Below are 288358 nucleotides of genomic sequence, written 5' to 3'. Positions count from 1 at the left end.
GTAGGATGTGGAAGAAAGTGAATTTATACAATTCAAAATACATTTTTTATATTCAATCAAAGTGTTTCTACTCACTCAAAGTGATTCTCTTCTGTGTAATTGTGCCATTCTTGCGTGTCGTGTAGAGAGTGCCAGTTAGATTTTGCTATTTTGTGTTTATATACGTTGGATTTTGAAGGTGTGGGGAAGGATGTCGGTATAGAAAAGACATTTTTGTATAAGGCGTCGGCTTCTTTGAGGTGAAAAGAGCCGACGAAGGGAAACAATGTGTTGGTAATGGTTCGGCCAGATTATCCTTTCAGGATTATATAGACGGGGTTAATTAGGAAAAGGAAAGCTAAATTGTTGAAAAATTAGACTATGTGAAAAATATTTGATGTGTGGAATGTAATGTAATGATATATGTATGTTATCTATATTGAATTTGATTAATGATATTGGCATAGCTGCGACTGAGTTTACATGTATCTGTTCTGTAATTGATGCTGTGTTTATCTCTGTTGATTATAACGTTGATTTCATAAAGCCCGCTATTTCTCCCCACCATGGGGACGAATAGAAAAGATAGACCTAGTGTAAGAGGAGATAGGGCTGACCGGCCCATTCTTGTTGAAGAAAAGGTGAGAAGAAAAAGCCCGTATTAAGTTTTAAAATTGATTATAAAGTGTTATCAGTTTATGTTTTTTTATTTTAATTTAGTTAAAGGTACATTGTACACAACACACACGGTAAGTGTTTCTGTTTGTGCATGCACAAGAATTTTGGTTAATTTTTCCTTTGTGTATTTTTCTTATTCTTATTGCAAGCATTAATCTTTTTATAATTTGTGATTGGGAATTTATTTTTTAAAATATAAATTGTGATTAAGCATTGATCTTTTTTTATAATTTATAATTACCATATATTTAGTCTAGAAGATAAAGTTTTTTGTTCTATTTATTCATGATTCACTGAGGTACGATCCTCCGACTATAAAAAAGTCAAATAATCATTACATGATATAAACCATTTCTAAGAAAATACGTTTATGTTTGTTTTGTTCTGTAATACTTTTGGATTTTTGAAGTCGAAATTGTGTTGGTGTTCAAGATGGTGGGTAGCGAGTGCTGTAGGATTTTGATTAGGTTTTTTGCAATCATAGATATGTTGCTTTACTCTCTTGTCCAGATATTGGGATGTAAGACCGATGTAAGTTGCCGGACAGTTTAAACAGTTGATCTTGTAGATTACGTCAGATTTATTTGTTATTGGTGTGGGATCTTTAATTTTGGGAAAAAAGTGTTTGGATTGTTTTATAATTTCTGAAGGCTATTTTGAAGTTATCGGACGAGAGAAATGTGTTTAATTTATGTGTGAATAAATGGCTTGGAAATGTATGCTAGTTTGCTGGTTGGTCGAAAACAACAAAACAATACCATTTTTAAATACACTCGTAATAAAACAACCAGATGGCCCATTAATCACAGATTGGTATCAAAAACCAAAAACCATCAAGGCCAATTTTTCAACAATTTAGCTTTTTTTGTCCTATTTATCTCCTTCTATATAATCCTGAAAAGATAATTTAGCCGAACCATTACCAATGTTTTTTTTCCTTTGTCGGCACTTTTCACCTCAAAGAAGCCGACGCCTTATACAAAATGTCTTTTCTATACCGACTTCCTTCCCCACCCCTTCAAAATACAACATATATAAACACAAAACAGCAATATCTCACTGGCACTCTCTACACGACACGCAAGAATGGCATAATTACACAGAAGACAGAATGAGACAGTGAGTAGAAATACTTTGATTGAATATAAAAAATATATTTTGAATTGTATAAATTCTCTTTCTTCCACATCCTACTATTTGTTAAATGTAAACAATGTTTGTAAATCCCAGGCTCTGAAGATGATGTCAATAAAGATCGAAAATTATTGCTTAATTTCAACTTTTTTAAATTTTATTTTAATTTTAGTTAAATAATTTATTTTCATTTCATTATCAATTTTATTTGCTTATTTTTTTCTTCTTCGGCAATAGCCGAAACACCACATCCAAAATGTAATTGTAATATGTAAACAATGTTTGTAAATCCCAGGCCCTGAAGATGATCTCAATAAAAATCGAAACGTTGGCACGATAAAGAAAATGTTTTTCTGAAACCTACATCACACCAGACCGCATCTCACGATTTCTGAATAATTGTCGATTAATGGTCTCTAACCACCCATTTCTGTTTTTATTATTATTTTTATGTTAAGATAGTAAAGTTTAAACATTTTTGGCTTTAGAACTGCTTAATAATAAACAATGATGAAGGTTAAACTCCTGGTCATCATCGTTATTTACCTGTTGGCTCCTGAGGGCGGTGAAGGGCCGACTGAGAGGGCCCAGACCGGCCTGGACGTTTATAGGGTTTGGCGTTCTAATAAAGACAAACAGGATATTGGACCTCTACAGGAAGAAACAGGATAATAAAGGTTTTTCATTACCCCACCCGCCTCTTTTCAATTCACTTACGAACGTCTAATTGGCAAGAGGGCCCTCTCCGACTGCCCAATTTTTCCAATAATTTTCGCATTACACCCCCCCCGTTTTGAAATGAAGTCGAAAATAATTGATCCGTTTAAAGGAGATTTATTGAGTTTTATCGAGAAGCTGACAATATTATCTTTAGAATAAAATGTAAAATATGACAAAAATCTCAATATGTCTTAACTTAGAAAAACAAAAGAACGACAACATAATATTGGACATTTTAATATATCCAACCCTGATAAACCATGATTGAAGATAAAAAATTTTCTCTGGTTTTATTTGTTTAATATCTTGCCATTGTACGAGAAATAAGTCAAATAAAGCAAGTAAAGTAATTTTTGTCATACAGGAGGGCTTAACGTCCAACTACTTTCGCTCTCTTTCTGTTTTTGTTCTTTTTTTTTTAATTTTTGTATAACCATAATAAGATTTTTGTGACAGTAATTGTATTTAAGACAAAGTAAAAAATCGAGATCATTTCATTTTCTCGTCAAATGTAAGACGGGCCGTGCGCGACCTAATTTTGCGAGATTTGTTAAATAAAACGATATTCATTTTTTTTCTAAAACTTTTACTTCTTATTTTCGATCTCTCGCTCTTACACCCATTTTATCTCTTTATCTATTTTCTTTTTCGAAATTCATCTATTTTCTTTTTTTTTAATTTCCGTTACTCTTAGTCTTTCTTCTTCTCATTTTTTCTCTTCTTCCATTCTCTTTTGATTTTTCTTGCTATAACTAACTTTCACATTCTCTGTGCCTTTCTTCTTCTTCTCTTTCTCTCTCTGCTTTCTTTCGTTGTATCTTTTACTTTCTTTCTTTTTTTTCTAAGGTATCTTTATTTTCTTTCACATAATTTCTTCTTTCTCCTCCTTCTGCCCTCTTTCTTATTCTTTCACTCTCCTATTTTCAATTTAACTTTCTCTATGATTTTGTTTTTCTTTCCCTTTTCATATTTATTTGTGTACTTTCTTTTCGCCTTAATATATTAATCTTTGACCTATCTACGACTCTCTCTCCCTCCCCCCTCTCTCTCAACGTCTACCTCTTACGTTTTGCTGTCTCTCTCTGTTTTGCTTATATTGCCTGTTCTTTGTTTTTCTTTTTCATTTCCTTTTTCTTTTCACCCTCAATTTTTCTCTGTTTTTCTTACACTCTTCTTTTACTTCTGGTTTTTCTTTTTCGTTTGTCTTTCCCTCAATCTCTCTTACTTTCGCTTCGTTTTTGTCTCTCTATTTATCTTATTTTCTCTTTATTATTTTTATCTACCTCTACTCTTTCTCTCTCTGTTTTTCTAGATATCTATCTTTATGTTTTTTCTTCTTAACGCTCTCGTTTTTTCAATAGAGGACTTATCGGTCGACTGTTGTGGACGAGGGACCAAGCCACTTTATAATATTTTTTTCTCTCACATTTTTCATTAAAAAGTCGTGGGCTGTACCGGGATTCGAACACGGAACTGCTAGCGTGGCAAATATCAATCGGACACTTTAAACACTCCCATAAACAATGCGTGTACAAACGGTTCAAATATTAAAAACAACTCATAAAATTTGCACAATTAGATTATTGTATATAAAAATATAACATTCAGCCAATATGTTAAATAAAAATGCTTGTATTTATTATTGAGAAGGCAATTATTATTTCCTTGAAAATTTCCGTTCTATCATTTTTATCAATATATTTGTTTGCACGCAGCAAATTTTGAAAGACTTCAAATTTCTTAACAATTCTTCATGTTTGAATGTTAGGTTCTTTTATCTTTAAAAAAGTGCATGATGGAATTTTATTAAATGCCGAACACTCGTGACAAATCCGGCCCAGCAGGTTTTCATCAAGACGATCCTCTGAAGAAATGGAAAATGAACTATCGACCCCTGTTTTCGATGACGTCATCGAGCGGTTCGTGACCTGTGACCTTTTTCCTGGGACGCAGGTCAAGGCTACGAGTTAAAAACCAAACAAAACCAATTAGTAAAACAAAATAATTAACACGAAATTAATTATAAACGGTAGACATTTTTAAAATAAATTCGAGAATAAATGATCTAACTCTCAACATGTTGTTTTGAAAAATTTGTTTTTGTTTGTGCGGTTTCGTCAGTAAATGCCTTAAGGTTTTTGATACATTGTCTACGCCATATAATTTCCACAGTTTTTCTGGCAAAGATCATATTTGATAATTATTTTAGTTAAATAAAATATGTTTTTAGTATGCGTGTACCTTTTATAGATAGTGGGCAATGGGACGAAACCAGTAACCACGAACGTGATAAATCGAGAAATTGCTGTCGGCCTTGACCCACTCGACCTTTACGGTTTCCTGTAATTTATTATTTTACAGAATTTTATATCTGTCAAAAGATTAAATTTTGTTTATGATGATTGTAAATTATTCCCATTGAAATTTCAGACGTGGTAGTATTTTTAAATGAATCTTTATGCGCAGAGATGGAGGATTCAATTAGCACAGCGTTTTTTGTCGTTAACAATGGCTATTTTAAATACAAAAAGTTTAAATGTTCCAGAAATGCATAAACGAAATAAACGGGGCTGATGAACAACACTTCTGCAATGCCGAGCAGCATTGTGGGTTTAGCCTACACAATCAATTTAAAATACTTTATATACATCCATTACAGTCCGTGGTCCGATTGACCAATTAACATTTTTCAATTAATTAATATTTATTGGTTGAGGGAAAATTCGAACGGTTGTTGGTTGAGATGGAGGATTGGTGTCCGAGCGGATCGGAGTCACACTAGCTCAAGTGGTGGAGTAGTGGTTTATTTAGCCAAAGATCGTGGGTTCGAATCCCGCTCGTACACTGACTTTTTTCTCTGTGGATCAAACACTTTGAGTGAGTAGAAATACTTTGATTATTTATAAAAAATATATTTTGCATTGTATAAATTCACTTTTCCACATCCTAAATGTATTTGTTAAATGTAAAAAATGTTTGTAAATCCCAGGCTCTGAAGATGATCTCAATAAAAGATCGAAACGTTGGCACGATAAAGAAAATGTTTTTCTGAAACCTACATCACACCAGACCGCATCTAAAAAATGAATAGAAAAGACATTTTTGTATAAGGCGTCGGCTTCTTTAAGGTGAAAAGAGCCGACGAAGGGAAACAATGTGTTGGTAATGGTTCGGCCAGATTATCCTTTCAGGATTATATCGAAAGGGATAAATAGGAAAAGGAAAGCTAAATTGTTGAAAAATTAGACTATGTGAAAAATATTTGATGTGTGGAATGTAATGTAATGATATATGTATGTTATCTATATTGTTTTTGGTTAATGATATTGGCGTAGCTGCGACTGAGTTTACATGTATCTGTTCTGTAATTGATGCTGTGTTTATCTCTGTTGATATAAACCATTTCTAAGAAATTACGTTTATGTTTGTTTTGTTCTGTGTGTAATATTTTTGGATTTTTGAAGTCAAAATTGTGTTGGTGTTCAAAATGGTGGGTGTAAAGCGAGTGCTGTAGGATTTTGCTTGGTAGTCAACAATCATAGATATGTTGCTTTACTCTCTTGTCTAGATTTTGGGATGTAAGGCCGATGTAAGTTGCCGGACAGTTTAAACAGTTGATTTTGTAGATTACGTCAGATTGGTTTGTTATTGGTGTGGGAACTTTAATTTTGAAAAAAGTTTTTGAATTGTTTTATAATTTTTGAAAGCTATTTTGAAGTTATCGGACGAGAGAAATGTGTTTAATTTATGTGATAGGCCTTGCATAAATGGCATGGAAATGTATGCTGGTTTGTTTGCATTTAATAGACTTATTATTAGTAATAGTGGATGGTGTTAGTGTTGAGTTGTAGTTGTTGATTATTCTGTTAATAATGTGTTTAGGGTAGAGATTGTTATGGAGGATCTGTCTGTATATCTTTACGTTCTTGTGGTGAAATGATTCATGGCTTAGGGTAATCATTCTGTGAAGTAACCCTTTGGCCGTGTTTATTATTGTATGAAGAGAATGGTGAGATGTAAAGTTGAGGTAGCGATCTGTGTTTCTTGCTTTTTGATACCAATCTGTGATTAATGGGCCATCTGGTTGTTTTATTACGAGTGTATCTAAAAATGGTATTTTTTGTTGTTTTCGATTTTATGTGTAAATTGTAGGCGTGGGTGAAAGCTATCTAATGATCTGTAGGAACTGCTGTCAATATATCATCTACGTATTTAGTGAGGAAGGGTAATGTGAAAGGAAGTTGTGGTATGACTGTGTTTAATATATGTGTCATGATTATGTCTGCCAGTATCGGGCCTAGGTTGCTACCCATGGCTATACCAAATAATTGTTTGTAAAATTGATTGTCTTATGTAAAGTATCCGTTAACGCAGCAGTGTCGGGTCATTGTTACGAACGTGTTCTTTGATAGAGTTGTGTGTGGTGTTATGTTGGGCCATTTATCTTTAATAATGTTCAGTGTTGTGTCTATGGGAATGTTGGTAAATTAATTAATTTAATAATTTATTATTTAGAGATTGTGAGATGCATTCAGGTGTGATGTAGGTTTAGAAAACCTTTTTCTTCATAGTGCCAACATTTCTTTTTATCATAAGAACATAAAGATTTACAAATATATCCTACAAAACATTCACTACCCTAAACACATAATCAACAGAATAATGAACAACTAACCTGAACACTAACACCATCTGCTAATATTTATAACACTACATCCTCAATTCTATCAAATACAGTACCAACATAAATTTCCATGCCATTTATTCACGGCCTATCAACTAAATTAAACTCATTTCTCTCTTCTGACAACACTTTGTGCTACTACAAATACTTTGTTTAAACGTAAAATTTCAATTGCCTATCACAAGAATTAAACATATTTCTCACTTCTGATAATTTTAAAAGAGCTTTCAAAAACTGTAAAACTGTTCAAATCATTTTTTCCAAAATTAAAGATCCCACACCTGTAAATAAATAAGACTGTTGTAATTTACAAAATCAATTGTATAAATCGTCCGACAAGTTAAATCGGAATAACATCCCATAATCTGGTAAGGAGGGTAAAACAACATATCTATGATTGCAGAAAACTAAAAAAAAAATCCTACAACACTGGCTAATAACCATTTTGAACAACAATTTCGATTTAAAGAATCCAAAACAATTAAATACAGAACGAAACAAACATAAACGTAACTTTTCGGAAATGATTTATCAACAGAGATAAACACAGCATCAATATTACAGAACACACATATTTAAACCCAGCGGCAGCTACTCTAATATCATAAATCAAATTTAATATCAATAACATACAACACGCAAAACATGTTATACAACATATAAAACAATCATTACACTTCACACATCAAACAATTTTACATAGTCTAAATCTTCACCAATTTATCTCCCCTTTCCCTAATCCCGTCTATAATAATCCTGAGTTTGACCAGGTCCGAACGAAAAACCGTTACCCCCCTTTTTTTCATTATCGGTCCCTTTCACCTCAAAGAAGCCTCATAGAAAAATGAATTTCTGTCCCTACTTCCTTCGCCACTCTTTCAAAATCAAAGGTAAAAAAACAAAAATACATTAATATCACACTAACACTCTCAACATGACACACAACAGTGACATATCTACACAGAAAACACACACTTAGAGTGAGTACAAATATTTTGATTAAACCTAAAATTTCTATATTGTGTACATCATTGTATAAATTCATAGGCATTTCTTATATGTATTTATATAATTTGAACAATGTTTATTGATTCCAGATTCTTAAGATGATCTCAATAAAGATTGAAACGTTGGCACGACGAGGAAAATGTTTTTGTAAACCTATGTCACACCACACTGCATCTCACGATCCCTAAGTAATCATTAATTAACGGTCATTAAATACTAAGCGTTATTAATTGTTTGGATATTATTCCATTTGCTGTGAACGTTTCATTTACAAAATCGAAATATTTACTCTCCTTAAAAAAATGTAGAATTTTTATAAACAAAATAATTTAATATTAAGAAATGTATAAACGAAATGTACGGCGTTGATGAACAACACTTCTGCAATGCCGGCCGGCATTGCAGGTTTAGCCTATTGCACAAGTTTTAAACAAGTCAGCTAATACATTGTGCAATGTTTAAATAATATGCCATCATGTGACATTTTCACAAACAAAAGCTTACAATTATTTATGAAATGTAGGAGTCGAACGAAACATACATGCGAGGAAAATTCTTAAACTACCGATTTTTCAGTTTTCTTTAAAAAAATAAATAATATATAAATATGAATTTTTTGATTTAAACCACTTTTATACTGAAACTTTTGAATAGAATTGATCTGTTTTAACTGCCTTTACCCCATGACGTAAGTGTGATGAAAAGGTTCATCATTAATGAATACAAAACATGTAAAACCCTTTGAAATTTTGATATAGGCTCGCGTAAAGCAGCGCTCCTTTAAACATCCTCCGAATCTTCATCCCAGGTATATTCAGCTTTCAGTCGTAACGGAATACGCCTATACAAATTGGCCCGCCGAAATTACAAGGCACGCGCTTATGACTACGTTGGTTCCATCAGAGAAATTACGTCCGATACCTTTGATCCCAAAACATTAATTACTAATCAAAAGTTAGTTCAGCAGCACGTCTAGATTTAAATTTACTACCGTACTGTAACATTCGCCTATGGAATAATTCGTCTATCAATTTTTCGAAAATTTTGCTTTGACCGTATTATTTGAAATATATAAATTGAGATAATTGTTTAAATTGGAGTTCCCCTTTGTTATTTCGCTCCAATTCAGCGACAAGACTTAGTTTCTTGCAGTTTTTTTCTAATTTTCAAAAGTCTTTAAATTTTTTTAATACATTTTTTAATATTTTTCATGGTATTTTCCACAAACATTTGTTGCTTTATATTCACCTTGTATTGATATTTTTTCACAGATACTCGTACTGTTCTGTTGCACCCCTTTGCCTACACTCTGCTTAATGTTTTTGCTTTTTTATTTTTCGATAAATAAGTCCACCTATTATTATAATACTTATAAATATATATTTTTTAATCAATTAAATTATAATTTTATAAAATAATTTTTATATCATTTTATTTATTTTTTCTAAAAAGTTTACGATTTTGCCATACAGTTTCAATGTACTGACGTAATCGACCGGCTCCTTGTTAATCTTTGAATTTACTTCAGGAAACATATCTCACATATTATATTATCATATTATTGGACACGCCATTATTATGTTCCAAAGTTTCCTCTTCGTTACATTCACATCACTCGTCCAAATTAATTTCCTTAAAATATGCTTACATATTCCATTGTCAGATTTTAACATNTTAAATGTCTGGGTAGACTCGTACCCCATCCCTAAAAGGTCCGGGAATTGGTCGGCTCACGTGTCCTGCATAAATCTCTCGGACTTGTTCACAAACCCCAAGATTTTGGACCATTTAATCTCGGGGAGAGATTTGGTGATGTCCGCTCCTTCAAAGATTCCAAATCTAGACCTAGCAAACCTATAACACTCTGCGAGGTAGTGCCTTTTCTATTTCTTCATGTTAACGTTGCCAGCGCTACACAATCAAATTCGAATAGTGGAGCCTAATACCTAAATTTCCTCACCTTGATATAGCCCCCCTTCGCAAGCAGGTCTACCAACTCCTTACCTGAGATCCCGCAATGCGCCGGAATCCACGTAAATTCCACTCTCATCAGGAGAGAGACCTAGAGCTCTTCGAGAGTTTTAACAATGTTTTAATTTCCGTTATTAGGTGGTTGTTGCCGTTGCTTCGCTTGGGTGTTACTAAAGCATTTCTATTATGTGCCAAAATAACACATACCGGTTGACTCTGGAGAAGAATTGATTTTCTTACTGCGACTAATTCGCAAGTGAAAAACCGATGCCTCATTCGGAAGCTTAAAGCTTAGACCGGATTTTACTCTTGGGCCACAATAGATCCCGAACTACTCTCGATTTTTGAGCCATCCATATTTAGCCAATATGCATTACTCTGAAAATGACCAGCCACATCCTCTCTGAATTCCTGATTGACTGTCAGAAGATCTATATTCTATCGTGAACAATATTTGTCTGCACTTTACACATAATTATGGTCATTCTTTACAGTGCGGCAAGTAAACTTATCTAATTATCCTAAACTTACGCTATTGAATTTATTATACCAGATTATCTTACAATAATTGTACGACCGTAATTACTTTTTATATAAGCCTTGCTGAATATTGCACTGAACGAATTATCAAGGCCAGTTGTTATGAGTGAATAGGAACAATTTCTCGAATATGATTTAATCATTCGCTTAATCGATTATAGTGAAAATTAACTAATTGCAATGTTGCTTGTTTTTTCAATTTTTCTCCCTGAGCGTGTTTAATTAAGCCGAATCACCGAAGGGTAGGGAATAAAATGATTTTTGTTAATTGTCTCATCATTTAAGGCCGGCTGAGTAACAATTTAAATCCCTTTTGATTACTTCCAGGCAGATGGTTCTTTTCTTTTTATACTGTTAGCTACTGGGTAACTAAATTGTCCTGGGTTTTGGACCGAAAACGGAAGGACCGCAGGGTGGCAATTTCCGGCCGGCTAATTGTACCCATGCAGGAGAGATTTTCACGCGCTAAGCTCGAAGGTAAAAAGTGGCTGTCGTAACAATTTATAACACGATAACACAAATATCTCTCCGAGCTAGAAAAGCACGAGTTTTTAGAAAAGATATTCAAGGAACTATGTACTTCTAAGTAAATTATATCTTTTTTAATTAAACATTCACACAAATTAGTCTTGTTATCTAACAAGAAAGTCCGCACTTCAGTGAGATCTAGAATATCCGCAAGCAATTCGTAAAGCCAAGGGTTGAAGTTTAAACGGCTCAGACCCTTCGGACCACCACGCCGTCTCGTTAAAAAGCAGTTTTAAAGTTGTAAGTACAAGTTGGGGAGGACTTGTTTCTTGTTCAGTGACTCGTTGAACATTTGTCCGTCATTGTAAAATAATCTCACTCCTTACAACTTTCACTTCCACCAAAGTCAACCAAAAAGACGGACAAACAGGAAAAATATTTTTACATTCATGGATAAAATTGGAAAGGAGAGAGAGAGAAAGAGTGAGAGAGAGAGAGAATGAGGAAGAGAGTGAGAGTAAGAAAGAGTAGGGGAAAAGAGAGAGAGAGAGAGAGAGAGAGAGAGAGAGAGAGAGAAAGAAAGAAAGAGAGATACATAGATAGAGATCGATAAGCGGATAGAAAGAGTGATACAGAAAGTGACAGAGGGGGGAGAAAGATAAATTTCAAAAGACAAATAGATAGATAGAGCTGGAGATAAAGATAAATAGCTAGATACATAGAGATAGAGATAGAGAGAAAGAGCAAAATAAAAAAAAATAGAGAGATTGAGAGAGAGAGAGAGAGCGAAAGAGTGTGAGTGAGATAGAGAGTGAGAGGGAGAGAGAAAAGAGAGATAGATAAGATAGAGATCGCTAAGCGGATAGAAAGAGTGATAGAGAAAGAGATAGAGGGGGAGAAAGATAAATTTCAAAAGACAAATAGATAGAGCTGGAGATAATGATAAATAGCTAGATACATAGAGATAAAGATAGAGAGAAAGAGCAAAATAAAAAAATAAAGAGATTGAGAGAGAGAGAGAGAGAGAAAGAGAGATAGATAACATAGAGAACGATAAGCGGAGAGAAAGAGTGATAGAGAAAGAGACAGAGGGCGAGAAAGATAAATTTCAAACGACAAATGTATAGATAGAGGTAGAAATTAATAGATAGATAGATAGATAGATAGATAGATAGATAGATAGATAGATAGATAGATAGATAGATAGATAGATAGATAGAGAGAGAGAGAGTGAGAGAGAGAGAGTGTGTGAGAGAGAAGGAGTGGCAGAGAGAGAGCGGGTGAAAGAGAGATAAAAAGAGAAATTGAGAGAAAGAGCGAGAGAATTTGAGAGAGAGGAAGAAGAGAGAGCGAGTGAGTAAGTGAGAGAAAGAGGGAGAGGCAGAGAGAGAGAAAAAGAAACACAGAGAGAGAGAGAGAGAGAGAGAGAGAGAGAAAAAAAAAGAGAGAGAGAGATTATGACCAGTACACAATATAATACATCAAAACAAATGGGATGAAAAAATACAAAAATTAACGAGAGTCTACAGGGTCTGTGATTTTGCATGTGTTCCTCTTCTATTTTGGTTTTACATCAGAAATTTAACCTTAATTAACAGAATCCCTCAAATACCTTCAACAAGGAGCACAAGATAATTAATATTTCAGTACACGAGTTCGTTAGTCACTAAGTGAGATCGGCTTGCTGGGGGTTGCGTGGTAGAGAGTAAAGTTACATTTCATCGAATGTAGACTTTACAGGTAAGGAAAACGAGACGATGAAGCGGCTAATTCGTTTTAAGGGAGCCGAGGGTCCTCCGGGACCGGGGAAACCACGGAGGCGATAATTTCGGAAATTCAATATTTAAGAGAGGTAGACCCGGCCCACTTTGGAAAAACTCAAGGGGCCTTCAAAGGCGAGTTTGCAACTATCACAGCCAAGTTGCTATTTAATATTAAAAAGCTATCCCAAGGCGGAATTTGTAATTTAAACAGGGCCGAAGCCTCGGGGCTCCTCTTAACCGGCCTACTCTGTTACCACAGTAACTCTATGTAAAATCGTCAGTTTTTGTTTTCTTCCAGTTTTCTTTGGAATTGGGTTTCAGTTTTCCATAAATTTTCCCCTTGATATTAAAATACTATAGAATAAAATTTGCAACTCCCATTAAATTGTATGGGAATATTTCTTCGACGGATAGAATTTGTGTGTAATTTAGCACTGTAACGACAGAATAGCAATCTGACTCATTTATATTAACATTAATATTACACAATAAAAAATGTGCGAAATCGGTATCTAAAATAAATTGTCGACTCCTATGGCCCACTGGCAAAAAAGCTCGTACAAGTGTATAATATTTTTCGACATAGTATCACTACGAAAGCCTCATTAAAATCGGCTATCTCACGCCCTTAGCCTTCTTCATGTAAGAGCGAAACCGGGCGGACCTTCTTTTGCCAAAAACCTGTTTATTATATTCTTAACCTAAAAATTGTACAATTCTTACAATCATATAATTTATATGAAAACAAATCGGCTGATTTATAGTTACCTTAATACGTTATATATAGTAATATTAATTCAATTAATTATACATTTTATCGAAAGTTACGAGCGGGATTCGAATCCAAAATTTTCGACCTGCTACACTGACTTTTTCATCTAAACGAAGACTTTAGGTAAAAAGTATAATTAATTGAAATAATTAAATAGATCAATTATGACCGCTAAACGTACATGAATTAATATAATAAATTAAAATTATATTTAATAAAGAAATAAAAATTATACAAACACCCCAAAATGAAATTCTGCTTAAAATGGTCATGGTAAGAAAAAAGGACTTAACGACTTGATATTATCTTAATGATAGGGATAGTGAGGTAATCCATAGATTAGAACTCTTGTCGGTTTTTCAAGAAAATTCATTATTATATATAACACCGACACGCAGACAACCACAAGCATCACACCCCACAAGGTTTATTTTATTACAATTAATGTACAAATCACTAGTCCTTGTTTAAAAAAAAGTGCATACTTCAATTTTTAAAAGATTTTCGTAGGTAGTTTCTTTCTGTGATCAAAGCTAAACAAATTCTGGTCTGTCAGACGCGTTTCGACATTTTAACTTTTAACTTTACAATTAATTAAGGTTTTTAGTTGAGATGAAAAAAAGTTAATGGCACGAGAGGGATTCGAACCCACGACCTACGGCTTGATCCGCCGCTGCTCTACCACCTGAGCTATCGTGACCTCGATCCACTCGGACATCAGTTCTCCATCTCAACCCCACCTTATGAGTTTTCCCTCCTTTTGCCATTTTTCAAATGTCGTGTAATCGGTTTGGATTCTCGACGACAATTGAAATGGCGACGGAGAGCTTTAGTGAAGTGTACTTCATTTTAATTCATTAAATTCACTAATTTCGTGAGATGGGGAGTTGATGTCCGAGTGGATCGAGGTCACGATAGCTCAAGTGGTAGAGCAGCGGCGTATCTAGCCGAAGGTCGTGGGTTCGAATCCCTCTCGTGCCATTAACTTTTTTTCATCTCAACTAAAAACCTTAATAAATTGTAAAGTATTAATTGGTCAAGCGGACCACGAAATTAGTGAATTTAACTTTTAACGTTGTAGTTCTGAAAGTTTTCTCGTGTGTACGCGTTTTTTGATATATTAAACCACAGAAATTTCAGCAATATTTATTTGGAGGTCGTGAGATGCCGTCTGGTGTGATGTAGGTTTAGGAAAAACATTTTTTTATCGTGCCAATGTTTCGCTCTTTATTGAAATCATCATCAGGGCTCAAAGTGTTTGTTTAAGAAAAAGTTAATTTGAAATTTTAAAAAATTGATTTGGTGTAAGAAGTTGTTTTTAATTTAAAAAGTATTAATTATACATTATATAACCCTAATTTGAAGTTTTTGTTAAAATTTTATTCGAATTAAATTATGTTAATTTGAAAATTACCTTCCATTAAATTTATGCAAGTCTAGAAGGTTTTAGGTTTAGAAAAATATTTTCTTTTTCGTGCTACGTTTCGATCTTTAATGAGATCATCTTCAGGGCCTGGGATTTATAAACATTGTTTAAATTTTATAAATACATGGAGGATGTGAAAAAAAGAATAATATGAATTTATACACTTCTAGAAATTTTAGATTCAATTAAAGCATTGAAGTATTTTTATAAATCAGCTCTGAAGATGATCTCAATAAAGATCGAAACGCTGGCGCTATAAAGAAAACGTTTTTCTACAACCTACGTCACACCTGATCGCATGTCACGATCTTCAAATAATAATATATAATACTCTTGAATTTTATTTTTCTATTACATTGATAACTGTAGAAAATAAATCACTATACTGTCATAGGTGTCGGTTTAATTATTTTGGACGTTAGTTGACACACCTTTTAAATTTTGGGTTAATTAGTAGAATTGAAGTGTTTAAATCTGCGAGTCTGATCCGAGTTTTGCAACAGCCTCTGGATTTAACCCGTTGGAGGGGGAGGCCGTTAAATAATAAAATGGGTTAAAACTGAGCGGCCTGATCGATCGTCAGTGTCTCTTTACCGGGCATGACAGGATTTGATGATGGGGCTATCCGAGAAATTCCTGTTCCTCTGCGACTTGGGACGTTAATAAATCTGATTGCCTGTCTCACCGAAAACGTTTCAAAATTAGATCCGGTTTTCCATAACAATAGGTTATTATTTCAACGTATTTAGAGCTGGACGGATTAATCAAACGTGTACGCTCGTCCTGTTTGTTAAATTCCAGGAATTTCGGGAAATTCTCCGGACAGGCCGGTTGGAAAAGATGAAATGGGGTTTTCAACCTTACCTGCCATTCCTCCGAGATCATGAGTAATATCAAAATATGTAAGAACACATCGTACAATTATATAAAATTATTTCGACTATTTAAAAAAAGATCTTATGATGTCAAATAAAGTGGGTCAATTCCATTAACTTTAAAAACTTAACTATAGTAAAAGTAACAAATATTATAAATTTTGAATATTTTTATTTAATTTAACAGCTCATCTATTCAAAATTAAATTTATATAAAAAAATTAACTTCCCTAGTTTTTGTGGTCCGCTTGCCCAATTAATATCTTTCAACTAATTGAGGTTTTTAGTTGAGATAAAAACTAGTGAATTTAGTAAGTAAAAATGAAGCATACCTTCACTAAAGCTCTCCGTGGCCATTTCATTTGTCACCGAGAATCAAATAGATTACACAACATTTGAAAAATGGAAAAGGAGTGAAAATTCCAAAGGTGGGGTTGAGATGGGAAGTTAGTGTCCGAGTGGATCGAGGTCACGATAGCTCAAGTGGTAGAGCAGCGGCGTATCTAGTCGAAGATCGTGGGTTCGAATCCCGCTCGTGACACTGACTTTTTTTAATCTAAATTAAAAACCTTAATTAATTTAAAAAAAATTAACTTTCTCACCGGTTTCTAACCAGTGGAGGTCCAACCAGGAGAGACTGGTCGTAATTAAAAAGATAAACTAAATCAAAACCCATCAAAACATAGAATATAATAAAAATGACATAAAACAGGCCCTATACCAAATTGAATGTAATAAAACATTTGGTGATTTAAAGGAGTTACTAGGTCTTCAGTGTTTGTTTCGAAGATCACTTTTTAGCTTTCTTGAATTTATTGGAATTTATAATAAGATTTAGGCCTTTTCCAAATTTTTTGTACCTTTGAATGTTTGTCTGCTAGGGTTTGAATGAGAGTTTTGCGTGCAAGATTTCTTTGTTTTTTCAGGAATTTTAGAGCCTGCCGGTGCGGAAAAACGAAATGAAAGAAAATAAAAATTGCGGTAAATAAGATAGAGTCTAATTAATATTATTGTATTTTTGTATTATTATTATTGAGTAGCATTACTGTTTGAATGGAAAAATAAAAAGATAACAATGTGCTGCTGAGACTGTTGCTAGTTCATTATTATTATTATTATCGGCCATACAAGCCTATGGGAAATGATTAAATTATGGAACAAAAATTGGAAATTCTAATTAAAGAACATGAATAAATTTTATAATTTAAAATAGGTTTTGTGCATACATTTGGCCTTCCAAATTAATTATTTTAAATTGATAAATTAAAGTTTGGGTGCAATAGGATAATTTAGTTTATGAGTGAATATTTGGAGTCAGAACTTTATAGCACTCAGAAGGAATATTTTAAGGTGTGAAATGATCTTAGCATTTAAAACAGCTTTAAAAATTAATAATAATAAAACAGTTATAATCCCTGTTACAACTGTTCAATCTCCGGCTTGCCAGTAAGTTCTCTTGGTTTTGCTCATCTCCAAATTTGAGCATGTTCCAATTAAATAGAGTAAGAAAATAGTTCTCTTTGGCAAATTAATAAAAATAATTCGCAAAACAATGATTAATCAGGACTTTCATTAAACCTAAAAGATCTATAGTAGTTTAGCTACACCTCAAACTTTAAAATTCCCCTATGGGAGAACAGATTTTTGCACGAATTTTTTCATATTTTTGTCGTTTAGCTGCTGCTTTTAATCCTTTCAACGGTATTCAAATACATAAATACATAGCATAAAGATTTTAAATCGTCTCGTCATGAAAGCATATCTAGCATTTCCCATGAGAACGTTACACAAAATTTAAAATAAGACACATAAATAATATTTTAGGTAAATTATGAAGTTTTAGATCATTATTATCTAGAAGACCTCAGATCTCAATCAATTATGTTCTTTGGATCGCAAAACAGCTTGGGTTCTACTCTAATAGAATACGGAGGAGTAGCACGAGCGACAAAACTACCAAGCAAAATTAGAAGCACTCTCGAGCATAGTTAGAGAACTGTTGAAAAATTATGAAAAACAATATTATAATTAAGAATGTTATTAAAATAATAGAAATGAAACTGTAGATCGAGATATGGTTTTGAAGAAAAAAAGAAAAACAAATTCAGCTCTTACTGCCAAGATTTCGGCCTATTTTATTGTCATCATCAGGGCCTATATTAATTTCAAATTACGAACAACTTATTTATATAATTGATTGAACTTTTTTTCAATGTAAAAATGCGACTCCGCTACAGCATAAAATCCTTCTGTAAACAAGAAAAAACTGAGAACACGAAATGCCCCACTTTTCCTGTTGGATACTCACACCAATGCTATAAAGCTCGAAATAAAATAAATAAATAATCAGGTTTTAGAATTTTTCGACTTGTGTCATTTTTCTTGTAGGTATCTCTACCATGCTTTCCTCTCTTAATTCAGTCTCTGGAGAACGATAATATGCATGTCATTTATAAAATTACTACAATAAATATATGAGTTAATTAACAAAAGTCATTTATCACTTTATATATATATATATATAAATATATATATATTCATTTCATTCTTCACATTCTTGTGAAGTTATGTCATGAAATAACTGCACCCCGTCATTGGTGCTTCAAAAATCTGGTCTTATCCATGATTCCTGTCCTCTGTTTTCTATGTTAGCTTCATGAACTCATGTGCATGCTTTTGTTTTGGTACTGTCATTCTTCTCTCATATTATCATCATCGGCTGTCATTAAGCAAGGGTTTGATTTTGTCGTAGGTCCTAGAGGCTGCATTTGACTGTTTTCCTTTTTGGCCCTGCGAAGGCTTGTTCTTGGCTGTTTCTTGTCAATTACCGTGGAAATTTAATTAATCCAGAAATCCAGATCTTGTTCTACGCTCTAGCAAAAGCTCATAAAACATTCTTCCATCCTTTCTTCTTACCTGCCATGATTTGCCCATCCAACTTTTGGAGAAAGTTTGGTTTTTCTAGGTGCTTTCCTCAACCGGTCTCTCTCGTTTCTTACAAATTTAGTATAGTTGGCTGCTTTTCTCCTGATGGATCGTTATCTCGTTTTGAAGGAAAAGGTTGATGGATGGAAAAGAAGCATAAATGTAAACCTTACAAGCTTTAGTCGTCCTTAAAAGGGCAGTTGTGTCACATTTTTTGTGCGTTATAACAATTCCTTTTAATTGGAGTCTCAACAACAAAAATCTTTAACTATCGGACATTTGCTTATTATCCATTCTGTCCGTCTGGAAATGATGCCTGAATGTTGTACTACTGAAAGCTTTTAAAAAACAAAACAGTAGTGCGTACTGTTTATTAAGTACCGGTCGATAATATTTGCCTAAACCGAGCCAGAATCTATCCCTGGTTGAACAAGCACACCGTGATAAACTTCTATTTGATACATTCATCGAATTGACTTTCATCTTTCTTCGACAAATATGAAATTTTGCTTATTAAAAAAAATAGAGAATATATAAGTCAGAAACAAAAACAAGTTTGTAACAAAACTTAATCCTTAAATCGGAAAATCGTCCAACATCATCAGGATCTTTTTCTGATAGCACATGTCGGATAAGAGCAGAAAAGATTTATTAAACGTCGGGAAGAAATTGAAACCGGATCATCATGGATCATATTATCAATCAAAGGCAACCGTTCACTTGGCTAACGATGCCATCGACCCAGTTTTCTCAACATAAACATATTTATCACTTATTTAAAACAAATATAAAAATTGTATTGTTTATAATAATTACTGGCGGCATTACAGGGCAAGAATTGCATATTTGTCTTGTTTCTGTCTTTATTGATCAAAGATATGAGAAGACTAGAGTAAATAAATATATTGTCATTGATTCAATCAATAAATTAAATTTTTTGTTATGAAAGTAATTTTGTCGATAGGATTTGGAAGTGTTTCACATCGACCAAGATCGGGAGTAGTGTGATTTCTAGTGGATGTCCAAAGGAACTTATTCGAAGCTCACATCGTATTTACCCTGTCCTCGCCAGGGCTTAGTAAATACTGACTAAAACCTCCCAGTACCGTTTGAGACGAAGCTATTAAAAGGAGAGAATCTTTTTCTGAAAAGTGGATAGAATTAAGAATCCTTTTTTTCTGTGTTTAAAGGAGTCGCACGATTTTTTAACGCGTTCGTTTTGACCGTTTTGATAATGTAATTATTTTCTTAGCCAGTGGCTTTTCATCGCCAAGTGGACCGATGTCGAAAGGGTTTTCACGCCGGACGAGAAAAGGGGAACGATTATTTCCAATGTACAACCGCCTTCGTGAATTTTGGCAAGGAAGTCATTACGGACCCAAGGTATTGATCCGAACTAGACCTGACTGGCAGAAGGGTTGTTCCTATGTGCAAAATCAACTACGAAAATCAGCTAATGACCTGTCACTGCTTTTAATTGTATATATCACAATATATTATTGAAAAAATTGAATCAGTATAACATAAGGAAATCAATTTTAAAGATTGAAAAAAGACAATATATGTAAAAATTAATGTTTCTCACAGTAATAAATTGAAATTAAAACTTGATTTCCCACAAGGTACTGTGCTAACACTTATTTTTTACGTACTATACATTAACGATATATTGAATTTATACTCGATAATACGTCTTTTCAAATTTTCTATAGAAACCTTGCTGATGACTACAAGTTAATAAAAATTTATTTGGTTCAAATAACATTAATACAACTTAAAAATAATTTTCTCTTCCTCAAGACAATGATTCAGGTTTTTTAACAATTTTTTGAAAAATTTTACGTTTGACATAAGGGAGAAAAGTCGGTAGTTATTAACATCCGTACAGTCATCACTTTTAATGATGAAATTATATTAACTTTTAGAATATTGGAGAACACCCTGTTGTATTTTGAGTTGATTAAAATTTTTAAAAATATATGATAAAGGTTTGAAAATGTAATTTTTTAATTTTTTCAAGATTTTGTCGAGATCCGGCGTACTTTTTTGATGGAACTACATCATCAAAGGTTGAATATCAGTGAAGCTTTTAGTTCTGACTGAATTGAATTTTTCATTTTATTTGGGAAACATTTCGCTTACATTGTAAGCACTTCTGTCTTATCCTATAAAGAATTTTAGATTGACAAATATACACGTTTTTACAAATCTTCGTACTAACAGAAAACAGGGTGCAACCCCATTTTAGCCGGTCTTTTTCTTTCATTACATACAAAATATAATATTAGATAAATATAGATTTGTAAAAATGTTTATATTTGTCATCCGAAAATTAGTTCTACATAGGATAAGTAAAGAAGATTACAACTTAAGCCAAAAGGTCCCTCAATAAAATAAAATCAGTCGGATTGATACTCAAATTTTTTACTTTTTTAAAAAAAATTCTCCAAGTATAGATATTTTGCACTATGTATATCTAATTTAACTAATATAACTACAATATATTCTGTCCAAGTTACATAAAAAGTACTAATTCACATTATTCTAAATAATAAGGTAATGCATTATTCAGTTGAACTTATTAAAGACTTAAGTATTGTTTAAACGTAAAACTCTTATTTTTAAACTTTTCATTTTTACGTCTATATAAAACAAATAAATTTTGACGGTCAAACATGACCGTTCATAATATAAATATAAATCCTTCTTTTTTTCGACTATCCGGCCCTTTTCTGTCTCACCTCGTTAACCTGTCAGTTCACAGTTTGTGCTATTGGATGCAGGTTTTATTTTTTATATTTGATTTTTATATAGGTATCTATGGTTAGACTTTTTTACATTCCCTGTAAACAGGGTTTTTAAATGAAGGATCTTCGATTGGTTATATCTGACCTCATTTTTTTTCCGAATTAATTTTATATGATGACGACATGTCTAGCCTAATAGCTATTTCGAATGGTCATCAGTAAGCCGTGACACCTCAGCTTAAAGGACTGTTATTTTTCCTAAGGATTGAAGGAAAATCAGCCAATGAACAAGAAATTTTAAAACTTTATTATAAATTAAGGCTTTGAGGCTCGAAAATCAACAATTCAATCTGGCTCTGTAATGCTTAAAATTAAACATAAACCCAAAATTCTTTCTTGCTAAATTAAATAAAAAGAACTGTTCAACTTAAACAACTTACATGCCATAAAGTCATATTAAATAATGATTTAGATAAATTATAAATTAAAATGTAAAATGTCAAAGAGCTACAAAATGTTTTTATAAATATTTTGTTTACATTAGGCTTGTCTCATTGTTGTCTCTATTAGATTGAGACAAATTCGAATATGATACATGGTAAAAAGTTAAATTTATCATTCGTAAGAAACCAAAATAACAAGTTTAAAAAGTTAATAACAACAAAGTACGTAAGGGGCGTCGGTGGTCGCAACGGTTAATGAATAGACACGGCGTTTATCAATGTAACGTAAAGGGCCCGGGTTCGAATCTAGCAGAACATAAATAAAGGTTTAAAATTAGTCCCAGAAACAGAACTAGATTCAATGAAATGACTTAAAAAAAAAGTATAAATAAATAAAACGTAAGACCTTGAGTTAGACGGCTCTAGGGTCCAACACTTAAGCAATACATAAAAGCGTTGCTGGTTTAGCCTATTCAATTGAATTAAGGCAGTGTAAATTTTAATTCTTTTAGCTTAATTATTATTATATTTAGGATACAAGTAAATTTTAAAGTTTTTTTGGGGCGGTTGAGTGGCCAAAACTGTTTAGGCGTTGACTCGCGTTCGACACTGTAAGGTAAAGGTCCCGGGTTCGAATCTAGCAGCCCTGCATTCCAACGCCATAATAAAAATGGCTTTTTTTCAATAACAACGGCAACCTGAGGGTTGATATGACCTCTGATATTGCGAACCCTTGTGAAAAAGAAGAAATGAAGTACGATACAATTAAAATTACTTATAAAGATCAAACCAATGAAATTTTACCCATTGGTTTATACACTTAACATAAAAAAAGAAAAAAGCATGGTCCTTAATAACGAAATAAAAAACAACAATTTATTAAATAAAGGTTTAAAATTTGTCGCAAAAACAAAAGATACAATGAAATTACTATCCCTTGGTTCATCGGTTTATTGTAGTAATATGAATACAAATATAAAATATAAACATGCTAAGTAATTAAACCAAACTTGATCAACATAAACGTCAAAGCATGAACTATCTAACGTAGGATTAGGGTATTGTTAAAAAGTTTAAAAAATAAAAAGAACGTTGTTTTAAAAGCCGATAAACGAATTGTATAGTTATCAATGAATACCAAAACTACGTTTCTAAAGTTGAAGAATTTTTAATAATAAATAAAATAAAATAATAAAATAAAAAGACCCTCCTTTAAAGTGGTGATGATGATCCGGTTTCAATTTCTTCCCGACGTTTAATAAATCTTTTCTGCTCTTATCCGACATTTGCTATCAGAAAAAGATCCTGATGATGTTGGATGATTTTCCGATTTAAGGATTAAGTTTTGTTACAAACTTGTTTTTGTTTCTGACTTATATATTCTCTATTTTTTTTAATAAGCAAAATTTTATATTTGTCGAAGAAAGATGAAAGTCAATTGAATGAATGTATCAAATAGAAGTTTATCACGGTGTGCTTGTTCAACCAGGGATAGATTCTGCCTCGGTTTAGGCAAATATTATCGACCGGTACTTAATAAACAGTACGCACTACTGTTTTGTTTTTTAAAAGCTTTCTGTAGTTCAACATTCAGGCAGCATTTCCAGACGGATAGAATGGATAATAAGCAAATGTCCGATAGTTAAAGATTTTTTTTTTTTGGAGACTCCAATTAAAAGGAATTGTTATATCGCACAAAAAATGACACAATTGCAAAATTAGAAGCACTCTCGGGCAAAGTTACACCTGCCATTTTAAGGACGACTAAAGCTTGTAAGGTTTACATTTTTGCTTCTTTTCCACCCATCGACCTTTGCCTTCAAAGCGAGATAACGATCCATCAGGAGAAAAGCAGCCAACTATACTAAATTTGTAAGAAACGAGAGAGACCGGTTGAGGAACGCACCTAGAAAAACCAAACTTTCTCCAAAAGTTGGATGGGCAAATCATGGCAGGTAAGAAGAAAGGATGGAAGAATGTTTTATGAGATTTTGCTAGAGCGTAGAACAAGATCTGGATTTCTGGATTAATTAAATTTCCACGGTAATTGACAAGAAACAGCCAAGAACAAGCCTTCGCAGGGCCAAAAAGGAAAACAGTCAAATGCAGCCTCTAGGACCTACGACAAAATCAAACCCTTGCTTAATGACAGCCGATGATGAGATAATATGAGAGAAGAATGACAGTACCAAAACAAAAGCATGCACATGAGTTCATGAAGCTAACATAGAAAACAGAGGACAGGAATCATGGATAAGACCAGATTTTTGAAGCACCAATGACGGGGTGCAGTTATTTCATGACATAACTTCACAAGAATGTGAAGAATGAAATGAATATATATATATTTATATATATATATATATAAAGTGATTGAGAAAAAATTAGATAGATATGTAGATATATTAAGACAGAGCGAGAGCGAGAGAGAGAAAGAGGTAGATAGATAGATAGATAGATAGATAGATAGATAGAGAGAGAGAGNCGGTTCAGTGGCCAAAACTGTTTAGGCGTTGACTCGCGTTCGACACTGTAAGGTAAAGGTCCCGGGTTCGAATCTAGCAGCCCTGCATTCCAACGCCATAATAAAAATGGCTTTTTTTCAATAACAACGGCAACCTGAGGGTTGATATGACCTCTGATATTGCGAACCCTTGTGAAAAAGAAGAAATGAAGTACGATACAATTAAAATTACTTATAAAGATCAAACCAATGAAATTTTACCCATGGGTTTATACACTTAACATAAAAAAAGAAAAAAGCATGGTCCTTAATAACGAAATAAAAAACAACAATTTATTAAATAAAGGTTTAAAATTTGTCGCAAAAACAAAAGATACAATGAAATTACTATCCCTTGGTTCATCGGTTTATTGTAGTAATATGAATACAAATATAAAATATAAATATGCTAAGTAATTAAATCAAACTTGATCAACATAAACGCCAAAGCATGAACTATCTAACGTAGGATTAGGGTATTGTTAAAAAGTTTAAAAAATAAAAAGAACGTTGTTTTAAAAGCCGATAAAGGAATTGCATAGTTATCATTGAATACCAAAACTACGTTTCTAAAGTTGAAGAATTATTAATAATAAATAAAATAAAATAATAAAATAAAAAGACCCTTCACTTTAAAATTAAAAACGAGAGTTCAAACAGCTATAAAAAATACTTTCTGTTCTCAAATGACAAATATGCCGTTAAAAATTTAATTCAATGAATCCGAAACTCTCGATGTTGTACAGTACGGTCAAAAACCACAAAGAAAACGAATCGATATGGCCAGTAGTGTGCATTTATAATTCTCTATGGTACCTACTCACAATAACAGTAAATAAAATAATTAAAACCAACACCAATAAAATAGTTAAAGAACATATATAATAATATACCAATGTAAGAAGATAATATACCTATGTGTTTTAGTGTTTTTTTATATTTTTCATGGCCATTTCATTTGTCGCCGGGAATCAAATAGATTACTCGACATTTGAAAAATGGCAAAAAGGAAGGAAAATTCGAAAGGTGGGTTGAGGTGAAAAATTAGTGTCCGAGTGGATGGAAGTCAGGATAGCTCGAGTGGTTAGAGCAGCGGCGTATTGAGCCGAAGGTCGTCAGTTCGAATCGCGCTCGTGACACTGACTTTTTTATCTCAACCAATACCTTACATAAAGATTAATTAATTGAAAAAAATTGTTACATAGTTTCAACAAAGGGAGTTACAATATGACTACCTGATTTGACGGTACGGATATACACAACAAATCAGCAACATCGCTATATTTTGTAAAGAGTTTAATTAAAATTTATTGATGTTTTTCTACTAAGGTTTTGAGGGTGTATTATTTTTTTCATCTTTTTGTATAATGGCGATGATGACGAGGCCTCCTTCGTTTGGAGTTTTATCAGAAGAAGAATTTCTTTGAAAGCGATTACTCCCGACTCTTCTTTGCTCTTCCTATCGTTCTAATTGGGAATTCTCGAGTTTCTTCCTTTTCGACAAGACTTTGAATATAGAATTTTCAAATAAATCCTGACGATTCGCTAATATATTTTTAAAAAAGAGCAAACATACAGAAATATATTTATTTTTTTAACGCGGCAAGCTGTTAAGGTGTTCAACACCCTCGCCGGAGGGTTAACCCTTATTGTTGGTAAAGCGAGGGAATAGTTGGATCTTGGAAAGTGGAAACTAAGTGGGTTAAAGGCATTACGTTGAAGGCTGGGGGGACCAGGAAGGAGTTTCCGGCTTTGTGTATCTCCAAGCCCAGCGGCTGACAAGTCGAGACACTCAACGAGATGAAACCCCTTATCGCATGCTTCCGTTAATATCTCAATTCCAGAACCAATAGTTAAACATTTCACACAATGTAAAAATTAAACATATTTAACCAAATCATTGTCCAACATGAAACATTGGCTTAGAAAATATGCATTAATTATATTGAGATATTAGTTATATGGCAGATTCTCACCTTTAATTACGCTTATGAACAAAGAACATAAAAAAGTGGGAAGAAGAAGAGAAAAATACCAATGATGCATAAATAACAAAACTCTATTTTCCGACTTTGACTTCTCGCTTTCGACTAGATATAAAGCACTTTCACATCCACAATGGCCATGGTAAAAATAGATCATATCTTTTCATTTCGATTCTTTCGATCATATCGTGACTTCATATGTCGTCGAGAATTGAATCCTGATTACACGACATTTGAAAAATGGCAAAACGAGGAAAAATTCGAAAGGTCGTAGGTTGAGATGAGGTGTTGGTGTCCGAGTGGAACGAAGTCACGATAGCTCAAGTGGTTAGAGAAGCGGCGTATTGAGGTTCGAATCCCGCTGGTGTCGCTGACTTTTCATTTCAATAAAAACCTTACATAATAAGATTAATTAATCGAAAGAATTTTTATTAACAGAATATACAATTTGGTAAAGTAGACCGCTAAATATAATAAACTTGAAGAAATGTTGACTTATAAATAACACAATCGTGATTTGGCTGGGTTTTATGCGAAAATTATTGAGTGGAGTGAAAATCTATCCAACTCGTTCCATTAAGCCAATTGAGATCTTCAATTTTTTATATATACTTTTCTAATTTCTTTTGACATAAGTATTTATATAATGGATAGGATCGATTTTTCAGGAACAATTTAGAGTTCAAATTAGTCGATTTACCGGTTATTCTTGAATGTGATATGTCATCATGATGTTTAAACCCGCGTCAACCCTTGGCCCAAAATTTCCCATTAACAATTCCCAGAAAGTACCAAACAGGAAAACTCTTCTTGTAACGCGTTTATAATTTCTAAAAAGGAACAATTCGAATCGAATAAATACAGTCCAATAATAAACCTCGAATAACTCTTCAATGGGGAGTTTCTTGTGAAAACTTTGAAAGATTGTTTCCGCACTTTGAACTTTACTCTCCATTCGGCATAATAAATTAAAACGATTCAGTTTGATTAAACACACCTCTTTAAAACAATAGTCCCTTCCTTATATAACTCAAACATAGCTTGATTATGTCTATTGTCATAATAATTTTTGTTTAAATTCTATTTGTATCTTTTATAATATTTTCTTAACTTTAACACATTATGCTTTCTAATTAAAACTGTACACTGTAAACTATAAGGGTTTGTTACCAAAGCAGTGTGTAGATATCATTTCCTACCTGATTGACAATATCTGAATTCTTAACTAAAAATAATAAATGTAGGCATGTCGCAAGGCACCATACTAGATCCAATACTAGTTTAATTTACTGCAAGACGATCTGGACGGTAGTCTTGGCTTGACAATAATAATCTTAACTTAACTAAAAATAAGTGTAATGTAATACAATTTCCAAAGAAAAATCTCTCAATAAACTTGTTTGTTTAACAAATACAATGGTCATTGACGACGTCGAAAAATCTTGGCGTTATTTTTAATAAGAACTACAATGCGCGTACATGCTACAATGAAGCAGCTACATTGAAGCTGTTAAAAAAAGGATTTAAAAAATTGATTTCATTAAAAAGTAGACGGTAGATTTTAAAAAAATTGCCTTAGAAATCCTCTACCAATCACTTGTTCGTTGAGAATTTGGAGTGTGAAAGGTTTCTTTGGCCGCTAAGATCAAAAAGCGAATCAATCATGATTGATATGGTTCAAAGGAGGCTACACATCATAAAATAATTGCTGTTGAAAATTAATATACATGATAGTAGTAACTTATACAAGATCGATGGAGGTATTCAATATTCCGCAATCTAACCTCTCACACTACACGTCCCACTAAATACATTCACTCTTAACGTAAGCTAAGGACACAAAACTATCATCATTAAATTCAATAAAACAAGCCTGTTTCCTCTTAAAGTCGCAATAGGGGAGACAGATGCGATAATTGATATTTTCGTATCAGTTGGCAATCTTTCACGTTCTTTATATAGAGCCAAGGAGATTTTTTCTCTCCAACTTTCCCGCCGTACATTAGGGTAACCCTATACCGGTACTCCAAAATAGATTTTCAAAAAGGGACCTAAAATGGGGAGATTTTACTCGTCGGTGTTGTCCTGGGTCAACTGGGGCTAACTTAATTGAGAGTAGATGGGGTTAATATTCCGCTCACATTACAATTTACGCCAATAAATACATTCACTCTCTACACTTACTATGGGACGCAAAACTGTTTCCTTCAAGAATCATAACAGGGGACTTAGATATTTTTCAACGTCCAAGCACAATTCTCATGTCGGGTGGCATTCCTACACGCTTTTTATACGGAGCCAAGGAATCGCACCCATCAATTAGATGATATTCATCGACCAAAATTTACCTATATGCTGGACATAGGATTGCTTTGGCCCACAAGCAAATGTCCGTGTGCCATCCAAACATCTATCCTTAATCGGATGAGGATGACCTTCTTTTACGATTCGTATCATCCAAGGGTCACCTATCAACAGATCTTCATATATGAGGGCTTCTTTGCCGACTTGGCCCACCAACGCCGTCACCTTCTTTTAATCACGTACCAATGTGTTTACAAGAATATATCATTATAAAATTAATTGTTGGACTAGATGTAGACGTAAATGTATTAGTGCGGGTGTGTATTATGGTATGGTATAGTTAAAAAGGATGCAAGGAAACGGGGTTTGTTCTCCGCAGTTGTGCCTTGTACATTCCTAGTTCCATAGTTTAGTGCAATAGACTCAATCCTTCTCCTTAGAAGTATCAGGTCATTGACTGTCGCTGCTGCAATTTGATTTCCTACGTTTTTTCCATACGTTAGGTTAAATCTACATTGAGCCGTGTAGAGATTAGTGACCGTTAATCGATAGTTATTCAGATATCAATAAAAGATCGAAACGTTGGCACGATAAAGAAAATGTTTTTCTGAAACCTACATCACACCCAACCGCATCTCAATATCTGAATAACTACATTGAGCTGTTGCTTTGCTTTCGAAGATGATATGGATGGCAGTTTCCTCCTCCTCATTACATAATCTGCAAATGGGATCATCGTTGTATATGCCCATGTTGTGTATATGTTTTCTCAGATGGCAGTGACCGGTTAGTAGTCCTACCACTCCTCTGAGTCTAGCCCTCACCAATTACAGCAATGATTTTGCCAGTCTTGGTGAGGGTTGTTTCATTATAAGTTTACTATGTCTAGCACCGCTTTTCCACTTTTCCTTTTGTTTTGTTTGGATCCATTCTGCGACGGAGGGTTCTATATTTGTTTTTGTTATCCTAAGTTAGGTTCGGGGCCTATGTACGGTCTTGCAGATCCACCTCGGTGTGTGCTATACTGCGTCCTTTAAGAGCTGCTTTATCTTGCTATGCCTATAGCACACCGGTGAGTCCTAGTTCATCAAGGAATTTGATTAGTAGGCCCGGTTTCCGTGGTTGAATCTCTTCTACGGTTAAATTCCCAACCCACTTGTACACTCAAATGTAACGCCACAGTGTGTTCCCGTTTCCCTTTTTTTCTTACCTCTTTTCTTTCAAAATTCGTTAGGGGGTTCTTGAATTGTTTGTGTCCAATGAATAAGTTCTATTGATGGCTTATTTTCTTTTTATCCTTCTTTCTGAGGTACTCGTTGTGGGTTCCTACGCCATAGAAGGGTTTGGACCCTATCCGCCGTATAGCAGCCCTTTTCTTGCAATGGTCCGCTTTCTCGTTGCCTTCTACTCCCACATGTCCTGGGACCCAGCAAAGTTCAACACTATCTTTAAACTAATGATGTCTGAGCTTAGTGCTTTGATGGCTGCTCAATTGTTGGACTAGATGCAATAAATGTATTAGCCGGGGTGTGTGTTATACTGCGCCCTTTAAGAGCTGTTTTATCTTGCCTCTGTGCCTATAGCAGACCGGTAAGTCCTAGTTCATCAACGAATTTTTTATTAGTAGGCCCGATTTTAGTGGTTGAATTTCTTCTTCGGGTATATTTCCAAACCATTTGTGTAGCGCCACAGAGTGTGTTTGGAGAAGACACAAACTCTCTGCTTTTTTGCAGAATCCGCACGTGACGTGTTGGGTTATACCAATCTTCTTTAAATGTCCATTTAGTTTGTAGTGTCCCGTTAGGATTCGCTGTTTTTTGCTTTGACACATTTTGTTACTTCTTTCCTTCCGAAATTTGTTAGGAGGTTCTTGGATTGTTTGTGTCCAATAAATGAGTTCCATTGTTCCATCATTTTCTTTTAATCCTTCTGTCTGTTCCTATGCCACTGAAGGGTTTGGGTCCTTTCAGCGTTATAACAGCTATTTTACTTGCAAGGGTGTCCGCTTTCTCGTCACCTTCTACTCCCACATGTCCTGGGATCCAGCAGAGGCTGAGTTTGGTTTGTATACATAATAGTAGTATAACATAACAAAATCTTTCAACTAATGATTTTTGAGCTTAGCGCTTTGATAGCTAGTATGCTCAATTGTTGGACTAGTAAGACCACTTTAACAAATAAAATGAAAAAAATATATAATAATTATTTTCTTGAATCCAATTAACTATATTGTTTGGTAAAGACGGTTTTATGAGGTTAAAACCTGTTGTCTTTAGGGAGGCTGAGTTTATTTCGACAAATTAACCCCAACGGGATGTAACTTAGTGAAGTTGTCGTCAAATTTCATCACGACCAATGTAAGTAAATAGCGTCTGGATTGATCAGACGTAAAAGCCCCGCGGAGCAGGAGGTGGAATTGGATTCGTCCTCGTCCTCGACCCAAACGTAGAAACCTCACAAATACGGCGCCCGCGCGCGCGTGTGCAATACACGTACATTTATCTGATTCGTCGTGTCGCCCAACCTGACGCAATATGTTTTATTAGGAAAGGAGATATGTGAGATTGGGAAGAACGTTCTCTAAGACGACGGGAAAACTAATTTTTTTGCCGACCTGTTATTTTTTATTCTCGCCTGCTAATAATAATTACCAAGAGTAAAAGAATATGTATTAATTAAAATAAAAGTATTGACTTTATGTTTGTTTGTTATTAAACAAAAACCGCAATGTGATATAAATATCTTTTAACCCTTTCTTGCCCAATGTTGCCTCAGGGCAATACCAAGTTTAGTAAATTTGGTAAAGTTCAGCTAATCCTTTAAATCCTTTAAAGTTGGTGCAGATGATGTGATGGCAACACTGATTTTTTTGTCGTTAATCTGCAATTTCTATCTCGGAATCTTCTATTTCCAACATGGCACTTCGCACCACCATACAATTTCTCATATCCAGTTTATAATTTAACCATTTCTTGCCCAAATTTGCTTTTGAACTATGCCAACCTTACCAATATTGTTTCAAGTTAGCTGAAAATCCTGTTAGCTTAGGACTGGCGCAGTGTTGTTCCTGCTATGTTTCTGCCCGTGTATTGCCAACACTGATTTATTTGGCGCCAATCTAAACTCTATCACTAAATTTACGTGATGTCCCGCTAGCCTTTTGACTAAATTGCTAATATTCGTCTCACTCTAAGACAGCATAGATCCATAAAAGGTTAAAAAGTTTTTTTAGAAGTTAAGATGTCATTGTGACCGAAATAAGAGCAGTTTTATTAGACTGACAATAAAAATTATGCCTTTTATACGAGTGCCATAAAAATAGTGAAAACCGACCATTGTGCTTATGTTTTATTAAGGCCCGACAAATCTTTTTTATTGCCTCGAACGATAGCTCAATTGTAATACACAAAGAGAGGATTTTTAGTTTGCAGGTTATGGAAAAAATAAAGAAAACTCTATCCATCAGACAAACAAAAACTTAATAAACTAATGCTGTGAAACCCCTCTTAACGGACACCCCTCTTTTCCGACTCATATCGGACAAATTTGTTTTACCCGGCAAAAAGACATGATTTCAATACATTTTGATCCCCTCTATCCTGAAGCCTGATAATTGCGGATAAAACATTAATGCTATTAAAATGCATGTACACACCACAAATCCTTCATACTAATCCAGAGTACTCGATATTAATCGGGGTAATTGTGGTTTAAGTCATTACATTCACGCAAATAAATACATTCGTTTTAATACAGCAGATCATATGCATGAAGGGAAAAAGATGTGTTGTTTGTTTTTGCTTTATTTTCTGTTAATTTTTTCCCTTTCTCTTTAATTCAGTTCGTTTTATTTATTTTTATGCTATTACATTTAAATTTTTATTTGTATATTTGTGCCACGAATTGTGTCCAATTTTTTACTTCAATTTTATTCAAGGGAGCACGAAGACCGTGAATAAAATTTATTTAATAATAATAATAAAAACAATACACTAGCTTTAGAATTTGTAAAATTGACACGTAGGGAAATAAGAGGGTAGGGATGGGACGAAAAAGAATGATATAAAAATTACATAAAGGAATTTTTCAAGCTTTTTATTCAAACAGAATAGTGGTAGCGTGAAAGGCAAAGCCCGACGAAATACATTCTCTTTGAACATCACAAGGCTTAATTCTTTCAAGTATAAACTTCGTTTTGAACAGTAAAGTTCAACAGACCGAAAATCCGACGCGAAATACAGTTTTCATCCTGTCCGGCGAAAAGTGGAAATCATCAAAAAAATCTAATTAACCTACTTAATTCTGGTAATAATTATAAAATGTATATGTAGAACGCTGATTTTAATCAAAAAGACATTTGAATAATTGCAATTAAACAAATGTACGTTTTTGTTCTTTAATACAAATACTTAATTCCATTAATTTAATTCCTGATCATCAGTTTGGTTTCCGACGTCTACAGTCTACAGTTCAACAGAGCATTCAATCAGGTCTGGTATGCTGGGATGCTGTGTACACTCAAAAGCATCCTCCTACCTTGGCTATCTGGACTACCTACTACCTTATCCTAAATTCCTACCTTGGCGTCGTTTACTTCCTGATAACTAGGGCTGTGAAATATATGCTAATACTAAAACATCTAGTTTTAGCAATCTGTATAAGTTTTGAAGTATTTGGAATTAATTTAAGCTATATTTAGTTTGCATCTTTGTGCATATATTGCTATAAATGCATATTTTTTCATAAGTGGGTTGTAATTGCATATTTTTTTACATATCCGGCAAATTGATATTTGGCACGTCAAATTTTAAATTTTCTGAGCAGGCAAAAAGAAAAATTCTCCGGAAAAGAGCCCCCATCCTTCCGTTTCTACGTAATGAACGAGTTGGTTCGGTTGCTGCTTCACCGCTTTCCGGGAAGTTTCGGTCGCCATTGCTTCTCTTGGAATAAATGGAGAAAGGAATAGCGTTTGTACCAATGTAAATGTTCACTTGGAATAGTTAAATTGGATTCATGGAAATATTACGACCGCAGTTATCTTCTTTCCCTGCCATCACACTTGCCAGCTTTACCCAGTCTCTCCTGCGTTTTCCATCGTGAAATATTTTTTGTGTTGTGAACCGACTACTCCTAAAAGTCACCGCAAAGACGAAAGATCTTGTTCAAATGCATGTGCGTGAGTTATCCAGTGAGACTTTTAAGGGCGATGCGGACGTTTTATACTGTGTTTGTTGTGATTAACCTGCATCAACAGCTACGCGTTTTTTGGTAACATATCACATAACGACAGCAAAACACAAGGAAAACAAATGTAGAAAGTCTAAGTCTAAACAAACCTTTGTTGTGCTGGGTCTGAAAAGTCCGGTTTCCATACCGATTTATGTCGTGCTTTAGTTAGAGCTGACATACCCATCCATAAACTAAGCCACCTTAAATTCAAGGTTTTTTTAAATAAATATACTGGGAAAACGATTCCCTACGAATGTACTCTCAGAAAATCTCACTCGATCTTATATGCAATGAAACAATCCTTAAAATCAGAGGATCTGGGTGGGTCTTGATGGATGAGATGGCGGTTTTTTTTTTTTTTTAGTTTAACTTTTTTGTGCTTTTGTTTTTTAATATTATAATATATCCTCTTGTTGACACTGTTTTTCCTTTCAATACAATTACGTGTTTTAATTTGAGGTTTGAGGACCGCGGGAGCCGAGTGGTTAGCGTGAGAGGCCCTCGGCTCGTAGACCCCGCAGTCGTGGGTTCGATTCCCGCCGTTGCTTCTGGCCTTTTTTTCACGACACCCTTCCCCCCCAAAACGAATACGCATAATAACATTGTCATTGGCTAATATGCAAAGAACATAAAACCATTAAAATTTAAATTTTTTTTTGAGGTTTCTTTATTTTTTCTCAGGGTAGTTTTCGCATATTTTCAGTTTTTAATTGCATTTTTTACCAAATATAATTACATATATATAGCGTATTTGTCTGTTTTTATTGCATATAAATCACAGCCCTACTGATAACATACGGTTCTTCCCGTTCACAGATCAGTCTGATCTTTTTTTTTTTGCCCTATGTCCTTCCTTTGGTCTCTATCAGAGATTTTTTTGCGCATTTAACTTTAACAGACTGTCGGAACTCGTTACTCTATTAAACATTTGTCAGATAATAGAATATTTTGCATGACATTTGAAAAATGGTAAAAAGAAGGGAGAATTCAAAAGGTGGGGTTGAGATGGGAACTTAGTGTCCGAGTGGATCGAAGTCACGATAGCTCAAGTGGTAGAGCAGCGGCGTATCTCAGATCGTGAGTTTGAGTCCCGCTCGTGCCATTGACTTTTTTATCTCAACTAAAAACCTTAATTAATTGTAATATATTAATTGGTCAAGCGGACCACGAAAACTAGTGAATTTTGCATAATGTTGACTATTTGAAAATTTTGTGCATAACAGATTTTGCCACTAACGATAAGTTCTCGGGAAAGTTTGTAGTACAAGTCGTAGGTCAGATTATAGTCGGATTTTACAAGCTTTTTTAAAAAAATGGCACCGTTCGCGGATCTTATTGATTTTCTCTTGATTGCTGACGATAGTTTGTCAATTGCTGAGAACCTCATTGTTGTACAAACTTTAATATTAATTAAACATTAATTACCGGGAGATTCGAGGTAAGTTTAAATGAAATTTAATACAAAAGTGCCATAAAATCTTAAGAAAAACTTTTTAGCTTAGCTAAGCAATTTTAGAAAAATTAAATTATTACAATGCAGTTCAACCATACACATACTCATTATAACCGCATTCTACACCTGTCTGTTAGAATTTTAGGGTTTAAATTGTCTTTAGACTGCTTAACCAAAGGAATAGAAGTACCTGACAAACCTTGTGGTACGAGTAGCAAGCCAACCTGTACAATATCTCTGTGTTTATCATGATCAACAGAAACACACACAATAAATCAAAAGTTTTCTACAACAGAACCTTATTATTCAAAAATTCTAATTAATTTGTTGTACAATTTTCTTTTGAGACAGCTCCTTACAAAAGGTTCAAACTTGGTTAAATATTAATTAAGAAAAAGTGGAGGTTAATTATGAAAAACTTGTCTAAACTCCACCCCAGGGCATGGCGAAAGTTTCTCCCTCGGCTTGGAAACAATTATCGCAAAACCTCTGTTCGATTTCCCTGGAAAAACACGCCCGGAGCCCTTCATTTCAACTTGTTCGACAGACGAGTGGATTTAATACCGGATGGAGGGCAATAAAGGAGCCCTTCATATGAACCACTGTCACCGAGGTCGGGATATTATTTGATTCGAGAGCCCTCTCCTGAGAAAAGAGCTTCGAAAAAAAAATATCGCCCATTTAATAATAATAAATAAAAAAAGCCAATACGACAAACTTTTATTTATAACGACATTATTTACGTCACTTTTCGTTCGGAACGAATCAACCTTTTCAACCCTGATCCTTACAGAAATCCAGTCATTATCTTGTGACGTAAAACAAAGAGTGTATTTTTACCCCCAAAGAATTTATATCTGCACTGACGTCTCTTGACATTATTACCCTCGAGAGTTTTCAGAGAAAATGACACTCTTAATAAAGGTAAATGTAATAAAACAGAGTTGCCAGGACCAAAAGACAAATTTGCTTCTTGTCTCCTTTATGAATGTCAATAGAATGCCCATTAATTATTTATTAATTTTAATTTTTTATCTCAACTAAAAACCTTAATTAATTTAAAGATATTAATTGGTCAAGCGGACCACGAAAACTAGTGAATTTAATAAGTTAAAATAAAGTATACTTCACTAAAGCTCAACGTGACCATTTCATTTGTCGCCGAGAATCAAATAGATTACACATTTGAAAAATGTCAAAAAGGCGGGAAAATTCAAAAGGTGGCGTTGATATGGGAAGTTGGTGTCCGAGTGGATCGAAGGCACGATAGCTCAAATGGTAGAGTAACGGCGTATCTAGCCGAAGGTCGTGGGTTCGAATCCCGCTCGTGACAATGACTTTTTTTATCTTAACTAAAAACCTTAATTAATTGAATTAAATTTAAGATTACAAAATCTTTAGTGAAAGGGTGAAAGATTTAATAGATAATCATGATAGATAAATAGATTTGATTTATTTGTAATAAATTTACATATAACACATTCCTTCAAATTTAGGGGAAGTGGCGGGGCACTATTACATCCCGTTACAATAATTGATCTATTTGATCCCGAGTCTAATTATTTAACAATATTGTACTCGTAGAAAATTACAAAAAACCCTCAAAAAAGGTATAAGCAAAATGAAATCAGGTACATATTAGATTGAGTAGCTTTAGCGATGTCACAGGGGTAAATGATATGCACAAACAACATAAAAATAATAAAATATAACAGTAACTTGGCATAATAAATAGGATAATCAATTTAAGTTTTGTCAAATTAAATATTTAAGTAAATAAATGAATAAAAAACAAATAAGATAAATACATGAATAAATTAGAAAATTAATAATCAAACAATAGGACAGCAAAATAGGAATAACCCTGCCAAACTGTGGCAGGTTAAGAAAGACGTCGGTCCCTGGTTCACGGAAAATGGGTCAAAAAGGGAAAAGGTCATACTGACAAGACTACGCATAGGTCATACAAGGATTACACACGGGCACCTTCTAGCAGGAAAGCGACCCCAAAGGTGCCCATTATGCAAAGATAGAGTAACAGTCGNGGATATATATATATATAATAATAATCAAACAAATATGCAAAGTAGTTCCTAATCACAGTAAGTTGTTTTGCAACGTCCGGATTTCGAGCCCTTTAGCTCATCATCAGTTTGAAGGATTTCTACAACCACGTCTGTCGACATGAATTGCAAAAGTGAACCCGCTGATACCCCCGCCAACGCGACGTTCCAATGAGAAGCTGGTTTTTTAATGGCGCTCAATTTGACCGTGCGAAAAGCGGGAATTATAACAAATAAATATTATAATAGTAAATGCATGGGGCGTCGGTGGCCGCAACGGTTTAGGCGTTCACACGGCGCTCATCACTGTAAGGTAAAGGTCCCGGGTTCGAATCCAGCGGCCCTGCAATTGTACCCGACATACTTACAAATGGGCTTTTTTTTCAAAAACATCATCAAAAACACACACAAAAAGTAAATACTGTAAGAAATTAATTAAATTAGTGATTAAAGATAAAAGATACAAAATTAGAATGATATCTTAATAATATTCAATTATTATAATAATAATAACAATTAAAATAATTAATTTAATTATTTCGGCGTTTAATATTATTTATGTACATATTTAAAATGGGAGGTAGATCAAAATGTGTTTTATTATTAATGCATTTATCACCATGTTCAATTTTACATTTTTTAATTGCAAATTTCTCAAATCAATCTAGTTCTCTCCCTTTGTTGAAACTATGTAACGCTATTGTATTTAAATTTGAATTGAAATTATTTTTTGTTTCTTTTAGATGGTCCTTAAATTCCGAAAATTTGCTAGATTTAGGCAAGTGTCCATCCACCATCTAAAAGAAACAAATCCTTCAACCTGATGATGAGCTAAAGGGCTCGAAATCCGGATCGTTGCAAAACAATCTTTTTCAAAAGGATTGAACACCACACTCACTCCATCATTCATCATTTCTAATATGCAAAGTATGTAAATTTATATACATGTTCGTATACAAAATTTACTAGAATGTACAGGCGCACACACATACACATCTTTACCTACATTTTAGCCTGATTATTAGTTTAATTTATGTTATATTCTCCTGTCCTTACAAATGGAATTCGTAGGGTATCTTCCAATTTCTTGGCATGTAGGATTTCTGTGCTCTATCAGTTTATTGAAAACGTTTTCAGTGAGTCGTTTAGCTTCGTCGTATATCAATCTCATGTTTTATGGCTAATGACGATAACTATCGTGGAGGAGGCTAATTTTAGTGAGGCGGCTCGAAGAGGTTACCAGCCTCAGAAGTTTATTTTGTTCGCACTGTAACTTTTTCCAGTTAGAGGCGTAATTCCAGGCGGGGCAGGCGCAAAGGAGGACAGGTTTTACCACAAGTTTGTAAAAGAGGGGTTTATTATTGAAATTGAGTACAGAGATGTTGGACAAAATCGAAAAGAGGTGCCTCGTAGCCACCTTCCCAATTTTTATGATTTCATTTACTTGACTAGAGAAATTTGCTGTCCAAAATAACGCCTAAGTATTTGATTTTTTCATCCCATATAATTTGCAAGCTGTTAACAGATTCTTGGTTTCTAAAGATAGGACGACGCCTGGTAAAAAGTATGGCCTCAGTTTTGGGGGACCTAATCGTCGTGAAGACAGACCAGAGGAAGTTATGAAGGAAATTACTTGGCAAAGTGTTTTAAAAACTCCAGTCTCATCCTATCCAGTCAATTCAGGTGGCACCTCTTTACTATTTCACCAGGCCACAGTTTGATAGATATTATTTCATTCTTCTTGAGTAGAAGAAATGTGGCTCGGTTGATTTCCTAAACGTGATAAATTTCTCAGGAAAGTATGAATAAGAAAGCAAAACGTCCAATAAGTTCTTTCATGTTCGAATCAGAATATCTTTTCCCTCCATCCAACAAGCTAAAAATGAGTGTTTCGCAAGGAAGTATCTTTGATCCCATTCTATAGCCAGTATAAACTACAGACCTATCAATACCGATTCAATACTCCTTATATAAGAATTTTAACATGCAATAATTGAATTTTGAATTAATATCCTTGAAAGCTTGAATATCCAGTTAGGAAGGAGATTAGGAAGCAAAGTCCTTTATAAATTCTAGTGCCATTTTATCCAATCAATGTTCAGACGACACCACTTTACCATTTAACTATGCCTTGGTATGGTAATATTTCCTTCTTCCTTGAGTGGGAATGATGCCCTTATTCTTTCCCAGAAGTGGAGGTTTCCTTAAGAAAAGGATACGAAAGAAGTAAGAAGAAGAAAGAAAAACGTCCAGTAAGTTCTTTCATACTCAAATCGGAATAACTTTCTTCCTTATCCACTACGTCCAAGCGACAATAAGCCAAAAAACTTGAGTAATATCGAACCCCCCTTTTCTTGGAAGCACTTTGCCAAAGGGCGTGTTCCGCAAGGCAGCATCTTTGGCCCTATACTATATTCAGTACTACAACCTATTAAAATCACTAATTCAGACGTGACTTTACTTTGAAAAGAATTACTTAGACTAGATTTAAAAATAGAACAGAAGACAACAGATGGAAATTTCCGAAGCAAAACCCCATATTACAAGTTATTATTAAAACCAATCTGTACGTACGAAATTGATCTGTCGATCCAACCGTACCAACCTACAATGAATCTACTCGGACACTAAGTAATGTGAAAAATGGCAAAAAGGAGAGAAAATTCAAAAAGTGGGGAAGTTGGTGTCCGAATGGATCGAAGTCACGATAGTTCAAGTGGTAGAGCAGCAGTGTATTAACCTACGGCCTTGGGTTCGAATCTCGTTCGTGGCACTGACTTTTTTCATTTCAACCAAAATCGTACATAAAAGGATTCATTAATTGAAAGACAACTAAGTTATTTTTGTACTGTTGAAACATATAAAAATGTTTAATGAAAGGATTTAATATAGTCATTAGTATAATTATCACAATGCACTGACTATATAACTACATAAAACAGATTCAAGTAAAAGTAAAATTATATACGTATTAAGAATTAAGTACTCATTGTACCTGGATAATTGGAGATTTTTTTTATTGCTTAACTGTAGGTCTATTAACGCAGTATGGCAATTTATAGCGTTTGCCCAAGAAAGCCTGTGAAGTATGCTTTTGAAACATGTAAAAGAGGTGGCACTTGTGCCCGCGATGAAGTCGAAAGGGTGGCGTGCTTGCGTTAAGCCCAGGCTGATAAATAACACGCAACTTCCGTTTGTTCTCCCCCGAGGCATAAATTTGATATGTTTCCCCACACCCGAGGCTGGTTTTTTTCACCGTCGCCTTTCATTGTCCCAGTCGTTTATCAGGTTTCCATCCTCAGAATAGAATTTTGGAAGAAAAAAATAACAAGCGCTCACTGAATAAACGCGTTCGAGAAATGACGCTGGATTCAGGGAAAAAGTTAACATAAAATTCCCATCTTCGATGTAATGATCAGACGAAAATTTATGTATCTACTTTAACGAAATCATCGCATATCTTTCAATATATAACGTGGTAAAGTTTACAAATATTATTTAAGCTTTTTCTGTAAATATTGTTGAAAATTTCGTCAGGAATCAAGGACATGATTTCCAACATGGTAAAATTTGATCTACCATGGTTAAACTTACTCCGACATAAACTTTCTTCTCGGTTGTACGTGCCAGGACTGTTCATAAGTCGTCTTTTTTAAGACTAACGTTGTATAATTTCACATCAATCAAACCGCGCATAGAATTTGCCAAACGGAAACTGAACGTAAAAGGCTATACTTCTACACCCATAAAATCTCGAGAAAAGGGCCAATTGACTTATCCTATTCAGTCAACATGAATATGTAGAACTTAAAAAATGTATCATTTATTTGCTAAAAAGTTCTGTTTCTTATAAACACAAAATTAAAAAAAAACACACAAACACAAGATACAGAGTTAGACACTTCTGGTAATACGCGGATGTTATGGTAAGGATGTTTATTACCTTATCCAGGATCAAAGCAGGACTCTTTCAAGACGCTGCCTTTAAGTAGCACAAACCACTGGTCTTAACCACATCTGATCCTAGATCCTATAAAAAAACCGAAAAATTTAGAAACAAAACCGTAAAATATGGAATGTAAAAAAATATATAAACCGGCTAGTGCCTAGTTTGAACTTAATCTACACGATATGTTATAAAATCATCACAAAATTCAAGGATGAGGGTGCAAAGGACAGTGAAAAAGATAAAAAGATGCAGACAAACAGACATAGACAGAAATGAGTAAAAAAGTAATAACAATTACAGGGCTAGGGTGATCGTAAAGAGAAAAAGAATAAAACAGAAAGGAAGAAAGAGAGTGAAAACAATAAACAAAATATTGGGACCAAAACAGAGATTAATAAAAAGTCAAAACAATAGAAAACTGGAAAGATAGAAAGGTAAAAAGAAGTAGTCAGAGAGGAAAAAATGTTTACAAACAGAGATAAATATAAGTACCAAGAAAATAATAAATATAGTTAAACTTAACCTTCATGTTAAACTATAAAATTTTCACAAATTTCAGGTATGAGGAAGCGAGGTACAAAGAAAAAGAAAAACACAGAAAAATGGAAATAAATGAAAAGGGAATAAGAGTAAAGAGATAGAGACATTAAAGAGAAAAAGAAGTAGGCAAGGCAGGAAGGGAGGAGGAAAAGGAGAAATAGAAAGATAGAAAGTGAGAAATAGCAGAAGGAAAATTGTACAAGGAACCAAAAAACATAAATGTAAATACCAAGAACATAATAAATGTAATTAAACTTAAACTACATGTTAAATTATAAAATTTTTACAAATGTCAAGTATGAGGAAGCGAGGGACAAAGAAAAAGATGGACAGAAAAACAGAGATAAAGAGAAAGGAATTGAATTAGAGAGATAGTGACAGCAAAGAGAAAAGAGAAGTAGGCAAGGCAGAAAAAGAGGAAGAAAGGACAAAAGTAACAGGGAGTAGGAAAGGTAGAGAAATAGGACAACGAACAAAAATGTTCAAAAAATCAAATATAAGTACCAAGAACATAATAAATATAGGTAAATTAAACCTACATGTTAAATTATACAATTTTAACAAAATTCAACTAAGAGGAAGCGAGTGACAAAGAAAAAGAAAATATAGATAGAAAAACAGGGATAAATAGAAAGGAATAGAATTAGAGAGGTAGTGACAGTAAAGGGAAAAAAGAAGTATACAAGGCAGAATGAGAGGAAGAAAGGAAGGAAGAGAGAGAGAGAGATGGAGAAAATGACAAAAAAAACAATAAAGAGAGAAAACCAGGGATATCAAAAAATTGACAGTTATGAAAAGAGTAGGAAAAGGAGAGACACAGACAGATAAAGAACCAGAGTTAAAGAGAATAACAGGCAAAACAAATGAAAAAGTAGTAAAACTAAAAATAATTTCAAAGTTATAAAGGGAAGAGGTGGAGTCAGTAACGAGCATATGAAAGAGACGTAAGAATAATACAACAAAATTGAGTAAGAATGAAAAAAGTAAAATCAAACAGAGATATCGTAAGAAATAAAAACAGAGGCTAAAGTGATAATAAAAAGAGAAAGAATGAAAAGAGAGATAAGATGTGAGAAAACTTAAAGTGTGTGTGAGAGAAAGAGAGAGAGAGAGAAAGAGAGAAAGGGAGAAGAGAGATAGAATTAATAAAGGAAAGAAAAGCTGAAATAATAAGTGATAAAAGAAAAGAGGAAGTGATAGCAAAGGTGAAAAAAGTGGTAAAGGTAGAGAGAACGATTAAAATAGATCTATCCTTAAGATTTTCTCTTTCGTCTTAATTTTTTTCTACACCCAAATAAAATGTTAAAAACATTGGTAATTTATTCTTAATTCTTTGTCTTTCATAACATTTTAATATTGCAACAATGCTAATGATAAATGATAAAAACACAATGGAAATGTGATCAGGTCTATATTGAAATATCACAATGACAGCATAGAATCAAATATTGCCACCTGGCAATATTTAAACAACGGGGCAAACGAAGAATTGGACAAAAGACAACAAAACCCGGACAAACAGAAAAGAAATCCACACGATTCGTATACCGTTTTCTAGAAAAGGGCGAGAACCCCTTGGGGGAAAATTTATTGCCAGGCTAAACAAAGGGCGAGTTATATTTTTACACCCAAAGGATTGTCGCAGACATTTTTGTCGTTTCAGTCAACCTTTTAACATCACAATTTACAATTACTTTAAATAAATAATATAGTGTGAATAGTGAACAAAAGTTGAACTATGTTTCTTTTAAACCGTCATGTTAATTGAAGGGGCTTTCTACGAAAAAATAATATTTTCCTGTGTGAAAATCAAATAGTAATCAGTTTATTGTTTTACTTTTAAATTATAGATTTATTACGATTTTTCCAGTTCGTCATTACTCTTGCTTATTTGGATACTTGTGATTATTAACATTACGAGTCAAGGGTTATGTTTTATATATCTTGCATATTTTCTATAAAAGGAATCGTCATGCTGTTGCTTAGGTTTACAAAATTTATGAAAAAAGGAGACCAGAGGCCATTTTCAACGCCGGCCGCTGAAAGCAACAGTTTGCAGCCGGAGATTATGCAAATGGACTGGATTACGCCGAGGGGCAGCTCAGCGCCCGCTCTTGTAAAATTAACCCGAAAGGTGTCCCAAGGGGGATTAGGGAGGGCGGAGAGAGAGAGAGAGAGAGAGAGAGAGAGAGAGAGAGAGAGAGAGAGAGAGAGCGAGAGAGAAAGAGAGAGAGAATGTATAAACCAAAAAGACATCTCTCTCACTCTCTCCCTGTAATTTTTTGATTTTTCGCAACGAAACGACCAAAACAGGCTATTCCAAGAAGGTAGACGGGGGAATTATGTTGTCCTTCTTACTTCTAAATCGATAAAGGTACGTACTAAGATCATGAAATTTTAATTCCCTATTTATTGCCTGATACGAGACTTTTCCTATAATTTTTGTTCTGGTAAATTCAAGATAGAAAATTTTTCAATCAAAATTGTTCAAAATCATCACCAGAGTTATTCAGATATCGTGAGACGCGGTCGGGTGTGATGTAGGTTTCAGAAAAACATTTTCTTTATCGTGCCAACGTTTCGATCTTTATTGAGATCATCTTCAGGGCCTGGGATTTACGAACATTTTTTAAATTTAACAAATACATATATAATTACGCAGAAAACGAACACTTTGAATGAGTAGAAATACTTTGATTGAATATATAAAAAAATATNTTAAACAATGTTTGTGAATCCCAGGCCCTGATGATGATCTCGATAAAGATCGAAACGTTGGCACGATAAAGAAAATGTTTTTCTGAATCCTACGTCACACCAGACCGCATCTCACGATTTCTGAATAATCTAAATATTTAAGAGATGAAAATATCAACAAAATAATTCTTGTATTTTTTCTCAGGATAGCTTTTTTTGTAATATAAGGCAGGATTTAATTTAATTTTTTTATTTTAATGAAAATATAATAATTCGGGGTCAAATAAATTCAATTATATTTTTTTTTCCATAAAATCTGGATAATTAAATGGAATAATTTATGCTTATGTTATTTTTTTTAAACTAGTATATTATTTTATATTGTATATTATGTTAATTAATTTGAGTAAACAATAAAAAATATGTGAGCTGAAAAACTAATTATCCTAATATCTTTGATGGGTCCGCCTGTTATCGCTTTATTTCGGTTATGTGCTTTTCTGCATCTTCAGCAGGGATGTCATCAACGAGCGGGCCAATATCTTTTAATGTTTCTTATGAAAGTCATGTCCCGTGACCCAAAAGAAAAAAGAAGAACGAATTAACCTTTAATGGAACAAAGACAAAGGCAACAATGGCCCGACCCCCGAGTTGACTTCAAAGGACACTGAACAAACATAATCCCGACCTGTCAAATTCCATGTACCATTTTGACTCGTTTTGAACCTTTTTACCTGTTACGTCTCTATCCCGATCCAATTTCCGGGTCGGTGCCTCCGGCGAGCAATTAAGCATTCCGCTTCTCAGGAAATGCCAGTGTTACAAGTTGCATTGCTTCAGTCAACTGTTGAACGGGCTTTAATGTCAAAGAAGGAAAAATCGTAACTTTTTATTTATCATGTTTTAACCCTTTTCCGGTACGAGAGATAATATAAGATATAAATAACGGTATGGGGGGGGGGGCGTTGGTGGCCGCAACGGTTTAGGCATTGACACGGCGCTCATCACTGTAAAGTAAAGGTCCCGTGTTCGAATCCAACGGCTTATAAAACCTCTGCTTATAATCTCTGCTGTTGCATGGTTAACCCTCGTTTAAAAAAGAAAAAAAAAAAAAACAGAACCGATCGCTTCTTACTACCTTTTTTAAAAATTAAGTTGAAGCTAAACACATAATTAATTTTATTTTTTAATAACATTAGACAATCAGTTACATGTTTAAGAACTTGATTTCTCCAGTTTTCTTTGCATCTTTTTTTTTTGTTAAGCCCGATGATAAGCAGAAAAAAACTGGTGCTTTGACCTGTTAAGACATCTTCTCTCTAGTTTCCAGTCCTGAAATGTCCAACAGTTCCAAAGAATATAAAAAAAAAACCAAAAAGTTCTTTACAAAAACGAATAAGTTGTCACATTGGCTGAATTGAAAAAAACAAACAAAAAAAACAAACAGAAACAATGAAGAAACAGGACAAATATTGGGGTTTTTAAGTTCCCAACTCTAATACCAAAGCAGGTGTTCCTCAAGGCAACATCCTTGGTCCCATTACCTTTTCAGTATACTCTACAGGAATTCCTATCAATCGAGATGCAATCGTATTATTTATGCAGGCAAAACATCAGAACCAATCCCTTTTAGTAACTCAAGCATGCTTGTTAGCAAATGAACAAATCGGATGTTTTTTTGTTTTTTTTAAATTATGTTGAAGAAGTTATAGGACCAGCTAAAATAATTAATTTTATTTTTAATAAGATAATTTAGAGTTAGATGTTTAAGGACTTGATTTCTACAGTTTCTTCGCGTATTTTTTCTATTAAGAACAAAGATACGCAGAAAAAAGCTGGTGCTTTGACAGGAGATGCGTTTTCTCTCTAGTTTCCAGTCGTGAAATGGCCAACAGTTCCAAAGAATATCAAAAAGAACACAAAACATTTCCTTTCAATGTGGTGCATTCTTGCATATTTAGACAATAAAAAGTTATGGAGATTAATTAGTGTTTTTATAATATACCACAAATACCTATAATGCCTTGGGGTGGTTAGGGATGGAAAAAAAAACGGTGTGATAAACTATTTCCATCAATCGACAAGAGAAAGTCACCTATCATATAAATTTTAATATAAATTGTACGTAAATAACTTGATTTGTAAGTTTGTTTTTTTTCCACTCTATGGCTCTTCTAGTCTTCTCATCCAAACTTTTATTTATTTTTGCCATTTTGCCAATTAACAAAATTTACAATTTTACAGATATGGTATTTATACAGACATTCACCCAAAAGCCTAATGGCTTGTGCTGGGTGAGATGATCAGTCTTTATTTAAAAATAACAACACAGTCATAATATTTTATTATTTAAAAAAAGCCATTTTTTAAAAGGCTTTATGTTCTATGCATATTATGCGAATTCGTTTTGGTGGGAAGGGTATCGTGAAAAAAAGGCCAGACGCGACGGCGGGAATTGAACCCACGACCGCGGGGTCTACGAGCCGAGAGTCTCTCACGCTAACCACTCGGCTCCGCGTTATACATTTTATTTCTATAATTCAACTTAAGCAAAAAAATTGCTTAAATGTGTAAGAATATGAAGGGTACGGAGGAAAAACTGAAATTAAATAAAAAAATTGATATCCCGATTTGAAGTGCTAAACCACTCGACACTCCGTCTCTTTAAAGACAAACTCATAATTATTATTTTTTTAAAGTCTTATGTATATGAAAAGTAAATTTTTTCAACACAAAATAAGTAAATCCGTTAAAAAAAAAAAACAAATACCATTTTATGATTACGATTAGGTTCCGCTGAATAAAGATTGGAAGTCTGTTTATTTCCTGAATGCAGTTTCTTTTCCTCTATTTTCCATTTTTAACAGAAACAATTATAAAACGAATAATCTGTATATTAATTACTGTTTGGCTCTTGACATGATAAGATGTGTTTGGATATGAAGGGTACGGAGGAAGAACTGAAATAAAAAATATTTAAAGTGCTAAACCACTCAACACTGTCTCATCGAAAACAAACTCATACAATCTTTTTTTAAAATCACAGGTAAATTTTTACTGCCAAAATATGTAAATCAGTTAAAAAAATTACTATTATATAATTAAGATTATACATTTTCCATGTTTGTCTTGTTATAGTTTTTATTTCTACAATTCAAGTTGAGAAAAAAAAGATAAAATCTGTAAGAAAGTGAAGGGTACGGAGGAAAAACTAAAATTAAAAAAATGAAATTGAGATTTAAACTGCTAAACCATTCGACATCCTGTCTCAACGAAGACAAACTGGTAATTATGATTTTTTAAATTTTTATTATGTATATGACAGGTAAATTTTTTACTGCCAAAATATGAAAATCAGTTAAAAAATTACAATTATATAATTAAGATTATACATTTTCCATGTTTGTCTTGTCGTTATACTTTTTATTTCTACAATTCAAGTTGAGACAAAAAAAGATAAAATGTGTTAGAAGTAAAGGGTACGGAGGAAAAACTGAAAAAAAATTTAAAGTGCTAAACACTCGACACCGTCTCATCGAAGACAAACTCATAATTATCAATTTTTTTAAATGGCAGGTAAATTTTTTCGTGCCAAAATATGTAAATCAGTTAAAAAATTACTATTATATAATTAAGATTATACATTTTCCATGTTTGTCTTGTCGTTATACTTTTTATTTCTACAATTCAAGTTGAGAAAAAAAAGATAAAATCTGTAAGAAAGTGAAGGGTACGGAGGAAAAACTAAAATTAAAAAAATGAAATCGCGATTTAAAGTGCTAAACCACTCGACGTCCTGTCTCAACGAGGACAAACTGGTAATTATGATTTTTTAAATTTTTATTATGTATATGAAAAGTAAATTTTTCCAAGGAAAAGTATGTAAATCAGTTGAAAACCACCAAAATTACCATTTTATGATTAAGATTACATATTTTGTAAGTTTATCTTGTCGTTATACTTTTTATTTCTACAATTTAAGTTGAGATATAAAATGCTAAAATGTGTTAGAAGTAAGGGTACGGAGGAAAAACTGAAAAAAATTTAATGTGCTAAACGACTCGACACCGTCTCATCTAAGACAAACTCATAGTTATCAATTTTTTTAAATGTCAGGTAAATTTTTTTATGCCAAAATATGTAAATCAGTTAAAAAATTACCATTATATGATTGAGATTATACATTTTGCATGTTTGTTTGTTATACTTTTTATTTTTACAATTCAAGTTGAGAAAAAAGAAGATAAAATCTGTAAAAAAGTGAAGAGTACGGAGGAAAAACTAAAATTAAAAAAATGAAATCGAGATTTAAACTGCTAAACCACTCAACATCCTATTTCAATAAAGACAAACTAGTAATTATGATTTTTTAAATTTTTATTATGTATATGAAAAGTAAATTTTTCCAAGGAAAAGTATGTAAATCAGTTGAAAACCACCAAAATTACCATTTTATGATTAAGATTATACATGTTGGATGTTTATATTTTTGTTATATTTTTTATTTCGACAATTCAAGTCGGGAAACAGACGACAGACAGGTCTTGTGTTTAAAGGAGGTTCCTGGGCTTGATTTAAGAGCCCATTAGGACTTCTCCGCATTGCCTACTTACAACTTAACACTTCACAACTACAATTAACATTCGGTTTTATCTTTTCAGAGCGGGGATGAGTGATACTATTATGCTGGAAGGTGGGAGCCCACCCGTCAAGCTGAAGCCCATGGGCACGTCGACTCATTCCAAGTAAGTTCTTACTGCTTAATTTTTACAAATCAAAAGACAAATTTTCCATCCGGACTATATTTCATTGAAGTTTTCTAATATGCCAGTGATCAGAAATGACCTTATAGTCAAGATTACAAGCTGGAAAAATCTAGACTATTGAATAATTAAATATTAATTTCCTTTCTAAGGTTGTTTATTTTTATATACTTTTACTAGATTTTATGGTTTATGTACTGTGTTCTATTATGACAAGAATTGAGTCATTGTGGACCTTACTATTGACCTGTGATAAGATTAACTTGCTCTATTCTTTAATTATTATCCGAGGTTTTGTCGAACAAGTTTTGAGTTTTTTGTATTATTTTTGACCAAGTTATGTTTTGTCGGGTTCGAATGCAGGGCCGCTGGATTCGAACCCAGGACCTTTACCTTGCAGTGATGAGCGCCGTGTCAACGCCTAAACCGTTGCGGCCACCGGCGCCCCCTTTCTCGCCTTATTATTTTACGAGTAGTTTTTGAAGAGGGTTCCTTTAAGCAAAAGATGGAATGTCAAGGATATAAGTAGGGGTGATACGATCTCACTTTTTCTTGTGTAACCTTGTCGAATGTGAATAAACTGATTCCTATAAATAAAAACAGGCTATTTTGCTTTTGCAAGACATGAAACTGAAAACACCTTTGAACCCTTAACTTTCTGGTAAATTTTCATTAAAGTTTTTAGGCTTGTACCACCGCGTTTGGTATTTTTCACTCTATAAGTTTTCCTGTTTAAAAAAAAATTCCATCGTATTTTTCAAGCCATTTTTCAATCGTATTTTGACAAATCGTATTCTGAGAAAGGGACTTGGATGAGGACACGAGGTGCCCTTTTCAGAGTCCCGAACCTTAACCACATTATACCACCTGTTGTCGCTGTAGTTCCACAGTACGACTAATAGACAAACCCTAAAAGGCTCAACTGGCTGCAAAAAGCAAGAAAGTAAGTCCAATAGAATCGGGGTAGGGCTGACGTGTCATCGTTAAAAAAAATTTAAGTGGTAGGTGTAATTAGGACTGTTTTATAACGGATTGGTCAATGCACTCTGCCCTGTGGAACCCCGCAGCCAGAGGACACTAGTCGTCATATAATCCTTGTCGTATTCCAAAAGACCTCCATGATGGATAAGTGGTGGATTAAGTAGAGGGATTTGTAAACTAAAAAATAACTGACTACATTCCACATCGTCAAATACTTTATGGCTTACAATATTCTTTGTCCTCAAGGGAAGGAGGATGTGCCGTCTTTAACGCGGAAGCCAAATTGATCATCTGGGACAAGGTTAGAAGAGTTTAATTTCGTTTACATTCCATATTAGAAGTGTTCAGAAGTTATTTTTAGTCCAGTAAGCTGTAATCTAACTCTTCTATTGGTTTAATATCCAATTGATAAAAGTTCAATTTGCGTGTGAACAAAATTTACTTTATCCATTCGGGAGTGAGGTAGGGTGATTTATTAACTGGTAAATTGTGGCCGCTCTAATTTTGAGGTTTGGACAATTGAAAAGGAACCTGATTAAAAATCCCACTGGTTATGATTCTTTTTAATCAATTTTGAACGTATGACAAACTGGCATATTTGAGAAGTAAAACATAAAACGGGCAGCCCCAGGCACTCGAACAAGCTGAAAGTTTAATGCGCTCACACCCAGTTCAAAATAGGAAAAACAAGTATCTAAGTGTTTTTTCGATGATTTAAGTGTTTTCTCAAGTTGGGACAATAAAGACCCAGAGCTCTTTATCTAAAAAGTCCTTCAAGGCGAGATTAAACTGTCACAGTTGACCTAGTCCTTGGAGGTTAGGCAATCGAACCAATAATTTCTAATCCGAGAAATTTCTTGGGCAAACAAGAAACATTGTTAAAGTAGGTTATGAAATTCTAGCAGCAAATTTCATTCGTTCATCAACTATTTATTTTTATATTTCATCATCATAAAAAATTTTTTTTAATGACCCAGCGAGAGTAGGTAGACCAGGTTTATTGAAAACGACGGTCGTCAACATCTGAATTTTGTGAAGAAAATTGTGCAGTTTTTTTTTTGTTACGATCAAACATACTTTCAGGAGAAAACTGCACTTTATTATTGGTACAAATAAAAAAAAATATTTGCTAGGTCGAATTTTTATAACAGCCGTGCAAATTTTGGACTTTCCATTGTGAAGTAGTCCTGGTTTTATATTATTTGATTATAATTTGCTGATGTAATACATGATCCTACGTCAAATAGAAGTGTATCTTTTTTTAAAGAATAAATGTATAAAGGGAACCCCCGCTATTCTTCGTGAATTCATTGGTCGATCTCGAGAATCCTGGTCCGCATGTTTTCGCTCTTTCGGTAAACCGCGTTTTAAGTTTACTCAGTGTCAATATGTGCATTTATAAACTTAACATGAAAATTTGGGTTTTAGATCGGCTCAAATCCGCATATGAACATAATTAAATAAAATATGTGCCGCGTTGAGCCTAAGCGCTTCTCGCAGTACACCGGGAATTCAAACTTTTGCTATTTTTAGTAAAGTGCCGGCAGACTCCAATATATTACCCACCCCGTGTGTTGGCAGTCCGTAGGGCTTAGTTTTAAAGCCGGGTTGGGCTCCGGGGGGTGCTGTCAACAGCTAGGTCAAATCAGCACCCAACGCATGCAGTTCCAAAACCATTCGTTTCATCTTCATCTACATTCACTCCTATTAACACACCATTCATTCAGTTAGGGTGCCGGAGTACTCGATATTCATCCATCACCCTTTACAAATATCATACAACTAAACCTAATTGAGTATCGATGGGTACTCGATATTCCGCTATAGATTCTCTCACATCACACATTCACGCTAATAAATGCATTCACTTTCAACACAACCTAGGTATGAACAATTATTATTACTATATACTTGAGAATGAATCCTATGCCCAGTGTTGGCAGTCTGGGACCTTAGTCTTATCCGTCCAGCCACCTGAGAGGGCTCCGGAGGGGGGTGCTGTCAACAGCTAGGTCAAACCAACATTAAAACAGTCCCATTTTATATAAAAATCGGAACAGAGGACCGAAATACTCTCTGCCGTGCTCAAGAATAATTCTCAAATCGAGTGGCATTCCTGCGCGCAGTCTGCATGGAGCCAGAGAATTGTATCTATCAATTAGGTGGAACACGTTGAACAAAGCTTTCTCTGTATGCCGGATACATACGCGGGCTTAGGGCCTGAAGTACTTACTTCAGGTTCGTGTGTCTACCTCGTATGGCCTATTCTTAATCGGGTGAGGATGACCCTTCTTCTCCGACTCACATCCTCCGAGGCCACTTAACACGAAGAACTTAAACAAATATAAATTAAAATTTAGATTACTTTAGTATTTAAAGATAAACTTTGTACAATTTGGCAGTATTCATTATTTATTCTTTTTATGTAAGGTATTGGTTGAGGTAAAAAAGTTAATGCCACGAGCGGGATTCGAACCCAGCCGTCATGGGTTCGAATCCCGCTCGTGACACCAACTTTTCCATCTCAACCAAGACCTTACATAGAAAGAGTAATTAATTGAAATAATTAATATGGTCAATTAGATCACTAAACATAAATGGGTTTCTATTAAAGTTAATGATTTTTAACAAGACTAATATGCCACCACACCCTTTGCCCTGAAGATGACCAGAATAAAGGTCGAAACGTCGTCAAAAAAATGAAAATGGTGTTTTTCTAAACTACCTCGTTCTTGACCGCTCTTCTCGAATCCAACAATTGTTAATGTTCGAGTTCGTTTCTAGGACTTCAAAAGCCGAAGGAAGTTTACGATCGAAGCGCGAAGCTCAACTGTGCGGTCACCCCGTTCGTGTCGGTCTACGCTTATTTCCATTTTCATTGACGGAAAGGCCGCAGGGATCGACTAGCCCGGCCGGAGTTTGTGGATTTGTCAAGGGTGGGCAAAGTTCGTAAATATACCTCGAATCGATAGCCTTCTTGATGCGCCAAGTTCCCCCGTTTACACTAAGCACACTGCACTCGAAAGACGGTTCAGGTAAAATAAAACCATAAATATTTCTGGAAAGATCATTATTTCAAGCTTAATTGTAAAGAAGAAAGTTAATTTTTTTACAAACGCCTGGAGACAAATTTCTCTAACTTCATAGCGGAAAACATTAAGTTATGTTTAAGCTAAATGCTTTATTCATTAAATTGTAGGAATTTTAGAACGTGAGAAGTAATTCATTAATTACATTCCTAGTATAACAATTTTCTTTTCAGTACAGATGAAATAGCGAAGGTTTGGGTTATAAGGTGTTAGTCTAGGGGGTTGGGATGAGGGTCCAGGGTTTTATGAAGGTTTCTGTTTCTTACGGTTTCAAGGATAAATGAGAAAGTTTGGTGTGGATAATAAAGTTGGTTACGATGTAAGAAGCATGCCTAATGGTTTCGAAGGATTTTGGTCTAGCGAGAGGATTCTTTGGAGGTTGGAACACTTGGATGAAATCATGTTTAGATGTAAATCTTTTGTCAGATAGTCGTTTTAGCAGGTAAGTCTTTTATCAATCTCGAATACTGGTATATATTGGTTGTTGAAACTGGAACAGAATTGTAGTAGATCGGATGGGTAAAGGAGAAAAATGAACGTTATTTGCTTAGATTTGGTTTCTTTAAGTCTGACCATACGTCTGTTGCACAAATTTTTAAAGAGGAGAGACAGTATTGGAGGTTTTTGAAGGTTATTAAATTTTTAGTCTGGGTTTGCTAAAATACTGGGGTTATCGTCAGTATATGTGGTAATTGTGGATTGAAAGGAATGTCTGCGGTGGATAGTGAATAGAGAATGGGACCAAGGACGCTGCCTTGCGGAACACCCAATTGGAGAAGGATTTTCCGATTTTTTTAGTACCTATCACGTTGGACATTAGCATTAGGTAATAACACAACAATAACACAATGTGGTACAATAAATTAATTTTTGTAATTATCAAGGTTCCACCTTGATGGATGAATTATTTCATTTTTCGGTTCTGCCTGAAGGGGCGGTAACTTCGTGAATTGACATCTTCAACTTTGGCACATCTCTCAAGTACCAAGAGACTGTATACGCTGACAGGCGTGCTCTTCCTCTTCAGTAATTACTTTTTTATTTTTTTTTATTTATTTTTTTTATTTATTTTTTTTTTAAAGAACCAAAATAGGAAGAAATGCATCACAGTTATTTGGTTTGTTGAAAAAAATCGTATAGTTACCTGCCTGTTTAGCTATATATTTTGTGATTTTTAATTGTACAACTGTACGCCAAGATACTATAGCTATTTGTGGTATAATATAAAACATTAATTAATCTCATAAATTTTTATTGTATATATATTCCAGAAAGCACCACATTGAAAGGAAATGTTTTGTGTTCTTTTTGGTATTCTTTGGAACTGTTGGACATTTCACGAATGGAACTAGAGAGAAGATGCATCTCCTGTCAAAGCACCAGCTTTTTTCTGCGTATCTTTGTTCTTAACAGAAAAAAGACGCGAAGAAACTGGAGAAATCAAGTCCTTGAACATCTAACTCTATGTCTAATCTTATTAAAAATAAAATTAATTATTTTAGCTGGTCCTATAACTTCTTCAACATAAATAAAAAAAAAATACATCCGATTTGTTCATTTGCTAACAAGCATGCTTGAGTTGCTAAGAAGCGATTGGTACTGATGTTTTGCCTGCATAAATAATACGATTGCATCTCGATTGATAGGAATTCCTGTAGAGTATACTGAAGAGGTAATGGGACCAAGGATGTTGCCTTGAGGAACACTCGCTTTGGTATTAGAGTTTGGAACTTAAAAAAACCCAATATTTGTCTTGTTTCTTCATTGTTTCTGCTTTTTTACAATTCAGCCAATGTGACAACTTATTGGTTTCTGTAGAGAACTTTTTGTCAGATCCAATGAAATTAGGTGCTTTGGAAGTGCTCACGGATCGAGTTTCTTAATGTGACTTGATTAACTTACTTCTCGCCATCCCTAACGTTGTTTGAAGGCTTTGTCTTTTATTTGTATTTTATCCAAAATTACCTTTCTAAGTAAAAAACACAGATAACAAAGGTAGCATAAAATGGTGTAAATTTTGTCCTAACTTTTGGTTGTTGCTAAAAAATGAACTATTCACTATTTTTTTAAAACCCTAGCTACAAATTCGTAGTTCTTTATTCTTCTCAGGGTGGGCGGAAGGCTCGACCAATTTTATTTGTTCTCAGAGTCCTAACATCTCATTGCTTCCAAAAAATTGGACGGTTCACGACTGTTAACTGGAGAGAAGATGCCTTTTCTGTCAAAGCACCAGCTTCTCGCCATCCCTAACGCTGTATGAAGTCTCTCGTCTTTTATTTGTATTCTGCCAAAAAAAACCTTCCGAAGTAAAAAACACAGAAAACATAAGTAGCATAAAATGGTGTAAATTTTGTCACAGCTTTCGGTTGTTGTTAAAAAATCGAACATTCACTATTTTTGTAATTACTCGAGCTACAAATTCGTAGTTCTTTAGTCTTCTCAGGGTGGGCGGAAGGCTCGAACAATTTTATTTGTTCGCAGAGTCTTAGCATCTTATTGCTTCCGAAAAATTGGACGTTGCACGACTGGAAACTAAAGAAAAAATGCATCTCCTGTCAAAGCACCAGCTTAACTTGCTTCTCGCCATCCCTAACGCTGTTTGAAGTCTCTCATTTTTTATTTGTATTCTGTCAAAAATTACCTTCCTAAGTAATAAACGCATATAACATAGGTAGCATAAAATGGTATAAATTTTGTCCAAACTTTTGGTTGTTTCTAAAAAATCAACTTTTCACTTTTTTTTTAAACCCTAGCTAATTTTAATAATAACAGATTTGTAGTTCTTGATTCTTCTCAGGGTGGGCGGAAGGCTCGACCAATTTTATTTGTTCTCAGAGTCCTTGCATCTTATTGCTCCAAAAAAAAACTGGACGTTTCACGACTGGACACTAGAGAAAAGATGCTTACCCAGTCAAAGCACCAGCATTTTTCTGTGTATCTTTGGGCTTAATAGAAAAAAAGACTCGAAGAAACTGGAGAAATCAAGTCCCTAACGCTGTTTGAAGTCTCTCGTCTTTTATTTGTATTGTCAAAAATTACCTTCCTAAGTAAAAAACACAGATAACATAAGTAGCATAAAATGGTGTCAATTTTGTCACAGCTTTCGGTTGTTGTTAAAAAATCGACTATTCACTATTTTTGTAAATACCTGAGCTACAAATTCGTAGTTCTTCTCAGGGTGGGCGGAAGGCTCGACCGATTTTATTTGTTCTCGGAGTCCTAACATCTTATTGCTTCCAAAAAATGACCATTTGTTCGAAACTATCTATATTTTACCTTCTTATTATTGTACTATGTACTTAATTTGGTCCAAACCGTTTTCTAAAAGTTTGAATTATATACCTCCGAGGTTTCCTGTGCGTCCTCATGTCCTGGTGCCATTCTTCAATGTGGAACCTTTCAAATCAATTAAGGAGGTTTTCCATTTCCTTAAGTTCAATAGTGCTGATATTTCTGACCACTCGGTCAATCCTGAAACCTGAAATTTCTTTTTCCCCTTGTTTGTCGGGTTGTGGCAGGCAATAAAATCCACAGCCTTCTAGTTCGCCATTTTAGGCCGTGCATCCGCAAAATGTACATTATATGCAAATTGGGGAGTATTGAACTTTGTTCGCCCAAATCGAAGACAGCAATTCCTCCTTCCTTTTTTATTGGCGTTCCTTCCATCCTTCCATCCTGGATAAACGGTGTATCAGGAATCTTTGGGATAGCAGCAATTGATGCAGCGTAACAAATGGACCGATTCAACCGCCCTGCCAAAAGTGGTCTTTATCCGAGGCAAAAAGTCGGGAAAGTTCTATTTTCTTCTTTCGTCTAATAATCCGTTTAAATATTATTTCATATATAATTTACAGTACTTTTGTAAAATTAAACATTATCATGTTTAAAGTTTATATATTTTCTTTGCTAAAAGCGTTCCTGAGTTTGAGGCTTCAAAAGTGATCAATTCGAATATTTTCCCTAAAAAAAGCTTTTCAAGGTGATTTTGTTTTTGTAATTTTTATTTATAGCGATAGGTAAATTATTCGGACGACCGTGTGAAGCAAATTTAGCGCCAATTTCGTTTGACCCAGTTGATTCATCCTTGAATCTGTTGATTCTCTGTTTCACGTATTATTGACGACTTTTCAAAGTGATGCCGTTTTTCTCATACATCAAAGCGTCAAACATTTTTAACCGTTATTTTCTATCGAATGTCAATTCTCCCCTTATATTTGTTTAAACAGAAGAGTAAATAATGAGACGAGAAAAACTCCTAGTGGAAAAAGTAACGGTCGGATGTAAATAACCTGCAGTAAATAACCATAGTGGTAATTAAATACCACAGGCAGTGAATATTCATAGAGTACGTTTGCAAACCGGGATGGGTATGCAAATAACTCAAAGGTTTGGCCACTTCTTAGATGGTTCCGCGGTACAATAAGTGTTTTAAAGGAAGTCTTAATTTCTTAGATTTTCTACATGGGACTTTTTTCTTAAATTGAAGGGGGTCACCCTTGGAATCAGATCAAATGTATTGATCGGTTAAAAATATTGAAAAGTTTTGGTTGGCCTTCTCGGTTTTGAATGGTTTAAGTCATATTTCAATTTTTATAGCTATGAGGTGAACGCCGAGAAAATTTATTATAGATTGGGTTGATCAGATTTCGAGATTCTTCCCAAAAACCCAATCCATTTTAAAAACTCAAATTTGATCATAGTTTTATTGACATTTCAAATTGATTAGAAATATTAAATTTTTCGATTCTACACTAAAACATTTTCTTGTCCCACACAATGTTACTTTCTATAATAAATCTTTTTTCATTTCTGCAATACTTAGAATGTGTTATATTAAACCAAAGTTAAAATATAAATAACTTACAAATTTAGTGGCCATAATTGACCTATTAATTATTTTGATTAATTATACTTTTAATTTAAGGTCTGGGCTGAGATAAAAAAGCAAGTGTCACGAGCGGGATTCGAACCCACTACCTTCGGTTCAACACACCGCTGCTCTAGCCACTTGAGCTATCGTTACTTCGATCCACTCGGACACTTAACTTCCCATCTTAACCCCACCTTTTGAATTTTCCCTCCTTTTTGCCATTTTTCAAATGTCGTGTAATCTATTTGATTCTCGGCGACAAATGAAATGGCCACGGAGAGCTTTACTGAATTCAAGGTTTTTAGTTGAGATAAAAAAGTCAGTGTCACGAGCGGGATTCGAAGGGGAAAATTCAAAAGGTGGGAAGTTAGTGTCCGAGTGGATCGAAGTCACGATAGCTCAAGTGGTAGAGTAGCGGCGTATCAAGCCGAAAGTCGTGGGTTCGATTCCCGCTTGTGACCCTGGCTTTTTAATTTCAACTAAAAACCTTAATTAATTGAATGATATTAATTTGTCAAGCGGACCACGAAAAATAGTGAATTTAATTAATTATACTTTTAATCTAAGGTCTGGGTTGAGATGAAAAAGCAAGTGCCACGAACTGGATTCGAACCCACGTCCGCTGCTCTACCCACTTGAACGTTGGGTTCGAATCCCGTTTTCTGTATATAGCCCCTAAGAGGTTCCGTTTGAACCCTAATGGGATCGAATGTGAAGTAAATCCCTAAACATTTTCTAAAAAAGTCAAGTGTTCGCCATTTGAGTATATGGCTTAAAACAAAAACAAAAATTAGTACCTACTATATTTAAAAATAAAAATTCGGTTTTTTTAAGTTTAAATCTATCTTAACAGATTGAAACTATTATCATTACTTTAAATTAGGTGTAGTCTAAGAGACAAAAACAGGTTAAAAAATATATAATAATCAACTGACGTGGCAAACAACTATAATATTTTTTAATATTATTATTTCAATTATTATTTTTATCTAAGGTCTTGGTTGAGATGAGAAAGTTAGATCCTTTTTAAAAAGATAGTTCCTACCCACAGTAAGTTGTTTTACAACGGTCCGGATTTCGAGCATTTTAGCTCATCATCAGGTTGAAGGACTTCCACAACCACGTCTCTCGACATGAATTGCCAAAGTGAACCCGCTGATACCTCCGCCAACGCGACGTTCCAATTAGCAGCTGATCTTTTTGATGGCGCTCAATTTGAACGTGCGAAACGCGGAAATTATAACACAAATAAATATTATACTATTAAATTACTATAAAAATAATAACAATTAAAATAATTAGTTTAATTTTTGGATGTTTGATATTATTTAAGTACATATTTAAAATGGGAGGTAGATCAAAGTTAGTGTCACGAGCGGGATTCGAACCCAGTTCGCTATTTGAGTATATGGCTTAAAACAAAAACAAAAATTAGTACTTACTGTATATTTAAAAATAACAATTCTGTTGTTTATTTAAGTTTAAATCTATTCTAACAGATTGTAACTATTATTATTATTATTATTATTTAAATTAGGGGTAGTCTAAGAGACAAAAACAGGTTAAAAAATATATAATAATCAACTGACGAGGCAAGCAACTGCAATATTTTTAATATTATTATTTTTATCTAAGGTCTTGGTTGAGGTGAGAAAGTTAGTGTCACGAGCGGGATTCGAACCCACTACCTTCGGCTTGATACGCCGCTACTCCAACCTTGAGCTATCGTTCTAAGTGGTTATGGTAGCAGCTATGGAGCCGAAGGTTGTGGGTTCGAATCCCGTTTTATATACATAGCGCCTAAGAGGTTCCGTTTGAACCCTAATGAGATCGAATGTGAAGTAAATCCCAAAACATATTCTAAAAAAGACAATTGTTCGCCATTTGAGTATATGGCTTAAAGCAAAAACAAAAATTAGTACCTACTACACAGGTTGTCTAAGCTGATGCGCCCACCCCATTTTTTTTCTTTGCGGTTCTAGTTAGGAAAACAGTATGAATTGAGACCCCTTTATTTTTCATGTAATTTGTTCATGTAAGGTCGATTTATTTTTTTCGACCTCGATTCTACAAAAGTCGAATTCAAAATCTTAATTTTAAATGAGAACCCCCATTTTTCATATTTTTCTATAAAACTAGATTTTTTGGCGAGAAAAATGAGCACTGAGTTATTAAAAATCGGTCAAATAGAACCGGAGCTTCTATTCTTCTTCTTGTGCGTTAGGTCGAAGCCACTTTATTTTCCCTTCTACTGCAAATATTTTGAATAGGAGTGGAAAATCAGCCAAAGTAGATAGAAAAGACTGAAAACTTACTAAATTTCCTGCAAATCAAAGGAATGTAATAACTAACGCTGTTTATTTTTCGTTTCCAGACTTATGTCGGGACAAGTACTTTCTTATCTGGGTTAAAAATTTACTAAAAACTCAAATTTCAATTTCTTAAAACTCAAACGTCAATTTCTAATTAAAAGGAAGAAAAAAACCTCATGAAAATATTAAAACAACTGTTAGAAATATTCGCCCATTCATCGCACACTGCACAGTTTCCGTGTTAAGAGACACAAAATACGAAATTTTTGGGATTTGCAGGAAATTTAGTGTCACGAGCGGGAGAACAGGGACGTATTGAGCCGAAGGTCGTGGGTTCGAATCCCGTTCGTGACACTAACTTTTTCTTCTCGACCAAGACCTTGTATAAAAATTAATTAAAATTTAGTTATAATATAAATTCTCTAATTTCGTGGTCCGCTTGACCAATTAATTTATTACAATTAATTGAGGTTTTTAGTTGAGATAAAAAAGTCAATGGCACGAGCGGGATTCGAACCCACGACCTTCGGCTTGATACGCCGCTGCTCTAATGCTTCAGCTATCGTAACCTCGATCCACTCGGACACCAACTTCTCATCTCAACCCCACCTTTTGAGTTTTCCCACCTTTTTGGCATTTTTCAAATGTCATGTAATCGGATTGGATTCTCGACGACAAATGAAATGGGCACAGAGAGCTTAGTGAAGTATTGAAAAATGGCAAAAAGGAGGGAAAACACAAAAGGTGGGGTTGAGATGAGAAGTTGGTGTCCGAGTGGATCGAGGTTACGATAGCTCAAGTGGTAGAGCAGCGGCGTATCAAGCCGAAGGTCGTGGGTTCGAATCCCGCTCGTGCCATTGACTTTTTTATCTCAACTAAAAACCTTAATTAATTGTTATAATATAAATAATTTCTTTAATGATTCGCTTGCTGTTTGAACGTCATTATAAAAAGAAGAAATGACGAAATGCGACTGAATGAGCAAACCCACCAAGAGTATGTGGACCAGATTGAAAACGACCAGACTACAGATCGCCAACAAAACTATTTTGCAGGGAAAATTGTCTAGCTTTTTTTTCGTAACGCTCAGATATATTTTTAGGCGAAAACTGCATTTTAGTACTGGTATAAGCAAAAAAGAAAATAAAGATTGCTAGGTTGAATTTCCTGGAATTCGAGGACTTTCTTCGATCATTGTTCCTTCTGAATAAGGCCAGCCTTATTGTCCATTACCGCGGAGGTGTCGAAAAATCGCTGCGCCGTACGTATAAAAAAAAACTTTCTTCCCTAATCTTCAGAAAGCGTGAAAATAGAACACAACACGACAAGTCCGGTTCTCTTCTTCTATTTTCCCCTTTGGCTGAAAGATGCATCGCGTTTTCTTTCGCCCGGGCTTGGGTTTAAAATACACCTGCTCGCGTGTTCAAGAAGAATCTGGTTCGGTTATCTGCACGGTCCGGTTATTTGGGAGAAACATCCCGTCAAACAGCCCCCTCGATCCCATTTACAACTCGTAACAACGGACAGAGGCGAGATAACGAAGAGGGCTATCTCAAATTTATCGGACCCCTCTGTTATAAATTTACCTTGGAGGTGTTGAAATAACAGTGAAATATATTTGACATAAATATTGTTTATTAGTTCATATTTAAAACAAATCGTTTATTTATTTACAACTCAACTTTAAATATAAGTTACGTAAGGTTGTATGAAAGGACATTGCTTCCCGTATACTCGGCCGTCCTAAAAAGGACAATTTTAACGTCCGCACCTAGCCTTCCGGCCTTATCGGACGTTTTGATTCTCAAGATGAGAGCTGACGCATCTACGCATACGACAGAATTGTGTCTGCCGCAGCATTGGTGTAGGGGCAGCTCAGTTTCGAGGGGCCATGATAATCAGACTGCGAGACGTCAGGGTTATAAGCACGGAGTAGCTAGGTGCTTGGTTCAGCTTAAATTTTTTTGTCGACACACGTGAACGATTGCAGGTCTTAGTATATCATTAGTAGATTTGAAAGATGTGCTTCTGTGTGTAAATATTTCATGGAGGCACTTTCTTTCATTTGTATTTATTCTTCATTGTCTACTCCAATCTGCTATGTATGAGATATGTCTCTGCAGAAAATTCCGAAACAACTGAAGAGTTAGAGAAAGTATAGTTACCAACAACGTCACCTGGAAAGTATCTAGGTGAAGTTGGGGCGGTATAAATGATTGGATCAAACACATTGCCATGCGGGACACCCCCGGGCATAGACTTAGGATCGGGACCAGAGGATAATACAGCTCTGTCATCGGCATAGGATGCAAAGAGAGAACGACTACATGCTTTCCCGTATACTCGGTCGTTCTTAAAAGGACAATGACGATCTTTAACGTCCGTACCTAGCTTATTCGGCCTTATCGGACGTTTTGATTCTCAAGAGATGACGAACCTCCGCATACGACAGAATGGTGTTACTGCCGCGGCATTGGTGTAGAGGCAGCTCAACCCCGAAGGCCCAAGACAACCTCGCTCCCCGCTTGGCCATTCCTAGTGGTCGGGTCTGTATTAAGCATCAGACCGTATGCCGCGCGCATACTTAAGCCGAAATACATCAGCTTGGTCTCCCGCGCACTCCCTACATAGAGAAGGCCACTCTATCTCCCAGAGTATTGGGGTTTCTCAAGCGTAGAAACTACCGGATCCGCTCCGGCCTCGGTTTCGTTTAAAGTGGAATTGCTAACCGAGAGGAGTACCGCCTACGGTAAAAGCCTCCAATAGAGCTCAGCCTACACTTGCGTGCAAAGCTCGAGTAGGAGCAACCGATTCACTACCCATTCCCGTCCTCCACTAGTCACGCATTCGAGGGACTTTTCAGCTTAATCAGCGTCCTCAACGCTTATACGCTGCCGTCCGATCCGCCGAATCTCATGAGGCCGGGTGTATAACGGTGGTCATACGCAAGTTTCGTGCGAAGGTCACAGGTAGAAGACAGCCTCTTCTTTAAGTTCTCGGCAGGGGCGTCACCACGAACCACTACGAATCCATTCCCACTGTAACAGGGACTGAAGCTTGGAACTTTTCGGTTACCCCGTAGTACAGATGGTTATGCACCCTCCCCCGTTTATGCAGACAGGATCTGGTGCCCTAATCCTCGTTTGCCTCTGATAAGGCGCTTTCGATAGGTTGCCAAGCCCTCAGAAAAAATCAAATAGATTACGACATTTGAAAAATGGCAAAAAGGAGGAGAGCCGAGTGGATCGAGGTCACGATAGCTCAAGTGATTAAGGCAGCGGCGTATCTAGCCGAAGGTCGTGGGTTCGAATCCCGCTCGTGCCATTGACTTTTTATCTCAATTAAAAAAACCTTAATTAATTGTAAGATATTACTTGGTCAAGCGGACCACGAAACTAGTGAATTATGGATTATTCTTCTACTCACCTGCTTAGAAATACATCTTTCAAATATTAAAAAATGTGTAATTAAAGATTAATAGCTTATATTATTATTATTTATTACGATAAATATATTAATTTGAAATATAAAGTTTGAGAAAAATTATTCTTTCCATGTAAGGTCTTGGTGGAGATAAAAAAACACCTTTGACCAATTAATATCTTTCAATTAAGGTTTTTAGTTGGGATAAAGTGGATCGAAGACACGATAGCTCAAGTGGTAGAGCAGCGGCGGCGTGTATGGTAGAGCCGAAGATCGTGGGTTCGAATCCCGCTCGTGACACTGATTCACAGATCAGTTATAGTCAAGAACTCTCAAACTCAGTTCGAAAAACTACGAACAACCTTATTGAAAACGTTAGCACATTAAGCAATATTTAAAGATAGTTTTTATTCGTACAGAAAGATAAAAATGGTGCAGGATAAAATTAAGTTCCATCAAACGTTTTCCCACAAGGTAACTTAAAACCTTTACCGTCCTAATCTCATTAGCACACCCCGAAAGTTGGTTGAGTATGAGCTGTCTTAAATAGGATAATAACATATTTCACCGATATAAAGGTGAATACTTAAATGTAGAAAAATCTGAGGGAGACATGGTGTTCAATTACACCGTTCAGAAATGAATTGGGATATTTGTATTTTATTCAGTTTAGTTTGTTTTTTTACAATTATTATAAATTATAGGCTGTCTATTTTTAAATCTGTCTAAAATTATGTTTACATGGACACCCAATGTCGTTCCAAAAAGGACGATGAAAGGCGGACCAGTGGAGCGGATCTATTTCTTCAGTTTTAGTCTATTAGGCTAAAAGGGGGCAGAGATGGTTCGGTTTAGGTCTATGTCGTTGGGAAAGAAACGTTTACTTACATAAAGCGTAAATATTTCATGAGCCGTCACCTGGAATCGGTTCGGACGTCTCTATCTAAATATTGTAAATTCGGCGAACTCCATTGTTCTCCTGTTTCATCTCTTATCATCTCCTTGTCTCCCGTCAAGTTTTGGTATATCCTTAAAGGTCGGGGGAAAAAATACACAGGGTAAATTTATTCCGTAAGGATCATGGAAGGGGGGTAAACCAAGGGCCGTTGAAAAGGCGGTTAGGAAAGAGGATGTAAGAAGTAGCCTTTTGTCTGGTCAAAAGGAAAAGCAGTTTTCACGAGCGGGAAGGCCTCACCATTATTTACTTTTCAACCGTCTCATCTCGCCTTTTCTCAACTCCCTCTAGAACGCCTTTTAAACCTAAATTATGTATATAACAAAAAATAAATTGAATTAAATTACACGGAGAGGAAGAAATGTTAAAAATCATTGGAAATTTCAACTTCAACATTAGGCTGACTAACATAGTAATAAACTTCAATTATCAATCCTAAAAATGAGAAAATAAAAGAAGATATTAAAAAAGTCATACTTGAGTATAGATGCAGAATATTCGTGATGTAGTATGCTGCGCCTTAAGAGCTATTGTATCCCACGTTCTCTGCCCAAAGCACACCAGTGGTTCCTATCCCATCGAGAAACTTGATTTAGAAACGGAAGGTTTCAGTGATTGAAGCTGTTCTAAGGTAACATTATACATCCCAAAACACTTCCTCTTGAGGGCAAGTGTAGCTCCGCAGTTTGTTAGTAGGTGTGTTGGTGTCTCCTCTGCCTCTTTGCAGAATCTGCATGTGCCGTCTTGGAGTTAGGACATCCTTCGGTTGTTCTAAGTTCTATAGTGTCCGGTCCTATATTAGTTTCAGCTATTCTAGTTCTTAGCATTTCTCCAATCCATGGATGTGGTTTGTTCTACGTTTTTTTTCCCTAGGGAGACCTTCATAGATGCCTATTGTCCTCAATATCGAGGAACGTGCAGATTGCTATTTCCCTTGTTTCCAGTGTTTCCTTTAGGTCACTGGTTAGCTGGTATAGTTCAGTTTCTGTTTCTCTGTATGCATGTTAGCTTGAGTGATTTTTCTACCAGTGCTGTCGTTCTTACACGCTTGTCTAAGAAGGGCTTTCAGTAGAAAGGATGTTAAGCTGATTGGTCTGTAGGATTTAGGCAGTGTAGGGTCTCTTTTCCCCACTTTCGGTATGAACACTACCTGCGCAAGTGTTATTTGCCTCATGTGATTGAGTTTTCTTTTGCGTGTAAAAGCGACTATGGTTGTTTTATTAGGGTTGATTCCAAAATGAGCGGTTTTACACCATTCTTCTGTAATTTTAATCTCTCTATACTCTACTTGAGTATAAAATGAACAATTAATTCCCTATTGTTTTTCCCCCCACCAACTTTATTAAGCAAATATATACTACGGAAAATCCAATTGATACAAATTTCCTAGTGCAAAAGAAAATTATTTACATTTATACAACAAAAATTGGTGCTGTAGGCTTTTAAATTGGATATGGAATGGACTGGCGGTATCCACTATGCCCAAAGTCGTTCCAGTAAATCTTGTTCAGTGTTAGTGGAGTTTTGACCGTTAAGAAAGATTGTATTTTTCCAAGTCTGTTAAGTTGTGTGGACTCCCCATCAGTCAGATGATGGACTGACAGTTTATTCGGTGGAAATTTACTTATAATTAAATTATAAATTATAAATAAATAAACTGAATTAATTATAAATAAACTTATAATTCTGCCCTAATTATATCAAATTCCACATATATTTCTCACATAACGTGGCACAGCCCGTTTTCTCTTATTCTGGTAAAATTCGAANTTCCCTGGATTATGCCTATTTGAGTATAAAATGAACAATTAATTCCCTATTGTTTTTTCCCCCACCGACTTTATTATATACTACCGAAAAAACATCCAATCGATACAAATTTCTTAGTGCAAAAAAAAATCATGTACATTTATACAACAAAAATTGGTGCTATAGGTATCCACTATGTCCAAAGTCATTCCAGTAAATCTTGTTCAGTGTTAGTGGAGTTTTGACCGTTAAGAAAGATTGTAATTTTCCAAGTCTGTTAAGTTGTGTGGACTCCGCGTCAGTCAGATGATGGACGGACTGTTTATTCGGTGTAAATTTACACCGTCCATTTTTATCATTCTGGACAACTTTTTGAAACAGACTTTGTTAAGCTTAGTTTGGTCTTGTATGATAGATATTGCCCTATTTAATATAAAAATTGTACTTGTTTATTATTGAATGATGACTATAAAATTATTATAAAAAATGCAATTTTTCAATTGAAAAATGAAACCGTGTCAACTTTTCGCTGTAATAATTTAACACAAATACCACATTGCTAATTACCCAAGGTGAATTTAGGATTAAAGTAAAGTTTGGGACATTGATGATGTCTCAATGATTTCGGAGTGAAAATATCATAGAATAAACAATAAATTCTTAACTATACCAATGTTTCGTAATAAAAAATGATTTTATTCGATTTAGAATTTTTGTTCTCATTTTGTTTTATTTAGTATTTCTTCTTGTACATTAAAATTAGATTCAGTTTTATAAAGGTTATCTTGCCGAGTAGAGGTTTATCGTGTTTCCTGAGCATTTCATGTTCTTTCCTTCTACATTCTTTCGTCTTAGCTACCTACAATTTTAAAGCACTTAAAAACTTTCGGAAGCTTTTAGAAATTACAAGTTCTAAACCGAGGAATCGCAATCGGCACTAAAACTCTATTAAACTATTATCTATTATTATCTACGGAGTTATTAACTTCACGGATCACACGTCAATATATCGATGTTTTTTACTATCACTATCACGACGGAACTATATAGAAAATTAGTTCACTTGCAAGTGTGAAATATTTAGAAATAAAACAGTCAAACAAAGCGTGTTTCAAAAGTTTTCTACCCTAAAATACAACAATAAACGGACTCGAACCGTCGGTTTTTCAATTACAAAAAGAAACCAAAGTCGTTCTGAAAAGCGATTTCTATCAATATGTCACGTTACAAACATCAATGACCTTAATCGTCGATGGATTTTTTTAGTTACATCTTATACGTCGATATTTATTCTAATCCCCAAGGTTTTTCTCCTAGTCACAGCAGTTTTTCATATGTAGAACATCGATCAATATAACCATTTTTACCCGAAGATGTTTGACTGTTGAAAATTTCTATAATAAGTTAATAAATGGATGTTTTCGCTTGAGTACATCTATGATTTTATTTTTCTAGTTGATATTTAAGGATTTTTAAATATTCCGAAAGCCGCCACTCCCGCTGAGGTCGTATATAACCTCTCTCGCTTACCAAAGCGCAAAACTTATAATTCTGCCCTAATTATATCAAATTCCACATATATTTCTCACATAACGTGGCACAGCCCGTTTTCTCTTATTCTGGTAAAATTCGAACACTCAGAAAGCCTGATCATTATCGTTCATTCGGTTCTGGTAAAATTCGAACACTCTTCTTCCTGGAAAACCAGTCAGAAAGCCTCATCATTATCGTTTATTTGGTTCTTATAAAATTCGAAGACTCTTCTTCCTGGAAAACCAGACAGAAAGCCTCATCATTATCGTTCATTTAGTTCTTGTAAAATTCGAACACTCTTCTTCCTGGAAATCAGACAGAAATCCTCTCATTATCGTCAGAAGGAGCTCCGACCTCATACACCTATCATGTACTTTCTAGTTTTCTGCAATGCAAAATATGCTTATCTTCTAATCGCGCTTCCTATCCGGCCAGCTAGTGCCCGTGCGTAAACCTGGTATGACCTATGCGTAACCTGGTAAGGTGGCCCTTTGCCTTCCCGGCTTAAATTGACCGGGACCAAAGCCATGTTTGGCAGAAATCGGTTCCTAACCATGTTCATTTATCTTTTAATTATTCTTCATTAATCTCATTATATTTGAGCGGAAAAGGTCAAAAAGAGAATTATCCAAAGTTATTTATCCTTTGTTGTCTGTGTCAATTGTTTAGTTATAACTTTTACATATTTGTCATTTGTTTCTGTTGTATACTGAAAAAGATACGATTCAATGGCAAAACGGTGCGAAATGGAAAAACAGAACTGCCGTCATTTTTTTACGAAATTGCCATAACAATTCGGCCAAAAGAGGTAAAGAGCAGTGAAATAAAACCTACGTAAACTTAAGATTTTTCATGTCGGAATTCGAAGGATCTACGCTCGGAAAGCCCATAAGACGAGGACCTCTTTGCAGCTCGTACAGCCTGGAATGCCGTGCCAAGGGCATATTTTCGTCCTGGAGGCGTGTCTCGGAACCCGACTATTACAATTCTGCCAGTGCACATTTATGTACGTCGCACAATGATGAGAATAACAATGAAATAACCATCCAAACCCGACTATATTTCCCGCTTTTTTGCTATAAAGACGACTGAAATAATTTAATAAATAATTGTATAAGGTACAGAATAATACTTACTGTTTATAAGTAAACACTCAAAGCTCATTCTGGAAGTTTTGTTGATTGGGTCGCTTTTGTTGAAAATTGTAACAGTATGAGGCTCCTATCAGCACATGTATGTACATAGTAACACATGCACATAGTTGAGCCTCTCATTTCCCTCAATTCACTGACAATTCAGGCTTTTGTCCATATTTTATTCATATTATACACTGATAGGAAAAAAATTCCGCCCACTTGTAAGATAACTTGATTTTTATATATTGTTATATATTAATTAACGTTTAATAATTGAGTCTTTGTATAAAAAGTAAAAAAAAGGTAAGTTGCTAAGAAAAATGAAAAAAAAAATTAAAAATTTAAAATAGGCGGACAGATAAAATTTGTTTTAGATTTTTAATTAATATTTTTCAATTAATTAAGGTTTTTAGTTGAGATAAAAAAGTCAGTGTCACGAGCGGGATTCGAACCCACGACCTTCGGCTAGATAAGCCGCTGCTCTACCATTTGAGCTATCGTGACTTCGATCCACTCGGACACTAACTTCCCATCTCAATCCCACCTTTTGAATTTTCCCTCCTTTTTTTGCCATTTCGCCATAAAAATTATTATTAGAAAGAATTACCTATACAGTTAAACTTAAATTTTCACAAATAAATTAACGATTAATAATTAGTATTGATGTCTTGAGAAAATGATTTAGTTTAAATAAAATTAGTCGATTTAAATGAAAAAATAAATACAATCTTGGTAAACTTGACCGAATAATCCCAGGAATAGTTCATGAGGTCCTAGAGGAATAACGTGAAACAATCAAATTTTGAACAATAAAATTCTATTTGTTCTATATACAACATAAAATAAATGGATACTTATAAATAAAAAAATAATTAGGGTAATTAAATGATTAAAGTATAAAATTTCCTGTCGGTCTAGACAATATCTAGGTTGGGCCCATACTTTTGTTAGAAACAATTAATAGTTAATTGTGTGTATTTGCCTGTCCAAATTGGGTGCTTTTGAGTCCTATTGTTTATACAATTTATACAGTCTATTTTCTTGTAACCTTAATATCGAACTTACACTGTACATGTCAATACATGCAGACTGACGTGGAATCCCCGCATATGGCTTAGGACAGAACAACTTAACAGATTGATTGGATAAACAGAAGACTTTTATAAAATGGAAATCTTTTTTGAACGTTAAAATTCAACTAAATATATACAAGATATTACTGCTACCGTTTTTGGACATAAGTGGAACTGTGCTGTTCTGCCAAGTTATCCAATATCGTAGTCCCCACCCAAATCGTCAAAGCTACTACGTCACTAACCTCATTATCCAGAACGACCTCAGCGCTCCTTTTGTCAACGGACTAATTCGATCCTGCTTCCAAAAGTTCCAAAAAGCGTGTAAAATGTGCATAACATTTTATTATGTATTTTTATATGTTCAGGCTACAAATGAAATATTATTAAAAAAATTGAAGACCGACAGGGACGAACAAATAACCCTTGTCATAAAACAATACCCCCTGATTGATGTTTTTACGAGATTTTTCATTATGGCTGTTGTGATTATATAATTTAAAAAATATTTCTCTAAAATTGTTCCATTTTCGAACTTTCCATCATCTTAAAAATTGCTATTAGAAAGAATTAAATATACATTTACTAGTTTCGTGGCCCGCTTGACCAATTTTAATATCTTTCAATTAATTAAGGTTTTAGTTGAGATGTGAAATTGGTGTCCGAGTGGATCGAAGTCAGGATAGCTCAAGTGGTAGAGCAGCGGCGTATCAAGCCGAAAATCATGGGTTCGAATCCCGCTCGTGACACTGACTTTTTTATCTCAACTAAAAACCTTAATTAATTGAATTAAATATACAGTGAAATGAAAAGAATTATCACAAATATAACTAACGATTAATAATTACTGTTGATGTCTTGAGAAAATGATTTAGTTTAAATAAAATTAGTTAATTTAAATGAACAAATAAATACAATCTTGGTAAACCTGACCGAATAATCCCAAAAATAGTTCATGAAGCACTAGAGGAATAACGTCAAAATTATTAATGTACGATCGAATTTTGAATAATAAAATTGTAAATTGGATTTATATACCACAAATAGAAAATCATTAGAAATAATTAATTGTGTCATGAGTATTTGCCCTTTTGGTATATTATTCATGGAGATTTTTTCACAATATTATCCTAAGATTATTTTTCTCCTTTGTCTTTTGGACAAATGGAATCAGGTTTATTGGTCGTACTGCCTTTGCTGGGATCGAGGCCACCATTCCCTTAAGGCGATTAATTGTTTACTTAAAATAATAATTTATTAATTATTTTCAAATATTATCGTGTAATATTTAAATGTGCACATTTAAGATAAACAAAGAGTTGTGTTTTTTAATTTTTTACTGTTATTTTTCGGTTGTTCGCTGTTTATATTACTTGGGTTTCTTTTCAGAAAGTAGTCAATCATCAAACTGATTTTCGTTTTATTGATATATAAACTAAAAAAGAAAATAAGTTTGATTGTTGTCTAATTCCTGAAAAAACACAAAAAATTAAAAAGTTGTGTTGTTTCCATTTAATAGAACTAGTTAAATTAGTTAATTACCCCCTCAGAATGTACAAAGTGTACAAGTAAGTCAATTTCGGATAAACGCGCATTAATAAGCGACAAAATTTTCTAACTAAATAATAATAGTATAAATTACACAAAGTTTAACACGGATATATGTTAAGACTCGTGTAGTTTACTTTGCTTATCTTCAAATTGATTTATTATTTATTGCTACCGGTTTGTTACGATTTAATTAATTCAGAGCTTTTCGAAAGAGTCAGCAAAATGTTCAAGGCTTTATATCTTTTTAAATTGTTAACGAAATTTTCCTATTCAAAGTTGTTTTTATCGGTTTTTAAAAGAATATAAAATTTCCCAAGAATGCCTTCATTACTTGTTTTTTAAGCGCATATTAATGAGTTTATGAAAAATGACTTTTCCAGACTACAGTAAAATATGTTAAAGAATTTTTTTAAATTTTACAGTTTAGAACAGTTTACAAAATTTTATTTGTAAATACTACTTCGCATTATTATTTATGAGAATTAGATCATGTCACAGTTAAAATCAGAACAAGGCTGGAACTTTTTTGGAAGAGGTAGAATAGTTTTTGAAATATTTAAAGAATGAATATTTTTAATTTGTTACCCCTTTAAATTAATTTATTATTATGTTTAGGATCATTTTATAATTAGATGGCATGCCCTTAATAATAGGGAAAATAAATTTTTGAGCATATATTGCCCAAATTCCTACAAAAAAGTACACTAGTGAGAGACTTCTCATTTTTCTGGCCGAAATTGTCAATCTAAATGAAACATTAGTGGCTGAAAAAATAGAGTATGAAATTAAAAACTTATTGCAAAAAAGTCTTCAGGATATGACTTTGTACTTGGACGATAAAAATAAAAATAAAATAAAAAATAATCGAAAATGGGGTTCGATAAACTGCGATAATTTTCAACTTCGCCGTGTTGGTTTGTCCTCCCTCTTCAGTGTTGAAAGTATGGTCCGTGCTTCACCCTGCTTAAATCGCAGACACTTTGAAGAAGGTGAAATGCCGAAACACATCTCAAAGATCAACCTAGCTGGGTAGGCAGGCCATGACGACCTGTAATATGTAATTCGATAGTTTATTAAGTATTATCTTTTAATTAATTAGGGTTTTTAGTTGAGAAAAAAGTCAGTGTCACGAGAGGGATTCGAACCCACGATCTTCGGCTAGATACGCCGCTGCTCTACCACTTAAGCCATCGTGACTTGGATCTCGGACATTAACTTCCCATCTTAACCCCACCTGCTTGTGTGTCCGAGTGGATCGAGGTCACGATAGCTCAAGTGGTAAAGCAGCGGCGTATTCAGCCGAAGATCGTCGGTTCGAATCCCACCCGTGACACTGACTTTTTTATCTCAACTAAAAACATTAATTAATTGAAAGATAATAATTGATCAAGCAGATCACGAAAACTAGTACAATTAAGTATTATTTATACAGCAATCAGAATGAAATATTTTCCCTCTATCTGGAAATTTTCAGAAAAAAATGACCAACTTACATTACGATCAGAACATTCAACAAAAAAATTCACCGAGTAATAAAAAAAATCGCTCGAAGAAAAGCTAATTTGTTTTATCCTTATTTAGGATCAACTTCCTTGATGTTTTCCTTGAGGTTTTGACAGGTCTACTGATGAACATTTTAGAGTCCAATATTCAGAACTAAGAAAAAATTGCGAGAGTGTCTCATGGGAGCATACTAGATCCAATGCTTTACTTACTATATATCCGTGATTGTCTGAAAACGATAAATTGCAACGTTTGGCGATAATACAATGGTGATATCAGTAGGGCCAAGGAATAACAAACATTTCAGCATCCTTCCAACCTTACGACATAAATAAATGGACAAAAAAAAATGAAAAATCAGACTCAATCAGGACAAAACATTTTACAAATGAAAATTTGAATTAAAATCGATCTTTATCCATCTATGTAGACATTAAACCACATAGTTGTACAGCTAAATATGGCTGAATGACCCATAGATGCCTAGCTGAAATGAAAAGCGCGCGCTAATAACAAAAATCCACAAATCAAATCTAACACCTCTGTGGTCATATAGCGAATTTGTCTTACGCATGGTGCTTTAGTCGTGATGTAGAATAAATATAAATATTATCTCGCAGGCGTATTTATTGCTTTTATGATAAATGCAATTACGTTGAGATGTTAGTAAGCGATTTTCTTTAAAAAAAACAACAACTGTAAGACGGATTTTGAAAAATGTCTTTTCTATACCGACTTCCTTCCCCACCCCTTCAAAATCCAACGTATATAAACCTAAAACAGCAAAATCTCACTGACACGCAAGAATGGAACAATTACACAGAAGACAAACACTTTGAGTGAGTAGAAATACTTTGAATATAAAAAATATATTTTGCATTGTATAAATTCAATTTTCCACATCCAAAATGTAATTGTTATATGTAAACAACATGTTTGTAAATCCCAGGCCCTGAAGATGATCTCCATAAAGATCGAAACGTTGGCACGATAAAGAAAATGTTTTTCTGAAACCTACATCACACCAGACCGCATCTCACGATTTCTAAATAAATAAAATTATTTTTAAATTAGTAAGAAAACTTTCACTTTTTTATGACTCACACTATTAAAAGAAAACATTTCTAAATAAATGTCGATTAACGGTCACTAATCACCACACAAAATAATTTTATTTTGAAGCATTTTTTTTAATGTTGAAAGTATATTCTATTGTGTTCTGTGGTTTGTTGCCATCTCGAGGCCGTGTTGACTCCTTCACAATACCCCTCTGGGTTTTGAACAGAAAAATTCTGCAACTCCATTTTGAACCTTAAGCAAGAATCGAAAGTTTTCCCTTGAAGATAATGTGCCATGGACCGGAATGGTAGTCGCAAGGTGCTGTCTGGACTGTAAGCAGGTTGAGGGAGAAACTCAATTTCATGCATTTCTGTATTTTTTTATTTCATAGAAAGATAAGTGTGAGGTCGGACTCGTTGAAATAAAACCCTATTTTTATTTATTAATCCTAGGAAACGTTGGAAACGATCAAAACATCATACATTTGTAACTGCTCATAATAAGGTTTTGAATCGATAGTCCGACTTTCTAGAATGAGCTCATAAGGCATGCCTTCGGCATTTCAAAATACAAAGAGCATTGTCTTTTTGCCGATTTGCACTTGTTTAGCGACTGATGGAGCTGGCTGATTGCAGTCTAGCCATTGTTTTCTCGGCCTTGGGGGTTTCTCCAATATATGCACTTTTCTTTGCACGCAGCTATTCTTTTGATGAACCTAAGATCATTTGGATTTTTCAGAAGATATTGACAAATTTCTACGCAGCCTGATCAATCAACTCATGAGGCTCTAATCTTAACGAGCGAGTAACTTTGCCCAATTTATGCGGTTTAAGATTTATGGTGGATTGGGAAAATATCTCTTGCCAAATGTCGACCACTTTTCTCTGGATCTGCGTCGACCGCAGAGCTTATTCATCGAATAATGATTTTCTTCCAGAACCCTCTTTCCTCTCGAGGTTGATGTCACCGGATGTCTGGAATCATCTGCATACTGTCCGTTCAGGGAGAGCATATTCTTCGTCACCGCAATAACCCGGTTTTTTTCGGCGGTGGTATATTTACGTCTCAAATACTGGCGTAAATATTACCAAAATTTCAAATTTTCCAGTCGTGTTGTTTGACCAAATCATATGACAAAACTGATGACAAGACTGGATCATTTTTTTACACATTCATCTAGTATAGTTCAATCTAATTGGATTAGAAAACAAATTCGGCCTACAGGGTGATTACAATTGCCAAGAAAGTGAAATCTGTCATACTCAATTAATTATTTATTTAGAAATCGTGAGATGCGGTCTGGTGTGATGTAGGTTTCAGAAAAACATTTTCTTTATCGTGCCAACGTTTCGATCTTTATTGAGATCATCTTCAGGGCTCGAGAGTGACACGCAAGAATGGCACAATTACACAGAATACAAACACTTTGAGCTTGAGTTAAAATGACCATTTGATTTGGGTAAAGTCCAAATTAAATGAGATAGTGTCCATTTGTTTTTTAAATAAGTAAATTTTAAATGAAAAATGTGTTTTTCCGTCTGGTTTGTAAAAAAAATTTTTAAGAGAAAATGTCGATTCGATTTAAAAAATGTCAATTGTCAAATTTGATTTGAATAAAGTAACTGGAATTTAAAAAATTTCAATCTAGAGTGGACAAAGTTTTATAAAAGATAAAAGATGAATAAATGTTTGATAAAAGATTTTAACAATTTGTAGTGCGGACATATTTGATAAAAGTCAATTTCAAATGAAAAACCTTTTGGTTTGTAAAAAGTTTTTTTTTAATGACAAAATGTCCATTCGATTTAAAAAAAGTCAAAATTGGCCAACTGAAACAGAAGAATGTCGATTTTAGTTTTAAAAAAAGTTAACCAAAGTCAATATCGAATGAAAAAAAATGTACATTTGGTTTGAAAAATGTCAATTCAAAACGAGAAAATGTCCATTTTATTTTTACTGTCAATGGGGATTGAAAAAAATTCAATATGATGTGGAAAAAGTGTTGCTTTGTTTGGAAAAATTCAACATAAATCGTATAAGTTTGATTAGGAAAAACTTAATTGGAATTTTTTTAAATTTATATTTGTCTTTAAAAAAATAGTTCGAATATCTTTTCCTTTAAAAAGTTTATATATGTTTATGAAATTATGACGTTTATGATTGATATCTTTATGTCTTTGGGTAGGTTTTATATAAAATAATAGTTTATATGATATTCTACAATTTTTTAATAAACTGCTATTATATTAATAATTATGTATAACGTAGCAAATATACCTATATGTGACTATTCAGAAATCGTGAGTGTTGAGACAAGAATGGCACACTTACGCAAGAAACAAACACTTTGAGCTCTGAAGATGATCTCAATAAAGATCGAAACGTTGGCACGATAAAGAAAATGTTTTTCTGAAACCTACATCACACCATACCACATCTCACGATTTCTAAATAAATATCGATTAACGGTCACTAATGAAAAACATTTTGGTTTGTAAAAAGTTTTTTTTTTTTAATAAGAAAATGTCCATTCGTATAAAACCTTAATTAATTGAATGATATTAATTGGCCAAGGGAACCACGAAAAATAGTGAATTTCATTTTAAATCCAATCGGCTCTTGCCTTATTTATCATCTAGAACAAACGCTGTTCAGGAATAAATGGGAAATCGAGCAAACCGACGGTTGAACCTCGGCAGGGGTGAAAATAACCGGGCTGATGCATGTAACGGAATAAAACGCCTTATTATAGATAATGCTATGCCAGCTATTGTTGAATCCTCGAGCTGAGCCACGCCACCGTGGATATATTTAACCGTGGCTGGGTTAACTTTTTTTATAATAACCCCAGGAGAAAAAGACGTTTACCCTTTCCAACATCCAATTTTCTCAACGTCATTGCGGGGTTCACGCGTTGTTAAGATGAAGTGCGGAGTGGAAGGAAGAACTTTTTCCTAAATGGCGAACCTTATTAAAACCAACCTATATATTTTCAAGAGTAATGTTTTTTATATACTTAAAAAAAATATCAAAAGATAGTTACAAAAGGGTTGAAACTAGTTCCAATATCCGCTTACTTCATAATATTTTACAGTCTCGATTCTCATTCCATACAAACATAGTGTAGTATATATTTAAATTTTCTCATTTTTCTTTCTCATTCTACTATAAATAAATACGCCTTTTATTTCAATCTTTGCATTTCTTTATTTTTTTTATGAGAACTTCTTTTGGATTTTTCTAGTGTCCTTTTTTCATGGCATTTAAATTCTCGGTTTTGGTTTTATTATTGAATTTCTTCTCGGTTTTAATATTGAAAAGAAACGTGTGAGAAAATAACAAACAGACCATTGGATTGTCGAATGAGGAATAGACTGTGACATACAAACCAGCGAAACTTGGCGGACCGAGACGAACTGAGAGGAACAAACGACCTTACATAAACTGTATACGCCAGAAACCTATTTTCTACTTATCAACTTTCACCACTTCGAATCCAAGACAACAAATAAACAATTATATCGTGGAAAACAATCAATCTAAATCACACGTAGAGCATTGTCCTCGGCTCCATATAGAGAGCGTGTAGGAATGCCTGATATCGCGATATGAGAATTATGCTCAGGTGGGTGGTTCGTCACCTGTTCGATTTTAGAAGGAAACAAGGCTGTTTTATAGCATGTAATACGTATAGATAGCTCGTTTTGCGTTTCTTTATGTGTTGAGCTTGACTGTATTTATTAGAGTGAATGTCATCGAAGTTAAAGTACATTAGTTTTAAACGTATAACCAAAGGCTGAGAATCTGTGCCATGTAGAGAAAAGTTGCTTGATGTCCCCCACATAATTGAAGTTTGCTTTTCAAAGACATTCCTGGGTTTTATGTAGGAAGCGTGTAAGATGCCACAAGATATGAGATTTATGCTTGAGCACGGAGATTCCCAGTTCGATTTTTTGAGGAACCAGAGCTGTTTTTGCAATTCATTTTTGCAACTGCATATAATTCGTATTGATATCTCATTTTGCATTTCTTTTTGTTTTGAGCTTGAATATATTTATTAGAGTGAAAGTTTATCGTAAAACGCCGACAGTGGAATATTGAATACTCCATCGACGCTCAAGTATATTAGTTATAAAACTACTAACCTTTGCTGTTTAACTAAAATGTAGTTGCTCGATGTTCCCAGTGTAAATTAAGGATGATTTTCAAATGTATGTTTGTAAATCCCAGGCCCTGAAGATGATCTCAATAAGGATCGAAACGTTGGCACGATAAAGAAAAGTTTGAAGGAATGTTTTTCTGAAACCTACATCATACCAAACCACATCTCACGATTTCTGAATAATTATCGATTAACGGTCACTATCCACAACACATTATTTTCAAAGCCATTCCTTGGTTCTATATAGAAATCTCATTTTTGGTATTCTTTTGTGTAGATTGAGATTGAAAGTATTTAGTAGCGTGAATGCGTAGTATATATAGTAATGAGAAAGTGCATCAACTTTAAAAACTACGTTGGGGGCTTAAATGACCTAGGTGTTGACAGGCCGTGCACCTAACAGCATCGGAACGGAGAAGACCGAGGATTGATCCTAAACTGCCAAAACCCGAAATAGGTGATTCTCACAGCTTTCGCAAGCAGTCATAAGTTCGTCGTAACGTGAGGATACGTGTCCAGAGCTTGATTTTCTTTTCAATAATCAATTTTTTATTACTTGAGACTGACAGGTGCTTAAGGGTACTGAACAGGTCAATATAAGCGGTGTCAAAACTGGGTGCATTTTAGTCCTATTGTTTATACAATTTATACAGTCTATTTTCTTGTAACCTTAATATCGAACTGACAATGTACATGTCATTACTTACATTACTTACAGACTGACGTGGAATCCCAGCATATGGTCTAGGACAGAACAAGTTAAGAGATTGATTGAACAAACAAGACTTTTAGGATGGAAATAATTTTTTGACCGTTAAAGTTCAACTTAATTCATAACAGATATTACAACGACCGTTTTTGGACATAAGTGCGTTGTTCTGCCAAGTTATCCAATATCGAAGTCCCCACCCAATTCGTCACAGCTACTACGTCACTAACCTCACTATCCAGAACGACCTCAACCCTCCTTTTGTCAACGAACTAATTCCATCCTGCTTCTAAAAGTTCCACAAAGCATTCCATCCTTCCTAACCCCACTGCCGAATCCTTAGCTATACTTTTCTATCCTGAGGACCGCCACCTTAAAAGACTGTTGGTTTCTCTTAACATGTGCCATGACCATAGTGTCAATGTTAGGACTAAAATAAAAAGAACCATATAGGCACTTTATTATGTATTTTTATATGTTCAGGCTACAAATGAAATATTATTAAAAAATTGAAGTTTTTAAGCTCCATCTAAGATCGACAGGGAAAGAATAACTAACCCCTATCATAAATAAAATACCCTCTGATTTATGTTTTTACGTGTTTTTTCTTTACGGCAGTTGTGATTATATAATTTAAAAAATATTTCTCTAAAATCGTTCTCTCAATCATAATGAGTAAAGGTCCATTTTCGAAGTTTCCATCGGTCCAGCCAGTCATTTCATTTGTTTTATCCAAGGCTTGAAATTTAAATTGTGAACTTGAGGTTTTCTTATTTTTTTCTTTTAATTTGAGACTTTTCAAATTCTGCAAGTCCTTCCACCAAGTGGAAGGGGGAATTGCGGAGGTGGAGAAGTCCGGCCCTTTGGTTATTGGGTTAGAGAGGCTTCTTGATAAATTGGTTTTCAACTTCGCCTAATTGCCACCTCGGAAAGTAGCCCCCAAAATAAAAATCAGCCTGTAACTTAGAAACGTCTTATGTTATAAAGTTTTCATCATTAATTGGTTTTTTCTTTTTTGTTCCAGGTAAGGACCGGTTCGATAATGCCAAGAGTGAGTTTTCTACGTGTGGACCCAAGTTTATTATTATATTTCCTGTTTTGTCAATCCAATTATGGACATTGGGACTTCTCCATTTTCATTTATGCACTTTTATAATTTATAAATTTTATAATTTAAATATAATTTTTTTGAAGTTTAGACATGCTTCTTAAATATATATTAAAAATATTCTTCCGACAGATCTCGTCCGAGAATTAGGAGGTTGATAGGATTTTATCTTTTAGAAAGTTGAAGAGTTAAACATGTTATAATCTAAATGGACGGCAGATGGGATTTGCCACTTATCAACTCAATTGTCTCGACTTCTCCCTTCAGAAAGACCCGGGTTATTATCATTAAGAAAACTTTTCTAAACACTTTTTTACAGGATTAATTCATTTTCGACGTCCCGGCGTTCAGGGTACGAAAAGGGGGAAAAATAATATTCCAAAGGGTTATTTTATATTCGTAAAACATCTTCAAACAAGAATTAATCGGAGTGAAAATACACGAATACTACTCTGAACTTTATAAAATTTCTTGACTCCAAGTGATAAAACAGGCTTTTATTTTACTAATTTGTCTAATTATCGAAGCCTAGTCATGTACAGCAAAAAACTGAGTGCATCGGTGAAAAGAGAAAGCAAGTGTCACGAGTAGGATTCGAACCCAAGACCTTCGGCATGAGAATATGGCAAAAAGGGGAAAAAATCGAAAAGCTTTAGGTTGAGATGAATTGGTGTCCGAGAGGATCCAAGTCACGGCAGCTCAAGTGGTTATAGCAGGGGAGTATTGAGCCGAAGATCTCTGGTTCGAATCCCGCTCGTGACACTAGCTTTTTTATCTCAACCAAGCCCTTAGATTAAAGAGCTGGTAAAAATACACGAATACTACTCTGAACTTTATATAATTTCTTGACTGCAAGTGATAAAACAGGCTTTTATTTTACTAATTTGTCTAATTATCGAAGCCTAGTCAGGTCCAGTAAGAAGTTGAGTGCTTGGTTGAGAAGAGAAAGCAAGTGTCACGAGTAGGATTCGAACCCAAGACCTTCAGCTTGAAAATATCACAAAAAGGAGGAAAAAATCGAAAAGCTTTAGATTGAGTGGTGTCCGAGATGATCCAATTCACGACAGCTCAAGTGGTTATAACAGCGGCGTGTTGAGCCGAAGGTCACGAGTTCGAATCCCGCTCTTGACACTAGCTTTTTTTATCTCAACCAAGACCTTAGATTAAAAGTAAAATTAATTAAAATAAAAGACACTTATACACCACTTTATAATTATAAATTAAATCATGATCCACTTATACATTTTGCATAGTTTCCACAATAAAACAACTAATAATCTGGAAAAAAAGCAATACAGCTTATTTAAAAAAAAGTTTTAAACAAAAAGTTAGATTTTGATATGTGTATATCGTGTTTGAAAGCATTCTCGAAATATAAAGCCTTATTGACATTATTTCATATTTACCACAGCTTCAGGCTATTCTTCTTTTATATTCATGTAATATTTATGCGAGGTATAGAATTTATGAAATAATTCTAACTAGCTAGATAGGAATAATGTTGCCCTGGTTTTTTTCTTGCTAACTTGAAAACGATAAAAACCTTATGTCATAATATTTAAAACAGATCCAAAAATTTCTTAATGATTGTCGTCATACACGATGATTAACTCTTTACCCTTTAGTCATTCCCCCAGAAGTCACATCCGTTTTTGAAGTCAAGGTCTGGAAATAGCTGGAAGGGGCCAGCGTACATTTCGAGGCCGTATAAGTACACTTGCACTTAGTAGTAAAGTTAAAAAAAAAATTATATAGAATCGCATGGATAGGTTATTGGACAATAGTTGGACTAAATTAATAAACTGTTTAAAATCATTTAATAATAAACTTAATTTTATTGTTTCGGACATCATGTCTGGTCTATTTTCGCCGTGTTATGTCATGTTCATGTTAGATTGTCAATGGTCCTCTTTTCCTCGCGAGATCTATCCAACGATGAACTTTCATGAAATTTGACTGTATTATTATTTTTTTTTTTATGAGCGTTCGCAACTGCAGAGATCATATGAACCTTCAGGGTGACGGTGTTTTTTAATAAAATGCCCATTTGTATGTAAAATAAAATGAACTTTCATGAAATTTGACTGTATTATTATTATTTTTATTTTTATTTTTGGATTCGCCGCTGGATTCGAACCCGGGACCTTTACCTTGTAGTGATGAGCACCGTGTCATCGACTAAACCGTTGCGGCCACCGACGCCCCCCCCTTTTTTTTAAAATTTTTATTTTACGAGCGTTCGCAACTGCAGAGGTCATATGAACCCTCAGGGTGACGGTGTTTTTGAATAAAATGCCCATTTGTATGTCCATGAATCCAGCGGCCCTGCATTCGAACCCGGGACCTTTACCTTACCGTGATAAGCGCCGTGTCAACGCCTAAACCGTTGCGGCCACCCACGCTCCTTTTGACTGTACTGTTCAGCAGATTGATCCCACAATGACGTCTTAAAGTTATGACAAAATTGGACATTTTTGAACCTTACTTGTGCTGCTGAACAACATAATATAAATCCGTTTGATCCAATAAACCCGAATAAATTATTATAATATGCTCCCGGAACTGCAGGGTTAAGTAGAAAAACATTCAGAAAAACTACAGTGCCCTAGAGGCACAGATGTAGAAATGAAAGATGAATTATAATCATATTCAGCAGGAACACCCATTAAATATTTTTTCGGTGCGTTTTGCAAGATGAGAAAGTGGAAAAAAACAACCTAGGAATGCATAGAACCTTTTATTTAAGATCAAAAAACTACTCCCTTTTACTTATGTTTATACAGATCAAAAAAACCCTGTATTGTACCAAAACAGGGATGAAAAATTATACAGGGTACCTCAGGCCCAGTTCAACTTCAAAATTTCAAATACAACCCTGTACATACCGACTTCACCTTAAAAGATTTTTCTACGCGGAAAGCATTGACGAGTCAGGTATTTCAATAAATAAAACAGTTCGGTTGGATACAAATGATTCGATGTGATTTCCCTATGGGCTCGATACCGATCCTCGCAACCCTACGTTTGTTGGCGAATATTAAATTATTTGTTGGCAGGGGGGCGAAACATTAATCAGTTTTGTCAAAACAATGTTGTTGTGTGTGGTTATTTCATGTCATAATTGATGTTTGTACGTTTTTCCTCGTTTATCTCGACTTGTTGATTTAAACAAGATTCTGTGGGGCAAAGAACATGTAGCAGTATATAAAGTCCAATTTTCCCCCTAAGATTACATTTTTGTGCGAATATCTGTGTAAATTTTTGTTATTACAAAACGGCTCTAGATCTGTCTGTACTATCTTATCAAAATATTCATTTTTGATGGTTTCTTTGTTTTAAAATGTTGTAGTTTTCAAGGTCAACTCTGACAACTTAGAACATAATAATGTTAGTCACGCATATTTCTTCCTCTAGTCCAACTCGCCTTCCTACACTTATCGAAGAAAAGTAAAAATTTCCATTCTCACCTACCTGAGAATATGACCATATGACCTTATACCTTAGGAACTAAACAAGAATGACTGTCATGGACGACAAGGTTGTCGTGAGTTTTGGCTCTTTACAAAGAGCGAGTAGGCATATTTATTGACACGTTGATGTTTATGAAAAAAAATCAGAACTATTATACCGGGTGTCCTTTTTAGATGGCTCGGCTGAATTTCTCTTGAACCCTTGACGCTATCCAAAAACAAGTGTTTAATAATTTTTAGTCTAGTTTCAAATTTTTGTCTTTATTTTGAGAAAAATGATACAGGGAAGCTCGCGCCCAGTTCAACTTCAAAATGTCAAATACGACCCTATAGATCCGGAAACACCTTTTTAAATGAATTTTTACACTGAAAACAGTGGTACAATCGAATTCTGAATTGGTCAAAAATCACATTTTATGTCCGAACAGCTTTCCTTACGCAAAGATGCAAAGATTTGCTCTTTTTAACCGCTCTTCACCAGTGCTCAGAGCGTTAGAGTCAGAATAGATGGATTGACAAGCATTTTCGATTCTTTGCATCAGTTTTTCAACTGAGGTTGCTGGGTTATGATTGGCGTTGGCGCTGTTTTTCAACTGAGGTTGCTGGGTTATGATTGGCGTTTTTCAAATGGACCTACAGAAAATAATAAAGAGTAGTTAAATCTAGTGACCTAGGAGGTCAACAGATCGGGCCTTATGGTCTATCTTTAAGACAGCTGTGTAAATGCCATATGCTTTATGCCTGCCCAAGGTTTTCTGGTTATCCCTGATCCCACAATTAAGAACAAGAATTAATAATAAATTTCAAATTAAAATACCTGATAGAATAGACTTGTATAAAGAGATTAAAGTCAATGCAGAGTGTACTTTTTTAAATGTGCCACTTTTACACTCTTACTTTACACTCTTTTTATTCATGCTTTTACCTATCATCTGATCTACCATTTGTGTCGATTGGAGGGGGTAGATCTGTAAATCTTATAACAAGACTTATCAAATTTAATAAGTTGTTGTTGTTATTTTCATTTTCTATAAACCCTTTAAGTAAATCTGTGTATATCTGTTTTAACGTTAAATAAAATATTAATCCATTTTCGTTTTATTGGTCAATTGACCAAGTTACTTCTTTCAATTAATTATTCTTTCTATGTAAGGCCTTGGTTGAGATAAAAATTTCTGATTTCACAACATTTGAAAATGGCAAAAAGAAGGAAAATTCGAGCAGTTTTAGGTTGAGATGGAGAGTTGGTGTCCGAGTGGATCGAAGTCACGACAGCTCAAGTGATAGAGTAGCGACGTATCAAGCTGAAGGTCGTGGGTTCGAATCCCGCTCGTGTCACTGACTTTTTTATCTCAACCAAGATCTTACATAGAAGGACTAGTTAAATAAAATTCAATTGATTAAGGTTTTTAGTTGAGATAAAAAAGTCAGTGTCACGAGCGGGATTCGAACCCACGACCTTCGGCTTGATACGCCGCTACTCTACCACTTGAGCTATCGTGACTTCCATCCAATCGGGCAATAACTTCCCATCACAACCCCACCTTTTGAATTTTCCCTCCTTTTCGCCATTTTTCAAATGTCGTGTAATCTATTCTGATATCTCAACTAAAACCTTAATTAATTGAATGAATGATTGAATTAATTGGTCAAGCAGATACGAAAGCCAGTGAAGTTAAATAAAATGTATGTTTCTTAGTGAACTGTTGTTTCATAATTTGTTGAAGTCTTGAAGAGCGGTCAAGGATGAGATGGTCTAGAAAAACACCTTTTTTGCCGACGTTTCGGCCTTTATTCGGGTCACCATCAGAGCCTGGGTAAATCACAAAACGTTGTTTGGAAAAAATACAATTTAAGATGCAAATATAAATTTTGTACCAAGTTTGGGTCATCTTCATGGCATAAAGTGTGATGCTATTGTCGTAGCGTCATATTGGTTTTGTGTGAAAGTGTTCAGGAATGACACCACACTTTATGCCCTGAAGATGACCGGAATAAAGGTCGAAATGTCTGCAAAAAAATGAAACAGATGTTTTTCTAAACTTTATTCTTGACCGCTCAACAAATTATTGTTAAACAAAATTTTAAATTTTCCCTATCCTATGATCATCAAGGGTTTATTTGTTTTCTCTCCCCTTTTATATTATATTCTAATATGTTTTAAATTCCCGTTATTATATTTTGGCGATACGGTTGACATTTCTTTAGGAAAGAGTTTTCTAGGCCCAAAGGCATTGGACTTTTAGACGTTCAGACCATTACGAAAATTTTTATGAACCCGGCTGGACTGTTATAATTATTGACGTATGTAATATGTATGGCCAAAATGTGGTCAATATCATCTGCCAGGGATCCGCCCTCTGAATGTACGCATATTGCCTTATCTGTTAAAAAACCTATGACGTTAAACTTGGTCAGAATAGTCGCTCTTTATAGACAGAAGAAGAAAAAAGTATAAAAATATGCTTAGTTTTATTAATTTAAAAACAATCAATTAATAATGGTTTAAATGACAACACAGTCATTCCCTTGTAAAATTTTACCCAAATACACCGATAATTTTATCTCATGAGGAGGAAGGAGAGTGCAAACGAACTCGTTGAACTTTTATTTGTTGATAGTCCGCCGGAACTGTCTCTCCCCCATACGATTATGAAAGTAAGGTCATACTTCAGAGGACACGTCAGTACACTTGCACTAGTAAATTAGTCATTCTAACAAGAACAACAGTTACTATTCACATGAGTATTTATTATCATCGTTATTGTTTATTACAGGGTACAAGGACAAATATAATTTTTTATTAACACATTTTCTTAGACTCTTTGTTCTAGCTCGTTAGTGATAACAAAACCTTCCGAATAATGCCTGTTGTGTGCCATTTTTAAGGCAATCTACAAATCCGACTTTGGTTAATATCATTTCTTAAATTTTCCAATAATTGTTTTTCAAGCAAATCAGACTTGATCATCCTGGCTGCTTTAACACAAATGTCGACATTTATCATAATTCACTACTTTCGTGGTCCGCTTGACCAATTAATACANCTATTTCATCAAGAAACTTGATTAATAGGCCCGGTTTCAGTGGTTGAAGCTCTTCTATGGTCACATTGTACATCCCAAAACACTTCCTCCTGCGGGCTAATGTAGCTCCGCAGTTTGTTAGTAAGTGTGTTTGGTGTCTCTTCTGCTTCCTTGTAGAATCTACATGTGCCATCTTGGATTATTCCAATTTTCTTTAGATGTCCATTTAATCTACAGTGGCCTGTCAGGAATCCTGTTAGGATTCGCAGTCTATTCCTGCTTCCTTTGATACATTCTGTGATTTCTTTCTTGCCAAAATTGGTTGGTCTTAAAAAGACAATGAGGATCTTTAACGTCCGTACCTAGCTTATTCGGCCTTATCGGACGTTTTGATTTTTTGATTTGATGAGAGCTGACGCACCTCCGCGTACGACAGAAGGGTGTTACTGCCGCAGCGTTGGTGTAGAGGCAGCTGAGCCCCGAAGGCCCAAGACAACCTCGCTCCTCGCTTGGCCATTCCGAGTGCATTAAGCAACAGACCGTATGCCGCGCGCATAGGGCTACCTAAGCCAAAATAAAAAAGCCTGGTCTCCTGCGCATTCCCTAGATAGAGAAGGCCACTCTATCTCCCAGAGTATTGGGCTTCTCTAGCGTAGAAACTACCGGCCGCGGTTTCGTTTAAATTGGAATTGCTACCAACCCCCTAGAGGAGTACCGCCTACCGTAAAAGCCTCCAATCGAGCTCAGCCTACACCTACGTGCAAAGCATACTCGAGTAGGAGCAACCGATTCACTACCCGTCCCATTCGCCACTACTCACGCATTCGAGGGACTTTTCAGCTTAATCAGCGACCTCAACGCTTATACGCTGCCGTCCGATCCGCCGTATCCCTTGAGGCCGGGTGTATAACGGTGGTCATACGCAAGTTTCGTTCGAAGGTCACAGGTAGAAGACAGCCTCTTCTCTAAGTTCCGGCCAGTCCCACTACGAATCCATTCTCGCTGTAACAGGGGCTGGATTTTGGAACATTTCTGTTACCCCGTAGTACAGATGGTTATGCACCTACCACGTCTATGCAGACAGGATCTGGTACCCTAACCCTGTGACAACTATCTCTACCTCTCTAACTCTGACAGTCAGACAAAAAAAGCGACTACTTCATTAGTTACCCTCGTTTTGGTACCTCAGCGTACAGGGGCATCTAGGGGCACGATAAGCTGGCCAAGAAATGTTCCATGAGTACCTATCTGTCCCAAACCATTTTGCGTACAAATTGCCCAAAAAGAAGAAGAAAAACGTAGATCTATTTGACTGTGGGTTAAGAATATGTTGTTGGTTTCAATTGGATCGCTTTCCAGGACATAGCCATGCGAAAGGCTTTATTAAAGGATCATAGCTGTAATTTAAAGACAGAACTACTATAACAGGACTGATGGTAGGACTGCTGATAGGACTCTGAAGACTCCAGAGGCATTTGTGTAATCTGGGCAGTAGGATCAAGCCTGCGCAATGCGCAGATACTGCCGGAGTGAAGAGAAAAGAGCAGAAAATTTCTTTTTCCGGTAAGAAATTCTTGAGATTCCTATTCTTCCTAGCCTATTTTGGAGTATAGCCAAGAGGTAGAGACACGAAAGCTCTTAAAAATGCTTAATCAGATAAACACCTAAAAGATTAACGAAGATGATAATTATGTAGATTGCACGATAGATCAATATTGGTTACGGTTCGCTAGATCGTAAAGAGACTACTTAGAGAAAAGAAAAATTTAAATCTTAAATATTTATTACTAATTACAATTAATAACGATTTATGTATGAAATAACCGGTAGGTCGATAATATTGAAAAATACCACGGGGCTTTTAAATATTTTAAAATATTTTCATAAAATATGTAGAGTATGTATTAGTTTTAATTTTTAATAAATTTCATTTGTAAGATTTTGTCAATATTTTTTTTATTACAAAGTGCCGATATTTCAATGGTATGATTATTTTATATGGCATTTTTTGGTACCGTGCCAATCAATATTTCATCAATTTCTTTCTTGTTCCTCGGCTGTGATAGAAATAAATAATTTAAACGGCCACCTTAAAATCAATAAAATTAATCATGTCATGACATGTAATATTTCCCGTGAATACAACCCACATGCGCACTGAATTTTGACGAATTAAAAAAAAATTCTCGTTCGTAATGTATTTCACTTTTTTCGGGTAATTTTCATTTTTTATGAAATACAAATTGTTGTATAATAGAACTACTGCAGGAAAATCAATTTTCATCGGAAATAATATTTTACTTTTAGGGTCAATCGATCTTAGACTTAACGTTCACTGTGTCACGTTTATAAATAAATGACGATGGACTGATCTTTATAATCAATACTCACTAGCTTACATATGTATATGCATATTTAAAACAAAGCTTAAAGAAATTTTAAAAAAAGTTTTTTATTTAAAATCTTCTTGTAGAAAATATTTTTAAACCTTGGAATTTGACAGTGTTTTGAAAGATTTACGCCAAAGATATCCGGGTGAAGATTTAGAGGTAAGTTTGGGATTTGGGTAACGAAAATAGCTCCATTCAAATTTCAGTGAAATACCATGACATTACGGTGATAGCAACTTCCGGCCAAAAATAATTTATTGTTTAGTAACTTTCCCGCTTGTTGATGTTAGGCGAATAATAGGTTTTATCCTTGAATCTCGGCACAGATTACAATCGATTGTGCTGATATCATCTGAAGTCATTAAGATATATGACGTCATATTTGGGGTGTGCAACATACTGCGCCATTTGAGACCTACTCAATGCATGTACAGCACACCACTAAGTCAAAGTTCATCAACCTGATTAGTAGGCCCGGTTTGTTAGTTGAATTTCTTCTACGTCGTTCATCCCAAAAGTTCCTCCTGCGGGCTAGTTGTGTTGGTGTCTCATTTGCTTCTTTGCAGAATCATGTGCCATGTTGGATACCAATGTTCTTCATAAGCCCATTTGGTTCACAGTGTCGTGATACAAAACCCAGGATTCGAAGTTTTTCCTCCTTCCCTTGATACATTCTGATGTTTCTTTCATTGCTAGAAGGTTATTGGAGTGTTGTGCACAATGAGTGAATTTCACTGCTTCCTCATTTTCATTTTTGATAGTGTGAATCCTTTTGCCACAGAAGAGCACAGGACCTATCAGCAGTAAATTAGACCTCTCCTGGCAAGGCATGTCCTGGGACCCAGCAGTTCCTAAGGCTACGGTTACTATGGATGCCAATTCTGACGAAATTTTGTTCTTTTAAGGTTGATTTATGAACACGTGAAGGGAACGTGAAGAGAACGAACCGAGTCTGTGTTTTGGAGGTTTGTATTTATACATGTACGTGACTTGAATTGCTAAACTTTGTTCAGTTGTGATCATGTTGCGTTGTTGCAAGCATGACGCAGTTCCATTTTTCGATTGAAAATTTGGCTACTGTAGCAGTTTTGTTGGAGGAGGAGAAACGGACTCCTACGAAGAAAACGAAGAAAATGTGGAGTGTCCATCCAGCATGGAAACTCCGCAGGACGCACGGCGAATTTAAAATCTTCAAACAATTAATTCCACACGATCGCAAGTTTTTTGAATATTTTAGGATGAGCAACTCATTTGAATTGCTTCTCAACAAAATCATGACCTGTCTCAGGTAGACATAAAAGTCTAATGTCAAAACATTTTTGAATATTTTATTTCACATTATCCGATCTGGTAATAGTATCATTTCTACAACACTTATTTAAAATTAATGTAACTAGGGATACTTGTTGAAATATTCATGAAGAGAGTTATCTGCAGCTGCGGGTTATACGATGAAAGGTTGATCACTGTGACAAGAAGACCAAAGTGAATCTCTATCTGGGCTGTTGTTATTCATACTTGCTACGTTTGTTGATGTTGAATTTGGAACAGTTTTGGGAGTACTGAGACGAGACGTTTGGAACGAGATCTTCCCACTTTACCGCGACCTCGGAATATCCTCCCAACGACAGATGATGAGGTTTGGGGCTGGTTGGTTTCAGCATCATTAGGCTCTTCTGAGGGTGATTCTTCCATTGCCTCTATTTGTTCAGTTAGTGCTGATGTTTCTCGCACTGGAACATTTGTTAGTGTGTCTCTGTCATTTGAACAGGGCAAGAGAAACTTCAGTTGATCTGCATATTTGTATTTTTTGGTGTTGTTTTCAACAGCCTGTCCGCTTTTGGTTTTACGCTTTTGGATATATCTTCGAAAATGATCTCCAATGTTCGTTCATCTATTTTTGGATTGATTACCTGAAAAACCGAACGAATTCTTTCAACAGAACACTGACGGTACTGAACGACAACCTCAGCAGAATCGTTGGCGACGACAACTGAGTGGGAATCTGCCGGGAATCGCGCGTGCCTCGTCTTTGTATAAACAAGAAAGCAGTTTACAACTACTCGTTACTGGCTCGGCTCGTTCTCTTTACGTTCCCTTTACGTGCCTGTATAAATCCACCTTTATTCGTCCGAACAAACAAATAATTGTTTTAAAATGAGAGTGTTTACTTTGGCAGCGAATCGCATGTCAGAACACGCACGGTGTCGTCAGAATCATTTGAGCGTTCAAACCAGTTTGATTTTCTCGTGCATTCTGAAGTTCAATTTAGACAGTTTTGGTACTTCACCATGGGTATAGATAAACTGATTAATCTTGTTTTTGAAAATCGGTGTTTGTGTGATATGAACACTAAAAATACCACAAGAGTTATTTCTCGAAAGTGGGAGAAAGTTGCTCAAGAAATAAATAAAATCTATAAACAAAAATAAACAATAAAACATATTTGGTTAGTGGTCATAATTGACCGTAGTAATTATCCTAATGATTAATTCTTTTTATATAAGGATTTTGGTTGAGACGAAAAAATAGTGTCACGAGCGGGATTCGAACCCACGACCTTCGGCCTGATACGTTGCTCTACCCACTTATGCTATCGTGACTTCGATCCCCTCGGAAACCAACTCGTCGCAACCTACAACTTTACTTATTTTTTTGCCATTTTTCAAATTTCATTTTAATTAATATGGTCAATTATGACAGCCAAACGTACAATTTATTAATATGGTTTTTTTTTTTTTTTAAAGGGACTAGAAATAAGTTTGAAATTATCTTTTCTCGTGTCTTATCGAAAATATGTGGTTGACATGGTGTTTTCCCACCACCTGTCAACAATAGCTTAATCAACCGACTTTCAAGAAAATAAAATTCATTAAGTTCTTACATTTCACTGGGAGGCAGAAACATACTATCAGAAACTGCACACATTGTAACCAGCTTGTTCTGACGAGGATTTCGTGCGTATGGTCTGGTATGGTAAAAAGGATACTGGGGGGGGGGGGGTTTGCCCTTCTCAGGCACTGCAGCCTTTTGGCTTATTGTACCTTTCTAGTTCCTTAGTTCAGTGCAAAAGACTGAATCCTTCTGCTAAGAAGTATCAGGTCATTGACTGTCGCTGGTGCAATTTGATTCCCTAAGTTTTTTCCGTTAGGTTAAATCTCCATTGAGCTGTTGCTTCACATTCGAAGATGATATGGGTGGCTGTGTCCTCTTCCTCATTAGATACTTATGGATCATTGTTGTATATGCCCACGTTGTGTACCGCTCCTCTGAGTTTAGCCCTCTCCAGTTGCAGCAGTGATTTTTCCAGTCTTGGTGAGGGTTATTTCATCATAAGTTTACTATGTCTAGCATTGCTAGAGTTTATCCACTTCTCCTTTTGTTTTGTTTGGATCCATTCTGCGATGGAGGATTCTATATTTGTGTTTGTTATCCCAAGTATAGGTTCAAACAAACATTTTGAGCCCTGAAGATGATCTCAATAAAGATCGAAACGTTGGCACGATAAAGAAAATGTTTTTCTGAAACCTACATCACACCAGACCGCACCTCACGATTTCTGAATAATTATCGACTAATCGTCACTAATCACCACACACTTGGTATAAATATTAATAGTTGATTAAATACATAAACATATCGNGACCGCATCTCACGATTCTAAATAAATTTCAGAAAAACATTTTCTTTATCGTGCCAACGTTTCGATCTTTATTCAGATCATCTTCAGGGCTCAAAGTGTTTGTTTTCTGCCTAAGTGTGCCATTCTTGTGTGTCGTGTTGAGAGTGCCCCCAAATTGCACCATTACGCAGAAAACAAACATTTTGAGCCCTGAAGATGAGCTCAATAAAGACCGAAACGTTGGCACGATAAAGAAAATGTTTTTCTGAAACCTACAACACCAGACCGCATCTCACGATTTTTATATGTTGTTAAATCATCGTCGTATTAAAATGAACGTCTTAAGAGATTTGCCATTTCTCCTAGGGTATAATACTTTTATCGCACTTTTCCAGCTCTCCACCTAGTGGTCTGGTTTCTTGAAAACGCCTAGTGTAGAGCATATTATATTATTTTATTTTTGCATCTTCCTATATCCGGAAGAGCAGTGTGTTTGAAGAAAAGTTTTGATTTTTTTTGTATATTTTTGAAAAATAAATTTGATGTCTGTTTAGTAGTATCTTCTCACCCTCAGAAATCTAAAGTCTGTGCTTTACGAGGAAAAGTTCCTTAATAATATATATAAAATGTAAGATGGACGAAATTTCCTAATAAAGCCCAACACGAAAAGAGCAATTCGTGCAGGGAATCAAACCAGTTGTAAATTTCTGATGGGCTAAGTGCGTGAACCCGCCCCGTGCTGGTTTTTCTAGGTTGTACACGTGCTGAAGGCGCGGGTGTGCCTGTCTGGGTCTACGGTGCGGGTTTATGACCGAAATGTGCTTGAAATTAGCCGACTTGGTATAATGAAAGTATCGATTGGGAGTCGGAGGGTTGGTATCAGTGAATGGCCAGGTGGATCGACTGCGGGGCGGCACATGCGCTCCTTCCCATTTCCTCGGCTTTTACCCCTTTTATTCATATCCTTACACCCTAGCGTACGACCCCGCTTTTCTAAATCCTGCTTATGCTAATGAGGACCCATGACGGTTTTTCCTTCTTTTTACTTCGTTATGTAAGAATACTAAAAGAAATTCGTTCAAAATTGACTAAACATCTACTTAGATGTACACTAAGGAAGTAGAGCTACTACAATTTAGCTGTTAACACAAACAACTGCTTACACTGAATTTAAAATGGTACAAAAATATTTTAAACATTTACGATATACATATATCTTTTTACCACATCTGACCGCACTGGCGCAAACGATGAAAATTCCCTCAAATTTGTTTTTCAATATTTAAAAGAAATGTGTATTTCTCAGTGTTAATTCATAAATTGTTGAAGTCGTGAGGAGCGGTCAAGAATGAGGTTGTTCAGAAAAACGCTTTTTCCGACGTTTCGACCTTTATTCGGGTCATCTTCAGAGCATAAAACCTTTTGCTATTCTTGTGCCATATTGGTTTTGTGTGAAAGTGTTGTGATCTCACATAAGTACTAGTTTTATTTGTGGATACTGCTTTTCCGTCAAATTTACCCTTTTCTAACTTCAAATTGATCCTATTTAAAAAAGTAATTATTTAAATTTATTTATAATTTTTATGCAGTGTGATAGAGAGGAAAGATTATTTCACGAGAGGGGCTCGAACCACTCGAAGCTGAAGGTATAAATAATTACACCTATAATAAAATACACCAAAAACAATTAGTATTGGAACATTAATTTTAGCTGAAGATGAGGTACTGATCTCGAAACGTCTATTGTAATAATAAAAACAACAGAATATCACGAAAAAATTATTGCTTATCCAAACGGAAAGGACATAGGATTTACATAACCACGAAATATTGGCTAATACAAAGAAAAACACATGGATCAAAATAGATAATTTCTGACTAACATTGAGTTAAAATATTGTTTTAGAAAAAAAAATCAAGACATTTCGAAGTTTACGTAAAAAGTGCTAAAATTCACACGTTCCAGAATTTTCGATGAATGACTGAAGCTAAGAAAACATTTTAAAAAACATCGTATTCAGCGTAAAATTTTTCCCAAAAATGAGATCTAGCGCAGATCTGTGAGTTAAAGGCTGAGAAAATTGGCCATTTTTTGTGCAAAAACCGGTTTTTTTTTTTATGGGTGTTGTATTTGTTGCTGACTACCCAATTTTTTTTAAAACATTAAACTAAGTATAAACGGGTCTTTAGCCTGTGGTTTCATAGCCTGAGTCTACCAACGCTGCATATCTGAGAATAGGGATCACCACCTTGCAAATTACCTTAAGGCCTAACCATACTGGAGAAATTTAATATTCGACCAGGAAAGAAAAGTATTTTTAATGACTTCATCATTCACTCATTTACTTTTAAATTTACATTCTAGCTGATAAGAAAATAATTACAATTTTTATTATTTTATATTCCGGGTTGAAACCGTTTAAAACGAGTCGATATACTGTTCTGTTTTTCTTTCTGCACAAAACCGATAACAGCCTCAAATACCGTCTTAAACGTCGAGTGGTGAATTGAACATTGAAGGCTTACGAAATTCAATACGATTTCGTCTTACCAAGTTTTAAGAGGTGAACGTCTTTTGTGTCGGAAAGGGGATCCCGACGCGTAGATATTACGGCATTACGGAATCCGCAGTTTCAGCGTTTACGGAGCAAGGTCAACAGCTGATAAGTTCAAAAACCTTTATTTTCCCAATGGTCCGCCGCGCCGCTCCTCGCCGGGTCCCACCTATGAAAATAAGCCAGGGAATAATAATAAATCATCTATTAATAAAGCTTTAGTAAATTTATCCCTCTCAATGATGAGGATACTAGAGGGTTTGTCTTCCCCAGACAGTGTAGCCTGCTGTGTGTACCTTCCTAGTTCCCTAGTTCAGTTCAGTCGACTCAATCCTTCTTAGAAGTATTAGGTCGTTGACTGTTGCTGTTACAATTTCATTCCCTAGGTTTTTTTCTGTACGCTAGGTTATGTCTCCATTGAGCCATTGCTTCGCATTCGAAAACATTCGAAAATGAGTGGCTGTTTTCTCCACCGCATTGCATAATCAATGGGATCATCGTTATATATGCCAATGTTGTGTAGATGTTGACTCCTCCCCATTGCCTAATGGGTGGCTGTTTCTTCCTCCTCAATAAATAATCTGCAAATGGAATCATCGTTATATCTGCCCACGTTATGTAGATGTTTTCTCAGATTCCGGTAGCCCTATTACTCCCCTGAGTCTGGCCTTCTCCTACTGTAATAGTGAGTTTCCTAGTATTGGTGAGGGTTGTTTCATCATATGTTTACTATGTCTAGCACTGCAGGAGTTTATCCACTTCTCCTTTTGTTTTGTTTGGTTCCATTCTGCGATGTAGGATTCTATATTTGTTTTTGTTATCCCAAGTATATGTTCGGGGCCTTTGTATGGTCTTGCAGATCCTCCTCTGGCCAGTCTGTCTGCTTTCTCGTTACCCAAAATTCCTCTCTGTCCTGACACCCAAGATATCACCAGGTGTGCAGTAGTATCTGATGCTCTCGTGTGTTCTTCCTCTCCTTTGTAGTCGTTGAGACTTTATAGGATGTTGTAAAGTGTGCTTTCGGGGTCATATAGTCAGTCTCCATTTGTAAAAATGGGCGGCTGATTTTGTTAATTATGGTTGTCCGAATTGACTAGTTCCTATTCAATTTGATTGTTTCTGGAGCCTAAATGAGCTTTGCCTAGCATCTCCTTGTATAAATACTATACGTTCAGCAGTTCTGATAATAGAAGATATACTGAAATATTCAAATTACAAAATAAAATATTGTCTTAACATTATTAAATAATGTCACCATGAAGTTTATCAACTTTATGCTACTTTTTCATCATCAGTAGTTTCCTCAGGTTTTGAAGAATTTGGCATTCGTCATGTTGTAAATTATGACTAGTTCCTATCCAATTTGATTGTTTCTGGAGTCTAAATGAACTTTTCCTAGCCTCTCCTTGTATGAATATTTCCAGTGGAGGTAGGTTTAGCAGAGGTTCTGATATTGTGTCATCGCATTCATTGACTAATTTTGATGTGATTTTTTTATGCTTATGCTTTTAATATCTTGGCTATTCGATCCTATGTTTTGGCCAGTAACCTCTTTTAGGATTTTCTATGGCACAATGTATTTATGGCATGTATATCTTCTTCAAAGACCGAAACGTACTTCCTAATGAGTTTCCTCCTCTTGTAAAGCATTTTTAAAAATTCTTTAAGATTTCATCCACCTTACAAACCCCGTCTTGAAAAATTATGAAAAAAAGGAAGTGGCTCAGCATAACTAGTTCTTTAATATATGGAGATTGTGCTGATTCATTATGAAATAAATTAAAAACGTATTTATTAATAAAATGCAATAATAAAACCAATACTGTACGTAGAATACTACTTATTCAGAAATCTTGAGATGCGGTCTGGTGTTCAGAAAAACATTTTTATCGTGCCACGTTTCGATCTGTATTGAGATCATCTTCAGAGTCAAACATATATAAACACTGCTTATTTTCCTGATGACCACAAATCTAAAGAGCCTGCTTAAATAATTATTAAGAGCAAAGTACATTGCACAAAATTATCAACATAATGGAAAAATTGTGTAATAATCGGCAGATGGATTTTTTTTACTGTATAAATCTTTGTTTTTTTAAATATTACTATTATTATTAGTATAATAATGGGAAGATTAAAGTCAACTCGTCTAAATCAAGCTTGCATTGAGCGTACGTACCGAAAAATAAGTTCTGTTCCGACTATAAAATTTTAAATTATTTAACAATTTTTTAATGAAAACAAGAATGACAAAGCTGGTGATAGTATGCGCACTTCACATTAAATTTCCCTTTCACTATCTCACTAGACAGATCTCTGGGAAATTATTTTTCTTGATTTAGGCTGGATGAATGGGTAAATCTGGATATTTCCATTTCTGTACAGGATGGTTTCGAGTACGACGTAAAGTAATTGCGGTTGGTTTCATTTGTAGAAGAAATTTTAGAATTTTGTGCATTGGAGGTTTGGATACGTTTTATGTCGGAACGCTTACAACTAAGTTCCAGTCTGTAAGTTCTGAACAATTTTTGTATAGGGTTAAAAATTAGCCTTTTTTTAATTTAGTGATGTATTTGATCTTGTATCCAGTAGTCTTGAAAGGGTGTTGAAACGTCTCATCAGTTCTAGGTGTCCTAAATCTTTTATGTGGATTGGCCCCTTGTTGAAGCATATTTATTTTTCGATCGAAACAGATAAAAATTTTAAGTTAAAATAATAAGACTTTCTCCTTTAGCACTCTAAATATTTATAAATTTTCCTTTTGAAAACTCGCTATCGCCAAATAGATCACAATTTTTAATTTTATTAAATATACGCTTTTCTGCTGAGACATTTAGTCGACGACAAATTTATCCTGCAAGTTGTAATTTAAAACAGCTCATAAAATTGTATTATGGTTAGGGCGTGTTAAACAAAGATGAGAAAGCTTCAGTGGAAAAATCAGAAAATCAACCGATCGTCGTGAATCCAAAGAAATTTACAACTTTTAAGGTCTGCATCATATGATGAGGAACTGAGTCGGGATTTAACAAAAAAGATATTTACAAGCTGTAATTTGTATTCTTTCCATGTCAACAGCGTGAGTTGTTTTCTCTTACGCAATTTTCTATTTACACACATAATGCAATATGCCGTTTTTTAAATGATAAACTTATCACCTGATCGGTAATTCTATTACATAATAATAATATTAAAAGATAAAACTCATCAGGCAATACACTTAAGAAAGAACCTTGCGTTTTTCATTAATAATTACAAAAAAAAAAGTACATTGAAGAATATAATCATGAACCATTTGCTGCATTAGAATAATTGTTCAAAAATTATTATTAAACTGATAATTTTTTTTTAAATTTAAATCATTACCTTCTAACGATTTATTCAAATATTTATAATTGACGGTAAGTTAATATGGAGTAAGGGTTTTAAGCAGGGTGAGGCAAGTTTCTTAGTAAATGCGATATTCGCCTGTGTCGTATTTCGTTTTGTTGATAAGATACCAGAACAGTCTGTTTTCAAATTTTTATACAGAGTGTTCGGCTACTCGTGTTACAAACTTTCCCTGTAGATTCTACATCGAAAATGGAACCAAAAAGTCCTAATTGACTATGGTCCGAATCTCAGCAGTTTCGGAGTTATTCCAATTTTTCTGATTTTTTAAGCGTTCACGACCTTAATTCAAATAAACAAGACGACTCTAAAACACTTTGGACAAATCCGTTGATACCAATAATAGTTCTTGGAATAAATATAAAAATAATATAAACTTGTAAACGTTAGTGAAATATTTTAGTAGCGAATTTTTTTTTCAAGGTTGAAAAATTTACTATGGTGATTCTAAATAACTATTTCCAAACCTAGACACCAGCAAATTGCAACATACTACATTTAATATCCTTTGTAATAGTTTAATTGCTTTTTCAACTACTTTTTTCTAAGAAGAAGAAATTGATGAAGGAAAGGAAAAACCGTGGATGACTGATCGATAAGGCGGAAAGATTAAAAAAATGAAAAACTTAAGGAAAGAAACCAACAACTCTAGGTAAATGGAAAAACTTACTATGGTGAATCTAAATTACTATTTCCAAACCTAGACACCAGCAAATTGCAACATACTACATTTAATATCCTTTGTAGTAGTTTAATTGCTTTTTCAACTACTTTTTTCTAAGAAGAAGAAATTGATGAAGGAAAGGAAAAACCGTGGATGACGGATCGTTAAGGCGGAAAGATTTAAAAAAAAATGAAATACTTAAGGAAAGAAACCAGCAACTCTAGGTAAGTTGAAAAACGTACAATAGTGAATCTAAATTACTATTTCCAAACCGAGAGACCAGCAAATTTCAGAAAAAGTACTCCATTTAATATCCTTGTTAGTGGTGCAATTTTTTTTAAATTACTTTGTTCAAAGAAGTAAAGATTGACGAAGGAAAGGAAAAAAAACGTGGTTGACGGATCGTTAAGAGTGAATCTAAATTACTATTTCCAAACCTAGAGACCAGCAAAATTCAGAAAAAGTACTCCATTTAATAGCTTTTTTAGTTCTGTAATTCCTTTTTAATTACTTTTTTCAAAGAAGTAGAAACTGATGAAAGAAAGGAAAAAACGTAGTTGACTGATAGTTAAGGCGGAAAGATTTTTTCAAAATTAATTAAAATTAAAAATTAAATAAAATTAATAAAAGTAAATTAAAATTAAAAAAAGAAAAACTTAAGGAAAAAGACCAGCAACTGTAGGTAAATTGAAAAACTTACTATGATGATTCTAAATTACTATTTCTAAACCTAGAGACCAGCAAATTTCAGGGAACCTACTCCATTTAATATCCTTGTAAGTGGTACACCAATTCAAAAAACCGTTTATGTAATTTATTTACTAGTTTATGTACACCTTGCCGATATCCAAGAGAGAAAGTAAAGCATAAAAGCTTTAAAAAGACAAAAAAAACTCCGTTTGTTGCAAAATGATGCTCTTGTTAGATTACAACACAAAACATGCTAAGGAAAAAAGAGAGAGAAAAAAACACGTTATTGTTGATTAATTTATCTTTTTATGACATTCCAGAGTGCGATCGATTCAATTGGGGCAAAAAATCAAAACGCTTTTTTTTTCAATATCTATCAGCGCAGATTTTTAAAAAATCAAATTTGATAACGACGATCGCTGACGAAAAGTTGACGTCAAGAGGGCGGCCTTTTAAAAAAAATCCCTATCGGCTTCGGAAACGTTAAAGAGTATGCAGTCATAAAAAAAATGTTCAGATAATCTCTAAAGATGTTTAGACTGCACTATCTAGGATTGCTTAGATACAAAATTACACTTTTGAAGGTTAACACTTCATTTTTATTGAAATTCCTACCAACAATTTCTTCAGTCAAGTAATTTGTTTGGTTTTTTCATATAATTTATTGTATCTTCTATGTTCTAGTCATCATTCGTGCGATATATCTTGTATTTATTATTAGATTTCATTCATTCATTTCATATCCATCCAGAGTTAAGTTGCATGCATGCATCAAAGTTAAATATATTTTATACAGGGTGTTCAGCTACTCGTGTTACACATTTTGCCAGTAGATTCTACATTCAAAATGGAACCAAAAAGCCCTAATTAACTATGGGCTGAATCTCACCGGTTTCGGAATCATTCGACTTTTTCTGATTTTTTAAGTTTTCACGACCTTGCATGAAATAAACAATGATATCTCCAAAACTGAAAGGTTTTGGACAAATCCGTTGGTATCATTGAAACCTACCTTTTTCAATAAGATATGATCAATAATAAACTTTTAAACTTTGGGAAAATAAAAGTTTTAGTAGTCAGAACTTTGAAAAATAATTTGTTTACAATGTTGAAAAACACAATGGTGATTCTAAACTATTATTTCCAAACCTAGAGACCAGAAAATTTCAGAAAGCGTACTCCATTTAATATCCTTTTTAGTGGTGTAGTTGTTTTTTAGTTACTTTTTTTAACGTAAAAAAATTGATGTAGGAAAGGAAAAAACCTCGCTTGACGGATTGGCAAGGTGGAAAGATTAATAATAATAAAACATAAAAAACTAAAATAAACTACTAGAATAAAAAGAAATTTTGAATGAATGAATTATAAAGTTTTTTCATTTTTTTTTTGTTATTACTCTTTCCAACTTACCGATCCGTCAATCACTGTTTTTCCCTTTCCTTCATCAATTTCTTAATCTTTGAAAAAAGTAATTAAAAAGGAATTGCACCACTAAAAAGGATATTAAATGGATTACGTTTCCTGAAATTTCCTGGTCTCTAGGTTTAGAAATAGTAATTTAGAATCACCATAGTAAGTTTTTCAACTAACCTACAGTTGTTGATTTTTTCCTTAAGCTTTTCATTTTTTTTTTTAATCTTTCCACCTTATCGATCCGTCAACCACGGTTTTTTCCTTCCCTTCATCAATTTCTTTACCTTAGTAAAAAGTAATTAAAAAAGCAATTACAGAACTAAAAAGGATATTAAATGGAGTACGCTTTCCGAAATTTGCTGGTCTCCAGGTTTGGAAATAGTAGTTTAAAATCACCGTACTAAGTTTTTCAACATAGTGAAAAAAATTGTTTTTCAAAGTGCTGGCTACTAAAACTTTTATTTACCAAAGTTTACAAGTTTAGAAATGATCACATCTTATTGCAAATTTAACGTAGTTTTCAATGCTATCAACGGATTTTTCCAAAACCTTTTATTTTTGGAGTTATTTAGAAGAACATTCTGCATTCAAAATGGAACCAAAAAGTGCTAATTAACTATGGTACAAATTTCAGCAGTTTTGGTGTTATTTCACTTTTTTTTTTTTTTTTTTTTTTTTTTTAAGATTTCACTACCTTGCTTCCAATAAATAATGATAACTCCAAAACTAAAAGCTTTTGGACAAATCCGTTAATACAATTGAAAACTACGTTAAATTTTCAATACGATGTGATCAAATAAACTTGTAAACGTTCGTGAAATAAGTATTTTAGTAGCGAGAACTTTAAAAAAAAAAAAAAAAAATTAAAAGGTTAAAAACTTACAATGGTGATTCTAAACTATTATTTCCAAACCTAGAGACCAGAAAATCTCAGAAAACATACTCCATTTAATATCCTTTTTAGTTCTGTAAATGCTTTTTTACTTACTTTTTTCTAAGGGAAAGAAATTGATGAAGGAAATGAAAAAACCGCGATTGACGGATTGGTAAGGTGGAAAGATTAAAGATCGAAGTCACAGTAGCTCAAGTGGTAGAACAGCGGCGTATTTAGCCGAAAGTCGTGGGTTCGAATCCCGCCTGTGACACGTGTTTTTCCTTTCAAAAAAATTGTGTATAATTAATTGAGGAATTTATTTAACGTTTTTGAATTTGGGTTCGAAACCTAAATCATGCAATTGTTTACATATTTACCAACTTTGATTAAAAAATTATTTATATTATTGTATTATTATTCCCTGGAATTAAAGAGTTAAGATTCAAAAGTTTATACTTCATTATTTAAAATTTCCTTAAGTTTTTCATTTTTTATTGTTATTAATCTTTCCAACTTACCGATCCGTCAATCACTGTTTTTGCCCTTTCCTTCATCAATTTCTTCATCTTTGACAAAAAGTAATTAAAAAGGAATTGCACCACTAAAAAGGATATTAAATGGTGTACGTTTCCTGAAATTTGCTGGTCTCTAGGTTTAAAAATAGTAATTTAGATTCACTATTGTACGTTTTTCAACTTACCTAGAGTTACTGGTTTCTTTCCTTAAGTATTTCATTTTTTTTTTTTTTTATCTTTCCACCTTATCGATCCGTCAACCACGGTTTTTTCCTTCCCTTCATCAATTTCTCCATCTTTGAAAAAAGTACTTGAAAAAGTAATTACGCCACTACAAAGGATATTAAATGTAGTATGTTTTCGGAAATTTGCTGGTGTCTAGGTTTGGAAATAGTAGTTTAGAAACACCATAGTAAATTTTTCAACCTTGAAAATACAAAAAAAAATTCCAAACTTTTCGCTACTAAAACGCTTATTTCACGAACGTTTACAAGTTTATTTTATTTATTTACTCCTAGAACTATTATCGGTATCAATGGATTCATTGTTTATTTGAAGCAAGGTCGTGAAATCTTAAAAAAATCATAAAAAGTGGAATAACTCCGAAACTGTTGGGATTTGGACCATAGTTAATTAATACTTTTTGGTTCCATTTTGAATCTGTAATCTATTGGCAAAGTTTGTTACACGAGTAGCCGAACACCGTGTATAGTTACAATTTTATGGTAAGAGGTTTTTGTCATTTAACATTGTAAACGTTTTTAAATTTAACTACGTAACTTTCCTGAAGAAGACGAAATATATCGTCGGCGTTGGTACAATAGCACTGTTTGTTTTTCTCACCACAACCCTAATCCACGTGACTCTTATTAATCCACTTTATCTCAATATTCTTGGAGAATTTATGTCTTGAGTCCGATTCGGCAGACAATGGACGGATACTGCTGACGAATCGCCTGATAAAGTGCTCCTTTGTTAAATAAAGATATGACGAACTGTTTCTAATAGTATGCGCCTTATAAGAAAAAAAAAGATAAGGAGGGGAATAATTCTACGATTCTGACAACACGCAACTGGCATATGACTGAAATCATAAGCATCAAAATTTGCAAAATGTTTGCTTATAAACGAGAAGAAAGAGAAGAAACCTACTAATTTCGAGAAAGGTGCTGATAAAAGAAATTATCTATAGGGAAAGATAAAATAATCTTTTTGGAAAAATTTAGACTCACTGATGGATACCTATTCAACTAAAATGAACAATCGATAAAGGAAATATAAAATAACTGAGAAAGCTTCCAAAAAAAAAAAAAAAAACTCTGTAGTTACACTGTTTTTGTCCTTTACAGCTTTTTTCATTCCGATATACCAGTTTTAATTTCAAATTAACCCTATCTTTAAAGAATTAAAAAAATTAGGAGCTGGTATAAAATATAAGCGTGTAACGTAAAATTCCTGTGTATTTGAGAATTAGTTCAAAATATAAAATGGATTGTTGTATAATTAATTAAAAATTTAATCAATAATTAATTTTATAAAATTTTAATTTTAATTATTCATCATGTAGACCCATTTTTTTAATTTTTTTAAAGCCCGATTTTTTTTTTTTTCAAGAAGGGATAAGAAGATGGAGTATGACCTGGTTATTATCACTACATCTTTATTATCTACTTTTTTATGTAAAATCGAAGTTAATTCTGGTATAGAAATGTGTTGTGTTTAGTGACCGTTAATTAATGATTATTTGGAGGTCGTGAGATGCGATCTGGTGTGACGTAGGTTTTAGAAAAACATTTTCTCTATCGTGCCAACGTTTCGATCTTTATGAAGATCATCTTCAGGGCTCAAGTGTTTGTTTTCCCTGTAGATGTGTCATTCTTGTCTGTCGTGTTGAGAGTGTCAGAGTGGGTTCTTTTTTTAAATCAGCAAATGCAGTAGCAGGCAAAAAGACAAAACGATGTTAAAGTTGTAGAAGTTTATAAAGCCCAGTGTCTTACACACTTCCAACATAAATAAAAAAAGAGTCAGGTTGCAATCTGTATGTAAAAAAAAAACACTTTGAGCCCTGAAGGTGATCTCAATAAAGATCGAAAAGGTTGGCAGGTTAAAGAAAATGTTTTTCTAAAACCTACGTCACACCAGACCGCACCTCATGATCTCCAAATAATCGTTAATTCTGGTTGTAAAATTATTCCGTAGCCTTTTAAAATTGCAAATTCAATGAAAATTTCAGGTTTGTAATCTGTTGTTCCTCTACCTGTTGTTATCTTCCATGTAATTTTGCAATTCCTTGTTAGGTTTTTGGGTCACGAACTCCTCGATGTGTTTTCTTCAGTCTTCAAGTGAAGTTTTTTCAGAGAGCGGAATAAGTAAAAATTTGAGTGCCTATGTCAGGCTAATAACGGTGGCAGAGCTTGCTCAAAAAATGTCTTCCGTGTTGAGAAGACAAGAGAAAGACTCCGGCTGTATCCTAGTGGAAAAAAATTTAAAAAACCAAATATTTTTATCGCTTTAATTGTCTGTGCTGTATACTTACGATTAACGGTTTTGTTGGGCAGACGAAGCTTAGAGGAAAGCCCTTGTTTCAAGCCGACCGCATTAATGATACAATCTGACCAACGAACCTGCGCTTTCCCAGGATTTTCCTCACAATATTGTCATAAAAGACACATTTTTCATCGTCCGTTTTCATCCTAAAGTTTTCGTTTAAGAAGTGAATCGATGGAGATGCGGACCATTAAATTGTTCTCAGTCGACATATCAACCAATATTTCACTCCACAACGATTTCCTCTGTTCTCAGATGCTTTGAATCTCTTGTATGGGATGTGTCAAGAATCTCTGAATTTGGTTGAATTATCGGTTGAAGGTCATAGCTTTATGTCTATCAAGTCAAAGTCCGCTTCTGAACCGAGAAACTACATACTTTCTCCTAAACTTCCAAACGTGACAAAAATGCACTATTTCCCAAATCACTTTATAAATATACCAAGTATATAATATATATATATANTCTGTCTCTCTCTCTCTCTCTCTCTCTCTCTCTCTCTCTTCAAATCAAACTCGTTACTATACCTTTAGTATTTTTTAAATTATATTTTGCCCGGCACTGTTTTGAAGAGGGCAATCGAAAATGATATGCTCCCAGGTCTGGGGCACTTCTGAGGACATGAGCATAAATCTGCGCTGATGTGTTTTCGATGCGTCTTCCCTATCACGCCTGATGATAAGCCAGTATATAAGGGATGATAATTAAGGCGAAATATGATTTTAAGTTAATGTCTCAGAGCATGTTTCGCGTCTAATTCATTACTATTATGTTTAAACCAATTTGTTTTAATTTTCCAATAACGCACAATCAATTTCTATTCATTTTCTCTGCCTACATTTGAAAATCGGTTGAACCTGGCTATCAGTCAATATCATTACTGATCGGAGGGTGGTTTTATGCTTTATGATTATTGCTTGTATGATTATTGTTGAAATGCGAAGCAAGTCTAATTCGTTAAAGTCCCGCTTTTGGAATTCTATATATAAAGATATCGGCGGGGGCGTCGGTGGCCGCAGCGGTTTAGGCGTTCACAGGGCGCTCATCACTGTAAGGTAAAGGACCCGGGTTCGAATCCAGCGGCCCTGCATTCGAAATCGACATACTTAGAAATGTGATTTTTTCAAAAACAACGGCACCCTGAGGGTTTATATGACCTCTGATGTTGCGAACCGTCGTAAAAAACAAAATAAAATAAAATAAAACAATTTAAAAAATAAATAAAAACAGTTTGCATCCTCAGAGGAGATTTTTAGTACCGGATGAACTTCTGAGTGCGTTGAACCATAAAATAATTCAATGACTAGATAGACAGAGATATATAAATTTATTTAACTTTTTTTTTTCATACAGATTGCATCCTGACTCTTTTTTTATTTATGTTAGAAGTGCCAGCCGTTTGCTGGGAAAAAATTGATTTAAAAAAAGAACCCGCTGCCACTTTTGAGTCATGGTTTATGATTTTAAATTAAATGAACTGTCGCTAGTTTGAGTGTGAGTCACCAGTTTGACAGATAAAAAAGTTTAAATGACTTATATTGACAAAGTTATAAATAATTCAATGTCTTTTCTTTTTAGAAGATGTTTTTTTACGTAAAATTTCATACCGGATTCTTTTTTATTTACTTTGTATTATTTTTGTTCTTTTTTTAATAGCTTAATTATTTAATTACTTCAATTAGGTTTCGACCAAATAAATTATTTTCAATTAATTATTCTTTCTATGTAAGGTCTTCGTTGAGATAAAAAATCCTGATTACACAACATTTGAAAATGGGAAAAAGAAAATGGAAAATTCGAGTGGTTGTAGGTTGAGATGGAAATTTGGTGTCCGAGAAGGTCGTGGGTTCGAATCCCGCTGGTGACACTGACTTTTTTATCTCAACCAAAACCTTAATTAAAGATTAATTAATTGAAAAGAATATTAATTACTAATATTTTGAAAGGATTTTTAACCGAAAAAATTTTTTTCAGGCAAGATTGGTGCATGCTCGATATCTGTCAGTATTTAAAAAACCGAGAAAATCTTACTCAAACTTTAGACAAATCGTAAAAATGTTTGTCGTTTTTTTTTTCTTTTTTTTTTGCTAAATGTTACAATAAAAAAAACAATATTATGGAATTTTTCATTGGTGTAATAAAAGGTACAGGATTAATATTGTATGTAATTGTGGACTTTATGGGGAAAAGTTGTGAAAGGTAGAATATTTCGAGTACAATATTTGAGAATCAGTTTATGGACAATACTTACGTTTTAGTCCCAATTGTCATGTACAATAATATTCTGAAATATCGCCTGGGCACCATGAAATTTTATCTATAAATGGTTTTTATGTTTAGTCGATTGTAAAATTAATGTTTTGTTTAGGAAATTTGTGTTTTTGTTTTCAACAATTATCATCCTTTATCTGCTTTTCATGGGAGTCTACATTTTATGAAATAGTTTATTAAAAATAAACAAAAACCGGCATAGTTCCCCTTATCTTTCGTCGTCCCTCCACAACACGAGCCAAGTGACGTGAAAGCCCATTGTTCTCTCCACGCTTGAAAGTCCGTTTTTGCCATTTTTATCTGTTGCGGTCGGTGCGGTCGGCAGTTTATCTTTCTCCATTCTGCCACTTATCCCAATCGCCTAAACCCGGTTCAGTTGCATTCGCCTGTTTTACAAGAGCCGATCGTTTCAAATATCAGCTGAAATGGACGAGGACGAGCGCGTCGTCGAAGGGCTGGCTTTGACCGAAAGGTAAACTTTTGTCTGCTTTTTTAAACATTTCTTCCGAAAAAACTTATGTTTTTCCTTTTTAAACTCAAAATTCCAAGTTTAAACTATGTCCTTTTGTCAATTCTTTGATCAATGATCTGGGACGGCTACGTGGTGTACCTGTAGTATGCTCGCTTCTGATCATTTTGGTCTATCCTCGCTGTTTTGTCTGTCAGTCCTTTTTTTAAGACGCCTAATAACTAGTCGAACTAGTGTTTTTTGCCTTTGTTGAGCATTTATTTCAATATTATTACATAATAACTTCACTAGTTTTCGTGGTCCGCTATACCAATTAATATCTTTCAATTAATTAAGGTTTTTAGTTGAGATAAAAAAAGACAGTGTCACGAGCGGGATTCGAACCCACGATCTTCGGCTTGATACGCCGCTGCTCTGCCACTTGAGCTATCGTGATCGATCTACTCGGACACTAACTTCCCATCTCAACCCCACCTTTTTTAATTTTCCCTCCTTTTTGCCATTTTTCAACTTATTAACCTTTTCAACAATTATTACATAAGTCGATTTGTTCTTTATCTAGGATACAAAAAAATAAATTGTAAGGTGGGATTAAATGTGATTAAACATTAGAAAAGTTACAAAAACCAAAATCCACTTCGATTAAAATTATTTGAAAAAATTTGAAAAAAAATCAGATTTGTTTTAAGCACTCTGTTAAATAACTAAATACGATTTTTTTTTTAGCTGGATTCGACTAGGGCAATTTTTTTTGTATGTCGCTTGTCCGTTCTTCTGATTAGAAATTCTTAACTTTTATGTATTTCAACTAAATTCAATTTTATTATAACCTTAAATTCACTAATTTCGTGGTTCGCTTGACCAATTAATATATTACAATTAATTAAGGTTTTTAGTTGAGATAAAAAAGTCAATGGCATGAGCGGGATTCGAACCCACGACCTTTGGCTGGGTTGGAATCCCGCTCATGACATTAACTTTTTCATCACAACCTTAGATAATAATACTAATTAAATAATAATATTTAAAATATTGTAGTTGTTTGCCAATTATTATATATTTTTATATATATATTATTATATATTTTTCAGTCGATTATTATATATTTTTTTAACTTTTTTGTTTGTCGGACTTCTCCTAATTTAAAGTAGTAATAATAGTTACAATCTGTAAGAATAGATTAAACAAACTTAAAAAAAACTAAGAATTTTCATTTTTAAATATATAGTAGGTACAATTTTTGTTTTTGTTTTATGCTACATACTCATATAGCCAACACTTGACTTTATAGAAAATATTTTAGGATTTACTTCACATTTGATCTCATCCCCTTACATAAAAAGAATAATTAATTGAAACCGTTGGAACGCTGTATTGTTCGTTCATCATACTAAGACAATAATGTTTAGATTTTATGTAATTATAAGTGAGAAAAATAAGAGTAAATTCAACGAACACCTCGCAAATGTTTCAAGTTTTTAATTCCGGTACTTATTTATTTAAAGAGACGAAGTTTTGGGCCATTTCAACCCCTGTAAAAGTATCTTGCGGTTGAGTCGTTTCAAAGTTATTATTTTGTTTTTTGCATTAGTCATGGTTAAAGCGCTGGGTTGGGTTTACTTGAACTTCGTTTATAATTTGAACCAAGTTCAGAGAAAGGAGCTTTGCTGCTCTGTTCACCTGATCTTAGTTCAACTACAAGTGGTAGAACTGAATGTCGTCACTTTGTATATGATGTTGATGCTAAGATTATTACAATTTTATCGTATTATTTAACTTTTGAATTGCCTAATTTATTATTGCGAAATAAAATAGTTGGCCTTGGATTACAGTCAAGCGACCACGAAACTAGTGACTTTAATAAGTTTAAATGAAGTATACCTTCACTAAAGCTCTCCGTGGCCATTTCATTTGTCGCCGAGAATCAAATAGATTACACGACATTTGAAAGATGGCAAAAAGGAGGGAAAATTCAAAAGGTGGGGTTGAGATGGGAAGTTAGTGTCCGAGTGGATCGAAGTCACGATAGCTGAAGTGATAGAGCAGCGGCGTATCTAGCCGAAGATCGTGGGTTCGAATCCCGCTCGTGACACTGGCTTTTTTATCTCAACTAAAAACCTTAATTAATTGATTAAAAAATGTGTTTTTTAAAGTCTTTAAGAGGTTTCCAACCCAGCCAAAGGTCGTGGGTTCGAATCCCGTTCGTGACAGGTTGTAATAAATTGAATTGAGTTGAAATATCGTACATAAAAGTTATGAATTTCTAATCGGAAGAACGGACAAGCGACATACAAAAAAAAAATTGCCCTAGTCGAATCCAGCTCAAAAAAAAAAAAAAAAATCGTATTTAGTTATTTAACAGAGTGCTTAAAACAAATTTGTTTTTTTTTTCAAAATTTTTTCAAATAATTTTAATCGATGTGGATTTTGGTTTTTGTAACTTTTCTAATGTTTAATCACATTTAATCCCACCCTACAAATTATTTAATTATTTATTTTTTATCCTAGAGAAAGAACAAATCGACTTATGTAATAATTGTTGAAAAAGTTAATAATAAGTTGAAAAATGGCAAAAAGTAGAGAAAATTCAAAAAGGTGAGGTTAAGATGGGAAGTTAGTGTACGAGTGGATCGAGGCTCAAGTGGTAGAGCAGCGGCGTATCTAGCCGAAGGTCGTAGGTTCGAATCCCGCTCGGGACACTGACTTTTTTATCTCAACTAAAAACCTTAATTAATTGATTAAAAAATATGTTTTTTAAAGTCTTTAAGAGGAAGGACGTTAAAAGGCCTCTAAAACAAATTCGCAATTTTGAACAAACTTTTGACCTACTTTATTAAATGAGTCTTTTGCTCATTTCTAATCTCATTTAAATGACTATTATTTTCTTCACATATATGCTATTATTTTCTAACCTTAAGTGAAAAAATGCATTGATAAATTAATAAATTAATAACCGTAAAATACTTGCACAGCAAAGGCAGTAAATCATTCAAAAAAGGATTTAAAATGCCTTAAAAATAGTTTTCTCAGCTCAAAGGTCCATTGCAAGAACGATCTGGCACTTCTGGAATATTTTCGACTTATCACCGAAATTAGTTCCATTAAAATAGCGATTCCACGTCCACTCTACTAAACTAAACTAATAAATTCATTATAATGGAAGCCATAATTTTTATTATTGTCAGAAGAAACACTGAGTGTTTATTTTTCTTCCAAATTCGCCTTAACCCTGTCTTTTTATATGCAGCATCGTTTCAATTTATAGAATTTTTAAAAAACCAAATTTCTTTCGGGGTGACAGAGCCTTCCCGACTTCACCTCCAACTTTGTTCACTGTCGGATTCAATTCAAACCAATTTGTCAATTTTGCCACAACAGCTCTGTGCCAGGAAAAATTATTCTTTTCAAACCGAAGACCTGCGATAAAATAGAAAATAACTATAAAAAATTATTAAAAATTGGAGATATTTTCTGTTTGTTGTTTGGAAAAAGTGTATATCGATGCAAAATGGACAGATTGGTTACTGTAATATTCGATCTTTTCTATACATAAAAATGCATTTTCTTGGATGTTTTAATAAGCAACTACGATTAATTATTCACATCAATTTTTAATTTAATTAATTAAGGTTTTTAGTTAAGATAAAAAAGTCAATGGCACGAGCGGGATTCGAACCCACGATCTTCGGCTTGATACGCCGCTGCTCTACCACTTGAGCTATCGTGACCTCGATCCACTCGGACACTAACTTCTCATCTCAACCCCACCTTTTGAATTTTCCTTCCTTTTTTCCATTTTATCTCAAGTAAAAACCTTAATTAATTGAAAGATATTAATTGGTCATGCGGACCAGGAAAACTAGTGAATTTCATAAGCATTACTTTCTTTGGAATTACCGACTTTATACCACACAAAAAAAATAGATTAGAGGGAAAATAATAAAATTAATAAAATAATAAATTAAATGAAAATCATCGGTTCGCTGCAAAATTAAGGTCTTTGGCACAAAATTTATAAAAATAAATTGTATTTAGTTCTGAATTGAGTTATAAAGCCAAATCGGGGCGTGCCCTTAGTGATTTTCTAGAAAAACCCGTGGAATTTGAAAGAAAACATTGTGAGTTGAAAAAACTACGATTTTCTCAAAAAATCGTATTGAAGGGTTTTTGGGTTGCAAGAAGCAAACGAGCTAAAAACAATTTTAACCTACTTTGCTAAGTCGCTCGGCCATGAATTATGTATTTTTTGTTGACATAGCCTGAGACAAGACATTATTTTCGATTGTAAAATCCTTAGATTTGGATAAATTCCAGAGAAGTTAAGAATTTTCACTTGGAACAATAGACAAGGAAGGGAAAACATTTGCCTCCCACGAATCCCGACAAAAATGTCTATTTTTGATTTCAATGAAAATTTGAGTTTTTTATTCAAAACTATGTTTTGGCGATTTCCTTTGAAGGGTCGAATTTTCAGTTGTTTATGTCTCTAACCTCGTTGAATACCATTTTCCGTTTTAGTTTCTTATTTTCCGTACTTATTTGTATCCGCTGAAATAATAATCAATACTTTTCACAATTTTGTCAATGATAATAAGTCCAGAGCCTCCGATTATAAATAATAAAAAATAATTCCTGCCGTACAGGCACGTTTAACGTCCAACCCGTAGGCTGCAACGGACGGGGATTCGAACCCAGAACATCTAGGATATTTCACTCCACCTCAATAACAGAAATACTGATTACCGATTTATTTAATCTCAAATCTACACAGGTACAAACATAAGCGTTCTGGCAATTCCTCCTTTTGTAAATTTACGGCAGGCCTCGAAACTCATCTACCCTGGGTGTTGGTGGTCCGTGGTGTGACCTCTGTCTTATCCGTAGTCTCCGGGTGCTACTTGATGTAGATGTAGATGAACACACATTCAAAGTGGAACACAAAAGTCCTAATTAATTATGATCCGAATTTCAACAGTTTCGGAGTTATTTCAATTTTTCTGATTTTTTAAGATTTAACGACCTTGCTTCAAATAAACAACAAAACTGAAAGGTTTTGGACAAATCTGTTGATAACATCGAAAACTACGTTAAATTTTCAATAAGGTATGATCAATACTAAATGTGTAAACGTTTGTGAAATAAGCGTTTTAGTAGCGAGAACTTTGAAAAATATATTTTTTTCAAAGTTGAAAAATTTACTATGGCGATAATAAACAACTATTTCCAAATCTAGTGACCAGTAAATTTCAGAAAAAGTACTCCATTTTAGTGGTGTAATTTCTTTTTAATTACGTTTTTCAAAAAAGTAGAAATTGATGAAGGAAATGAAAAAACGTAGTTGACTGATCGTTAAGCCGGAAAGATTTTTAAAAAAATCAAAAACTTAAGGAAAGAAACCAGCAACTCTAGGTAAGTTGAAAAACTTACAATGGTGATTCTAAACTATTATTTCCAAACCGAGAGACCAGAAAATTTCAGAAAGCGTACTCCATTTAATATCCTTTTTAGATATGTAATTGCTTTTTAATTACTTTTTTCTAACGTAAAGAAATTGATGTCGGCAAGGAAAAAAACCTTGCTTGACGGATTGGTAAGGTGGAAAGACTAATAATAATAAAACATAAAAAACTAAAATAAACTACTAGAAAAAAATTTGAATGAATGAATTATAAAGTTTTTCATTTTTTTTATTATTATTAATCTTTCCAACTTACCGATCCGTCAATCACGGTTTTTTTCCTTCATCTTTGAAAAAAAGTAATTAAAAATGAATTGCTCCACTAAAAAGGATATTAACTGGAGTACGTTTCCGGAAATTTCCTGGTCTCTAGGTTTAGAAATAGTTATTTAGAATCACCATAGTATGTTTTTCAACTTACCTACAGTTGTTGGTAGTTTTCCTTAAGTTTTTCATTTTTTTTTTTTTATCTTTCCACCTTATCGATTCGTCAACCACGGTTTTTTCCTTCCCTTCATCAATTTCTTTCCCTATTAAAAAAAAAAAAAATTTCTTTCCCTTAGAAAAAAGTAATTAAAAAAGCAATTACAGAACTAAAAAAGCTATTAAATGGAGTACTTTTTCTGAAATTTGCTGGTCTTTAGGTTTGGAAATAGTAATTTAGATTCACTATTGTAAGTTTTTCAACTTACCTAGAGTTGTCGGTTTCTTTCCTTAATTTTTTCTTTTTTTAATCTTTCCGCCTTAATGATCCGTCAACCTCGTTTCTTTTTCCTTTCCTTCGTCAATTTTTACTTCTTTGAACAAAGTAATTTAAAAAAAATTGCACTACTAAAAAGGATATTAAATGGAGTACGATTTCTGAAATTTACTGGTCTCTAGGTTTGGAAATAGTTGTTTATTATCGCCATAGTAAATTTTTCAACTTTGAAAAAAATATATTTTTCAAAGTTCTCGCTACTAAAACGCTTATTTCACAAACGTTTACACATTTAGTATTGATCATACCTTATTGAAAATTTAACGTAGTTTTCGATGTTATCAACAGATTTGTCCAAAACCTATTAGTTTTGGAGTTTTCATTGTTTATTTGAAGCATGAAGCTTGAAATCTTAAAAAATCAGAAAAAGTGGAATAACTCCGAAACTGTTGTGATTCGGCCCATAGTTAATTCGGATTTTTTGGTTCCATTTTGAATGTAGAATCTACTGGCAAAATTTGTAACACGAGTAGCCAAACACCCTGTATAGATATAAGAGTTGAAACTGGAGCCAATACTTGTTTTCCTTCTTTCACGAATTTTCTTGAATTGTACATAGCATACATTTTATCTGTAACTAAAATATCCCTTTTGGCCTTAAATCAATTAAAATACGTTCAATAATGATGGTTTCTTTTTCTCAAGGCTAGAGCCATGAATCGGTTTCAAATTTAACCAAGCAAATTACGCAAATGAACGTTCATAGAGAAGGTCACGAAATGATGATGGCCTATTATTTTTTTCTTTATACTTTGGAATTAAGTCGTAACAATTTGAAGGAAAAAAAGAAATTCATGTCTGTCATTATCTAATATGGTTGCGCACATTCTTGATTTTCCTTGTTGTATATTTGTTATATTCATATAAAACAAAACGACTAAATAGACCAAATCTAAATAAATAAGCAGTTTGAAACTTATCAAATAAACCTGAATAAAACATATACCTTTCCTTTTTTTACTTGTAATTCTACTATTAAGCTGTTATTTTGAGGGAAAAAACAGACTTTTTGATTTTAAAATAATTAAATAATGATTTTGAAGACTGTGAAGTCATAGGTCTTTAGAATTCCAACATATTTTTCATATATTTTCAATGTTATTATACACTTTAAATTGATTAAGATTTTTAGTTGAGATAAAAGTCAGTGTCACGAGCGGGAGTCGAACCCACGACGCTTGATACGCCGCTGCTCTACCACTTGAGCTATCGTGACCTTAATCCACTCGGACACTAAATTCCCGTCTCAACTCCACCTATCGAGTTTTCCCTCCTTTTTTGGCATTTTTCAAATGTCGTGTAATCTATTTAATTCTCGGCGACAAATGAAATGGCCACGGAGAGAATTAGTGAAGGTCTACTTCATTTTAACTTATTAAATTCACTAGTTTTCGTGGTCCGCTTGACCAATTCATATCTAATATTACTACAGAAAAGTTATTCTGTCGTTTCCTTAAAAAAAGATTTCCTCGTGAAACCTAGATCCGGAAATAGCTTAAAATCACAATTTTCTATTTTAGTTAACATACACGTTTTGAGATGTATTTGCTATTCGGCCAAATAGGGAAAATTTTTAATTTATTGTATTTACAATTCATAAATCATACATCATGCATGAATTTGGCCGGATACCAGAGGACATTGTGTCAGCGGGATCTTCCTGGAATATCTGGAATATATCGTTCTAACAAAGCCTACTGGAACAGTCTGTACCCCAAGTGCATATTTCAGTAAAAACTATTTGTCCTTAATCTCTGAGAAAGTATTGTTTTATTTAAAAATTACTAACTTTTAAATACGATTATTCAATTTAATATTGTCATCATTTTTATTTTATTTGATGTGTATACGTTCACACAAGTTCGCGTTTTATGTCTAGGTTTGTTATAGGTTTATTTTAAAGCTCATAAAAAAGTAAGAGAGAAATATTTAGAAAGAGAGTGAGATGTATATATCAACATTTCCTCAATACAAAATTGAAGCAAAAAAATTTTAAATGTCGAGGGTCATTTGAAAAAAAATATATAATAAAAGCCAGGGCATAAAACATTCTTTAAAAATAGAATATGTGTGAGAAGATGCATACTTTTTTTATATCTCCATCAATAAACCAATTGAGAAAAATCGGTATGGGTTAAACCAATCAAAAATTCACTCTTTGTTAAAAAAAAAAATTCAGGATTCCATTGGAGGGTTGGGGTCAAAAAACGAACAGTCTCTAATTTGTGGCAGCCCAGCCTTTAAAAAGTAGAACAGAATTTATCGGTTGAATTAATTAGAAAAACAGGTGAAAGCGATTAATTTAGAATACGTGTGGTTTAACATGCAAATATAACATACAATTATGTTAATTATCTCGTAATTTTATTACGCAGTGATAAAAGGTTTTCTGTAACAACCCTCGATTGTTTTTTCATTCTATAAAATTTAGAAGTGAAGGATATATTTTATCAGATTTATTTAATCTAAAATATGCATACGTATACAAGCATTGATAAAATTAAAATTTAATATCTACCGGTTTGCATGTGAAGAGGAATGGGTGATAAGTGGGCGAAAGTGAATGAATGAGGAAAGAAGAGAGAGAGAGAGAGAGAGAGAGAGAGAGAGAAGAAGGGCGAGAGAAGAAGGGCGAGAGAAGAAGGGCAAGAGAGGGAGTGTGAGGAAAATTTTGTGCGTACAGAAATAAACAGGCATACAAAGAAAACTGGGTGAGAGAAATAAAATATAAATTAAGAATTAAGGCGGAAGAGAGTAATTATTGAATGAGTAATGATGAAAGAGTGGAAATAAAAAATGCAATAATTAAAAAGAGAGAGAGAGAGAGAGAGAGAGAGAGAGAGAGAGAGAGAGACAGAGACAGAGACAGACAGACAGACAGACAGACAGACAGACAGACAGAAAGAAAGAAAGAGAGAGAGAAAGAAAATGACAATATGACTGATACATCAATATTAATATTTATCCATATCGATAAATAAACAGACAAAACAAAATGGCAGAGATGAATGGATTATTGATACCGCTAGACATATAAAAATATGTCTGAAACAGAGGAAATTAATGAGGAGAGAGAGATGAGTGAATAGAATTGAGAAAGTGGGTTAGCGGGAGAGAAATAGTGCGATGAGAGGGAGAGAGGAAGAGATAGAAATAGAGAAAGAGAAAGATTGATAGATTAACGATTTACTTATTAAGATGCACGCAAAACTTAGTTCTCTAGGACCTTTTTTACACTTAACATGTAATTACAGTTATAATATTTGTTTATAGTCGCAACAGACGTAAAATGGAAATAACAAATTATTATAAAATCAATAATGAAGTAAATGAGTAATGTGAAAGTAAGTTGAACTTACAAGTTATTCTTTCATACAGAACATATTATTGTCGAGTAACAAAGATAAATATAGATTTTTCGTAAGATTCTTAAAAACTAGATTAACACCTTCTAGAATTGAAGAGAGGAGCGAGAGTGTGTGTGTGTGTGTGTGTGTGAGAGAGAGAGAGAGTGAGAGAGGGAGAGAGCTGTTTATCTCTGTAATTGAATGAAAATACAGATTGAAACAGCGAAAATCAAAGGGGAATTAATTTTAGAAGAGAGGATTGAGTCGAATTGCGAGAGTGAGTTAGCGAGGAGATAGTGAGAGTAAGTGAGAGAGAGATACACAGATATAGAAAGAGAGGGAATCGAGAGGAGAGAGTGATTTGGGAAAGATTAATGAGTGAAACAGCAGAAATCAATGAGAGCATTATCAAAGGAGGGAGTGTTAAATGAGTGAGTAAACTAGGGAGAGGGAGAGAGAGAGAGAGAGAGAGAGAAAACGAATGAACAAAGCGATTTAGTGAGTAGGTTATTGAGAATTGAGTGAGTGATTAGAGTAAGGAGTGACTGAATTAGCGATAATGAGTAAATGATTATTGGAGCGAATAAGTGTATTTTACAATTGCTGGTGTTTTAATTACTATATTCATAAATAATTAACATTACATCACTATTTTACCTAGAAAGATCAACTGACACAATGTTAAAATAGAATAATTATATTATTTTGAAATATAGAAATAATATATTTTCCAATGAGTGGATGGGGAATGCGTGAATTAGGGTGCGTGATTTTTAAGTTTAACCATTAAAATTGTTTGGTTATCTAAAATTGGGATATTTTAAAATTTGTCGATGCCCCAATTTTGTTTTAAAATATTCCCAGCGGTGTAATTTTATTTATGAACAGTGTTGAATATTCATCAGAGGCAGGGTGGTTCTTTTATGAATCGGGCCCTTGTTAATTTACTACCTGGGGAGACAACGCAGTTCGACATTGGGCACATTAAATTCGCTAATTTCCTGGACCGCTTGACCAATTAATATATTACAATTAATTAAGGTTTTTAGTTGAGATAAAAATGTCAATGGTACGAGAATCCAATCCGATTACACGACATTTGGAAAAATAACAAAAAGGAGGTAAAATTCAAAAGGTGGGGTTGAGATGGGAAGTTAGTGTTCGAGTGGATCGAGGATACGACAACTCAAGTGGGTAGAGCAGCGGCGTATCTAGCCGAAGATCGTGGGGTCGAATCCCGCTCGTGCCATTGACTTTTTTATCTCAACTAAAAACTTGGGGTTTTATTGATAGGGTGGACAAGTGCTTTTTGCCATGGAAAAACAGAGTTTTGGAATGAGTAGTTATAGATGCGAAGTAGAACAGGTAGTAATATTGGGAGGCAGAGTTTAAGAAAATGGATAGGGATGCCATCAACTCCAATGGCATAAGAGTGGGATTTGGTTATGGCCTCGAGGACTTCGGCTGGGGTTAGATAGGAGAAATAGAAGTTAGACGAACTGTATGAGGGTCCAGAGGTAGCGGGTATGGGGGCAGGCATTGATGAAGAAGACAGGCGAGACAAAGTGTGTGTTTAATTCTTCAGCGGAGACAGGATAGGAAGATGGTGAGTTGGGTGTATTTATAGTAGAGTAATTACAACTGAATCCGCCAACACAGGCGAAACATTTGTAATCCTCGGAATTACTACACCACCACACTAACCATAACCATGTCTGGTACGTCGTAACGTTGCATATTTTTGTGCACATAATTAATTTTTAGAACGAACAATCTACTTAGAGGCATAATTGACGTCATTATAATAATCTACAAGAGCCGTAAGATTTAAGGGCCAGTAGGGATTCCTAACGGGTCTTAAAAGCCCTTAAATCTACACTATAATGTTATAACATCCTCCACAATAATTAGGCGTCCTGTCGTGACCGGTACTAAAACTGTTCAGTCTATTCACAACTTGTTGAACATTTATATTTTTATATCTTACTGCTTCCTTTTTGTGGCTAAGTGCTTTTTTTAAATGAAAGAAGTTTAACATATAGTCTTTAATAAATGCAACACCCATAAATAGGTTAAATCATGATCAATGATTTAAAATGTGTTTTTTAAAAATATATATTTGATAATTTTAGGAAAAAAAATCTATCAGATATTTTTTTTTATTAAGTAACACTGAAAAAAAGGAAATACACGTACAATGATCATCTAAATAGAGATTGTTTTGGACGTTTATTCGTTTATTTACCAAGTTTGGCTAATAAGATCTTCGTTAGAGGTCATACTGAGCAAAAACAAATTTTGGGGGCTGTACGAGATTTCGGTGTTTTATTCCACCATCATCAGTGCCTCTTTATTAAAAAACCAAATTAACATAAGTTTCTCTGTTTTTATACAGGGTGTCCTTTTTAGACGGCCCGGCTGAAATTCTCTTGAACCAATGATGCCATCAAAAAAATCTTTTTTGTGGAGAAAAAATATACAGGGTAGCTCAGGCCCAGTTCAACATCAAAATTTCAAATACGACCCTTGACGGACAAATAGAAGCTTTAAAAAATGCGATCATTTTTAACGACATGTCAGCCGTGCGGTTTTAACATAATCGTAGCGCCTTGTTTTTGCATTTAACTGTTTAAATTTTAACTTGATTAGTATCTCGACCATAAATTATATGAAAGATTGAACTTGAAGTTTAAAAAAAATAATTCTTCTGCGTGGCATGTTGACTTACATCCGGTCTGTTAAGTCCATCTTGTCCACTGAAGTTTGTCTTCCTGGTTATTTCAAGATTGCACAAATTTCAAGAAAGTGATCAAATATAGTACATAGATGGATCAAAGATAGAACGACGAGTAGGTGAAGGATCATGGTTCGAAGGATTTTTGATTGTATGGATTGGATCCGGTGAAGGTTGGAACGTTTTGTTGAACCCCAATGTTCGATGCCGTATGTCCAAGTGGGTCTTGAAATAGTTGATTGAGTTGTTTATTTTGTCAAGTCAGTTTTGACCGTTTATCCAATAATCTTTTGAGTGGTCTGAATCATCTTTTTAGCTGTTGGCTTTTGAGTCGGGTTCCACGTAAGTCGTTTGTCAATGTATAGCCCAAGGTAGGGGACTACATTAGCTGGTAGGAGAGGGTATTGAAGTAGATGAGAACGTGTTGACATTTTTGTATTTTTATTATCATTGTACCACTACTCAAGGGATGATACGGCTTTGTTAGTTTCTAGTTGAAATGACTGACATGGTTTGAATGTGAGCAAAGGATGGCGGAATATCAGGTATCATTCGCATAGATAGTAAGGATAGTTTCTGGAAGAGTGGGAATGTCAGCGGTAGTGGGCCCTACGATACTTCCTTGAGGAACCCCCGTATCTCACCCACCCAGGTAGTTGTGGCCCACTCAATGTGGAACTACAGCGACGACGGGTGGTTGAGGCTCGAGACCCCGAAACGGTCCACCTCGTGTCCTCATCCACGTCCCTTTCTCACTCCAGGTTCCTTCATTCTAACCTTGGTTACAAGGGGATGTCCGGGCGCAAAATAATGCTGTAGCCCAGAGAGCGTGGCAACCTCTCTAAAGCACAAGTTGTACTCGCGTTGGCATGGGCGGCGGATGCCTTATCAGAGGCACACGAGGGTTAAGGTACCAGATCCTGTCTGCATAGACGAGGGAGGGTGCATGACTATCTGTACTACGGGGTAAAAAAAAGTTCCAAAATTCAGCCCCTGTTATACTGGGAATGGATTCGTAGTGGTTCGTGGTGACGCCCCTGGCGGGAACTTAGAGACGAGGCTGTCTTCTACCTGTGACCTTCGCACGAAACTTGCGTATGACCATCGTTATACACCCGGCTCACGGGATACAGCGGATCGGACGCTGAGGACGCTACTTTTATGCTGAAAAGTCCCTCGACTGCGTTAGTAGTGGCGGATGGGAATGGGTGGTGAATCGGTTGCTCCTACTCGAGTATGCTTTGCACGTAGGTGTAGACTAAGCTCGATTGGAGGATTTTACCGTAGGCGGTCTCCTCTAGGAGGTGGTTAGCAATTCCACTTTAAACAAAACCGCGGCCGGAGCGGATCCGGTAGTTTCTACGCTAGAGAAGCCTCAATACGCTGGGGGATAGAGTTGCCTTCTCTATCTAGGGAGTGCGCGGGAGACCAGGCTGATTTATTTTGGCTTAGGTAGCCCTTTGCGCGCGGCATACGAGTCGATGCTTAATGCAGACCCGACCACTCGGAATGGGCAAGCGGGGAGCGAGGTTGTCTAGGGCCTTCGGGGCTGAGCTGCCTCTACATCAATGCTGGGGCAGTAACACCCTTTTGTCGTATGCGGAGGTGCGTCAGCTCTCACCTTAGAATCAAAACGTCCGATAAGGCCGAATAGACTAGGTGCCGCCGTTAAAGATCCTAATTGTCCTTTTTAGGACGACTGAGTCTACGGGAAAGATTGTATAAGTTTCTGCCTGTAGTAGGTAAAAAGTAGAATTTTTCAGTCTGTACTCAAAACCTGTGGTCTTAAAAGGTTATTAGAATGAAGGATGAGGAGATTACGTTTATGCAGTTTTTCTAGGATATTGTCTATTATGGGCAACAGACTATTTGAAGGGCAGGATGATAGAAGGTTTTGTGGGTTTTTAGGTTTTGGAATCATTCGGATGAAGGAAAATTTCCATTGGGATGGGAAGTATGTTGATCTAAGGATAGAATTGTAAAGGTAGGTAAGGAAAATTACAACTTAGCTTTCGTGGTCCGTTTGACCAAATAACATCTTTCAATTAATTAATCTTTATGTAAAATATTGGTTCAGATAAAAAAGTCAGTGTCACTAGCGGAATTCGAACCCATTACTGCTCAATACGCCGCTGCTCTACCACCTGATCTATCGTGACTTCGCGAGCGGCGTATTTAGCCGAAGGTCGTGGGTTCGAATCCCGATCGTGGCACTAACTTTTTTTTCGATAGTTGAAGGATTTTTGCGGTGGTCAGGTCGAAACCAGGAGCTTTCTTTAAGGATTGTGATATGGGATATTCATTGGGTGTGAATGGTTTTAGTTTAGAACCAGAATATTTAAATTTGAAAAGTACTACATATTGTATATGGACGTGGATTCATACTAATGTAACAAGACATCATTCAGGTCAGGTTTTTATATATAGTAATTACTGTTAATTACGAATCCATTTTGAAGAAAATTCGTCGTAATTAAGCTTTTGCGATTGTTTTAAGATAGACAACCTTCATTTAAACTTTATTTTCGATTGAGCGTTATCATTCATTTGTGATTAATGGAAACACATAAATAATAATAACTTGTCTAACGATTGAAGCCAAAATCGAAACCGTTTTTGATTGTTGGACTGTTAGTTTTCTCGTGAATAGTAGATCGGTGCTTTGAAATCCAGCTGGTTTGTCGAACAAACAGCTAGACATTGTTCAACATCTAGAAAGGCCGGGGGAAATAGATCGATCCGTCCTCAGCTCGCGCTGTTCTCCCCGGTAGATCCAAAATGCGATAAGTCAAATCACTTTCGACTTCTCGATCCACGGCCAGCCTTGAACTTTCTAGGCAAGCCGGGGTAGCTGCGGCTTGGAACGCGTAGAAGAAAAAAACCCCGGCGTACCTCAGGGGGGGGGATTTCTCATCTGATTACACGTCATCGGTATTCCCCGGGCTTGCACAGAAATTGAATGAGTGGGAATGAAGCATTTTGCAAAAGTTGAATTAAACGGAAATAGCAAAGGGTTCTTGACGTGTCTATCTAAAATATATATTTTACTCCCTTCTACTGACTATATTCAATATTCAATATTAAATATTTTATATATACACCATATTTTTGATAAATTATTTGAATATTTGCACTATATTAATTACTAGGGCATTCTCAACACGTCACGCAAGAATGGCACACTTACGCAGAAAACAAACACTTTGAGCCCTGAAGATGATCTCAATAAAGATCGAAACGTTGGCACGATAAAGAAAATGTTTTTCTGAAACCTACATCACACCAGACCGCATCTCACGATTTCTGAATAAATAGTTAATTACTATACTGAAAAGTCCTTTGATCTAACCGCTAATCAACTCTGAACTTAAATTTTTGTGTGGTGATTAGTGACCGTTAATCGATATTTATTTAGAAATCGTGAGATGCGGTCTGGTGTGATGTAGGTTTCAGAAAAACATTTTCTTTATCGTGCCAACGTTTCGATCTTTATTGAGATCATCTTCAGGGCTCTCGACACGACACGCAAGAATGACACAATTACACAGAAGACAAACACTTTGAGCCCTGAAGATGATCTCAATAAAGATCGAAACGTTGGCACGATAAAAAAAATGTTTTTCTGAAACCTACATCACACCAGACCGCATCTCACGATTTCTAAATAAATTAAATTTTTGTATCGTGGCACATAAAAAAATAATGAATTTGTATAATTCTATTAAACTAGTTACTTCAGGGAGCAAAATAATATTTTTAAACCGTAATTGTTTTCAAAGGGTTTATTACTCATGGTAGACTAGATAAGTCTCGGAAATTCTTCTAGGCCAGAAAGTTCCCTAAATCAAAAATTTAGAACATCGAACTATTTCATATAATTCAGCAGGTTTTCCAATTGTTTGACAGAATTTGGAAACCCGGTTTCCTTTTCAAATTAAAAAGCATTCTTCCCCACACCTATCACATCCTGAAATCCTTCCTCTCGGATCAATGGTTCAAGATCGGCTCTGAATTTACAGACATCAGTCCCATTACCGGCTTGACACATGGGAGTATCCTAGGACCACAGCTGATATACCTATACACTATTGGGTGTATGGAATTGTCTTGGGCGTGCTCAGTAAAAATTTTTGGGTTGGATATTGATTCCTCGTTGACATGGAAAGCTCATAAAAATGGACTCGAACAAATGTCAAACAGGGTTGTTTGTTCTGGTAAATTCTACGAGCCGACATATTCGTAAAACTGTGTAAACAAATAATTTTGAATCAATGCTATCATATGGTCTGGTTTTTTCGGAGGAAATATTACTGCAGTAAAACAAGTACTCTTTAGAGAAAAAAAAAATTGTTCGCATAATTAGCGGTGTAGGAATAAAGGCACTCTTACAGTCAGTTTATTGTAAATAACAAAATAATGACTCTAACTTTTAATTTAAAAAAATCAAATCCTTTTCCTTACTAATTTGACAAGTTATTCATAAAATACTCGCTCCAAGATGGATTTTAGATCAAATCATAATAATTGTCGACGTTCTCATAAATTTTATTTTTCGTAGTCCGCTTGACTAAATAAATTCTTTTCAATTTATTAAGGATTTGGTTGAGGTAAAAACTTCGATTCGAACCCCCAACCTTCCGCTTTTTTATTTTTTATTATCCGATTTTTATTTTTATTACTTATTTATTAATTTTTTTTGTTGAATGTTCTGATCGTAATGCAAGTTGGGTCATTTTTTTTCTGGAAATTTCCAGGTAGAGGGAAAGTATTTCATTCTAATTGCTGTATTTAATAATACTTAATTCTACTAGTTTTCGTGGTCCGCTTTATCAATTAATATCTTTCAATTAATTAAGGTTTTTAGTTGAGATAAAAAGTCGGTGTCATGAGAGGGAGTCGAACCCACGTCCCTCGGCTAAATACGCCGCTGCTATACTGAGCTATCCTGACTTCGATCCACTCGGACACTAACTTCCCATCTCAACCCCACCTTTTGAATTTTCCCTCATTTTTGCCATTTTTCAAATGTACATTTTGCTTATTACATTTTATCAGGTTTCGTGATCCGCTTGGCCAAATAAATTCTTTTCAATTTATTAAGATTTTGGTTGAGATAAAAATCTAATAAATGGGTTTCCCACGTGGAAACTTACATTTTTAATGCACTCCCTGATAAGATCAAAACGATTAAAAGTTAGTCCAGTTTTAAAAAGGCTTTGAAGATACATGTACAGGGAAAAGTATTATGATCTAAATGAATTTTTTAATTCATGGCTATGGTAACTTATTGTGATAATTTTGGGATAAGTTGGTAATTATTTTTAAATATGATTGGATTAATTTGTAACTCGACGTATCTACATACAATGTATGTACAATCAATAGAATAATTATTCTGAAATCGTGAGATGCGGTCTGGTGTGACGTAGGTTTTAGAAAAACATTTTCTTTATCGTGCCAACGTTTCGATCTTTATTGAGATCATCTTCAGGACCTGGGATTTACAAACATTGTTTACTTTTAACAAGTACGTGGGGATTAGTGACCGTTAATCGATAATTATTCAGAAATCGTGAGATGCGGTCTGGTGTGATGTAGGTTTTAGAAAAACATTTTTTTTTTATCGTGGCAACGTTTCGATCTTTATTGAGATCATCTTCAGGGCTCAAAGTTCAGAAAAATTCAATAGAATGATTATATTTATTCTGTACATCCTGGCACCCACATCAAAACCTTCGCGGACGATACCGCAATCCTTTTCTCACATCCTGATCACATCCTTGCAGCAAAAGCAACCCAAGGCCACCTAGACCTCATTACCGATCATACATTCGGTATGGTATGGTTTAATTTATGTGTGGTGTTTAATGACCGTTAGCCAATTTGGAGATCGTGAGATGCGCTCTGGAGTGACGTAGGTTTAGAAACACATTTTCTTTATCGTACCAACGTTTCGATCTTTTTTGAGATCATCTTCAGGACTTGGGATTTGTAACAATGTTTTAAAGTTAAACAACGTTTATAAATCCCAAGCTCTGAAGATGATCTTCATAAAGATCGAAACGTTGGCACGATAAAGAAAATGTTTTTCTAAAACCTACGTCACACCAGACCGCACCTCACCATCTTCAAATAATCGATCCTAACAGTCTTCCACGACTAAATTACATTTCCAACCCTTCACTAATGGTCTAATTTGACGGATAATTCCATCCACGACAAGGTTTGCTTTGAAAGATTTTTTTTAATAAGTATTGAATTTATCGTTAAAATTGTTAGAATGGGTGAATTTTCGTACCCCTCCCTCTCATAGTTTTGAAAAATCACGACAATTATAATTCTCAACCAATCAGGCTTGTTTTAGTCTCATTCGACGCTTAATTAAATGCACTATGAATGTTATTTCGAGTTGTTTTATGGTGGTGGTGGCGATTTACTTACTATTTTACAAATAAGGTCAGAAAAGTGTTGTTTTTTGTGTTAACCCTAGCTCTGTAGGCTTTTTACACCCAGATTTATATGATTTATTTTTTATTCAGCGTTCAATTTCCTAGAATATTTTGAATTTTTGACCCATAATTTGAGGTTACCCAGTATATGTATTTCCTTAGAGATATTGGAGTAAAAAAAATTTTTTAAACTACTATTTAAAAAGTGTATTCTTAAATTGACAAAAACGAGTTTAATAAGGTCAGAAAACGTGTTGTTTTACTCTGGTTCTGTACTGAAGGTTTTCCGGACCAGTTTTATAGAATCTATTCCATTTCCTAGAATATCTTGAATTTTTGCCCCATGATTTGAGGGTACCGAGGAACGTACTTTCTTAGTGATACTAGAGTAAAAAATTGGTTTTTTTTTTAAATACTATTTAAAAAGTGTATTCTTAAATTGGCAAAAATAAGTTTAATAAGGTCAGAAAACGTGTTTATTCTTGATTTTTTTATGTTTTTTATTTTTTTTATTTTTTTGTATTTTTTTTTTAATTTTTTTTTTATAACCGTGGCTCTGTACTGAAGGTTTTCAGGACCCAGATTTATAGAACTTATTTTTTACTCAGAGTTCAATTTCTTAGAATATGTTGAATTTTTGACCATGATTTGGGGCTACGCAGTATATTTTGTTAGTAATACTGGAATAAAAAAGAATTTAATTACTATTTAAAAAGTGACTTCTTACATTGACAGAAATGAGTTTAACAAGGTCAGTAAACGTGTTTTTTCTTGTTTTTTTAACCCTGACTCTGTACTCTGTACCGAAGGGTTTTCGGACCTAGATTTATAGAATTTATTTTTTTAATCAATTTTAATTTCCTGTAAGATTTTGAATTTTTGACCCATGATTTGAGGCTACCCAGTATTTTCTTAGTAATACTGGAGTAAAAATAATTTTTTAATACTATTTAAAAAGTGACTACTTACATTGACAAAAATGAGTTTAACAAGGTCAGAAAACGTGTTTTTTCTTGATTTTTTTCTACCCTTGCTCTGTACTGAAGGTTTTCCGGACCCAGATTTATGGCATTTATTTTTTACTCAACGTTCAATTTCCTAGAATATCTGGAATTGTTGACCCATGATTTGCGGTTACCCAGTATTTTCTTAGTAATACTGGAGTAAAAAAAATTTTTTAATACTATTTAAAAAGTGATTAATAAGGTTTAATAAGGTCAGTGAACGTGTTTATTCTTGATTTTTTTTTTACCGTGGCTCTGTACTGAAGGTTTATTTATAGGATTTATTTTACTCGGTGTTCAATTTCTTAGAATATCTTATATTTTTGACCCATGATTTGAAGCGACCCAATATACGTATTTCTTTAGTGATGTTAGAGTGAAAAATTGTTTTTTTTTTTTTTTTTTTTTTTTTTAAGTTTATTCTTCAATTGACAAAAACGAGTTTAATAAGGTCAGAAAACGTGTTTTTTTATCCTGGTTCTGTACTGAAGGTTTTCCGGACCCAGATTTATAGAATTTGGTTTTTTATCAACGTTCAGTTTCCTAGAATATCTTGAATTTTTGACCCATGATTTGAGGCTACCCAGTATATGTATTTTTTAGTGACACTGGAGTAAAAAAATTTTTTTAAATACTATTTAAGAAGTGATTTCTTACATGGACAAAAACGAGTTTAATAAGGTCAGAAGACGCGTTTCTTCTTGATTTTTTTTTACCCTGGATCTGTACTCTGAAGGTTTTCCGGACCCAGATTTATAGAACATTTTTTACAAAGCGTTCAATTTCTTAGAATATCTTGAATCATAATTTGTGCGTACCCAGTATATGTATTTTCTGTTATACGAGTAAAAAAAAAACATTTAAAAAATGCTATTTAAAAAGTTTATTCTTAAATTGACAAAAACAAGTTTAATAAGGTCAGAAAACGTGTTTTTTCTTGATTTTTTTACCCAGGCTCTGTACTGGAGGTTTTCCGGACCCAGATTTATAGAATTTATTTTTTACTCAACGTTCAATTTCCTAGAATATCTTGAATTTTTGACCATGATTTGGGGCTTCGCAGTATAATTTCTAGTAATACTGGAGTAAAAAAAAATTAAATACTATTTAAAAAGTGACTTCTTACATTGACAAAAATGAGTTTAATACGGTCAGAAAACGTGTTTTTTCTAGTTTTTTACCCCTGTACCGAAGTATTTTCGAACCTAGATTTATAGAATTTATTTTTTTATTCAATGTTCAATTTCCTGTAAGATCCTGAATTTTTGACCCATGATTTGAGGCTACCCAGTATTTTCTTAGAGATACTGGTGTAAAAATTAATGTTTTTATAGACTATATAAAAAATGTATTCTTAAATTGGCAAAAATGAGTTAAATGTATAAATTTATTCAAATCTTTCGCAACTCGAACGAGTAGCTAGTTAATTATTCAAATGACGTGCGGGAAGATTTTACTTTCCAATCAGTCCAAAGGATTGGAGTGTCTTTCCAATTGGCTTTTTATCAAGAATTACGTTATTGGACAGATACCTCGTTACGCAATCAACCGAAACGGGAAAAATCGATCGAGACGTTTCCCAGTTTTTCCAGAAGTCCCGATTAATTGAAGCCGCCCGTGAAGACCGTGCAGGTCGATACGGCCCAACCTTCAGGAGCGGAAAGTTAAAGCCCACGGGTTTCCAACTTGTCACAGCAATTATTCGGAGGCCAGGGGAAAATTCATCTTTGACATTTATTCTCCTGGCAGCGTGATAGTTCAAAAAGTGTTTTCCCGAGAGCGGCCCCCTTAATTAACAGACAGCTTATGAAAGGAGTCATACTTCCAGACAACACATGCCACCTTGAATCAAATTGAAATTTCAAGAGAAACTAGGCGATCAATAATCTCTAGGGCAATCCCCGAAGCTTATCTCTCCCATTATATTGTGAAATTTCTCAGGAATCTTTCCCAACATTGAGCCGAATAGGTCACGCGGTAAATATGCGGATTTTTTTAAACCAAAAATAAAATATACTTCGGGAGTTTGCATTTCTGTTCTTGTAAATCATGTATTTATTATGAAGTATTGAATCTAAAGCATGCTTCTTTCTCTATTTAATCATTTTCTGGTATCAATTCGCAGCTTGACAAGTTTCTTTATTTCGTTGAATAAATGATATTTGTCGTTTTTGGCGTCGTGTTTTATCGCTGGGGAAAATAAAATAAAGGGTCGAGTGTTGCAAGTGGAACGCGGTTCTTTGAGAAACTTCTTCTTCCGCCCCCTTTTCTTCTTTTCTGGCCCTCGTCCAGACAGTTTGACACATTCTCCGTCCTTGGCATGGGTCCGAGGAGGCTCGCCGACCTCCCTGACTCGACTGACCAAGGGCCAAGGTCAATTCGAACACCTTCAATCCCTAAATTGGAATTTGTCTTTGTCGATATAATAAAATTGATAGTACAATTTATTCACTAATTTCGTGGTCCGCTTGACCAATTAATACATTACAATTAATTAAGGTTTTTAGTTGAGATGAAAAAAAGTTAATGGCACGAGCGGGTTTCGAACCCACGATCTTCGGCTAGATACGTCGATGCTCTACCACTTGAGCTATCGATCCACTCGGACACTAACTTTCCATCTCAAAAATTGAAAAGGTGGGGTTGAGATGGGAAGTGTCCGAGTGGATCGAGGTCACGATGGCTCAAGTGGTAGAGCAGCGGCGTATTTAGCCGAAGATCGTGGGTTCGAATCCCGCTCGTGCCATTAACTTTTTTTCATCTCAACTAAAAACCTTAAGTAATTGTAATTACAATTTATATATTCACGTCTGGACCTTTAATATTTCTAAGAATGAAGACAGTAAAGGCTTCGAAAATGGTCAAGCTGTTGTTCAAACTAAAACCCTACAAAAAGCATTTTTAAGCACCAAACTTAATAGGGAAAAAATGCGTGATCTAGAAATGTAGCAGTATGAAAGGTATAAAGGGTGGGACCAAGGACGTTCCCTTGTGGGACGTCGGCTCGTGTTGGCCTCACAGCTGAAAATTCGTTACCGTATCTTTCTCCAAAACAGCGGTCAGTTAAATAAGTCCGTTTTAAGTGTTAGATATATCGACTAATTTTATCTCACGAGCACACTTGATGAAGGCCTTGATGAAAAAACAAATTTTACTATTATTTGGTTACTGACAAGCTTGCAAACTATGTTAAGGTCATCATCGAGGCAAAATAATCTTGAATATGTATTGACATGAATTTTTTAAAGGAAGATTTCAAATTTCTGTGAAGACCGACTCAGTCGCACCAATGCCAATGGACTGTAGCCAAAGAAAGACTTCATAGAAATTATTAAAATAGGTCGAAAGCTTGGCAATAACGAATGAGTTTCTTGATTGTTTTACCCTGGCTCTGTACTGAAGGTTTTCCGGACACAGATTTATGGAATTTATTTTCAACGTTCAATTTCCTAGAATATCTTGAATTTTTGACCATGATTTGGGGATACGCAGTTCTTAGTAATACTGGTGTAAACAAAAATTAATTACTATTTAAGAAGAGACTTCTTAAATTGACAAAAACGAGTTTAATAAGGTCAGAAAACGTGTTTTTTCTTGTTTTTTTAACCCTAATTCCGTACTGAAGAGTTTTCGGATCTTGATTGATAGAATTTCTTTTTTACTCAACGTTCAATTTCCTAGAATATCTTGAATTTTTGACCCAAGATTTGAGGCTACCCAGCACTTTCTTAGTAATACTGGAGTAAAAAAAATTAAATACTCTTTAAAAAGTGACTTCTCACGTTGAGAAAAATGAGTTTAATAAGGTGGTTACTGCCAAGCTTGCAAACTATGTTAAGGTCATCATCGGAGCAAAATAATCTTGAATGTGTATTGACATGAATTTTTTAAAGTAAGATTTCAAATTTCTGTGAAAACCGACTCAGTCGCACCAATGCCAATGGACTGTAGCCAAAGAAAGACTTCATAGAAATTATTAAAATAGGTCGAAAGCTTGGCAATAACGAATGAATTTGCTTTTTAATCAAGACCGTGATCTGGAATATTTGAGATTCTCTAATATTCTCTCTCTCACCCCCTCTCTTTATCTCTATCTATCTATCTATCTATCTATCGAATGCGAAGCAACGGCTCAATGGAGACATAACCTAGCATACAGAAAAAAACCTAGGGAATGAAATTGTAACAGCAACAGTCAACGGCCTAATACTTCTAAGAAGGATTGAGTCGACTGAACTGAACTAGGGAACTAGGAAGGTACAATCAGCCAGAAAGCTACACTGTCTGGGGAAGACAAACCCTCTAGTATCCTCATCATCATCGAGACGGATAAATTTACTAAAGCTTATTCAGAAAAGCATCGAGCCAGGAACCGTAGAATAGATGATTTATTATTATTCTCCGGCTTATTTTCATAGGCGGGACCCGGCGAGGAGCGGCGCGGCGGACCAGTGGGAAAATAAAGGTTTTTGAACTTATCAGCTGTTGACCTTGCTCCGTAAACGCTGAAACTGCGGATTCCGTAATGCCGTAATATCTACGCGTCGGGATCCCCTTTCCGACATCAAGGACGTTCACCTCTTAAAACTCGGTTAGACGAAATCGTATTGAATTTCGTAAGCCTTCAATGTTCAATTCGCTCGAGGTTTAAGACGGTATTTGAGGTGGTTATCGGTTTTGTGCAGAAAGAAAAACACAACAGGATATCGACTCGTTTTAAACGGTTTCAACCCGGAATATAAAATAATAAAAATTGTAATTATTTTCTTATCAGCTAGAATGTAAATTTAAAAGTAAATGAGTGAATGATGAAGTCATTAAAAATACTTTTCTTTCCTGGTCGAATATTTAATTACTCCAGGATGGTTAGGCCTTAAGGTAATTTGGAAAGTGGTGATACCTATTCTTAGATATGCAGCGTTGGTAGACTCAGGCTATGAAACCACAGGCTAAAGACCCGTTTATACTTAGTTTAATGTTTAAAAGAAAAATTGGGTAGTCAGCAACAAATACAACACCCATCAAAAAACCGACTACTTGGTTTTTGCACGAAAAAATGGCCAATGGAAATGCAAATTTTCTCAGCCTTTTAATCACAGATCTGCGCTAGATCTCATTTTTGGGAAAATTTTACGCTGACTAAGACGTTTTTTTAAATGTTTTCTTAGCTTCAGTCATTCATCGAAAATTCTGGAATGTGTCAATTTTAGCACTTTTTACGTAAACTTCGAATTGTCTTGAACGTAAACTTGAAAATCGTCCTGGAGCGACGCCCTTTAGCATTACATACGAAATTTTATTAAGCTTTCATCTCCTTCAATCGGTCACTTTTAAGTGATCAGGGAAAAACAGATCATTCCTCTCTTTCTCTCTCTCTCTCTCTCTCTCTCTCTCTCCCTCTCCCTCTCCCCCTCTCCCTCTCCCTCTCTCTCTCCCTCACTCTCCCTCTCCCTTTCTCTCTCTCACTCTCTCTCTCTCTTTCTCGCTCTCGCTCTCGCTCTCGCTCTCTCCCTCCCTCCCTCCATCTCTCTCTCTCTCATCTACCATTATCTCTATCTATCTTTATCTCTGTAAGAGATATATGCATCTGTCTATCTATGTATCCCTCTCTATGTATCTATCAATTTCCAATGGTATTAATGTCTCCATTTATCTCTGTTATTTTCCTACTTATTGATAAGTACACCAAATATTGCTGTATCAGTTTTCTCTCATTTACTCTCTGTTTGCTAATTTCTTTAATAATTCCGTCTTTTGGCACTATACATTTATTTCTATTTTAATGCATCATAGTTTTTTTCTCTGTGTCTCGTTTTCGTCTAAAATTTGTTTATCGCTTTATCGTTCAATATTTTTTTAGCATCTACGTAGTAATTTAGTTATATGTTTATTATTATAATTTTCTTTACTTTATTCTATTGTACAACTATCGACTATGGCCGTCAGCGTAGCAGTGTTTCAAAAGATTCACAATTTTCAGTCTGTCTCAGACTGGGTTGAGCAACTTTAAGCTACGTGTAGTAGTGATGGGGAAGGGACATCCTTTTCGTCTTTCTCCTTCATCCAAGACATTTGCGGAGCATTTCCGGTTCGACGAATTCCTCTTGCCTTGGAGCTGGATTCCTAGATGATAAATAATCAACGTTAATGAATACAAATTTGAAAAGTAGATCTGAGTTTATGATTCTTCTGTTGGGGGTCAGCAAGATTGACATATCTCTATCTGTATTCTCTGCATATGTTTTCTTTACTTTCTTTAAGAAAACTAGGACAGCTGCTTTACATTATTGTACTTTTTTATATAGTCCGGTTCGCAATTTCATTTACGAGTAATACATAACTCTTTCGTTTATTTGTACTGTTTCGTTTTTAATCCCGTTTTCTCATCTGACTCTTGTTTTTGTTTACAGTGGGAGCCAGCTGTTTCACATCACGTCCGGAGAAGGGGGCGGGCCGTCTCCGGCCGGTTCCTTGAGACACAAATCGGGGAGTTTGAGCAAAAAACAGGCGAACAAACCGCCCCCGGACTCGCTCGTCATCAACATCAAGAGGCCTTTTTCTTTCAACCACCTTCCACAACGGCCACCGGTTCACATCCAGTTCAACAAACTGTCTTACTGCATCTCGCAAGAATGCAACGGAGGTAAGGAAAACCCGCAGGGAAACAGTTTTGTAATTTCTGAACGGTCGTGAACTTGTATAATTGATGGACAGAACCTTTAAAAAAATGCGATCATTTTTAACGACATGTCAGCCGTGCGGTTTTAACATAATCGGTGCGCCTTCTTTTTTTAACGGTTTTAATTTTTAATTTTAACTTGACTGGTATCTCGACCTTGCCTAAAACACGCGAAAGATTGACTTGAAGTTTCAAAAAATTGATTGTTCTGCCTGGCATGTTGACCTACATCCGGTCTGTTAAGTCCATCTTGTCCACTGAAGTTTGGCTTCCTGGCTATTTCAAGATGGCACAAATTTCAAGAAAGTGATCAAATATAGTTTATAGATGGATCAAAGATAGAACGACGAATAGATGAAGGATTACAGGGCCTAACTAACCCTAGGAAAGCGCTTTAGACTAAGGACTATGAAGTCCTGTAAAGGAGTACCACAGGAGTTAATAAAGAAAAATATGAAAGGAGCACAGATTTTCTCAGACAGCCGGCAGCCATAAAGGCTCTAAATGCATACGCTGTCAACTACAAACTTGTCTGAGAATGCCTAAATTTCTTAATGGCTCTGGACAAACAGAAAGATTACCTAGTGATTTCCCGGACTGCATGCATGGAAGGAAATGAACAGGCTGGCCAACTACCAAAAAAAAGGGACGGCCCTTTCATCCATGGGGTCAGAACCACGTGTAGAGGTACCGGAATGTGTGCTTAATTTGGTAATAGAAAAACGGCTTGGGAAGTACAAACGCACTCACACGACAAAAGCACGAGCAAGCTTTCCCGTATACTCGGTCGTCCTTGAAAGGACAGTGAGGATCTTTAACTTCCGCACCTAGCCTTCCGGCCTTATCGGTTTGATTCTCAAGATGCACCTCCGCATACGATAGAAGGGTGTAGATGCACCTGCCGCAGCATTGGTGTAGAGGCAGCTCAGCCCCGAGGGGCCAAGACAACCTCGCTCCCCGCCTAACTCCCAGAGTATTGGGGTTTCTCTAGCGTAGAAACTAACGGATCCGCTCCGGCCGCGGTTTTATTTAAGGTGGAATTGCTAACCACTCCCTGGAGGAGTACCGTCTACAGTAAAAGCCCCCAATCGAGCTCAGCCTACACCTACGTGCAAAACATACTCGAGTAGGAGCAACCGATTCACTACCTGTTCACATCCGCCACTACTCACGCATTCGCGGAACTCCGTCAGCGTAATCATAGCGTCCTCAACGCTTATACGCTTCAGGTGATGACCATACGCAAGTTTCGTGCGAAGGTCACAGATAAAAGACAGCCTCTTCTCCAGGTACCCGCCAGTGGTCTCGCCACGGCCACTAGGCCATTCCCATTGTAACAGGGGCTGAACCTTGGAACATTTCTGTTACCCCGTAGTACAGATGGCTATGCACCTTCCCCCGTCTTGTACCCTAACCCTCGTGTACCTCTGATAAGGCACCCGCCGCCCCATGCCGACCCGAACCCGACACAAGTACAGCTTGTGCTTTAGAGAGGTTGCCACGCCCTCAGGGCTACACCTTTATTTTGTGCCCTATGAAGCTAAAAGATTTATAAATCTCTCATAGAGGAAGGCGAAGAATTTCTCTCTCAGCAGCCAGGATTTGAGAAAAATATCTCTCTATACCGGCCACAGCCTTCTTAACTACCATCTAAAGGCGATAAAAGCATATTCCAACTTGATCAGGAGGAACCAGAAATCAGCACATACCCTTTGTGAATGTGAAGCATTAGCTCGGTTACGGTACAGCTAATTCGGCAATACATTTATCAAACCAGAATTGTTCCGTGAAAAAATGAATGCTTATAGGAACAAAATCCAGTTTCCAAGGTATAGTTTAATTTATAGCGGTTTCACAAAAGATCTGTATAGGTCGCAGTGGAGGAATGGATTCTAAATCAACCAGTCAACTAACTCTTCTTCTACGCTAAGTATTTTTATTGCTTTATAAAACTTGTGAGGGGTCACTTACCACCTGTAGGGGTAAATAAGCCGGAGTGATGGTGAGAAGCGCCTGTCTTCAATAAAAAGAGAAAGAAAAGGGAATAGACCCTAAAGGGGAAGACAAAACTCCCTTTTTTTTAATAGAAGAATTTATTAATAAATGAACCTTAAAAAGCTATTTACAACACTTATATATATATGTAACTACACCCTACCAACACCATTCGCTCATAAAATTACCCAACACCAAATCAAAAGAAATAATAATGTTTTTGTTTGTGCTTACTGGCTCCTTATAAAACTATCGTTTTTCCAATTTACTGGGAGACCCGACATGCTTGCCGTATCGCATACACGTGGCTCTTGTCTTCCCTTTTCCTTCGTCCCCTACCACGACGTCACTATGGGGGAGCCAATCTTGTATGTGTCGCTGCTGATGTGACACTACCCCCCTCTCGATTCCCGAAACATCCCCTAATGTTTCGTGGTGGTTCAAGGGTTTTCTCGGGGTATCAAGTGTCCAAGATGTTTCAATCGTATTATTTTATATATGTAACTATATGTATACATATTTTTGTGCATTGCTCTTTACATGAGGCCTTAGCAGTTCTGTAGATTCAAACTCATTGTAGTTGAGTTAGGAATCAATTCTTTTATTCAGCTAAAGCATGTGACGTCGTCGTAAAGTTCTTTCGGTAGGGATTATCGTTTATTAAAAGTGCTATCAAAAGCGATTTTGGCAGACAGGTCGTTCTCTCCTTACAATCTGTGGAATGGCTAATATAAAATTTTAAATATGATTTGGTAGAAAATAAAATGAAAATTGCCTCTAAGATTTGATCAAATAAAATTTTACATAGAATATTAAATTAAACAAAATTTACAAACTTTGATCTTTTTTTGTAATTTAGAGTTATATATTAGAATTGATTTTTTTTTTTTTTTTTTTTTTACAAAATTTACCAACTTGGGTAATCTTTAAAGTATGGTACAAGGCACACATAGGATATTGAATAAGTTTTCATTTGTAGTAAGAGAATTACAGAATTTTTATTTCATATTTATTATATGACTTCCCTTAAGTTAGGTTGGTTGTTGGGTCTAGTGATTCTTCTTTATCTTTTACACAACATAATGACGATTACTTCTTGACATTCATCTTACATAAGTAACTGTTTATGACTTAAAGTCTGCCATGTAAATCACACTAATGTATGCTGTACATACCAAAGGAGATTTTTTTAACATATAAAGCAATTATATACAGGGTGTCCTTGTTAGTTGGCACGACTGAATTTCTCTTGAACCAATGACGATATCAAAAAGTAATTGTTTTATATTTTTTAATCTAGTTTCAAAATTTTACCTTTTTGGAGAAAAATTATACAGGATACCTCGGGCTTAGTTTAACTTCAAAATTTCAAATACGACGCTATAGATCTTGAAACATTTTTAAGGAATTTTTACACTGGAAACAATGGTGCAATCGGATTATAAATTGGTCAAAAAATTACAAAACTATGGTAGAAAGTTTGAAAAAACGGATTTCCTTTGTTTCGTCGTTAATTCTGATAATTTGCTTCTTCATAAAAGTAAACATTAATTGCCTTTATTTTTTCCATTCTGTGTGGTGATTAGTGACCGTTAATCGATAAATATTCAGAAATCGTGAGATGCGGTCTGGTGTGATGTAGGTTTCAGAAAAACATTTTCTTTATCGTGCCAACGTTNTCTCAATAAAGATCGAAACGTTGGCACGATAAAGAAAATGTTTTTCTGAAACCTACATCACACCAGACCGCATCTCACGATTTCTGAATAATTGTTCCATTATGTTATTGTTTCTCAAACTCGCATTATGAGAGAAAATCTTAATTCCTGAAAGTGAATGAATTTTACAGTTGTGCTTATTTTTCCCGATCAACAGCGTGTTGATATGTAGGACTTTTTTTTATTGATTGTGGTCCTATTGCGGGTCGTGGAGGCGAGTTGTACTCCCAGAAATTTCCTGCTCGACCCAGAGAAAAACGCAAAACGTTTTTTCGTGCTGTTCGCAATATGAGAAGATACGGATCAGTTGCCGTTCCATCACCGGAACATCAGAATTCGGCAGTGTAATTTCTACGAGGAGCTGAATATTTTACAGTATGCTCGCGAAAATCCATATTCCTCTCTCCGAAATGTTGGAAGGGTTTTAGCTGTTTCAAAAAAATAAAATTAGAGATTTACAATTTTAAGCTGTATTGTCCAGGACTTCGGGGCTCTAAGGCTAGGTGTCTAAAGTCCCTTGAACAAATGTCGATTTGGGAGGCTGAAGAAAACGTTCTTTCATATATCCTATGGATTAATGAATCCAAGTTGACCTCTAATGGCATATCTTTCAATTAATTAGGGTTTTTAGTTGAGATAAAAAAGTCAATGGCACGAGCGGGATTCGAACCCACGATCTTCGGCTTGATACGCCGCTGCTCTACCACTTGAGCTATCGTGACCTCGATCCACTCGGACACTAACTCAACCCCACCTTTTGAATTGTCCCTCCATTTTTAATTACACTAGTGCGCACTCTCAACACGTCACGCAAGAATGGCACACTTACGTTGAAAACAAACACATTGAGCCCTGAAGATGATCTCAATAAAGATCGAAACGTTGGCACGATTTCTGAATAATCATTAACTAAAAACCTTAATTAATTGAAAGATATTAATTGGTTAAGCGGACCACGAAAACTAGTGAATCTGGCATACTTGACTTTTGGGATTTTCGAACCTGGGCAGAGGAAAAGCCGAGAATTTCGTACTCTTGTCATCATCGTGTTGTTTACAGTATCAACATTTGTTGTGGACTTCTCGGAAATAAGTCAATAGGGCCTTACTTATAAGAAAATAATTGAAATTTTTTGAGGGAGGTTTTACCAACACTATTAGATGATGTTCCCCTGCAGCAACGACAAAGAAGGATTCTCCAGCTAAATGGAAGAATGCTCGCGACAAGACAAAGAATGAAGCTCCAGTTGGATGCCCCGCACGCAATTCTTTGCAGGTGAGATGTTATTTGACTCGTCACTTCTGGGATAGGTGGATAAGACCTCATGGCCCCATCTGTTGACCTCCTAGGTCACCCGATTTGACTCCCCTTGATTATTTTCTGAAAAAACAGCGCCAACGCCAATCATAACCCAGCAACCTCGGTTGAAAAACTGCGGCAAAGAATCGAAAATGCTTGTCAATCCATCTACTCTGACTCTATCGCTCTGAACACAGGTGAAGAGCGGTTAAAAAGAGCAAATCTTTGCATCTTTGCGTAAGGAAAGCTGTTCGGACATAAAATGTGATTTTTGACCAATTCAGAATCCGATTGCACCACTGTTTTCAGCGTAAAAATTCCTTTAAAAAGGTGTTTCAGAACCTATAGGGTCGTATTTGAAATTTTGAAGTTGAACTGGGCGTGAGCTTCCCTGTATCATTTTTCTCAAAATAAAGGCAAACATTTGAAACTAGACTAAAAATTATTAAACACTTGTTTTTGGATAGCGTCAAGGGTTCAAGAGAAATTCAGCCGAGTCATCTAAAAAGGACACCCGGTATAATAGTTCTGATTTTTTTTCATAAACGTCAACGTATCAATAAATATGCCTACTCGCTCCATATAAAGAGCCAAAACTCATGACAACCTTGTTGTCCATTACAGACATTTTTGTTTGGTTCCTAAGTTGGTGTTCATATGTTTATTTTCTGAGGCAGGCGAGAATCTACATTTTTGCTTTTCTTCGTTAAGTGTAAGAAGGATAGTTGAATTAGAGGAAAAAATATGAGTGACTAAGATTAATATATTCTAAGTTGTCAGAGTTGACCTTGAAAACTACAAAATTTAAACGAAGAAACCATCAAAAATGAATATTTTGATAAGACAGACCTAGAGCCCTTTTGTAATAAAAAAAAATTACACAGATATTCGCACAAAAATGTTCTTAGGGGAAAAAGTGGACTTTATGTACAGCTACATGTTCTTTGCTCCGCGAAGCCTTGTTTAAATCAACAAAGTCGAGACAAACGAGGAAAAAGTACAGACATCAATTACGACGCGAAATAACAACACTCAACAACATTGTTTTGACAAAACTGATTAATGTTTCGCCCCCCTGCCAATAAATAATTTAATATTCGCCTAAAAACTCAGGGCTGCGAAGATCGGTATCAAGCCCATAGGGAAATCACATCGAATCATTTGTAACCAACCGAACTGTTTTATTTATTGAAATACCTTTAAAAACTTCCAGGGCAGAAGTCTCTTTTGAAAAGCATCAGCGGCAAGTTCCAATCTGGGGAGTTGACCGCTATAATGGGACCGTCTGGAGCTGGAAAGAGTACCCTTATGAACGTCCTTGCTGGCTACAGGTACACTTAAAAACAAATCCTCGTGAATTTTTTGTCTATTATTTTATTATTGATTTTTTGTTCTTTCAGAACATCCGGAGTCACCGGATCTGTCCTTATAAACGGGAAAGACAGGAATTCCAGGAGATTCAGGAAAATGTCTTGCTATATAATGCAAGACGACAGGCTTTTACCGCATCTGACTGTGTGGGAATCTATGACAGTTTCAGCGAACCTTAAGCTCGGCCGGAACATGACCAAGAAAGAAAAACGAGTAGTGGTAAGTTGTTAAGTAATTAAAGTTACGAGTAAAACAGTAAAACATGAAAACGGTTAAATGTCAAAATTTGATCTAGTAGCATGAGGGAATTAGTTGAACTCACAGAAAAATGTGGCAAAAATTGACTGAGGAAATCTTTAAAATAGAAGTGGAAATTATTAAATTATTACCCAGTTTTCCTTTATTATACCCGATAAATAAGGACTAAAAATTAGTTTCTTGTGCATAATTAGTCCTAGGTGCCTTTCACACTATGGGATTGAATTTTCATTAATTATTTATACTATTTTTTTTTAATTTTTGGTCCTATTTTTATAAAGAAGATTGCTTTTCTTTTGGCGATATCAATATTTAGTTTCTTCCTGTGGAAAAATCTGATTTACCGCGTTATGCACGTTTGCAATTGCGCTCACGCGTGTAGAAATCGTTATAAAACGACAGGGACCCAAAATGTACCCCTGGGACACTCCGGCCGCTACCGGAGGAAGGCGGAAAGCGAACCAGGCCAGTCTGCTTTTTGACGTTAAATTACCCATATTTTCACGCACCATAATAATAGGCGAGATGTTGTTACATGATGTAAGAGTGTTGATGTTATATTGAAATTGCAAAAATCAAAAACCTTTCGTATAAAGCAGGCCCAAAAATGGTTTTTGGAAAAACCTATTCAGATTCGTTTTAAGCAGCTTGTAGAACCATTAAAAACGAATTTTCATAACAAGACAAAATAGAAACGTTTTTGTTAAATAATTAGAAAAAAAAATAGAATAAATAAAAATAATAATAAATTCACGGGAGACAGTATTTTTCTCTTTTTCTCAAATTCTTATTATTGGTACTATTATTTCGTTTTTAGTCAGATTTATAAAAATGTGTGTGACCTTATTCTTAGGGGATTCTAGTTCCAGAATATTCAGTCAGAAAGTATTCACTCTTTCTCTCCCCCACCCTCCCAGTTTCCCCCTCTCCATCACGCTCCCTCACTCTCTCCCTCTTTCTATCTCACTCTCTCTCTCTCCCTCTCCCCTCCCTCTCACCCTCTCTCCCTCCCTCCCTCTCTCTATCCCTCTGTAACTTCAGAGATGTTAATTTACGCAGAACATTCTTCAGATTTTTTTAATGATGTTTTTTAGAACATTTTTGTTGTTTAAGGTGGAAGAAATCCTGGAAACTTTGGGTCTCTTGGATTGCAGCAATACGAGAACATGCAATTTGTCAGGTGGCCAGAGAAAAAGGCTTTCCATCGCACTCGAGCTCGTCAACAATCCACCAGTCATGTTTTTCGACGAGCCAACCAGGTAAACCAATAGAAACTTTTCTGTCTTCCAACATTATGACTTATGTTCTTTTTCCAGCGGTTTAGATAGTTCTTCTTGCTTCCAATGCCTTTCACTTCTGAAATGCCTCGCACGAGGTGGCAGGACAATCATATGCACGATACACCAGCCTAGCGCAAGGCTTTTTGAAATGTTCGACCACTTGTATACATTGGCCGATGGGCAGTGCATTTACCAAGGTGATGTCTCAGGCCTTGTGCCCTTCCTCAGCTCGCTGAACCTCGAGTGCCCCAGCTACCACAACCCGGCTGATTACGGTAAGCCCAGCTATCTTTATACATTTGGCAGTTTTACTAATTTTTTTTTTTTAATTTTAGTGATGGAAGTAGCTTGCGGCGAACACGGCGATGTCCACGATAAACTCGTTCTTGCCGTCATCAACGGAAAGTGTGCCATTTACAACTCCCATGAGAAACACCACAAAGAATTAATGGCCAATGGTGATGCCACTCGTACGTTACTAAACTAATTTCTAAGTTTTCTGCCAAACCGAAAACACCTACAAATAATTTGACTTTAACTCACAAGTGCAATTTCAGAACAGTTCTTTTTAAAATGGAGACTTGGACAAATTTTCTTACATTGTTAGGTGGGAGACATGGTATAGATCATTATGTCTGATAGGAATTATTTAATTTTTAATTTTATCTACTTCACTATCTTGGTTATATAATGTGTAAAACTGGTTATAAAATTTATGTTAATGATGCCTGGCATAAAATATTTCATGAAGTTCTAACTCCCCAAACTTCGGAGAGAGATGGGCCATCCTCCAGTGGATATGACCCTAGGTTGCTTATTTCATGATTCATTCTTGAAATGTCTGAGGCTGTCTGGCAACCCTGACCAAATCAACTGCACAATCTCTATCATGCTAGTTTACAACTCCTTTTCATGGATGGGTCTAATTGTATGACCACAGTGACCTGCATTATGTACCGCGAAGGAGTGACCATGATGAACCCATCCAGACAAGGTGTATCAGAGTACCGTGTGATATGTGTTCTTGCATGCCTTTGAAATTGTGTAATCCTTGGAAAATTCATGTGCACTGGTTCCCCGACTCTGTGTGTATTCTAAAGGTCAGGTCTGTAAGCTTTTGTCTGAGTCTCAGGTGTCTTGTCAGACAACTTTTATACAAGGAAGAAGAGTCTGCAAACTATACCTTACTAATTGTAATCCACTGACACTAAACAAGCAATAAAAAATATAGAAAAGAAAGTAAAGAAAAGGTGGCAACATCAGTAGACTGGGTCATCCGAGGAGCTTGCCAAGGCACAGTCGATAAGTGACCCTCATTGAGTCTAAAACACAGAAGTATCATTCTTACCTGACAGAGTTTGGTCCAAAGACCGAGTATGTGTCTTGCATCAATATGTGCTCAGGTGGTAGCACTCTTAAAATTAATGTAAAAGGAGGCTGTCCACAGGGAGGTTGTTTGTCACCTCTTTTATGGCTAATTACAGTAAACAGCTTAATAGAACTTCTGAATAATTCAGGCTTCTACAGTCAATTATTTTCAGATGATGGTACCATAATGCTCACTGGTAGGGATCCCCTGACTCTTTCACTACTGATGGAAAACACCATGGGATTGCTTTATAGGTGGTGTTGTGACAAAGGTTTATCAATTAATCCGGTAAAAGATGGGGCATCAAACCATGGGTAGCCAAATGGCTATAAGGTCAGAGCACTATCAGCTGCTACAGATTAATTAGCAAGGGCAGATGGAATCATAAGTGCAATAACATAGGTCACTTGAAAATCTCTCAACTATTGAGCAAGGTTAATGGTCAATTATTAAGCGTTAGTGATAAAAAGATTAAAACCCCTTCGGGGAAAAAGCACTTTCAGGTAGTCACCCCTTATGATTACAATTATAGTTTGGATGATGACCATAGTAACATAGACTGCTACACAGATGGATCACTTATCAAAGGAAGAGGGAGTGGTGCAGGAATCTACATACCAAAATTAGGAATCAGCATCTCCTCCCCTCTTGGCAATAACACCTCCGTTTTTCAGGCGGAAATCTGGGCCATCAATGTGTGTTGTAGAACACTTATGGAAAATAAAATTAAGGGAAAAGATATTAAAATCTTTTCTGACAGTCAGGCTAGTCTTAGGGCATTACAAAAAGATTTGTCAACCTCACGACTGGTGGAGGAAACTATAGATCTTATCAATAGGATCTCTTTCAGGTTTGAGAATAAGGTGACCCTTATTTGGATACCAGCACATAAAGGACACCATGGCAATGAAAAGGCGGATGGCCTAGCCAAAGAAGGTTCTAATACTGCGTTTGTCGGGCCACAACCGGTATTACCTCACTCTATGAGCACAGCGAAAGAGAGTATCAATAACTGGGGCATGAAACAATTCCTTAGGGAGTGGAATTTATCCCCCGGACACAGGCAATCAAAAGAGTTCGTTAAGGCAATCAAACCAGCAGAATCGAAATGGCTATTCTCTATCTCAAGGAAGGGAATTAGGAGGCTCATACATATTCTGACGGGCCACTGCCCACTGAGAAGACACCTCTTCGTAATGGGTATCCTACCAGATCCCTTTTACCGCTTCTGCGAAATAAAAGAAGAAGCGGCAAAGCACTACCTCGCAGAATGTGATAGAAATGCTAGGTCTTGATTTGAAATCTTTGAAGGAGAGGACATCACCAAATCACTCCCCGAGATAAAATGGTCCAAAATCTTGGGGTTTGTGAACACGTCCAAGAGGTTTATGCAGGACACATGAGCCGACCAAATCCTGGACCTTTTAGGGATGGGGTACGAGTCTGCCCAGGCATTTAACCCCTTGGGTCTTGGTCACCCACCCTTCATAATATGCATGTGTGTCTTGCATGTTGAAAGGTTGCTCCAAATGCCCTGCTTAATTGGTTTGGTAGCAGTTGTATTCTGAGAATGTATTTATACGCGTGAATGTATGTCCACCATTGACCCCTTAAACTAATTAGTGTTTGTGTAGTTGCTCTAAGTGTAAAAGGTGATGGAAGTACTCAAGGACTTTGCACCTTACTAATGGAAAGAATGTATTTAAGAATGAGTAAGAGTGTTTAGGTTAAACCTGTATAAGGTCTGAAAGATCTTGCTGACGATAGCCTAAGTGAGCCTAAGTGTAAAACACTTAAAGGATTTTGCACATATGTGAAGAATTGAGATTATAATCAACTCAATATGTCTATAAACTAATACATCTCAATTTAGCTGGTTTTTAATTTAGTCCGTACAGGTTAAAAATTGTGATTTTGCACTGACCCAAAAGGTAATAAAAACACGATCATGAGACATTACCTATGCAATGACAAGTATCTTTTGAACGGTTTTGGCTTATTTTCAATTTAAAATTTTAATTGGACTTTCTGAACTTTCTTTGTCTGAAAAGAGAAAATCATCCTTCCCTCTAAATTCACTAATTTCATGGTCCGCTTGACCAATTAATATATTACAATTAATTAAGGTTTTTAGTTGAGATAAAAAAATCAATGGCACGAGCGGGATTCGAACCCACGATCTTCGGCTAGATACGCCACTGCTCTACCACTTGAGCTATCGTGACCTCAATCCACTCAGACACCAACCTCCCATCTCAACCACATCTTTTGAATTTTCCCTCCTTTTTGCCATTTTTCCCTCTAAACTTTGCAAAGATATGGCAAACCCTTTATATTGTACATATCTTTATCAGAAACAATAAAAATATAAAACAAATTTTTTTCTCTAGTAAGAATGAATTGTTAGCAAAGGAAGAAATAACTTTGGAAAATTTAAACTATTAAGTTAATCAGAAAATAACGCAGGTTTTCATGTTTACTTTCAATTACCCCTCGATATAATAAAATATTTGTGTCTGATTATTTATTATTTTGTACAAAGATCAACTTTTTAGTCCTTCCAAGTGAAAATGTTTGTTTACCTTAGTTAGCATTTTGTTATTTGGGAATAATTCAGTCTTTTCTAAGTAGTCAACTTATTTTTCGCGTAATTTTGTTTTAAACTCGGTCTGAACAGTGAGAAAATGGCCAGAAACATTAAAAGTCTGGGGCGATGGCAATGTGAGCGAGAGCACTGTTCAGAGATGGTTTAAAAATTTCAAGAGCTTTGATGACTATGTCGTGGTTTCTTCAATTTCTTCCCTAGATGATGATGTTCTGCAAGCTTCAATCAAAGAAAATCCAAGAAAAACTGTTCGAGAACTTGCAGACAAACTTTCAGTTAGCAAATCGTCCATTTCTGACCATCTTAGGGCAATTGGAAAAGAGAAAAAGCTTGAAAGTTTGGTTCCTCGTGCATTAAACGACCGCCAAAAAAATCATCATTATGTCATTGGCTCAATACTTCTTTGCTGAAACCGAAACAAACATTTTCTGGATAGAATTTTTACTTGTGATGAAAAGTGAATTCTCTATGATAACAGCGGATGTTCTAGACAGTGGCTCAACAAAGGACAAGCGGCACCACATTTTCCAAAGCCCCAAACTCATCAAAATAGATGGCGGTAGGCTTCATATGAGCTGATCTACTACAGCTTCTTGAATCCTGGTGAGACGATCAGTATCGAAATGAATTTTTCTCAAATTAAAGCAATTCGCCAGAAATTGGCATTACTGAAGCCATCTTTGGTCAGAAAAGGCCGATGATAAACACTCGGCACCGTGTCTCACATGCGACAACACGAAAACTGTTGGGTCTTGTGATGAGGTTCTGCTTCTCCCTCACTACTGTCCAAACCTCTTGCCTACTGACTACCATATTTTTAGACACCTGGACGTTTTACAACATAAAAAATTTATTGATCAAAAGTCAATAGAAAATGCGTTCACAGAATTTTATTAATAGTTGACAATTAATTAAGGTTTCTAGTTGAGATGAAAAATTGCTTGACCATTTTTGAAGCCTTTACAGTCTTCCTTCTTAGAAATATTAAAGATCCAGACGTGAATATATAAATTGTAATTACAATTACTTAAGGTTTTTAGTTGAGATGAAAAAAAGTTAATGGCACGAGAGGGATTCGAACCCACAACCTTTGGCTAGATACGCCGCTGCTCTACCACCTGAGCTATCGTGACCTCGATCCACATGGACATCAACTCCCCATCTCAACCCCACCTTATGAGTTTTCCCTCCATTTGCCATCTGCAAATCCCTCTCGTGCCATTAACTTTTTTTCATCTCAACTAAAAACCTTAATTAATTGTCATGTATTATAATTGGTCAAGCGGACCATGAAAGTAGTGAAGTAATGATTTAAAATTGAAGTACACTTCACTAATGCTCTCCGTCGCCATTTCAATTGTCGTCGAGAATCCAAACCGATTACATGACATTTGAAAAATGGTAAAAAAGGAGGGAAAATTTAAAAGGTGGGAAGTTGATGTCCGAGTGGATCGAGGTCACGATAGCTCAAGTGGTAGAGCAGCGGCGTATCAAGCCGAAGATCGTGGGTTCGAATCCCGCTCATGCCATTGATTTTTTTATCTCAACTAAAAACCTTAATTAATTGTCATGTATTAATTGGTCAAGCGGACCATGAAAGTAGTGAATTAATTTATTAATAGTAAAGACACAAAATTATATCCAGATGGTAAAGAGAAGTACCATTGGAAAAAGACTTGTTTAAAATCATTTATTTTTATTTTATAGCCATATACCTGCATTATTTTCTGAACAATCCAATATATTTATTAAGTGTTTGAAGGATAAATTATTATATATTGACTTGAACCTTTTATTCTTACAGATACAAATTTGAATGCTGTTTCCTGCACATCAGCGTTGCTTCATTCAGACGAGAGCCTGAGCACGCTTGGCCCCAGCCCTGGATTTCCGACATCGAGCTTCAAACAATTTGCTATACTTATTAACAGAACTTTCATTTCAATTATTCGCGACCAGGTAATGACTTCAAAGCTATAGATATGTATGTTCCTAAAACTAAAACTGGCAATAATTACCCATATCCGAAATGGTTTTGTCTAGAACTTATTGAAAAAGTCAAGCAAAAAAAGATGTATCATTCATTGTACAAGCAAACTCTTGATAATTATTATTATTCAAAATTTTCATCTCTTAGAGTCCAATGTAAAACACTGTCGAATATTTGCTATAAGAATTATCTTTTTGATACAGAAAACTCAATCCAATCTAATACTAAAAAGTTTTGGAATTATGTGAATTCTGTCAACACTTCTAAGGCCATGCCCTCTTTCATGCGTTTAGGAAATGAATCTTCATCTAATGGCCATGACATTGCTAATCTCTTTGCTAAATATTTCTCCCAAGTCTATGACCATAGTTCTGATCTTCCCACTTCCCTACCTGAAACAACCTCTCTCCTTATGCCATCTTCTCACACTATCTCTAATTACTATATCTCACACAATGAAATACTAAATTCTATCTCATTACTCAACGTGAAAAAGTCTTCTGGTCCCGATTGCATACCCCCTATATTAGTTAAAAAGTGTTCTGCGGCTCTTATTGCTCCTTTACACTATATTCTGAACCAGTCGTTAAAAACAGGTATTTTCCCCAATGCTTGGAAAAGCACTTTTGTCATTCCTCTACATAAAGCTGGCGATAGATCTAATGTTTTCAATTACAGACCAATATCTATTCAATCCATGTTCTCCAAGATATTTGATTCTATTATTTGTAATAAACTTAAAAACGACATTAAATCTTTTATTATACCTCAGCAACATGGTTTCTGCTCTAATAGATCAACTGTTACTAACCTGCTCACATTTCAAAATTACATCTTAGATGCAATAAACTCTGGACACCAAGTAGACTCAGTGTATACTGATTTTTCTAAAGCTTTCGATAAAGTAAATCACACAATACTGTTAAGGAAACTAATGGATTATGGTTTCACCGGAACTATCTTGAATTGGTTATCCAGCTTTCTCTCTGACAGAAAACAAATAGTCAAAATAAAATCATTTAAATCATGTCCCTTTGCGGCTTCCTCGGGAGTCCTGGAAGGGTCTCATCTTGGACCAGTTTTGTTTCTCTTATTTATTAATGATATCCATCTTGCTCTCCCTTCTGCTCAATTTTTATTATTTGCTGATCTGAAAATCTATTCCATAATCACTTCTCCTTCCGATTGCTTACAATTACAAAATTCTATCAATAACGTGCTAACCTGGTGCTCCAATAACAAACTTGCTCTTAATGTTTCCAAATGCTACACAATTACATTCTCTCATAATAAACAAACTTTTATTTATCTCTATACTCTCCACGATGCTCTTTTAACGCAAGTTGAGGTCGTAAAGGATCTTGGTGTACTTTTTGATCAAAAGCTCAAGTTTAAAGAACATATTTCTTCAATAAAAAATAGATCTATGAAGATGCGCGGTTTTATCATCCGGAACACCTATGAAATTAAAAATCCTCTATGTTTTGTCCATCTTTATAAAGCTTTTGTACAACCCATACTAGAATATGCTAGACCTGTTTGGAACCCATTCTATCTAAATTATCAAAAAATTCTTCAATCTGTACAAAACAAATTTTTTAAAAAACGTGACAATTAATCAAGGATTTTAGTTGAGATGAAAAAAAGTTAATGGCACGAGGGATTCGAACCCACGACCTTCGGCTAGATCGGCTGCTCTACCACCTGAGCTATCGTGACCTCGATCCACTCGGACATCAACTCCCCATCACAACCCCACCTTATGAGTTTTCCCTCCTTTTGCCATTTTTCAAATGTCGTGTAATCGGTTTGGATTCTCGACGACAATTGAAATGGCGACTTTTTTTCATCTCAACTAAAAACCTTGATTAATTGTCATGTATTAATTGGTCAAGCGGACCACGAAAGTAGTGAATTAATTTAAAAAAAAAACTTTCCTACAAACTCAATCTTCCTCCGAATTCTGCCTACCCTGGAATCCGCTTTGAATTTAAACTTTTCGAACGGGCACTAAGAATGGATTACTTTGATATTGTTTTGTATTTAAATTATTAAACAATCTCATTGATAGTCCTTATCTCCTCTCTCAACTACAACTACATGTCCCTTCGCACTCTCTTAAAACCTATAAATTATTTTATATTGAATTCCAAAGCTCTAACTACTCTTCTCCTCTACACAGAATGATGATCAAGAATAACAACATCTGCAATAGCATTGACTTCTTCAATAGTTCTGTGCAATCTGTAAAAAACCTTATCCTACAACCTTAGTTGAATGCTTTTATATTTCATACTGTACAAAATTATTACAATTTATTTCATTTACTGGTTCAACTAATTCTCGCACTCTAGTCTTATTATATATTTACAAAGAGCATTATTTTCATTAAATATGTACGTAATTATTGTAGTTTCAATTGTCTTTCAGCTTTATTTTTTGTTTCCTCTGCCTTATTTGGTTAGTAATTATGTCTTTCATTTTTGTTGTTCAGTTTTTTACTCTTTAATTGTATTTTTATATTTACTATTTATATTATTACCATGTATATACGTCCTTATTCTCTTTATATATATTATTTGTATTTTTACATATATCATTTATATTTTTGTTATTGTAAAATGTCTTTTTTATAGTGGATTTCGATCCGTAAATAAATAAATAAAAAAGGTTATTATGAATGATATTTTTAACTTTTTTTTTAAATTATAGATGTTAACTCGTATGCGGCTGATGTCACATATTTTAATCGGCCTACTCATCGGTCTCATATACTACGACATTGGGAACGAAGCGTCTAAAGTTATGAACAATGCCGGATGCATATTTTTCACCGTACTTTTTCTTATGTTCACAGCCATGATGCCTACTGTATTGACGTGTAAGTATTTCGATTTAACAAGTTTAAATTTTAAAATAATATCTGCCTTTTTTTTTCAGTTCCTTTGGAGATGTCAGTGTTTGTTAGGGAGCACTTAAATTATTGGTATTCTCTCAAATCTTTTTACATAGCTAAAACGATGGCCGATCTACCGTTTCAGGTTTGGAACTTGTATAAACAAAATTATGCGGACGAATGTTTTAATTTATGATTATTTTCCAGATTGTATTTTCGATAGTGTATATTGCTATAGTGTATTTTATGACATCACAGCCGCTGGATCCAGTCAGGTTTTTTATGGTGCTGCTGATGTGCGTACTGACTTCACTCGTTGCGCAAAGCCTTGGGCTTCTTATAGGGGCAGCTATGGATATTGAGGTAAATTTTGAACTTTTAATTTTTTAATTACTTACCATAATATCGTAGCGTTATAATATAACGTGCCTTGGCATTTTACAATTTAGTGTCGGATCAGAGGACTTTTTTTTAAGGCGAGTTTCTTTTAAAAAGTCACGTTTGGTAAGGGATTTGTGGCAGTGTGTTTAAATCTAAAACTTTAAATCCCGATTTTTTTACTACACCCTGTTCATATGATTTTACACTGAAGATGGTTAATTTTTTGTTAATTTTACCCCCTTTTTATTTAATATCGTAGGTCTCATTTATTGGTTTATTCTATTATATTTAAATATTTATTTGTTACAATTAATTAAGGTTTTTAGTTGAGATAAAAAAGTCAGTGTCACGAGTAGGATTCGAACCCACGATCTTCGGCTAGATACGCCACCCTACCACTTGAGCTATCGTGACTTCAATCCGCTCGGACACCAACTTCCCATCTCAACCTCACCACCAAATTTTCCCTTCTTTTTGCCATTTTTCAAATTTGTGTAATCTATTTGATTCTCGGCGACAAATGAAATGGCCAAGGAGAGCCTTGGTGAAAGTTACTTCATTTCAACTTATTGAATTCACTAGTTTTCGTGGTCCGCTTGACCAATTAATATCTTTCAATTAAATAAGGTTTTTAGTTGAGATAAAAAAGTCAGTGTCAAGAGCGGTATTCGAACCCACGACCTTCGGCTAGATACGCCGCTGCTCTATCACTTGAGTTATCGTGACTTCGATCCACTCGGACACTAACTTCCCATCTCAACCTCACCACCAAATTTTCCCTTCTTTTTGCCATTTTTTAAATGTCGTGTAATCTATTTGATTCTCGGCGACAAATGAAATGGCCACAGAGAGCTTTGGTGAAGGTTACTTCATTTCAACTTATTAAATTCACTAGTTTTTGTGGTCCGCATGACCAATTAATATCTTTCAATTAAATAAGGTTTTTAGTTGAGATATAAAAGTCAGTGTCAAGAGCGGTCAGTGTCAGAGTCAAGATTCGAACCCACGACCTTCGGCTAGATACGCCACTGCTCTAACCACATGAGCTATCGTGACTTCGATCGACTCGGACACTAACTTCCCATCTCAACCCCACCTTTGAATTTGAATTAAAAAATGGCAAAAAGGGGTAAAAATTAGAAAGTTTGGTTTAGATGGGAAGATAGTGTCCGAGTGGATCGAAGTCACAAAAGCTCAAGTGGTAGAGCAGCGAGCGGCGTATCAAGCCGAAGATAGTGGGTTCGAATCCCACTCATGCCATTGACTTTTTTATCTCAACTGAAAACCTTAATTTATTGAAAGATATTAATTGGTCAAGTGGACCACAAAACTAGTAAAGTTAATATTTTTGTTTCTTAAACCGATTTATTCTCTTGTAATTTTACTTTGAGGAACCTTGCAGGAACTTTGCACAATATTTTATGATTTTGCCTTTCTTCTGAGAAATTTTTATATGTATTTTATCTATAGAATAAACTGTATATTTAACATACAGGGTAGAGATTCACATGAATTTCATCAGGTTTATTGGATAGTATCATTATTAAAAATCAAATTATTTTCATAACAAATAATTTTGACTGAAATAATAATTCAATTTCTAGACTGGAGTTTTTCTTGGCCCAGTGACGTCGATACCTGTCCTCCTCTTCTCGGGGTTCTTCGTCAACTTCAGCACGATACCGTGGTACATGCAATGGGTCACGTATATCAGCTACATACGTTACGGCTTTGAAGGGTGCATGATAGCAATTTACGGCGGGAACAGGGCGAAGCTACACTGTTCCGAGGCGTACTGCCATTTCAAAAGCCCGTCCAAGTTCCTCGAGTTTATGGATATGTCCGGCGTCGAATACTGGATCGATGTCGTCGCCCTGATCGGCTTTTTCCTACTGTTGAGAGTCGGGGCTTATTTCGCGCTTAAGCTCAAGCTCAAGCTGAACACCTAAAAAGAAGTCTCAATTTGTAAATACTGGTTTTTAACAAAAAAACACAAAAGTATTATACATCGCACTTTTGATCGTTGTATATATACATTTGTGAAAATAACTAAATCATTGAAATGGGTACAATATATCATAAAGATTTGATCAATTATTAAAATTGAATCATTTACCTCATGGATAAAAATTTTTTAATAAAATGTTTTCACACTAGTAATAGATTTGAACAATTTATATTAATAATAATTCGGTCTTTATAATAAAGCCTGTACCACATGCAATTTAAAATTTAGAATTAAAAAAAAAAAATTAGCTCTATGTATAAGAAAAGTACTTTTCCTCGTTTTTTTTCTTTAGTGAGCAATGCAACAATAGGTCAATTTTAAAAGAAGTTGAGTCTATATTTGCTTTAAGGACTGTCATTAAAAAAACTGTCAAAATAAAATTTGCAATATATCTATTGGTATAATTAAAAAAAAAATTGTAATGCAGCAACTGGCAGTTATATATTTTGCAACGGGACCAAATAATAAAACACATTTGGTTTCTCTTTAGAAAATGTTCATTTGAAGTATCAACTCAAATATTTAGGGAAAGAATAAACTATAATTTTTAAAATGCAAATGACTGTCCTTGAAACATATATCAATATTGTGCTCATTAATAGTAAAAATTAAGATTTTTAGCTCAAGTCGTGTTATTTTCCACCTCTACTTTATCTCGCAACTTTGTATGCATGTATTATAATCACACAACCGTTTAGCGAATAAGTTTGATATTATAGGTTAGGTGGGGGAAATTTTTTGTAGTACTAGAATTGTGATATTATGAAATAGTTGTGATACCAATTGATTGAATTGTTTAAACATTAGACTTGGAAATAAAACGTAAAAAAACACTTTTCTTCTAGGTTTAAAATATTTGTCTCGAAAAGAGAGACTGACGATTCTTTTAAATTTATCTCAATGTGAATTCTTTTTTACTTTCTACAGTTTATTTATTTTCTATTGTTATTATAAAAAAAAATGTAAAATGGCAAATCATGACACTATTATCAGTACTTTTTTAATTAATGGAGAGGTTAATATAATTCATTATTTTTTTATTACATATCACTAGTTTATTTAATATAATCTCATTTCAAATTGTAACATTTTTGTGCAGGATGAAAGTTAAAATATGTGATCTGTACCTCGTTTAGACGAGAGGATTATATGCTTTTAGTAAAAGCAGTTTGTCGTATTAACTAAAGTTAAATTTTCCAGTGCTTGGTATCGATGAATAATCGTTATAATTCAAAATTGGTTTTAAAAAAAAATAGACTGTATATAGACATTTTTGGCAAAAAATCTTATTTTTGAGACTTGTGAGAACGTCTATATTTTTACCCTATTTTCGCATGCTTTAAACCTTTCTCTGAATTTCTCGGCTTTTTTAAATTTATTTTTTAATTGACTTTTTAATGATATGTCTGCAGAAGTATGAGCTTGTGAAATAGACAATAGATATTTTACATTCGTATAAGCGGTTTTGAGGTTATGCCAGTTTGAGGATTTTATTATTAATTTAATTTTCAAATAGAGAAATTTTGTATGCCTTAATTTATAACCATAATAGTATTTGTTAAAATATTTGTTCAAAATTTAACAATTTAAATATTTTTTTATGTTCCTGTTATCCAATAATATTCATACGGCATTGCTTTTATTTTCCATTGTATCTTATTGTAAATATTGGTATATATTTTAAATTATTCTTTAAAAAAAAATAATAACAGGCAAATAAATTATTTTTCTATTTTATGTGATGTCCTTTTATATACAAACTACTATAAGTAATGTATAGTGTAAGTTCTATTAGATCAAATTTTTATTACTAACACTAGCATAGTTCATAAATTAATATAAATTGTCCCTTTATTTAATCCACTATATTATGTACTTTTGTGGAATTGTGATTCAACCTTTTTCAGTAAAATAAGTTACTCATGCAATTTTTGAATTATACAAACTGAAAAGGCAGATAGTATATGTATAAATTTCAAACATGAATTAAAAAAAAAAAATTAAATAGCAACTATATAATTTAATTTGAATAGAAATTTGACTTTGTAGATTTTTATTAGAGTGAAAGGTTATTAAATTAAAATCTTAGTGTGATTTCAAACACAAAAACAAAAAATAAATAAATTTATGTATATGTATATATAAATAGATAACATTTGTATAATTTTTATAAATAAAATTTATTCTTTTGATGAAAGTACTTTAATTTAACTTTATTATTTCTTGTGTATTATTTTTCTCTAGGTCTAGGCTATCTATGGTCATTTCTGACTTTTAATCCTAGTTGATTTGGAGACATTTCAAGCTGTCTTTGGAGTATACACTGCCGAACTAAAAGATACGATCATAAATGACCAAACTGCACTTTCAATCTTTAAATTATTGCCTGTGATCGTATCGAGCAATTTTGTGACTTCATTTACAAAAATGGTTATCTTTTCCATCAGGATGATTATATAATAATAATAATGTGACTTGATTTGCAAAAACATAAAAAAAATCATCTGTAAGTTTGTGTGCTCATATTCGAAATATCTGTTATGTGGTTTCCTAAACTGTGTTCCATGGTGAACTTCAAGAAAAATTAATAATTACATTCACTAATTTCGTGGTCCACTTGACCAATTAATATATTATAATTAATTAAGGTTTTTAGTTGAGATAAAAAAGTCAATGGCACAAGCAGGATTCGAACCCACGATCTTCGGCTAGATATGCCGCTGCTTTATCACTTGAGCTATCGTGACTTCGATCCACTTGGGCACTAACTTCTCATGTCAACCTCTCCAAAATGGCAAAAAGGAGGGAAAATTCAAAAGGTGGGGTTGAGATGAGAAGTTAGTGTCCGGGTGGATCGAGGACACGATAGCTCAAGTGGTAGAGCAGCGGCGTATCTAGCCAAAGATAGTAGGTTTGAATCCCGCTCGTGCCATTGACTTTTTTATATCAACTAAAAACCTTAATTAATTAATAATTACAAAAATCAACGTAGAATGAATAATTTCTTTTTATTTTATTTACACCCTATACGTATGTGATTACAATTTTTTTTCACACAGTCATAACCTAACACTAATGCCAGAATAGAAATGATAAATGATGGAGTGTTCAATCCTTCTTAAAAAGATAGTTCCTACTTACAGTCTCTTTTTTATAGTTAGCAGGTGTTAATGGAAGTTTTAACATCTGGTCTATAAGCCAAATGATACCAGCAGCCTTTTGGGACCATGGGTGGGAAGAATCCGCTATCATAGTGTCTGTAGTTGTGGGTTTTCTATATACGTCTATTTCTATTAGGTTGTTCATTATGGACAATTTTAGGTCTAAAAAGTTCAACCATCTTTGTTAATTTCTAATGTAAAATTTATATTATGGTGTAGAGAATTAGTTAAAGGAATTCATTGAGAGCCTCTAATGTTCCTGACCATATGCATAAAATATCGTCTACATAGCATTTCTAGAAATGATTTAATTCAAAAGATTTTTTTCGAAATTATCCATGAATATTTCAGCACAAAGTGGGGATAATGGAGGCCCCATTGGTAACCCTTTCATTTTGTAAAATTTATTATTGAATTTACAATAATTAGATAATAGGCATATATTTAAGAGGTCTATTATATCATTTTTTGAAGACCGGCTCAGTCCTAATATTGGTAAGGATTGTAACAGTATTCGTTGCCCTGATGATGACCTTAAAATAGGTCAGAAGTTTGGCAGTAACAATTGAATTTGTTTTTTTCTTCAAGACCGTATCTCAATCTGGAGCGTGATACTTAACTTTATTTACAAAATCCGGAACACAAAAATCAAATTGGACAGAACAGAATAAATAGGTAGGTAAAACTTAATTAATGGGAAGAGTGAGGTTCTTTTAGCTAGCACAATTTGTACATGTTGGATTTAATTTTTGATAGCTGCAGACGGATGTCCAGTTTCTACAATATTTACCTACAGTGGCTGATCAGATAGAAAAATCAGGATTCGCATAAGTCATTTCAAACTTTTTGCCATAACTTTGTCATTTTTTTGATCAATTTAAAATCCGATTTCATCATTGCTTTCAGCATAAAAAATCCTTTAAAATTATGTGTCAGGATGTATAGGGTCGTATTTGAAATTTTGAAGTTGAACTAGGCCTGAAGTTTGTATAATTTTTTCTCCAAAAATAAGAAGAACATTTGAAACTAGACTAAAAAATATTAATCATGTATTTTTTGATAGCATCATTGGTTCAAGAGAAATTGAACTGGGCCATCTAAAAAGGACGCCCTGTATAGTATCTATAGATAGCTTAATTTTTCTGTTCCCATTTCTGTGTATTGAGAGTGAATGTATTTATTAGTTGAAACTGACAATTAATTAAGGTTTTTAGTTGAGATGAAAAAAAGTTAATGGCACAAGAGGGATTCGAACCCACGACCTTCGGCTAGATACGCCACTGCTCTACCACCTGAGCTATCGTGACCTCGGTCCACTCGGACACTAACTTCCCATCTCAACCCCACCTTATTCGTTTTCCCTCCTTTTGCCATTTTTCAAGCTCTCCGTCGCCATTTCAATTGTCGTCAAGAATCCAAACCGATTACACGACATTTGAAAAATGGCAAAAAGGAGGGAAAACTCATAAGATGGGGTTGAGATAGGAAGTTGATGTCCGAGTGGATCGAGGTCACGATAGCTCAGGTGGTAGAGCAGCGTCGTATCTAGCCGAAGATTGTGGGTTCGAATCCCGCTTGTGCCATTAACTTTTTTTCATCTAAAAACCTTAATTAATTGTCATGTATTAATTGGTCAAGCGGACCACGAAAGCAGTGAATTAGTTGAAACATCGATTAGTGTGAGAGGGCATATGGAGGAATATTGATAGTTGTCTGAAAGGTCTGTATATATAAAAAATATATTTAACAGGAGTGGGTTTAGATTTAAAAATTGATGCATTTGGGCTGAAATGAAAAAGCTGTTTACAGTCCCTCAAGCCTAACTTTATCGACAGGACAGAAAAAAAGAAGAAAATTATACCAAATCATTTATTCTTGCGCACAACTGAGCTTAAATAAATTTGTAATAAGTAAATATCAAGGAAAGTGTAAATAGATGCAGGGGCTGAAATAAAACCAATTAATATTATGTTTTAAGAATGTTTTAATCGGTTATTTCTAAACTCCACAAGAATATAATTTGAAATAATAAATACACCTTAAAAAACAAATTAAAACTTTCTTTTCACTATAAAACATGGATAAACAAATTTGCATCAAAATATAACATTCTGAAAATAGAATAATGTACATAACACTTTTAATAGGGAAGTGGTTATAGACATAGATCGTTTTCTTAGTTGAGAGATTAAATATTTTTAGCGTTTGTAGGGATGAAAACAAGCTAAAATTTTTAATATTAAAAATTCTCGATCCAAACTATGAAACTATTCAAAATGGTTTAATTCAATTTTTTTTAAGTTGTGAATTTTCCTTGATAGTTTTATTTTTGTAACAGTACAGTAAAGAAAACAGCCAGAAAAAAATGACTTATCAACAGACTAGCATTATTTTAATTTTATTATGAGCATTTACAAAAAAAAAACATACCAACTACCCAGTGATAATTTTATTCAGTCTAATAAGTACTTAAGAAGTTAAGGAATTTTAATGTCTGACTTACAAAGAAAGTGATAGGTGTGAATTTTTATTTAAAATTTTATTATTTTATTTTTTTTCTTCAAAAAGTTCTAATAAACGTATCACAAATATTGTGGTTGGACTGCTCTTATGATTTGCGTATAAACAACCATTCAAACACGTTTTGGTTTTTTTTTTTTTAATTTTCTCTTCATCAGACATGAACCTCTTTTAACACTGTCTCTTAAACTATATTGAACTTCACGAAGACTTTCTCCTTAGTAAGTTCATGGGCAAGGCATTCCATTTAAGTTCGTAGCACCATCGAATACTCTACGATTGAAGCGTCCCCTATATTTTATGATCACATTCTGTTCAAAACAACACAAAATTACATAATCTTTTTAAAATAAATAAAATACCCAATGCCTCTTTTAAAAATTATTATTATACTTATTATATTATACTAAAGGATATATCAAAAGGATTTTTTCACTCACTTTACCCCTTTTTTTCTACAATGATTAAATAATTAAAATAATAAATAAGCTCCTAAAAGTTATCAAATTTTAAATATTTCAGGCATTTAAACAAAAATCTTTCAACAAACGATATAAAGCACAATAAATAATAATAAATAAAATCTTTGCATTAATAACAAATAAATTATTGCACTAACAGATGTACTAATTACATAAGTACATTTTAATTTTTTTCCTAGCTGAAAATATAACAAAATTTGCTTATAAACACTATCACACTTTCATCTTTGAATACATTTTTTAAAATATTTTTTCCTTGCGTTATGGTTTTTTTAAAAACATGTTAGGCCTGATGATGGGGTGGTAGCAATTAAGATCCGTCTTTATTATTTAGTCAATATGTAGACCTTCAGGGCCTTTGTGCACTTTCATCGACACAAGGATTTCAATGGAAGCAATCAGCTTAAAACAGTATTTTTTTTTTTTAATTTTTTAGTTTATCGACTCCCCTTGGGAATTCTTTTTTTTTACATTTAATAAACTATGAAAATATAAATCAATAAGGGAAATATATATTTTTCTTTTTTTCTTTTATGTACCTAGTCGATAATAAAATTTCAGGGTACAAATCCTAAACGATGGAATTGTCATAAAACATACAGGATATACACCTTTTCACATAAGTTATACAATATGCTAATAATAATCTAAATTGGCAAATATAACTAAATACTTAAAACATTTTTTTTCATATTTAACTTTAGTTTTTTATTTTATATTAGCTTTTTGATTTTTAAAAGCAATAAACGTCATCTTCAAGATTTTCCATTTGAAACTTTATATATATTTATATGTAAAGGATTGTATTCTATAATATTAAACTTTTGAAATAAAATAAATCAGCTTGTTGCCCTGACCTTTGCATTAACTCAGCCAGTGAAACAAAAGCACTTGTACAGCAAGTTTCAAATTAATCACGCCGTACTCAGAGGTGCAAACAATTTAGATTGATTCTCAGTAAAAGCTTGTCATGAGCAGGTTTTTTAAGTTTTTCCATCAGTTGAGATTTGCCTTCAAGCCTTTTTAAAAACCTTCTCTTTTTTCCTAATTGAAAAGAAGTTTCTCGACTCAAATTTGAATCTCATGATTATCACATGTTATTTTTTAAACCAATTTTTTAAATCACCAGCTCAGGACAAATTCTCACATATGATTTATACAAAACCATTTTTAATAAAGCAATTTCGCTGATAATAAACAAAATACAAGGCATAACGAAACATGACATAAACTGTCTTTTCATTTTTTTTTCTTGTAATATATTTACATATTCATATTCTAACTATGTATCTAATATTTTTTTAAATATAAATGAATAGGTTACCCTGTCCTGCAAACTTTCCTCTTATAACATTTCTAATAATCCAACATCACTTTTATTTTTTTAAATTTAAATATATTCATTTGATATTTCTATGTAAAAAGAAAGCTGATTTAGTTTGTGATATCTAATCATTTTTGATGTTCCAAGAGAGTTTTAGGTTATTTGGAAATTGTAAAATCTTTCAAATATAATTTCAACTCCAATGGACCGTTGGGAATGAATTTTAAACAAAGTCATTAATGTAAAACTCATCCACTGCAATGTACTCCCCGATATGTGGCAAAAATCTCTTCTACAGCCAAAAAATTCTAAGTTAGCGATGTAAAAAGAGTGTCAACAGCTTTGACAAACATTTATATAAGAATCTAAATGATTTTTTTTTTCTGAGTTTTCTCTTTTTTAAATGGAATTTTTTAAAAGTAGTCTTTAGATGGACGTGATGGTCACATTATCAACTAACTACATTTAGGAAATGTCAAGTTCATTTTGATAAAAATTGGTTTTGGATAGAATAAAAGGTGACTGACAATTCTGCAATTAAAACTCAAGTCTGTACGCTGAACAAGATGTGTCGTGGTCTTGGAGATTGATTGTGCATCTGCTTGCCGATGGTGATAAGTCGATCTTATATTTCGATAATGTTTCTTCATTCTCTGCTATCCAATAGCCTAAAATGTCGGTGTCGTACGTCGGGATAATTGTCACTTCTGCAACAGAAGAATAAGTTTCAGTGGGAATCAATATTTTGTTTTTACTAAAAAGATTTCTTTTATTTGAAGATCTTGTAGTTTTGTGTGTTTAATCAGGAGCACCTGAATTATTAAAAATATTTTGTATAAATGTGTGGTGGTTAGTGGCCATTAATTAATGATTATTTAGAGGTCGTGAGATTTCGGCTGGTGTGATGTAGATTTTAGAAAAACATTTTTCTTATTGTGCCAACGTTCCGAGCTTTATTGAGACATCTTCAGACCCTGGGATTTATAAACACTGTTTACATTATACAAATACATGTAAGATGTGAAATGCTGTATACTTTCCATATAACAATCATTTTTACAAACAACTATTTGGCCTAACCATGGGTAGCAACCTGAAAAGTCAGTTATACCACAACTTCCTTTCACATCATCCTTCTTCACTAAATGCGTAGATGATATATTACCATTTCCCTGAGTTCCCACAGATCAAATTCTAACTACATTAAAAACATTTACCAGCTTTCACCCACGTCTACAATTTAAACATAAAATCGAAAAAATACCATTTTTAGATACACACGCTCATTAATCTCATATTGGTATCAAAAACCAAGAAACACAAATCGCTACCTAAACTTTACATCACACTTCATACTATCATAAACACAGTGAAAGGGCTACTTCACAGAATTATTACCCTAAGCCAGCTTTTCACCACAAGAACATAAAAAGATACAAACATAACCTACATAACAGTCACTATCGTAAACACATAATCAATAGGATAATCAAAAACTGCAACTCAATACTATCACCACCTACTATTACTAAAAACACTACATCAATTCTATTAAAAACAATTATTCAGAAATCGTGAGATGCGGTCTGGTTTCAGAAAAACATTTTCTTTATTGTGCCAACGTTTCGATCTTTATTGAGATCATCTTCAGGGCCTGGGACTTTGATTGAATATAAAAAATATATTTTGTATTGTATAAATTCACTTTTCCACATCCTAAATGTATTTGTTAAATGTAAACAATGTTTATAAATCCCAGGCTCTGAAGATGATCTCAATAAAGATCGAAACGTTGGCACGATAAAGAAAATGTTACCTACGTCACACCAGACCGCATCTCACGATTTCTGAATAATTATCGATTAACGGTCACTAATCACCACACATTTCTATTAAAAACAGTCAAACCAGGTACATATCCAGGCCATTCGTTCATGGCCTATCAGATAAATTAAACACATTTCTCTCTTCCGATAACTTCAAAATAGCTTTCATAAACTATAAAACAATTCACACACATTTTTCCAAAATTAAAGACCCCACACCATTACCAAAAAAATCTGACGTAATCTACAAAATCTGGACAAGAGAGTAAAGCAACATATCTATAATTGCATAAAACAACCAAAGCAAAATCCTACAGCACTCGCTACCCACCATTTTGAACACAAAAACAATTTCGACTTCAACAATCTAAAAATATTACACACAGAATAAAACAAACATAAACGTAACTTTTTAGAAATGGTCAACAGGGATAAACACAGCATCAATTACAGAACAGACACGTGAAAACTCAGTTCCAGCTACGTTAATATCATTAATCAAATTCAACATGAATAACGTACATATACGTCACATCTATACTAAACATATAAAACAATAAATTCACTAATCTCGTGGTCCGCTTGACCAATTAATATATTACAATTAATTAAGGTTTTTAGTTGAGATGAAAAAGTGAATGGCACGAGCGGGATTCGAACCCATGACCCTCGGCTTGATATGCGGCTACTCTACCACTTGAGCTATCGTGACTTCCAACCAATCGATTGAAAAATGGCAAAAAGGAGGGAAAATTCAAAGGGTGGGGTTGATTGGGAAGTGTCCGAGTGGATAGAAGTCACGATAGCTCAAGTAGTAGAGCAGCGGCGTATCAAGCCGAAGATCGTGGGTTCGAATCCCACTCGTGCCATTAACTTTTTTTCATCTCAACTTTAAAAAAACCTTAATTAATTGTAATATATTAATTGGTCCAGCGGATCACGAAATTAGTGAACTTAATCAAAATGTTTGTACTAGTAGAGTTTGTTTTCTGTGTAGATGTGTCATTGTTGTGTGCCGTTTTGAGAGGGTGAGTGAGATGGAGAGTTTTTCAATAAGAGTGGGTTGATAAGGGTTATTTACAAGAGGAAAAAGAAGGTGCCGATCCAGGACGATTTCCGGCCTAATTTTGAATTTTTCTCAAAAAGTGCAAAAATTAACATGTTCCCAAATTTGAATTTACTAGTGAATGACTGAAGCTAGGAAAACATTTAAAAAAGCCATCTTATTCAGAGTAAAATTTCCTAAAAAAGAGATGTACAGCATGTCCGTGACTGAAAATGCTGATAAGAAAATATGCATTTTTAAAGTTGACCAATTTTTCATGCAAAACTTTTTTTTGTGGGCAGTAGTGTGTATACATTTTTCAAAAAACTAGGTGTATTTGTTGTTAAAAAAAGAAAACTACAAGATCTGTATGAATTGTTTCAAATTATTTAAATTTTGCATGTGTTCAATTACCTAAATCTTTATCCTCCCAGGTCTGTTTGGCTTCCAGGAGCGCGTTGAACACCTCCTTGCTCGGCTCTGTACCGCTGAACACGTAATATCTTGCTCGGACCCTTTTGAAAAATTCTACGTTGGCGTAATGGGAGTTTCCATGGTGAGGGACGTAGCTGAGGTCCATGTAGATTGGGTTGGACGCCGACTTACGGCTTTCTTTGTTTTGCATCCTTTTCACCGGCGATTCGGAACGCTTTGTCCTGTTGTTAACCTCCTTCCCTGAAATGAAAAGCACGATGTAGAATTTGAAGGGGGTGCAGACTCAGAACAGAGGAAACAAGCCTGTTCAGTTATCACCAGGAAGAAAAAGAAACACTTGTCCTCACCTAGGAGAGGAAAAGTCAAGCTTGAAGAATACAAATGATTTTGGGATCTGATAAAAAGCCTTAAGATGAACAAAATGCTCTAAACAAGAATGCACAATAGACCAATATTGGTTGCACTGAGCAGGGTTGTAAAGTGGCTGACTCCTTCTAACCTTAACCTTAACAATTAATTAAGGTGTTTAGTTGAGAGAAAAAAGTGAATGGCACGAGCGGGATTCGAACCCAAGACCTTCGGCTATTTGAAAATATGGCGAAAAGGGGGAAAAATCGAAAAACATTAGGTTGAGATGAGTTGGTGTCCGAGAGGATTCAAGTCATGACAGCTCAAGTAGCTAGAGCAGCGGCGTATTGAGCCGAAGGTCGTGGGTTCGAATCCCGCTCCTGACACTAGCTTTTCCATTTCAACCAAAGAACTTATAGCATTATGTTTCCTAGTTATACAATTTTTTGTTTGTTGTGGACTCAGAACAGAGGGAACAAGACTGTGCAGATATCACCAGGAAGAAGAAGAAACATTGTTCCTCACCTAGGAGAGGAAAAATCAAGGCTTGAAGAATACAAGTGCTTTGGGGTCTAATAAAAATCTTAAGATTAACAAAATGCTGTAAACAAGAATGCACACTAGACCAATATTCGTTCCTACTACTTAACTTAACCTTATAGCACTAAGTTTCCTAGTTATATCTGTTTCTTGTGGAGCTATAAAACACAACAATAAACAAGGAGCAAGTAGGCAGTAAGACATTAACCGTCTAAAAGAATTAGTGAATTGTCAAGCCCTGATCGATAGTAATTTATCTGACTGAAATGTACCAGATCGTGTTTTGCTTTATCAAAGTCACCTGATCAACAGACACTTGACAGTATAATTGAACTGTAGGGTTGTAATCCATCATTGAAATTTCTCGAACTAGAAACCAGGTTAGACGCAGGGGGTCTACCTGCTTTAACCTTGCTTTAAATTCATTGTATAGAAGCGTTTGACACCGATAAATTAGGCATCTAATTTCCTCAATGTCTTGTTTAATGATCAACTCACATGAAACTTGCTTCAGTCATTAAACATTTTCAGCCTCTATACTGATATAATAGTGTTAATAACAGGCCGGAAAATTTTTTATGATAACAGGAAGTTACCATAAAAAACATATCATGAGTGTTTATTATATCAACCTAGGTATATAGTTTTGATCTCGTACTGCTGAATAATAATGAAATCCTTTGTCCATAAATTACATGACGCTCTGTTTTATTAATTATAAATAAACTTTCTTTCAATCCTTTTTAAAAAGATAGTTCCTACTCACAGTAAGTTGTTTTGCAACGATCCGGATTTCGAGCATTTTAGCTCATCATCAGGTTGAAAGACTTCTACAACCACATCTCTCGANAAGGCTCGAATCCGGATCGTTGCAAAACAACTTACTGTGAGTAGGGACTATCTTTTTAAAAAGGATTGAACACCACACTCACTCCATCATTTATCATTTCTATTAACTTTCTTTCATGGTGTTTTTTTTTATTAAGAAATAGTATATCTGCCGAGTTGTATGTTGCTCTTACTTCATAGAATTTGAAGGTCCAAGATAACATATTGCCTCTTTTGGGAAAGTTTTAAATGTAATGTTAAAGCATCAAACTGAAATAAAAGTAGTGTAGTGGTTTAGTTTATAGGAAGAAAAATGGAACATTTTTAGCTTTCTTACTGTGTTCCTACAACCAAAATCCTTCACACGTGGTGAAGTAAAAAAGGTCAACCTCAACCTCAAGGAGCACGAGTGTGATCCAAAATTGTCAGCTTCCTCATAAGGCAAAATCTGGTTTTAGCACCATCTTCAACTGAACGATAGCTTTGCCTGGCAGGAAGTACTGCGCTTACTACCATTATCAATCATACCAACTACATCAGCAACATCCAAAAGCCTCCACCAACTGAAAATGTTTCCTCTTATTGTGCTTACAAGAAATCCTATCCACAGCCAACATTATTTCTGACCACCGATTTGGCATTCTTAATTACCACTTGATAATCCGCCAAATTCATCATTTTGTTGATTTTGGTCTCATCCCTAGAGCATAAGCAGTTTCAATTCGATCTGACACTAGTATCTACTGCTGAAACTCAAACCTTGTATACTATATCCTCTTAAAATCATACCTATTTGATCTTTTTTTCCATGTCACCTACTGAACCTCAACTTCTTCCATTTTGTTTTCTCTGCTGTTCCCAAGGTTGCATCTTAGATCCGTTACTTTTCAATGTATACACGGTAGACTTTCCTCAACACCTTTACCCTTTGCTGACGATACAGCAATCCTATCTGCAAGCCTAGCAGAACCCTCCAAGACCTCCCCTTTACAATAGAACCATGGTTCCGTAAATGGAGAATAAAATAAATAAAAACAATACACAATAGGTGTTTTTACACTGAAACACGAAATACTTCCCCTAGTTCATACAAAAAGTAAACCTGGAATCCACAAGACAACTAAATCACAGAAAAAAAAGTGCAGTGCGAGACGGCTAATGTTTATGTTAGTGGCTCACATTCACGGTTTTAACGTCCGAATTGTTTTTTTTTGTACCTATCCACTTATTGCATAAATTGTTCAGGCGTGGTTTAATAATAATAATTTTCAAAACTTTAGTTGGTTTGACCAATATACAGACCTGCAGTATTTAAGGCAAATTTGTTGTTTTCAGCGTTCATCTTCGCCACTTTTTTGGGTGTGGTCTTGGCGCTTCCTGACGTGTCCACTTCGACGTCGGTGTCCTCCCTGGGCGGTGGAGCGGGCGACGGTAACCCGAGGGGTTGTCCCCATTCTTTATAAGGATTCCAGTAGTTGAACTGCCTGCTGTTGAGGTCCGGCGGCGGAGGGAGGCCTAAAGGCTTGTCCCATTTCCCAATCGGGTCTTTAGGTTCACCTTTGCTTTTGGTATCCTCTTTTGTAGTCGTGGAAGTCGAAGATGCCGGCTCTGTTTGGCCTGCTGGTCCTGGTTTGCCGGTCGTACCAGAAATCGAAGTCGGTTCGGCCGTTCTTAAAGCGGAATCCCTGTCGAGAGTGAGTTCGTCGTCGAATTGCGAGATGTACATGGACGTGTACATTGGATCGGCTGGCGGTTTGACCGTCGGAGGGAAGTCGTCGTCTTCGGGCAGGGCGCCGTAAATCGAGCCCGTCATCATGGACTCTTTCGTGATGTCGTAGTCGAACTGCGGAGGCGACGGTATGTGGGAAGCGACGCTCATCGGCGAGCTCGGGATGTCTTCGTCGGAGTCGTGGCCCCCTTCGGCCGGACTCCACCCGTGAGTGATGGCGTGGGACAACTGCCCACTGCTTATATCGCTCCTCGGAGTGAATCTGCCGTCTTCTTTTTCGCTGGCAACGTCGGAGGGAGTAGCGCTTCTGGAAAACTCTTTTTTCAACGCAGTTATTGCACTGCTTACTAACACGGGCTCGCTGGATTGAGCAGCGCGACATTCTTGTTCATTTAGCATCGCTTTACCTTTCTTTAAAACGTCCTCTACTATTTCTGCCCCCTGTTCGACCACCTTTGCTTCAACTTTGGACGAGGCATCGGAAGGAACCGTATCACCACCGTAGAATTTAGTTTCCATACTGAGGAACTTGGTGGTAACGTCTTTGATGTCTTCGAGTGATTTAGCCTCTTCTCCTGGCTCTGTTACTTTCTCTTCTTTCTCAGTCTTAGAAACTTCGACGGCTGATTCTGTTTGTTTTGGATCTTTTGTATCAGTTTTTAATGCGGATGATACTTCGGATGTAATTTTTCCTATAGAATCTACAACGGATGCTTTCAATCCGCTAAAGAAACCTGAACTTTCTTTAACGACAGCTTCGACTTGTCCTTTCTTTTCGCCGATTTCTTCTTTTACAAGATTTTCTACTGCGGCTTTAACCTCTGTGGCTTCTTTTTTCAGAGATTCAACTTCGCTTGTGACGGCCTTTTCGACGTTCGATTCCAGTCGCTTCACTTCTTCTTCAACTTCAGATTTTTTATCTGAAATCTTTTCAGCCAGTTCATTCAACTTTTCTTCCCCTTTTTTCTCAAATGATTCAGAATATTTCTTGCCTTTGTCGATAACGGATTCAACTGTACTGTCCAGTGACGAGACTATTCTTTCTGCCGTTGTTAAAATATCAGTCACTTTACCCTCTTCCTTTCCACGCTCCAAATCTTTTTCGTTGATATTTACCTCGTCGATTAATTCTTGGGCGCTCTCGTTCAACGATGCTTCCAGTTCACTCATAATAATAGCGTCAGAAATTTTAGGCGAGTCGCTAGGCACTGGTGAAACTTGCTTAGTGCTGCCTTTGGAACTATCCTTTGCGTTTTCTTCCGACATATAACCATTTTCGATATCTTTGTTAGGTGAGGGAGAAAATTGCCTTGGCGAACTTTTATCACTTTCTTCTTTAACTTCTTTTAAATTTAGATTATTTTTCAGAACAGGGTCTGAGTCCGACGGGGCTGAAGAAACTTGACTGAGGTCGCTACCGGCCGATTTTTCTAAATGGCCCATAGATGGGGTCTCTATTGAGCCTTGAAGATTTTTAACAGCGGTTGCCTCAGATTTAAGACAGGGTGGTTCCACGCTATCCATAAATACCACCTCTTTTATCGATTCGACTGCTGTTTCAATTTTTGAATCAGCAAGATCCGCTTTTGAATCCATTTCTTTTGAAGGAGTTGGAGATGGCGTTTTTGACTCAACATTAGTAAGAGCTGGAGATGATCGTTTCGAATCTTCCTTTGTAGGTTGTGGAGTTGGAGGTTTTGATTCCTCTTTTGTCGGGAGTGGAGAAGGTGCTTTTGAATCTTCCTTTGTAGGAAGCGGAGTTGACGGTTTCGATTCTTCCTTTGTAAGAGTAGAAGATGAGGATTTTGATTCTTCTTTTGTCGGGAGTGGGGATGGCGCTTTCGAGTCATCTTTTGTAGGTAGCGGAGTTGAGGGTTTCGATTCCTCTTTTGTTGGGAGTGGCGTTGGCGGTTTAGACTCTTCCTTTGTGGGTAGTGGAGATGGGGTTTTTGATTCTTCCTTTGCAGGAAGAGGAGTTGACGGTTTCGATCCCTCCTTTGTAGGGAGGGGCGATGGCGCTTTCGAATCCTCCTTTGGAGGAAGAACAGTTGATGGTGTCGATTCTTCTTTTGTAGGAAGTGGACTTGATGGTTTCGATTCTTCCTTGGTAACAGGTGGAGATGGCGTCCTCAACTCTTCTTTTGCCGGGAGTGGAGATGCTGCTTTTGAGTCTTCTTTCGTAGGTAGCGGAGNGAGAGGGCGTTTTCGACTCTTCTTTGGTAAGAGTTGGTGATGGTGTTTCCGTTTCTTGTTTGGTAGGAAGAGGAGAAGGTGATTTAGAAAGAGCAGGCTCTTTGGTTTCGGTTAACATGGTTGGAGATGTAGTCGATGGTTTACTGTCTTCGGAGTCTTTCGACGGCCCGTTTTCCATGCCAGAATCTACCAGAGCTTCCATTTTTGAGACAGGCGATTGAGGAGATTGTGTTTCCTTTAATTCACCATTTAACGAATCCTTTGCTTCTTTCATCGAGAATGGAGATTCTGATTTGGAAACATCTATATCATCGGGTTTAGATGGAGCTGGTGATTCCGGTTTGGCATTTTTCAATTCGTCAGCGCTAGGAGTTGGCGATTGTGATGCTTCCTTTGATTCTTCAGTTTTCGAAGATGGAGGAGGTACCTCTTCTTTTGAAACGGATTCTGATTTGCCCTTCAACTCGTCTGTTTCGGTTGGCGAGCCTGGTTTTGATGTCAGTTTAGATTCTTCAGTTTTAGCCGAAACTGGTGACTCTGATTTTTCAGACGTGAAGTCACTTGGCTTAGAAAGGACTGGAGATTCCGGTTTTGAAGGAACTGGTGATTCTTTGCTTGGAGTCGGTGATATCGATTTAGTGTCAGTTGTTCCGTCTAATTTTTGTGGAGGAGGCGAAGGAGTTTTCGATTTCGACAATTCTTTTTCCCCGTCTAATTTCGAAGAGCTGTCTTCCATGAAATGGGGAGATGGTGTTTTACTGCCAGTTTTTTCTCTATCGTCTTTCTTTTCTGGCTCAGGAGAAGAAGATACAGTTTCACTTTTGGGAGGAACTGTTGCAGTTCCTTCAGTTGATTCTTTCTCTTTTTCATTTTGAAGAACGGTCGGCGATGGAGATTTCGATAATTTTGTTTCTGCGGGTTCTGCAGCAGGGGTTGTCTTATCTTTTGGTTCATCTTCGGCTGCAGTTTCTTTATCATGTGGTTTTAGTGGTACAGGAGATTCTTTAGATTCATCAGATGTCTTTTCATCTTTTGTACTTTCTACTGGTTGTAATGGCTGAGTTTCAAGACTAGTGCTTAGTACTGCTTCTTTTTTGGCGTCATCCAACTTTGGAGGGACTGGTGAAACTTTTTCGACAGCAACCAAAGGTTCTGGCGATAAAACCTTGGGAGTTACTTCTTTTTGGTCGGTTTGGGACGGGACTGGAGATGCCGTTTTAACATCTGTTAATTTTTCAATGCCCGGTAACGAAGATGTGTCGAATGTTTTGTCTTTTTTGATTTCGGGGGATAGTCGTTCGGGCGTGGGAGGCTTATGCGAATCCTGCTGAGGTGATGGTTGTCGCGGCGTCGCTCTGGAAGCTTCTGCTTCTTCGGTTTTCTCGCTTTCTTTTGATTCTTGCAAGGGCGTCGGAGAAACTTGTGCAGGTGTGCCAGAACCTGACGCTTTATCTTCTTCTTTGATACCGTTGACTTTCGGTTCTGATGGAGTAGGTGTTTTTGACTTAACATCAGCCCCTGCTTCGGGCTTAGACGAATCCTCCTTTAATTTTTCTTTTGAATCGTCAGGTTTTTCAGGTTCATCTTTGTTTTTATCATCTCGCGGAGGAAGAGGGAAAGCTTCAATGACTGGCCCCTTCTTTACTTCAATTTCTTCTTCCACAGAAGATTTTCTCGATCCTTGAGCAGAATCATGTTTGAACTCGGCTTCGAGTTTCATAGGCGGTGATGCAGCTGATTCTAACTCTTTTTTTAAAGTCTCTTTGTCATCAAATTTATCAGCGTCTAGAGTTATCTTGTGTTCAGCTGGTATCGGAGACACTTCCCTTGATGTCTCAGATTTTGTATCCACGAGGGAAACGAGTGAATCTTTCTTGTAAATATCTGCCGGGGAGTCTTCAGAAATATCGAAGTGGCTGTCATCTTCTTTTTTAAGATGGGTGGGGGATTCTTTAGGCGATGGGGTTTTCTTCGATTCCAAAGCTTCGATTTTAGCTTTGTCTACTTCTCCGTTAAGATGGGGACTTAACTGCGGAGAACGCGTTTTGACGGCTGGAGAAACAGACGTCAATTCAGGTTCCTTCTTTGTAGGCGATGTGGAAACCGATTCTTTGACGGAAAGAGCCGGTGAAAGTGCAGTGGGGCTCGTTCCTTTCGACTCATCATGTTTGTCCGACATTTCAGTAACTTCTCCTAATGAGCTCTTTTTCGAATCGGGTTTCGGAGAGGTCGGCGACGCTTTTGGCGAAGCGGGTTTCGGGCTGATTAAGTCCTTGGGTTCACCAATCCAAGTATCCACCTTGGGCGGTTCAATGATTGTCCCTGGTAGAGATTCTTTAATGATAGACGCCTCGATATCAGAAATGATACCATCGTTGTTCTGCATTATCTCGAATACTTCTTTATCTGGGAGGGTTATATCATCGTCTTTTAATAGCGACGCGGTCGATGCCTTCCTTAACATTTCAGCTTCTAAATCTTTGACATCATCAATAACAACATCAGCTTCTTTATAGACTTTTTCTTCTAATGCTTTACCACATACGGTGTCTTTTTCTTCAGCTTGACTTTCTGCAGTTTCATCTGGGCTGATATATTTCACTGGAGTCTGTTCTGGCTTATCACCTTGCTTTTCAGGTCCATCTTTCTTTTCCGAGTCTAGAAACTTTTCTTCGACTTTTTCAAGCTCATCAGATGCAGATTTTTCTTCATGTTGCTCAATTTTGTCTTCTTTGGGCAATTCCTTTGATTGTTCGCCATCAGTAAGCGTTTCTTCTGGTTTGCTTTCGTCTTCTTTTTCCACTTCAGTGTCTTTTGCATCTATCACTGTTTCTGTGGCCGTAGTGAGATCTTCGGTTTTTTTAATTTCCGCTGAAACATCTTCAGCTTTCTCAACTACAGATTCTTCTTTAACGCCATCTTCTGGCGTTGGAGGCACTTCCGGTTGATCAGGTTTTTGGATTGGTGACTTTCCTTTTTCTACCTTTTCGTCAGCAACATCTTTCGAATCTTCTACATCTTTCTCGACTTCTTCTTCTTTTTCTTGTTCTTTACTACTAATTTTTATTACATCTTGGTCCTTGGTTTCTTTATCTTTTGTATCGGAAACTTTTTCTATTTCTGTGACATCAGGTTTCAACTTGTCAATATCAATTTTTTCTTCGTCAATTTTCTGTTCTTGTAAGTCTTCAATTTCTGCGGATTCTTTTGTGACGTCCAATTTACTCTCAGTGTTCAACTTTTCTTCTTTTGATTCTACTTTTTCACTTTCTGTCTCTTTCGTATCAGATATGATTTTTTCTTCGGTAAGTTCTTGCTTTTCTTTTTCAGTTTCTTTGTCTTTGTCTTCCTCGAGTTCTTCACCGTCATCATCTAGAAGGGTAGCTTCGTATTTTAATATGTCTTTTGGTAGTTTTGTTGCGGTTGCAATTTCGACTTCTTCATCCTCTTGTTTCTCCATTTGTTGTTCTTCTTTTTCCGGTTTTGTGTCTTCGTCTTTTTCTTTAATATCTAGATCCCCTTTAATTTTTGCCTCAGCAATTTCCCCTTCTTCTCGTTCTTCCGGTTCTTCTTTCACAATCTCCTCTTTAAGAACTTCCGTAGTTTCTTGTTTTTCTTTATCTAACTTCGCTTCGTCTTCTGAACCTTCAGGTAGAGACGATTTTCGTTCAACTTCAAGACTGGGTGCATCTAGCGTTTTGTGAACGACTTCGTTTACTTCGAGTTTTTCTTCAGGTTGATCCTTGGAAACTGATTCTTTCGTCGTATCAGCTTCAAGCGGAGTACTCGTATCAAAATCTTCTTTTAGATCTTTGCTTTTATCTTCTTTTTCAAATCCATCTTTAATAAATTTAAGCTCTTCGGCTTCCATGCCCGCTTCGAGTTTGTCGCGTTTTGCGCTTTGAGTTTCAAGATCTTCCCGACTTTCTGACATTTCTTTGGCCGCAGCGTCGCTTCCTTCGTAAAATCCACCGTCCGCTTCTTCGTGGACTGGCAAATCCGCCACTTCGTCGGGTGTTTTAACGATATCTTTCAATAACTGGGCTCTCTGATCGAATGTCACTCCAGACGACACCATCGGAACCTCCGGTAAGCTCATTGGCTCGGGCTTGGGAACGGCCGAGCTTTCTTTTTCTTTTGTGTCTTCTTTTATATGTTTCTCTTCTACACCTTCTTTTACATCGTCCAAAGGTATTCTTTCGTCTTCCGGCAAGGTGGGTGCGGTCGTCGTCTGTCCTGATTCGACAGTCGTTGAAAATTTTTCATCCGGCTGACTCTCATCAGCTTGGATCCTTAGCTCAACCATTTCGTTCGATTTTTCCTTTCCTTCTTTATCTTTCGGTGGCGTGAGTTTTTCAGAAGGAAGATCTTTAATACCGACGGACGTTTCTTGAGATTCAGTTTTAGCCGTTTCGACTTTAGATTTGGACGTATCCCCTCCTGCTGACTTCTGTACATCTAAAAGCTCATCTTTGGACTTGAGTTTTGCATCGGTCTCAAGGGCGGCAGGTTCAGGCTCTTTTGCCTTTTCACCATCTTCTTCGACGACCTGCAGACTCTCCACCGGCTGTATGATGTCAATCTCAACCTTTTCTACTATTAAAATGTCTTCTTCTTCCTCCTTGGAGGAAAGTGTCGAAGGTTTATCATCTTTCTCTTCAGCCGGGAGTTCTGCGGGGCTTTCTTCCTTTTCCGCGACATCTTTTGGTTTCTCAGCATCTGCTGTTGACGGCGTGGACACCGCAGAATCGGTTGGTGCTTCTTTATCAGATTTCGCCGCTTTCTTCACCTCGGGTTTTTTCGAAAGTGGCCTCGAAACCTTTACTGGTGAAGAAGGTTTAGCCGCTTTGCTCGGCGAAGAAGTCTTTCGAGGAACGCTGGGTTTTTCGGTTTTCTTCTGTTCTTCTTTCTTTGCAGGTGGCTTCTGCGATCTCGACAACTCTCGACTCTTCTGTTCTAAAACTTTTCTGTTGTTAGCTTCTTTGGCACTTTTCGCTGGTGTCGCTGATGGTGATGGTTTCGACCTCATGGAAGATCTCGGTTTCGCTTCCGTTTTAGGTGCAGTTTCGGTCAGTTTGTTTTCCGCTACTTTTTTGGGCGTAGTCGGTGACGATTTAATCGTTTCGCTTTTCTTCTCCGTGGCCTTCTTTTCAGTGACGGGTTTCTTTTCAGCTGTCGGTTTTTGAATTAACTTTTTCGGTTTCTCTTTCGGTTTTTCTAATTTTTGCACAGCCTCAGTTTGTTTAATTGTATCATTCTTAACAGTCTCTGGTTTCATTTCTACATCAGTCTTTATTTTATCCTTCGGTTTATCAACCTGTTTCGGTTTCGAAGTTTTAGCCGGTTGTGATTTCTGTATTTTGTCAGCAGTAGAACTGACTTTCACAACCGGTTTCACAGCCTCCACACCCTTTCCTTTCATTTCGTTTTCCGGAATTTTGTCTATTATCGCCGGCGCTTTTGTCCTACTCGCACTTCTTATATTGAGACCGACCGAAGAAGGAGAAGGCGACAGCGTCTTAGCCGAACAGACGGCGTGTTTCATAAATTCTAAATTTTTTAACCTATCCAGTCCTTCGAATATTTTGTGTTGAGGAGTACTTCCCGGGAACAAAATACGAGTGATGTTGTCCTCAGGATTTGCCGGCTGCCACACCAAAAGAGCACAAATCGAAGTTCTATTGCACAGCGGGAAGTTGAACTCACCACCTCTACGGTTGTGGCTACAAAATATTTTCGAGTCCACTGTATTCCACTTTACCATGAAGTCCCTGACTTCCCTCGAGTCTTTCGAAGGGCTCAGAACGTACATGTCCAACTTTCCGTGACCGACTTTGTGGTAAAGGTTGATTGGATCCATGGACGACTCTCTGTAGCACGATTGAGGCTTCAGCTGAAGATGTCTCAGGTTGGCAACCATCTCCTGTCCGTATTCGATCAGGTTGATCACGAGAGGGTCTTTATCCTTATCTCCATCCGGTGAAAGAGGATGCTTTCTCTCCTGAAACAGAGTGCACGAGTTAGACATTTAATTACCACACATAAAGTGTAAGTAAAAGTTAAACTAACTTGAATATTGCAGAAGAAATGGCCTATTTGAGGGTAGACTTGTTCCATTTTCTTTCGTTGAAGCAACGACGAGAGGCCTAAGATGTTTCCGTTGTTGATCCTCGTCATCAGCACCGCGTCGAGTCTATCGAGGTGCCTGGTGAAGTCCCAGAAACACGATTTTCTCGCGAACCCGCCGTCGACAAGCATGTTGAATCCGTTGATGCCGAAGAGAGCGGCGTCACCCTGTCCACCGGGGAACACGTATAGCGTCGGGTGGCTGAACCTGATGTTGCCCACGACCTCCGAGGATTCTAGCAGTTCTTCCAGGTTGCCCGAGACGACATACTGCTTCAAGTAGTTCACGAATCCGTGGATCGACTTGGTCGCAGTCATCTTGTCGTTGGGGTTTAGTCTGACCCGGCTCACTTTCGAAAACGGGTCCTTCGCCTTCAGGTTGTTCCAGTCTCCTTCCTGGCAACAGTGGACATCGACTGTCACCGTGTTTTCGTACGCCCTCAGCACCCGCTGAACCTCGTGTTCTTGATACATTAAAGCGAAATCGGCAAAAGAATACGTCCCATCCTAAAACGGAAATGGTTCATAACACGCACATCTTAAAAAAAAAAATTTAATATTATAAAAACAACCTGAAGCATCCAGGCACCATTTCCTGCACATGTATACCCAGCATGGATTATATGCCTATGTCTTGTGAAACTTGAAAGTAAATTTCGCATACATTGTACTAATGTGTTTAATTGAGGGAAAATCAATACTTCTGTTACTAAATTCTCGCTTGCGAACTGTATCAGACGTTCACCTAAAAAACAAAAACACCATTTTTAAATTATTTATTACTTACTGAACATGGCGTGACTATGGAGTAAACATTCATAACTTAAAAATAAATTGGTTGGGATTTTTTGCTTATTTTTATGTCTGATATCATCACATTTTTACAATGTGTCTGTCAAATGCAGTTCGGCATTTCGCCATCTTCAGTGTTGGGGTCTGTTTGATTTCTATTAAGAGTTCTTTTATATGGTCTTGAGAGGAGGAGGCGTGTTTCCGTGCTATCTTTTGTCTGGGTTTTTGATGGATTAGGTCTGAAATTTTTCAGTTGTTACGGTCGGACTTCCTTTGGCCGTTTTTTCTTTTTTGTGGGGTATCATGATTGAACAATATTTTAGAAAGAGGGAAACGGCATGAAATTCAAGAGGCGACGGTTGGAATCGAACCTACGACCGTGGGATCTAAGAGTCGTGGGCCTGACACTAGCCACTCTGCTACAACGTTCTTTCTGGTGTTCTTGAGATTAATCACCAGCTAGATTTTCTGTTGTCGTCCTTAAACGATTTTAATGTTTTTTAAACCTTTTATTTTATTTTTCTGACAGTCCCATGTATTTCTATACACATTGGGGTAGTTTTCCCTAACTAGCCTTAACGCGTTCACATTTTTTCCAAATGTTTTCTTTTCATAGTTTCCTTTTGTGTTTGTAGTCTTCAGTGTTGTTTTTTCCTTTGTTAGTTTGTACATTTATTTCCCTATGTTTGTGGTTGTGGTCTATTTAATGTGTTTCATCCATTACTGTGTGCTATGATTTTAACAATTATTGGGGGCACATCGTCGACGGATCTGTTTTACCATGATAACTAGTTTGGTTCATTCGTCTGTATGTTGAATAGTTGTGCGTATTCGTTTATTTGGTTTACGCTCATTGTTCCCTTTAATCAATAGATATTGGTTTGTTGTGTCAAATGATATTTGGTGGTATTTTTGACAGTGTGTTTTGCAAATGCGGAGGCCAGTTAATAGTGTTTATGACTAGTTTTATTTATGTATTTTGTAAGTGCTGTGAGATTTGGTTGTAGTTCACTAGTTTTCGTGGTCCGCTTGACCAATTAATATCTTTCAAATAATTAAGGTTTTTAGTTGAGATAAAAAAATCAGTGTCACGAGCGGGATTCGAAGCCACGACCTTCGGCTTGATACGCCGCTACTCTATCACTTGAGCTATCGTGACTTCGATCCACTCGGGCACTAACTTCCCATCTCAACCCAACCTTTTGAACTTTCCCTCCTTTTTGCCATTTTTGTTTGGTTGTAGATTGATGTTAGTGTGATGGTATTTTTTGGATTTGTCATCAGTGGTTCTTGGATGTTTTTCGGGAATTTATTTATTTGGTGTTTTTACAATTAAAGTTGTTTATAAATAAAATTTGTCAATGTAGTCTGATTTTAAATATGACGGTTGTTGTTAGCCTGTGAGTCGTTGAACATATGTTGAAATCGACACTGGGTCGCTTAATGGGTTTTTGATGTTTCTCAAACGCTTTTGGCATTGCGCCATCTTCAGTGAGGAACTGTTTCATTGTCTGTCTTTGCCATGGGGTCGGCCGGCATTCTCTAGAGGCGTGATCCGTCCTAGGGTGTCAATTATTTTATATTTTTCTTTGTATAGTGTTAGTTTTTTAATGTTGTCTTCTTTGATACTTTTGCGGTTTTTGTTACGTTGTGTTTTTAATAGTGTGAAAATGATTTTTTTTTTACCATGGAGTGGTTTTATATTTTTAAGCTCTTCAGTAAGAAGTGGCCACAGGGGAGCATCCTATAAATCCTCAATTAAGCTTAATAAGCAGTCTACGCCTGAGGGGACCGGTAAAATGACAATTGACATGGCATTCATCAATGGAAGATCTGGGGCGAGATCGGATCTCAGCGCCCCTGAAATTGAGTTTCTTCAATTGAAGAACACCAACAACGGGTGCTCAATTCACAGGTTGCGAGCTCCCAAAAATTGGAGCCAAGAAGTACTAAGTACTGTATAGAGCTGCAGTACTCAGGAATACTCCTCCAGGTGGCAACAAGGTTATGCTAGTTGTGAGTATGTTTCTTTTTAGTGTTACCTGTGTTATTTTTAATCCTAAGTGCTGTTTTTATTTCAAGTGGTTTTTGTTTGTTTTAACGGTTTTTGAAGGTAAAACGATTTTTTAAAATCCTTTCCTGCACTACGACTATATAGTTCTACTGTACAATCCCTTTCAATTATAACTATACCTTGGATAGTGCACTTTGTCCTACAAGGACCTTTGTGTGAGAAATGTCTTACCGAAGTGGATGTACCGTAACCGGGCTAATGCTTCGCATTCACAATGTGACGATGTCTCTGGTTCCTCCTGGCAGAGTCTTTGCCTGCCCATTTTCTTTAGGTAGTAGTTAAGAGGGCAGTGGTCTGTATAGAGGTCAATTTTCAAATCTTGCCTGCTGAGAAAGAATTTCTTAAGTTGCCTAATACTCGGCACTTTTGTCCAGTGCTAGAGTTTTTCCATTTTTCCAACTCAAACTTAAGCGCACACTCCCGGTCCACCTAGTTGTGGTTCTGATCTATAAGGGCAACCCCTTATTTGACTAGTTGTTCAGCTTGTTAATTTCCTTCCATGCCTTCATGTCCGGGAACCCACTGAATCCACTTTAATTTAATCTTTTTGCTTGCCTAATCATGAAGCAATTTAGGCACACATTTGGTACCTTTATGGCCGTCCGCCTGTCTGAGACTATGTGCATCTGTACACAATTCATATTTTTCTTTATCGATTCCTGTGCACAAACTGTTTTTTACAGACATTCAGTTGTTGGTGAGAACTATAATTACCCCAAGGGCCCGCGCCGACCGACCCGGGCCACTTTCAAAGGGTACCCCGTACACCGCTACATTCGAGTTTACACTTAATTTCGGTAGCATTTGGGGGATTGTGTTCCCGAGTACTCATCGCCAACAAGACAAGAGGATCTTTAGCGTCCGCACCTAGCCTATTCGGCCTTATCGGACGTTTTGATTCTCAAGATGAGAGCTGACGCACGGTGTTACCACCGCAGCATTGGTGTAGAGGTTTCCCAGCCCCTAATGGCCAGTACAACCACGCGCTCCGCTTGTCCACTCCGAATCGGGTCCGAATGGTCGCGCACGCATTGTGCATCGGGTCGTATGCCGCACGCGAGGGGCTAACAGGCCGAAATACATCTGCCCGTCCCCCCCCCTCCGCGTACTCCCTAAATAGAGAAGGCCACTCTATCTCTCTGAGTATAGAGGCTCCCCCAGCGTAGCAACTTCCGGGAATGCCCCGGCAGGGGTTTAGTTTAAAGTGGAATGGCTAACCACCCCGTAGATGAGCACCGCCTACGGTAAAGTCTCTTATCGAGCTCAGCCTACACCTGTCACGCGCATTCGAGGGACGCCATAGGCTCAGCCTAGGTGGTCCGATCCTTCGCTTCCCCGAGGGTACCACGCCGGTCATACGCACAAAAATGCAAAGCATACTCGAGTCCAAGACACCGACTCACTACCCGCTTCCATTCGCTTACTTACGCATTCGAGGGACTATAGCATGATCATTATGTCCTTAACGCTTACATGCTGTCGTCCGGTCGCAACGTCTCCCGTGAGGCCGGGGGGTTTTACGTTGGCCATACGCAAGCTTCACTGAGGTCACAGATAGAAGACAGCCTCTGTCTAAGTTCCCGCCAGGGGCGCCACCACGCACCACCACGAAACCATTCCCAGTGTAACTAGGGCTGAATTTGAAACTTTTCAGTTACCCCGTGGTACAGATGGCCATACACCCTCCCCCGTCTTTGCAGATAGGATCTAGTGCACTGGCCCTCGTGTGACTCTGCTAAGGCACCCGCCGCCCATGCCGACACGAGTACAGCTTGTGCTTTAGAGAGTTTGCCACGCCCTCTGGGCTGCACCTTTATTTTGTGCCCGGATATCCCCTTGTAACCAATGGTTAGGAGGGGTCACAGGATAGAATGAAGGAGCTCGTATTGAGAAAAAGGGCCGTGGATGAGAACATGAGGTGAGCCGTTTCGGGGTCTCGAGTCTCGAACCACACTATACCACCCGTTGTCGCCATAGTTCCACAAGCATTTGGGGGATGTGGATAAACAACAGATGCCCCTGGAAAAGTCCACATCCTCCGAATTTCCCTGGGACCGTTTGCCCTTTGCACGTGGACCACCGCCGGAATCCACCCAGGCCAGCCAACACAGCACACCCAGAACAACCCAGGTTCCTCACGTCTTAATTGCTATTATTTGATATTTAGGCCTTCAGTTGTGCACAAAATGTTGGGATTAATCCAAGGGTCTTTGATAGAGTATACTTCAGCCCTTTTACCCCTATATGGCCTTCTTGAAACTTGGGGTTAACATTTCTTACAAAGGTCTCTATTATTTATGACCACTTGGAAGGGTCTGTCAAAGTTGAATTTTTCTCTTTCCAAGTGTGTTACTATGTTTTTTTCCCCTATTAATGTGAATTAAATAATGGAAATTTATTGTTATTTTGTGTTTAGCCTTGTGTTTTTGTCAATCATTATGGTGCGTTTTTATGGTATTTTTGTTATTGCTTGTTCTATGTGGTAAGTGAAATAGTTTTCGTTCGGTTATCATGCGTCTTATTGCGGCAACTTTGTTTTGGCGTGGGTGGTTATTAGTGTAGCTTGTGATTTTGATGTTTTCGGTTGGTTTTTTAAGTTTGGAAATTTATTTTTTTGAAGTGAACGCTATTGTTTTTCTTCTAGTCCTACAGCGAACGTTATATTTTTGTTTTTATTAAGGCTGCTGTCTTTTCAGTAAGAGACTTCTCATCGTAAATGCAGGTATGTAAGAACCTAAATAGACAACAAGACTGTTCCTCACTGAAGATGATGCAGTGGTGAAACGCGTCAATATATTTTTTATTTCAATAAATTTTTTTTATGTAAGGTCTTCGTCGAGATGAAAAAGTTACTGTCACGAGCGGGATTCGAACCCACGACCTTCGGCTCAATACGCCGCTGTTTTAACCACTTGAGCTATCGTGAGCCGAAGGTCGCGGGTTCGAATCCCGCTCGTGACAGTAACTTTTTCATCTCGACGAAGACCTTATATAAAAAGAATAATTAATTGAAATAATAATTTGGTCAATTAACTACTAAATATAAAATTGATTAATATTTTTATTATGATTACAATAGTGTTACTTTTGTTTGTTCTTTTGTTAGTTGGTGTTGCTTTTTTATTACGTTTGCGGCTAGATGTCTTATATTCTTGTTGTCCTGTGAGTAATAGGGTTATCGACATCTATAACTGTTTGGTTTAGGTTTTGATTTGTGTTGGTTTAGGTTGATTCCAGGCCCTGAAGATGATCTCAATAAAGATCGAAACATTGGCACGATAAAGAAAATGTTTTTCTCAAACCTACATCACACCAGACCGCATCTCACGATTTCTAAATAAATGTTGATTTAAAGTTGTGATAATAATTTATTAATTGGTGCTTTAAATCATAGTTTTTTTTGTGTCATCTGAAAAAAAAAACTTACGGTTTTTTGCTTCTTCGCCTTCCGGAGCTTGGGCGGTGATAGTGTCTAATTCTTTTTCGAGGTCGACGTGACAGTCTTCTTTGTCCCATGTAATTAGACCTGAAACAGAAAAGAAATGCCCGATTATAAAAATTGTACTCGCATCGGTCAAACCGGCGTCGGATTTTGAATTCATAGTTCATATCCGAAGTCGTTTCCGGGAACGTGCAGCTTTTAGCATGCAGCATCGTCGACTTCCGCTGATGGGCGTGTCCGAATGTAAATTAACGATTTGCCAAAAGCCAGATTGACGAACGTCAAAATTGTCTCAATAACATAAAGTCTTGGAACATATAAAACCATTTTTCTCCTAAACAAAATCATCCAATCTTTGTCATACTCAACCGAATATGGTAATGTTACATGAATAAATAAGTTAAACGGACCATAATTATTCAAGTATGTTAAGCAATGATTTTCCGTTTTCAGTTAGAAACTACTTGCTATTCAACCGTTGCTGAAACAAACCCTCTCAAATGTCGGCTTGTGCTATATTGCGAGTAAAACAGTTAGCCCTGTTAGATTGAGGCCGTTAATGTCATAAAGCGTTTGGTTAATTGCTTCAGCGAAGTCAATCAAAAGAGCTGGGTTAAAAGGTAATTAATTTTTGGGCCCCGAGCCCGTTATCAGTCTTTGGATCTGTTAATTTAAATGTCAATCTGGATTTACACGATCGGACGATTTTATTCTGATTGCTTCAATGTTTTTCTGAAATATAGATTGTCTCTTTTTGTTTCCAAAAGAGAACAATAATAAAAACATAATAATTTTACGGATAATTTAAAAAAAGTCAAGTAAAAAGTAAAATTATCTATGTATCATTTGCTAGCGGTCGCTTAACCAATAATAAAAGAGCAATAAGCAAAATTTTCAAAAGATCCAACGAGACGACAAAACTGTATTTCTACAAATAAACCTGCAAGGCAGGAAATAAAAAATGCTCGTTAGAGCATAAACGCTAAAGAAATATTTCTTAAAAACATGCAAAGAAAGATACAAAATATTTCGCATTTTGCATGTATATAAAAATAGCGTCGAATGTCAAATACACAAAGGAACAGGAATTCTAAAGAATCAAGTACAATGTTGATTTAAATATAGATCAAAGAAGCTTAAACTTAGCATAAAATCGTCTAACTGCAGTCACTTCAACGAAAACAATTGCATATTATTTTCGTCCACGTCAATAATAAATAATCAAATATAACAACTAAATATTATTCATGTAAACAAGATTAAATAATATTATTATTACCCCGAGGAATATCGACTACCCTGTGGAATGTGGAATGTAATTTATTAGCGAGAATGGGAGGGCGTTATCCTCAATTATTTCGGGGGGTAGTACAATGTCTGGTGTGTATGAATGGGTTATAATTTATTAGCGTGAATGGAAGGGATTATTCCCAATTAGTTTCATTACGTCGAGCAATATTGAGTATTTTATTAACCGCAGTGCACCTCAAAGAAAATAATTGTGTATTATTTTCATCAAGTGATATTATAATAAATAATCAAATATAACAACTACAAATTATATAAATAAGTTTAAATCATATTTTGTTACACCGAGGAATATCGACTCTCTGGGGAATGTGTGAATGTAATTTATTAGCGAGAATGGAAGGGGGTTTTCCTCAGTTATTTCGGGGGGTAGTACAATGTCTGGTGTGTATGAATGTATTATAATTTATTAGGGTGAATGGAAATTAATAATGGAAAAATTATTAGCGAGATTCGGAGGAGGTTATCCTCAGTTATTTCGACGAATATCGATACTACGGGGTAGTGTGAACGATGTTTGGTGTGTGTGAATGTATTATAATTTATTAGCGTGAATGGAGGGGATTATTCACAATTAGTTTAATTACTTCGAGTATTCTGGGATAATGAGAACAAAGTCTGGAGTTTGTGTGAATGTAATTTATTAGCGCGAATGGAGGGGCTTAACCTCCAATTACACCGAGAGAAGTAAGTTTGATGTGAAAATATAATTTATTATCGTGAGTGGAGAGGAGCATATCTCCAATTACTTCGAGAAATATCGAGTATTCTGTTGTATTGTGAACCAAATAGGGTGTGTGAATATAATTCATTAAAGCGAATGGAGGGGCTTAACCTCAATTACACCGAGAGAAGTAAGTCTGATGTGAAAATATAATTTATTAGCGAGAGTGGAAAGGGGCATATCTCCAATTACTTTGAGGAATATCGAGTATTCTGTTGTATTGTGAACCAAATATGGTGTGTAAATATAATTTATTAGAGCGAATGGGGGGGCATATGTCCAATTACTTCGAGGAAAATCGAATATTCTGAGGTAGTGAGAACAAAGTCTGGAGTTTGTGTGAATGTAATTTATTAACCCGAATGAAGGGGCTTAACCCCAATCACACCGAGGAATATCGAGTACTCTGGGGTGGTGAGCACAAAATCTAGAGTTTGTAAGATACAGAGAGGCTAGAAATAGTATAAAACACAAAAGAGTTGCTTACCGTCTTAATTGTTCTGACCCTAAAATTCACTGGAGAAGAGAAAAGTAAATTAGTCGGATTTAAACGCGAGATATAAAAAAGATGAGGGGTTAGGGTATCTTGTATTTATCGTGTTAGTGGTTTAGGTTCAAATCTCGGCCCAGCCTATGAAATTTCAATTAAGAATCACAAAAAAAAGTATTGTGATGTGTACGATACCGTTGTTAAATGTTTTATAAAAATCCCCGACGTCGACGAAAAGGAAAATCGAATTGAACCGCTTGTTGGGATTATCCGCAGCCCTATTTGCCCTTGAGGCGGATTTATCGTCCACCCCCGGCCGCGGCGGCATCACGAAGCAATCGTACACCAAATAAACAAAATGTTGTCGACTTAACAATGAAGTCGTACAGCTTAAACCTGAGGCAAGAGCTGAAAAACGATTCAGCACGAAAAGCCGCAGTGTCCTTCCCCGAAGCTGTCTCGGTTTTGATCTCGTACCAGATTGCAATGCGACACAATACTCCGTGACCCAAAAAAAATTTTAACCTCGTTTTTCCAACAACAAAAGAATATTTTTGATTGAGTTTGTATTTGAATAAACGCCTATTAGTTCGTGGTAAAGGTATAAAAATTATTACGCAAGACCAAAAATCAAGGGTAATTACTTTTTATTTGTTAATTTTTGAAACTTTTACCTTTTCAAAGTGCTTAAATATGCCATTTTTCAATAAATTATCAACGATAGATGTTATTAATAAAGTAATACAATTTTCAGAAATTTAAGCACTGGGATGAAGGGAAGAACATTGTAGTCCAAAGCAAAGGATGGTTTCAAGCACAAATTTGAGACGGAGTGAGGCAGGGTTGCCTACTTAACCCCGTATTGTTCTTTTTATTTATAAATGACATGAATGAGAGCGTAAGTGGTGGAGTGTAGATCGAAAATATGCCTCTTGTGGTAGCAGAAATGGCCAAACTCAGGATTTTTATTTTTCTTGATTGCCTTGATAATAGCTTCTCGGTTTGTTTCCGGCTCTTGGGGTCTACGTACTATCAGTAATTTGGTCATTTTCGTTTGCCTATTATTGTTGGTGTCGTGTCCAACACGTCAGATACGTCAAATGCATCTGATAGACCAAAACAGCAATAAACATACTAAAATGTTGGGAATGATCAAAAGTCAAAGGGGTTCTGGGTACTATTAGCATAATGCAGTTACTATAGGTTATAGATAGTTATATCGGTTAAATCCAACCTGATGATGATTAGTAGATTGGGCTTTGAATGAATGAATAAAAAAGTTGCGTTATTAGATAAACAAAAGAGAAAAAATTGCACATAACTAAAATGCACATAATGGCAATGGTTATCAACCATCTGGTGGAGTCGGACTATAAATTTTTAATAAACCAATAAAACAGGGGTAAAAATTTGTTCTCAAGGGATGAACAAAAGAGAAATAACTAACATATAACTAACCAGGATATATCTTATATATATGCAATAAACATTAAATAATTGAAATAAAAAACTGGTTCTTTCCTGTAGTTCCAGGCTCCATCGCAAACTTTACTAAATTTAAGAACTCGGGGTTTTTTAGTAAAGAGATTAGGAGCTCTCCTGTCAACTGGGCAAGCCTACATGTACTCGGATTTCCGTTAAAACTGGGCATTCTGCTAAAAAGTGAAAAACAATCTTTTCGAGGCTGCCTGTTGCACATAGAGCACATATCGGACATCACAGATGACTATTCTGGGATCACAATAAAGTAAATTAACTCGCACCTAACTCTGAATAACCATTGAGCTAGTGGAATGAATGGAATTTTAGAACTTTGCGCTATGTTTGAGAAAGGTTGGAAATTAAGATCCTTATATATCAAAAACCTGTGGAATTTTGAGACATTTCACTGTTTGAGAGGTGCGGATATGGTCAATTTTGAGTGTAAAAATGGCCATCTTTATAATTGTCTAGGGAAAAATTGTCGTTGAGCTGAAATTGTAGAGCCAAGGTATTCCAGGAAGAGAGCCATGATATTTTGGACCTTGTCTAAGACCACATCGGAGATGACAAGCTAGGTGACTAGTGACAAGGCGAGTCGCTTGGTGATTCACCCAAGAAAACGAACAGTGTAGAACATACGATAACTAGCTCTTCGTTACATAGCGATTCACCAGGCAATCACCTAGGTCTGATCTTTTACCTTGTGGGTAGTGATTTCTGATAGTTTCATCACGGACGAGATTATTATTTCCGCAGTTTTAAAAAAATACCAGCTCTATGTAATGCAAATGAAGATCTCCACAAAAATCGTAATTATGTAATTTCCATACAGCACTTTGAATTCACCTTCCGACATTCTTCGCCGATTGATGCCGTGCTCTTAACTCCTTGATTTATACCCTAATAAATCATATTTCAATTCAGCATTTTCGGAATGATGTAGTTTTCTAGTTAATTTAGAGAGAAACATTTCAGGCACTTCCTTACACAAAACACAAAGCACTACTAACGTCGTCCTGGTATGGCCACTTGAAACCTGCCATCAAGTAACCAGGCGACTCACTTTGTTACTAAGAACCTAGCTTGTCACCTCCGGTGTGTCCTTAGCCACTGATTGGAGGTTAGGAAGGTTTAGGACCCTAGATTCGGAAGTGTGTAAATTTAACGTAAATTGTCACAACAGTTCAACTGAGGTCTCAAAGTATATCATGTAGTTAAGGGTGAAAAAAGGGAGGTGATAAATTTTACGGATAAAATAGCGTTGTAGGGATTCAATTGTTTCATAGCGCTTGAAACTCCAAGCCTGGGAAGCGTAGGACACAAGCGAGCTTTGCTAATAGTTGTAAATTTGGTTACACAAAAACTTTGCCGTAGAAATGATAAATGATGTAGTGAGTGTGGTGTTCAATCCTTTTTAAAAGATAGTTCCTACTCACAGTAAGTTGTTTTGCAACGATCCGGATTTCGAGCCTTTTAGCTCATCATCAGGTTGAAGGACTTCTACAACCACGTCTCTCGACATGAATTGCCAAAGTGAACTCGCTGATACCATTTTAAATATGTACATAAATAATATCAAGCATCCAAATAATTAAACTAATTATTTTAATTGTTATTATTTTTATAGTGATTTAATAATATTAAGTATTTACTAGTATAATATTTATTTGTGTTGTAATTTCCGCGTTTCGCACGTTCAAATTGAGCGCCATTAAAAAAATCAGCTGCTAATTGGAACGTCGCGTTGGCGGGGGTATCAGCGGGTTCATTTTGGCAATTTATATCGAGAGATGTGGTTGTAGAAGTCTTTCAACCTGATGATGAGCTAAAAGGCTCGAAATCCGGATCGTTGCAAAACAACTTACTGTGAGTAGGAACTATCTTTTTAAAAAGGATTAAAACTTTGCCATACGTTTTTTAAATAACAAACGTAAAAATTCAAACACTGGCGTGTAACCTACATCGAATAAAAATTCCTTCGTTGCTAAAAAAGCACTGATCCTTTTGATATTTGCTTCACACACGTTCTGAGTTTCCTGTACTAGTAATATTCTAATCCCGTTCCTCTCCCGATTCAATAACTTCTTTCCACCTTGACTTTCTGTCCCCTCGGGCTCTTCTCCAGTTATTGCATTCACGATTTCTTTTTTTCTTTGTACAATGAGGCGGAAAGGTTGAGGGTCGATGGGTTTTTTAAATTGAAATATCCTTGGCTATTATGTTAGCTCTCCTCACCCCTTTTCTGATATACCAAGGTACTCCGAGTGTCATTTTATCCCCCTTTTTTTCAGGGTTGGTATTTTGAAAGCATACAGTATCCCGGATCACTTTTCAGGAGGTGCTTCCTACTTATTTAAGAGTCTTAATCCTTTGCATTTTTACAAATAGGGTTGGAATGTATTTTCAATTTTATATGAAAACAATTGGATAAAAAAAAAATTACTATCCTTGTACAGGACACCCAAACTGGATAAACGTTCAACCTTATTTTGAGAAAAAAATTACTCGTCGAACTGCTCAACAGAATTTAATTTTGCCAACCCCTTGCCACTGAGGAAAGCGCAAAGAGAATAGTAATCGTTAAAAAAAATTCAATTGAAAGTTGTCGACCCCGAGTTGGACCTTGGAACCTTTTTACCATTGCTACCGTGCTAAATAAATATGCTACTACTCCAAAGAGCTAGAAATTGCCATTAAAATTTTCCGTGCTCCATCCATTTTTACCAACCTTAAATATTTCCCTTTGTAGGTTATTACATCGGTTCAATTTCCCCCAATTCCGGTGATAAATTAATTCCCCGGAAGATATCTATGCTTCTAGATGTCTAGAAAAGCCAGGTTTCCTCTATGATGACTGTATCTCAAATATTAAAAAAATATTTCATAGACGAAAGTGTTTTGTAGGTGTCACCATTGCGTATTGATCTATTCTAGGTATAATATGACTAAGTATTCTACAGATCGATAAAACTCACAACGGACTGTTAAAAGCTTTTTTTAAGCTGTGCATATGGAGGACGTAGATATTCACATGGGCATTAACCGCTATTCATTAGAATACAATTTAAATGGGGAAAAAGCTTTGGAGTGGATTAATTGAATCCAGCAGACAAAAGAAAATTGCCTCTTCGTATCCTTTGTCCTGATCGCAGAGGCGAAAGCTCAGGTCGGTGAATTCATAAAAAGCCTCCTGCCGTAAAAAGCACAACACAACCCGCACATTAGCACTTTTCCGTTAGCTGTTAAGGAGGTTTCTTTTTAGCAGGCTTTTATACGAAATAATCGATTGTTGAGAGCTTTAAAGAATTTTACTTAAAAAGATGAACAGAAAAAGATTGGCTTATAATAACAACTTTTCAACTATATTTAGAAAATGTTCATACGTTTATTCTTCCTCATTTTTTTATAGACACACAATAAAATATATAGCATCAGGACGGTCTTAGTTTGACAAATTGTTTAAAATTAAATAAGAAGGTTGATAACTTAAACTTCTGCTTATTATCAGGTAATATTTTGATTTTAAGTTCAAGAAAGATTATCTCGAGTCGCTCTGTCTACCCTCTGGTTGGACTACGTCAAGGATAGATCCTGACACCAACGCTATTTCTTATTTTTTACTCAAATTTCACACTAAAATCCAGCCTGCTAACATGATACAATGTTGTAATATTCAGCACAGAATTATATCATTAAAAAATTATCTTTTAACTTAAAAAACCTGGGTTTTGGAAACTGGAGAAATAAAAATTAAATTAGTTGAGAATGATTTCATTCTTATTTTTCCAACGCTTTCGTACGCAATTATCCGTTTTTCGAGAATTTTAAAGAATTTTACTTCAAAAGAAGTTAAATTTGGCGAATGCTAACTAAACCTGTCAACTTTGACTTGGAAAATGTCCATACTTTAATTAATCTCAATTTTTTTTATAGACAAACAATAAAATATAACATCAGGACGGTTTGAGTTTGACCAAAAAACTGTTTAAAATTAAAAAAGAAGGTTGATACTTTAAAATTCTGCTAATAATCTAGTAATATTCTGAGTATAAGTAAGTATAAGAAAGAATAACGCGAGTCGCTCTGTCTACCCTCTTGTTCGACTACGACAAGGATAGATCCTGACACCAACGCTATTTCTTATTTTTTACTTAAATTTCACACTAAAATCCAGCCTTCTAACATGATACAATGTTCTAACATTCAACACAGAATTATATCATTAAAAAATTAACTTATAACTTAAATAACCTGGGTTTTGAAAACTTGAGAAATAAAAATTAAATTAGAAGAGAATGATTTTATTCTTACTTTTCAAACGCTTTTGTACGCAATTATCAAATTTTCGAGAGTATTAAAGAATTTTATTTCAAAAGAAATTAAATTTGGCCAATGCTAACTAAACCGTTGAACTTTGGCTTGGAAAATGTCCATACTTTAATTAATCTCATTTTTTATAAACAAACAATAAAATATAACATCAGGATATTTTAGTTTGACAAAAATATTCTTTAAATTACAAAAGAAGGTTGATAATTGAAAGGTTGATTCTGCTTATTATAAGGTAATATTTTGATTTTAAGTTCAAGAAAGTTTATTGCGAGTAGCTCTGTCTACCCTCTGGTTGGACAACGTCAAGGATAGAACTTGAGACCAACGCTATTCTTACTTTTTAACTTAAATGTCACAATTTAAATAAATTAATTAAAAACTTAAATTTAAATCCTGCCTTCTCGACTTTTAGGTACAATGTTTTCTGCAAAAGAAGGTTGATAATTTAAAATTCTGCCAGTTATTAGGTAATTTTTATGATTTCAGGTTCATTATATGTCGCCCTGTCCAAACTTTGGGCGAATTAACTACGCTAAGGATAGGTCCTAAGATCAATGCTATTTGTTTTTTATTTCTAAATTTTTCCTCTAAAATTTAAAATCTTTAAATTCTTACCACGGTACAACAGAGAATTATATGGTCTTAAAATATCAACGTTTAACCTGAACAAATCAAACTTCTGAAAAGTAAAATCAATTTATGAGAGAATAAATTCTTAACAATTTATGAAATTGGTGTAGCCCTCTCTAATATAAGGAATAGCATGTATCAAAAGGGTTAGCGACTGTTTTTTGGCGAACAGTTAGTTTTCCTGTTTTATTTTATTTTAAATTTTGTAGATTCCACTCATTTGATAATATACATACTTTTTCTTTTTCCTAAAAGGAGTTTTTAAATTATGGTATACTCCAAGAAGCATGTAGTTTTTGATTTTTTTAATGAAGATTAGTTTATTTCAAAAAATTTTCTTTTTTTCTGTAAGTATCGAGTACCCTAAAAAACCCTAACAAGGATCCCTATTAGGGATCGGATGATGGGCGAGAAACAGCCCGAAACATAGAGAGAATAAAAAAAATGTTTCTGAAATAAAGGAACCTTTTATATTTAAAAAAATCCAAAACCACGTTCTTGCTGGAATAAACACTAATTTAAAAACTCCTTTTAGGAAAAAGAAAACCAAGAAAAATTGATTAACTTTGTGCAAATTGAATTTTAATTTTGATAAATGTTTCTTTTTCAGAAGAGTCTTTACTATCGGATTAAGCATAGAACTTTAAAATTTTACCGTATTTGAGATGTTTTTCGAGGCCAAAAATTGCTATATTTCGATAAAATTTTCTCAAAACCATTTTGACTACCAGAACCGATATTTTTTATTTTATGTATTTTATTATCTCACAAATTTAGAGCGTTGGGTTTTTAAAATAGTAAATCGTTAATTTTTGCCGATAATTTAGAGATGCGGCAAAATTTTACCCCTTCTTTTGTATACAAAAAACATTTATTGATTAGCTCCTGAATTTTTTTTCAATACAATTAAACGCTATTATTGTTTGTCTATTATTGCTCTACAAAATTAAAAATTAATCATTTCAGTATGACAAAGGAATATGGAGAAAAGTGTAACAAAAGGTGAAAAAATACAGCATATACTTGGGGAAGTAGTTTTGGACGCAAAATATATACCAAAGACAATCTGTTTCCAAAGTAGGAGAAGGTGAGTAGAAAGTTCATCAATGATGAAAACAATGATTCGCAACTTTCAAAATAATCATTTGAAGCCTTTATAAAGCCCTTAATCGCATAAGGCCAGTTTAAGTTTGCGCTAACAAAAATTGTAGTTTAATATAAAAAAAAATATTTAAAAAATTAAGCCGAAAGTCGTGGATTCGAAACCCGCTCGTGACACTAATTTTTTCATCTCATCCACAACCTTACATAAAAAGAATAAGTAATTGAAAGAAACAATTTGGTCAATTAAACCGCAAAACATAAATGAATTAAAAAATTAACTTTTTAGTAGGAAAACAGTTGCTATTTTTCAGAGAAGTTTATCTGAGCTTTACTTGAAATGTGTGGTGATTAGTGACCGTTAATCGATATTTATTTAGAAATCGTGAGATGCGGTCTGGTGTGATGTAGGTTTCAGAAAACTAGAAATACTTTGATTGAATATATAAAAAATATATTTTGCATTGTATAAATTCACTTTTCCACATCCAAAATGAAATTGTTATATGTAAACAATGTTTGTAAATCCCAGGCCCTGAAGATGATCTCAATAAAGATCGAAACGTTGGCACGATAAAGAAATTGTTTTTCTGAAACCTACATCACACCAGACCGCATCTCACGATTTCTGAATAAACTTTACTTGAAAGTTGTATTTAAAGTTAATTTAAGAATCTTATTTATAAAGTTTCAATAACATCACTCTTAACCCAAAGTGAACTAAAATGACACAAATAATACCACTGGATCACTGGTGTCTTAATTGAACGATGACTTAATAATTTTCTCTTAATGAAAATAACACCGAGGATTGAAAGTAGAATTAAAAAATAAAAATATGGTAGAAGTATTAAAGCCAATTGGTTTAAAATAAGGTGTAAAATGAGAATAATATATGAAGAGTCTGCTTACTCTAAAAACAACTGAATAAATCCATAACCATCATAACTTTATGTATTGTTAAATCATTCATTGATCCTTATTTAGGTCATTTATTGATTAACATACGACAAGGGTGACAAAGAAAAGGATAGCACATCAGAAACTGTCAGGTCATAATAGACAAGCTGTTGGTTATGTTGGAGGAATAGTTCAGTTATGTTTGTTTTGTTGGTAGTGAAATGTTCTTTATTGATGACCATTTTTGACTAAAGGTGTTGGGTTGATAGAAGTAATTAGCTGAAACTCATTACGAAAAATGAAGTTGAAAATAGCAGGTTAGCTCGATAGAGGCGAATTGCCAACAGCTGAGAGACAGGAAATCCAATGACCCTATTTAAATTAAAAATGTAAAGCAATAAAGTAAAGTAAAACGGATTTGAGTTGGTGTAATTTCCTTTTTGAGGACGGCAGCTCTTCAACCCTTAGGGTGTCATCATTCCGTTTTTTGCTATCGTTCACTTTTTATCTAGTAGCCCCCCTTTTCGGCACAGGTCGCTATTAACAGCTGCTAATTGGTAACCCATTTTGTAGGTACAGGTTCGCAGACGCTGCCACGCCCACCCTGCGGATGTTCACGTGACCCTGCGTCACTCAGGGCCATCGATCGATGGTGCCTACTGGCAGTCTTGCGTACCTCAGCTCGACCAGACCAGCTGATCGATCCCAAAACTGCCGTTCACAATCGGCGAAACACGGTTGATCCAGCTGTCCGACTATGCCAACCCTTTCATCATATTCAATTAAACCTCGGCCAAAAAAATTAATTAATACAAATGAAAAAAACCGTTTTACCAATTTTCCTTAAGACGGATCTGTGAATACAATTTTTTATTGCTTAATGGGCCCCGAAAGACACACATCTTCCGCTCAATTAATTAACGCTCTTCTATGTTCAATTATCACACTCAGTTTTATGCTCATCTTTCTCGTCTAACGGTTCATTTAATGAGGGCTTCATTTCTCCCGCATGCTCCAACTCAAGGATGAAAGTCTTACCAAGGAAATATAATTTTTTTTTCATTTTACAAAATGTTATTCAACGACTTGGCTTGAATTCAAACTTTGCGGATTATAAGTTCGGAACATTCCAATAAGTTCATTAAAAATCCAGAATTAATTAAATTCCGGTAAGAGATTTGCAATTTTTTAATAGTTTTTCATTAATTATGCTAAAAATAATGAAGCTATACGTACTTATACATTTTAATTATGGTATGGGGTCTTTCAAAATTGATTGAAAAGTTAATTTCAAACTTATTCAGATTATCGTACACCATTAACAAGTTCTTTATATTAAGCCAGCAACAAAAAGTATAAATCATGTATATTTCTAAATTTTAATGTCTTGAGCTAAACTTATTATTTGTAATTATCTATAATTGAATTTTGATCAAGCAACAAAGAATGTAATTTCAGAATTATTCAATTCGACTGCATGGCAGTATCCTAAGTTTAATATTTGTCAAGAATAGAAGAGATAGTAAAACAACATAGAATTTTTGCTTAATAATGTGAATCACTAAGCTCCAGATGCTTAATTATTAAGCTCCCATAGAAATTATACTTGTCATTTTTCTTTACGATTCAATCATTAGACTATAAATTTCCTTTTTTTATGAGATGATCTTTTAATTTCATAAATCAAAGAGTTAAAAAAAAAGAAATATTCAGGTTCATGGGAAAATGCAACCTCCTTGTATGGTTACAGCTGAGGACTAGGTTAACATCACGGGGTCAACAACCTAATCCTGACCTCCATTCCTGGTCGCGCCCCTTCCCAGCGTAAACCACCCCACTGGCCAACTTGCCTGCAATAATTACAACACTTCAAATTTGAAAATTGACGTTTAATTTGATAATATGTTTATTAACATTAAACTCATAAACTGAAACTCTAATATATCTAAAACTTGATAAAACGAAGAAGTCAAGTTCAATTCAGTAAGGGATTTCCTATTTAAATCGATATTTTTATGAATTAATACTAGGCCTGTAAAAAATAGGATTATAAATTTCTACGATGTTTAAAACTAAGTTCAGATCACATAAGAACATTGAATTTAGAGCTTTATTTCATTTTAATCTCCAGTTTGGTCGTTTACGACCATTTGGTCCGCCTGTCCTCGCTGTTTTGTCCTGATAGACGTATTTTAGTCTGATTTTTTTATCTGGTGTTTCTTTTACTGTGTTTGATGTTTGTGAGGTGTTTTTGTTTTCATAAGTTTGGTGCATTTCTAGCCTTCGTGTATGCCGATTTGTCGTCTGTTCCTGAGCTTAATGGATTAACTTTAAACTTGCCCGAAGTGTTTTGTATTCGTGGTGGTTTTGTGTGAGTCGGACAGTCGAAGTAATTAATTTGACTTCGTCGACCCATAAACATCCCTTTAAATGGTAATAATATAATATTATTTGACATAATTTGTTCAGATTCCCTGGAAAACTTTTAAAGTTATTATTGTATTACTGGTAGTTTTTCTCCCTTTTTCTCCGAGGAAAACCATCATAGATAATCTTTCTTAACTGCTTGACAACTTTCTAGAACTCCTGGCGTTTTAAACTTAAACTTTTGGTTACAAATGACTTTTTTATAAATCGAAACTTTTCAGTTTTAGGTAGTGACCCTTGAGGGCGGAAATATCCGTCCGAGAGATTAGCTTTCGACTTACTTTAACTTCTCATGTATAATAGATGTTAACTCTCTTCAGGCCCAAACTTTAAGAAATTGTTTATAAATGATCGATCGCTTTTTATTAAGTCTATGAATTGATCGTCAATTTTGTATAAGATAAAATGAAATCTAATACTTTTTTTAGAAATTGTCTTGGAATTTTAAAGATAATTTCGGGCGTCGGTGGCCGCAACGATTTAGGCGTTGACACCGAACTCATCACTGTAAGCTAAAAGTCCCGGGTTCGAATCCAGCGGCCCTGTACTCGAGAGAGATAATTTAGTATTTATATCTTGATTATTTTAGCGTTGTACATAAATATGATTTAAAAATTTAAATAATTTGAGTATAAACAACTGAGAAGAATAGAATTGCCAAGGAGTTTAGAACATAAATGGGATATGAGGCAGAACGTAAGAAACTAATATTGTTGTTATTCTTTATACGTTTGTCAGACTTTGCAATGGTAAATTAGTAAAGTTCAAGGTACTTCAATATGAGAGTATACATTTTGAATTAAGTTCTTTTTTGTCTAGTGGGGAGATGGAGTTGATGTATATTGCATGGTGTTGCTTGGGCAGTTTTTTTTTGTTTTTTGGCATTTCGGCAGTTTCCGTCTCTCGATTTCGATTCCAGGCCTTCACCTTTACCATAGATATGGCTTGTTTATACGACGACATTCTCCCTATCGATCCTAGGGCTTTATAGGCGCTAGACATCCATGGCGGGGCGTTTTCTTCGTCTCCCGGGAGACAAGTTAGTTATACAGAATTTCGTTTGTCTCCCTTTCCGAATCGATCCGGCCGAAATGTCTGTTTTATCTGCTCGTACGGAATTCGTCAGGGGCCCATGAGACGAAATACCACTTGACACCCCATGACGAAAACAAGTTAAATGTCAAGAGCATTAATCACGGGGATGAGGGATAACCTTTGCGTCCGGTGGCCAACATGACGAGAAACTTGTTTCATGTGTAAAATTACATCCCTTATTTTTAACACTGAGCGATGAAAATCGTTAAAGACGAGTATTGCTCTTAATTTAAACAATTCACTCTACACTCTTATTTTCTAAAAGGATGAGGAGCGACATCATCATTAGTCAAGTCAGAAAGACTAACAGCGGCTCTTTTTTCTGCCTTTTGTGTATACCACTTGATACTGAAAATGTCTTATAAATTTGCAATTTCTTTAATTTTTTCTTTGACGTACGCTCAGTTATACAACGGAGGATCGATCATCTGGACGAGTTGGACTTAGAAGGCACTTCTTGCATCTTTTTTCTTTGCATGTTAGATAAGGCCATTGTGAATCGGAAGATCGGATAAAGATGGAAGTTTGCATGAAACTCGAAGTTCCAGCCGAATGGGTCACGGGGTGATTATTTTGTAGAGCAAGTATTGATCGTTTGTCCAGCAGTCTTTTAAAAAGTTGGAATCTTATTTTGAACACGTATTCTTTTAAGACGCGTGTATGGGTATGGAGTCATTTGTAGAAATTGGACTACATTAGTCGGTGGAAAAAGGGAGCAGTGGTTATCCTTCTGCAAAAACCATATTCACATTTTTTAGTGTTTATTGAACCTCTGCTCAAGGGATATGACGTCAGGTTTTTGGTTGAGACGATGAGAACTTTATGAGAGCAAAAGATAGCGGCATCATCCGCCTACTTGGTGAGTTTCAGAAATGCTAGGAACGTCTGCTTGCTGAGGATGGGACCCAAGATTATTCCTTGGCATACCATTGCATCTGGTCGAGCCGGCTGATAAAGAGGAACCACTGACGACTTGGCCGAATAAGTCAGTTAATGGGATTTTAAGAACTGTAGGTAAAATTGGAGTATTCTCTTAAGCTTCGAGTGTCATAACTTCTTCCTAACTAACAATAGACCAGAGCAGCTTTTTCCTCTAGAGAATAATGGGATGAGAACATGAACGCAAACTAGTAGTTAGAAGTAGTAGTCAAGAAATAATAGCACTAGTAGTCAGGAATAAGCTTAAGGTTGGGGGATGTGCTTTAGCAGTAGTTTTTCTAGGATTTTTCTTATTTCAGGCAAAAGACTAATTACACGGTAGGATAATGAAAGTTGATTGAGTTTATCATGTTGGAATCTACCGGATACAGGAAACTTTTAATAGGGGCAGAATTGTAAACGTAGGTAAAGAATATTACAGCTTTTTTAAGGAGTGACAAAGGATTGTTTCATTTGGTCAAAATAAGAGCTTTTTGGTGGCTGAAAATGGTACAAGAAATTTCATGGGTGAATACTTTTGGTTGATGGGAGAAATGGAAATTGATAAATAACACAATCTTGGATTTAAAGTACTATCGAATAATTAGTTATAAATATATTTATTTACACATAAATTATATCGGGATACAATAGGGATACACAAAGATGCCTTTTTACCAAAATATATACATATATAAATATTCTAGTATGGAATTTAAGCTAAAGGAGTATTTAAAATCTTCGATGATAAGATGTAAGGGCAAGAGATGATCAAAGGGAACTTAAAGAGGAAAAGGAAGGACTTTCTTAAGTTTCCAGAGTTACCCCTGAGTGTTACTCGTTCGAAGGTTTGCTTCATTATGCTCTTTTTGCTACTCAAGTGTAAAGGAAGATATTTTTAATTTTCTGGCTGATTGTTAAATTTTATCGGAATGTCATCTTTTGCGTCTAGGTGTCCTTAGCATTTCTCGAGTATCATTTAATCATATCATGAATAATAATAAAAAATTTTAAGCCACTTTCTTGCTACGCGCGCGTTGCTTGGCAATACCAGTATCAATTGATTCTACAATTCAATTGGTGATAAGTTTTCAAAGAAATATAAAAAAAAAAAAAAAGTTATATATTATTTTTCTCTGGAGAAAAAATGTTTCGTTTATATTCTTTTAAATTGCATGCATTTCGAATGCGGGGCCGCTGGATTCGAACCCGGGACCTTCACCTTACATTGATGAGCGCCGTGTCAACGCCTAAACCGTTGCGGCCACCGTCGCCCCACACACTTAAATGTTATCATTGTGTTATTACATATATGCAACTATTCATTACGATGTATCTATAATTGCAATATTTTTTCATCTGATGTTTTCTTTACTTTTATTACTAATTCTTACTTAACTCCCGACAGACGGATTGTGATCTGATACTGTACTTTTGCAAATTATAAAGTTTTTTGTGTAAAAGGAAATATAAGTTTTATATATTTCTGCAAATATATATATTATATAGTATATATGTTAAAAAAATTATATCAAGAGTTTCTATCTAAGGTTTTCTGCAGTACATAAAAGTACAGATTCTTCAAGTTAACAACGCCAATCACGTTTGGCTTTTCTTTCTTTGTTTTATGTTCTATTTTATATCGAAATCTTTTATTATCAAGTAATAAAACGATAGCTGGCTAGGGAACGTACAAAATCCAGTGGAACATTTGCTCAGGGTATCGTTCATGGATAAATTAGGCCTAGCATTCTAGTTTTTCTCTTACGCTCAAACTGCGGATAATTGTAGTACAGTATTATACTAAACTATAAAAATGTCAGACTATTAAACAATAAAAGTGACCTGCTACACGATATTTAGACAATACTGATCAAGAATTTTCAGGGATTTTATTAAAACCGTGAGATCCTACCCAAATAGGTTGTTGACTTCCGGAAAATAGAATCCCTTTAAAAAACTGCGTTTGGCAAAAGTATCAAAGTTTTAGGCTAGCTGACAAAAAAAAGCATAGCATTTTGAATTAATAGGTCTACAAAGCATTGGCTCTACCATAATGAGTGACTGCGAAAGATCTTGCTATTATTTTTGTCTTATTGTATATATTACCAACTCCACGGTTCATATCTTCTCTATTGATAGGTTGAAAAATTCCAAGTTCTCCGTGGTTGAAAACCTTTATTCAATTTATTAAATTACATGGACGTTTCGGGCTCCTGGCCCATCATCAGGACTAAAAATATTTCTCTATGTTTAGTTTCTGATGATGGGCCAGGAGCCCGAAAAGCCATCTAATTTACTAAATTGAAAAAGGTTTTCAACCACGGAGAACTTGGAATTTTTCAACCTATCAATGGAGTATTATTTTTATATACAATTTGCTTATTTTTTTACATTTTTTCAACGGTCATTGTCTCTTAACGATAAATTACTGCTTAAATCTGACTTCTTGTGTCTTTGTGACTAATTTGAGGATAGATGTTTTTTCTGCGTTGGATATAATTAAAGAATCTCGCTAAATCACAATCATCAGGGCTTTTCCTGATTAAATAATAATAAAACGTTTAAGGTTCAGTTTAAATTACTCAGATGTTTTCTTTCCAAATGTAAGAAACTGTCAAAGAGGTCGGCAATTTAACGGATTGCTTTTAGCAAGACGTCCTTTTCATCCATTATGAAAGAGGTCGATATTCTACACAGAAAAGAAAATGTTTTGTACCATTTCTTATAAAAAGTACGTGGAAAATTTATAAATATAGAGTTTAGGAGTAAATAAAAATAGGGTGAATTATTGTGTATTTTAGGTATTTATGTATTGTGATTTGTATAGGTTTTGTCACCGCGGTAGACATAATAAAAAGAGTGAGGTGAAGTCTCACCGCACATTGAGTCGTTTAATCTCTAAAGATCGGCCATAACAGCTTCTAACGACGTGTGAGATATCCAAGAATGTTTGGACGAGAAATATATTGGATAAGTAAATTGGGGTGAAGGTTTAAAAAAATTACAATTAATTAAGGTTTTTAGTTGAGATAAAAAAAGTCACGTGATGTCACGAGCGGGATTTGAACCCACGATCTTCGGCTAGATTCGCCGCTGCTCTACCACTTGAGCTATCGTGACCTCGATCCACTCGGACATCAACTTCCTATCTCAACCCCACCTTTTGAATTTTCCCTCCTTTTTGCCATTTTTCAAATTTCGTGTAATCGGGTTGGATTCTCGACGACAAATGAAATGGCAATCATTCAATTCACTAATTTCGTGGTCCGCTTGACCAATTAATATATTACAATTAATTAAGGATTTTAGTTGATTAATTCTTAATTAATTGCAATATATTAATTGGTCAAGCGGACCTCGAAATTAGTGAATTTAATGATTTAAAATGAACTATACTTCACTAAAGCTCTCCGTGGCTATTTCATTTGTCGTCGAGAATCCAATCCGATTACACGACATTTGAAAAATTACAAAAAGGAGGGAAAATTCAAAAGGTGGGGTTGAGATGGGAAGTTAGTGTCCGAGTGGATCGAGGTCACGATAGCTCAAGTGGTAGAACAGCGGCGTATCTAGCCGAAGATCGTGGGTTCGAATCCCGCTCGTGCCATTGACTTTTTTATCTCAACTAAAAACCTTAATTAATTGTAATATATTAATTGGTCAAGCGGATCACGAAAATTGTGAGTTAAAAAAAATGTTGACTCTCTTTGTATCAGGTTTGTTAAAGCCATTTTGGATGATTTGGTTTGATACAAAGAAAGGATTTGTTTCTTCTTCATATCAGATGGGCAAAAATTGCTTCACCCTAATCTCTATATATTCCTTCAGAAAGCTCCTAGATTTGGCCTTAATTCCCTTTCAATCTTCCGTAAATTCACAACACATAGTTTTTCAAACCCTATGAATATTTTCCATGGCTAACCTGTAGTCCCTAAACCTAACAACCGTCCCATTGGTTTACTGTCAATAATTCTTGGTAAAATCCTTGCCAAATCCTCTCCATCCACGAATCTTCTAATGTAATCTCTAACCATCAATTTAGGCTAGATTAAACTTCCATCATTGTGACTTGGGCATCATTGCATCCTCCCTTAAAAAGATGCTGGTTGAGGGTCTTCAAGTCGATCAAGTCAGACCGGCTCAGGAAACTTAGTCATCCTACCCTTCACTTCCTCATCCTTACGTATTACCTGGCTGAAAGGTACTTTAGATGTCTGATTTTCTTATTATCCTTTGTACAAGGAAACAAGGATCAGGGTTGCTTCGATTACTATATATACTGATTATATCCTTACCGATCACGATCCCTGTTTCTCTCTAACCTCCAATTCCGATCACGTTATTCACTATATTCCATTGAAGAGTGATTTAAAAAAATAACGGATCAAACGTATAACAACAAATACCCAAAATATAACCTTCACACTCCGTCGCACTCTACTTCCAATCTATTGTTGTATAACCTCAGCCTCCTGCATATAACCAATTCTGTAAACGTTTTCCAACGGCTTTTGATATAAAAAAAAAATTATGTTGTAAAACAATTAATTAAGGTTTTCAGTTGAGATAAAAAAGTCAATGGCACGAGCGGGATTCGAACCCACTATCTTCGGCTTGATACGCCGCTGCTCTACCACTTGAGCTATCGTGACCTTGATCCACTCGGACACTAACTTCCCATCTCAACCCACCTTTTGAATTTTCCCTCCTTTTTGCCATTTTTCAAATGTCGTGTAATCAATTTGATTCTCGGTGACAAATGAAATGGCCACGGAGGGCTTTAGAGAAGTATACTTCATTTTAAACTTATTAAATTCACTAGTTTCGTGGTCCGCTTGACCAATTAATATCTTACAATTAAATTAAGGTTTTCATCCGGCTCTTGCCATTGACTTTTTGTCTCAATTGAAAACCTTAATTAATTGTAAGATATTAATTGGTCAAGCGAACCACGAAACTAGTGAATTTAATATGTTGTAAAACGTTATCCGGATGTCTGAAAAATGGCAGTCGGTAGGAGAGTGGTCTGGAGAATAAGGAGAGCCTTATAACCAAGATCCAATAGTTTTCGTGTTGCCACATGGGGGCTGAGCGTTGTCGTGTAACAGAATCGGCCTTTTCCGATTGATCAAAGATGGCTTCAACAATGCCAATTTCTGGTATATCGATTCAATTTGAGAGCATTCATTTTGGATATAATTGTTTTGCCAGGACTCAAGAAGCTGTAGCAAATTAGCCTAAATGAAGACCACCAAAGAGACACGTCACCTTTTTTTGGTGAGTGGGTCTTTGGAAAATGTGGAGCCACTGTCCAGAATTCTGCTGTTGTCTTAGAGAATCCACTTTTCATCACAAGGAACAATTCTATCCAGAAAAGGTTCGTTTTTGCTTCGGCAAACATGTATTGAGCAAATTTCATAACAATGATTTTTTGGCGATAGTTTAATGCATAACCGACCTTTCGAGCTTTTTCATCTTTGGTGGATTTGCTAATTGAAAGATTCCATGCAAGTTCTCGAACATTTGTTCTGAAATTTTCGTCGACCAAAGCTCTCAGACTTTATAATTTAGGGAAGAAATCCTTTACGACCTTCTTTGTCTTCAAGACTAAATTCTCCCTTTCGAAATTTTTTAAACCATTTTTCACACACACAGTCACACTGGCCCAGACTTCAGTAATGTTTCTGGCGGTTTGGATAATGTTTGGACGGTAAAACGAAATTAGGCGAAAATTACGCTTTGGCTTCTTCGTAAAGACTGAATTATTGTTTTTTACGAGGGTTCACAATAGCATAGGTCATCTAAATCCTCAGGGTGCTAGTGTTTTTGAAAAAAAAAAAAAAACATTGGTAAGTATGTCGGGTTCGAATGCAGGTCCGCTGGATTCAAACCCGGGACCTTTATCTTACACTGATGTGGACTGAATTATTCTCAACTAACATAATGCTACTTAGGTAAAAAAAACATTTTTGTATGGAGGAGGATTAAAAAGTGTTGATATCCTTTCAAAAGAACAATCCATCAGCCGTAAACAGTTTATTATAAACATGGGTAATTGAAAGAAATCATGAAAACTTGCATGAATTTCAGGACAACTCATTAAAAATGTATCACAGTTGATACGTATATGATTTACAATTTAAAATTAAGAACAAAATTGAATAATAACAATTAAGATTCCACTTTAGTTTTACGAAGCTTAAAGTCAATCTATTATAAAGTTTAAGAATGAAATTTCGAACAGTTTAAGTCTTTCACATTTCTGAACTTTGCTGTACTTAGCTGGATTTAATTGCCTACTTAATTTAACGTTGATGGTTTTTTTTAAACAAATAAGCGAAAACAGGGATAACTTTTATGCGAATAACCGTTCGGCTCCTTACGTCTGTCTGGCTTCGAAGTGAACTTCACCCCTTTTTTTGACCCGTTGCCAAGTCCGGACATCAGACACTTTTAAGCACTAAAAACAACGTTGTGGCCCGTGTAAAAGCGAAAACAGATTTAAACGCAACTATATATCACGAATTAAACCGACGATATTATTTTTCTTTCCTCTTTTCCGTATTGTAAATTGGGCCTATAGGTTACTATTGTAGACAATAACGCATGGATGAGGGGCCAAACCATTTTATTATAATTTCTATATACAGGGTACCAGAAATAGTGCGAAAATCTTTTTGATGATAGTACACTCTATTCGCAACAACTTTCAACGTACAGTACCTATATCTATCTTAAGTCCCAGATGAGTTGTGACGTTTTGTTAGCTGGTCAGCATTAAACTTTCTTTATACTTTAAATTCACTAATTTCGTGGTCCGCTTGACCAATTAAATCATTACAATTAATTAAGGTTTTTAGTTGAGATAAAAAAGTGAATGGCACGAGCGGGATTCGAATCCACGACCCTCGGCTAGATACGCCGTATGCTCTACCACTTGAGCTATCGTGACCTCGATCCACTCGGACACTAACTTCCCATCTCTTTGCTGGAGGTTAGCCCATTCTTCATGAAGAGTCCTTTCAAAATCGTGGAGTGTATCAGGAAGTGATGGACGTTCTCTTATTCGTCTTTGAGATTATCGATGGGGTTCAAGTCTGGAGAACGGACTGGTCGGGCTAAGACACTGAAGTTATGCCGTTGAAGGTACGCTTGTACTATGGGATTAATATGTCGACGGACATTATCGTGCATTAGAAAGGATTGTCGCTGAGTTCTTCTAGGATAGGCATGATGCTCCAAAGTTTCATCCACATAGCGAGTGGCCGTCAAATACCCTCCACGAACAACAACCGTGTCGTCCAAATCGTCCAAAGAGCAGTGCGTTCTAAAATTTGGACACCTCGAACTTCCTGGAGTTGATGAATCGCTTGAACAACAGTAAGGTGTCGGTTTCGCATAATTCTCAAAGTCAAAAAATGGTCATCCTGTGGTCCCCCATATTTTTATTATGCAGGGTGGGGGACCAAGACCCGAGGGTTAAATGCCTGGGTAGGCATGCCTAAAAGGTCCGGGACTTGGTCGACTCACGTGTCCTGCATAAACCTCTTGGACTTTTTCACAAACCCCAAGATTTTGGACCATTTTATCTCGGGGAGTGATTTGGTGATGTCCTCTCCTTCAAAGATTTCAAATCTAAACCTAGTACCTGTGGTTCTGTTACCTTAGGGTGTCCAGAACCATGCCTTCTATGGTAGGGCCCAGTTTCTCGAAAACAACTAGCGGTATCTCGCTGTTTCGTATGGAACTTCGATGGCAATAACCGCATACCTGATGGAACGCCATCATCAGTAAGTGCCGCAACATCCTCAGCACTAAGTGGCACTTTTAAGTTTAAAAATTGAAATTAAGAAAACAATGATGAAAAATAAACAGTTTATTTCTTCAGAATTGAGGCTGAATAAACATTTTAAATTCCTATTTATTTAGAAATCGTGAGATGCGGTCTGGTGTGATGTAGGTTTCAGAAAAACATTTTCTTTATCGTGGCAACGTTTCGATCTTTTTTGAGATCATCTTCAGGGCCTGGGATTTACAAACATTGTTTACATATTACAATTACATTTTGGATGTGGAAAAGTGAATTTATACAATGCAAAATATATTTTATATATTCAATCAAAGTATTTCTACTCACTCAAAGTGTTTGTCTTCTGTGTAATTGTGTCATTCACACTTTGAGTGAGTAGAAATACTTTGATTGAATATATAAAATATATTTTGCATTGTATAAATTCACTTTTCCACATCCAAAATGTAATTGTAATATGTAAACAATGTTTGTAAATCCCAGGCCCTGAAGATGATCTCAAAAAAGATCGAAACGTTGCCACGATAAAGAAAATGTTTTTCTGAAACCTACATCACACCAGACCGCATCTCACGATTTCTAAATAAATATCGATTAACGGTCACTAATCGCCACACATTTTAAATTCCGTAAATGGCGAAAATTTAAAAATCCTTTATTCTTGTTTTGGATTAAGGATTAAGTGTGTCTACCTCTAATTGATATTCCCAATTTAACACTTACCATAAACAAATATTTATTGATAAAAACAATGTAACAAATTAAGGGAAGAATTTTCTCGAATGAAAAAAAAATCAATTGGGTGGAATTTTTTGTCTTTCTGTACCTTGGATGTCATCATTCCCATTATTCGCTATTTCGGGTAATTTTTATGTTGGGCTATGTTTATTCCAAAAGCATTATATTTGTAACAGCACAAACCGCATCATATGAGTTTTCTTTTCTTTGATCTCGCTGAAGTTTTGCCATTATTTTCTAAGCATAAACAAATATTTATTGATAAAAAACAATGAGACAAATTAAGGGCAGAATTTTCTTTTATCAAGAAAATGAAAAAAAATTAAATGGGTGGAATTTTCTGCCTGTCAGTGTACTTTCCTCTGAAATAATTTGCAACTAAGAACCTTAATAAAAGCTCAAACTTGAAAAAGTTTTGTTTTTAAAAATATTGTATAATTAGGTACGCTCTTATGTTCATCCTAGAGATTGTCAAACTTCATAAAAATTACATTATTTAATAAGCTTTCAAACGGTATACAAATATTCATAACGCCTCCTGCTTGTAGAAGATTTGTCAATTGTTGAAAAACGTACCTGAGGTCAACCATCACGGCTCAGATGATGATAAATATATTCGTTTGGTTTTCAAGTTTTATAATTTTATCCACAATGATTTACTGAAGGATTTACAAGCATGAGACGTTATAAATTGTTTTCAAAATTGAGGGCTTATTAAGATTCTTAATTGAAAATTATTTCAGATGAATACAGTATAAAGGACTAGGATAATTAATTGCTCAATCCAAAACTGTGGTAGCCCTGATGGAAAGATATTAGTGTTTTTCTCAAGTAAGGTAACATTCCCAAGAAAAAACTAGCAAAAATGTAACTGCCAGGGATTGAAGTTCAGTATAAGGCATATACGTTGGAAGTTGTTGCATATAGGGTGTATGAACAAAATTTTTTTTCGCACTTCAGGAAGGATTCGAACCAGGACCGTACACGGACGCCTCTAACCACTCTGCCAACGGGGTTCCCCATAAGATATGCTATTATTATACATTGCATTCACTAATTTCGTGGTCCGCTTGACCAATTAATATATTACAATTAATTAAGGTTTTTAGTTGAGTTAAAAAAATAAGTGTCATGAGCGGGATTCGAACCCACGACCTTTGGCTAGATACTCGGACACTAACTTCCCATCTCTCAACCCCACCTTTTGAATTTTCCCTCCTTTTGGACATTTTATGCCGAGGTCACGATAGCTCAAGTGGTAGAGCAGCGGCGTATCTAGCCGAAGATCGTGGGTTCGAATCCCGCTCGTGCCATTGACTTTTTTATCTCAACTAAAAACCTTAATTAATTGTATTATATATTATATACAATTTATTTAAAAAGAATAAGTTTATTGACTTACAACTGTAATGGGTCCCCTCTGAGATAATCCTGTGTACAAATTGAATGTTCCATGATTGAGATTCCTCGGAATAAATAAAAAAAGTTTGCTTGTTCGAGGGTGGGCCCCGAGTCAAGGATTCCCCCTCGGCCTTTTCGGGCCGTAGTCAATGCTGACAATAGAAAACAAATAATCAAAGTTCGTCCCTTGTTCAGGGCAACCTCGCGACCTTCGGCTGGGGAGGGAAAAAATTCCATTTGTACCTTGGGCCGTGAATTTGTCGTTGTTAGATAGAATTTATTAAACTTTCTCTTCATTGGAGGAAAAGGAGTTTATTTTCTCTCTCTAAAACAAGTATTTTCTTGTAAATTGACGTTTGGCTGGTATTGACCTAATCTAAAGTCGCCAAAATATAAATAAAAAAGAACTTTTTGGCCAGCATATTGCATACTACGCATTTGCATACAGAGCAGAATTAAATTATGCTGGATATGGTTTAACTTCACTGATATAAATTCTTATTAACATGGATTAACTACAGTAAACATATTTTGACCAAATAAAAGCTACCGTTGATAGGTTTTCTCTTGTATATTTTAACTAACTTTGTACAACACATGATACTGTCTTAGAAAAAATTCTTCACGAAAGCACACAATGAAAAGAAACGTGGACATGAACTTAAGAACTTCACGGGCTGGGAGACGCCGTTTAAAACTAATAGTTATCCACTGTTATTATTCACTAAAGAACTTACGATTAACTATGACCGTGTATAAAATATATGCAATTTATACAAACGTGCCCTGCGAGAATTATGGTTTCATTAAAGACTTGTTATTACTACATATTACTTTTTTTAAATCTTTTTTCGCGGGTGTCCAAAGATGGATGAACACACGTAGTCAGTGGCTTAACAATCAATCTTTTTTTTTTTCTGGAAGAGGGTTCGCAACAGCAGAGGTCATATAAACCCTCAGGGTGCCGGTGTTTTTGAAAAAAAGCCCATTTGTAAGTATGTCGGGTTCAATGCAGGGCCGCTGGATTCGAACCCGGGACCTTTATCTTACAGTGATGAGGGCCGTGTCAAAGAAAAAACCTTGCGGCCACCGACGCCCCTATCAATCAGTTATCATAATTGATTATAGTCGGATCGTCTTGGATTATTTTTAAGCAAGACAAATATTGTTTTAACATCATACATAATTTATTTATTTTAATTTAAATCTGTGTCGAAGGAGAAAAAGGCTTTTTTAAAAATCTTATATTTCATTATTACCTTTTTTATTATAGAAAGTGTAATATGAATTTTATTACACTATTACTATACTATACTAAATACTATTATATTTTTCCCCCATTTGTAAGTATGTAGGGTTTGAACGTTGGATTCGAACCCGGGACCTTTACCTTATAGTGTTCAACGCCTAAAGCGTTGCGGCCACCGACGCCCCAATACTATTACATAAGTTATACTATATATACTACTCTGTTACTATTTAAAAAAAAATTATTTCAATTTAAGTCCGTATGCACAAAAGAAAAAGGTGTTAATTGTTAAAAAAATCTTACATTTCAATTTTTGTTTTCATTTTTCATTATAGAAATTAATGAATTTTAATATGTATGGTCATTATTAATGTTATTAGATTATATTATTTTCGTTAAAAATAGATAAATTTCCCTGTCGTAGGTTAATAAAAATTACTCGGAAAGATTGGGATCGACTTTTTAAAAATAAAACACTCCCGACTTTAATAGTTACTGATGGAAAGTATAATGCTTGCGTGCGACTAAGGTCATAAATCTGAATTTGTAACTACTTCCGACTACGTTCGCATATTTCTGTAATGGGGCTTATCCAATCATGATGTATTACTCTGTTTATATTAGATGGAATGACGGAATAGCCCCGTGTCTCGAGATTCACGAAGGAGATTGAGGAAAAAAGCTACATTAGACGTTTTGATAGAACAAAAATGAATTTTCTGCCTGGATTAATAGTGGCATAATTATTAAATATGCCTAACTAATAGCACGCATGTAAAGTGGAGTCACAGGTCTAGCAAAATTCTAGACCCCACGTCAACTTCAAAACTGATGTCCATGCAATAGAACTGTGGATAAGTAATACTTAAAAAGGTATTAAAAAGTTTATCTGTTCTCAGACAGCAGAACAGCACTGAATGCAAAACCCTTCTCCCAAAATCAATGATGATGTCGGAACGCCTACTAATAAAATCACGTACCTCTGATGTGTCAGGACTCCATGGGATATATGAGAATGAATAGGCTGACAAACTAGCAAAAATAGGATTGGATCTAGATATCTTGCTAAATGCGGAACTGAACTAATGATGAATGCACCAGGTCAAAACAATAAAATCTTCCACACCTCAACAGGAAGACAAAATTTCACTTTTTTCTCATCAGGGAAGAATTGAAAATAATAGGCTTTTGTATTAATAATTGCTCATTTAATTACTACCTCAACAATAAAAAAATAAACTGAGACCCAAACCTGCCGACTCAGTTCTGAAAGAGACATCGGAAAGAAGAGACATGTCCTGTGTGAATGCAAAGCATTTCGCCCGGACCTTTAAAGTAGTGAGCACATTCCAGGATATGGAAAAGAAGGGCCAATTCCACAATAGAGCTTTTAGGCAGTAAGGGAGGCTTAAGTCAGCAGAGACCCCGGAAATGGAAGAAATGTGCCATCCTAGATAAACCTCATGGTAACATATTTATCCAAATTATAAGATGAATAAAATATGTTTTTTAATAATTAATTAAACTTTTAATCTAAGGTCTTGGTTGAGATGAAAAAGCAGTGTCACGAACGGAATTCGAACCCACGGTATTTCCCAGCCGAAGGCATATAAACGAAATAACGAACAAAATATTATAGAGCGTACGTGTATAAGTTGTTAAAATAACAATTTTTTTTAAATATGCGATTGTCTTTTACTTATTAAGTTATTGGGTTGTCCGGAAAATAATGCAGGATTTTGGTATTAAACAAAAAAAAAGAAACTAGTTACTTTAAAGCAATGTTCTTTAATCAAAATAANCCAATATTTTAATCTCAGTAATTCAATTTCTTTTCGGCATCTTGAGAATATAGTTTAAATTGGAAACAGAACCAGGTTCGACTCGCAGGATTTTAAGCAGGGTAAAGTAGAAAAATTACGTTAATTTTGAAGCTGTACTGAATGTATATCAGATAGCTTCTACCTTTCAATTTAAATTTAATACTTAATCATAAAGAACACATAGTTTTAGCGAATTCATCATCTTTTGGCTCGTTGTTACGAACAGATAGGTAAAAGAATAGAGAATTTTTCTACACGGCTTGTGAAATTTTCCAGGTAGTTCGACATGGCCATAAAACATGCCAGTTGCTGTACGTGCTTCTCGCAGTTATTCGTCTCAAACCCTAGCTGGTTTACAGTAGTGCGGTGAACTTCTAATTCATTTACAAGTTCCCTAATGCTCGCGAACAACACCTTGCTCTCAAAACATCTTTGCCTAGAACTTTGATGTAACTTTATTTTCAAAAATATTTTCATTTCAAATGGAACAAAAAATGTAGGTTTATCCTCTTAATCGAAATCCAATTTAACAAATGTTTATATGGCTGGGTAGCGTACGCAAGGTAGTACTCGTGAAGCATTCTTGATGAACTGTCATTCGCTACGTACTTGCTCGCCTATTCAATTCTTCTGACAACCGACAATCAATTCTTAAAAGTGACTTTTTAATTGCATTTATTTGATATTTACCGCTTGGCAATGAAAAGATCTTATCCTTGTCTTGTATATGATAAAAACGACAATCAAAATTCTATGATTAATTACAGGAAAAATTATTTTCATCCTATAAAGTATCAACGGACTATAAATGAGAGGAAGAACTCAAGGTACAATGATATTGTATACAGATGGCTCCAAAACAAACGTTCCGGTGTTTTTTGTACAAGCCCAGGATATAAGCAATCAAACTCATTAGGGAAGTACATTTCCGTCTTTAAAGCAGAAATACATGCCAAAAAAGCTTGTGCCATAGAAAATCATAAAAGAGTTACACTGGGAAAAAATCCTCATAAGATCTGGTTGCCAAGCAGCCATTAAAGCATTAGCATGTAAAAAAAATCACATCCAAATTGGTCGATGAATACGTCCAAAATCTCCAAAACCTGGGGAAACACAACAGACTGATGATATCTTGGGTGCCAGGGCACAAAGGAATTTTGGGTAACGAGAAAACATACAGACACACTGGCCAGAGGAGGATCTGCAAGACCATATATATCCCATATAAGGATTAAAAAAACAAATACAGAATCTTCCATCGCAGAATGGATTCAATTAAAACAAAACGAGCAGTGGATAACCTCTAGCGGCGCTAGACACAGTAAACTTATGCTAAAACAACCCTCATCGAGATTGGCAAACTCATTGCTGCAATTGGGGAGAGATAGACTCAGAAGAATAATAGGAATGTTAACCAGTCACTGGCATCTGTGAAATCATCTACAGAACATGGGCATGTATAACGATCATCTCATTTGCAGATTTTGCAATGGGAGGAGGAAAGATGTACACAACACGGGCATATATAATGAAAATCCCATCTGCAGATTATGCAATGGAGAGGAGGAAACATGTACACAACATGGGCATATATAAAGATGATCCCATCTGCAGATTATGCAATGGGGAGGAGTCAACATCTACACAAAATGGACATATATAACGATGATCCCATCTGCAGATTATACAATGAGGTGGAGAAAATAGCCACTCATCTTCGAAGGCGAAGCAATGGCGGAGATTTAACCTACCATATATAAAAACCTGGAGAATGAAATTGTAGCAGCGACAGTCTAGTCAGCGACATACCTGATACTTCTAAAAAGAAGGATTGAGTCAATTGCACTGAACTAGGGAACTAGAAAGCTACAATAATCAAGAAGGCTGTGGTGCCTGGGAAGCACAAACCCCGCTTCCTAATATCCACATCACCATCACTATCACATTATTCTAATTACAGGTCCATAAGTAGATTAATGACTTTTGGGCCGTCATTTCTGTTCGTTTTTTTATTCTTCCGTTTGAATTAAAAAGCTATACTTGAAATAAATATAGGTGGTTTATCCCTTTATTAGATTAAAATGACGTTAAGAAATAGACTTTAAAACTCTACGTTTACAGCAAAATATAAAACTGTTTATGTTAAATAATGACATATTTCTTTATTAATGCTCAATCTACAACATTCATGTACACTAGAATTAAGATGTTAGATGTTAAGACCGTGTAAAAAAAAGAGAGAGGGAAAATAGCAGCACGATCTTGATCCATACGGCCGCTATGAATTATGGAAATCGGGCCTAAAACGTCTCAACCTCCTTTGAGACAAGTTATTGACATTTTATGCTCTTCTCTCATGAATATTCTAAAAAGGGGGACCGTTGTCTGATCTAGCCCGTTTCCGACCTTTGTTTCCGAAAGACTGCAAAGAAATTGAAACCCTCTGTGTCGCCCAATTCCCAAATGAAGTAGTAAGTCAAGCTCTATACATATTGTAAAAAAAAAACGACATCCTGGAATTGCTCGTCGCGTGTAGACGTGCACAGGGGGTGTCATACTATATATAGAGAGACCCTGTAATAGCAAGACATACCCTAGCGTTATTTCTACCTTTCTCGGGGTCATCAAACTTTTTAGATCAGTTGGGCCTCAGGTTGTAATCGATAAGAGCGTTCTACCACACAAATTCCGCCTACTCTTCTTTTATATTGGAATTCAATACTGAACGCAAAAAAGCACACTGTCGTGCAAATTGCTTTACTCTCAACATCATAGAAATTTACATCACGTAGAATACAAATTAAGTCAAGAAACTACTGCTGAAACAAGCAAGGAAACACTTCTTTCCTCGATCTTTTGAGTACAATAGTTCCCGTTCCAGAACGTTACTATTCAAAATTGAAAATAAGTGCTTTCTCGTCTTTTATATTACTAATTAATATTTCAAAACACTAAAAAGCATATATATAATAGTTTGTTGTTTTTTCTTGTAATTTTTTTTAAACCTGATCCTTTTTTAATAAATAAAACAATTCATTCACCAGGAAGTGCGCTAGAAAATATTCAAGTGAGAAGCAATGGCATTTCATTAAATTGTTTTGACAAGGTAAACTTGACCAATTTTTGGTATGGTATGAAAATAAGGATACTAGGAAGCAGGGTTTCTGTTCCTCAGGCACTGCAGCCTTCTGGCTTATTGTACCATCCTAGTTCCTTAGTTCAGTGAAATAGACTCAATCCTTCTCCTTAGAGTTTTCTCGATACCCAAAATGCCTCTATGCCCTGGAACCCAAGATAACATCAGGTTGTTGTGTTTTCCCAGGTTTTGGAGATTTTGGATGTATTCACTGACTAATTTTGATGTGATTGTTTTACATGCTAATGCTTTAATGGCTGCTTGGCGATCAGATCTTACGAGGAATTTTTGGCCAGTGTAACCTCTTTTCAGATTTTTCAGGGCACAAGCGTTGATGGCATGTCTACTTGAAAGACCTAAGTGTACTTCCTTCCTCATGCTAGCTTGTACAGAAAATGCCCGATCCGGTTCCTTTTTGTTTTGGAGCCATCTGTATACCATATCATTATATCTGGTGCTCTCTTTTGTTCGTCTTCTCCTTTATAGTCCGTTGAGACTTTATAGGATGTTGTAAAGAATGTTTCCGGGATCGTACAGTCAATCCCCATTTCTAAGAAGGGGTGTTTGATTTTGTTAATTAATTATGGTTGTATGCCCGAATTTACTAGTGCCTATCCAATTTAATTGTTTCTGGAGTCTAAGTTTGCTTTTCCTAGCCTCTCCTTGTAAAAATATTTCCAGTGTTGGTTATATGTATCCATACGCATTTATAAATTTTACGTACCTAATAAGATTATCTTTGAAGTCACTGTTATGCTTAAGAACTATTTCCAGATTAGATGGTCACCGTTCTCGGTACTCTTGACTTATTACATTCCTCTACTAGTGTCTCACCGTGACAGGGTTTCCACAGATTGGGCAGCGTTTTTGACTTCGACCCGCTAAGAGGTGACCGTGCAAACCTTGCTGACCAATTTTTAAAACTTTCAAAGTTAACAAGAAAAAATATAACTAAGAAAAATAATAAAAATGAACGTTTAACGGACGTTTTAACTTTTTTTTCAATGAACGATATAAACTTGTTTCATTGTTTCATGTTTTTCAAAACTTTCAACATTAAAATTTGAAAAACTACTATACATGTATTCACTAAGGTATTTTAGCAGTGACTTGCTACCTGACGTTATTGTTTACATTCATGTTCTACGACTTCTAACAGCTTAGGAGACTATGCTTTCAACATTTGGCTACAGAAGAATTAGGAACAAAGGATCGAAACGTCAGGAAATGATAGGATCGCGGTGGACAAGGGTTTAGGGCGTCCGGCTCTTATTGCCAAGCTTGCTTAGGTTCGAATTATGGCATAGCACATGGATTTTTAATTGAAAATAATAATAGTATTTTAAAAATTCTAGAAAAGTATTCTAAAATGGTTTGACGCCTCGTCCGCGACACCCAAGGTGTAGTTGCTCGTTAAAAACTGTATGACAAGAATTACTTTACTTCTCACTTTTTGTCAGGAAATGAAAAGAAAGCTATATTCTAGAACTTAAGGTCCCCTCGAATAATTAATTATGAATATGTACATAAATAGAAATGAGATTAAATGGAAATGCAACTCCAAATTGCAGGAAGAGAGTTTAATATTTATTTTGTATATAAATTGTTCGTTGAGGAGACTTTCTGACTATACAACCTTCTGTAAGAAATTTGTTTTATTTTATGTAATTTATTGCTGTTTATAGTATTTTATATATAAAATATAAGCTTTTTTTATAGAGAAGAATACAGTAAGTCGGGAATTGAAGAAGTTCAAAGTTCAACCTCTCCCCTATCTTGTTCAATCTTTCCCCGGACAACGTATATTGACAAAAATTCACCCGAGTCATGCGATATTTAGGCTGGATTTTATGACGGCCATTTAGGACAAGGTTTTGCGAATTGGAAACTTGCCCATTCAATTTAACTTCCAGCATTAGGTGAAGTTGCGGGTGGGCTGTACACGAATATTTAACGTTCACGGTAAGCTGTAAAAGCACTCAAGGCGCGAATAAGAAATTGATCAATTATTGTTCAAACTGTTTTCAAGACGAGAGCAATCTACTGTTCACCTGGACCGTGTAACCAACCGTTAGGATAATAAATGCGCATAATTTGTACAAAGGAGCAGTCACATTATATCTGATGACCAAGTTGTTCAACCTATGGATTTTCAAGTAAAATGATTTTCTTTCTCTTTTTTTTAACACTGGACAACTTAAATAATAATTGCATGATGAATTTTATTAATAATTAAAAAATGGTTTTGATATTGACAAAAGTTCTTCATATTATTTTACATTAAATTGTGTATTATAACATGTAATCTTAAGCTCTATATTTTTGTGTTCTTTATTTAAAAAACTGTTTTAATTTAAAGAAATATTATTTTAAAATTAATTATACTTTCAATAAATTAATCTTTTTAGGTAAGGTATTGGTTGAAATGAAAAATTTGCGTCACGAGAGGGATTCGAACCCACGATGCTTGATGAATTTTGTTAATAATTAAAAAATGGTTTAGATATTGACAAAAGTTCTTCATATTATTTTACGTTAAATTGTGTATTATAAGATGTAATCTTAAGATTTATAATTTTTGTGCTCTTTATTTAAAAAACTGTCTTATTTAAAGAATATTATTTTAAAATTAATTATACTTTCAATTAATTAATCTTTTCAGGTAAGGTCTTGGTTGAGATGAAAAAGTTAGTGTCACGAGCGGGATTCGAACCCTCGACCTTCGGTTCAATTCGCCGGTGCTCTAGCCACTTGAAAAAATGGTGAATTAGATGGAAAATTCGAAAGGCTATAGGTCGTGATGGGGAGTTGTCCGAGTGGATCGAAGTCACGATACCTCAAATGGTTGGAGCAGCGGCGTATTGAGCCGAAGGTCCTGGGTTCGAATCCCGCTCGTGACGCTAACTTTTTCAACTTAACCAAGACCTTACATAAAAAGATTAATTAATTGAAAGAAGTTATTTGGTCAATCGACCACAAGATATAATGAAATTAATTATATCTTTTATCTAAGGTCTTGGTTGAGATGAAAAAGCTAATACCAAGAGGGGGACTCGAACCCATGCACAGGGGGCGTCGGTGGCAACAACGGTTTAGGCGTTGACACGGCGCTCTGCACAGTAAGGTAAAGGTCCTGGGTTCAAATCCAGCGGCCCTACATTCAAACCCGACATACTTACAAATGTTTTTTTTTGCTGCTGCTATCGCTAACCAATTGAGTTAGCCTGGTGTGGGTTGTTCAACTTACAGATTTTCGAGTAAAATGATTTTTTTTTTGTTTTAACACTAAATAACTTAATCGATAATTGAATTATTATAATTTTATTAATAATTAAAAAATGGTTTAGATATTGACAAAAGTTTTTCATACTAATTTAATTAAATTGTGTATTATAACATGTAAACTTAAGCTTTATATTTTGGTGTTCTTTATTTAAAAAGTGTCTTAATTTAAAGAAATGTTATTTTAAAATTATTTATATTTTTTATTATTTTATTGTCTGTTGGTTCGAATCCTGCTCGTGACACTAACTTTTTGTCTCAACCAAGACCTTACATAAAAAGAATAATTAATTGAAATAATTAATATGGTCAATTAGACCATTAAAGATAAATGGTTTAATGTTATTTTAAAATTAATTATACTTTTTATCTAAGGTTCTTGGTCGAGATGAAAAAGGTAGTACCAAGAGCGGGATTCGAACCCATGAACTTCGGCTCCATACGCTGCTGGTCTGACCACTTTAGCTATCGTGCCTGGTGTATTCACCCGCTCGTGACACTAGCTTATTCATCTCAAGCAAGACCTTAAATGTAAAGTATGATTAATTAAAATAATTAACCCGTCAATTATGACTGTTAAATACATTTGTGGTTTATTTTAACATTAAAATTGCCTTGTTATTTCATTTACGACTTTTAGCCAACTTCTTTATCTTCCGTGTTGTGTTAAGCTTCTCCTTTGATGGTAAGAAATCAAGGTACGGAGCGCAATAAATTTAAAACCTCTCGGCTGAAAGATCCATTTTGAGTCGACTTTTTATTAAATGGCGCCAAGGGGAAGAAAAATGTGTGAGCTTTTACGTTTTACAGGGCAGAAAACTTTATAGACTTGAAAAATCCCGATTCGAACTGACACCAAATTAAATACAAGAAAGTACAGTTCGACCCTTCGATATTTCTGTAATTTACCCTCCGAGCAAGATATTTTCCAAGAGAGAAAACGCATTACACCTGAGATAAAGTTTGCCGACAAAAAAGCACGTAGCGCGCGAGTTTACTCTTTGAAAATCTAAATGAATGTGGAAATCCGTGAACTTTACTTTGCCATGTTAGATTCTCACAAATGCCATGAAATCATTTTCACAAATTCGGCTTTTGTTCCCAACATTCCACGATCCAGCAAGTTCAGAGTTGTTAACAGTTTAGGAGCAGTACAGCTGGTAATTTAAAACGTTTATATTTTCCATTAAATATGTGGTGATTAGTGACCGTTAGTCGATAATTATTCAGAAATCGTAAAATTCGGTCTGGTCTGATGTAGATTTCAGAAAAACATTTTCTTTATCGTGCCAATTTCGATCTTTATTGAGATCATCTTCATGGCCTGGGATTTACAAACATTGTTTAAATTTAACAAATACGTGTAGGATGTGGAAAAAAGTGAATTTATATAATGCAAAATATATTTTTTATTTTCAATCATTTGTAAATCCCAGGCCCTGATGATGATCTCAATAAAGACCGAAACGTTTGCACGATAAAGAAAATGTTTTTCTGAAACCTACATCACACCACACCGTATCTCACGATTTCTGAATAATTATTTTCCCTTAAGTTTGTTCAAATGAAAGACAATACAGACAGATCAAGACAGTTTCCATAGTCAGCAATTGTAATGACGCGTGCTTAATAAACAAGCAAAAAATGTAAACTTCCATCTATCTCTCCTGTAATTTTTTTTTAGTATTGTTTATTTTCTTGTAGGTGTGCGATATACGCACTGCTGATTATATTTGGTGGAAATTGCGTAGATTTTGAAAAATCAAATTCATATAAAGAGTTTTATAATAATTGTTTAAACTAAATAAAAGGTAAGATTAAGAAGGAAATGTTGACTAATAATAATAATAATACAAATATTTTTATGACAGGTCGAATGATCAAAGCGATCACTGTGAATCATAGGTTGACAGAGTTAATTCGAATCTGCTTGTAGAACAAGTTCCTCATTACGGGATGAATGTTAATGATTTTCTACATGATTTACTCCTGGAATGGTGAAACGGCGTAGAAGTAATGAGAGATCACGAAAGGAGGGTCGTGGGAATTGCCAGCCCGTTGGGGCACTAAATATTCATTTAGCGTTAAAACAAAGCACTAAGTAAAAGCTTCTTTTCACTTAGACTTCGTTATTGTTTCACCTATTGGGATAAAATAGTTCGACCAATCAGGGGTTTTTGTGCTGATTGAGACGATTGATAGATCCTGTGGCTGGTGATGTCTTCCTTCGAGAAATCCTGTTTTCCATTTCAGTTTACAATGAAAACTTTCTTAACGATCAATGACTAAATTATTGGATGACCTAAATTTACCATTTTGGTTAATATTGACAGTTTTAATATTAGTTTGATAAATTCCCATATTATTTTTTCCGGTTGTTTTCAAGTTCCTGACGTTTTTTTTCGAGGGTTCGCAACAGCATATAAACCCTCAGGGTGCCGAAGTTTTTGAAACAAAACAAAAAACCATTTGTAAGTATGTCGGTTTCGAATGCGGGCCGCTGGATTCGAACCCAAGAACTTTACCTTACAGGGATGGGCGCCGTGTCGCCTAACGCCTAAACCGTTGCGGCCACCGACGCCCCACACGGTTTGTTTACGTTACTACTATTGTTTGGTGATTAGTGACCGTTAATCGATATTTATTTAGAAATCGTGAGATGCGGTCTGGTGTGATGTAGGTTTCAGAAAAACATTTTCTTTATCGTGGCAACGTTTCGATGTTTATTGAGATCATCTTCAGGGCTCAAAGTGTTTGTCTTCTGTGTAATTGTGCCATTCTTGCGTGTCGTTTCGAGTGCCCTATTATTACTAATTTACTTCCCATTTTTTTTTTAACACTTCCTTTTTCAATTTCTTCATGGCAAGATGAAATTATACTTTTGCTTTTTCTGAGAGCCCAGCCCTCACCTAGGAAACAGTATTGGGTTTAAGTAAAAAATAACAATTTAGGCCCTTTAAAATAAGTAAGTTACTTAAGTTTGGCGGAATGTGTGGTCTCCCTTAAAACGGCGTGGAAGGACGAGGGCTTTATAGAAAAATAGACTTAATATTTAACAATTTATCTTTTAAAAAAAATAAGCTGTCAGACAGGAAGAAAATCGGCAAGTTTGCGGTGAAGACTACGTTGAAGGCCGTTAAGCAGAGTTAATTTGTTAAGTTTAAGGGGGCATTTTTCTTAAAGACAAAGAACGCAGAGAATGCTTACGACCTACTTAAAAAGATTTAGTTAAAAATACTTAAAATGCAAAGTAGCGTATTTTTTTCAATGTAAAAACAAACTGGAAAGAAAGTAATTTTAGGTCAGCGATAATGAGGCCGTGAAAAAAGACGAAAATCAACGATTTACGACTTTATCCTAAGATGATCGTGATATCCATTAGTGAAATTAAAAGGGAATCGTATACCACGAAAATATTCTTAAGGAAAAACAACTCTATTTTAAAATTGGACTATCCCCGACTGGATCCATTAAGGGAAATAAATACATTTTTTATTATTTTTTTTACGAGGGTTCGCAACAGCAAAGGTCATATAAACCCTCAGGGTGGCGGTGATTTTGAAAAAAAAACATATGTAAATATGTCGGGTTCGAATGCAGGGCCGCTGGATTCGAACCCGGGCCCTTTACCTTACAGTGACGAGAGCCGTGTCGACGCCTAAACCGTTGAGACCACCGACCCCTCCCCCCACAAAATAAATACATCGCAAGTAAATGCGAACAAAAATTGCATTCTGGTTAAAAATATACTTAAACTTTCAAGCAGTGTTGTCCTTTTATCATTTAAAAAAAATATTCCTGACAAAATTATTTATTTCTTAAAAATAGGAATATGTTCAATGTTTTTACGATGTTAAGAATATGTATGTATGTGTGTGTGTGTGTGTGTGTGTGTGTGTGTGTGTGTGTGTGTGTGTGTGTCTTGAATATGACAGAATCAAAACAGAATAAATTGAGCATAAAAAAGGTGTTTCAAATATTACTAATACGTTTTCCGTTTTAATTAAATTGTAATATTTATTTAATTTTTCTTTTCTTCCATATGGTAGTCTTTCTTTTTCTTTTTACAGATTAAAACAATTTCTTTTGGGTAGACCTTTTTTTCAAGGTGTCTTTTTAAATAAAAACCAAGATATTGCGACGTTCCAGTAGTCCTGTGTCATTTTCAATACTCAAAATTATTAAGATTTTTTATTATTACATATATTTATTTCTTAAATGTACTTTGGAAAGTTAAGAAATAAATGTATATCTTGAAAATGGCACAGGATCAAAGGAGAATAAATTGAGTATGAACAGAGTTTCTGAATCATTATTGTGTTCTCTTTTAATTAAATTTGAATATTTATTTAATTCTTCTTTTCTTGGTTATTGTTTCTGTCCTTTTTCTTTTTAAGGATGAAAAAATTTACATAATTATGTACTACGTAGTTCGTTTTTCCTTTCTTTTATGTAGGTTTTATCGCTCAAAGCTAAACAGGTTTTGAAAGCAATGTAAGATGTGTTCCACTTGATCATAAAGCTGGTTTTCCCTTGAGTTAAGATCAAATGTTATGTTTAATATTAATTTGTTTTTTAAAGATATTTTTTTACATAATGTTTTTGACGTAATCCATTTTGCCTTAAGGGAGAGTGCGCAAGGGTTGTGTTAGGTTAGGTACTGTTAGGTTTTTGTTAGGGACAGAGAAAGGTTATGGACTGAATCAGTTGGGTAAGTTAGTTATGGTTAGATAATTTGTTGAAGTTGTGAGGAGCTGTCAAGAATGTGTTAGAAAAACACTAATTTCATTTTTTTGCCGACGTGTCGACCTCTATTCGGGTCATCATCAGGGCATAAAGTGTGGTGCTATTCTTGCAGTGTCATATTAGTTTTGTGTGAAAGAGTTATGGACCAATGTGACACCGAACTTTACGCTCTAAAGATGGCCCGAAAAAAGGTTGAAACATCGACAAAAAAATTAAAAAAAAGGGTTTTTCTAATCTCCTTATTCTTGACCGTTTCTCACTACTTCAACAAATAAAAAACAACAGGCCACTAAAAAACACACGTTATGGTTAGGTTAGGGACGGATAAGATTAAGGTTAGAGCTTATATATCCATGATTCCATGTTTTCCCACCAAATAATAGTTTTTATTAATTTCTAATTTGAAACTTATGTTGAGGTGAGCAGTCCCAGAAAAAAAGTCCAATGCTTCGTTCAAAACATTTATTGACAACGTTTCGGACGTCTCACGTCCTTCATCAGGTACATAATCTGGACGAGTAACGGGCATATTTGTTATTTAATTTACAAAAGGTTCTGCAGTATGCTCTTAAATCTGAATGATGAAGGACGTGAGACGTCCGAAACGTTGTCAATAAATGTTTTAAACGAAGAATTGGGACTTTTCTTCTGGGGCCGCTCACCTCCACATAAGTTTAAAATTAGCAATTGATTATCCAACGGATGACTAAAACAGGACATGAGTTTTATTAAGTTTATTTCTATTTAATATCACGTCTTTGTCCACGAACGATGTTTGTGATAACGCGCTCATTTATTGGGACCAGGAATTTAAAAATATACTTGAATGTGGGCATTTTTATACTGAAGAGGATTTGAAAAATATATTTACTTGGTGCCCCCAGCTAATGTGAAATATTTGGTTTTCTTCTTTCATTTGGAAATAGTATTCAAATTAATTTTTTTATTTTGATAAAATTTTGTATTTGGTTGCTTAACGAGGTTATCTAAGGGACTGCGGTGGCTTCATAATTCCCATGTTAACGGATCTGGGTTCGAACCCGACCAATGTAATTTTAATTAGTAGCAATATGTAAAAGGTATTTTAAAGTGGTTATGACCGCGACACCCAACAAATGGGTAGGTGGACGTTAAACCCTCCTGTGCTATCGGAATTACTTTACTTTACGAGCTCATTTATCCTGAAAATCCGTTTAGAAAACGTTCATTTTTCATCCTTACTTATTAAAAGTACTGCAATGCAGACTTTCGCTGCTTAAAGTTAAAGAGCAATCGATATCTGAATAAAATATTTACAGGAAGTCGAACCTGTTGATAAAAGATTTCTGTTTAGTTGTGATAAAATTAGTGTTTTATTTTCTGCGTGTTTGGCTCATTTTTACTGATTCTTGTGATAACATTTTATAATGGAATGGCTAAAAATGATAAACTGCAATTCAGGAATTTTGCTAAAAGCTTAAGAAGAAGGAAGGGGGCTATAAAATATATACAGAGTATCTATCTCTCAATGTGAGACGATAGACACTCAGTTTCCTGCTTTAATATTCGGAATAAAACTAAAATTTGGACCAAGCATTCAGTTTTCATGTAATTCAAATAAAACCATATGAATAATTGTTGTCGCAACACTTGTCGATCTTTTTTTTCAGTTTTTGTTATTTTTTCATTATTTTTTGCTTGATTCCGAATACATAAAAGCGATAGTTTAGCCAATTATATAAAATAAAATCTAAAAGACTCACATTTTCGAAAAAACAAAGTTAATTTTGGACATTTTGAGAAAGTAAATTTAATAATGCAAACTTGGTGACGTTTTGGCCTGTTTTTTAAAGATAACTCTCATGAGATATTCCTAATCTTCTCAAACCAATTCTGTATAAGCAGATTTTTTGAGAATTTTTTTATACTGAGTTAATAAATCAGGTCGTGGCAGATGCATAATTATGATCGGATCCTTATCAAAATGAATTGTTAAGAAAAGGAATTTATTTCCTTTCTTTGCTAGAAGAAAGTGGACGGATTCATGCTTATTCAGACCGCTCGAAATTTGCATCTTCCAAATTTGCATAAGCCTAATTTACATCCTTCTGAGGTCTTCCGTTCATCCTGAGGACGCGAGAGTGGGTTAAAAACACTCAAGTAAACTCAAGTAAACGGAAGAATTGATTTCAAAATCGATTTTCTACTATTGTTCACGAAGAAAACCACGAGTTAAAATATCTAATCAGCTATTCTCGTATCGTTTTAAAAAAAGAGTTCCTGTTATTGAACAAGAACAGACGTCCGAATTTAAAAATTCCGGCTCCAAATAATCAAAAGGAATATGCCTGCCGAAGGGGGATGGGAAAATTCATTATAAAATAGTCCACCTACTCTAAGATTCCATCTTGAACTCTGAGCGCAGGGAGTAGTTGTAAAATAGCAGGGTCAAATGGGTGCTTATATTATTCATACAATGTATTACTTTTTTCAAAAAAATCAAAAAAAAATTACAAAAAACATCCATGTACAGTCTAGTTTTTTCGCCTTGCAAAAACACTTTTCGGTCAATAAGTTGTTCATATGTTTTCGAAGACTTTAGTCTTCTTGTTCATGTTTAGTGCCAATAATTAAATTTGGAAATGTCGTTTTAATTAAGATAAATGAAAAGGCAGAGATACTAGAATTTTAATTGATAAACCTATAGGTCGATCGTTTCTATTAATTTTTTGTCTGCTTTCAAACGATAGGCTGACCAAAATATTCAATGACGACCAAATTATATAATTTTAAAACACGGCCAGAGACGATAGACAATGAATTACTTCAAACCTTTCTTGTCTGACTCCTACACACTAAATAAGTCTCAATAAGTTTATGTGGAACCTCAAAAATCCCTTTTAATTTTTGTTTTTTTAATAACAATCGATGATCGACGGAGTAAAAAGCCTTTTTTAAATCTAGAAAGATGCCAAAAACATAACCTCTACCCAATTCTTTTGAAATATTTTTAACAACAACAAACAATGCCTGTTCAGTTGGCTTACCAGGTTTGAAACCATATTGGTTAGGAGAGATTATATTATGAACATTAAAAAAATCAATCTATTTTTAATCAATTTTTCCAAGATTTCAGCCAAATAATTAAGGTTTTAGTTGAGATAAAAAAGTCAATGCCACGAGCGGGATTCGAACCCACGACCTTAGGCTAAATACGCCGCTGCTCTACCAGTTGAGCTATCGTGACTTCGATCCACTCGATCGAAGGTCGTGGGTTCGAATCCCTCTTGTGATACTGACTTTTTTATCTCAACCAAAACCTTAATTAATTGAAAAAATAATATTTGGTCAAGCAGACCACAAAACCTAATAAATGTAATTTTAGGCAACGTTAAGGTGAAAGAAATGGGTCTGTACATCATATTTTAAACCTGATTTAAACAAAGTTTAATAAATAAACGAGGTTTTAAACATGGAGGACAACTGACCTAGTGAAAAGCTCGGTTGAACATATGTAGGGGAGGGGTGATAAATTTAGAGATTTTTTAACATAAAATTATTTTATAATTAAATACTGTAACAACGCCTAGCAATACAAATAAAACTTTGTATAACTTAGATTTGTCTATACATGTAGAAAATTCAATGTTTTGGAAGTTGATTTTAATTTTATTTTTATTTATTTGAATTTCATTAATTATTTTTATTTTATTTTATTTATCCCAATGATAGTTTAGTTTTTGTTGTAAGACAACCCCTCAGACGGTCACAATGGCTATGACTATCTATAATAATTAATTAAGGTTTTTAGTTGAGATAAAAAAGTCAATGGCACGAGCGGGATTCGAACCCACGATCTTCGGCTAGATACCGCTACTCTACCACTTGAGCTATCGTGACCTCGATCCACTCGGACACCAACTTCCTATCTCAACCCCACCTTTTGAGTTTGCCCTCCTTTTTGCCATTTTTCATGTGCCATTGACTTTTTTATCTCAACTAAAAACCTTAATTAATTGTAATATATTAATTGGTCAAGCGGACCACGAAATTAGTGCATTTAATGAATACTATGTATAACGTTTGGACTGAAGAAAGAAATTTATGATGTTGTTTATGTGTTTGTTAATAAAGACTTTTAATATATTATTATTGTTAAAAGGTTTTGCATAAAAATAGGGAAATTGACGGTAAATCATGTACCGAAATGGATATGTTAGAACGTGAATATCAGAGTCAAATTTGAATTAATTTTTCTTATTAATTTTAATTAATTTGATTATTTAAGTGCAGAGATATTTCGATATTTATATTTTTAGTTTATAATGAATAGGACAGTTTGCGTGAGTACTTCTTTTATGAGTTTTAGGTTATGGTAATTTATTCATTATGGTATGTTAATCACGACATTAATTATACCTTTACGCAAATGAACCAAAATTATGTTTTTTTTGTGTTAGTAGGAAATTTCTCATATCTTTTTTACTTTTATTTATTTATTTTTTTAACAAAGTAAAAAATATACATAAACTTTTTTCAGCATGAGTTTTGGTTTCTGCCCTTGACATGCATTTTTGTTGTTGGTAATTTATGCTTTAAAAACCTTCATAGATCTGCTTTTTAACAATAGAAAATAGTGTTTTCTGGCACCTCATATTCGCTTTTATAAACGTCTTCGGATGACTGATTCACTCTTTCCACGCAGCTTTTAATGGTATCAGCTCACGTGAAGTTCTCGCAGTTGGATCCATAGCGGCATAGTACAATGCCGGTTCAAAACGGCTATCTCGTGATTTTTATTTATAGCCCGGATGAAAGTCTGCCCTTTTGTCCGTTACGAGGGACGGGGTAAAAATGAGTTTACGGCTCGTTATATCATCGAGCTATGACGCCTGTAAAAGCCACAGAGCCGACCGCGCCATTGTTAAATTAATCATCGTGCTACGAGCAGCCTCTCGACGTTTTAAATTACAGTATTTCCAACGAGACGACGAGGCCGTAATTAGGCCTGGTCGCACGGTAATTAAAGATAATTAACAAATCCACCCTTTTATTATAATAATAAATTGTACTAATAGCAATTAGGTATTGTAAAACCTTGTTAGATTCGTAAAACGGTATGCCAAGAACATACTTTATTTGCAGCTCTACCTGCATATTTTTAATTATACATACTTTGTTTAAAAAAAAAAAAGTTTTTATGAAAGAATTGATGGCTACTTGATCTGACACTACAGACATAATTTCTCTTCCCTATTTCTTAACACCATTTTTCTTCTTTGTCTGTGCATCTCACGAGAAAAAATGATTTGTCCAGGGGAAAAAATGTATATTACAGCCTATTTCTCAGCATGTAGGTTTTTCGAGATATACTAGTTTTAAAAAATTATTTCTGTGAGTCAGCTAATTAATTCTTCTTAAATTGATACAAAACTAGAAAGTAAATCGATCGTGATTACATGCTAAACTATGTTTTTCATAATTAAAAATGTTTATGAGGACTTATCTTTCAGTTATCTTGAATAATTGTATTTACAAAAAGAAATTGCAACATAATAATAAAAAGTTCTTAAACAGCATTAATGATAAAGACAGGGATTCAGTTGAAAACAAGACACATACAAAAAAATAAAAATCAAAGTAAAATAAATAAAACAAAAATAAAGCTAAGAAAAAATAAAATTTAATGACCGCAATACATATAACAAAAACGCAAAAGATTCTTTAATATAAAACTAAAATTAAAATAAATTAATAAATTAGATAGTTCCACGACCTCTCTGCGATGGTTATGGCTTATAGGTTTACTGTAGGAAAGATCGGAGAAGTTTTTATGCTGATCGGCATACATCATCAAACAGATTTCTTCTTTTTGGAGGAGTCCCCCAGGGTCCTATATTACGTCCAATATTTTTCCGATTAACCATTAATCCACTTTTACGGCTAAGAAATTACCAGATAGTACGTGAAGATATGCTTGGAGGCCGGATACAATGGTCAGGATTCTCAGAAGACTGATACTGCATTCAGGGAATTCGAAACCCGATTTAACACATACATTTTTAATTGAGATGATGATGGATACGACTAGTGCAATCTTCTGGCTTATGTATTTTTCCAGTTCCTTAGATCAGTGTAATCGACTCAATGCTTCTAAGAAGTTCTAGCTCATTGATTGCAGTTTTTTCTTTTCTTTTTTTTACGAGGGTTTGCAACAGCAGAGGTTATATCAGCCCTTGGGGTGCCGGTGTTTTTGAAAAAAAAACCATTTGTAAGTATTTCGGGTTCGAATGCAGGCCGCTGGTGCACCTCACAGAGATGAACGCCGGGTCAACGCTTAAACCGTTGCGGCCATCGACGCCCCTATAGATTGCAGTTGTTACAATTCCTTTACTTCAGTGTACTTTGAATCCTACGTTATATCTTCATTGATCGGTTGTTTCGCAATCAACGATATGGTTGACTGATTCTTCCCCCTCATTGCATAATCTACAGATTGGATCACCATTGAATATGCTCATGTTATGTAGGTATTTTCTAAGATGCCGTGGACTGTCTTATTAGTCTTATTACTGCTGTAAGTTTAGCCCTCTATAATTGTACTAGTGAGTTATTGGTGTGTACTAGTGGTTCTTTTGTACAATTTACTGTGTTTTGCAGAGTTTCTCTTTTTGTATTTTTTTTATCCGTATTGGATGGAGAATTCTGTGGTTGTTTTCGTTATCCCAAGAATAAGTCCTGGGCATACATAGGGTCATATAGATCCTCCTCTGGCCAGTATATCTGCCTTCTCGTTCGCCAAAATTTCTTTGTGTCCTGGTATCAAGAGGATGTCATCAGGTTGATTATCGATGCATTTACTGACCAGTTTTGACGCAATTTTTTACATGATAATGCTTAAATAACTTTTTGGCTATCCGATCTTATGAGTTTTACCAGGGCAACCTCTTTTAAGATTTTCTGAGGCACAAGCATAAATATGTATTTCAGCTTGAAAGACAGAGTTGTACATTGCTAATAAGTTACAATTAATTAAGGTTTTTAGTTGAGATAAAAAAGTCAATGGCACGAGCGGGATTCGAACCCACGATCTTCGGCCAGATACGCCGCTGCTCTAACACTTGAGCTATCGTGACCTCGATCCTCTCGGACACCAACTTCCCATCTCAACCCCACCTTTTGAATTTTCCCTCCTTTTTGCCATTTTTCAATTCAAAAGGTGGGTTTGAGATGGGAAGTTGGTGTCCGAGTGGATCGAGGTCACGATAGCTCAAGTGGTAGAGCAGCGGCGTATCTAGCCGAAGATCGTGGGTTCGAATCCCGCTCGTCCATTGACTTTTTTATCTCAACTAAAAACCTTAATTAACTGTAATATATTAATTGGTAAAGCGGACCACGAAATTAGTGAATTTAATGATTGCTAATGAGTTTGATAGCTCATGTTTTGGGCTTGCATAAACAACGCCTCATCCGGTTTCATGTGTTTTGGAGCCATCTATTCTCCTGCATTCTTCTTCTCGTTTGTAGTCTGTTGACATTTTGTAGGATGTAAAGAGTGCTTCCGGGATCATTGAGGATTGAGGCAGTCGCCATTTCTAATAATGGGTGTCGGATTTTATTGATTATTGTTGTGTGCCCGAAGTGTTTAGCCCCATCGAGTTCGATTCTGGAGCCTAAACGGGTTTTCCTAGAATATCCTTGCGTAAACATTTCTGAACGAGATAGGTTTAACAGAATTTCTAGTGCAATTAAGGGGGTTTGCATTGCTCCTGTGAATTATTTTTTAATTGAGAACAATATTCAAAAAGTTGTCAAATGGTTGACCCTTTATCCGCGATAGTCAGCAGGTACTGATCGTAAGGACTATATCTAAAAGAATTTTATTTCTTATATTATTTTTTAAAGTAGGCTGAGAAATACTTTCATATTCCCTTCAGATAGTAATAAAGGAACAAAGAAAGTGGTATATTAATTTAAATGGATATCAAAGCACTTGTTTATGATTCAACTGAACAACGAAATTGGAATGTAAAATCACCATAATTTGCATACAAATTCTTTCCTTTGTCGAAAATCGGAACAAACAGTGTAAATTGTCGAAAGTCTTGTGTTCATTTTGTACTTGTTGGAAAATTACAGAGACAAAGAAAAGAGCAAAGAGTTGATGAGACAAAAAGAAAACACTTCGGAGGATGCTTTCATTCTCTTTTTAGTTAGTTTACGAATTTATTGCTGTTTTTAACTCTGGCCGTGTTTCTTACCGAGACAATGAAATTGTAAAAGAAAAATAATACTTTTTAAATAATTCCAGGCATAATGAATAAGTGTTATTTGAGGAAATGGTGTGGCTCTATTAATGAGAAATTTAATTAAACTATTCGTTACAAGAAGAGTTACCCATCATTAATAATAATAAAAAATTTAATAACTTAATCTTTTTTTAAAAAAGTCCTACACACTAAGGCTTGCTTGAAAATGTAATTAATAATCCATTTATGTTTAGTGGTCTAATTAACCATGTTAATTAATTCAATTAATTTTTTTGTTTATGTAAGGTCTTGGTTGAGGTGAAAAATTTAGTGTCCCGCTCGTGACATTAACTTTTTCACCTCAAGCAAGACCTTCATAAAAAGAATAATTAATTAAAATAATTAATAATGATTATACAAAGATCGTGAGATGCGGTCTGGTGTGACGCAGGTTTTAGAAAAACATTTTCTTTTTCGTGCCAATGATCTTTATTCAGATCATCTTCAGGGCTCAAAGTGTTTTTTTGCCAATCACTGGCACTCTCAACACGACACGCAAAAATGACACATCTACACGGAAAAAACTTTGAGCCCTGCAAATGATCTCAATTACTATCGAAACGTTGGCACGATAAAGAAAATGTTTTTCTAAAGCCTGCGTCATACCAGACCGCATCTCACGATCTCCGAATAATCATTGACTAACGGTAACTAATTAATAATGTATACACTCATAATTAATAATGTAAAAAGAGTTGATAAATTTAAGAACAAAATAGGAAAAAGTTTTTTACTAAATTAAATAAAAGATAAAGAACAAAAAGAAAAAATGTCAAACATTGTACATTGTATCATATGTAATGAGGTCCAGTTGATTTTATGACCAAACCAAACAGTACCTACTAGAAAGACTTAGGGCCCATAAATATTATTGTAATAGAATCAGAACAGGTACAGGTTTATCTAAACATGCGAGTGAGTTGAAATATAGTTTTGGTTTTAATGTGGATGAGATTAATATCACGGACTATGAAAGCATACTTGGTCCAAGATTTATGCATACTGTATACTACGTACAATTTATAGTAATGCTTTAAAAAATTAAGATCTTTTGTGGTTGTTAAACATTGTATATTCTATTACTAATTTATATATTGTAATAAAAATTGTGAATATAAATTATTTATTTTGACTATTATTAATTTATATGCGGTGTTTAGTGACCGTTAGCCAATGATTAGTTGGAGATCGTGAGCTGTGACTTAGGTTTTAAAAAAACATTTTCTTTAACGTGCCAACGTTTCGATCTTCATTGAGATCATCTTCAGGGCCTGGGATTTACAAACATTGTTTAATTTTAACAAATACATGTAAGATGTGGAAAAAAGTGAATTTATACAATGCAAAAACACTCAAAGTGTTTGTTTTCTGCGTAATTGTGCTATTCTTGCGTGTTTAAATTAAAAAAAAATGAATTTATACAATGCTAGAAAATTTTAGATAAAAAAAATGAATTTATACAATGCTAGAAAATTTTAGATAAAAAAAAATGAATTTATACAATGCTAGAAAATTTTAGATAAAAAAATTATACAGTGCTAGAAAATTTTAGATTCAGAAAAAATAAAATGAATTTCTATAATGCTGGAAAATTTTAGATTCAGAAAAAAATGAATTTATACAAAGCTAGAAAATTTTAGATTCAATCAAAGTTACAAAGAAAACAAACACTTTGAGAGAGTACAAATATTTTGATTGAATCTAAAATTTTCTAGCATTGTATAAATTCTTGTTTTTTTTTTTATTTAAATTTTTTTAGCGTTATATAATGTCATTTTTTTCTTAATTTAAAATTTTCTAGCATTGTATAATTTTTTTTAATCTAAAATTTTCTAGCATTGTATAAATTCATTTTTTTAAATTTAAACAATGTTTATAAATCCCAGGCCCTGAAGATGATCTCAATAAAGATCAAAACGTTGGCATGAAAAAGAAAATATTTTTTTTAAACCTAAGTCACACCAGACCGCACCTTACGATCTTCAAATAATTATTAATATATAAGTATGGCTTATATTTTTTTACAATGGGTACAATTCTACAGAATTACATGATGAACCTGAGCTGGTTTAATTAGAGATTCTTTGGCTGTTTGGGTGTTTAAGTTAGCAGTTATCTTCATATATAAACAATACCATTACAACCGGACTGTTTACATTTAAAAGGTGTAGAGAGGTATTTTAAAAAAATTAAAATCTTTCACTGTCAATGATGATGATTTTTTCCTCCTAATAAAAAGTTCCCAATTGGTAGACATTAATTATGCATTTAGCTCTTATCACCCCTCACTAAAGTTCCCATGAGTTAAAAACTCGGGGTGTCCTCCGTTTTTGGACCTTTTGGTCATTAGAAGGGTTGATGGATCAATCATTACCAACTGGTACCAGAAGCCATCCAGAATGTTGCATTTCTTTTCAAATGAAAATAATCTCATTGACGGAGCATGAAAGTTAAGTGATGAGTTTTCACAAGGATGAAGAAAAGATCACCGTCATCCTAAAAAGTAATGGTTATCCCGTATCACTTATTATAAAATTGATTCCTCACAGAAAAGTACCTATTAACAACATTAACGGCGGGAATTTGTAGTGGAGATTTTCTCCTATTACTTATATTTTTAATGCTTCTAAAAAAATTAAGTCACTTTTAGATAATAAATTCAGTGATGTAAAGATTGTGTTTAAATTCAATAATAAAATTCGAAAGAAAATGTTTTCAAAACTGCAATGTAAACATCCGCTTCAAAAAATGTCAAATATTGTATATTCCATCTCGTGTAACAACTGCCCATTGATTATTATGATCGGACAAAACAGTACTTAGGTGAAAGAGAGAGACAACATTGAAGATTGTTCTGACGTAAGTAGAGCAGGAACTGCTTTGCCAAACCATCACCATGACACAAGCCATGACATAAATTTTGATGATGTGAACGTTGTTGACATGGAAAAATATTTTTATTCAGATATTTTATAGAGTGATATATTTAGAAAAGAAATAGCGTGTCGGGCTCGTGTCGTTAGTTGCACTTTGAGGTCGAAGAGCTTCGAACGGACCGACGTGAGTACATTATTCCTCTGATTCAATCATCTGGCAATTAGTCACGCCGTGCGATCAGAAATGGAATAAAATCCAGTCTGAATATTCAACCAGGAACCGAGAACGAGCTTATGAAATCCGTATATCGCGTGATTTTCAGTAATTAACACCTCAAGTGTTTGAAGCGTTTGTTTTTGACCGTTGTCAGCAAAGATGAAAAATTGACTGGATAGGTGATAGTGAGACCATACTGTATATGTAATGTATGCATAAGAATAAGCTCCAGTTGCTAATTCATCCGCCTATCTTTCAATTTGACAGATAAAACCATAATGAAGAGGTATGTCGTCAAGGGCAAGGATATAAGCAGGTCGACGCACGACACTAATCTGCATTTCTACGTATATCGCCTGAGATAAACGCCAAGAATTTTGTATAACGTTATATAATAAAGTTGTTATTAAGGTTTAAAATTAATTTGAGTGTCTTTGTATATAACCAGAAATAATATTAATATAATGACAATGACATTGAATAATAGATGAAATGAAATATTTAATGGATATCGAGTTTATATTCTATTATATAAGCAATGGTGCACGCATGGTCGATTTTAAGTCAGATCACCCATGCTCAGATTTGAGTGAAACATTATTGACAGGTGGAATGTTTTATAGTTTCCTTGATGGAATACGAGCTATTACGATGTCAAGATTTAACTGTAGTTTCCAGTTACAATGTTACTAATACATCGCCTTTGTTGTCCTGAATGGGAAATTTTAATATGGCAATTAGAGGTAAAGCAGCGGAGAAGGTTTGTTGTGTAAAAGGTGAAATCTCTGACGATGAGCATGGGTGTCTGAAAGAGGATATACAATACATAGAATTTTAATTGGTAAAAATACATAAAAGGTATTTTAGCGTGGTTTGACTTCTTCTGAGGTTGGACGTTAAGCCGACGTCATTTTTGGGGAATTGGCCATTAGTCAGGGAGACCGGTATTGCCACCCAAGCTGTCCTGGGTACGAATCCCGGCACAACCCGTGGAATGTTAATTGATAATCATGCATAAAGAGTACTTTGAAATGGTTTGACCCATCCTCCGAGATATTCCAAGAGTAATTAGTCATTAAGCCATTCTGCATAACAGGAATTAAATTATTTTGCGGAACCTTGTGGCCGACTGGTCAGGACGACCTGACTCGTATTTGCCGCGCTAGAGGCTTTAGGTTCGCATCCCGGCATAGTCCAAGGCATTTTACTTGAGAATAATATGTAAAAGGTAGTGTAAAGTGGGTTAACCACACTTCCACGACGCCCAATGGGCAATTGGACATTAAGTGCCCTGTATTGCAAGAAATTAAAATAGTTCATTTGCTTCTTCAAAGTGGGTATTTTTCTTTTACAGTTATACAGCTTAATTCCGTAAAGTTCACAGACTAGAGGTGCGGATCGAGCCAAAATCGTTGGACTTTGTTGATCCACTTAATTTTAGACACTTATGGCTTAATGCAGTCTCAAATAATCGGTATTTGCCCTGTCCTGAAAGCATTTCAATTAAAATGGCTACTTAAAATAAAATTATCTAGATTTTAAGTAAATGAATTCCTACGTGGCAAATATTGTTAAAATTTGGTTAATCATAATAAACATAAGAGAGAAATTGATATTCTTATTGAGATTCTCGCACGGCCTAATGCCATATAGTCAAAAGTGACAGAAATATTTATGTTATTATTGTTGATAATCACATTTTTATTTTTTATGTTAACTATATTATAAAAAATTATTATTGCTATTAAATCAACGTTATTAATCTTCCTCAAGTACAAATTTTTATTTGTCTTTCTTTGCCTTGTGACAAATAATAATTCCCTACGTATTCAATTTGTAATTGGTCTATACATCAAATTTTGTAATATCCTGCTTCGCGTAATAGGACTGCCTTCATTGTGGTCAATTTGTGTGTGGTAGCAAATCCCCTTGTACTCTCAAATGACTCAGTAACACGCTGCTCAAATTTTATCTGTATAATTTTCCTGCAATCCATTGTCTATGAACAATGATTATTTGGAGATCGTGAGATGCGGTCTGGTGTGACGTAGGTTTTAGAAAAACATTTTCTTTATCGTGCCAACGTTTCGATCTTTATCAGATCATCTTCAGAGCTCAAAGTGTTTGTTTTACATGCCGACATTCAAGGATGACACATCTACACGGAAAACAAACACTTTAAGCTCTGAAGATGATCTGAATAAAAATCGAAACGTAGGCACGATAAAGAAAATGTTTTTCTAAAACCTACGTCACACCAGACCGCATCTCACGATCTCCAAATAATCATTGGCTAATGGTCACTAAACACCACACATTTCTAAAAACAATGTAAAGGTTTTTTTTAATTTTACAGTGCATTTTTTATTACCAAATTTAATATCGATATGATAAAAGAATTTGTAATTTTCTTGAAGTCGTAGTTTGTGTAAAACAATGAGTCAAATATTAAAATAAGCGTAATAAAGTTTTGATAAATTGGGAAAGTAACAAAAGTATACTAGAAAGGATCATACCAAAACTTAATGTTTGCCGTAATGAATTTATAAATCCATCTGGACCAATATGAATCACAATGAGAAAACACATGTCGAAGCACGGCGTCTAAGTTATGCAAACCGTCCCAACTTGATGTTAATGCGTTCTTAGCGTTCCCAAACCCCCTAATTTGAATAAACGCCAATTAAGAATGCATCGAATACTTTTCGAAAAAAGATTTTTTTCTAGAAAGCCGTTTTTCAGATTGGCGAAAACAATTTCCGTTCGATTTGCCGTTTTCACATGGCGCAAAGTCATTTTTGATAGAGGGGTCGAATTTCGTTTTAACCCCTCCGAGGCACGTCGCCAATGGGCAACCCGACGTCCCGGACGGCATCACAATCCAATTTCCCAACCCCTCTCCTCACAGAAAACTAATTAGATTCTTCCAGTATAACTTTGGAAGTATTTACTTAAGGAATAAGTTCAACTGGAAAATAGAGAAGAGAAGAACTTGTCGTATTTTCAAAAGAATATCCCTTTTTTGTTTTAAACCTATCGTTTAACAACATCTACATATTTCAAATTTAAATAAAAGATAAACACCATTTCATGATTTTTCCTCCCTTAATTTGGTCAGACATTTTTAGATATTTTTTTTTACAACAATCAAGTCATTAGAAAATCTTTGATATTCTCATAATACATATCAAGAATTAATCAAATCTTAAAACGGGCCAGCGGTGAGACCGCTTCATTTTTTACAACTACAGAATATTCAATTTACGAACATATGCCGCATTCATCTGTCGTATCTATTATGTAAATGATGATGATAAAGATGCTAAGATGCGGAGATTTGGTACTACAAAGACTTGCATCTTTTTGGCTTATCGCACTATTCCTAATTTCTTAGCTATACTGTTTACATTAAGGTGATTTTTCTTAATTAAATATTAAATTTAAACCAAGTGAGTTAAGAGTAGTATGGTAATAAATTTACTAGTCTTGGAAAAATTTCGAAATTTAATCCTTAAGAGTTAACTGCTTGGTTAAAGCTCAACATCACTATCACATGCAATGGCATTTCTCGTGTTTGTTTGTATGTGTGTTTTATCACCCTCATTCACACACGCGCTCACGCACACACACATGAACACATTATCTGTATCTTTAATTTTTTCTCTATTTGTTAGAATATATTGCAAAAAAAATAATAAAACCCAGATTGGTTTTTTTTTGTATGTGTGTTTCTGTATCTCTCTCATTCATTTTACCTCTATCAATACATCCATTTATCTATATCTTTAATTTTTTCTCTATTTGTTAAAATCTATTGCAAAAATAAAAATAAAACCCAGATTGTTTTTGTTTTTTTATGTGTGTTTCTGTATCTCTCTCATTCATTCTACCTCTATCAATACATCCATTTATCTATATCTTTAATTTTTTATGTATTTGTGAGAATCTGTCAAAATAAAACGAAGATCTTGTGTTTATTTTTTTAAAGTTTTTTATCGTATGTCTGCTTCTTTATCTCACTCAATCCTTCTACCTCTACCAATACATCTATCTAGCTATATCTTTATTTTTTTGTGTATTTGTGAGATTCTGTCAAAATAAAACTCAGATCTGGTGTTTATTTTTAAAAGTTTTTTTTGTATGTGTTTCTTTATCTCACTCATTCATTCTACCTCTATCAATACATCTAAATATTTATATGTTTATTTTTTTATTTATTTGTGAGAATCTATCAAAATAAAATTTAGATCCTGTTTTTTTAAGTGTTTTTCTTGTGTGCTTCTTTATCTCACTCATTTTGCCTTCGCCCCGCATGAGCACCCTAACTTAGTAGGTGATATTCAATTAATTAAGGTTTTAAGTTGACATAAAAAAGTCAGTGTCATGAGCGGGATTCGAACCCACGACCTTCGACTTGATACGCCGCTACTCTACCACCTGAGCTATCGTGACTTCGATCTCCTCGGGCACTAACTTCCCTTGAAGGCATGAAAAAATGGTAAAAGGAGGGAAAATTCAAAAGAGTGGGTTGACATGGGACTTTTTATCTCAACTTAAAACCTTAATTAATTGGTCAAGCGGACCAAGAAAAATAGTGAATTTAGTAAGTAATGTTTTCGGATTGTAACAAATTGCATTTAAAATAAATTGGTCATAAGTGCCATTCACAAAATAAGAAAATCTTGATTCCCTCTTCTTAAACTTATTGATTGGTTCATTGAAAACAGTAGTTATATTTAAACCCATCATTTCCTCACAATGAAATTAAATTTTAACCCTTTTGTGTCTGAATGTTAGATCATTGATTACGTTTAACCGTCCAGGCTCTTTTGTTCGGCGCAAAAACAAAGCATTCTGTTATGTATAACAAAATCTGCAGATTGACGTTGAACACTTCGTGCGCAATATCAAATGCGATTTTAAGAGGAATACCAAGTTCACATTAAGGTTTCACATGTTAATTAACAAACCGCTTTATATCACATAAGATACACCAAAGTAAGATTCTGAACGTGTTTTGTTATGAAATTAGCAAACTTAGAAGGAAATCAAAAGGATAAAAGTTTATTAATGCAATGATAAAAGAATTTTCATTGTGAAACCGAATTATTATCTTAAAACTTCTATATGATTTATTATTATAAATATTACAATGTTTTTGCCAATTTACAATTTTATTCGAGATTGCATTGCTTATTGTAATGTGAGGGTGCATATACAACTGATAGTATTTCTGGCTTATATCCAATTTTAACACGAGGGTCTGAAAGTTTTCAGGCGACGGCGCAACCCTAGTGTAAAAACAAGCTGGAAAACAATTATTTCGTTTTTATTATTGTCCTGTAAATTCTTCGTTGAGGATTTCATGAAACCCCAGAGAAAAAAAAAATCACCCTCTGAGAAGTAAGTAAGGAGTGGAAAATGGATTGGCAGTCTCCTATTCTCTTGACAAATCAATTTAATAAAATTACATTGATTCTGACCCAAGAAAGAACGAAAGAAAATGTAAAATAAGAAATTGATGTAAATATAAGAAATCTGATGTAATGCAGATTAAATCAAAATAACTCGAGAAAAGAGTCAGAAATTTCATCATATTTAAGTATACAGTCGTGATTTGGTTATTTTTGTACGTTCAGTTATTTGAAGATCAAACAGCATTATTTGTATGGTAAAATAGATTTTTTTCTGTTTTATCGGTGTTTCATTAAATAAGTGTAACAGTTTCCAGGCTGCTGGAGGCTGCTTTCGGGGGCTCTTTTAGAATCGAACGTTTCAGACTTTAGTTTTATCTCCAAGACTGTTTGAGGAGGAAAACCGGGCGATAAGAAAGAACAGCTACATTTGAAATATCGTCCGGGCTGGTGGTTTTTCTATTTTACCCAATTAATTTCCTACGTGAACGACGCACGCTGACGATAAGCGGTTCGGGATGTTTTTAAGGAAATTTGGCGAAATGAGCCCAACCTCATTTCGACAGTCGGTAATGGCCGGTTTCGAAGAGTAATTGTCGTAATGTTATGTCGTTTCATTTAATTTAAATAAGTGTATAATGAGAAAAAGGTGAACATTTGTGCAAATGACTAAATACAAGAAATATTGAAAAATTAGAGAGAAAGAGAGAGAGAGAGAGAAGAGAGAGTGAGAGGAGAGAGAGAGAGGGGAGAGAGAGAGAGGAGAGAAAAAGAGAGGGTGACAGAGACAGACAGAGAGAGAGAGGAGAGAAAGAGACAGAGACAGACAGAGAGAGAGAGAGAGAGAGAGAGAGAGAGAGAGAGAACTTAACCATCCTCTAATTACTATGTTTTCTTCCCATGATTAAAGAAAATACAACTGGATTAAAATGGAGAAAAGAGTGTTTATTTACAAAATGAGTAATCTTCATCATCTATTCTTAAGTAAATCCTTCATTAAAAGTGAGGATTGTTTGTTTTTGGTTTGTATTTTCTATTTTTTATCCAACTAATTTATCGGTTAAAATTAATAGAATAAGACTAAAATACAAATATCCCTATTAATTTTTGAGCAGTTTATCAAACGATTAGTGTATATTTTTTACCTGAAGGCACTCAAAATATATTTTAAAAAATATGAAATCGATCATGAAAATATAGGAACCTATATATAAGAACACACCCACACTCATATATTTATAATTTTTTATTTATGGGCAGTAAAATACAAATACTATTCATTAATAATATTTTAGATATTTAGTAGAGTGCATAAAATTGTTTAATAAACGTGAAAATGTGAAAGAGCTAGAAAAGAATAAACACACACAAATATTAATTTATTTTTTATGATTATTGTATTATTTTATAGAGCAGTAAAATACTAAATAAACTAAAGAAATGCCTGTCGTACGGACATATGAAGGACAACTTCTAATTAACCCATAGATTGTCGTGGTTCGCGGAGTGAAACTACTCTACAAAAGGTTTTTTTCTTACAATTCTACTTAAAATTCTCTGGACTATGCCAAGAATCGAACCCAGCATCATTAGCGTGCAAATACGAGCCTGAGGCCTAATATTTTTACTACTGTATATGAGCAATATATAAAAAAATAATAAAACTGAATGTATAAACATATTCATATTTAATTAAAACGAGATTCTAGTCCATTCATCGTTTCGTCTGCGAAATTTTCACGAACGAGAGTAAACAAAAAGACAAAAGTATTTGCAGCCTATAAATCCGGAAACCTCTTCGCAATAAAACTTGAATTTTCGGTTCCGGCAGTTCTGAGGCATTGGAATGAATTTAGTGCTTCATTAAAAATAAATTTTTAAAAACAATGATTCCAAAATCACTATGGATTTTATCGCAATGTTTGCCTTCTGACTTGCAGAGAACATCAGGAGACTAATCAAGAAGATTGCAGGTAAAAGCGAAAATTGGATTTGTGGGAATGAAATGGCTGATGGCCTAGCAAAAGGTACTTGCCAAAATAAAGAATTTCCTAACGTATAACCATGTCCAAATTGGAATCTACCAGCAGAGATCAATGGAACCGAAATGAAACGGCTGATGCCCTAGCAAAAGGTACTCGCCAAGATGAAGAATTTTCTATCGTATAACCATGCCCAAATTGGCATCTACCAGCAGAGATCAATGGAACCGACATGAAACGGCTGATGGCCTAGCAAAAGGTACTTGCCAAAATGAAGAATTTCCTATCGTATAACCATTTCCAAATTGGAATCCACCAGCAGAAATGAATGAAACCGACATGAAACGGCTGATGGCCTAGCAAAAGGTACTTGCCAAGGTGAAGAATTTCCTATCGTATAACCATTTCCAAATTGGAATCCATCAGCCGAAATGAATGAAACCGGCATGAAACGGCTGATGGCCTAGCAAAAGTACTTGCCAAAATGAAGAATTTCTTATCTTATAACCATGTCCAAAGTGGAATCCACCTGCAGAGATAAATGAAACCGAAATGAAATGGCTGATGTTTTAGCCAAAGAGATTTTCAAACATGAAGAACTTCTTATTACGCACCTTACTTAATATCCAACCTGGAATCTGCCAGTTGATAATGTCACCGGCATTGGCAGTCGTCGAATAAAACAATGAAGCCATAATAAATAAAACAACATTAAGTTAATTCGGAAAATTATTTATAATAACTTAATATGCGTACAGCGCGAATCGCCTCCGTGTTATCACTCGGATCTTCAGGATGATACATACTATTCAAATTATTGTTGAGTCTTTTAGTTTATCTCTTTATCTTATTTAGCTTACATCATGAAGATGACATTTTACTTTATCTTGAATTACTAAGACCTTGCCAACTATCATCTGTCTAGTCGCTATCGCTCCGTAAATGCAGGTCATTTAAGACTTGCAATGTTAAAGATTGTATAATAATCATTGATAATATTCCTGTTAAATTAATAAAACTTAAACTTCTACTATTGCGATCTATAGCCATTTTAACAATTTTTTTAATGTTTTATTGGCTTGACATATAGCTAGTTTTCTTTCTGACGCACGAAAACTACCAAGTCAACGCAGAAAAATGAACACAGTCGTATACGGAAATATGAAGGAAAACCATTAAACCATCAATACATTAGATAAGTAATTAAAAATCTGTTGAATTACTGTTTTGCGATGTTGAAAAAAGGAAACAGTTATCAATATTGATTCAAAGAAAATTATTATTGGCTTTTAATATTGGATTATTTAAAGCAGATCGTTACTAATTGCCTTCATCAGGATTCAAGGGATGTTATAGAGCAAAATACAGCGGTAAAACTCGGAGCAGGATATGGAATTGGACCAAAAAGTCAGACTGCCTTCCTAGCAATACGTGACTGCTGATATAGAAATTTTCCTCTTTACCCTCAGGACCCATTTTCTACCGGAATGTCCATCAAAGATTAGAATCAGAAAGTGATTTTTCTCCTAGCCTGAAAAGAGCTTTCCTTCATCACTTTACGTGGAACTCTATATTATAAACCTTGTGGGAGAAAAGTCTTGCGTTTATTTATTTTTAGGGTTTTACGGTTACTTGCGTTATGAGTTGTGTTTTTCTTTATTTTGTTTTTATTTGGCAAAATAATATATTTTTGTTTCGCTATTTTTTTCTAAAGGGGGAACAATTTATATAGCAGGGAGAAAACACGAGTTTAGTTTGAAAATTATTAAGTTGAAATTGGTTGAACCAGCGAACAGGAAAGATCTCAGGAAAGAAAAAATTGTTCTATAGTTGAATGTAGAAAATTAATTAAAATTTTGAATTTGTATTTAAAATATTAACATTTTGCTTGATTTCTACTGTTTTTTCAAAACATTTTCTTATTCATATCCCTCTATTCAGGGGAAATTTTTAATTAATCACCTGAAATTTGACACTCGGTTTCTGTAATATGTGTTTTCAAAATGTAAAATTTTCAGTTATTCCTCCTATACCGAGGATATTAAAATAAGTCGGGTCTAAAAGAGTTCTGTTTCTCATTTTCCGTTCTGCGTAATACTCCTCGGCCGAATGGCAAGATATTGATTCCCTCAGAAGGATATTCTTGAATGTCGGAAGTTTGAGCCGTAACGAGTCGAAAGTTTGAGGGCGATTCCCATAAAATCTAGATGAAATAATCAAAAGAGCTCGCATTTAAGACCATGCGAAGTTTCAGAGACCAGAGTATAAACAATATTATTAAACAATTAATAAATAAAAAATCAAGTATTATGGCATATAGCACATAACATTCATGCCATTATATTTCGTGGTCCAATTGACCAAATAACGTTTTTCAATTAATCAATGTAAGGTCTTGGTTGAGATGAAAAAGTTAGTGTCACGAGCGGGATTCGAACCCACGACCTTCGGCTCAATACGCCGCTGCTTTAACCACCGTCACGATAGCTCAAGTGGTTCGAATCCCGGCACAACCCATGGAATTTCAATTGGTAATCATGCATAAAGAATATTTGAAAATGGTATGACCCATCCTCCGGGATACCCCAAGAGAAATTAGTCGTTAAGGCATTCTGCATAACAGGAATTAAATTATTTTGCCGACCCTTATGGCCGACTGGTCAGGTAGTCCGACTCGTATTTGCCGCGCTAGCGGTTCTAGGTTCGAACCCGGCATAGTTCGTCGTATTTTACTTAAAAATAATTGTAAAAGGAGGCGTCGGTGGCCGCATGGTTGTCTTTGACAAGGTCCCGGGTTCGAATCCAGCGGCCCTGCATTCGAACCCGACATACTTACAAATGGGCTTTTTTTCAAAAACACCGGCACCCTGAGGGTTTATATGACCTCTGTGTTGAGAACCCTCGTTAAAAAAAAAAAATAATAATATGTAAAAAGGTAGTGTAAAGTGGGCACGCCGGGATAGCTCAAGTTGTTAGAGCAGCGGCGTATTTTGCCGAAGGTCGTGGGTTCGAATCCCGTTCGTGACACTAACTTTTTCATTTGAACCAATACCTTACATAAAGATTAATTAATTAAAATAACATTGATGTTTTAAGGTTTGAAACATTTAAACTTGTGAAACAACAATTGTATCGGGTTAAATATGTTTTCAAAATATTACAAAAATACTACGTGGACATGATTTTGGACAATTTCAACGTCAAATTTAGTTTAAAAAAGCGTTTAGCCTATCTTCACGTATCAGTAGCACTGTCAATAGAAGAAATTTCACAGGATGAATTGATTTGTAGAAGAGAGGGCCATCTCACCCGATTAAAAATACGCGAGATTGACACTTAGGTTGGAGATTGTTTTTTTTTTTGTATATAATACTGTTAGTTTTGTGACCCTTGTATGTGTTGAAAATGACTGTATTTATTGGCATGAATGTGCAGTTTGAGAAGACCGAGGGCGAAATATATCGACCTTTAATTAAGATTATATAATATGGGTAAAGGGGTGATAGAGGAATATCAAGTACACCACCCTAATTGTGTGAAAGGTGTGTAAATAGGAAAGGCTATATTTAAGAGAGAGTGAGAACGTGAAGGTTTGGATTTTGGAATTGATTGCGTTGGGAGCTGGAATGACCTCTGTTGGTAGCCCTCAGGGCACAACCTAGGCGGCTGGACGGATTAGTACAAAGTCTGACCCGTGATGGGTAATTTATCGTAAATTGCAAAAGCTGGAATTGACGATGGACTTCGAAAGTGGTAAGCTCAACTCTGTATACTATATATGTACATGTGCAAGATTTGAGCTTATGTAAATCTATAAGCCTTTCTGGACCAATTTTGCTTCAAAATAACCCCAATTTAGTAGTGTGTTTAAAGGTTAGGATGATTGGCTGATTATGATGATGATGAATGATTATCAGGGTTTTATGGAGTATTGACGTTTTTCTCCTTGTGTTGGTAATAATGAATTTTTCCGCAACAATTACGTTTATATGCCTCATCATTATTCTTAACCAAAATCTCGTTTCAAGCAGAGAGATTGATTTTTATGAAGGTTAATGAATCCTTCTTTGTGTGTGTGTGTGTGTGTGTGTGTGTGTGTGTGTGTGTGTCGTCTATCCTCATACTCAAAATATTCGATACAACCGGCAGAATACAAATTTATTTTAAGAAGGTATATTTATACACATATTAAATAACCCATTTTGTGAACATCAGGTTTTTTATTTTTTTCACTAGGTTTACCAGTTGGTTTTTTGTTTTGGTATGCATTTCTTTTTCAGGAGAGTCTGTAATTTTTTTAAGCATCGAACTCCCAAAATCTTTCCGTGTTTCAGCAATTCTTCAAAAATATTTCAAAGTGAAGCCAACAATTTTTTCCAAAATCTATTCATTCTGTTAAAACTAATATTTTATTATTTCATTCTTCTTAGTATAGTAAGAATACGTAGCTAGAGATTGTTCAAAATTAGCACACTATAAAATCATTACAAGATGATCTCAATAAAGATCGAAACGTTGCCACAATAAAGATAATGTTTTTCTAAACAATCTCTAAATAATTGTTAAAAATAGTGATTCGTTAATTTTTTGCAACAACATTGGCAAAACTATACACCTTATTTTAATACAAAACGAATTATTATATCAGCTCCTGGGTGGTTTAAAAAATTTTGAAAATTTGAAGAAGTTGAAAATTTCTGACCGGGCTTGAAATTTTGACGTTATAGCCCAAATTACGGCATAAAAACTTTACACACAGATTCTTCGTACTGTACGGATACGATAGGCGACTTTTTAGACTTCTATAAGAAATATGAGTTAGTACAAGAAACACCAAAACACTTGATCACACATTCCAAAAAATTATTTGAAACTCTGTTAAAATTCAGAAACATTTTCGTTATCGTGCCAACGTAGGGCCACGTCAGGGTACTCTCAACACGACGCGCAAAAATGGCACAATTAACAGAAGACAAACACTTTGAGCCCCCAAGGTGATCTGAATAAAGATCGAAACGTTGGCACGATAAACAAAATGATTTTCTGAAACCTACATCACCCAGACCGCATCTCACGATTTCTGCATAACTAACACTTAAAAATTAATCCAAAGCCCAATCTTACAAGAGTTTACAAAATACCTTATTTAGTTGATAAATAGTAACCTTGCATCACAATGCTTACTGAACTTTATCACACATTTGGCAAAATTAGCATTGATTTGTTTCATTCTAAATATAGCCCCAGTTGATTTGTTACATTCTAAATATGACTGCTGTTTTTTAAGTGCTTGTATTTGCTAAATTCAACTCAATAAATTTAATTCAATCCTAAAATATTTTAAAACTTTGTATTGTTCTTTATAGTTTCAGACAATGGCAGTCATCTCTTTTGTTAAAGCCGCTCTGTTGACTTCTGGGATCATCATTTTTTTTGTTTTATTTATTCAATTGGGAGGGGGGGTTAAAAGTAATATTTTACTGTATAATCCGACCAGAGATAAATCCTTAAAGCACCAGAACTGCCACTATAAAACTTTCAACGTTCAAAATTTATCCCAGAGTATTTCAACCGGCCTCGTTTGAGAACAGTATATTTTTTATAAATTAATGTCAAAATGAAGTAAAATTATCCCCTAAACGGAATTAATTAAAAACAGCAAACTGCGAGGTCCTGAGTGTATTGTCGTCCGAATTGAAAATTGATAAATCGGCCGACCCTTGGTGAGAGTGGATAAATAAAAAATTAACACTTGTCTTTTCCACCTCCGCAGCCTCATCCCTCTTTCTTTATTAACAACGCTCCAAACTAACTTTGCGACCTTCGACAACTGGAGGGAAAGAAAAAAGGTTTCGCAAGTCCTTTATCAAAGGGAAATAAAACATTTTATTAGTTTCAATTTAACCTGATAGCACTTTCAATCCAAGGGTGAGATGAAATTCTTCTTTCGAACAAACGATCCCGTCAGCAATGTGATACATTATCATGGTACAAGTTGAAAGATGGCAGATCAGATTTGAAAATCTTCCTCATGCATAAACACACAAAAGATACGGATATGTCTATGTACAATAGAAAGATCGATCAACAATGAATACAAGAGAATAATTCAAACTGTAAAGTTTTCTAACAGTAAGAATTTATTTCCTGAAAATACATCCGAGAGGGAAGGCGTCTGAACCAAGCCAAACGGACCGTTAATGATCAAATTGCGGGAAAAGTTTCATCAACTCTCAGACCAACTAGATAACGTCGACATAATTGATGTTCCTGTTTGTCGAAAGCCTAAGACTTGAAACAATAGTTGCTGGATTGGTATAATCTAAAGCAAAATTAAACACGAAGCGCAATTGGTCCATTTATATATCACCAGTCTTCTTTTTGTTATTTTATCGGATGTCTTTTTTATATCTCAATACATGCCCAAATTCATAAACACACTATATCGATAATAATAGACAGGACCAGGAATATAAATATACGTAATTCTGAACAATTTTGGGTTTCTTAGTTGATCACTATAGCTTTTACGAAATATAAAGTTAATGTGTATGGTTAATGAAATATGGTATGATAAAAGAGGATACTAGGAAGCGGGGTTTGTGCTCCCCAGGCACTGCAGCCTTCTGGCTTATTGTACCTTCCTAGTTCCTTAGTTCAGGGCAATTTCTTCTCCTTAGAAGTATAAGGTCATTGACAGGTCGCTGCTACAATTTAATTCCCTAAATTTTTTTCGTGTGTTAGGTTAAATCTCCATAGCATTCGAAGATGATATGAGTGATTGTTTCCCCCTCCTCATTGCATAATCTGCAAATGGGATCATCATTGTATATGCCCTTGTTGTTGTTTCAGATGTTTTTTCAGATGCCAGTGAAGGGTTAGTAGTCCTACCACTCCTCTGAGTCTACACCTCTCTAATTGCAGCAGTGGTTTTACCAGTCTTGGTGTGATCGTTGTTACATCATAAGTATACTGAGTCTAGCGCCGCTAGAGTTTATGCACTTCTCCTTTTGTTTGGTTTGGATCCATTCTGCGATAGATATTTGTTTTCGATATCCCAAGTATATAGGTTCGGGGCCAATGTATTGTATAATTGCAGATCCTGCTCTGGCCAGTCTGTGTGCTTCTCGTTACCCATAATTTCTCTGTGCCCTGGAACCCAAGATAACATCAGGTTGTTGTGTTTCCCCAGGTTTTGGAGATTTTGGATGTATTCACTGACTAATTTTGATGAGATTGTTTTACATGCTAATGCTTTAATGGCTGCTTGGCTATCAGATCTTACGAGGATTTTTTTGCCAGTGTAACCTCTTTTAAGATTTTCCACAGCACAAGCATTGATGTCATGTATTTCTGCTTGAAAGACCGAAGTGAAGCTGTAACAAGTTTGATTGCTCATGTCCATCCGGTTCCTTCGTTTATTTTGGAGCCATCTGTATACCACACGTGGTGTTGTTGGTGCCAAAAGATTAAAATAAAAAAAAATTGACTTTGTGAGATGAATTGTATAGATTGCCCGTTTTTGATCGTTCACCTGCCCTTGGTTCTTCAGACTGTCATTGGTTGGTCTGTATGTTTTTTCATGTTTATGTCCTTTTCATAGGCTTTAACGCCTGGCGAATTGCCCAATCGGTAAGAAAGCAATAGCAGGATGTTTTAAATGCTTTATTATTGAATTAAATCTAACCATAACATTTCTTGCGTTACAAGAATCATCACCAACATGGACACATCAAATATTTTAAGAGGTAAATAAAGGAAGTTTACTCAGCATAAAAAGAGAAACATGAGCGGTTTGTTTTTTTATTGAAAGCATTTTACGACGGCCGTAATGCCCCACAAAAACTTTTATTATTGATGTAACCCGTCAGATTCTGCCATGCGCTTTCGTGTGGCAGCACATGTATAATCCATATCGTATTGAATCTCAGAGGTAAATTATAACTATTTCAACCCCCGAGTTTCGTGATGTTGCCACGATCGAAAGACTTATCGCTCGGAAAGTCCGTGAAAGCCGTGACATTACGCACAAAATACAAAACCACGCTTTTTACGTTGAGATAAAAAAAGTTATGCTCGGAAAAATATAGCCGAGTAACATTGTCGAAAGCCCGGAAATGAAAATTTATCGGCTACTATTTCCCAATACAATACTGGGCAGATCGGAGAGCGAGTAAACATCGGAAGATGTTCTAAGCAATCCAAGCCGGGGATAAAAAACGCAAAAATATAACAGGACTTTGTCTTATTGATTTTGTACCTTTTACCCATTATGCCGCGAATAATACGTCGCTTTTCCATTTCCCATCGTCGGTTATTACTCCGCAGGATATTGATTTCCTCGACGTGCCATGCGGTGAGAAAGTAGTAAGCCGGTGTTGATTAAACCATATCAACTTATCCACGAATTCTGGAAATTGCTCAGAAGACTGTTAAATTAAGAAGGTATCGGTTATAAACCTAGCTCAAACTTCGCTGATTGCCTGAGTTTTTGAACTGAAACTTCCATAACGAAAGCCAACATTTTCTTAAGCTATTGGCGTATAGACTAGAAGAAGAAACCCAAAAAAACATGAAAAAAATCGCAAAACATCTATTAAACCTTCAGCTTCCTAGAATTTCAAATTTCTTCCTTATCCTAATATGCAGTATAATCTAAACTAATTTTCAACTATCCAACACAAACTGATAAACAAACTAATCAAAATGTTCCATACAAAATTCTATATATAATCTAGTAATTATGTTGTTCCTTTGGAAAATTTATAAAGTGGCAGTTTGACGTAAGTCAGCAAATAGGTCAATAATGGCATTACCTTAAGTAACGTGTAAGCAAGCATTCGACCTTACCACTTAGAAACTGCAAGTAAAGCTAATAAAGCTCTAAATAGAATTTATCGATCCATGAATCCCTATTAAGTTTGTTTAGTCGGCAAAATTAGTCCCCAACAATTTGTGCTTCTGGATTACGTTGTTTCAGGATAAATAGAACCTTGCTGAATTTGTCAAGAAATATTTTTTTATAATGCATAAGACAAGGAAATATAACATGGTATTAAACTATTTTTACACAAAAATAGTGCAATTTAGTGGCTTTAAAGTTATCCTTACCCGTTGGGTTTTTCGGATGCAGGATCAAGAAACTTTACATTACTTTATAGATACTATTCTCAATTAAATTCGATGGGCTGTGTCAGGATTCGAACCCAAAACCTCCAGCACGACAAAGGCGGCCATAATACGTCAATAATAGCAGAATAGCATCAATCTTTATGCGCTGAAGATGACCCGGATAAAGGTCGAAACATCGGCAAAAATGAAAAAGGTGTTTTCTAAACTGCCTCATTCTTGACCGTTCCTCGCGACTTCAAGGAATTATGAAACGACAGGAAAAAAACATACATTTGCTTCTAATTTAGTTATTCAAAATTAATATATTTCAATTACGATCGAATAAATAGTAAAATCGGTGATAAGTGGTGATGAAACCATGCTGAACCAGCATAGGTTCACTTATTGGGTCCATCTTCACTTGCGGGTGTGTTATATGACTCCCATGATCTCATTATTAATTGTCTACTAATTATCAAAAGAAACTATTTTGACGGAAAGGCTGTAGCGACAACCGACGGGCCCAATGACATATGAACACTAGAGACAAAGTGACAGACAGTTCCTCATTGAAGAGGTCGCAATGGCGAAACGCGTTTGAGTAACAAACACGTGAAGACGGACCCAATAAATGACCCTATGCCTTTAACAAAAACTATTACGAAATAAATATAAACGTGATTTCTACAGATTGTAGCATGTGAGATATCCTAATATTTTATTACGTGTTGTGGCATTTTATTGTGCTGACTATATCGTTGAAAGCCTTGAAAATATCATCATTTAGCAATGAAAATGTAAACTCTATACTTAATATTTCCTTCCAAAACTTAAAAACCTAGCTGAACGGTCGGTGTGCCGACGCCATTTTGTACGTGTGTCGGATTAGAACCCAGGGCCGTTGGATTCGAACAAGGGATCTTTACCTTACAGTGATGAGCGCCGTGGGTTGCGGCCACGACGGTAATACTTTTAAAAATAACATTGTTTTTTTTTTTTAAATATGACGATCACTAGTAACATCCTCCAGGATATTAACCCGGGTCTATTTTACTATTCCGAATTTTGATCAAAAGCACACAGTGTCCTAAAAAATTAAACATATTTTTCTAATGTTTCTAATTCAATCTAACGTTTAATAATAAATAATAGCGAATAAAAACTAGCGCAATTTACTTTTCCGCTTTTGTTTCACACGTTGAAATGCTAGCCGGCTAAAATCGCATGCCAAGGCTAATGACCTGACGTGTTAATATGTTAATTGGATGTTCTACATTTATGAAATGGCCTTAGTGAAAGAAGAGAATCTGCCACCGTTCTGCAATCGTATCATCGCTGATGGCTATTATGTCCCCGCTTGACATAGTTAACTTTCTAATTCGATATGCGCATAAATTTATGCTTTATTTTTGCAACATTTCTAATTGTATAATAAATTAAGGGTTCTATTTTATTTATGCATGTTCTGCACAATACTTTCTCCACTTTAAAGCCATATGAGTGCTCCATTTTCTAAAAAAAAGCATGAATACAATAATCTCTTGAGAAAACCTTTAATAATGAGAACATGGGACAATTCTTACTCTTGTTAATTGGCTTCATTTTTAAAATTATTATTCGCCTTATATGTACTTTTTTGTTTTAAAAAAGACCTATTGGGTAATTTCATTTTTGGAAATGTTATTAATGAGTTAGGCATTTAATTTTTATCGTGTTGAATGTTTTATTGTACTATTAATGATATATGTGAAAGATCTTTCAAGATTTTCTTGTATTAAATGTACAGAAAGGCAATATTATAATGAGAAGTTGATTCGATACTTGAAGCAGATAAACGCATATATAGCGAATGTATTTATTAGCGTGCATGATATAGTATGTTTGGGTGTGTTTGTTTTAGGTTATTTAATTTTATGTATACACTGATGAACCAAATAAACGCACCATCCGTAAATTTTAATGTATTTAGGTTTATTCATATTTTGCAAATTAAAAATAGTTGGAGAGAATGTATTTATTAGCGTGAATTATAGTATGTTGGGTGTGCTTGTGTAGGTTTTTTAATTTTATATATACACTGATGGATCAAATAAATGCACCATCCTTAAATTTTAATATATTTAGGTTTATTCATATTTTGCAAATTAAAAATAGTTGGAGAGAATGTATTTATTAGCGTGAACGTAGTATGTTGGGTGTGCTTGTGTAGGTTTTTTAATTTTATATATACACTGATGGACCAAATAAACGCACCATCCTTAAATTTTAATGTATTCGTATTTTGCATATCTCAAATATTTTTGGTTGAAAAAATAAGACATTTAAAAAGATGTTTATTACCTAAGTCTAAAAAAAATTATTGAGTAACGAACAAAAAAATGCCCCCTTTAACACCGATTATTTCCACCTCTGGATCTGGCACGAATCACGTCCGTTAAACGCCTATATATTTCTTCGAAAAATGTATACACACACACACACATATATATATATATATATATATATATATATATATATATGACTAGACAAAACGTGAGAAGGCGGCAAAGCCCTAGCTGCAGGCAGGCCGACAAAATGATTATTTTGGGATGGGTCTCGGTCGTTGTTCTCTAAATATTGTCATCATAAGTAACGTATTATAATTAGGATTAATTATTGTATATTGCTTACTTCAGACCGCGTTACTACTGAGTGTGCCATTACTTCCGAAATAAAACAAAAGTTTTGACTCCAACTTCTGTGGCTATTACTCCTTTCAGAGGGAAAAGGCAAACCTTCAGCCTTCAGTCGGTGGACTCTGATTAAAGGGACTCTAATTAACACATAGTGAACCGATTTCTCTAATACATTACGTTGAGCACGGCACAGCATACTGGTAAAACTGTTTACGTCCAAATGTAATGTACTGCTCATACGTATTCATCAGAAATGGAACAGTAAACAGCTACAACTGGCTTACGAAGGGCTATACGAAGTCTTTTCTTGAACTGAGATTTTCAAAATTAACGGTACAATCCGACAGTACAATCTTCATCCAGAGCCCATTCTATTTAACAGCCAACCTGACAACAAAATACCGCCGCAATTATTGGAAGATCCTCATCTCAAGACAACCCGCAGTGAACGCAAGATTTTCCACCTCCTCAAAAAAGAAGTATCTAGGTTTTACCTTCAGTCTTCAGTGAAAGGTGCGACATTATAGGACTAATGTAAATTAATTATACTTTTTATTTAAATTCTTGGTTGAAAAAGCTAGTGTCACGGGCGGTACGAAGGTCGTAGGTTCGAATCCCGCTCGTGACACTAACTTTTTCATCTCAACCCAGATTTTACATTAAAAAAATAATTAATTGAAAAAACTAATAAAAACCTTAAATCTTTCTTTTTTATCTCAACCAAGATCTTAAACAAAAATGTAATTAATTTAAATAATTAATAGGGTCAATTATGACTACTAAAAACGTTTATAGATTAGGACTAATGTTTTCGCATTTTGTTATCTCTTTATGCATCAACGAATATACGAATATACGATTAATTGGCGTAAATACACTATTATGTTTTATCAGTGGCACCTAAGGTATATTGAAAATCTGCGTTGTATAATTAATTTACATTTCTAATTCCTTCCTAAGGCATAAAGCATTATAATTTTTTGATTTTTCCACTTTTTCGTTCAAAAGGATTGAAATTTGTCCTGCTTGTTGATCCTATTTTTTCAATATCACTTATTTCTTTACTTTAAATGTCTTTAAGTTACCTGTTAATAGACCTTGCTAGCCTCAAAATTAGCAGGTATTCAGTTTAATACTAATTGTTTATGATAGTGAACCTGAGATTTTAGGACTATTAGTAAGTACATGTGCTGAAATGTTAAGAAAGTTTATTCATAGGTTTTCGAATAAGTTTTAGTTTTATCCTGCTTTGGTGGCTGATACTACCGTTCTCACTCTAACTTGTTTCTACCTTTCCGATTATTTTGTGAAAAGCCTCTGTAGGAGTTTCTAAATTAAAAATTAATTTAAATTAAAGGACACGGTTGTAGGGCCGATATCGAGTGTTTTAGTTAATTAGTCGCGTTGCAAAACGTCTTGAGTTTAGCATATTAAACACGATTAGGACAGTTTTAGTGAATACGCTTAAGTTTTATTTATGTCAGCTTATAAATTCTGTATTAATTTGTAGTTAAAATTCCCTCCCGACACCGTTTTCATGTTGAAACTGTTATTTTGACATAATTCATCTCATTCAGAGTTAAAGAATATTCTCACGATTGCTGAACTTTTACTGTTTTCCGGGTAGAACTGGAGCGAGTAAAACGCCAGTGTGTGACCTGCGGTTAATCCATCGTATTTTGAATTAATATCCAAGTAATCAGAGCGCATATTTCATATTATGCTAATCGTTTGGAAAGAATGCAATTAGGGGGCTATCGCCGGTGCGGAACGCGATCAACGGGTCGAGCGGTCGCGTATAGCAGACGTATCGACCGGAATGCTAAAGTTTCCAGACTTGAAGGTCGCAACGGGGGAAACGGCGTACGGATCGACGAAGTAAAGCATAACACCTGCATAATTGTATCGAAACAAAACAGGCTAAAATCGTTCTTCAGGCCACAAATTACAATATCAATCTTGGCTCTAGCACTTTTACCCTTCTAGGTCACGATGGTAATTGCTGTTTGCCTTGAAATAACATGCCATCTGCAAATTAAGCGAGTTTTCAATTTTATTTTGACAACTATGAACGTATTTATTGTTATTTTTAAACGAACAGTTTTAGAGGGTTAATTAAGAATTGAGGAATTTTCACACAGACATAAACGTTTGTTGAATAATAAGTTGCAAAACTTACATTTATCTATATCAACGCGACTAACTCTAGGGTAATTTTGGTCTAAAGTATTCTGGGATCTGAGAGGATTTCACGACATCTTTGAATTAATAGTAAAATGCAGTTGAAAATCCATGATCATACTATCCTCGCAGTTTTGTTCTCTAAGACAGACGTTAGCATTTCGCCCATTTCGGGGTTAGTCTGTGCTAATTTGTATCTTGTGTCCCTTTTACTAAAGTCTACAAACTACAGCACACATTTAATACCAATAATTGATGATGCCTAATATTTAAACACACCAGCCACACCAAACCAGTTCGGATTGGCAGATCAAGTACATGTCACACTTTATAGCTTAATTTTACTATTGTTCGGCTTTTAATGAAAGCTTGCAGGGCTCCATAGAAAATGTAAAAGCTGAAACAAGCCTAAAGATCGGAATATCAAAGTAATAAAAAACACAGTTCGTCTGACAGACCAATACAAACGACGAAAAACAGGTTAACTTGTCTGTTTTTTCGTATTTTTAAAAACGTAGCAAGTTTCCATAGAAAATATAAAGGCTGTTAGCAAGTGCAAATGCAGGACCTAAAAAGAACGATAAATTTCTGTGTTTTTTAGTTTTGTTTGTGTCTCCTTGTGTTATAATATTTCATTGTTTTGTGTGTGTTTTTACTTTTTTAAATGTTTATTTGCTTCATTTTGGGTTTGTTTGCTTTGGTGCCTCTACAGAAATCATAAAGAGAAACACCATAAACCATAAAAGACCATAAAAATCGACCGTTGAAGATGACTCCTGACTGGGAACAAGCGTATGGGCAGGCTAAAAGCATATTCGAAAAATAAGGTTTTAAAGTTCTATTTTTAATATTACGAAAGATAGAAGGAATCCATGGAATATCGAAAAGTTCATAACTCATTCAAAAACATGCAACGTATCAGAACACTACAAAAAAGAACGATAAAGTGCTGATATATATATATTNTATATATTTTATATATTATTATTTTTCTTGCATTTTTCTTTGCTTGTTCATGTGTTTCCTCTGGTGTGCTTGTTTTCGATTATATGTTGTTATAGAAAAAACATAACGGAAAATGACGTACACAACTCAACTGAAGATGGCATGGCACTTAACATATAAATTCTTGTCAGAATGATTATTCAGATATCGTGAGATGCGGTCTGGTGAGGTGTAGGTTTCAGAAAAACATTTTCTTTATAGTGGCAACGTTTCGAGTTTTATTGAGATCATCTTCAGGGCTCAAAGTGTTAGTTTTCTGCGTAATTGTGCCATTGTGCTTGCGTGTCGATTTGAGAGTGCCCTGAAGATGATCTCAATAAAGGTCGAAACGTGGCACGGTAAAGAAAAGGTTTTTCTGAAACCTACATCTCACCAGACCGCATCTCACGATTTCTGAATTATCATCGACAAACGGTCACTAATCAACCCACATTTCTTGTCAGAATCCATATATTTCACATTAGTAAAATTTTATGTTTTTTTTAATGTTAATTACTATTACGTTTTTCTTTTTTCCTAACCATCTAAATATAAGAGATAATTTGTACTTTTTCTATTACACAACGACCAAAATTGGTCGATTAATAAAAATATGGTGTTCTTTATAGCAATTTGTCAATAACCATAATTTTATTAACTTTAATTTTCAACGTCAAAAACAGAAAATCGATTTACCTAGCTCCAAGACAAATCTTGCCAATATAAGTTACAGTTGTTCAGCATTTAAGCAAGAAGTGGTCTACCAAAAGTTCTCTCGAAGACAAAGTACACTCGTTAAGGACCAAGAACAAACAAGATAAACTTTAGGGGAAAATAATCCATAGCAATTTGCCTGATGGGAAAGGCTTTTCGTAATCAATTATAATTAATCACTTGAAGAAACAGTTCTACAATCCGTCGTTTTGAGGTGCGACACTTATTATTTGGCTTTGAGATTAAAATAAACCTATAGTTTAATCTTTGATTTTTTTCGGTCTAATTTTATTATTCAGTCACAGAAATAATGGAAATTGGGATTCTGTTACATTGGATTTAGATTTATATAAGTTCAAAGCTGTACATATATACACACGGTACAGAGTTGAGCCTATCGCTTGTCGCACTCCATTGGCAATTTCAACTTTTCCAATTTGCAATACATTACCAGCCTCGAGAATCAACCACCCGGGTCTTATCCGTCCAGCCACCGAAGTTAGCTCGGGGTGCTGTAAACAGTTCCAACCCATTCACACTCCTATTCATTGTTAAAACATTACTCTTTAAATACCATTCACTTAGGGTGGTCGTGAACTCGCTATACCTTCAACACCCTTTACACGAGGTCACGATAGCTCAAGTGGTAGAGCAGCGGCGTATCAAGCCGAAGATCGTGGGTTCGAATCCCGCTCGTGCCATTGACTTTTTTATCTCAACTAAAAACCTTAATTAATTTTAATATATTAATTGGTCAAGCGGACCACGAAATTAGTAAATTTAATGATTGAAATTAAAGAATAATAATCACGAAATTCCACTATATGTAATATTCAAGTTATTGTGATCAGTTTTACACTTAAATGCATTTTTATCCTTATATAGCTTTTTGCCGTCAAATTAACTATATTTTCGCAACCCTTATTAACCCTTTTTCAAATGAATTTTTTTAAAGTTTCAAATTGGCCTTTTCTTTAAACCGTTAAACAAATCATAAGATAGTGCGTAAGCATGTTAAGTAGAATTCTTATATATTTAAGCAAAAATATTATAAAATAAATGAGGTCTCAGAAGACCACGTGAAACTTAGTTACAATTAAAATGGTGAATTGTATAAAATATTAAATAAGGATTTTTCTTTTAACTGGTGATATTTTTATGAAATAATTTGACTTTTATCAAAAAATACCATATAAAAATTATTTACAATTAAAATTAGAATTTGTGTAAAAACACGTATTAAAATAATTTTTTTTTGTAAGCTCAAAAAAATCATTAACCAAACTAAAATATATATTAAACAAATTTGGATTGTAATTCATTTTCATACGGTTTTTAATAGCCCTAACGTTGTCATTTTTTGAGCAATTTAAAACCCATTGCATCATTGTTTACACACAGTTCACAACAGAAGTTGAACTGGGCCTGGGTACCCTGTGTAATTTTGCTCCCGAAAAAGGTAAAAATTTTGAAACTAGACTACAAAATATTAAACACGTATTTTTTAATCCTTTTTAAAAAGATAGTACCTACTCACAGTAAGTTGTTTTACAACGTCCGGATTTCGAGCCTTTTAGCTCATCATCAGATTGAAGGACTTCTACAACCACGTCTCTCGACATGAATTGCCAAAGTGAACCCGCTGATACCTCCGCCAACGCGACGTTCCAATTAGCAGCTGATTTTTTTAATGACGCTCAATTTGAACGTGCGAAACGCGGAAATTATAATACAAATAAATATTATACTAGTAAATACTTAATATTATTAAATGACTATAAAAATAATAACAATTAAAATAATTAGTTTAATTATTTGGATGTTTGATATTATTTATGTACATATTTAAAATGGGAGGTAGATCAANACGGCATTATCCAAGCCGTTGTACTTTGTCTACCATTCAAAATGTAATTTGCATATGTTTTCTTTTTAAAATAAAAACTATATCAATCAATTATATTTATTTGATATAATTTTTAATTTGAATTTAGTTAGTTTTCATATGGGCTTCTAGGAGTTTAGTCAATTATTTTGTATTAAAAAAATTGCAAATATAAACGAATTTTACTTATATTTCATACCAACTTCTAATATTTTTTTTAATTAAAAAAAATTTAAATCTAAATTAAAAATAGTTGATTTAAAGTTTAAAAAAAAATTTTAAAGGGTTAATTTGAACTTTAAATTGGTGGTTTAAAATTAAGATTATTTGGAAGTTAAAAAGACGAAAAAACTAAACAAAAAGTTTAGAAAGTTTTAGGGTTTTTTTAAACCGTAATGATAGCATAAACTGTCATAATTTCCGATTTATAATTAAAATGTTTACAAGAGCCAGTATTTTTTAATGAAGGAACCTAGGAGTAGCTTTACTGCTATTAAAAAGTTAAACAAACATCCTTCTGCGTTATTTGGCCGTTGTTCGTTTAACTAAAGGTAAAAAGGAAATTGTAATTAACCTATTTCAAAATTTGAGTTTATAAAAGGGCCTTTGTCGTTCCAATTTAACCGAAGTGACATGGAATCACAAAGGGGGCTGGAGCCGGTTAATTGGACGTTGCCTGCTCTGTTCGATATCCCCTTAAGACAACAAAGGAAAAAGCGCTGATACGGAGAAATTCAAATTCCGCGGTCTTCTACCAACTTTTGCAGCACGGTTGAAAATATATGTGAACCGTTCGATTTTAAAGAAAATTATAATTTATAAATTGTCTTTAGGGGAAAATTTTAAATCAGCTTTATTGAGAATGTTTTTCTTGTTGCTTGACTATTTGGTTGATTTTTTTCCCCATTTTCCGTATAAGAGACGAGCTTTAAGGACCAAAACAAAATTTTAATGATAAAGATGAATGAATCTGGCTGTGTTTATGGTACTAAATTAATGAAAACATAAAACAAAAACGGGTATTGCCATTGCTTTGTTAAAAATGTCGAACAAGGACTCATTATTTTCCACCGACAATGAGCAATTTTCTTTCTACCATTTCGTCCAATTAGAAAAGTTTTCCAGAAGTAAATAAACTAAATCATTCATGCAGACCAAGGGAAGAGGATTTATAAAAGTTGAGCGGCCACCGTCTGATAATAACAGGCCTATTTAATACCCCGCATTTCCCCAGCACCTGAGCTCTTTTCACGAAACGTTTTCCCCGTTTTTCCGTGACGGTTTCATTTTAATAAGATTTAACAGAACGACGGTCCGCAATTCTAAATCTAAACCGACGCGAGATGGCCTTTTTACAAATAAAATATTAATTTTTTTGTGGCCTTAAAATTTTTTATTGGCCATAGCCGATTGGATTCAATTTTTAATATTTTCTAAAAATTATAAATATATAGGCCCACAAAATTCCGTTTGTATACCTGGGCACACAGGGGAGATAAGCAACCAGGATGCCGAAAAATTGGCCAAGGAAAGTCCAATGAGGACAATTATCGACCCTCAACTATTTCGAGGCATACCAAAAACGTACGTAGACAATGTGTTAGTTCTCGGTTCGGTAGAGCGGTATTCTAGGGCTAAGGCGAAAAATTCAAAGGGCCATAGCAGAAACTAACAGCAGAACTACTATGTTAGGGTTAGAATCATAGGACTGCAGACTCCGAAGGGACATGTAAAGAGTCAGAAAGCAGAAATGAACTTGTGCATTTATTACAACAATACTCCTCGAAGAAGAAAAGCATAAAGGCCTGAAGCCCTTAATCATTGGAATATAGTCAGAAGCCTCAAACTTTACGAAGAGCATATTTATTTAGAATTCGTGAGATGCGGTCTGGTGTGATGTAGGTTTCAGAAAAACATTTTCTTTATCGTGCCAACGTTTCGATCTTTATTGAGATCATCTTCAGGGCTCAAAGTGTTTGNCTCTACGTGATAAAAAATTGTCCGTACTACCCCTTTAATGATGGAATTTCAAAAAATCTTTTCTTAGCGGGCATTCGTGCCATTATAAGAATGCACTGACGAAATTTCAGCCCTTTAGATCCAGCGGTTTCGTCTGTCAGTCAGTCACGGATCTGTTTTATATACAGAGATTTCGTGTTATCGGATTCGATTCTTGTCGATTCATAAGGGAGAGCGAACGAAGTATTTCAGTAATTATAATATTAATCCTTATGTATTTTATTTGGCTCTAATTTAACCAAAGTTATGATTTACATTTATTTATAATTTTTATATGGCGTAGTTTTTATAAAGTCTGGCTGAGATGAGACGGTGTCGAGTCCCGCTCGTAACGCTAATTTTCCAGCTCAACCACACTTTACAGAAAAATTATAAATCAATTAAAACAAGTGCCAACTAAAATACATATGGATTTATAACTAATGTGTACTTTTTCCCTTTGGGAATTAAATGATTATTTACCTTTTGCGCTTTAAACATTCATCAGCTTTCCTAAGAATTTTACTAGAGACATTTATAATATTAATTACAATAATAATTAAATATCATGTTAATTATATTAATTATATTAATCCATATTTATTTTACTTGATCCTAATTTAAACAAAGCAATAGTTTTAATTGATTTGTAATTTTTTTATAAAGTGTGGCTGAAATGAAACAGTGTCGAGTCCCGCACGTAACGAGTATTTTCCAGCCCAACCACACTTTTCACAAAAGTGATAAATCAATTAAAATCATTACTTAGTATAAATTAAGACCAACTAAAATACAAATGGATTTATGACTAATGTTCCACTTTTTTCCTTTTGGAATTGTATGAATTTTTACCATTTGCACGTTAAACTTTCATCAGCTCTGCATTCATTTCGTTTCTTTAATTAGTAGAATAATGCTATTGTATGGACACGTTGGACAAAATGACTATCCTGAATACCAGTAGTGTTTTGTCAGGACAGTGGCGACTTTTCTTGGTCATTTCTAGACAGTCTCCATTGGTTATCTGGTAAGTCTCATTTTTTAAAAGTGGTATTTTACTCAATCATTTCCTCTTTCTCCATGCCTGAACGTGTCAGTATTTGTTAATTCCAGTTCTTTTTTAATCTGGCGATAGTTTATGCCGTAAAATGTATTTGGGCCTGTGAGTTGTTCCGAGGCTCCTTTTTCTAGCATGTATATCTTCTGCCCCTGTAATTTCCTCACGACTTGGGATTTACTTTAACGTTTGGTTTTTATAAGATCTCAGTGTTTTCAGGCAGCTCTTGACAAGTGTTGAGGTTTGGAGATCTTTTAAAGCTTGCTGTCTGTAAGAATTATTTTTGTAACACCATTGAGATTCTTATTATGCATTTGTGCATTTGTTTCTACGGTTAGCAATTTTGCTTGAAAGAGGGTTTGTTATGTTGTTTTAATGGTTTTCTTTTCTCTTGAAATAGCTAAAAAACGAACTTCTTTAAAAATTCACGAAACATTAACAAATTTTTGATCTTTAAATTTATAAATTTTGTCGTTTCCTGTTCGATGACTATCAACCATAATTATGGCTTCAAATGCCACCATGTAATTTTTGATTTGTCAAAGCCCCCAGGCAAATAAATTTTCTGAAAAATTCAAAACAATGTTTTACAAGAGAAAACTCTTTGCTTAAAGCTCGAAGTTCAAAAGGAAATTATTTTGGACAACCGGACAAAATTCTGTCCAGCAGTAAGAAAGAAAGAAATCCAGAAAGGTAAAGAGTCGCAACTTGTCTAAACCTGCTTATGGACTTAGCATCTTTCTGTAGTCTTTCCAGTCAATTGCACTTATTTTTAGGAACGTATTTTTAAAACCATGTGTAGTGAATGTGAATTAGGTTTTTCCTTTCGATATCGAATTGTGTGGTGTGGTATCAAAATTTAAATTGTAAACTTAATATAGGCTAAAATGGGCTTAAGAAGTAACATTTATGTAAAAATCTTTAAAATCTTATTAGAAATTAAGCGTTTAATTCATAAGTACTTTTAACAACTTTGATCTGTCACAGAATATTTTCTTCCTTCCTTACTAGAATTGCTGATCGAAGTAGAGTGAAAAAGCCTAAAAAGTAGACTTTATAATTGGAGGAGAAAGTTTTTCTGAGGAAACTTTACTGAAAAGATTTTCAAGTTAATAACTGGGCCAAATTTATTATAAATAATTTTAATGGTGAAATATTTTCTGAGTGGAAAGACGAAATACGAAGCTTCGAATAGATTATTTTTCGACGGTGTTCGTCGGGGTCACGTCGCTGTCAACCTTCGCGATCATCCAAGATTAATGTCATGGAATTTCAGGGAGAAAAACCATTAACGGCCTGTTCGTCGGCGATGCCATTACCACCAAGTTCCGTCCGAAATCGAACTCGTACCGACTTCGGCGGATTCATTGTCCGTGCTCGTTCGAGTTAAACGGGTTGGATAATCCTACCATTGTGCCCATGTAGATCTGACGCCGTCGGCAATCAAAGGGAAAATTTTACCAGTCGCCAGTGTCCGGGTCGTTGTGTAACCAGACCAAAAACCGCAAACGCTGACTCAATTCCAGACCGGCACGGTCGAAAAAGAACACCCATTGTCTTCCATCTCGCGTAGACACGAAAAATGGAACAGACAAATCAATACATTCACATTTCCCAAGCCAACGTACCTATCTGTTTCGAAAGGTAAAAAAAAAGTCAATAATATCGAATGAGCTGTTGCTGATATTACCAAAGAATCTATGACTAATACCGACTCAGCCAAATATTGATTATAACATAAACTTGGTTAGCACAGAGATAAAAATAGCTTTTGCCTTACAACTCATATTTATTTCCCAAACGTGCTTGAAATCAATGGAATATCTGAGTTTCATGTTTATCAACTGCTTATTATCCAGCTCGTGTATCTAATGGAAAGAAAATTCTTTGTTCCATGTAATTACTTGGCTCTATATAAGAAGCGAGTTGAATAGCCACCCAACACAAAAATTGCTCCAAACCAATCAATCGCTTTCTGGGGATTTTTAGAGGAAACGATTGTGCTTCTGAAAATGCATTAGATTGTTGTTAAATGTGTGGTGAGATTGAGTGTATTTATAAGCGTGAACGTTTAAGGGGCCGATGGTAGACTAATGAATATCCTTCGAACATAAATTAGAATTCAGTAATATCGTGGTCCGATTGAACAATTACTATATTACAATTAATTAAGGTTGAATTTTCCCTCCTTTTTGCCATTTTTCAAATGTCGTGTAATCGGATTGGATTCTCGACGACAAATGAAAAATGGCAAAAAGGAGGGAAAAATTCAAAAGTTGGGGTTGAGATAAGAAGTTGATCTCCGAGTGGATCGAGGTCGATAGCTCAAGTGGTAGAGCAGCGGCGTATCTAGCCGAAGATCGTGGGTTCGAATCCCGCTCGTGTCATTAACTTTTTTTCATCTCACCTAAAAACCTTAATTAATTGTAATAAATTAGAATAGTAACGTAGTTTATGTACAGCACCATATGGAGTACAACAATGGAAATAACCTATATATAGCTTTAAACCCTAACTAGTTTGCTGGACAGTCAACATCATTTAATAGGAGAATTGACTTCCTGTTGCTAATATTGTAAACGAATCGATGATAAATTATATATACATAATTATACGCCTTTTGTGTTAATGTATTGTGAGCTTCATTGTATTTATTGCGTAGGGTGATAGTGCCGGTGGTGGAATAATGAATAGCCATCGATTAAACTAGTGATACAGTTTGCGTAGTTAGCGTAAGGCTTACCTCTGACTCAGACAGCCAACATAATAAACAAGTTAACTGCCTTTTATGTTAGTTGTGCTTTTAGATTGAGCAAACTTATTAGCGTGAATGTGCATTTTTGTATTAGCTTGATATAACAATATTCCAATTATAAGTTTCCTTCCTAATACGCATATATAAAAGTATGAATTTTTTGTTTATATCAGAATGAGTATCAACTATGTTTAATTGTGAGATATCTTTGATCTGATCACAAAAACCGACGGTTTTATTAAAACCTGACCAAATCCTCCAAATGCGCGACAGGCGCACCACATCCTTCATAGTATCATAAAAAAAGACTTCATTTCACAAAAACCAGACAGACTCAACAGAAGAGGACGAATGCCGAAACACGTCTGACAGACCAACACAGGATAGGCAGAGCAATATGATCCGTAAAAACCAAATTTTAAATATATCATACGATCTTCTCGGAGCCATATACAGTTCGCCTAACTATCCGGCTTGGCCCGGGCAGCTTATGTTTTTTATGATTGTAGCATTAGGTAAAGTTTACTTTCTGTTGTTAATATTACCAAAGAATCGACATCAAATGCCGATTCCGTCAAATACTGATTCGTAAACTTGGAATTGCAGGGCTAAAAATAGCTTCTGCTTGATGCTCGTTTTCACAAACGTGCTTTAAATCAAGGAAACTTCTGATTTTCATGACTACTCTCATTTTACAGCTATGTATCATGCAATCCGAAAGGCTTTTAACACTACACGACATGTAATTATTCTTTTAAATTATGTAACTGTTGTTTTTAAGAAACTAGCCAACATTTAATTAAATATGAGCGATCAATGAGCAAGAAGACCTTTATGTGGTCGTTGTTTGGCATGTTTTAGATGGTTCTCGAGATGGGATGGTGTAATAAGGCTTCTTCAATTGGGTCAGATTGGGTCAAAAGCAACGTGGCCAAACTTCGTTGACGAAGAAATTTTAAGTTCATACGGTGACGGTAAGGTCAGCGATGTAGTAAGGTGCTTTTCGCAATATGCATGTTCGCTTATGGGTATGCGGCAGTTCCGCTTCCTAAGCCCAGACTGTCCGAAGTAAAGTTTTGACAAAGTTAGTCATGACGGATTTTAGACCGAAAACATCTTTCAATACCGTCCAAGACTTCCGGTAGGATCTTGAACATTATGATACGTGTAGAACTTCAGGCTGTCTAGATCCGAGTAACTTACTGTGTTATTTTTTTTCCATGTTCATTGAATGAAATTTCTTGGTTAGTTTTTGTTTGTCATCACTCTTTGGTATGCTCAAGGTAGGTGTTCTTATATGTTATACATATATGGATGTAAATTTATGTGAGTCACCTGTATGGTTGCTAGGTTGCCTTAAATTAGATATGAGAATTGTTTTATAATTATTACTTTTTGTAATTAATTTTTTTAGTCTCGCCTTCTAGACGTTGAACATTTTGTAGTATTAAATATGAAAATGATTGTGATTATTTTCATAAAATTCTTTTGGTTTTCCTTTAATCACTCTTGTAGGGTTGGTTTCATTTTGTTAGCAAGTAGTTTGAAGGCTGTAAACCACACTGGCCGCCCATTATAGTCTTCCCCTTTGGCCATTAAGGCGGGCTGCGTCAGTGTGAATAGAACCGCGGATCGTGAACTATCCGGGAAATTGCGGCTCAGGTTTTTAGGTTCCGCGTGATAAATTTCCCGAAGGAACGCAGACAGGAAGGCCGTTCCGAAGGCGTTTACAATCTCTCGGCGAAGCAACGGCCGAGGGCAAAATGGAAAAAACGACCCCATTTCAACAAATGTTGAGACCCTTTTCACCAGCTTGGAATATATCTTTTTAGCAGTGGTATTTCAGCATACAACCAAAGACTAGAGGGGGAGGAAAAAAGTTCGGGAAATCGCCAATGGATATAAATGCCACTTTATGACAATTCCGTTGTCAAATATACAACGTGATCTCGTTTTACGACACCGTTTTCCATGTCAAGTCGAAAAAAATATATAAAGTTTCTTGACGTACGGTTCACAGCGCCATTTCATTGAATCGAAAATAGTGCTTTGTTTACAGCTTTATGTTAAACTAATTGTCCATTGACTAAACATTCCTTTGAGAGTATCGAGCAAGTCCCTCCAATAGATCTACTATTTAGTGTTTACACAGCCTATGTTTTTTGTTAATTGAGTTTAGAAAAGGGAAGAATAATCGTGACATACGACGATTTTTTTTTTTTTTTTTTTGGTTTATGTTGGAAACCCACCCTACGCCTTTATTGATCCATCACGCGCTCCTGAACGACGATATATACACCTCAATATCACACTCTCTTATGAAACAAAAAATTAGATGGTACATGTCATTTCTACCAGCCGAAAGCAACGTTTCTAGAGAAAAAGGTCTGACCACACCGACGATTCGATACCAGACATTCCATAATTACGTGGTACGAATCTTCAGTGCGGCGACAAGCAGCACAATTGGGAGACTTCGTCAGACCAATTCTATATTTATGAGTACCCCCTAAGCCGTGGTTGTTTCTTATCCGTGTAATTATGGCAGAGAAAACGCGAGACGCCCTGCATCCTTGAAACCACGGTGCCATGGACAACAGAGGGAACGTAGAACGATACAATAATGACGATCCTCCTGGGGAAGCTTTATCCTTTGTGTATTCATATTCGCAAAATTCCCCTATATCGATAGTCTTTTTTGCATTTGAAACTTAACCACTAACCTAAGAACTTTAAATAAGCATAACATCATTAATTTTAAACCATCATCTTGATTTTTTTAAAGAAACAAATCCAAGATCATCAAATTAAATGAAGAGAAATATGCTGATAGGCAAAACAAGTGGCCACCATTAATATTTTTAAACACCTCTTAGAAAATCCTCCATTGATTAGCTTATAACAATATTTGGTACATTTTAAAGAATTAGAGATAAATAAAACACAGATAAAATGTGGGAGTTCGGTTTACAATTGGATTTTGTAAATAAATGTTTGAATAGTCAATATCTTCTTTGTTAGTTTTTCTGTAAAGCTTCTTTCTCACGTACGGTGGTTTGATTTTTTTTTTTTTTAAGTTGTATCATTTTTAAGTTTCAAATTTGTTTGAGTGATAGGATTAAGTGACACAGATTCCGCTAAAATCGTAGCATATGTGGCCAGGGTGCTTAACAATCCCAGAATAACTGTCCGAAGGGTCTTTCATCACTACAAAATGCTGGAGGTTACTCAAGAAGGCATGGTTCAAGTCGCCATCTTGTCACATCTCAATGAGACGAACGTTTTGTACTCCGAAACCGACATTCTACCGCTGTTGAGATCGAGAGACTTCAACAAGTTAGAAATGTTTATGCTCTGTAAGGCAAAGACTTTCAGAAAACGTATTTCGTGCGAGAAGGCCCGCCACTGGTCCAGAACTTCTGACAAGGCACAGAACAGCTCGGTTAAGTTTTGCAAAAAATTACATCAACTGGAATGAGCAATGGTTGGAATAAAATGTTGTTTTTGGATGAGTCAAGGTTTCGTTTGAGGGCTTCTGACGAGAGAGGGTTTGGAGATGAACCGAAGATCGATACAACCCCGCAGCTCTCTCCGGAGAAGCTATGGAGGTAGTGGTATTAGGTTCGGGGAGGCATTTCTATGGAAGGTCGCACAAACTTGATCTTCATCAAGGGTTCCCTAACAGCTGGATAGAAAAGGATAAGGAGTGTGACATTATATATAAGAAACATTGTATTGAGAAGACAACGAATATTATATTCTTCATTTAAAAAATGGGCTAAAAGCCGGACATAAAAAAAATATTTTGAACTAATTAAATAACATACTCTTGCGAGTTTCAGACTATAATGTTTAATAACGTCTAGCATTTTACCTTTGTTAACAAGAGATATCACTAGATCCTTTTAGTGTCCCAAATGGAACAATGAAACGGCCAAATTTACAAAATGGGGGACTCGTGTGTCCCTCGAATATGGGCGAAACAAAAGGGTTTATTTTTCAAAAACACAATAGCGGCTCGGACCGGCGACAAAAGAGGCACATACCTTTTGTGAGGTTGTGAAGTACGTTGTCCTGGTGCTGATGGAAGTGGGTCTGAGGTAGTACGATGAGCAGATACCCTCCGGTCAACGGGGACGGGGGTGGTCGCCCCTCCCCGGCGCTCTTGTCACCCATGCACTGGCTCTGGAAAAAAAAAAAACCTTTATTTATGGAAACAAAACGAAAAAAATCTTTAACACCTTGCAAATGCTTCAGTCACATTATGTAAATTTGCACCTCTAGTCAAGTTTTTTTTTTTTTTTTTTTCCCAACTACGAAGTTACTATTGAGTATTGTACGATATCGTTCATACGATACAGACTCGAATTATATTTTCTATATACGCAATAACCTATTATAATTTTTAAATATTAATAGAAGTACATGGGGACCGCAGTAGCTGAGTGGTCAGCGTGTGAAAGTCTAAACTCGTAGATCGTGGGTTCGAGTCTCGCCGTCGCCCCTAGAATTTCTGGCCCTTCCTCTCCTACAAAAATTATTCTGTCTATTGAATAAAAAATGACAAAAAGGAGGGAAAATTCGAAAGGTTGTAGGTTGAGATGGGGAGTGGGTGTCCGAGTGGATCGAGGTCACGAGAGCTCATGTGGTTCGAGAAGCGGCGAATTAAGCCGAAGGTCGTGGGTTCGAGTACCGCTCATGACACTAGCTTTTTCATTTCAACCAAGACCTTACATACAAAGACTAATTAATTGAATTCTATCCATTGATCATCTTTAAGATTGAGGTTAAAAGAACTCGGCCTATTTACAACTTTTACACACCGAGACCAAATTGGTCTCTTGTGCCATCTCCATTATTATAGAGCTCTTCATTAAGTTAAAGGCTGGTTATCAGACCCAATGGTTAAAGGCTCAAGTGTATACTCATCATACCATGGCTATTTTCTGTTTCTTAATCTAAATCATGATTATTTCTGTTTTTATTGTCAACTATTTACTAAAGATCAATTCAATAATAAAAATAAACCTAGCATTTAAGAAGTGAAGAATTTTTACTTTAAATTGGTCGCTCCCGACCATTTTGGTCTATGTCCTCGTTGTTGCGACATTGCATCTGCTCCGAATGTAACATTTTTTAGTATATTTTTCTAATAAAAACATAATTAACATTCATACTGTTATGAAAAAATTAAATGACCAACCCACAACATAATGATAAGGATATTATCGAAGGCTTGGCGACCACTCTAATCTGTACAGACATTTTGATCCTTACGTAATCCTACTTCATTAACATAATTAATATGGTTTATTTTTTGTAGCCTTAAACGCTTGGTTTATAGATATACTACAAAAAAAATCAATCTGCTTTTTTTTTATTGTTTGACTAGTAAGGTCTTAGTAATTTGGCTTTACGAAACTTTACCGTTGGTAAACAGTAAAATCTTCCGATATATCCGTTTATCATAAGCTGCCTAATTTTGTGCCAATTTGCAAAAAAATGAAACAGTTGCGTTTTCCGTTTAACAGGAAGGAAGAGGTTGCTGTTGGAAACTCAGAAATTGTTTTTTAACCAGCGAGACCTAGCAGGCCCGGATTAAAAGGAAAAGCCCAAAACTCCGACTAGCCTGGATTTAATTGACTTTTTCTCGTTATAGAACATCTTTTAATATCCGTCGGATACGAACATTTCATTTTGATCCGTGCGGCTTTAACGGCGTTTCCTAACCACTGGGCATGAAGCGAACTATGTTTGAACTGGATGCAAAGAACTCGGATAGTATCGATTATAAATATCTGCTATAAATAGATTTTTATGTTTATGGGATTTATGCCAGGTCAACTGTATTAGATATGTAGTTTCTTACCGATCATTTTGTCCAACGCTATACAAGACGGTTTCAAAATTGTGTAAAAATACATCATCTCCAGTAAAACTAGTTATGTCTCCAATATTCAGGGATAAGCTCAATAGTAAAGAAAAAAATAAGTACATTCGTCAAGCTTACGAAGCATATATCGCCTTCATTAGGAAGCCAAAGCATTAATAACTAAATATCCAGTATTGTCCGAATCATTTTTGATATCTTGAAGTCTTGATGAAGAGGTTATAACTTTCAAAATTGTGGTTTAAATTGATAATCATCAACAAAATATTTTTAAAAACTTTCCTATATTCTATTTCCGCATTTCTTATATAATGTAAATTTATATTTGGTATGGTTTGAAATAAAAAACATTATATTATTATTTCAGCATAGTTGTTGGTCGATCTGAAATTCATAAAATCCCGATTTGTTCTCACCTACCTGCAATAAAGAAAAACTCGTGCGTCAAAATCAAAATTTGGAAATTTGTTTCTATCATAAATTAAACCCCAAAAAATGTGTTGGTTTTTGTTAATTCAAGTTCATCATTTCTCTCTCACTCTCTCTCTCTCTCTCTCTCTCTCTCTCTCTCTCTCTCTCTCTCTCTGATTCTGCTTGCGCCTCGTTTCGGTTGTTCAAAGTTTTTAGTTCTCTACTTAAACAGCAAGAAAACAATCAACCAATTCGCTTCCAAACTTTTCAAGTGAGAAAATACAGTTGCTTCAGATCTGAACAAAAGGGGGCATATTATGCACCATGAATAATAAACGGGCGTTAACGAAGAGCTTAAATTTTCAAACCTGCCTCTACTGAATGACAATGTTACATAAAGTTAGCCTTAATGAGCACTATACATTTTTCATTGCATGATTTTAAAGAAACAAATTAAAGACTATTTAAGCTGATTAATAATAAACAGAAATAGTCTTTCCTTGAGGGAATTTTTTGACGAGAAGAAGGGGCGATAAAGTAAATTAATTTCTTTTTTACAATAGGGCTTAACGTCCAGCTAATCGTTTGGATATTATCCATAATTAAAATTACATGGACTTTGCCATACCACACGTTCAATGTTAACTAACATTATTTCCTAAATTTAGGGTTGTACTGCATTTATAAATAGTTCTGTTTCTACTCTAATTGTGATATTTCTCCATGCCGCTAGCTCTNGAGAGAGCGAGCAGTGAAGGTAGTGAGAATGAGCTGAAAGAAGCGAGAGTGGAGGAATAGAGAGAATATTGTAGAGAGAAGAAAGTAAAGGCAATGGGAGAGGAATGGAAAGGACGGTAGGAGAGTGGAGATATAAAAGAGAGTAGACAAAAAATATAACTTGTAGAGAAGAATATAGAATCTGATAATATATAAACAGAGAACAAGAGAGAATGAGCGGGAGAAAGAGAAAGAGAGAACGAGAGAGAGTGAGAAGGAAAGAGTGGGAGAGGGAGAGAAAGCGAGAGTAACAGAGAGATAGAGAGAGAGAATGAAAGAGAGTGAGAGAACGAGAGAGAGGGTGAGAGGGGGAAAGAACTAGAGAGCGCAAGAGAGAATGAAAGAGAGAGTGAGAGAGAGAGGGAGATAGAAAAAGAGAATGAGAGAGAGAGTGAGAGAGAGAGAGGGAGATAGAAAAAGAGAATGAGAGAGAGGAAGACAAGTAGATAGATAGAGAGAGAGGAAAAGAGAAAATATGTCAACTCGACCATTACGGCAGCTTACTACGATTAATTTTTATTTTCGTAAAAATATAAGTTTCATTGTTGTTTGCTAGAATGAAAGAGCCCAACATTCATTGTAATACAGTGCTATATTTAACAGTTTGAATTACATTTTGTCTAATTTTTTCGGAACTGTCAAACCAACTGGATTCATATTTCGTATAAGTATCTATAAACAATAATGTACACATAATTTTAAATTGAATAGTATTAGTAGTAAATTTTTTTCAGCCAATGTCATTTAAAGGGGGGGACGTTTTCAAGCTTAGAATATAAATAACTTTAATTTTAAAAAAACCTCATAAAGATTGAAAAAAAATTATAAGTTTTACTGTGGATTTGATGAGAAAAGCTTGGCTTATTTAATTAGCAAAACCGCTTGAATTGCTAGTCATTTACTTAATTATGGCCATGGCACAAATATCTATTAAATAATAAGGGCAAACGAGGAAAGTACACTCAGCATTACTTGGGACTTTTTATTGGAATTGGAGGGCTTGATTATAAAATCGATATCGGTTTTGCTTCGTCCAAAACCCCTGTCATATTATCCGGGTTAGAATTAATTTCACGCTAGGGTTATGTTAGGCTTAGGTTCCCCGAGGAAGAATATAAAGACAATTTCAATAGTCGACGATTTAATCATGAATGTCAAAGAAAGAAAAAATATTGATGGAGATTCAATTTGACTTTAAGGACAAGTTGTCATACAAGAATTGAATTGATCGAAAAATTTCACCTTTAACTTAAACTGGGTTTTTGTATTTTTACTTAAATAATAAACTTAATGTCATTTTCCGGCCAGACGCACAACATAAGAAATTTCATATACGCCAGACGTTTCGAACTCACGACTGGTAGAATACTACATTTTTAAACAATTCCATGCTTTTATTTTTAAATGTTATTTATATGCCAACAGATTTTCTTTTCTTTGGACACTTGAAAAATGATTGTTTTAACAAAATTCAACCTAACCGAGGAACTGTTTTCAAGTACAAAGGTTAATTTTCCGTCCTTAAATTCATTACAATCGATTCCTTATGAATAAACAATTAAGCACGCTTCGTGTTTTGAATGCCGGTTGGGCTTATTTGAAAGGTGTTTTGGATAGAGGCTTAATTAAATCAATCAATCTTGATAAGCTCGGTTGAGGACTTGACAGTGCAACTGGATTTCTCAAACAAAAGACAACCCAGTCTTTTGGATTCATTGAATGAGGTGTTTTCAAATTGTCAATAAAGTTTTATAGCAATTGTGCATTATATCTAATTATCACACGCTCATTATTGTCTTATTCTTGTTTAACAGAATCATTTAACAGATTTCACTAATTTAAACATATTTTTTATGAAACTTATCACATTTAAATTTAATTTGAAAAAGATGTACTTTAATTCATTCAAAGTTTATTTATTTTGAGTTAAGCTCAAGTCTGTAGATATATGTTCATTCAGACACAAATATATAGAAAACAGTCATTTCAGCTTTCCAAAGCATGAAGTTTTACATCTAGATATTCCTATCCTACTAGATTCCTGTTGAACAAAAGTATTTAACACATTACACTAATTAAACATAATATTTGACAAAACTTATTACATTTAAATTAAATTTAAAAAACGTTATACTTTAATTCATTAAAATTAATTATTTATTTTGATTTAAGCTCAATTCATATATATGTGTACACGCATATATACTAAACAGCCAGATTAATATAATTGAAACTCGATGGATTACTCAATGTTTCACTATCGACCCTCTTACACAACACATTCACGCTAATAAATACACTCAATCTGGATTTAATCTATCAAAAATAAATTTGGTACTAAACTGAGTTTTGTGGGGATGAGCAATTGTAGATTATTTAAAGTCCTGTATAAATAATCTTATTGTCGATGGATTACTCAATTTCCATCATCAGCCAGAAAAATGGCAAAAAGGAGGGAAAACTCATAAGGTGGGGTTGAGATAGGAAGTTGATGTTCGAGTGGATCGAGGTCACGATAGCTGAAGTGGTAGAACAGCGGCGTATCTAGCCGAAGATCGTGGGTTCGAATCCCGCTCGTGCCATTAACTTTTTTTCATCTCAACTAAAAACCTTAATTAATTGTAATGACTTAATTCTACTCTTCAGACGTCACACACTTACCCAGAATACTTGATGTTCCAGGGGGTCAACGGCCCTTGCTTTCACGCGAATAAATTAAATTCATTCCAATAATTTAATACAAAGCGTGTACTACAATAACGGACATGTTGGGGTTTTTATGTTTTCCAAAAATTTCTTATTGTTATTTTTATCTATAAAGGTCTGGCAGAATGTTTATTTTCATTTTGTCAGATTGTGAACTTTTCATTTATTTTTAAATTTTATTGAGCCTTTTTGTTATATTAGCCTTTATTTTATCCTATGAAAGGAAGTTAGTGTCCGAGTGGATCGACGTCACGATAGCTCAAGTGGTAGAGCAGCGGCATATCAGGCCGAAGTTCTTGGGTTCGAATCCCGCTCGTGCCATTGACATTTTTATCTCAACTATAAACCTAAATTAATTGTAATTAATAAATACATTCAATTTCAATTTACACAACTGGAAACCGATATCAAAGCTGAGCTTGTGGGTTGAGCGACATCATTCTACCACTGAAGGACTGTATGTTCAAATTTGAACAAATCACAATCATCCTAAACCTATTCTCGCAAAATTTGGCATAAGTACTACATACAATAAAACAACTCTGTTGCTTCCAAAAATCGGATACAGGGAATGCAAATGACGGCTGTGTTGAGGCGGTGAGTTCGAGACTAATGCTGCGAGCACCCTTGCTGTAGTTGTCGATGCTCCATTAGTGATTGATATTTCACAGCCCTGCACAACCACAAGTCTCATGTCGGGTGGCGGCATTCCTACACATGTACATCCTCAATTAAGTGAGACACATCAAGCAGCCTATCTCTACATTCCGGACACTTATTTTTGAGCCGAGGTCCGCGTATGTCTCAGTCATGCATGGCCAATTTTTAATCAGGTGAGGATGATACCTCTCCTACGATTCAGATATTCCAACGGCCACCTATCAACCGTGCTCTCTTGATACGCTTCTCTGCCGACTCGACCCGACGACACGAGTGTTCTTTGTAATTATATTTTTATTGCATTTTTAGCATGAGTGGTAATCCAGAGATTGGGACGTCCCGGCCTTAGCCGCCTCGTCCAACTTTTCACCCTCTCACTTTTGTCGGAATGCTCGTTCATAGTATCTCTCCGACAAGATCCCAACGAGAGGATCCGCACAGACTAATATTTTATAACTACATACATTAAAGCGGATTTTTAGAAAACCAACACTCAAAAACATGTAATTATAATTGAACATGAGATTATTCTGAATTACAATTATTTCTGACCATCCTTCATATCTCAAAGTGATAATACACGATTAAAAGGATTATCATGTCAAAGACGGGTGTAATATTTTACATAATGAGACAATATTGATTCGCTGTCACGCTACAGGAGACAGTGTTTTGGTTCGTTTATGTTACCACATGATGGATTGGCTAAACTCATGAATTAATTACTATTAGCATTAAAATTTAAGATATAAATTATGTATTACTGCATGTGAAAACTATGTGTATTAAGTAATAAAATTGTTATATAGGTTATTGAGGCCAGAATAAAGTAACAAAACTGTGCAAGAACTTGCGTAAAAATATCATATTTTATCCAGTCGTAGAGCTGGAAGAAAAGTTACGCCCGACAAACCACGGTATAAAAATCACAGAAATGACTAGACGAGTTTTTTCTAGATTAAGCACAGCTGCAAAAACAACTTGAGAACTAAGACCAAAAGCGCTTTCCATTAGGCGCAAGAGCATCCTCCAGATTGCACGACTCCAAACAAAAAGCATTTGTTTTTAAAATATTTTTATTACTATATAATTTTTGTTTTTTAACATCGGTAAACTGCATTAACAATCTCATAGTTAATAATAGTGATTTTTTTCTGATTTGCAACGTTGTAGTTTAATAAATTAGCCGTTCTCCTAAAAAGATTTATCCTAAAAATGTTTTTTGGCTTTTGCTACAATTTTTAGCCTTCCATCTAGCCCGCCTATGCTGTTTTGATTTTGATTTCATTATTTATCTATTTATTAGGTTTTGACTATTCCCTCAACAATGTAGAATCGAGCTCAACTTTGGATATTGGCGATGTGTTTTTAAGTGTCTGAGATAATTTTCGCCCACCAATTTTTTGGGTTTATTTACAGTTTTTGAGTGGGAGATAGTAGCTTTGAGCTCTGGGATTTAACTTTTCTCTGAACTAAATAAAATAAGTACAGTCCTTCAATTATATTTTGTTTAATTAAAAAAAAATCTTTAGGCATAGAAAACCATACTATTGCTATATATTCATAGATTTTGCCTAGTGATGGATCGACCTTCCTGTTTGTGTGTGATAAATTCTGATTCTGACCTACTGCCTGATAATTACACACATATTCATAGATTCTTTGCTTCCATTGACATCAAGTTCAGTTAGTTACTTTAGCAAACAGAGTTACACATTCTCATATTATCATAGATTTTTGTTATATTTCCTCCTGTGGTCTGCGGGGTGATAAACATATTGATTGATACCTTACCTATCGTGCTAGTCTGCCTATACTCCCTGATGTTTTGTTATTTCAGGTGCGTTTCAGCATTTTGCCGTTTTCAGTGATTGGGTGATTTCTATGGGGTCTACATTGAAGATGGCGAAATGCTGAAACGCATATGAAGTAACACAAATAGGCGAGGCAAATTAGGTTGATAGGTAACTATAAAAAAAAGAAGGTTTTATTGTTTAAATAATTGTACTATGCTCAGTTTGTTGTGATTAGAGTGATTCCTTCCTGATTAATTTAAATTATAATATCTCGTTATTATTATTTATTAGTGTGTTCACTCTAAAAAATGAGTAATATATCAATGTTCCCATATTATCGTGACAAGAAAAATTTATCATCTTCCCTGTGTATAAATATATAAATGTATTGAATAGTCATAATTTTCCCTTATTAACAATTATAACTTATTTTATATTTTTTTACACCAGTATTAGATATATATATATACAATTTAAGTTTTGAAACGTTGTACATTTATATTTTCGAAAATACGAATGGGATGGTAAACTAACAAACGATAAAACAAACACAATAAAATTCGATAAAAGCAACGTTATCGGTGAGTGTGGACAAAAATTTATTGCCACAATATTTATCTTTTGTAAATAAATAATATATCTGGAGAAACAATCTATTTGTAGTTCTATCAAACGGACTTTTTGTTAAAAAATAAACTTTTTTTTAAAAAAATAATTCAATGAAAGCCCTAAAGAATTTTATATTATCGCCACAGTTTTGAAATAAACAGGTATCCGAATAAATTTGAAGGTAGCAAAATATAATCGAATGTTTTTTGTTTTTATTGTTAGAACTTATATTAATGCTCCGTAGTCTAGACAACGAACGAGATTTTTTAAGGTCAAGAAGTTCCTCGTTTTTCGAATAAGACGCACGAAATGGATCAAGCTTTTACAAAAAGAAACTGAAGCGGTTGGTATTCTCCAACCATCTCCAGCGGAAAAGCCTGTGTTACCTTATGGACGGCGTAGGTATTAATTGAAATTGCCCTATCACATCAGAATTTGCGAAATCCCAAAATCTGTTCTATTCATGGCGCTTTTGCTCTTTTTTTCTACTTTGGGTAGATTCATGAGTCAGCCTTTCTTTTGTGATGTTATCCCTGTCATGAATTTTCAATCCAAATTTTGGAGTAAACTTGGATTTTATTGATAAGAACCTTGAACTCAAGAACTTCGAGCCGCGAACTTAAGGGTGTTTGAAGCATATCGAGTACTCCACCGTAATTGACTGATAAGAATGTAATGTAATAAGAATGTATTTAAGAATGAGTGAAGGTTTAAGTTCAAAATTAAATGCGTTGGGACCTGAAACGACCTTGTCGAAAGCTCCTAGAGCTAAAAGGAATGTAGCTTAAATAAATAAATCAATCAATAATCCCAAATGATTGATGGATAAAAGAGCGGTTACTTACCGTCAAACCTCCGGCACTTAAGAACACCTCTCCAATATCCCAATTTTAACCCGATTCTACATTTATAAAAGCATTGGTAAAAATTGACAAAGGTGTAAATATAAAAATTAATCGAGGATAGGTAACAATAGGCGGACCAGATCATATGAAAATGGCCAAACAACAATGAACAATTGTGCTCAAAGACAAAAACCATTAACATATTTACGAATAAAAGGGACTTCTTCCAAATTTTGATGTTTGATTTTTTCGAATTTTTCCTAACTAAAAATAATAATTATAAAAGCTCCTACAATAAAAACTGTCCAACCCGCGACTGAAGACGCACCCAATAAGTAACCTAATGCCGGTTGTGCATGAAAGCCTTTCCTTGGTCCTACAGCCTGGGTTAATTACACATCTTTAAATTTTTAAATTTAAAAAACTTTAAATTGGTAATGTTTTTCCTAATTGAAAATTGAAGCATATATTTTTTAAGACTAATCGATTAGAAACAGTAAGACACAGCATGACGAACATTAAGGTGTTGACACAAGAAGTGACATTCAATATGATAACTGAAGTCTGGCTTATTAAACTAAGTTTAAACCATTAGTCAACCAATTTATTTATTAATATAGAAGGACAAGACGCTCATTTACAAAGATACAACAACAATAACTAATGTAAAGTTATAAAAATACCTAGACATATACTGTTCATATAAACGTATAATGCTGCTAATGCTATGGTCCCTATTTTATTTATTTATTTTTTTGACCACGCTACATTGGTCAACGGCAGTCTTCTTTCTTAGTTTTGCATTTCTTTTCTTAACTTTCTCGCGTTTCAAACCTTCTTTTTTTACAATTTCCTAAGCCTAGGTGGATCTTGAGTGATCTTTTATGATAATACGGTAACCAACTCTCTCTTTTGTTTATCGTACTGCAAGCCTCTCTGAACTTCAGGACATCGTCAATTGTAGAGGAAATATTACAAATAGCAAACACAAACGCACAAAAATTCAAAGACTAGATAAAAAAAACACGATAGTCTAGTCAGCGTTCGTATACCACAGAGTACTCGATATTCCTTGGGCTAATTGGGGGTAAACCCTTCTAATCCCGCTAATAAATTACTTATACGTGCCACAAATCAAAATGCAAATACATTCGTTCCCATTTTACTTCTTAACTACTTAATGATACACAAATCAATTGTCAAGCAATACAATTTTTTTTAAAGAATTGTTTTTACTATTTAAAAAAAAACTTGTCGAGCGTATTTTTAGTAATACATTTAAAAATATATTGAAAGTATTTGATATTTATATTTTCGCATGTTCATGTTTAGCTGAAGAAAACATTCAATTAATTAGTTTTCTTCTGAAAGTAGCCTGTTTTTATTTGTACGAATTAATATCGTAAAATTATTATTCGTGTTATTAATAGTATTTTTCTTTAAGGAATGTCATGCTATCTTAGACGGGCGGTTGGCCATGGTTTGATCACTTTAAAACGAACAAACCAAATATTTAACACAAGCCTCGGTATTTCTCGTCCCTTTCCAATGCTGGCCGAGCGGAACACTGTTAAATTAATTGCCAGCAGCATTTATTACCGGTTGAATGAACCCTACAGCAAAGGGGTAAATATTAACTCATCCTAAGGCGACCGTTCACCGCGAATTGCCGATTTTGACAAGCAATGCTCTACTTTGGAGAAAAGGCGGAAAGTCACTTTCGGGCCGCGTTGTCCTTTGGTGACTTACAAATAGATAGATCAACTTGAAAGCTATAGAATTAAAATTTATTTTAAAAAAATCATATCAAATAAAACAATGATGTGGCAAGAAGCCAAAGGTTCGCTTAAAACACCAGGACTTAAGCCAGTAAATATCAACGAGTAAGGTTATGAAAAAAAAATTTGAAAACACTCACAGCACGACACACAACCGTGACACATCTTCACAGAAAACACTCACTTTGAGCCCTGAAGATGATCTAAATAAAGATCGAAACGTCGGCACGACAAAGAAAATGTTTTTCTAAACCTACATCACACAGGGCCGCATCTCACGATATCCAAATAATCAATTCTAAAATTTGTTAAAATAAGATTGATTTGAAAAAAGTTGGTTTTACACGAAAAAAATGTTTGCACATTCTCTAAAAAAACGCAATAAAGTCATTTTATGTTTTATTATTATAACAACGGTTTACACTTTACTACACTTTGATCTTAGCCACGTTTTAATTTCTTAGATCAAATAAATTAAATTATTAAAAAGGGAGGATAGCCTCAAGGACCTTGTTCACATTGGTGTCCCCTAGCTCCGGCATTAACAAAAACTATTTATATAAATCAAATTGTTAAGCCCATCTGCTCTACTGTGCGAGAACCCCGCCTGGAACTATACTTGCACCACAAATATTGAAAAAATTCACTAAAATCGACCTCCTATTTGATCAAATGAAAATGTGCTGGGTAAAAGATAAAATCAACACCCAACAACATTTTTTTATTATTGGCAGAGCATAAAAATCCCACATTTCGAAATGTAGGCATCTGCAACCTTTATATACCTCCTGGAAGCAAGCAGAATAAAACATCCTAATGAAATAACTGATTTTTTAAACTTTATTAATTTATTGCTTATCAATTTATTTATTGCAAATATAATTTATTTTTTGTAAGTTGTTAAGTAAGTTGTTACTGTGGTTATTATTGTAGAATTGAATATTTATACCTGTACTTTGCTATTGTACATATATTTCTTCTTAAACTCTTTTTGATAATAATTAATTTATGGATCATTAATGAAACGTTATATGTTTATACGTTATATGTTTGTATGTGAAAGCTGAAATTGTAAGTTAAATGAAGCCAAAATTTCTTGATTACTGTTTGTTTGTGGTTTTATCTATAATTTTGCCACAACTGTATACTTTGCATAATCATTAAGTATTATGAATGTCTTGTCTTGGTGCTCTACAAGTTAGCAAACATTGTTACAGGATGAAATAGTGTCCCGCCACTTCCCCTGCTTTTATACAACTTATGTATTTACATTACAATGTAAATTTGTAAAATATATAAATAATAATAATATTAAACAACAACGTTATGTGTTTTGTTTTTTTGCTAACCCTGTTGACCATGTACAAATTAATCGCTAACCCCATAAAAGTATGTACATGAATTCCAAAGGCAAATGGTCGATTTGCGAATTTTTATTAATTGTTTGTGATTAGTTAATACAAACTATAATGTAGTTAAAAAACGCCGTCTTGATCACAGCCTTATCTTAAATTACCTGCAATTGTGTGTACTTTTGTGCTTTTTTAACTATATAGTAAACAACTTTTGTATAATGACCCATGGATACGACAGTTTATCAAATATAAACTATAACACACTCTTCTTTCAGGTCAGATAATCCAATTAGGTGAAAGCGTGTTTTACCTATCGGTTAACCCTTGTGTATATCGCGAAGTAATTGATAGACTCAAAAGAAATACGTATTTTTACTTCAAAGACGACTTGATCACAATCTTATCTTAAAGTGAGAGTGAGCTTGCGCCTGTAATGAGTTCTTTTTCACTGTATAGTCAGTGATAAAACGCAAGGGTTACTACAGTTTTGCTCATTCAGAGGTCAGACATTTCAGTTGCCTATCAGCGTGTCTGTGGTTTGTCCTTCTCCTAACTAACTAGAAATGGAGCTTCATAAACATACTCCCAAATTCCATCTTGCGGCATAAACTACAGCCACATTAAACAAGAACTGGATACTTGGGTAACTAAAGCACAAAACAAATAGTGAGAACGTAAACCAGGCCAACTTGTAGAAAGAAAATATCGTACGCAACAGAAAGAAATTTTCGGAAAAAACCTGATTTATTTACTGGACACGTTTCAGAAAAGTAACACCTTAAAAAATGGACTATCGTTAATTGATTTAAATCGATTATACCTAGACAATAAAACATATTATCCTATGGAACGTCTACGCAATAACTATGGATGAAGGTGACTGTATAGATCGTGGTACCATACACCTGAGATTTCTTTACTTCATAGAAACGAAAAATCTTTCAAGAAAACCTTAAGTAGATGTACAATAGACGAAAGTTTATGTGCGAAAGAGAAAAATCCTTACCACTATAAACTGTTTACTACACGTATACACTGACAAACGTACGGTCCATTACAGCTAGTTGGACTAGACCAGTGAAGGAGACTAACAAATATAAAAAATAGTTGAATAATGCGGCCATGATGCGTCGTACAACTTCATCACAATCTTATCCTTGAGTAACCCGAAAACGAGAATGTGCTTTGTGAATTATGTATATTTTTTATCTGTATAGACGACAACCTCTTGTATAACAGCTGAAACCTCCATGGGTAAAACTGTTTATCACATTTCTTCCAGTTAGAATAAAGCATGCGCATGCTTTGTCCTATCTGCTAAGTTTTTGACCTATAAACAACATTGCCAAGTAAATTATGGTCTTGTAAAAAGTATGTGCTTGAACATGCAAAGTCAAAAAAATCTTTATGGGAATGTCTTTTCTTAAGTAACATAACTAACATAAAGTACATATACTTAAAAGGTAATATGTAATTTGCAGTATAATAGTTTAATTATTCCTGGATGCGATCTGATTTCAGTCTAATACTTCCGATGGTGTGCTTGCATTTGTAATTTGATTTTTTATTTACTTTTGATATTCAGCCAAAAACGCCCATTTGTACGACAGTTTGTAATCTTTCTGATACTCTACTTGTCAGGTTAGATACTCCTATTCGTTCAAAGCGTATGTGCGCGTATGTATTGTGCTTCTGCGTGTGTATATGTATGTCGTTTTTTAATAGTTAATAGTGTCTTGTATAAATAAAAGGTCCCTACCTACGACCTATCAACGTTCGAATATGCTAGACCACAGGTCAGATACTCCAGTTATCCGAATGTGTGTGGTTGGTATGATGTTATTTTTCTTTTTACTTCCGAAATAAAAATAAATTAAAGTACAAGTGTTGAAAAGCCGCTCCTGGGTTGAACCTGACCACAGTTCTGATACTATTCCTAAGTTATGCACTGTGTTTTATACAAATGTAAGTGTGTATGTTTTAACTTATAGTTAACAAAGTTTTGTTTACGGGCTGAAACACTCATGAGCACGACAGTTGAGCACAATTATGCTACTCCACTTCACAGGTAAGGTATTCCAATTAGCTAAACGTATGTGTGCAAATTTGTGGTGTTATGGACTGGGCTTCTGCGAGTGCATTCATATGTCGTTTTTTAATATTTAATCGTGTCTTGCATAAATAAAAGGTCCCTACGTACGACCTACCAAAGTTCTGATATGTTAGTTTGCAGATCAGAAACTCCAGTTTTTCGAATATGTGTGTTATCCACTACCTGAACAGATATGACGTTCTTTTTCTTTTTATTAAGAAAATTAAAAAAATTATAGCACAAGTGTTGAAAAGCCGTTTCTGAGTTGAACCTGATCACAGTTTAATACTAGTACTTAGGTCAGATACTTCAATTACTAAAGCGCGCGCGTGCTGAAAGCTTGTTCGTGTAATGAACAGTTCTGTCAATGTACAAGTGTGTTATTTTTTTAATAGTTTATAATTTCTATTATAGATGCTGATATGTGTATGATATAGTTCTAAGATGCTAGTTTACAAGTCGTACTCAACTTATCCAAAAAAGTTGTTTTTCTATGCGTGTTGTCCACTGTGACTTTGGTGAATAGGTATAGTTCATAGTAGAGCTGAAAAGACGTTTCTGAGTTGAACCAGATCACAGTTTGGATACTAGTCCATACGACAGACACTAAAATTGCCCTAACTGCGCGTGCGGCTATTCGCTGATATTATGAGTGCATATAAAAATGTCTTAACTTTGTAGTATAAGATCTGCAAAACACCTATGTTTGACCTGCTCCAATTTCTGTGCTCTCTCACACGAAAATATTTTTGGATGTAGTATGCTTGTGTCTAACCTGTTTTGTATCAGTTTTTATCTACCAATTAACAAATGTACGGGGCTGAAAAGCCATCGCTGGAATGTAATGTAATAAGCGTTCTTACCGGTATCGTGTGAAATCCGAGAGAGAGAGAGAGAGAGAGAGAGAGAGAGAGAGAGAGAGAGAGAGAGAGAGAGAGAGAGAGAGAGAGAGAGAGAGAGAGAGAGAGAGATTTTAAAATAAACCTAATTGTGTATTGCTTACAGAATGGTTAAAAACTGGCCATGTATAAACAATATAACCAAATCAAAATAGCTATATGAGGAATAACTGTAATATCAGTAACGACCAAATTACATAAAATATATTATTTTACTTTACTTAGTTGCATTATCTTATTTAATGATTTGGATTGCCAATATGACAAAAATTGTCAATACATTAAGACTTTTCTGTAAAAGCATATTCTGACTTTCTTTAAATATAAGTGAAAAATTTATTAGAATGGTTAAATTATTTAGAGAAGCTTTGAAAAACATTTTGAAAAATTGTGTCATTAATTTAAAAAAGAATAAGCAAAAAGAAAATTTTTCAACAGACAAGAAAAAATGGTTTTAAGTTAAAAGCAACCCTTGCTGGCCTTTTCAAAGGGAGGGGATTAATAGCCGGGGGTAACCTACCCGGGTAGCAACAGCCCTCATCCCTGGGACACTTCACACTTTGCTCCATTCGAATTTAATCTTTTTTCCTTTTTCCTCCCTTTTTAAATAAAGATTTACTTTTTGAGATTTATCAAGAAATCTTGGAAAAACGTGATGTTATTGATTCAACTTCCTGCCGTCCAATTAAATTCTACTGTGCATTTTGAGAATCAATAAACCATTTGATGAATAATAAATAATTTATAGTAGTTGATTTTTGATTAATTACAATGGGTGAAAAATGTAAAAATATGTAGGAGATCGCAAATCAACACTTGTTTCAACCACAAATAAGTTATACATATATTGGACTAACAAAAGTTAATCAGATTTTCTATGGTTATTTCAATCTTTTCTAATCCGAGATAGGATTGAACAAAATCATGTGTATATCTGAAGTATCGAAAGAAAGCATATTTGTGATACTTAATGAAACTTGTTTTTGGAAAAAAAAAGTCCTTTCCTTGCCTGGAAGAAAATTATCTGATGAAAATATGCAAACATTTGACTCCGGATGCTAATAAATTATAAATCAAAACGCAGCTTTTAAAGATTTTCATCTCTAAGCCAAGTTTGGTTTTCTATTTTCCAAATATACTTAAACACTTCTCTTATCAATAGATTTCGTTTCTAATCTCCTCTGCAAGTCGCTAAGATAACTTTATTTTAGTAAAAAAATTCATCAGTAAAATATCGACTAGATTTTTTTGCAATACCGCAGACACAACGCGGACTTAACCAAGAGAAGTTTTATTTATTTGGAGGGATTTAGAGGTAATCCTTTACAAACGTTGGAATTTCGTCTGATCACACTATTAACTATATACTACAGTACAGTGAGTTGTTAAATTATTTAAAAAAATTTAAGTATGCAAATCCTAACATTTTAAGTGGTTATTTTAAAGGAAATTTGACCGTATTTTAATAGCAGAGGTACAAAATGGCCTTCGATAGTAACAACATTTAACAAGGACGTTAACATAACAATCCAAAAGAGAAAATACGTTTTGTCCTAGGCAGGATTTAGAAAATTCGCAACTAAGCTCGTCCAATAAAGGTCGCACCGTGTCAGTTATAGGGCTTACCGGTGAAATCTATTAAACGAAGCCAGCCGGCTTTATTTCCTGGTTAGGAAAATAAGTCCGACAGTTTTCATTTAAACCGTTTAACCTGCTGTATTTACAATCCGAGGAAATTAGAACGTAAAATAACTGATTTATCACTTCTTTTTTTTAACTAAAATTTAATTAGAGGATATTTTGTATGAGTGTAAAGTTTATTCAATAATAACGTAACGTCAGGCTCCAATGTTTATGAAGCAAGCATTTTCTCGCGAATTTATTACATTTTAGTTAACATTTTAAATTTTTAATAAAAACTTTTAGTTACGGTTGAGTTACACTAATCTGAGTGTTATAATTTAAAAAGTATCTATTGATAATGCTTGTGCTTAGCTAAAATGTTAATATGAAGTGGATTAACAGTGATTAACATTCTTCGTATTGGATATTTAGAATTTATTCAAATGTGTTTTCAAAAGACAGTACATGTCAGATGTATTTAAATTGGTGTAGTTTCTTTCAAAAGAGGTAAAAAAATGAATTACTTACGGCTTTTATATAATTGCTTTTTTGAAGAGTTCTTGAAAGGAAAAATGATGAAAAATTAATTCACTGTTATTCACTTTCAAAAGCGACAAAAGAAAACAAAAACTAAAATGTTATCAAAAAGTTTAACACTACAATATGAAAAGAAAATTAAAAAACTACGTAATTGTTAATATCGATCGTCAAAATCACTTATCACTAGGAAACTACCGACGATTGGCCGTTGGATGTTTTTGGGGACACTAGCTCGCTCGTTCTACTTAGTGTATAGTTCCGAGTACTTACTTGTTAAGAAGTTGTGGCGAGAAGACTAGTGTTTTATGGCCTTTTTTTAGTTTTTTTTTCTATGTGTTTTATGTGTGGGTGTACGGTGATGCTGCCTTAACGAAGCCTGGCCAGGCAATGGCAATGCCGATGAAGGGAAGCCGGCTGGAGGCAGTGCACTCCAGCGGGACCCCCACTCAACAGTGTCCAGGTCAGGGTGGGGTGCAATTTGTACAAATATGCATTTTAATGTTAGTAAAAGTTATAAAATTATTAATGCTTAATAGTGGGGAAATTGGAAAGGATAAATGATAAAACGGCCTATTTGTCGCGACTCATCGATTTCCTTTTCTCAAATAAAATCTTAGTTGATTTAGTTTCATGAAAGTACCTGACCTACACGAATTTTTATTATTTAACCTTAATTCACATTTCACCTCTTTCTAAAATAGTCCAATCGATTAAACATTAGACAAAAACAATTCGACTTTCCTTAACGGTTTAGGCACAGGGCGTCTACCATGCTGCAGTTTCTACTAGCAGAAAAATCAATACAATTATTGACAGGTATACCATTATTATAAGCGATAGTTAGTTCATTTTCCCGTCATTCACATAATTTTTACTAAATATTTTTCGTAACCACAGTGACTAAATCGCTAGATTTAATTAAATCTAAACATTTAGTACATTCATATTATACAAAAATGATATAAAAATATTACATATTTTGAAGACTTATATTTTTCATTTGTGAATTGCTTAATTTGAAATTTCTAAGAAGAAGATGATACATTTATTCTTTCTCAATAGTTATTTTTGATCCTTCAATTCTCTTATTATCTTAGATAGTGTCACCTTATTATAATTTAACTCATTTATAATATATATAACATATAATGATTATGATTATTCGGATCACTCTCAACACTACACGCAAGAATGGCACAATTACGCAGAAAACAAACACTTTGAGCTCTGAAGATGATCCCATAAAGATCGAACATTGGCACGATAAAGAAAATATTTTTCTAAAACCTACGTCAAACAGACGGCATCTCACGATCTCCGAATAATCATCGACTAATGGTCACTAATCACCACACATATACTGATTATTTGTAGATCGTGAGGTGCGGTTTCGTGTGACGTAGGTTTTAGAAAAACATTTTCTTTATTATGCCAACGTTTTCATCTTTATG

The 288358-nt window shown here is 34.9% G+C and overlaps 3 protein-coding genes across 8 annotated transcripts in view; 1 reads left to right on the top strand and 2 right to left on the bottom strand.

Moving 5' to 3' along the window:
- LOC106666035 (BAI1-associated protein 3) overlaps window positions 1-41694 on the bottom strand; it is a 151368-nt gene extending 109674 nt beyond the window's left edge. For all 4 annotated transcript variants that reach the window (XM_014392909.2, XM_024230388.1, XM_024230391.1 and 1 more), the window contains exon 1: window positions 41614-41694. The gene's annotated coding sequence lies outside the window, so the exon portion shown is untranslated. The remainder of the gene's footprint in view (window positions 1-41613) is intronic.
- A 6087-nt stretch (window positions 41695-47781) lies between these two features.
- LOC106670073 (ATP-binding cassette sub-family G member 4-like) lies at window positions 47782-154955 on the top strand. 3 transcript variants are annotated; one of them, XM_024230384.1, is made up of 14 exons: window positions 47782-47902; window positions 47995-48141; window positions 49518-49601; window positions 134891-135123; window positions 141385-141502; window positions 141572-141761; window positions 142914-143059; window positions 143117-143355; window positions 143416-143538; window positions 148859-149013; window positions 151757-151925; window positions 151985-152085; window positions 152148-152303; window positions 153926-154404. In XM_024230384.1, the coding sequence occupies exons 3-14, from the start codon at window positions 49525-49527 to the stop codon at window positions 154268-154270; spliced, it is 2052 nt and encodes a 683-aa protein (XP_024086152.1). In that variant the 5' UTR covers window positions 47782-47902; window positions 47995-48141; window positions 49518-49524; the 3' UTR covers window positions 154271-154404. The 3 variants fall into 3 exon arrangements, with proteins under 3 accessions (XP_024086152.1, XP_024086151.1, XP_024086153.1); XM_024230383.1 differs by having other exon boundaries at window positions 47783-47902; window positions 143416-143550; window positions 153926-154955; XM_024230385.1 differs by lacking the exons at window positions 47782-47902; window positions 47995-48141; window positions 49518-49601 and adding an exon at window positions 108579-108731 and having other exon boundaries at window positions 143416-143550.
- Window positions 154956-160551: 5596 nt separating this feature from the next.
- On the bottom strand, window positions 160552-287278 carry LOC106670052 (microtubule-associated protein futsch). The gene is given in 9 exon segments (XM_024230379.1): window positions 160552-162523; window positions 165102-165362; window positions 168141-170753; window positions 170755-176761; window positions 176830-177393; window positions 177459-177631; window positions 183180-183278; window positions 268973-269111; window positions 287178-287278. Coding segments are annotated over 8 exon segments (10017 nt in total). The 5' UTR covers window positions 269103-269111; window positions 287178-287278; the 3' UTR covers window positions 160552-162353.
- Window positions 287279-288358: the final 1080 nt, after the last annotated feature.

Source organism: Cimex lectularius, unplaced genomic scaffold (assembly GCF_000648675.2).
Source record: "Cimex lectularius strain Harlan isolate CLEC.00 unplaced genomic scaffold, Clec_2.1 scaffold49, whole genome shotgun sequence".
Lineage (NCBI taxonomy): Eukaryota > Metazoa > Arthropoda > Insecta > Hemiptera > Cimicidae > Cimex > Cimex lectularius.
This window is presented reverse-complemented; position numbering and strand designations above follow the sequence as displayed.

What these genes read in the sequence shown, in the direction of transcription:
- LOC106670073 (XM_024230383.1), top strand. Translation starts at nt 49,525, where the DNA reads ATGAGTGATACTATTATGCTGGAAGGTGGGAGCCCACCCGTCAAGCTG. An exon ending in CTCGCAAGAATGCAACGGAG is followed by an intron (nt 135,124 to 141,384) that starts GTAAGGAAAACC and finishes AAAAACTTCCAG; the next exon opens with GGCAGAAGTCTCTTTTGAAA. An exon ending in CCACAACCCGGCTGATTACG is followed by an intron (nt 143,356 to 143,415) that starts GTAAGCCCAGCT and finishes TTTTAATTTTAG; the next exon opens with TGATGGAAGTAGCTTGCGGC.